Source organism: Heteronotia binoei, chromosome 6, assembly GCF_032191835.1.
Source record: "Heteronotia binoei isolate CCM8104 ecotype False Entrance Well chromosome 6, APGP_CSIRO_Hbin_v1, whole genome shotgun sequence".
Classification (NCBI taxonomy): Eukaryota; Metazoa; Chordata; class Lepidosauria; order Squamata; family Gekkonidae; genus Heteronotia; species Heteronotia binoei.
This window is the reverse complement of record NC_083228.1, coordinates 31487984-31725147: the sequence shown is the minus strand read 5'-3', so window position 1 is coordinate 31725147 and position 237164 is coordinate 31487984. Positions and strand designations below refer to the sequence as shown.

Here is a 237164-nt window from a genome sequence, read left to right as displayed (position 1 = left end):
AATCTACCCTGAAGGTACAAGGATGGCATGGTTTGGAAACCAAATGCTTCCCAAGACTGCTTGTGTGATCAGGAGAAAATGAACCCTGTCAACAACAGACATTCCTAACCATATATCCAATGCACGATTTTGTATGACCCAGTTATTATTTTGTCTGGGTTCACCTTCACTAGTTACATGCATCCTGTGTGGTTTGTGAGGACTTATACTGCAGGATCTGAGTTGAGCATCATCAGCATCCCAAAAGCACAACTGTTTTCTCTAGCCTAAAAGTCTTACAACCATCCTGAATATTAGCAACTGCAAAAAAGACACTAGGAAGCCCTTGTTTGAAATGACTAGCTTGCATACCCAGTCCTTAGGAATCTTCGTGGTAACAGCTCTGCAAAGGCTGCTAAGCCCGTATCTGGTATGGCACTATAAATTTACTAATATGTTTCATCTCACTTTTGGTAACCTACATTTTCTAAATGCCAGATCAGTGTATTTCTCTGATCTTGTTTAACTGTGCTTTCATGGACAAAGGCTTCAAGTGCAAAAATGGGGCTGAAATTGGGCAGAAGACCTAAGGCTTAAGTTCAGTAAGTTGGGGATGGTCTGAAGCTGTTGGAGTTGTGCATCTTCACTGTTCTTTATGGTCAAACTGTCAGTTTCCTAATAAATACCGTAGAAGCTAACAATATGTTTGGTTGCCTGGATTTATTTTCTTTCACCTCCATTTTCCCTTTTGCGCTGTGTTATCGTGCTATTTTTATAATGTAAACCATCTTAAATGTTCTTTGCAAAAAGATGGTACATAAATGTAATAAATAAAGCGCTTCCAAGTGGGCATTTTGTTGCACTCCTCTGCCAACTTTCTTGAGATGACTCGGGGGCTTTTGAATAGGTATCCACAGCAGCAAGGGATATTCTGACATGATTTGGCATTATATGCCTAGAGGTGAGACTCCTGAAAGGGAGACCACCCAAGAAATTAGAGATTGGGACTGGAAAGAACAGTCATGAATGAGATAGAAAAGATCCTCAAATGTAAGAGCAAGAGCAAGTAGTATTCCTCATTACGGGTGTGAAAGCTGACAGGAAGAATGTAGATTCCCTTGAAATGTGATGTTGGAAGAAACTTTTGCAGATATCATGGACCACCAAAAAGACAAATTAAATGGGTTCTAGATCAAATCAAGCCTGAACTTTTCCTAGAAGCTAAAATAACTAAACTGAGATTGTTGGGCTTTTGTTACCTTATGACCAGACAAGAGTTACTGGAAAAGCCAATAATGCCAGGAAAAGTTGAAGGCAGCAGGAAAAGAGGAAGACAAAGCACGAGATGGATTGACTCTGTAAAGAAAGCTGTGGTCTTCAGTTTGCAAGACCTGAGAATGGCTGTTAAAGGATGTTTTGGAGGGCCTTATTTCTGGGTCACCGTAAGTTGGAAGCAATTTAATGGCAGTTCACACACACAAAGTGTATATGCCAGTAAGAAGGAGACCGAATGGCATGTAGGAGCTGAAGGGGCAAGCCACCACTTCAAGAGATAACAAGGCTAAAAATCAACCCCAGGGTGTGCTTAGTTATTATTACTTCGCACTTAGTGGGCTAGATCCAGCACAAGAGCCCTCTGAGGACCACTCAAGTATTGCCAGTCTTCCCAGCTTTTCTCAGTCCTGAGAAAGTTTATTCCTGAGGTTGCAGGACCCATATGGAATAAGAACCATACGGAATAACCCTTTCAACACACTCCAGCTTTCTGTGTTGGCTATTACTCCACATGGGTCCTGAAATACCCAGGACAAGCTTTCCGACATTGAATGAGGAAAGGAGAGACAGCATATATACACAGACAATAATTTAAACAATGTATTTTTATCTACTTAACACTAATGACAATTTTCTGTGCATATTAAATCCACATGCCAGAGTTTCATTTAATGTATCGGATGGGTGTGTGGCAAGAAAATCCTTTCAGCATAGCATTGCTATTGACTTCCGGGGCTGGAACATGGTGAGCTGACCTGCTTCTTTCTGGAGGAGCAGACCGGAATCTTTGTTTTGGGCATAAAAGGCATTCTAACACCTGCTGCCTACATTTTCCAGTAAAGGAATCTGTCTAAGACATGCTTGAAAATTGAGGGGACTTACTTTGGCTGACGAGAGATCCCAGGAGGGGTTTCTTTTTGGCTTTGAAGAATCCTCGATGAAGAATTGCATTCCATCGTCTACAAAGAATCTCCGGAGTCATTAAATTGACATAAACTCATCAAGATTCCAGCTTTCTATGGACTATAATAACATCTGAAGGCAAAGTGGACGGTATAAAGAACAATAGACTTGGTTAAGGTAAAGGATTCTTATCTATCACTCTGGGACTAAAATAAGATTGTTAAAACAAAAGATTTAAGATCTGGAACTATTTGCAAGAGCATAAAATCAAGGAGAAGTGGAAGGGGGTAAAAGTGGAATTTTTGGAGTTAAGAGCAAGCAGAAAAGTGCAGAAAAATAATTGTTTGAAATTCTTGTGGCTTTGAAAAAAAAACCCAGCCATAACACAGCTGCAGATTCTGAATATGAGAGAGGAAGTGACGTTTTTCAACTATCGCGGGATTTACAACCATCGAGAACAAGACTTCACGGCCAGAGAGTCAGGAAGCAAGTACTGAAAGAAGAGGAATCTTTAAGCATCCGGGTCTTCTCTAGAGCCAGGAACCACAGAGAAACACCAGCAGCCATTACAGAAAGGTCAAAGGTTTTACATAAAATAAATTGGAACTGGACTTTAAACATTTACAAAACTGACACAAATCATTCCCAAAAGGTAACACAGCTTGGACTGTTTGTTTGAAAATAAATAATAAGCCCTAGGAGAAAAAAGAAAACTTTTTTAAAAAGAGGCTTGGAAATATCATGGCCGCCATCTTGGAAAAATTAGGAACTTTAAAAATTAATATCTGGAGCTAGGAAACTCAGAAGACGGCGATTTTGGGCTTGCTGGAAAGGGCATGCTCTAATCTATTGAAATCTGGCATCAGATTGTGGTTTGGTGAGGTCAACTTAAGAACCCATTTTATGCAATGGGAAGATAGTGATGTTTGGTCAGAAGCTGGGTCCAAAGGTTACACGTCTAAGAGCAGCCTCGTTGGGAGAAGGGAAAATGGCTAAACAAGTTCAAGAACAACTGGATGCTATGGAGGCAAGATTGGTGAAGGTAATGAACGATTTAATAACTGGAAGTGAGAAGAAGTTAACTAAAGAAATAATCTCCAGTGCTGAGGAAGTCAAGAAAGAGATTAAAAAAGAGATTGATGATCTCAGAAAGGAGTCTCAAGCAACAGCTAAAAAGACAGGAAATAGAAGTTAAAATTAAAGATCAAGATGGTACTGTTAAGAAGATGCAGGATAAAGCAATACTACAAGATTGTAAGTTAATGGAGAATATGATTCGCCCAAGGGGAGTGCCTGAAAAAGACCAAGAGGATCTAAAGAAGTACATTGCTACAATCATTGCTGAGTTTATGGGAGATGACCCTGAGGTGATGGGACATTTGTGTGACTATGTAAACAGGGTCAACTCAGAATTTGCTAGAAAGCGCAAGGGACGTGGTAGTAAAGTTTACTTCAAGGGACTTGGTGGGAAGGATCTTAAGTCAACAATTTGAAAGCCCAATGGTTGTGGAGGAAAGCAGAGTACGAATAATGAAGGAGCTGCCGAGGAAGGTTATTAGTGACAGAAAACAATTCAAGAAATTGACAGATAAGCTTAAGAGAGAAGGGAATAAGGTACAGATGGATCTTACCTGAAGGTCTTAGCTTTGAGTATAAAGAACTGAGAATTACAATAATAGATACTCAAGGCATGGAGAAGTTTTTTGCAGACTATAAAGAGTTTGGGGATACAGAATAATTGAAGAATCATTATGGATTACAAATTAATTTCTTGGAATGTAAATGGACTTAATTCACCACAAAAAAGGAAAGTAACTTTCCATTGGATTAAAATACAGAAATGTAATATAGTTTGTCTACAAGAAGTACATATTAAGCGATTGGGTTACAAATTTTTATGGAACAAATCTCTTGGAGAAGAATTTTTTTCACTAGCTCAAGAAAAAAAAGGGGGGAGTGGCTTTTTATATTAAAAAAGAATTGCAGCCAAAATTGATTTTTAAAGACAATGAAGGTAGATAAGTTGCAGTGGAGGTGTTTATGAATGAGAAAAAGATGTTGTTACTGGGACTATATGCCCCAAATGGGGCGAAAGATGCTTTCTTTAAAAACATTATGCAACAATTAGACCAAGTGACATAATCAAGTAATGCTAATGGGAGACTTTAATGGAACTATCAATAACTTTTTGGACAGATCTGGAAATAAAAAGAACAAAGATAGTAAGCTACCAAGGTCATTTTTTGAACTTACAAGCAAGAAAGTCTGGAAGATATATGGAGAAAATTTAATCCTAAAATGCGTGACTATACTTTTTTTTCCAGCAAGGCACAACTCCTTCTCAAGAATTGATATGATATGGTCCACGAAGGATTTGAGAGTTATAACTAATAAAGCAGAGATTCTTCTGAAAATAGGTGCAGACCACAATCCATTAATGTGGTTAGCGAAAGAAAGGAAAAAGACGAGAAGATGGAGGTTAAATGAAAACTTATTGCAAAGAGTAGAAACAGTGAAAGCTCTTGAAAAAGAAACTAAAGCTTTTTTCCAAATGAATGAAAATCAGGATGTAAAAATTCAGACCGTATGGGATGCGTACAAAGCTGTTATGAGAGGAATACTAATTACATTGAACAATAAAGATAAAAGAGCTAAAGAAAAACAATTGATGAACTTACAAACAGAAATAGGTAAAAAAGAAAATGAACTGAAAAAAAGACCAGGGAAAAAGAAAATATTGCGGGAAATTATTATTTTGCAGAACCAATTGAGACACCTATTGAATAGAGGTAGAGTGGAATTTAAAAAGGCTACAGCAGAAGTCATTTGAAAGTGCTAATAAGCCGGGAAAATACTTGGCTTGGCAACTGAAGGAAAAAGGGAGAAAAAATTCATAAATAGAATTTTTTCGGAGGGTAAAGAAATTGTGGATCAAGCCTAGGGTTGCCAAGTCCAATTTAAGAAATATCTGGGGACTTTGGGGATGGAGCCAGGAGACTTTGGGGGTGGAGCCAGCAGACATTGGGGTGGAGCCAAGATCAAGGCTGTGACAAGCATAATTGAACTCCAAAGGGAGTTCTGGCCATCACATTTAAAGGGAAGGCACACCTTTTCAATGCCTTCCTTCCATAGGAAATAATGAAGGATAGGGGCACCTTTTTGGGGGGCTCATAGAATTGGACCCCGTGGTCCAATCGTTTTAAAACTTGGGGGATATTTTGGGAAGAGGCTCTAGATGCTGTACTGAAAATTTGGTGCCTCTACCTCAAAAAACAACCCCCCCCCCCAGAGCCCCAGATACCTGTGGCTCAATTCTCTATGATTTTCTATGGGAATAAATCTCCATAGGGAATAATAGAGTTCCCAGCCGACATTTCCCTCCCCTCCCCCCCCGGCTTTCTGACAACCCTGAAGCGGGGGGAGGGCCTCCAAACCGGGGGATCCCCTGCCCCCACCTGGGGATTGGCAACCCTAATCAAGCTGGAATTAAAAGGGAGTTTTACAAATTTTACGCCAAATTATTTAAAGGTCAACAAGTAAATAAAGAAAAAATAGAAGCTTATCTGCAAAGAATAAAAGTGAAACCCCTAAAAGAAAACATGGAAAAAATCTTGAATGAACCAACTGAAAAAGTAGAAATAGAAGCAGCAATTTGTTCAATGAAACTAGGAAAAGCTCCGGGTCCCAACGGCTTCTCAGCAAAATTTTATAAAGTTCTGGCAGAAGTACTAGTACCTAAACTTCAAAAACTGATGAATAGTATTAGACAAGATGGGATGGTGCCAAGTACATGGAAAGAAGCAGTAATTTCATTGATACTGAAAGAGATGTCACGGATGTTAAAAATTATACACCAATTTCACTACTGAATAACTGGCGGGTTTTTATATAAGCAAAGAAAAATAGAAAATCCTTAGTAAGAATCTGTCACCAAGCAAACAGAAAGAGCTACAAAATGCTACTGGATGTGAAGTCACCTCAAAAGTTAAATATTTAGGTGTGGAGATTACGATGAGAAATACTGATTTATATAAGAACAATTACGAAAAGCTCTGGCATAAAATTGAAGAGGATATGAGAAAGTGGAATAAATTGAATCTATCTACGCTGGGAAGAATATCTGCAGTTAAAGTGAATGTTCTACCAAGAATTATGGGTTTTTTTCAAACTTTCCCAATAGTGAAAGATAAGAAGCAATTTAATCTTTGGCAAAGAAAGATTTCAGAATTTGTATGGGTGGGCAAAAAAACAAGAATTAAAATGAAAATTCTGACAGATGCGAGAGAGAGAGGTGGCTTCCAATTACCTGATTTAAGGTTATACCATGATGCAGTTTGTTTGGTATGGATTAAGGAATGGATAACTTTACTTAACAGAAAATTATTGGCATTAGAAGACCATGGGAACATTTTTGGTTGGCATGTTTATATGTATTATGAGAAGGAAAAGATGGATGGTTTTTTCTCTCATCATTACATAAGAAGAAACTTGTTGAATACTTGGAAAAAATATAGTAAATATGGTGATGAGAGAAAACCACTTTGGATTGTGCCAACAGAAGTTATAAAGTTGTCTACAAATATACAAGAAGAAAAATATGTATCATACAAACAACTGGTAAAGATTCATGGAGGCAAAGTAGAATTGAAATTGGCCGACGAGTTGCAAAATAAGTTTAATTGGTTTCAACTGCAACAAATTAAAAGCTTGGTAGAGAACGATATTAGAAATACTGGTATAAGGCATAATCATACAGAAATGGAAAAAATGCTGTTGGGTGAAAATTAAAAATTGATTTCAAGGACAACTGTTATTGAAATGGTCTACAGAACAGGAGGTGGTGAAACCTCAAATGGTTAAATGGGCAATAAATTTTAACAAGGAAATACAAATGGAGACGTGGGAACACCTATCGAAGAACTCTATGAGAATAGTGACATGCTATAATATAAAAGAGAACTGTTTTAAAATGCTGTATAGGTGGTATATGACACCTAAAAAATTAGCAAAAATGAACAATTAAGCTTCTGATAGGTGTTGGAAAGGTTCGTTCTACCATATGTGGTGGACTTGCGAAAAGGCAAAACAATTTTGGCTTATGATTCAGCAAGAGATTTCGAAAATCTTGGGATATAATATTAAGAAAGCACCAGATGTCTTTCTGGTGGGATTACAAATGGAAAGCTTTCTGAAGCAAGACAGGCATTGTTGTGGTATTTGCTTTCATCTGCGAGGACATTGTACGCGCAATTGTGGAAACAAAACAAAATACCAGAAAAATGGGACTGGGTCTTAAAAGTACTAAACTGGAGTGAAATGGACAAACTTACTAGAATCTTAAAAGACTGTAATTTGGAGAAATTTAAAGAAGACTGGGAGAAGTTTCAAAAATATGTGGAGAAACAATGGAAAGTGAAGAAACGTTTAGTGGTTTTTGATAACAATAACTGAACTTTTAAAGAGAAGAGAAGAACTGTGATGATTGATATTGTGATTTAATTTGTAAGCTAGATAAATAAGTATTAAGTAGAGGATAAAGCATAACTTTTTTTAGAGTTAAAATAATGGTAATTTTTAGTGAAGATTCTATAATTATGAATTTTATCTTTAGAATGTTTTTTATATATTTTAAGTACCAGCGGAGGTCATGAATTAGAGGCGAGGATGGGGAGGAAAATTTGTAATATATTGGTGATTATATTTGGGTTATGTTAGAAGTATATTTTTCAATATGTTGCAAAAATAAAAATTGTTTTACATTAAAAAAGCATAGCATTGCTATTCACACAGGGCTATTTAGTTGCAACTTTATTTGATTTCAGTCTTACACTACTGGGTCAATTGAGTTTGGTGGTCATTTAAAAAGAAGGCTCAAGTGTGAAATGCCCGAAGAGGAGTTTATTCAAAGCATCACCATATCTCTCCCCCACCCCCACCTGAACTTTAGATTAGGATTCTTATCTCACTAAAATGGTGACTATTTTATGAAAACCTAAGATTCTCCACCTATTACAGGTATGAACTAGCTTAGCATCAATAACGACTGGTCTATATTTTCCCTGATTGTACATAATTACCTTTTATGTTATACTCCCTTCATTTCATAGCCCCTTGGCCCCATATGTATCATTTCTTTCCACAGTATCTACATATTTAATTCATTTTTATCCTGTCCTTCTTCCAAGGAGTTTATGGTGGGACACCTGGGTCCACCCTTTTCCATTGTGTCCTCAAAACAGCCCTGTGAGGTAGGTTTGGCTGAGAGAGTGGCCTAAAGCCAGCCCACAAGTGGACATTCTAGACCAGCATTCAGACTACTACACCACAGGTGGCTCTATCTACCTAGTGAGTCACTGCTTCGCATTTGAAGAAGCAGTCTCTAGGGCCACTTCTGCTGGAGCTACATCACTCAAAGCTCCTGTTTTTTGGTTTGGGGGGAAGGGCTTTCCTTCCAAGTAAGCACACTTTGAATCGCAGCCTCTGTAGCCCACTGAAATCAAATAAATACAATAAAAGAAATACAAATTGAGCGGGTGATCCCTCGCACCCCGCAGCATGACCTTCTTTGGTGTCAAATGAACTGTCCACTCTTGATGCACTGGACTGCTAGCTAAGCAGTCCGCTGCCTTCCAAAATGCGTGGTCCCACAGAGAGAAGGGGTTTTGTGTGGAAGAGTGCTGAGCATCTCTTCTCTAAAACAACACTTTGCACTAGGGTTGCCAATCCCCAGTTGGGGGAAGGGGCTCCCCAGGTTTGGAGGCCCTCCTCAGGGTTATCAGAAAGCTGGGGGGGGGGAAGGGAAATGTCTGCAGGGCACTCCATTATTCCCTATGGATACTGGTTTCCATAGAGTATAATGGAGAATCAATCCATGGGTATCTGGGGGTCAGGAAGGGGCTGTTTTTGAGGTGGAGGCATCACATTTTCAGCACAGCATCTGGGCCATCTCTTTGAAGCACCCACCAGGGGGTCCAATTCTATGATCCCCAAAAGAAGGTGCCCCTATCCCTCATTATTTCCAAGTGGAGGGAAGGCATTTAAAAGGTGTGTGGTCCCTTTAAATGTGATAGCTAGAACACCCTTTGGAGTTCAATCGTGCTTGTCACACCCTTGCTCCTGGCTCCACCCCCCCCCCAAAGTCCCCTGGCTCCACCCCCCCCCCAAAGTCCCCTGGCTCCACCAAAGTCCCCAGGTATTTTTTGAGTCAGACCTGGCAACCCTATTTTTGCCACTGTCCAGATACCCCAGTCTACCAGGCAACCCCACCCATCTAGGATTCTGACGTTTTTTCTCATTCTTTGATTAAGCCTTAGCCTGTCTGCAGCAGCAGAAAAGAGCAAGAGTCCAACGGCATCTTTAAAAAATTCTGTGGCAGGAGATGAGCTTTCCTGAGGCACGACTCTTGCTCTTTGCCACTGTCTCTGGGGTTTGTAACAGGGATTTGCAAGCTGCGTGCCACTCTAGCCTTTCCCATCTCTATGGTGAGTCTCCCCTCCCATTCTTCTTTGTCCCTATTGCGACATTTCCAGGCGCGGGGCCGTAAAGCAGGCGGAGGCGTGGCTGGCGGGAAAAGCGGCGGGCGGCTGAGGCGAGGCAGGGCGGCTGGGCGATGGGGCTGCTGGAGGAGTGCCGCGAGACCTTTGCCGCCGGCGACCTGTACCAAGTGCTGGGTGTGCCTAGCAGCGCTTCGGCAGAGGAGATTCGCCGCGGCTACCACAAGGCCTCCCTGCGGGTGCACCCGGACCGCGCGGACTTGGCGGACAAGGAGGAAGCCACCCGCCGCTTCCAGGTAAGAGAACGGAGGGGAGGCGCCCGGCTCGCGTGGGAGGGAGTGGAGTGGGCTGGGCAGCATCTTCCTCCTCCCCTTCCCTTGCACCTGTGCAGAGTTCAACGCTTTGCTGAATTCATCGGTGTTAAGAAGACGACGACTGCAGCTTTATATCCCGCCCTTCTGTCTGAATCAGAGACTCAGAGCGGCTCACACTCTCCTATATTTTCTCCCCCTACAACAGATACCCTGTGAGGTGGGTGGGGCTGAGAGAACTCTCCCAGAAGCTGCCCTTTCAAGGACAACCTCTGCCAGAGCTATGGCTGACCCAAGGCCATTCCAGCAGGTGCAGGTGGAGGAGTGGGGAATCAAACCCGGTTCTCCCAGATAAGAGTCCACGCACTTAACCACTACACCAAACTGGCTGTCCAGAAAAGACAAAGAGGTGCTGGTTGGGAAGATGGAGGCCCTGAAGGACTTGTTTTCCCCACTTTTCATGGAGTGCAAGTGACCCTGGCTGACTCAGTCAAAAAACTTTGGGGATTGTACTGGACCCAGCTTTACTACTGGAGAAGCAAGTCAATGGAACTGCACATCTTCCAACTCAGCCTAGCTCGTAAAATGACCCCATACTTTGATACATCTGAACTGGCCCCCATAGCACAAAACATTGGGACTAGGCTGCTGTAATGCACTGTATGTTGGTCTTCCTTCAGAATTAACTCAGAATCTCTCAACTGGATTAGAATCAATGGTCCTTCTAAGCTGCAGTCTTGTGAGCAAAAATTCTACTTTGTGAACTACTGGTATTAAAGTTATGAGCTACTGCATAAATTATTGTGCTCTGGGGTCATTCTTCCTGAGCTAAGATAAAAATGTGTAAGCTGGAGGCTAAAAATCTGTGAGCTAGCTCACGCTAACTCAGCTTAGAGGGAACACTGGTTAGAATGACATGGCTCGACTATTAGTGGGAGCTAGACGGAGCGTGCATATTTGCCCATTCGTTACCAAGTTCAGTTTAATGTATTGTCTATCACTGATAAAGCCCTTCATGATCTTGGCCTCTCTTATTTATGGGATCACCTCTCTATGCTCTGCCATGACAACTCTGTTCATGTCAGCAGCGGGGTTTGTAGGTGCCAACCAGTGTTCCCTTTAAATTGTGTATGAGCATTAACATAGGAAGCCCTCTCAACCACATTCTGGAGCCATGTAGAGTCTTGCACTGCCCATTCTAAGATTAAAGGTAAAGGTAGTCCCCTGTGCATGCACCAGTCGTTTCCAACTCTGGGGTGACGTTGCTTTCACAACATTTTCACAGCAGACTTTTTACGGGGTGGTTTGCCATTGCCTTCCCCAGTCATCTACACTTTCCTCCCAGCAAGTTGGGTACTCATTTTACCGACCTTGAAAGGATGGAAGGCTGAGTCAACCGGCTACCTGAAAACCCAACTACCGCTAGGGATTGAATTCAGGTCCGTAAGCAGAGTTTAGGACTGCAGTACTGCAGCTTTAACACTCCACCGCGGGGCTCTTACAGCAGTTATATTTTACTTAGGATGTGAACTGCTCTGCTCAGTGGGGGGGGGGGGGCGGGAAATTAGGGGGAACATTGATGTCAACCTGCAAATAGGCAGGATCAGCAGCTGTCCATACACATGCTTTCTCCATTGTGGCTCACACCTTGTGGAATGGCCTGCCCAGCATAGTCAGGAAAATTCCCACTCTCCTGGCCTTCTACAAACTGTACAAAACTGAATTATTCAAGAGGGCTTTTCTGCACAGGTGATAAGACTGCATAGTATAAAATGGTTTCACAAACGTACTTGGATAAATAACTGGAACTTGTGGTGTTTACTGCTATACATAGTGTATTGTAAGTAGGATCCTGTTATGTAATTTCTGTACTGCTTAATGTTATAATATTTATGCTTCTGCTTCTTTCTGGTGGTTCCAGCCTTCTGATATCCTAATGCAGGGTTTCCCAAACGTTTCTTTTCCGTAGCCCGGTTATTTTTACAATTCTCCTTCATGGCCCACTAAAATTTGGGGATGGAGCCAGGAGACTTTGGAGGTAGAACCAGGAGACAGGAATTATGTCATTTCCTGTGGTGTCAGTGGCCAAGTGATGTCAGTTCCGGGGCACACTGAACCAAAACTCCACCTTTTCCTGTGATGTCACTTCCATGGCACTCCTCCAAACCTGCCTCTTCTTCTGAAGTAAATTCATTTTCTGAAAAATCTCTCTGAAACTCATGCTTAGCCAAAATGGGGGTGGAAAGTAGGCAGTCCTCTCTTTCCACCCTCACACCTGCATGCACCTATCTGCTTGTGTGTTCTTCTCCAGCTTGCAAGCATTCCTAATGCCCATCTTCAATTGCCTGCACCACCTACACATCCCTTCCTCAACAGCACTGGCCAGTGTATGCAGTTGGGAGTGCTGTTGCCATTGCCACCAGGAATGCCAGCACTGTGTACCACCCACACTGGGCCCTGGCAGCTGCTCTACCTCAAAATATGCTGACACATTTAGTAAGCCCTTCCTTCAGCTGCTACTACTGGAACCCTGCCTCAAGCGACAACCAAGCTTGTTTGGTTTCAAGAAAATCTTTCGACAGCTATTTTTCATACTTTTCTTTGGTTGAAACACTGGAAAATTGTTGTGAAAGGTAGCAGAGAATTGTACTGCAAATAATGAATTAATTTCAAGTTATATAAAGTTCATGCAAGCTTTTCTGCAGTTATCCCAAGAAGGATATTTATGAGGGGCTTGCAGCTTTTTACTGGCTTTGTTTCCCATGCCTTTAAAAGCAACCTGTTGTGCAGATACTTAGCCAGTGAACTTCTTTCATCCTTTTTAATATCTACAGGAGGAGTTTAATTTTGGTGTCAGACAGCTGTTAAAAGCAGGACCTGTAAAATGGTGCCAAGTTCATAGTACCATCACTTCCAGTGCTGTTGAGGTATACCACAGTAGTCTCCAATAATCTTTCTGCCCCACGCCTCTCACTCTCACTCACACAGAAATCTCATAGAAGGCCAGCTGGCTGCAACTGGGGGTGCTAACTTTTCATTGGCAGAGCTCCTATATCTGCAACAACAGTATGATGAACAGAAAAGTTTCATCCAGTAAACATGGAAGGAAATAAAGGGAAAGAATGAAATGGAAGGAAAGGAAAAGACATGGAAAGATAGAACATAAACATAAGATGAGCCATATTGGATCAGGCCAGTGGGCTATCCAGTCCAAAATTCCCTCATACAATGCCCAAAAAGTACTAGAATATCCACCAGTGGGGCCAGGGCACTAGAAGCCCTCCCACTGTTGCTCCCCCCCCCCCTTCCCAGCACCAAGAATACAGATAGAGCATCACTTGCATGGAAAGAAAGAAAGGGGGGGCAAAGAGGAAAAAAGCCTTCCTCACCATCAGATGACCCCAGCCAGCAACAATTCTGCCCAGGGGTCGTTTCGTAAAAAAAATAGCTACTGGAATGCCCACTCCCCGCCCGTCCCAGCTGAAAAAATATACACACACCCTTCTTTGCTGCCCAGACCTCCCAGTGAATGAAAAAAACACACACACTCTTTGTCGCCTAGGCCTCCCAGGGAAATCTCCCCAAAAGAACATACTGCAAGGAACAAGAAAGCTCATACCTTGAAGAACATTTCATGGGTCCAAAGTGCCAGTGGATGCCAGCTTTTCTCTCAAACACAGGGAGTGGGGGAGATGGAAGGAGAGGCAGCCCAGCTCCTCTCTGCCCAACACAGAGACAGGGTGGGGCTAGCTTTGCTGGGGGCAGGGCTAGCTTTGGCTTTTCTTGTGACCCGGTAGTGAGACTTCCGTGGCCTGGTACTGAGTGACGACCCTGCAAATGGGAAACACTGTCCTAATGTATTCATTATTGAATGTTCAATTTTGTTGATTGCACTAACTCCGTATATGTATTCTTCCTTGAGTCCATGTGAGAGTAAGACTGCACAAGATTGTGCTGTTTACTACCAAATTCTCAAATGTATGAATAGAGATTTCTTTACTCATCTGCCCATTTACTGAGAGGTCTTTTTAGACTGGTCTAGCCTTTCAATGCATTCCCATGCAGAATTGCTCAAGACTGCAGTAGTTCTGCATAAGACTGCAGTGTTTGTGCTATATATAAACAGTGATACAAGGGCTATAATAAGCCAGAACATTCACCTGTTTATATTTCTCGGATCATGGATGGTGTAAGAGAGATACAATGATAGAGAAGATGCTGAAGTGAAGCAAAATGTGATGTGTGATTTTTCTACTGCAGTGCAATTTGACCTGTATAATGAGCAAACATATAAACAATATACTATATAGTATTTTCTAAAATTAGTAAATGTTGGTTAAATACAAAAACAAAGTTTATGCCACTAGAATGTGTTAATGTTCTGTTTAGTTGTAAATTAGTACTTTTAATAGTTATTCTGTAACTAAGCTTTATTGTTTTAAGAAATTCATTTAAGTATCAGTTAGAGTGCTGAACTAGGATTTGGGAGACCCAGATTTGAATCCACTCTGTCATTGAGGCTTGCTGGTTGACCTGGAGCCTGTCACACACACTCACTGTAACCTACCTCATGTGGTGGTTGTTGTAGACTAAAATGGAGGAGAATGTCATAAGTCGCTTTGGGTCTCCATTAGGGAGAAAAGTGGGGTATAAATTAAGTAAATAAATAAAATCTAGTCTCAATCACTTTGTTTAAAATCAGTCCACCTGGTTCCCCAATGTTAATGCTCCCCTCATGTAAAAATTCCCTGCAAATTAAAAAAATAACATTTCCTAATGAAAAATTCTGACTAGCACTTCACAGTTGTGCTCTTTTCTAAGTTTTAGAGAATTAGTAATATCAGACCTGCAGCCTGAACAGATGCATTACGATTCTGCCACCTTGTTGTACCATTTCATTCTGCTGTATGTCTAGATCAGGCCTGAGGAACAGGTTGCTTTTCCTTATTGGATTGCTGAGATGGCTTGTTTTATCTCCTCAGATCTTGGGCAAGGTGTATGCACTGCTGAGTGACCAAGAGCAGCGAACTCTGTATGACCAGCAGGGCATTGTAGACGAGGAGTCGACTGTGCTGAACCAGGACCGCAATTGGGAAGAGTACTGGAAGCTGATCTTCAAAGAAGTAGGCATCTTCCTCAGGCTGGTGAAGCTGTAGGGGGCTTTTTCTGTGGAGGGGTAAAATCACCCTGGAGCAGTAGTTCTCAGATTGTTGGTGGGGACCCAAAAGTGGGTTGTGAGTGACTCTCTTGCAACAGGTGGGTTGTGAGACCAGGTGGGAGGAGGAGGAACACCATGAGGCTGGATGGCAAATTTTGGCTTCCATGCACATAATATGCAAAATGGCCAGTATGGCTTGTTATTCAGCAATGCTGTGTATTGATGAATTTTAAATATGAAACATATAATACAAACTTGGTCAGTGCTAATGAGATTGTTGTGTTACACTGGATGAGGAAATGAGCATGGAGTCAATTTACAAGTGGGACCTGCTTCAAAACATTCAATCAAGAACCATGGCTTTACAGGTCGGGGGGGGAGCATTTTCTTCAATGGGAGGGTAAAAACCCCCCTCCCCCCATTTGTTTGTAGCTGAGTGATGCAGCAGCTAAAGCTGTAAGATGATTGTCTACTGTGTGCATCTGTAATACACAAGTCCTACACTTGTCTTTTCTCAGTTAAAAAAGTTTCTTTGATATATTTGTTGTTACTTAATGAAACGTGTTTCACATTTCCTGTATCTGCATAGGAAGAGATGGAAGTAACATGCAAGCCTTGTTCCTTCCTCCTCTGCCTGACTTTATGTAAGGACCAGGTTCTTTGTTCTTCATGGAAATTAGTAGAATTTCATGCAGTTGATCTCAAAAGTAAACTTGTTTAAATAACAATGATCTTGTGATGAAAATCTTATATATAGCCTGAGTTTGGTATTAAGGATTTTTATATTCAAGGCATTTTTCCTCTTGTCTTTCTCTGTTGAAAATCAGATAACTTTAAAAGATATTGAAGACTTTAAGACACAGTACAATGATTCTACAGAAGAGATGGAGGACATTAAGACGGCATATAAGAACTGTAAGGGCAATATGGACCAAATTATGAATAAAGTATTGTGTGCAGATTATACAGATGAACCAAGAATAAGGACAATTATCCAACAAGCCATTGATTTGGGAGAACTTCCAGTCTTCAAAGCCTTTGCAAAAGAGTCTAAGCAAAAGATGAATGCAAGAAAAAGGAGGGTATGTTTGACAATAACAAAAGTTCAGTGAAGAAATGTATACCATTTTCAACTGAATAAATTTCTGGCTGTATCCTAATCTTAGCGTTCCGTATTTCATATTTCACCTGTGTCAGCTCTTCTCAAATGTAGCACCCTCTAGAGTTGAGATACTGATGGATTTTTATTTATGTGCTGGTTTTGTGTACTGCCTGTCTGCCAAGGAAAATAAGCAGCTTACAATTTCAGATATTAATATGAAAAAGGCAAAATAACAAACAACAGAAATTCCCTCAGGTCTCCCAGTATTTTGAAGGGCAGGTAGCCAAAGCTTCCACGATTTCTTTCTAGGCAAAACAGAATACAGGGTTAGTTCTTGCCATGCATGATGATTAAAGCAGAAGTTTATCAGTCAACTGTGTTCCTGTTTCAGGCTGAAAAAGAGGCTAAAGAGGCAGAAAAATCCAGAAAAGAACTAGGTCTTGATAAAGACGATGATGTCAGAGCATTAATTCAGGTAAGTTTGAGTCCACAGCACAAATTGGAATCTCCATGTTTAGGTAACTAAGTGAATGTGAGAGGACTGTTGGTTGCCCTTATGCCTTGCATTTGATGTTTCTGGAAACAGTCGTCTGGCCTTGTGAAAACAGGATATGCTGACTCAGATGGACCCTTGAGCAGATTCAGTGGGTTTTTATTTTCAGCCTACTATAGTGGTCTGCTAGCCCATAAATAGGATAGTGGTTTCATCTGTAGCTCACTTGGAACAATTCTTACCCTTCCAGTGGCCTGGTTTCTGTAGTTACTTCTGTACAGGTATTCTAATATGTTCTTGAATTATCCAGTTTTGAGTCTTACCCTTTAATAAATAATAGAAGCAAGTGAAATACCAGATAAGTTAATCAGCATTTTTTTTTGTTCATTTAATAGAAAAGAAATGAGAATCGGAAAAAGGAAATGGATGACTTTCTGGCTCAGATGGAAGCAAAATATGGAAATTCCTCCAAAAAAGGAGGCAAAAAAACAGCAGCCACGAAAAGGAGTAAATGAGTTTTTTTCTAAATATATTCTTCTTCATGTCTTCCATTTACATTAATCCTAATCTGAGTCAGACAAAGGAAAAGCATTTCTTCATAACCTATATGGCTATAGTGTGGAACACATGTTCAAAAAGCTGAGATGTAAAATAATGTGCAACTTTTCAGAATGCTGCAGAAGAGTAAAATATTGGCAAGTTTACATCTATTTTTGAATGGTGTTTGGTAGAGCTGTCCTATTGGAGGGGTAAGTTTGGTAAGAGTGCTCATCTGTGCATAAGTGCAAATATTATTATTTCTATTTTATAAAAGCATTTGTTAAACTTAATAAACAGTGTTTTGAAAGTATTGTGGCAAATATAAATCCAAAATAACTGCTGGGAAAGATTACCCTAAATGCTTCTGAATACACTTAAGAAAACATTGTGAAAAGTTACCTTTTAACATATTATTGGCAGTTTGCAAGACATGAGAATGGCTGCTAATGATAGGACTGTTGGAAGACATTGATTCATAGGGTTGCCATAAGTGACTTCAGAGCTCATCCCACTGATCTGGTTAAGGAAAAGAATATTCAGAAACCTGCTTTCAGAGTTTAATGTATGCCTGCATCTACTTCATAATGGTTGAGGCAGTTGGAGGCATCTTTTCATGTGGGTGGGAACATCCATCATCCTGGGGACTCACTTGTTTTATATGACTAGATTGAGGCCAGTCTGTCACCAGAAAACTATAGTAGTATTTCTTTCAGTTTGGTGTAGTGGTTAAGTGTGCGGAACTGGGTTTGATTCCCCACTCCTCCACTTGCAACTGCTGGAATGACCTTGGGTCAGCCATAGCTCTTGCAGGGTTGTCCTTGAAAGGGCAGCTTCTGGGAGAGCTCTCTCAGCCCCACCCACCTCGCAGGGTGTCTGTTGTGGGGGAAGAAGATAAAGGAGACTGTAAGCTGCTCTGAGACTCTGATTTAGAGAGAAGGGCGGGGTATAAATCTACGGTCTTTTTCATTGTATTACAAGAACACAGGTCGCAGTCTTGGCGACTCGCTTAAATCACCAACAAACCCATGCATTCTGTAAAGGAAAAGAAAAGGAAAGGTCCCCTGTGCAAGCACCAGTCGCTTCCGACTCTGGGGTGACGTTGCTTTCACAACGTTTTCACAGCAGACTTTTTACGGGGTGGTTTGCCATTGCCTTCACCAGTCATTTACACTTTCCCCCCAGCAAGCTGGGTACTCATTTTACCGACCTCGGAAGGATGGAAGCCTTAGTCAGCCTCAAGCTGGCTACCTAAAAACCCAGCTCCCACTGGGGATCGAACTCAGGTCGTGAGCAGAGCTTAGGACTGCAGTACTGCAGCTTTAACACTCTGCGTAAAGACTCATTCCCAAAAGCCATGTCCCCCCAAATTCAAAAACCCAGTCCCATAACCACTAATCTAAACAGCACTATGATTCATACATGGTTTTTCTCATTGTTTATAATTACAAATTCAGATGCAGTTTAGAAAATATTTTCTTTATTTGCATATAAAAGTTACTCTGTTTTACAATGTAATAAGAAACTATTCCCATCCTGGCTTTTACAAATTTTACATGGTACCTAGAAGATCATGCAAAGCTATTTTCAATTTTCATAGCCTCATACCTTTGCAGTCGGCACTTACTTTGACTAGTAAGAGCTAGAACTATTTTTTTAAGTAGTACATTAAACTTACATCAGATGTGGAATGTAATTTCATAGCAGGCTATGCTTTTTCTAAGTATTTTTAAGTTCATACGACCCACTGAGCTTGTCTCCTACAAAATGTAGAAAGTGTATCTGCTTGAAACTGTCTCTCTCACCAATGAGAGAATCCTAAAACTCTGAAAATGGCTGCTGCACAGAAACAATTACCCAAATGCTTTTTAAACTTCTCACATTGTTTTAAAACATTTCAACAAGGAAAAATGGGTGTTGAAAGTATTCTTCTAGTAAACAAATTTGCCTCAGTCATCTTTCACTGAGTCACTGGGTTAACAAGTATGAAGGTATAGAATGGTGATAACCAAAATGTAACACTTTTTAAGGATTTTAATCTTGGCCACCTTCAGACATCAGCTTCTGCAGTTTCCCCCCATCATGTTCTAGAAATATTACTAGTGCTATCAGTGTCAATTACTGGCAAGTTAAATGGTGCTAAAAGTACACTGTTATTACTGCTACAGGAATCAGGCTCCTCAGGAAGACATTCTTTGTATTGCAATATGTCAGCATTGGATAGTAGTTTGGTAGATTCCTAGAACAGACAGGAGCAGTCCCACAGAACAGCACAGCTTGATCTACAGGAACAAAATTTATACGCAATCCTGTAGTCTTTGGCAGTTCATTTCTACAAAAATAGGACTCCATAGAGAAAGTTTTAGACTTCTTCTGTAAACAGGTATGATATTGCTACCGTTGAATACTGATTTTTAAAATGTCTGTAGATGTTCCCCAGTCTTGGAAAGGGATGGCTCCTTCTCATAAAATGCTACAATCCCTGTCTGCTTCTTGGGACCGATCCACCTCGGCTGTGTGTTCTCACAGACCCATGCAATTGAAGACCTACTAAGCAAAAAACCAGATAAGGCTGTGAAAAAAGCAACTATAGTATGCAAGATAGCCTTTCAAGTCTGTTTTACCATAAAAAGTCAGCCACAGCCTACAGAAATTTATGCCAGGGTTCACTGTTAAGTCACAATTTAAAGGTACATGTGCTCATTTGGTACAGTCCTCTTTTGCAACTTACATGTGCCTTTCTCCATAACTGTGTTGGTTACACATTTTGAGATGACGGGGGGCTAACAAACCTCTGCATGTATGAATCTGGGGTTTAAGCCCAGTGCATACTGTTGTTCAAAGGTATGGCTGTGGATCAGAAGGGATTGTTGTGGTTGCATGTGGACAGCTGCTACTACTGACTACATCTTAAGCTGCTGGCAGCACTAATGGTATGTATACATCAGGACTGGTTGTCAGTCCATCATTTGTGTGTAACATTAAAGGGATTTGAAGTTAGTTGTTGTTTGTGTAAGTGTGGAAGCAGCAAGCACATAGCTGCCATGTAAGAATCAGCCCTTCATATATAAGGCACAATTACACTTTCTTTTTATGTTTATGGTAAACAATTTCTGTAGCTTCAATACCTGTGCAGGAAGTGCCAGGTACTACAGTGCCTGTCCAATTTCAAATACAACCATCAAAGCAAAATCTACTCCCTTCCATCATTGTATATTTACTGCAGTGGAATGCGTTTATTTCAGAGTACAATGAAGTATTTAGTACTAAAAATACAGATCTAATTTCTGGAAGCGTGTCATGGACATTAACATTCTACGAGTGCAGCAAGTTACTTCATTTTCCTCAACCGTAGAGCCTTTATGGCATGGTTTGACAAATCTCAGGTGCCAGGTCACCATAAGGCCTAGAAATTTCACTGTGGTGCTGAGTAGTTTCAGCAATGATTTTATTGTAGTGTGTGTCAGTAGTTATATGGATGTACAAAGGGATCCAGCCACTTTTTCCACTGGGTGAAAAAGTGAGGAATAGGTCTTCCTTGAACACCAAAAGGCTTTGGTGATCATGGGACCAGCATGGACTAATGCCATGAATAGGAGATGTAATAAGGGCAACTGGCCAAGATTTAGCAAAAAGGCTGGCTATAGCCTAAACATTTTCCATCAATTTTGTACTGAAACAAAAATAAATGTGCGTGAAAGTCTTGTCATTGCTTGTTTCTATGCAAACTTAACTATATACCACTAAACGGTGGTTGGTGGATGAATTTCTTAGCCAGCTTTCTTACCAAATTTAGGAGCCAGATTCATTTTCTAGCTTTCATGGTCTTGCATTTTGAGGACCATATTTTGTAATTATTGCTGCCAGAAAACTTAACCCCTAATTTGCAAAACGATGAAGGTTGAAAAATTAAGTCTAGCTCCTAAATTCTGGGATTAGCACCTACAAACATAGAAAACTGGTTAAGGCCTGATTTATTATTATTTTTCCCATACGTTATGTACAACTGTGTGGGGAGGAAGATCACAGGGACGGTGGCTCAGTGGTAGAGCATCTGCTTGGGAAGCAGAAGGTCCCAGGTTCAATCCCCGGCATCTCCAAAAAAGGGTCCAGGCAAATAGGTGTGAAAAACCTCAGCTTGAGACCCTGGAGAGCCGCTGCCAGTCTGAGAAGACAATACTGACTTTGATGGACCAAAGGTCTGATTCAGTATAAGGCAGCTTCATATGTTCATGTTCAGGGACAATTCAACACAGGAGGGAAGCAAGCAAGCAGCAAAGGACTGGATCTTTCCGTAAATCAACTATTAAGTCTTCAAAGTCCATCTTAGATTAATGACATGGACTCTAACCAGCAAAAGTGCTAATAAACTACCTTAAAGATTGCTGTTGGGCTGAAAAATGTGCATTGTAAAGCTGAATTTGGACTCCTGATTCTGAAGAGTACTAATCATTTGTAGTTCTGATACAGTGACAAAACAGACATGAAAGTCTCATTACCAAGCCCACATTAAGGGGACAATGGAAAGAGTATGAAATTCACTCGGCTAGGTCTCATAATGACATATCATGGTTTCTTATGTGTCTTTCAATTCCCAGCATTGTAAACATCTAGAACATGAGTCCTTATGAGTAGGACTAGACACGTGTGGAGTTGTAAGGCTCCCTGCGTTATGGGATGGTCTTAAGTTTTAAAGATCAAAACAAGGTACCAGTTTTCTAACAATTACAATTAAATGATTTCTCTTTCCCAAGAAAACCCAAATTTGCAGTATAATCCGTTAATCATGCATAAGAGGGCTTCAGCCAGGAGGGAGTTGCAGAGTGAACAGCAAATATGATGCTTAGATCATTTAAGGAAGTCCCCCAGGTGCTAGCCATCTGCCACTAAGCAGGATGGGGCAGGATCTAGTCAGTAAGTGGCACCCTCTTCCTTGTGGAATTCCCTCACTAGGGAGACCTACTTTCTAACCTGACCATATTAGAAAGTATCTGAAGCAGCATGCTTGTTGCTGATTTGTTTCCTTTGTTGTTTATTATTTGTTTTAATTATGTATTTTTACCTTTATAGGCTGCTTTGAAGGTACTAGTATGGATCATAAGGGTATAAATGTAATGTTTAAATGTTTCTGTTCCCTCACCTGAGAGATATGTATGCCATGTTCTCCACATCTGCTTTCCTAAGATCTCCTCTTCCAGGAGTTCTCCCCAATGACCCTTTGAATTACTTTTAACTGTCCCTCACCATTAAAAACTGGCATAGGATTTGCCATGAGAGCAGATAAAGGGGAAAATACCATGAAAACATAGGAGAAAGTTTCCGTTTTAGAACACCAAAACTGATTTTATGAACACCAAGACCCGGTGGGAAGAGATGTGGAAATTTTCAGGAATATGCTGGTACATGCATTCCGCCTGGCGTCATCCAGAAACATTGGCTGTGACCATTCCTACTGAAAACGGTGGAAAGTCACAACCCATTTTCCTGGATTGTGTCCTGTGTTTGTTCATGCAAACACTGGTATGTCTGCTGAGCAGGACAGATGAGAGGAAGAAAAACAATAAAGCCTTGCAAATTAAATATCTGACAAACCAAACAACAACTAACTTCAATAATAATTGCTACATATTTTATGGGAGGCAACCAAACAAAGGACATGGTTTTCCAAGTTTCCTGCCTCTTACTTCTTACCCAATGGAGGATGATCTTCTTTGTCCTCCTCATCCTCGTAAAGAAAATGACCAAGAGGCTGGTGGTGGAAAGAATTAATATAGGAAGAACTAGACATCCCTAAACTGACTCCCATCACTCCTACGTTAATAGAATCTGCAGAGTAATAAAGATTTCATTATTAAAACAGTTACACAAATTAGTCTTCATGAAATACAGAAATAATGTACAAGCTGTACACAGCTAATTTTGTAGCTACCTGTGCCAGCAGATCCTTTATTAGTCCGTGGATGATTAGCATAATCAATAATAGTGCAAGAACGGCGATGCTGTGAGTCTGGCTAAAAGACAGAACAGTTACAGCATGATCATGACTTGACAAAATCAAAATCCAGGCACAGCAATTTTCCATGTGAGGGAGAAGCTATTTGCCACCTGCAAATGCATACATGAAAAGAGCACTGGTTTTGTCTTTCCCCCTCAACCTGAATATGCACAGAAGCAGTACTTTGGGACTAGGAGGTCTCTGCAAACCTTTCACATCCCTTGGTTTTCCCTCTATATGCTGTTCAGATTTCAACTAACTTGTACAACACAGAGAAAGAGATCCAGCAGTGTCCTGGTCTGCTGCTTTCAAGCATGCAAAAGCTGGGGGATAGAATAAACAGCACTCTGTTGCACCCTGTGGGGGAACTCTACACGTGAACACCAAGCCCTTCTGTAGGCAATGATGGCACACCAACTCTGATGATATAAAGAAACTACAAAATGGCAGCCCCAGAAGTTTCATAATACTTAAACAAAAAATAAGGTAAGAAATATGCAGGTAATGATAGCTGCCCATAGAAACAGAACTGAATTCAATTGTGTGGCAGCAGACAGGAAAATCCAGAATAATTTAGGAAAAGTGACCTAGAAAAGCTGTACTCAGCAGCCAGCTGCCTGAATAAGCTAAGATGCAAAGGGTTTGTTCTTACAGTTTTCCAGATATTTCCCTTATTGCAGAAAAGAAAAGGAACCTCCTACAATTGCAAACTTTGTTTTGCCGTCTCTTCACCTTGGAACTTCCCACACACATGGCCAGGGCCGGTGCATGGGAGTAGGCAAAGTAGGCAGTCGCCTAGGGTGCCACCTGGCCTAGCGGACACCACTGGGCGCCCCCTCCCTGACGCATGACTCTGGCTCCTGACCACTGTCACCTTGTCCTCTCCCATCACCAAGCTGCCCTCAACAAAGCCAAGCCACCCCCCCCTCTCCGATGTGTGACTTGGCCTCTCATCTCATCCTATTTTGCCACCCTCCTTCTCAACATGGCCAGCAGGCACTTATTCTCACAATTTTTTTTTAATAACATCACATTTAAAAAAAAAAATCAGTACATTAAAAATGAAAAGTTTCAAGTTTGGTGCTCTTCAATTTTCCTATCTTTTTTAATAATGGGGGGAGCACTAGTGGGTGATTCACCTAGGGCACCAGAAAACCTAGCACATGGCAAAACAAATGTCTTATTTTAATTTGGCACTTCTTACCCAAAATGCGTGGGATGTGTTGGGTCTGGAGAAGCTATCAGGCAACAAAAATTTTTCATGTACTGGCTGATGATTTATTTCATCTGCTATTGCACTGCGAGCTCGGCTGGCATTGCCCTGGGATTTCTGCAAAAGAAAAAAAATCACATCTAAAAAGGATGCATAACTTTAGGAATGGAGATTTATTCCAACCCTACACTGGGATGACATCAGTGAAGCATGATAAATATTTTGACTTCTAGATTGATAATCTTAAAAGTGGGTCACAACCACTATAAATAGTCAACATTCATTTCAGTATTTGCAGCATTTTTTTAAAATCAGGTTTTCAAGTAAACTGCAACAATTCCTTTCTTTTGGAAATTGTTTACACCAGAAATATATTTTCAAACCTTCAGCTATTTATATATTTATTCAGACCTTTATTGGCCACCTTTCTACCTTGCAAAATTCAAGGTGGCTTACAATATAAATAAAGCAATTATTAAAAAATACATAGAAGACCACAATTTAAAATCTCCAGTTAGGACTGCCAGTAAATAAAAATTAAATTGGTCAAATGCAATCCTAAATAAAAATGTCTAGTGAAGGTTGAAAGTGAGGAGGCCAGACATACACCCCTAGAGAGGTTGTTGCATAATCATGGGGCTGCCACCAAAAAGTCCTCTCTGCTGTGCCCACCAAATGAGTTTCTTTAATTGGTGCGACAATCAGGAGGGACCTCTCCCTGTGAGCTTAATTCCTGGGCAGTTCACTCCTTCAAGATCCACTACCATTCTGAATTTTGGGTTCTTGTCGCAAGAACGATGGCTTACCATTTGCTTTTGGATTCCCAAGTGTTCTACTGCATCTACAGAACTAATAGGAGGCAGGAGATTATTTCGGCTCAGTGGCATCGGGGAAGGTGATGACAACTGCTCACTTGCAGTGGTGCTGGAAAAATCAATAGCAATCTTTAAAAGCTGCCCCCATTAACACTAGAAGTGACAAGACAATATGAGCTCAAGGCACGTAACAAAACTGCATGCGATACTGATGAGAAATGATGAATGGCTCTTTGGGAGCTGATGAGATGGTGGCTTCAATGGGGAACTCCCTACTGGATGACATTTCAGTGGACCTGAGAAGTTGCAGAATGTTGCTGCTTCAACATTAACCTCAAATGTTGTCTCCTGATATCAATCTCTGGTACCTGTTCCTCTTGTAGTTTTTCAGCCTCTCCTTTATTACCAAGGAACAACAAGCCTCATTTAGGGTGAGTAAGCAATCACGCACCTTTTGCCACTAGTTGTTTTAGGAATTTATCTAAATTCTTTCACTGCAATACAGAATGCTTCTTCATGGCTCACCTCAAAATGCAATGGCTTTTTAAAAATCTACACAATCAAGAGTCAAGAAGACTGCTCACACATGGGTCTACTTCATTCCTTACATATAGCAGCAAGTCTATTTCTTGCCACACAGGCCTGGTCCTGAAAAATGAAGCAAGGCTCAATATTCACTCAACACCCCATATCAAAGACTAGATGGGTGGCCAACGGTAGCTCTCCAGAGGTTTTTTGCCTACAACTCCCATCAGCCCCAGCCAGCATGGCCAATGGTTGGGGCTGATGGGAGTTGTAGGCAAAAACATCTGGAGAGCTATCGTTGGCCACCCCTGGACTAGGATATATACAAACTCAGATGCAAAAAACAGACTAATGACACAAGGCTTCATCTCAGGAAGGAATCATACAGTTGACATAAGTATCTTGGCAAATGGATGAAACCACCAGTAGGAAACTCCAATAACATCAATGTTGGTGGACAAGGGAAAGCTGTTGCAACTCCATATCAACTTTAGCTATCCGCACTCATTCACTGATTGTGCAAGAGGTACATGCTCGAGGAGGGAGTCACCTCTGTGTTATAATAACAGTGGTCATAGACACTTCTAAGAGCTCCGTGGCACAGAGTGTTAAAGCTGCAGTACTGCAGTCCTAAGCTCTGCTCACGACCTGAGTTCGATTCCCAGCAGAAGCTGGGTTTCAGGTAGCTGGCTCGAGGTTGACTCAGCCTTCCATCCTTCCGAGGTCGGTAAAATGAGTACCCAGCTTGCTGGGGGGAAAGTGTAGATGACTGGGGAAGGCAATGGCAAACCACCCCATAAAAAGTCTGCCGTGAAAACGTGAATGCAACGTCACCCCAGTCAGAAACGATCGGTGCTTGCACAGGGGACTTTTCCTTTCCTAGAGACTTCTAGATCTATACCTCATGGGTTGATTACTGCAGGGCTCACTACCTGAGACTGGAGAACGGAAAACACATAGTAGCTGTGTCTGCTTCAGGCTTATGCAGCCAGTCCCCTTTAGCAACATCAACCAGACTCACAGTCCTCTTGTGACTTGCCTGTCTACATAATGGACACCTTGCTATACCAGTGTGGGGGAATTATGATGGAAAGAAAGAGCGCCAAACTTCTAACTGATAACAAGGAAAAGGGCTGTGGACAGAGAGCCCCCTCCCCCCCCCAAAAAAAACACCCTTGAAACCAGGCAACAAAAAGTTGGAAGTTTTAAAGCAGGCCAATGCCACAAAAGGCTTTTCTTGTTGAGAAAAAAAAATTCATTTTTAATGATATAATACTACTAAACTGAGGATGCAATCTTAAGCATGCTTTCCTGGGAGTAAGTCCTGTTACACAATGTGAGACTTACTTCTGAGTTTATCTACTAAGACTGCATCCTAAATCCAGCACCACTAGGAACCAACATTTTGTTCACATATAATCTGTGAAAGTAAACTGGCAGAGGTAACGACCTTCCACTACATTTGTGAAAGATTTACTAAGTGTCCTTGTAACTGGAAAGAAAGCACACATTGCAACCCCCCCCCCCATTTTTAAAAGATCAAAAAATGTGAAGAGTTGTCTCAGCCTGATCAAAGTGATGACCGATCACCTTTTAAAGGCTTTCATAATAAATCTTGCACTTAAATAGGACCATGGTGAAGGACTCAGCTTAAACAAATGGAAAAAGGTCTCAAAACAGGGTTTGGAAAGAGGGGATAGGAAGGGAGTTGTCTCACTCTAGGTAATCTCCAGAGTCCTGTTCAATATAATCCCTATGGAACAAATGTCAAATACATGCAATCACATTCCAGTGCAGTTTGGTTTTTTCAGTAGGAATACTACTGGGGTGAGAAGGAAAACTGTATTTTCCCCAGCAATAAAATTACTGGTCTTTGAATTCTGGGAAACTGCTCTTATCAAGCAACAGAAACTACATCATATCTGCACTTTTATTGTACAATCAAATGATAATGCCAAAAGACTTTCTTCTACTAGACTGCTTCAAGGATCAGCTGAAAGTATAAAGTAACTTTAACGACAGACTACTATCTCCTTCACCAACCTTTTTGGGTAGCAACAGATTAGTTCATACAGTGTGAAATGTTTTACAATTCCATTTTATTTGACTGCTCCCTTGCCCCCTTCACAGACTGGTTTCTATAAAACTATTTCCAAAGAGACACGGGGATTAAAACAGAGAAGCACAGAAACATACAGTCGTGTTCCCCTGATGACTTCATCCATGGATCTTGGAGTCCCCGAACGAGAATAGCTGGTGTTGATTGGATGCAGGGTACGTGGTGGTGGGTTACGCCTCCTAGCAGTCTGAGCGGAATAGGACAGAGCAGAGGTGCTGAGCTCAAAAGCACGATTTGGCCAGGCTCTAGTTGACAGGACAGTACTGGACCCTGGCCTCGTAAGCAATCTGTCATCTAAATCTCTGTTGGGGAAAGCAAAGGAAGAGAGCACAGGAGCAAAATGAAACACTCACTGAGCAACTAGTGCACGAATAACATAAACATAGCAGTTCTGGTCCAGAAAGCCCTCATATAGGAAAGGCAGGCAAACCTGAATTCAGTCAGTCTTTCCATTAACAGTGATTAAAAGATAGTAGACAGCATTTGTCATGGGGCACTGCATTTTGCCAACCCACTATCTTAGTAACTTAAAAAAAAAAATTAAAAGAGGCATTATATCCTGGGTATATTTCATAAAATATTAATCATGGTTCTCTGGATCCATATCTGTGCTTTTAGGAATTTGTTTTTCGTTTGAGGTTTGGTTGAAAGGTGAGCCATTACAATTTTTAAAATACATCCAACAGAGAATCTGCAGTTCAGAAATACTATCCTGTAAGATATCCAAAAACTAGAAAGCTGACTTACAACCAAGCACTGTCACAATTCAAAGGAAGACAACTTTCAGTGCAATACTAAACAGAGTTGCACCCTTCTAAGACCACTTGTAGTGCCATTCTTCTTGGAATTAGCAAGGTGTAATTCTTCTTGGAACAGCATTGTAGATCTCTTCAGCTGTCTTTATTACAGCTCCCCTAAGCAGAGTTGCACTCTTCTAAGTCCATTAAATTCAAGCACTTAAAAGTGTAAAACACTGCTTTGTATGGCACTATAAATCTCAAGATTGCACAAAATACTTAAGCAAGTGCTTAAATTGATGCACAGGTCCCTTCAATGCAATCAGATGCAGCTTATGAAATTAAATTTAACTGTCCATCCGAATGAGGGCTGAGAGCTATGCACAAATGTGTTGCTTCTCACAAAACAAACAGGAAGATGTTCAACAGCTGCACATGAAATCACCTGCCAAGTGAAAGTTTGAAGCAAGTATGCATCTACTTCCTAAGTCAGGAATTGTTAGGCTATCTTTCATTCAGAACAGAAAAGGCTGCTGCTCTTACAATATTTTATCCATCAGTGGTAAGTTCCTTTGGTACAAGGGGAGCCCATGAATCACCATCAGGCCATTCAAACTGCGTTGTGGACTGCCGTTCATTCCTTGAGAAAGATTTACCTGCAGATCACAAGACAGTAAATTTACCCAACATTAAATGAAATATGATGGTGAAGACATGCTTATTATCATATTTATCCCTACTAAATAGTAAAAGGAAAAGAGAATTTCAAGGTTTAAAGACAACCTGGGTACCATCTTCACATCCCAGGTGACACATAACAGGCCACAAGCACTCATACACACAGAACACTATCCATGTTTTTCAGTTTTCAATATCCATTGTTTGTTATATAATAACATTTCATAAACAAAGCTCTAGCTCACTTGAAGCAGTTACATTAATGCATTTAGACTAATGTTTGGTTCTCACAGTCTCAGAATTGTTTGTACTTTCTGCTAGGAATACAAAACTAGCTCCTCAAATCGTAACGGTATTTGCATGCAAGTCGGACAGATAGATTCGATGGAACTTTCTTCCAGCTAGGCATGCTTAGGATTGCTGTATAACTCCTCACAAAACACGAACTGCACTGAAGCAAATGTCAAGAATTAGGGGGCCCACTCTTTAGGCTGAACTAGGTGACACCACGGCCGTTTTGGCTCTTGAAATACAGTACAGAGGGCGACAGGAGCCCCTCATCCCTTGCACCACAGTCCCCAATAGCATTTTTAAATGTTAAAAAAGGCCTTTAAATGGTGCCTCAACCTCATGGTGGGATGTGGTATCACACCCTTAGTCACATCCTGATTACCCTGAAGGTGTGGCAAACTAGAATGTCAATGAGACAACCACATTTACAGCACCTGTACTTCCCTTTACTCTTCTACCATCAGGAAAGAAGGCAAATCTCCCTTCCTTCTCTACTGCAGAAGCTGGCTATAGCGGCTTCTGCACTAGTACCATGCAATGTCTGCCCCTGAATATATTCAGGATAATAGCCTAAACTTGTTTACCAGGAATGTTATAATTTTATGAGTAATGAAAAATGGGAAATACTGGTGCTGCCACTGCCTAATTGCCTCTTCCGTGCAAAAGGAATCTGAGTAACTGTGACTTATTTGGAAGTTAGTTCTGACAAAAAAAAAATGTACCTCACTTCAGTGTAAGCAAGTTTATGGTCAAGGTAATTACATTCTCCTGTAGTTCTGCCTGATATGGTAAAATTCCAGAAAATCCACCCACTGCAATGACACTAACAAGAAAAAGAAAAATGCTTTACCCACTCCCCCACGAAAGTATACATACTTCTGGTGCTTTTCTCTTCTTTTTGGTTTTGCATCCACATCTGTGCTTTGAGTACTATACATGTAATAAGGTGTATATGAGGGAGACAGAGGTTTATACAGGGAAGTGGAGGGGAAAGAAATAAAAAGGAAAGCAATTGAGTTTAAAAAGACCAAATACTGATTCAACCTTGGATATTGATCACTGTCATGGGAACCTAAGTACACCAAGAATATGTGGAGTTGTATATATGTGGAGCTATATGTATGTGTGTGTGTGTTTGTACTCCAAATCACCAAAGCCACATTTCTCTCTGTTGTGTACTAAGCTGGGTGATATCTTCTGTAAATATTAATCAGTGTCTCACAGAGTACTTCTGTTTCAAGTCTTTATAATGTGATTACCTTAAGTTGAATAAAGGGGAATGTTTGCAAACCAACAAAAGGCAGAAATTTTAAACACTGTGACAGAGTATGACAGAAATAAATTTTAGAAAGGACAGTCATAGTCAAGCCATGGCAACTTTTAATGTTCAGGCAAAGAAGACTTCAGGCACTTCTATGTCTGGACATCAACTCAGCCTGACACAGATCGCTTTGCTTCTAAGGCTTACCACATTGGAGGTGATGGAGGGCATCTTGGTTTGTGGCATTCGAGGTAACAACAACGGCAGTGGTTCAAACTGCATAAAAGGGCTTCCCGAATCTGTCTTGCCCGATTCTACAGTTATTATATTCTTCTCATCATCTACCAAGACCAGAAGAATAAACATCACTCTGTTAGTAATTCTTAAAAGAAGTACGTCAAGAAATGTAATTTTTATGTCTGATAAGAATGGTATCAAAAATGGGCTTTGTTCCTTAGATTTTTGTCACAGAACAATAGCAGATTCAATTTGATGGATGCTAACAGGTCAGAAAACAGCTTCTAAAAAATAAAAGCAGCGCTAACAGAAGATTCTGATGAGCATTTTGGTCTACTGGACACATCTCAATTTCCTGAAACACAGTGCAGGGTTGGATCCTGTCTAAATTCCATGCATGGAAGCACACTTCCCCACCTCCCCCTTCCGAAGTAGCCTAAGATGCCCCTTGAACTGCTGTGGGGTTCTGAAGGAAGACCCTTTTCTACAGGATCCAGCCCTATGGGAGAATGGAACATAGCTGAGAATGCGTTTCTCAAAGACGACCACTGATCCGAACAATTTAATTGCCCTATTTTGTGAGGAGCTGCTGCTAACCTGGGTACTAAGAGCCCAACCTGAGGCAACAACTCTCTTTTGGAGAAAGAGAGTTTACCACTACTAAGTGCTAAAAATATATTTCTGAGAAAGGCCTTAGGAAGAGGAGAACTGTTATTCAGATTACATTTCAGCTGTGACACTTACCTGAGACTGACCCTTCCCAATGTCTACAGATTAACTGCTCCATACAGCCCAAAACTTCGCTCCATACATCATCAAATACATAAGAAAGAACAGCATCCCTCATGCAGTATGAGGGTGAGATAGGAGGGAAACCTAATTTTCGTCTGTCAGGTGAAATCCCCATTTTCCTTTCATGCAGCTCTTCCTCCCTGAGAAGGAGACAGGCAAGTAGCAGAAATCAGAATATACTATAGTAAATTTGCTGAATAATTTTTCACAAACTAGCATTGGACTAGAAAATTCTGACAATGAACTCAGATGACCCCCAATTAGTTCAATGCCCATGGAGTAGAAGTGTGCTTTGTCTGGAATGTATGAAATTTCTGTATGAAAAAAACAATTCATGCCCAATTCTAGAAATCTTAATCAATTCATCTTATGAATTTTACACTGCAATCCCACACAGAGTTATTGCAGTCTGGTGTAACGGCACAGGACTGCATTGCTGCTCAACAAAAACTGCGTGCATTTGTATACAAATAAAGAAAACAACAGAACACTCCCATTTGTTTTTTTAGAGGATACTTGGTAAAAGTCAGAGCAGCCAGAATGTGCAGTTTTCAGAAGTACCTCCATCAGAAATAATTACAATTTTAAAAAGCACATATTGCTCAATTAATTGGGAATGCTTTTTAGTCCATCAAAAGACTCTATTTAATCTAACCAATGGATTATAAGATATTGCAGCCCCAATTTAAAATATATATATTCATCTTGTTTATAACAAATGTTAAACTAATAATTCACTATGAAATACATTATTTTGTAAAATTAGGAACAAATCAATATCAATTTAGTGACAAACATTCTCAGTCACTTGCATTACATATCACAGTAAGACTGATCAAATATTCAATACCTACACATCTCTGCAGTCAAACGCTAAATATTCCTCCATTATGCCTTCTGAAACAATCACTCCATCTTCTCCTTCTTCACTTTCCAACACAAACAACTGAGGAAATTCTGAAACGTTACCTTCTTTAGAAACAGGAGTTACAGAGAGGGAAACCTTTTTGCCCAAAATACTAAACCTAAACAACAACAACAAAAGGTAAACTGTTTTCAGGAGGCCACAAGCAAGCAGGACTTCATATTCTTTGTAGACACTAACTGTACGGTTTTGATATCAGCTACATGACGACCTACATCTTAGAACCAGAGGTGACTTTTAAAGGATGACATATAAGCCTGTATATGCAATGCACGCAAGCCTAAAGAAAGAATATTTCTTATTCTTCCTCCTCATTGCTGCCCCATCCCCCAGTAAGTTTTGTATACAAGGGCCTTAAAGATCACTGTCCTTTAGCACAGGGTCATCTCAGTGGATGGGTAAGGGCTGCCATGGGAACACAGGCAGAATCTCTGTGTGTGAGATACTACCTTTCACATGTCAGTCTCCAACCCCCTTCCCTCAAGTTACCCTCTGGAAGCTTATGCCACTAGACACAAGAGGCTCCAGCTGGAAGGAAATGCTGGTCCTTCTGCCAAAGTGATACCCAAAACACTGCTCCTGCAGGACAGGGAACCTTCAGACACAGGGTAAGAGGGGAGCTGAAAGCCTGGAGGGGGCAACCGGCAAAAACTGGCCCCCTACTGTTGGCAAACGTTTTCCATGGGATCCAAGCTAATACCTGAAGGGAGTTAATGCTGCCAGTAATACATTAACCATGCTGTAGTCATCTGCAAAAATATGGTTTGTACAGGAGGTCTAATACGTTTCATAGATGGAATTATTATAAAAACTAATAATTTCTACCACAAAAACAGCCAGAAAAAGGTTATGTTACTAAAGGGTTTGCTCATAAGTGGCTTGCATGAACTCTGATACTTACTCACTAGGATCTTTCTCTTGCACTGAGCTCGTGTCTGAAGAACCTGAGGTGTTGCAAGCTGAACTAGAATACCAGCCATAACCTTCATCTGTGGGGCTCACCATTTGTTTTCCCACAATCCTGTAACATTAAAGAGAAAATTACAAAAGGAAATGTAAATACACCAAAGTATCCTTAACAAAATAAGAAAACAGATACAAGGCACCCAGCAGGCATACTGAGGCTACTGTCCAAAAAACCAATTTTTATCTGTGAACATCTGTCAACTGCCTCTGAGGAGCACTTTATGGTGGACAGTGACCCAGTTCTGAACAATACACAGTACCATCCTATGCAGTTAGTTTAGTCTTAAATCCATGAAAATCAACAGACAGGAATAAATCTACACAAGATTGCACTGCTTGAATCCTAAATATCTCACATCTTCTAAAAACAGGGTTCCCGACATGGTATCCTCTGATACCTTTCCTAGCGCCAAACGAGTATTTTTACATAGTCAGCACGGCCAGATTAGACTTTTGCCCAGTGCCCTGAGCTGGACGGCCCAGGCAAGCCTGATCTTGTCGGATCTTGGAAGCTAAGCAGGGCCGCTCCTGGCAAGTACCTGGAAGGGAGATCTCCTTGGAATGCCAGAAGCAGGAGGCAGAGGAAGGCTGTATCAAGTCACTTCTCTGAACTTTCTCCATGCCCCAGTAGGGGTTACCAGAAGTCGCCATGACTTCCAGGTATGCACACACATGCAACTACAAAAGATTACCAAAAAAAGAAAGACTTTTGCCCAGCAAAGTGTCTGATTGGCCAGTGGCAATCTGATTGGCTATACAGGTTTTTAAAAAAATCTTGTTTTGGCAGCATCTGCCACCACCACATAAGGCTTTTTCACAGCATGACTGAAGATAAGCTGTGTGCATGCAAGAAAATATTTTAAAACAAGTTCATTTAAAAATGCATCCTGTTAAGCAGAACTTTTGCCTGATTTGCTATTACTATAAGGAAAGGAAAGGAAAGGAAAGGAAAGGAAAGGAAAGGAAAGGAAAGGAAAGGAAAGGAAAGGAAAGGAAAGGAAAGGAAAGGAAAGGAAAGGAAAGGAAAGGAAAGGAAAGGAAAGGAAAGGAAAGGAAAGGACCCCTGTGCAAGCACCAGTTGTTTCCAATTCTGGGGTGATGTTGCTTTCACAACGTTTTCACAGCAGACTTTTTATGGGGTGATTTGCCATTGCCTTCCCCAGTTATTTACACTTTCCCCCCAGCAAACTGGGTACTCATTTTACCAACCTCGGAAGGATGGAAGCCTGAGTCAGCCTCAAGCTGGCTACCTGAAAACCCAACTTCCACCGGGGATCGAACTCAGGTCGTGAGCAGAGCTTAGGACTGCAGTACTGCAGCTTTAACACTCTGCGCCACGGGGCTCTTATATTTCTATTAGAGTTATGCCTAATATCACTTCCTGACATTTGGTATCTGGCTCTGCCTCTTGTAGCAGCCATTTTGTAGTTGCATCCGCAACCCTATATCAGAATTCCAAAGGTGCCCGCAGTCTGGGGAATATAAAATGTTGATGTGCAACGCCATACTGATAAAGCACTTTTTATGTTCCAAAGGAACCCCTTCTTAGTATTGAACTGTTTAGCATCCAGGCAGAGATGGTGCTCCATGGCTCAGAAGGAAAGAGAGAAACATGTTCAAAATGGATCGTAGAATAAAACCATGAGTGACTGATGATTGCATACATTAGTGGTGCAGCACAAAGCTTTCTGTTAAATTGTTGGCTCAATAGAAGGAGATGTGGTTCTTTAGGATGCTGTGCCAATGTCTGTACCTACCACCTTGCGTACTACCAATGAGTAACAGCTTTGAGGTATGAGACAGGATTTGGATGCAGAATGTGAAAACAAACACAGAGTAACACATGCCTTTTGCTTACCAATCTGACCTGGGAAATCACAGCCAGGTGGGGGGGAAATATGGAGAAAAATCACACAAAATCACGCAAAAGTGGGGGGAAAATATGGAGCCTGGGGCCAGCCATAATCAGTAGCGCACCCCGTAAGCTTTGTGGTGTAAAGTGCTGTGCACTACTGATACTATACTTATGCATGAGACATCAGTTCTGTAGAATTTTAAAATTACATCCTTCTTTGTATTGACAAATTTCTAGTATTAGATAACATCCAGCACAATACCTGAGATGGGGAAAGCTTGATGTCCATTGTTGGCACTCTTCCTCTAGGCCTTCAACATAGACACTTGGTTTCTGTTCATACAAAAGCTCATCAATGTGTCTGAATATCTGCTGAACTTGCCGTGTAGCAGCTTTATCAAATTCCTGGGGAACAGGGGACATTGGGTGGGAGACAGAATAAAAAGGGGAAACTGACTGACTACATAATTAAGAAAAGGTATACAGGTTAATGAGATTGCTTTACTGTTCTTCAGGGTACGCAGAACACTTTTTTCATATGAAGTAAAAGGAAAATTAAACTTCCAATTACCAACATCAGCTATTTGGCAAACTTTTGCCTTGCTAAGTTTCTTTGCAGAGAAAGATTTTCTTTAAAAAAATGAACTAATTCAAATCCAATAGTGAAAATGAAAAAAGTGTATGCTGAAGCACCACAACTCAGCTGAAACTGTGGGAATTCAGTCTACTTACATCATAGCCCCAAGAGAAGACCGAACTGTCTTCTGTGGAATTGCCTGTAAAGCTCTGACTAGGTGACCACAAGTTTCCATTGTCCACAGAAGTGACTGGTTGGTAATTTAATTCTTTTGCACTTTCAGAATCACTAAAATGCACATTTGGGGAAACAGAAATTAAAAAAATCAGAATAGTATCAAGTCATGTGTATGATGGTGAGTGAAACTTTTCCTGTGAATTAACATTCAAAGAACGAAAAAAAGGACTGATTTAAGAAAAAATCACATAAAATATGCACACACACAAAGTCCTATAATGTTTTTAATCTCGTCTGACTTTTCAGTTCTCAAATGGGAACTGCAAACAAAGGATGTCTAATACTGATAATAAGTATAAAGCATTAATTTATTATAGTGAAGAAAGAAGCTGATGACTTGAATGAGATCTAATAATTGACTATGATTTGTCTTTATGCGACTGAGCCTTCAGACCCGCTGGACTCCCCACCCTCTAGTGCATGACTCACAGACTGATAACTTTCAAATTACCAACAATCCACATTTTGTTGTGATGTATGAAATGGATGAAAGGACAAGCTGTGATGTGTTCCTTCGCTTACAAACCAGCATTAAACAGTGATTTGAAATCTTGTTTCACGGTCAACAAACCACGGCTTGTTGTTTCATCCAGTTTGTTGTAAACCAGGAGGTTTTCCACCTTTGAACTGCAAGCCAGGAAAGGAGGGATGGAACAGGGCCATGCAAGCCCAAAGACTTCCAAAGCTAATTCCTGCAACAGTAAAATATCTGAATGAAATTTGTGGTAATTAATGAAATAAAGTTTAACTGCTTTGAAAGGATTACATTACATTCTAAGACATTGCAATCAGTCATTTATAACTAACCAATATTATGCAAGTATGTAAGTATTGAGCAATCTTGATTTTTATCCCGGAGACGTGAGGACAGCCCAGTTCACAAGGTTTTCAATGCAGAGAATTAAAGGACAGGGCAATTAATATTTGGCTGCTCCTCAATGCAATGTGTGTGTATGACCTGACTCAGCAGCATGAAGAAACAAAGCAACCTCTCTTTTGACTTTACTATCTGATGATACTAGCTAAGCAGCACCTTGGCACAAGGATATTCCTGGCTTCATGGCACAACTGACAATTGACCAGCTCAGGAAGGATGACCCCCAGAGCACACTCATTTATGCAGCAACTCACAACTTTAATGCCAGCAGCTCACAAAGTAGAATTTTTGCTCACAAGACTCTGCAGCTTAGAGGGAACACTGCATTTTACCACAAACAGCCAACTGACAGCATTTGAGTGGACACATTAACAGTCACCCCAACCCTAAAGGGAAAATAAAGTAGTACCTCTTTTACCAGAGTATACCTTGAATTTGAAAAAAAAAGGAATAACAAAAAAAAATCCTACTAACTTCGCACAAAGCATCATCATCATATAATCATCACCACCATACCTTAAAACATCTTCTTGGCTTCCAGTGGATGGATTACTGTCTTCGAGTGAGTCTGGCAGGGGATGATGTTCTAAGGTATTCTTTGTAAGTCCTCGGCTAACAGGAAAACCAAAATACTAGATGTGTTTATTGAAACATAAAACTGAGCTTCTCTACCAACATTGTGTTTTTGTTGTCCGTTATGAGAGCTACAACTAGAAATTTGTCATCAAAGAACGGATTTTAACAGTGGTGGGAATAACATTTCAACAAGACAGTTTCTTCAGAGATGGGATATCGTGCTGGTAAGAAACCAGATTATTTATTTATTAAAACAGTTATATCCTGCCTTTCCCTATGGATCAAGGCAAGATTTCCATGGACAGTGCCCCTCTCATCACCTGGAGGAGTCTGTTTCATAAAATTAGGAGCAACCTCAAAAAGCAAGGGCCCTCATCAATACCAGATGGGCACCTTTAGTGAAGGAGAATCCAGAAGGCAGCAAGCTGAAAACCAAAGTGAATGCACAGGAACATTAGATTTCTGTGCTCTTTCCTCTCTGCATCCATTTTTAGCAACGGAACACTGTATTTACTATGTGATTTGAGCTAACAATGATTAATGTCTGTTACGCGTAGATGTAACATTTCATCATGGTTAGCTTTGAAAACAGGGCAGCAGACATAGGCTGACCCACCTCTGAAAACTAGTTAAGAGAATTCACTTTCCATCCATACACACGTATGGAACCTCTCCCACTAAATTCCTGCACTCTCTCCACATTGAAGTTGCAAGTAGCTACACTGGTCCAAAGCAATATTCCAAACAAAATCCATGTAATACCTTTCATTAAGGCAAACCAAAATGACACAAAACTGTGCAAACTGTCTCCAGAACTCTTCATTGGGCTAGATGCTAAAACGAGGTAGGGAGACAATCAGTTCTCCTGAACAGCAACCAAAGATCTCAAAATAGCAAAGAATCCAGTGGCACCTTTAAGACTAACACTTTTTATTGTAGTATAAGCTTTCAAGAAACACAGTTCTCTTCGTCAGATGCATCATCAGAGCGTTGTGTTTCTCGAAAGGTACAATAAAATTTATTAGTCTTATGAGCATATGAAGTTGCCTTACATTGAATCATGTAGACAGATCCAGGTGGGCAGCCATGTTGGTCTACTGTCTGATGAAGTGTGCTTAGAGCACACGAAAACTCACATTCTGAATAACACTTCGTTGGTCTTAAAGGTGCTACTTGACTATGCTTTGTTATACTGAACCTGGGACCTTCTGCTTACCAAGCAGATGCTCTACCACCGAGTCACCGTCCCTTATAGGTGCTACCAAATTCTACAATTTTGCAGCAACATGAATTAACATGGCTAACTTCTCTGAACCAAAGATATCAAGAGTATGACCTGAAATATGTCCCTATCGCAGGAGTGGCCAAACTGCGGCTCTTTCCCACATTTTGTGTGGCTCTCAAAGCCCCCCATTGCCCCATCGGCTGATTTAGAGAAGTCATTTGTCTCTTTAAATCACTTCTCCAAGCCAAGCTAGCTGGTGGCTTGGAGAATGCATTTAAAGTTGCTTTCTTTCCACCTCTCCCTCATCTATTTGTGGCTCTCAAACATATGACATTTATTCTATGTGGCTCTTATGTTAAGCAAGTTTGGCCACCCCTGCCTATCCTTTCTTCACATAGAGACTTAAAGCCTGGACAAAGAGTTCTACATAACAAAAAAGCCCTCAGGTTTTTGGGGTTTTTTTTGGGGGGGGGGCGGTATTCTTAACAAAAGCGACAGCATGGATTTTGCTCTTCTTGGCACAGAGGTTGTTTACATCCTTGCAGGGCGCTTTGCCAGCAGGGGGAGGCCTGGCCAAAAAGGAGAGATGGCGAACATAACTCAGGCCGAGAGAGTAAAGCGCCCACCCCGAAAGGAAAGGAAAGGAAGGTCACTCACCTCCCCAGGGCGTCGGGGGGTACCGGCTTCCGCGTGTATCGCGAGATCATCCTCCCGCCTCAGCGCTTCATCTCAGGCCTGGTCGGCGGCGCCACCTGGCCGCCTCGGCCGCTGGCCGCCATGGCGACGCCCCGCCCCCCTCAGCCTTGCCCTCGTCCCCGCCGCTATGGCGGAAGCAGCCCGAACGGCGGCGCGCGGCGATGAGGTAGCCAGGAGCGCCGGCGCCTGGGTGTGAGGCGGCGAGGGAGAGGAGGCTGCGGTGAGACTCAAGCTGCGAGTGGAGCGGGGGGAGGAGGTGTCGGTCCGTGGAGCTGAGGGTGACGTCTGAGGGGATTCAGCATCCATTAGCGGGGGTCTTGGGGTAGCTGCAAGATTTCTGTCCCGTCATAAGCCGAAGACCGTAGGTGGTTCGCCCGTGCTGAAGCATATCGGACTTCGGTGGTGCGTTCAAAACTAATCAAGTTTTATTCCAGGATAAAAAAATTTTTTCCAGGATTTCATCACATGCGATGTGCAGATCCTGACTAGGTGGTTGTTTTAGGTAAGAGGTCTGGAAATGAACAGCAGGGTAAATAGGCCATGAAATAAATGGTGAGATGTTCATTTCCAAATCTAGTCAGCATAAATGCAGAGACCATTTTAGTAATTTTGCTAAACTACTGCTTGTAATTGAGGGGGGGTGGTATTCTAGGTTTTGCTAAAATAGCTTTCAAGTTAAGATAGGTAGTTTGATATTTCTTAATGAAGATGTTATTAGATGCATATTTATTTGCTGTTTGGATGCTCCTCTGGAAATTTTATCTGAAGCAGCCAGTGTTTATCGCTTTCTTGTTCTTGTATAGCCATTATTTTTTTCCTGCAAGGATTAGTCAAAATAACAGCAAAAATAACATGCAGGTGTTTGAGTTCTGTAGAAGAATTTTTGTGTCACTGTCCAGCCTGATTAGGAGAAGTCAAAAACATATATGCTTTTTAGAGGGTCCTAAAGAGCCCTGTGGTGCAGAGTGGTAAAGCTGCAGTACTGCAGTCCTAAGCTCTGCTCACGACCTGAGTTTGATCCTGGTGGAAGCTGGGTTCAGGTAGCTGGCTCGAGGTTGACTCAGCCTTCCATCCTTCCGAGGTCGGTCAGATGAATACCCAGCTTGCTGGGGGGAAAGTGTAGATCACTGGCAATGTCAAACCACCCCGTAAAAAGTCTGCCGTGAAAACGTTGTGATTGTAACGTCACCCCATAGTTGGAAATGACTGGTGCTTGCACAAGGGACTACCTTTTTAAAAAAAAAAATGAAAAAAGTATGATGTGGTTTTTTGATTGGATCTTAATTTGAACCAATATAGTCACCTATATCCTTTATCCACATATATGCTTTTTAGAGGGTCCTAATGAAAAAAGTATGATGTGGGTTTTTTATTGGATCTTAATTTGGACCAATATAGTTACCTATAACCTGTATCCAAATAGTGCATTCAGAATGTTTTCTGGGTGAAAGCAATTTTCTTATTGCTCTTGTAGAGGGGACAACCAAGGTCCAAAACCCCACTGGGCCCTGACACTCACTAAGTAGCCAACAATACCCAGACCAACTCTCTCTAGTCATGCACACTTTGTGTATGCAGCAACCCTCTCCCCCCCCCCCCCCCGCATGTTTATTCAGAAGAGGCCCTGATTTGGATAGCCCAGGATAGCCTAGTCTCATGAGATCTCGGAAGCTAAACAGGGTGAACTCTGGCTACTATCTGGTTGGAAGACTGCCAAGGAATACGAGGGCTGTGACATGGAGAAAGACAAACATCTCTTGCCTTGAAAAGCCTAGTGGGAGGCACCATAAGTCAGCTGTGACTTAACAGCAAAAAACAAACAAACAAAAACCTCTACTGCATGTAGCAGAAACTACTCCCAGGCATTTGTGCATAGAATTGCTGGTGTGTGCAGTTGTTTATCTGGTGGGTATTTTGTTTGCATGTGCCAGTTTTGCGTATTTAATACGCAAACCACATTTCTGTAACTGTAATTGTAGAGGAGCAGTGTTCCAAAAAAGAGTTTCATATGTACGTGAAGGGGGATTTGTCTGTAGTGATAAGATAATGGAAGTTAAGCAGGTTGAGCCTCCCAAGTAATCTCCCCAAAGAGGGGAATGCTTTGCAGCAACATGAAAGTCTTTGCTGGATATAATCCTAGCCAGGAAATACATTCAGCTATCTCACCTTTGACTTATGACTTAACTGCAAGTGAATAGAAGCAGAGCTATGTCATGTTGAGGTATTCATTAAAACAACTATTCATATGGCCTTTGTATAAATAACTGGTCTGCAAATATTTGGTGATGAAAGTTTGGGGGGTGGTTTTCTGTGTGGACAGAGATTCCAAATAAGAGTCCAGTCCTTGTTTATGTGTAAAGTTGGGATTTAAGCATTTTAATTTAAATGAATGCAGCTGCCTTAGACCAATGAGGTCACAGGTTTATCAGGGTCACTAATGTGTACTCTGACTGGCAGCAGCTCTCTTGGATCTCCATCAGAGACCTTCCATACCACTTACTGATCCATTTAACTGGAGATTTGCAGCCATTATGGAGTAGCACTGCCCCCTCTCAAAATATCATGCTGTATCACTGAACCATGGTCACACTCCAAATTTAAAGTTAAATGTTATCTATGACACTTGTCTTCTCATATTTCAAGGCAGAGTAATCAGTTTCATAGTGAAGAGGTCATTAGGAAGTTCCTTTTTAGATCTGTTTTTGACACCATGAACAAAAATAGGATGAAGAATGCTCTGGAGAAGAATTTCTAAATTTGACAGCGTAGATTAGTATTTGGTGTTGGAGGTGTTATCGTCTATACCTTTGTGTAAAGAATTGTGGTATTTCTCTTTAAAGGGTGCTTAGTCAAATGCAGAATGGAGAAGGAGTTACGCCTTGCAGCTGTGGAAGATGCAGTGCAGTACCAGCTATTTCTGCTGACACCCAAACAAGAAGCATCTGAGTATCAACAGGAAATTCTTCAGTCATATATTGAGAAGATATTAGCACACTTTGCACCCCTCCTGGTTTCCTATATATGGCAAAACCAGCCATTTAATCTTAAGTATAAGCCAGCCAAAGGTAAAGCTGATGTGCTCTTTCTGTTCTGACATTTCTAATGTGGAGGAAGGGACTCCCAATTCTTCAAAAACTGGCAGAACATATAGGTGGTGATACCGTAGCAGAGATTCTGAAAATAGACACTAACCATAATTTTATCTCAATATTATTTCTGCAAACTTAGTTGGACGCCAGACTGACATTTGGAGCAATGTGGTAGATTGTGGTGCTCATCCTAATTTTGTAAAACATTGAATGGCATTAGAATGCTGAGGTTTCAGTTTCTGCAAAGAAATTGTGTAGATGTAGCCCTTCTTCAGGCATTTCATATAATGTTTTAAAGTTATACTTCCTCCACTATGTATTCAGTGTTATAAAAAACAAAACAAAGCCCTATTGAATTGACTAATCTGTTTATAAAAGGAAATTGAGCTATTTTAGATATGCATAGTTGTTCATTTTCCATTTTTCTTTCCCACTCTTACCCTATAAAACAATGGAAAAATTAATTTTAATAATTTTGGTTGATACTGAAACAATCTACTATGCCTTCCCTCCTCTTTTCTAGGTGATATTCCTGCTCATATTGGCGGTCTCACAAAATTCGGGGATAACATTGAAGATGAGTGGTTCATTGTGTATCTTCTAAGAGAAATTACAAAGGAATTTCCAGAGTTGGTAGCCAGGTACTTACTCTGTACTAACAACACTTTACATATCAAAATCTGAATCCTTTATACTACTTCCACAGTGACAAATCTAAATTTTTGATAACCTTGGAAGACCACTGTATATCCTACTGCGCAGACTTGCTGCACTGTCCAGCTGCACCATCTCATCAAAACTTGTGCCGAGCTATTTGTTTATGGAATAATTGCAATTGCTTTTATTAATATATGATTTTAATGTGATTTTATTTATGTTGTGCGCCACCCTGAGCCCCCATGGGGGAATGGGCAGAATATAAATAAACTATTAATAATAATAATTTAAAAAACCCTATGGGTTCAGTTTCCTTTTTAAGCACCTTTCCGTTATGTTTATGTAAAAACAAAAAATGCTCTGTGGATTTTTTAAAACAGGAAACTGCAGTGCAGTCACCTCAAATAACTATGTAATTTTATCTTTTAATCATGTTAATTATAAGATTATTTTAATGTAATTTTTATTTTACCAAACACACAATTTAATTATAAGATTTGACAGAAGTTATGGCAGCCTTTTTTTGTCTGAATTGTCCATAAGTTTATCTGGGCAAAAAAGAATTAACATTTGTGCATAGACTCTTTGAGGTTCTGATTCAGTAAAACAGATTGTGTGTTGCACTGTTTTGGAATTGGCAGCACAAACCCATTTCCGGAGAGCCAGTTTGCTGTAGTGGTTAAGTGCATGGACTCTTATCTGGGAGAACCGGGTTTGATTCCCCACTCCTCCACTTGCACCTGCTGGAATGGCCTTGAGTTAGCCATAGCTCTGGCAGAGCTTGTCCTTGAAAAGGGCAGCTGCTGTGAGAGCCCTCTCAGCCCCACCCACCTCACAGGGTGTCTGTTGTGGGGGGAGAAAATATAGGCGATTGTAAGCTGCTCTGAGTCTCTGATTCAGAGAGAAGGGCAGAGTATAAATCTGCAATTCTTCTTCATCATCTTTGTCGTCTTCTGTCATCTAGACCTATGCTGAAAGCTTTTAATAACTTTTGTAATGGTAGTGCAGGTGTATAGTACTTTACTTATCCCAGTATTGAACTCTCTGAATTAATAATGTAGGTCCACACAACCTTTTTATGTCATTGCTGTGTTGATCTTTAAACAAAACCAGAACTTGTGCAGAATGGAAACATTAGCACAAAAAGCCTTGCAGCACAATACAATTTTAAGCATATTTATTTAGAACCATCCACCATTGACAGCAACACAACTTGTTTCTTAAATATGTGTGTAGGATTGAAACTTTTAAGCTATTCTCTAATTCAATTTGAAATTTATATGAAATGGGAACAGTAGTTTGTGTGAAAGTGTTCAGATATTAGTGCCTCTGTGAATGAAAATGGGAAAAGCTGCCTGAAAGTTAACAGAGCAGGTCTGGTTTGATTTAGCTCTCTTATCAGAAGATATTTCAAGTAAGGTTTAATTAGTAATGGATGGTAAAGGGGAAATATCAACACTATATTCAAGTGAATAGATGTTCCCTGGTTTAGATAAGGAGATCCACACACAGAAGTTGACTTCTTTGTGCATAAGATTTGCTGGATCAGGTGTAAATCAGATGTGTGCTCAAATACCAACATCTGTTCACGCTGGATTATTTTCTGTTTGTTTGTCCCTAATCTGATACAAATACACAGCTAAAGCTGGATTGGGGCAAGAGTTCCTGTTTATTTGAGTATCATTTGTTTGGATAGGGTGGATGATAATGATGGTGAATTCCTGCTGATAGAAGCAGCTGACTACCTTCTTAAGTGGCTGAACCCTGAGAATAGCATCAATCGGGTAAGAGAGATTTAAGAATGCTGATTACCAGAGCAGCAATAATTTAAATAATACATTCTGTATATAATCAATATATCTAATTCTCAGTGTGGCCCCATCAGTAGATGCTTAAATCCAGAGATTAGGGTCATGGCCAGACAATGCATATCTTTTTTCAGACCTGAAAAAAAGCCCCAGGTTTTCAGAAACATATTAAATACATTGGGGATTAAACAGCACACATTTTGCTTGCCCTTCCTATACAGAGCTCATAAATAACGTTATTGCTGAGATTTTAAAAGTTATAAATTCTTCTATGGAGGAGAAAGTAGATCAGTAAGGTTTTTATAGACTGGCACAGTTTGCCTTGGCAGCCAAGAAAATACAGACCAGAGCTATGTTTAAAGGCTAAAGTATTTTAATTGTATTTTTGGAGGTGTTTGTGTGTTTTTAAGAGTCTTTAATGTTGCTGTGCTCTTGCCTTAGTTGTGCTATATTCCTCTGTGTGCCCCAGTTGTAGTGGCCTTTGACCTTAAACAGTGAATGTTTTGCTGCTTCTGACCTCAATGGCTGTGTATTGCCAACCTTTCATTCTGTCAGCTAATGATAGGGGAAGGGGATAGGGTCATTTCATGAGTTGTTTTGACCTTTGAGGGATGACTTATGAGGGCCAGGCCTGACACAGCTACAGGCAACTTAAATGACCCACCTGTTTGCTTCTGTTCGACAGCAGACACTCTACAAAACTAGTGTGGTATAGTGGTTAGAGGGTCAGACTAGGATCTGGGAAACCCAGATTCAAGTCACTATGCCATAGAAGCTCACTGGGTGACATTGGGCCAGCCTAATCTCCTTCACAGGGTTGTTGTGAGGATAAAATGGAGAAGAGAACTTCCAGGAGGAGGGAAGGGTGGAAAGCTGAAGTCAAGGGAACACATAAAGGCAGGACGGCTGTTCATAAATAATGATCGTATGGCAGTGTGTGCAGTATACCCAGGAGATCCTAAGATTGTCTGGCAGCCAGAATTTCTAGCTTCTTTAATGTTATGCACCACTAGGTGGCAAGCTAGATGAGTTTTTTTAAGGTAAGAGACATTTCGGAGGTGGTTTGCCATTGCCTGCCTCTGCATCATGGTCTTGATATTCATTAGAGGTTGCCTATACAAATACTATCTAAGGCCGACCCTGCTTAGCTTCCGAGATCTGACAAGGTCAGGTAGCCCAGGCCAGGATGGCTGATAATTGGGAAAGAGAAGGAAGCAGGAAAAAGGAAGAGGCTGTGGGGCCTTTCAGAGAAGGGAAAGAGGAAATGGGGGAGAACAAGATGGGGGGGAACCGCAAGTCCTTGCAGGTTCTCTTTTGTACGGATATATATTTCTCCTGCTGAGATTCTTTTCTTTCTGTCTGTGCATGTATTAATAAGAAATGTACTTTGGGTTTTTTTTGGTCAGGTGTTCTTGCACCATGGCGAAATGTGTGTAATTCCACTAACAAACTTTCCTGAAAAGGAGACTTTACTACCTGCTACCAATCTTACAATTCTTCAGGCGCTGAAGCTACTATCTACCCATTCTGGGGACTTTGTAGCTGCAAAATCTATTAGAGCAGCAGTATATAAACGCATCAGTGGGTAAGTGACCTTATTCAGAGATAATGTTGCCTGGAATACTTTATAGAAGTACTTTGATATATATGTTCAATGGTCTGTTTCTTTTTTATGATAAAAAGGTGATCTATTTTAATCACGAAAGTGACAGATTCATGCAGGGGGCTTCAAAGTGGGACCACTGCAAGTTCTGATGAGATCTGTAAGGTGTGTTACAACTGAGGGGCTGTGATCATGGACAACCAGAGCTAGACTAATATTACCTTTGTATAGATTATCACAGTGATAATTTATCAGACTTTTTAGTCTTGTTTATGAAGACAGTATAGCACATTTCTGTCATTGAATCTAGACAAGCTAAACATTAGTTATGCAGAGGTCTACTCTTAGAGGGGTAAATTACAGTCAGTCAGTCAGTCAGTTTATTGCGGCTCTAGGCCAATCAACAACAACTCAGGGGTAAATTACTTTCTTTGTAAGCTTCTGAACCACTGAGTGCAAACCAAAGAACTAATCCCCATTGAAATAGACCTTTTGTAGGGTTAGTGTCAGTCATGTTTGGCAGAAAAGGGAGGGAACTTTTTTTCCTTTGGCTAGGCAGATATCGGTGCTAATCATTCAGACCATTCAGCTTCACTGGCGAAACTGAATCTTCCACTTCATTTGCTCAGAGATCTGTGCAGTCTTAAACATTCCACTAGATTGTTTCATTTTGTTTTTTAAAAAAACAGGAAATGTTTTATATAAGAAAACTCCAGGTCATGTTAGAACATTGTTACCATTATGATACCATTTTGTGCCACAGGTATCCTGAGAAAATCCAAACTTGCCTTCACCAGGCTCACTGTTACCTTCCAGCAGGCGCTGCAGCAGTACTGAAGCAACGTCCTGGATTAGTGTCTGCAGCCGTCCAAGCTTTTTACCTGCGAGACCCCATTGACTTAAAAGCATGCCGCATTTTCAAAGTGTTCCTTCCTGAAACACGCATAATGACTTCAGTAAGTGATAATGCTACGTTGAGCCAGCTTTTTTACTAATTCTGTCACATGATCACATATTGATCATACAGTTTCATTTAAGATTTCTGAATTCCGTCATGGACTTGGGTTCTTGTGACGCTACCTGAGATACAGAACTTTTTAAAGCTTCCTAGAATCCATTTCTGTGAGAAGCTCTCTTGATTTCAACTGAAACTGCAGTGCAACGGAAAATTAAGAATATGTAATTTCATAGAACAACCAGGGGCCAGGATCCTAAGGGTCCTGCAGTTTTTAAAGACAGTGTTGTGTAGAGTGTTACACTAGCCTAGAAGCTTGCTGGGTGACCTTGGACCACTCACATACTCTCAGCCTAACCTACTTCTCACGGGGGTAGCTGGGAAGATAAAATGGAGGAGAGGAGAATGTTGTAAGTTGTTTTTTGTCCCCATTGGTGAGAAAGGTGGGGGCTTTAGTGATTGTTCATCTTCTAGTGTATCCGCTCATGCTATATTGGCTGGCACTTCAAAGTTGCTGCATGAACAGAAGATGACTTGTTGCATGAACAGAAGATTGCAGACAGTCCTTTGGGATCAGGCACGGCATTCCTTTGTATGTAGAGAAAGTGCCAGGGTGCTGCAGGGGTCAGCTGCAGTGTGAATATGGCCATGGGGTGCTTTATATCATCACATCTTGGAGCATTTGGTGAATCTGGATGCTGCATACAACATTTTTGTAGCTCCACAGTCCCTAGGATGCTGCTACACTTCTGCAGAACTGCACCCCACTCCAGCCCAAAACAACTTGTAAATATCTGTTGATGGACAGCCAACCAGATGCTGCCCCAGAAGTTCTGGTCAGAAGCCATGGCTGGCTGGCTGCAGCAGAGCTGCCTGAAATTAAATCCATCAAAGATGAAGGTCCTGTGCCTGAATTGTGGAGGGATGGACTTAGGGATTCAACCCCCAGCCCTCAGCGGGGTGTCACTGATACCATCACCAATGATAAAGAGCAGTGTTCCCTCTAAGCTGAGTTAGCATTAGCTGGCTCACAGATTTTTAGCTTCCAGCCCACAGATTTTTGTCTTAGCTCAGGAAGGATAGCCCCAGAGCACAACAATTTATGCAGTAGCTCACAACTTTAATGCCAGTAGCTCACGAAGTAGAATTTTTGTTCACAAGACTCTGCAGCTTAGAGGGAGCATTGGTAAGGAGCCTGAGCTTGAATCTGGATGCCTCACTTTCTGTGGAGGTCCAGGTGATGGCTGATACCAGAAGAGCTTTCTGCCAACTTGGTTCTTCATCTCCCTCCTCATGACCTAGCTGCAGCAATGCACACAATGGCCACCTCTGGGCTGGATAACTGTAACTCACTATATGCTGGGCAGACATGAGAATGAGGCTAGTGTGTATAATTTTTTTTTTTTTTAAATGTATTTTCAGGTCACTTTTACGAAGTGTCTATATGCGCAGATGGTTCAGCAGTCTTTTGTGCCAGACAGACGGAGTGGGTACTCATTGCCTTCTCGTTCACATCCTGACTACAAAGCGTATGAGCTGGGCATGAAGTTGGTAAGTATATTCCCTTAATGTCATCTTTCAGAGACAAGACTAGTTGGTGGATTGACGGAGAAGTGTGACTTATAATGAATACTCTTGAAATGTTTTCTTTATTTCATAAGTGCGTCTCCCACGTTGAGAAACCAGAGATAGCTGACTGCATTCGGACATCACATCTTGTTTGCCTTGCACCTTCCGCCCATCACATGTGGAGCACAATTTAAACCTGAATTAAGCTTAAGTTTACTGTAATGTCCGAATGCAGGTGGCTGGGTTGATTGGAGTTTGTAGAAGCATACTCCAAGGGAGAGGAGCAAGGCAAGTATGTGAGCGCAGCAAGTATCTCTCTCTGTCCGTGGTGTCAGAGAGTTGTGTCCCATTTAGAGAGTTCCCTGGTGCCTTAGAGGAGACAGAGAATTATTTAGACCTCTTTTCTGTTTCAAAATCGTTCACATCTCATTTCCTTTATAAGCTGTAACTTGGGTGGTTGTTGGATATTGGTGGGTGTTATTTCTGCCAAGAATACAAGTATGTTTTTAAGTTATTGCTATCCTCACGTTTAAGAACCAGAGATTTTTAAAAAAATGTGTTTTTGTTTCCTTCCTACTTGTCTTTACAGGCACATGGTTTTGAAATCCTGTGCTCAAAGTGTAGTTCAGTGTTTTATGATTCTAGCAAACGTGTGTCAAGTGGTCCATTGTGGGACAACTTTCTGAACAGTCTGAAGAAAAATAATTATTTTAAGGTAAGATACTTTGAATTGATTTGAAAGCAAGCAAAACCAGTTTGGGCGATGAATTTATCTAATCAGAAGCTATGTTACAGATCAAATGCCACCATGTCTGCTATTGGACAAATCAGTAAAGGTGGGATGCTTATAAGCCATTTATTTGCTGCAGAATTGAGAATCTTTTCTTAATTGATACAAAAGCTAGCTAAAAGGCATTTTTTTTAACCTTTGGCTAACAAGTGCAGTCCTAAGCAGAGTTAAGCCCTTGTAAGCCCATTGATTTAAATGGATTTAGAAGGATTTTACTCTTCTTAAGATCACACTGCAAATTTCTTGTGATTTGGCATTTAGGTTTGCGTCATGGTCTTGTTTGTATTAGGAACATTTATAACTAAAACAGCTGCTGAAAGTGGCTATCAGACAAACTTTGTCACAGAAACCTTTTGGCATATTTTTATTTATCACTGGCATGTGTTCTTGCCATATTGCAACAATGTCTTCTATATATCATCTGTATCATTATGCAGTACATTCTGCTCTGTAAAAATATTACTTGTTACATTGCAGTTGTTTCATTTTGTTTGGTTAGGCAGCTGCTAAATTTGGGGGCTTTTGAGCTGAATCCTGTCATTTTGTGTAGCTGGTGCAAGCACATTTCTTTGTCTCTTTATACTGAAGGAATATGTCATTACAACAAAATAGCAGACTCCAATATTAGTGTAGAGTTCATGGATCCCCCCCCCCCCAATGCTCTCATTATACTTCTTGTAGATGTGCCATTAAATACCTCTTATCAAAAATGGAATACATTGGAGTATTGTTATTTTTTAATTTCATAGAATGAGCTGGAAGGCTCTGCTCCATATCTGGAAAAACTGCATATGGCTGAAGTTTATTTTCAGCAGACTATAATCAATCCTCAAAGGTAAGAGCCTTGATTTTGCTTTCAAAATTTCTAGACTGGTGTGTTTTGTTGGTGCTTGCATACTGTGTGTCTGTTGAGTCCAGCTGTATATTCCTCAAGACTGTGTTTTGACCAGTTATCGCTATATGGCTATGCTATCTTATTTCATGTTTGTGACAAAGCATTTGCAAAAGGATGAAATTGTTTCATTCAGAAGTGTTTGTAAATACAGATTTGGATCCAGACTACTACAAGCATGGAATAGAGAACTTTCCTATTGCCACTTTCCTGTAAGGGCCCACCGTATACCCTCCAGAACCACTGGCTGGATAAACTTGCTTACTCTTGTAAACTGATGTCTCAGGTAGAGAGAGGACTTTCCTTGCATCTGCTGACCAAGGTTGAACCCGGGACCTTCTTTGTGTAAAGTGTGTTCTTTTGGTGGCAAACTGTGGCCGCTGCCACCTGACATTACACTGGGTGAACTGGCAAAAATCAGGGAACACCTGGGACAAGTGTTAGTGCCTTCTGCTTGCCACAGAAGCTCTTTTGATCTTCAGAACTTTCAAACGTTGTTTTAGAACCAGTTTAAAATTGATTGATCTGCCTTGTAGCCCAATTTAGAAATAATGAAACGAGAAAATGTGTACTGGGATTGGGCTATCTGCATTTGTTCTGGGTGGTAAGCATCACAAAGTATGGAAGAGTAATTCTAAAATTTTCCTCAGTAAACTTTATTTAATTGATGTTTGGGGGATGTGGGTGTTTGGGTTGTTTTGACAGTTCTGTTGTCAGAAGCCCAGGTGAAGAAATTCTCTCTATATTAAAAGCAACTAATTTGGAGGATTTTGGAAAAGAAGCATGCAGTCTTCCACCAGAAGATGGTAAGAACAGAGAGGGAAGGAGCAAGATCATAAACTGGGCATTTTGTAGACATCTTGCTTATTTACTATGTTTCTTTATCCTGTGTCTGCCGAGGTCAGGGTTCCCCAGTGTGACACCCTGCAGTTTTTCCTAGGACACTCACTGAGCTTTTCCAAAATTGGGCAGTGCCATTGCAAGGTGGAGCTTGTTGTTGACTGTCCTCATTTCAACTAGAGGAGTTTCCATGGCAGCAATAGCAGCTACAGTCACAAGAGGACTGTTAAGCATCTGGACTTTCCTTAGTCAGTGTGTGGCTCCATTCCCCCTTCAGGCTTCCTTTCTTTTTGTTTTCCAGACTTTCTCCCTCCCTTCTTGGACTAACCTTTGTTCCTTTTTATTCTTCTTCTCTTATTTGAGAAAATAAGATTTCATATTTTTTTACAGTAGCAACATTTTTTGTAAAAAAACAGTCTCCACATTAAAACTCTCATGAATATGGGAAGCCAGAGCAAAATTTAAATGGCATGCATGTCACCAGGAATAGTTGCAAGCCAGAGAAGAGACAATACTTGATAAGAAACTCTTATGAATATGGGGAGCCAGAGAAAAATTTAAATGGCATGTATGTCTCCAGGAATAGTTGCAAGCCAGAGAAGAGACAATACCTGATAGACTGGTGGTCTTACTCAGTAAACTATGTGTTCTTAATAGAATAAAAAGAGGCAAAGTAAGGATGGTGGCGTGGGGGTTGTGACCTGACTAATGGTTGCCATGAGCTTCTTTTGCAAAGCAGAGAAGGAATTTTGTTTTAGTCTTAGAGTGGAGAACTAGGTTGTTGCATGAGTTGGGGTAAGTGTTCAGAAGCAGAAGCCCATCCATTCCTTCTCCAGACTTACTGTCAGGGCTTTGTTTGTAGAAAAAGCCCAGCAGGAACTCATTTGCATATTAGCACCACCCCTTGATGTCACCACTGTTTCACACAGGGCTTTTTTGTGGAAAACCCCCAGCAGGGACTCATTTGCATATTAGGCCACACACCCTGACATCAAGCCAGCTGGAACTGTGTTCCTGCGCATTCCTGCTCAAAAAAAGCCCTGCTTACTGTCCTCCCAGTGGCTGGGCCATGCTTCCAGCCAGAACATAGATAGTACTAATCTTGACAGACTAATGGCTAAACTTGGAGTAAGGCAATCTCATGTGTTCTGCTTGGTTGCTATGCAGTGCTCTTACAAAGCAAGGGAGGGAGGAGGTATCACATTTGGCTCCGCTTACTGTGGTGGCAGAGTTGTATGTGGGCTCAAAAAGGTCAGCGTCCCTGCCTTCAGCTTTGTGTAGAAAGCAGATGCCTTGCTTCCAAACACACCACAAGGGAGTAAGATCAGATCTATTACAAAAAAAAACACCCCAGAAGGTGTAGAATACTGTCTTTATACTACCCAAACACTGCAACAATTTTAAAATATCTTTTTATTCCTGAGTAGCATAGCAGCAATTATTTCTAAACGGTTGCTTTTTAATGGTTAGCCTCCTTGTAAGGGATGCTAAAGAGGTAGCATAGAAATATTCTCAAATAAATAAATAGCAAGTTATCTTAATCATGTAAAAGTTAGTTAGAATCAGTGTTTTGTCATGGCTTAGCATGGTATAGTGGTTATTGCCACACTAAAATCTGTGAGACCCAGGGTCAAATTCCCATTCTGCCATGGAAGCTCATTGGGTGACCTTGGGCAAGCCACACACTGTATGTCCAACCTACCTCACAGGGTGGGTGCTATGAGGATAAAATGGAGGAAGGAAGAACAGCATTGTAAGCTGCTTTGGGTCTCCACTAGAGAGAAAAAGCAGGGTACAAATATCTAAATAAGTATTGACTTGCTTAAATATTTCCTTGCCTGATCTGTCTTTATTCTGTTCTTCCCCTTTCTCCATTATGACTTGTGTGGCCATGGCTCTGTGCACGTATAATGTTTCCAAAGAACAGACATTCAGGAATGAGTGAAAGAATTGCATGCTGCTATATGAATAGTACCGTTTTGCCACATTTCATCACTGTATGTGGCCTTTTGTTCAAGCTTGTTAAAGTGACCTGGGCTTTGCTCCTGACCTTGTTTCAGAACCCAGGTTTAATCAGAAGAATGAGAGCTTAGCTGGGTTCTCTTAAATCAGATTATCCGTAGTCCTGTGTAACAGCAGAGGCAGTAGTAAAGCAGGTGAGTATTCAGAGAGGAGGGACGAAGCAATTCAATTTCACAACCTGCACCTGATCTGTTAACCCTGAATAAATCTGTTAACCCTGTCAGTTGAGTGCAAGATTCAGTTAACGCCACCACCTGAGGACAGCCTCAGGCAGGCCTAATATAATTTCTGAGGATATAGATGTATGTAACATAAGGAACTGGGAGACAAATACACATTTTGTAGAGAAGGAGTTGAGGACAAAATAAAATTCAACATAGAAGATCAAGCTGAGATCGCAGAACTCAGCCTCTGATCCCCATTTTGTTTTTCCTTGCATGCTCATTCATTTTTTTAGTTCAGGTTACACCAGTGGCTCATGCATGTCAAACTGAACAGTGCCCAGAATTAAAGAGCAATCACTGTGTGTGTCTTTGAAACACTGCAGAATTTGTGACTGTGCTGACTGATTTGTGGCTGCAAAACAGACCTCTGCCTACATATCCTGCCTCTGCCCTAGTTCCTGACAGACTGTTGTCTTCAGCCTCACCTACCTTACAGGGTTCTTGTGAAAATAAAATGGAGGGGAAAGTGATGTACACAACTTGAGCTCCCGGAGAGGAAGGGCAGCATTAAAAAAGGACTAAATAAATAAATAGTCTCATTTGTAATGTTTGTTTAGAATACAAAAGTGGTGCTGATGTTTATCCTGGAAGCAGAAAAGAACTGGTATATCCTTCTTCCTGTTGTTTCTAGAGAGCGGTGACAACTTGCCATAATCAGTTCCTTTCATATTTTGTCCACATTTTACACAGTATTTCAGAAGTCTTCGTGTTGAATGTACAGCTGTTTTCCCCATCTTGCTGTTTCAGATGACGATTGGCTGGAGATCACTCCAGATGCTCTGGAACAGATCCTTAAAGAGGCTCAAGGAAGAAGTGAGTCTGTTTCTACCTCCAATGAGGAGGAACAGATCTGCGACTTAACAGAAGTAACTCAAAGCATGAAGGCATTCATGTCTAAAGTATCAACACACGAAGGAGCAGAAATGCCATGGTATGCATTTAACTGCCTAGTCACTTTAAGATTCCTAGTTTTGTAAACATTTCTGTACTACTGTGATCTGTTCAGCTTTCCACACAATCCTACCAAATTTTTTAATGACACAAGGCATACTTTATGTGTTGCCACAAAGATGGGGAGAACTTGCCAGTAATGAGCATTTGACACACGCACCTGAAGGACGCAAATAAACAGATAAGGTTGGGAATGGTTTATAAACCTTACAGTAGGGGTTTGGCCTCTGTGCTTGGGTGGGGGGGCGGGGTTGAGGGTTTTTTTAATGCTCTTATCAGTAAAGTTGCTTTAACTCTGAATGAAAATTGTTAATTTTGCCAGCATTCATAAGCAAGCTTCCCACAGACACACAGGTCTTTTTTCCTAGAAAACGAGACATGTTGCTCTGTTTTGGCTAAAATAAGGGTTTTGTGGCAACTGAAAGGCCAAACAATGCATTATAGTATTGAGGTTTGGTAGGCAAGATCCTAGAATTGATAAAAGGACATTTAGCTTAAGAAAGCTGGTGCCATGATTGTGTTGTACCAATTCTGTGCTTTTGGATAGATCACAGTGTTTCTCAGATGCCATAATTATATACAAAAATACTGCAAACTTATTTTTCAGGACATCTTCAGAGGCTCCTGTCAGTTTTGATGTTGACTCATTCACAGATGCACTAGACAGAATTTTAGGTGAGCTTGTTTGGGGGAGGGGCAGGGGAGTATCTTTATAAAAATCATGCATCTCTCTCCCCCAACACAAATGATTACCAACAACTTTATTGGCTCTTTGTTGCTAATTGTATATCTTTATTGCTTTGGTTGTACTATTTGTAGGAACAACTTCAGAAGAGCTGGACTCAGATGATTTGGAAGAGGAAGAAGAGTTTGAATTCCTGGACAGAGATGAAGACCTAAAAACCGATAACCAAGGGGAAACACCATCTCAGGATGACACAGTGGGAAGCCTCAAATCATATATGGATGAAATGGACAGTGAACTTGCATCAACCAATATTGGGAAAAGCTTCACCACCCAGCCAAGAATGGTATGCTTAAGTTAGGCCTCCTCTTCTGCAGAGTGAAAAGGGAAAGCTAAGCTTCTGATTTGCTTCTAAAATTTGGTCTTGCCTCTGCTAGCAAGCTTGCATTTTCATCAGGATTGAAGCTTAAAAGGAAAGTATTTGTCGTGCTAATAAAAAACAACATGAGTTTCTGTTTCTCTGCATTTATTACAGGTTGAGGCTGATGAAGGATGTTCATCCCAAAACACTGACAGTGATTTGAAAGATGATTCTGGCACAGGAGCAGCTGACTTGACACCTGTGGATATAGATCTCAACCTTGTGGCTAATTTGCTGGAATCCTACGCCGCTCAAGCTGGACTAGCGGGACCAGTCTCCAATATTCTACAGAGCATGGGGGTACATTTGCCTGAAAATACAGACCACAAGCCTCACTAGTAGTTTGAGGAAACAGTAATCTGGATTCATAATTTAGGATTATGCTGTTTGACAACAGCAGTGCCCCAAGAAACAGTTTTTTTAAATGAGGATCAAATGTTTCAAATTGAAGCTCAAGCACTCCAATTTGCAAGCAGGGAGCTTGAGGTGGCCGAACTGCAGCTCGAGAGCCACATGTTTCACACATATTATGCAGCTCCTGGAGGTCAAGGAAGAACTTAATGCAGGCTTACTGTCAAGTGTGCTTAGCATCGGGACCTCAATCAGCCTCTGAGTGCTGACCCATAGGTAGGCAACTATTTCTGCTGTGTATGATGCGGTGTGGGGGGAATAGAGAGGCTTGCAAGCTCTTCTCCAACACAGAGATCACCCAGAGACCAAGAACAGGGAAATAGCACACAAGAGCTGAGAGCGCCACTGGAAGGAGGGATGACATTAAAGGGGGTGGTGCAGGTTCCCTCTTAGTTTCATACGCTCTTGTAGGAGCTGTATTTACTAACCTTGGCGTCAAGGCAGAGCGATGCATAATTATGTAAACAATGGTCAGTGATTTATATGGTACCAACTGGTGCCAAAAAATAATTTCCTGACCTTTCCCTATGCTTGTCTTCTGAGGACTGTTATTCCCAGGTTTTGGGGGTTTTTTTAAGTCTAGCAAGGTTGTGTTGTAAAGTGCATACATATGTATGTTTCTGTGCAAAGAAAGTATTAAGAGTTTTAATAAAGGTGTGTACAATATTTATTCATGTCTTGCAGGTCTCAAACAGCTGACCTTTATTCTATGTGGCTCTTACTTTAAACAAGTTCGGCCACCCCTGAGCTTAAAATATCTTAAAATAGCTTCATGCTTCGTTTTCCATCTATGTCAGCATTAGAAGCTAGACAAGTACAGAAATTCTGCAAGGGTTGAACTGTCATGTCGGCATTTGAACCACCCATCAGCGGGAAGCTCAGGCCAACTTAGGCCCACAGAATGGTTTCTTGGCCAGCTGTTGCCAAATCGGGTTTGCTGTAACAAGCCAGTTTCTCACCTGTAATATTTAAAATTTCTGCTAATTCTATCATTTGCTAAAGGATGTTAGAATTTGCCAGACTGATGTTTAACAAGTTTAATTTAAAATGACTGACAGCCTGTAAAAGCATGACAAGTCAAAGCAAAATCTGTTGCTTTCTGGAAGCCATTTCTTGTCCAAATATTAGAGCCTGTGGAGAATTTCCATTGGGGTTGTTGATTTACTTCTCCCACTGTAGACGGCTCTCTCCTCATGCTGTTCCTAAGCGTCTCCTACCAGCATTGCAAGGGTCATTTTGGATTGTATGGTGGGGGTGGGGAGACGAAAGAAGTCTCATTAGACTGACTGACTCCTTCCACAGGTACTAAAGCACTGTTTTGAGCTTCAGAGTAGTACATCTGATGAAACAGCTGCTATTTGATGAAAACGTATGCCCTGATCAATGTTAGCGCTGCCATACTCCTTTCTGGTTTCCCATTATTCTGCCCCAGCCTCCAGTAGGTCCCCCTCACTCCCTGCTGAGGCAAATAGCAAGAGAGGCCCAACCCTGCTGAGAACTTTGAGGAAAAGCCATTTTGGTTAGGAAACCCACTTGCCCCAGCAGGAAACCATCCCTGTCCCTCAGTCCCCTCTTAAGCTGGGTTCAGAGCCTTGCCCTCTACTAGACTGCTGCCGCCTGATCCCTGCCCCCTCAACAGTTTGATACCAAGGGGAGTATCCGAACTGGGGCTGCTTCAGTAACATGAGCCACAGCAAGCTGCAGAGGCAGGAATCAAGGCAATAGCTTACTATTAATACAAGCTTTTCTTCAAAGCTCTCCAGAAGATGCAGGCTAGCCTGCAGACAAAGAAAAGAGACTTGGAAGGATTACCATCTTCTTGGAACTTATAAATCCTGAGCATCTGATCTCCCTTCCCTGTTGGGAGATACAAATGGGTATATCCGTAAAGAGGATGCTGCCCTTCGCATGGTCCACATTCCCCACCATGGTCAAAAACACCCACAAGCAGAAGGGACAACTCCTTTTCTGTTTTCTCTCACACCTTCGTAAAAAGGTCATAACCAACCTGGGTCTCAGATTTTGGCAGCAACAGCCAAATAGCTAATAGAAAGGCGTTAGGATATTAAAGAGATCCCATTTTCCACACCTGGCTGTGAAACTATGCCTATCCTGCAGGATGAGGTTATTCCTCAGCCCCAGTATACCCGCAAACACCCCATCAGTGTCATCCCCTTCTTGCTCTCATCTATGACATCTCAGATGTCATTCTTACTAACATTATAGAACATAACTGCATTTCCTAAGCAGTGTTATGCACTGCATGGCCTTTCATGTTATGCAGCAACATTCTGAACATTCGGCATTCCAGCATCAAACGCCAGTTTTACAGCTTGTTACAAAAACAGCAGCAGGAAAATAGGGATTCATATATAAAGTTCTCCTTGAAAATGGTTTCTTGATAAAAACAACAGGCTTCTTCCCTGTGTAAGTTATGCCATCCCTGTGGGCTTGAGGGTTTTTTTCCTCTCTCGTGCATATAAATGCTTTAGAATCTTTTGGGATTTTTTTTTCTTTCCTCTTTCTACTGGACTGACTCTTGGCCCAAAGATGGGTCACAACTCCCACATAAAGAATTTTTGCCATGGAAAGAAGAAAATCTTCACAGCTAATTTCCAAGCCTACCTTTCAGTTGGAAGTGAGCACGTCCCTGGAGAGAGAGTTCTGCACAAACAAAATACATTTCACAGCTGCTTGTGTCCAGAATGCTTTGTGCTTAACTAGGACTATAAATTCAGCTCATTTATGAAACTTCCATTGTGAATTGCTGTTGTGTTTTGTCCCCCAGGAAAGACATTTTAGTTTGGAATGCTGGGTTCGACATTTACTTGTAAATGGGAAGCTCAAAGAACCCTACAGTCTTCCCACGTTTTCAGCGGGCAACAAGGCTGGCGCCAAAAGCCCACACTGTGGCCAAGCGCTCTGCTCCCCTCCAGCTATGCCATGCTGTGAGCTATGCTCTCTTCTCACTTAGCTCCTCTCCAACCCCACCATGGGAACACGCTGCATGTGAGCTGCCCGCCTTACCCCAGACGGGAGGGAGGAAGCGCTCCCATTGGGCTGCTGGGCAGAGGGGTAGGTGATGTGAGAAATGTCCTCAGGTGCACGGGCCATAGGTTTGCCACCACTGCCGTATCACATTGGCGGGGTGGGGGGTGCAGTGGAAAAGGTAGAGAAAAGAGTCCGACATGCCTTTCACAGTGCTTAGAAATTGTATCCAAATTTTCCCAGATCACCATGCACTGATGTAAAAAGGTTTTTCTCGAGTGCTCTTTCAGTTTGCAACTAATTTTAAAAACCTGAGTAAGGCGATGAAAGTTAGCCTTTGATTTTAAAGCACTGATTTACTAAAAGGCGGAAGCTCGACATCGTCCGCCCGGCTGCTCCCTATTCTTGTCACAATCGAATCAGGAGCAGAGACCAGCTTCCCCTCCTGCCTCCTCGCGAGCAGGACCACCCCCTCCCCCAGCAGAACTCCTGCTGCGCTGGCAAGGACGCACCAGACACTTCTCCTCCAATGCCTTTCCTGGCGCTCCTCCCAGCCACCTCCTCCTCCAGCAGTTCAGAAGCTGATCGCCGGCCACGTGGCTCACCTCTGCCAGTCTGAGGACCCGGAGACCCTGCTTGCAAGAGGGAAGGCGGCTGCGAGAGGAACCAGCCAAGCGATCCCTCTCGGCCAGGTGAACTGGCGGGGTGAGCGCGTCTCCCCCTGCCCTCATGACCCCTCTTCCCCATGGCCCACACCAGGCCCCATCATTGGCAGTCCTGGGAGGGGGTGGGCAAGGTTTTCGTGCCCTTGCAGCTGCCTGGCCCACCGTTGACCCCACCGGCTCTACCAGTTCGTGCGGGACTGCATACGGGAGTCGAGGGGGAGGGGGGTGTCCCACCTTTTGTGCAATTAGCTGGGATGAGTCTTAGGGTTGACAAGTGCAATTCAAGAAATATGAGGATTTTGTGGGTGGACCCAGAAGCGGCCAAAGGATATCTATATTGTATTTACACAGTCAACATCATAAGATAACCAACCACAGATGCAGCAGTGGAATTAAAAATGGCCCCAGCTGCTATTTTTTCCATTCCTTAAAAACCAGAACTGTTGCAAAAATAATAAATATCGGCAAGGTCATGGTGAAGAGGGATCCCTGAATAATTATGAACACCTCTATAATAATAATAAATGAAAATATGGTTTTGTGCCTTCAGAAGAGAATGTCTGATGCAACCGTTAGAGTGACTGTTGGAGGCCACACCAGCCCCAAATGGGTGTGAATTCAAAGGTTGTGGAGTAGATAAGAGGCCCCTCTGAGGAAGCTCCTTGTTAAAACTGATAAACGCATGAAGGCAGAGGGACTGTGGAAAACTACAAGAGATTATTGGAAGGAAAGCAGGAGGTGGGGCATTTGAATAGATAAGGCTGGTGGGCTTGTCTGCTTGTTTGGGGGATGAATAAAAATGGTCAGAAGGCTGATGATTTTAACTTAGTCATTTTGGGCTTATGCCGACAAGTTCTACTTTGATGTCAAAGTAAAATACCTCGTTTCAAACCAAGCAATGTGTGGGGCTTTGTTATTTACCTGCTACAATGTGCAACTTCCTCTGCTAATTTCTGTTGGAAGGCCTGAATGCCACTCCGTTGCAAGCACCAAGGAAGAAAAAGGAGGCATAGCCCACATCTTTGTGCCAAGAGAGTGGCATGATAGGATAGAAACTATAGGTTATAAATTTGTGCTTTGGAGGGTTTTTTAAAAAATAAAATCAGAATAGACTGGCATTTATCTCAATAAATTTAGAGACTAGAGAAAGGGCAGGGTCTGATGTGGTAAGATCAGGGAACTCAACAGGAAAACAATTCCTGTGGTGAAATATATGTGGAAAATGTTACGCCAGAATGAAAAGACCCCATGCATTTAAGAAGGAAAAATTCCTGGGCCAAAACTGGTACATCCATAAATTTTGACTTTAAAAAAATTCCCAAACTCTACTAAAAGCAGGCTGACTCTTATAACCCAGATGATCATTTAATGACTGCAAAAATGAAACAGCCAAGCTCTTCCCACAAGTCCCTATCTATGGCCTGACTGGCCCTCCCAAAGCATCTGCTTTCAGAATGTTTATTCATCCTTTCATATCACAAAACATCCCCACTCTCCCACACTAGTTCTTTACCTAGGCATATATGCATGTATGCATAGAAATTCAGGTTGTGACCAATTTAAGATGTTAATTCCAGGCAGGAATTTTAATTCATTGATTAATCATGTGTATGAATAAACAACAGTCCTGCAGAAAAAAAGCAGGCTGTTTCTTGATAGGCACCATCTTCAAACAGCAGTGCCATCTTGCCAGCCTGGAGGGAAATAAAACAGGAGTCCACTGGCACCTTAACGATTGACTCTATTCCAACATGTAGTAGCCATGTTGGTCTGTCTGTAGCAGCAGAAAAGAGTAAGTCCAGTGCCACCTTCAAGATTAACAAAATTTGTGGCAGAGAATGAGCTTTTGTGAGTCTGGAGAAGTGAGCAGTGACTCACAAAAGCTTATATCCTCCATCCAAGATATCTTGCAGGATAAACCCACAGATTCACAGCAACCCAAGTCCTGATAAGCAAATACTTTAACATAGTTCAGAACTGGCAGAAGCTTTCTGATGCTGGTAGCTGAGAGGATGGGTTGAAGCGGTAATATATTTATTTAGTTAAATTGTATTCCACCCTTTCCCAAGAATGGGCTCAGGGCGGATAACATAATTTTAAAATAATTTAAATTATACAGTTAAAACAATGAAAATAGCAGTATATCAAGCAATACAAAAATTGTAAACCACATTGTAGATGGTGGCATAGTTAATACATTTGCAGCATGCTATAGTTGACAGTAATGCAGCAGAGATAGTGTCATAGTATAGAGGCCAGTCGATGGGGTAGGATGCCCGCTGCCTCAACCAAAGGCCTGGCAGAATAGCTCTGTTTTGCAGGCCCTGCAAAAAGGTAGTAATTCAGTGAGGGCCTGAATTTCTACAGGAAGCTGATTCTACCAGGCCGGGGCCAAGGCCGAAAAGGCCCTGGTCAAGGAAAGTCGGACATCCTTCAGGCCAGGTACGGATTATGTATTAAGCTTCAGGCGACTTCAAGGACTTCATTTTTACATGTGCTCACATTACCTTGGGACAAGACTGGTGGTCTTTGATTGTATGAAATTCCTTAATACCCTAGAAATCGGACCATTCCTCTATCAACAGCATGTCCCTTCTCCAGCCACAACCCAGGTGATATCCTCTTCCAGGATCTATTCTGAAAGTGAATTCTAGAGCAGTGCTTCCTGAATTGAGTATGAGGTCCTCTTTTTAATGTCAAAGCATTACACGATACTATTAGGATCTGTTGGTTGAGAAAATACATAATGACAAAAAGCTACCATGAATTCAATAATGCTTTAAAATGAATTAATATTTTATTAATCACAATAAATTTAAAAACAGTAATACATAAATGTGTGAGACATTATTTCTTCATTTTACAGAAAGCTGGGTTTGCTTATTTTTTATATGGAGCCATTTAACAAGATGGCTGGTGTTGATTTTGGAGGCAAAAGGTCTGGTTGAAGCAATTAATGTTTCAGCCTTGGATCTGGTTCCACATACAGCTTGATTCAGTGTTTAGATTTCAATGCAACAAATGCAGTAAATCCATTTTTGCAATGGGCCTTCAACTCTTGCGAGGACAAATGGTGGATGCTTATACATTTTGACCTTAACCCGGCTTTTAATGGTATGTTGGCTCCCAGAAGAGCTCTCAAAATCAAAGACAAATAAGGATTAAACTGCAATAGAAAATGTTCCCTGTGGAGAGAATCCTCAGTTGTTCTGGATCCAGGCATAGTGAAGGGATGCTCAATCACTCCATGGCCTTAGTGATGGCGATGGAGGAAAGGGGGACCTCATCACCAGAACATGCTGTCAGATCTCTGGGTACCTGTGTTGAGCAGCAGGTCTTTTCCACAGCTCCTACCATCATCAAACTGGTACTTTAGAAATGGTTGATAGGCTGTTCTTTATAAAGGTGGGATGACACTCCTTATCCAGGGGTGACTCCTCCTCCTCCACAATTACCAGGCTGCCCTGGGGTGGTCAAGAGAGAGACGCTGTGTCACAGTGAAACTCCTGGCCCCAGTGACTGCCTTATGCAGCTGTGGACTTCCCCAGCCTGGCAGAGATATGGAAAGGGCCAGTGAAGTCCCACAAGGAAGTCACCAGCCCAATAGCAGCTCCTCAAAGGGCCACAGCCCACAACTCTGTTCATTTTTAGCTTATCACTGGAGATGGGAGTTGGTGAGCGATGAGAGCCAATATGGCCTCAGCACCCAAGCCTCTCCTGAGGAGTGGTTCTTCTTTTGAGTAGAAAAGCAGCCTCTTAGCCTACTGCACCTTGGGGGGCCTACAGCTGAAGCTGGCCTGGTGCCACCTACCTCCTTGGGATTTTGAAGCAGGCAGACCTAGTTGGGGAGGCATGACCACACTGCAGCAAGTTGGCTGAAGCCCAGCCAGCAGCTGGCCCTGCACAGAGCTGGATGACACACGGCTGCTCTGGAGGCAAGTCTGGGAGTGGATGGAGGAGGCATAGGTGGGAGACTGTGGAAATCAGCCCAAGCTGCATGGATTTGCAGAGCCCTTGCAGTAACTCCATGGCTCCCAGGCCAAAGGTTGGGAACCACTGTTCTAGAGCTCAAACCAAAGGGTGCACCTCCTTCCTGCAATAAAGGTCCTGGAAGAGAAAACACACATACTTTGAGTGCTACTTAAACTAGGATGCCAATATTGCAATAAAAACTGGCATCCAACAGCTTACCAGAAACAAAGGCTGACTTGTTATTTCTTCTAAGCCAGTATGATGGCCTGCTTCTTAACCCACTCCCGAATCAACCTGTGGGCGATGGCTTGCTTAGGTGGCACCCAAAAGGAGTGGCTGTCGCTCTCCTCTTGGGAAGGGTTTGGTGGCCTTTTAAGGGCTTGCTCCACCTCCTCAAGGCTGAACCACTTGGCAGCTTCTAGTTCCTCTCTGCTGATACTGATCTGGAAAAGAAAAGACGTAAAGGTAACTCCCATAACAACAAGGGAGTGTCATAATGAATGCCCATAGAGCACTGTGGTTCAGCTAAAAAGGCAGCCTCCAGACTGCAAGTCCCCTCAAAATTCACCGGGTGTCCTATTCTCCACATCTGCAATGTAAGATAACAATACTAACCCGTCTTACTGAGCTGACATAAAGATGACTGGAGATTATGCAGCACTCTGAACAACCCAAGCTCACTATGCAAACACTGGCTGGCATCCAACTATGCAGTTCAGAGGGGGCAGCAATATTTGCTGATTTTCCCTCCCCACAGAAGCCCACCGAACTTGGCACATTCTCCCCTCTCCCTCAATTTTGTTAGCAGACCTTCAGGAGCAACATAGTAGGAGTCTGCATCAAAAGGGAAGAATTAATCAAAATCAGCACGCCCTTAAAATTTGCATCAAAATTTTTCCTAATGTGAGTGAGTGCTGGCCTCTAGTTGTGTTATAATAATCACCTATTCATGATTTGGTGGTAGTGGAAACTGCCATTAAGTCACAGCTGACTTACTGGTGAGATTTTCAAGGCAAGGGACGTTCAGAGGTGGTTTGCCATTCTATGCCTCTGGGTCACAATCCTGGTATTCCTTGGAGGTCTCCCATTCAGATACTGCCCAGCCTTGCTTAGCTTCCAAGATCACACTAACCTGGGCTACCCGGCTCAGAGTGGTTGCGTACATAGTTGGGAACAATTACCCGCATGGTCTTTCATTTATAAATCAGGTGAAGATAGACAACCATTTCACCACAGATATAACTGTCAAGGAACCTAGGACTTACAACAGGTAACCCTCATGGACTTAATTTAGCGGACAATGATGGATTATGGTGGAAATCCCATCCCCAGTCTAGGCTATCTGCAGCCCTGGCCTGGAAATAACACGGTATGAAAGCTAGAAGTCATTTTTGAAATAATGGAAGGTTAACAAATAAAAATGTTTCAAATATTTAAAAAATACTCTTGTGTTTCCTTATAGTTAAAACAATATTTTTTGTGTCCCCCACTAATTATCCGTGAGTTAGTTTCCTCTATCATAATTTCTGAATTACCGCCCCCCCCCCCCCCCCCCCCCCAGGAAACAGCTTTGCAAGAGGATGAGAGAGCTGCAGTGATTTTGCAATATTTATTTCTTTGCAATTATACAGAGAAAGCCCATGGGAAAGGAAGCCGTATACCAGCAAGGAAGTGCTAGTTGAAAAGTAGCATCAGTCCACCAAGCACCAAGACCACCACCCTTTGCAACCTCCCCAAAACAGCTTCTGGGCGGCCACCTCCAAAAACTAACAATGCTTCCATCTCTCCCAAATGGAAAAACAAACCCTTTCCTTTCAGCCACACGCCTATGAAGTTTAAATGACATCTCACAATGTGCTTTTAGATCAAGATCAGCAAGCTGTGGACCACTATGGGCCATTCCTATTGTTTGTATTCACTGACTTTGGGCCAGTCACTTTCTCTCAGCCTTACCTACCTCACAGGGGTGTTGTTGTGAGGAGAACCATGTTGTTAACTGCTTTGGGTATCCACTGGGAAGAAAAAGTGGAGCCTAAATACATAAAATACTGGCAGGCTGTAAGAAGGTCTAGAAACTTGCTTACCATAACAGCCACATAGAACAAATATCAGATGTTTGAGAACCACAAGACATGAACATCAGATGTTTGAGTGCTGCAAGGAAGGAAGGCAAATAGATGGGGGAGGGAGAGGTGGGAAGAAAGCAATTTTTAACAATAAATGCATTCTCCAAGCTGCGGGCTGGCTTGGTGAAGTGATTAAAGAGACAAATGTCTTCTCCAAGCTGGCGGGTGCGGGGGGGGGGGGGGCGGCCTTTGAGAGCCACACAATATGAGCCACAGTTTGGTCATCCCTAGTCTAGAAAGAGGTCTACTTGAGGCCAAAAGTAACGTTCCAGCATTGTATAATCATCTTGTGGCTACATAAACAAGAAAGTATACTCCCCAGTCCCTTTACCAAGAGGAATCTGAAGTGGTAAGATGGAGAACATGGGAGGATTAAGAGATGAAGCTCAGTTTACTCAGAATGTAACACACTCCCAGTCTTGCCTACAAGATTAATGAAACTTATTTGTTTTCAATTAGGAGTTCCCAACATGGTGCCTCCCAAGTGTTCTTGGAAAGTAAATGGAGCCAAATGGGGCTTTTGCCCAGCAAAGCTTCTGATTGGCCACTGGAGATTGGTTGGCCAAACAGATTTTTAAAAGTGTTGCTTGGGCAACAGCTGCCACCAAAGCACAAGGATCTTCACTGTGTGACTGAAGGTAAGCTGCAGCACTGTTTGTGCCTCCTGTGGCAGCCATTTTGTGGCTGTGCCCACCACACTGTGTCAGAATTCCTAAGGTGCCCACAGGCTCAAAAAGGTTGGGGACTCCAGTTTTAGGTAAAACTAAGTCAATGGAAATTCAGAAGTCACCAAATTTAGTAAAATTCACTAGGCAAGTAAAGGAGCCACCCCAGCCCCACTTCTTACCTTGCTGTGTTGTGGACACACTGTGGCATGATAGCCTATCATTAATGTGCTGTTCGGGAACGGCCAGTGCTGAGAAGCAGAATACCAGAGAGACTCCACTTCTAATCCCACCTCTTCAGCCACTTCCCGTCTGACTGTCTCTTCCAGACTCTCACCTAGAAACAGAAAGCTTGGCTTCACATCCCTTTTAAAGTGCTAATAAGTACAGAACCTTATTTAGTTCCTTGACTGGCAGTTTAGTGGAGCATCATCATAAAAACCTATTATGGTGATGTGGACCATACAGACAAGCAGATTTTTCCTTCTGAGGCTGGCTCGGCGCAATTCATTAGAAGGTCTCAATTTCTCCCCATCAAATGCTTTCAACTAAATCTAACCCTAATTTTCAATTAATCCATGACTTTTTACACACTCTTCTTTTTGTCACTTGTGTGCCCTTATTGGTTTGTTTTGTTTTCTGTTCCACATGTTTTGGTCCTTCTAGCAGTCATTTTGGTAGTACATTGCTTTACATGTGAAACACCCTGGAATACACTGATGTAATATTGAAGGGACTGCTAAGGAGAGCAAAACACTTGTGTGTTGGGGCAGGAGGGGAGCAATACAGGCACATACACAACAAAAATAAAAAGGCAGAAAAGCCAGGGCTTTTTTTGTAGCAGGAACTCCTTTGCATATTAGGCTACATACACACACCCTGATGTAGCCAATCCTCCAAGAGCTTACAGAGGTCATCTTACAGGTCCTACTGTATGCTCTTGGAGGATTGGCTACATCAGGGGGGGGGGGGTGTAGCCTAATATGCAAAGGAGTTCCAGCTACAAAAAAAGCCCTGTTACTAATCTGAGAGCCAGCATGGTGTAGTGGCTGAGTGTCAAATCCAGGATCTGGGAGACCCAGGTTCAAATCTCCACTCAGTCACAGAAGGCTGCTTAGGTGGTCATGGGCTAGTCACACTCTCAGCCTAACCTACCTCACAGGGCTGTTGTGAGGGTAAAATGGAGGAGGAGCGGGTCGTAAGCCACTTTGGGTACACACTGTGGAGAAAGCTGGGGTATAAATGATGTCCGAATGACAAAAATATGCTGACATGGGTTTTAAAGTACAAGGAATGGACTGCTGATCATCTTTGCTGTTTTAACTTTTTTAAAGATGCTTTCCTCCATGTAAATACAGAAGTAATGAAGCTTCCTCTCGAAATCCAATTTACCTTGGTGGAACTGATATCACAAAGAATCACAGAAGGAGGCATACAGGCCATCTAGTCCAACCCCCTGCTCAGTGCAGGATCCAAAAGCCTTGTCCCAGGTTAATGACAGATCTGCATAAGCATGCCCCAGCATTGTTCTTCTACATGTGGGAGCCCCAAAAGTATTTAAAACAAATACCTAAATAATAGTCACAAGTGTTGCATGTATACAATCCCTGATTCATTTCTTAGCCCTCTCCCGTCATCTCCCTTATGCAACATTATAATCTATGGAGGTATTTCAAGAGTTTACTTAATCGCAGATGACTTTGGAAATAAGTGCAATATGTCCATGAACAGCTCCTTACATCTGTAGTGTTCATAAATTTTGGCAATAATGTCATAAGCAAGCTAGTTCCGACTCCCACGACTCACAGAATATTCCTAGTGTGGGCCTCTGTGCTGACTGAGCAGCACGCACTATGCTGTGGCACATAATTAAATTGTGCAACTATGTGCATATCAAAAAGGATCAACGTGCTTCCTTACCCACATCACAGAAGCCAGAGAGAGCAGTGTACATCCCTTTAGGAAATGATGCTTGCCGTACAAGAAGACACCGACTCCCATCAGACACCAAAGTGATAACCACTGGAGACATCTAAAAATTGCCCCAAAGCATTGCAAGTCAGATGGCAGCCTGGAGACCAGCTAACCACGATGTAGAATTCAAAACAGCTGTTCAAATCAGAGTCTCACAGGAATTTCTGTGGAATGTGTAAGTAATGTAACTGACCTGCATTATGGCACCCACTTAGCATTTCCTGGCTATTATAGGCAGAGATTGGAGCAAAATAATGAGAGCCGGGATTCTGTGGAGGACCATGCTACAATTCTGCAGTCATGGTCAGCCTTAAGAGCCCTTGCCAACCAAGCTAAAGACTCATGGCCTTACCAGATGTGTGCTGGGAGATCAAAGTTGAGAGATTTTTAAAGATGCATGGGCCCCAATTTAGATCAAAACCACACCACACAGAGAGGTTTTAAGACTCTGCCTGTGCCATGCTTCCAACTTGAGATGATGGCCCAAGGGAGCCACCCTTTTGCCTCACTGGGCTAAAGTGTGACAATCTGATCTGAATTGGGCCACTACAAAAGAAGTTGCTGAAAGCTCCAAACACTCTGCTAAGGCCCTAAGTTCCCCACACTGCATCAGCTGCCTTCTCCTCCTTCTCCACACACCTGACCAGCTTCGTACAGCTGTGTGTGCCTTAAAGAATGGTGCCACATGCATACATTTGGCCATCCCTGAAGAAAGCTATGTTCTTGCTACCTCTAAATCCACCAGAGGACTGAGCTGATGAGGTTAGTTTCAGATCACTAAATCCCTCTGCTTCTGCTGAGACACTCTGGCTGGCCTTCTTTGCTTTCCCGGTGGTGACAGAAGAGCAAAGACGGAAGAGAAGAGGTGAGCCTATTCTGCTTGGCTTCAGAACTGCTTCTAGTGACAGAGTAAACCACTTACCCCCTCTGCAGTCCCAAGGGTCCCAAGGTCAGCTCACAACAACACAAACAGATGGAGCAGAGGTCCATCAGTGGCTATTAGCCACAGTGTATTGTTGGAACTCTCTGTCTGGGGCAGTGATGCTCTGTATTCTTGGTGCTTGAGAGGGGCAACAGTGTGAGGACTTCTAGTGTCCTGGCCCCACTGATGGACCTCCTGATGGCACTTGGGTTTTTAGGCCACTGTGTGACACAGAATGTTGGACTGGATGGGCCAGTGGCCTGATCCAACATGGCTTCTCTTATGTTCTCTTACATCCTAGAAGTGTGTATACAGAAGCACATTATAGACAAAGCACTTCGGACTAGCTGCTCACAATGGTGCTAGGACATCTCCCTTCCCACACAGAGACTCACCTGTGGGTAATAGATTATTTCACTGCTGTGGCACACCCGTTTGCTCCCAGACAGGTTCTTCTCAGTGGGCTGCCCAGTTTTCCCACAATACTTGTTGTTGTTATGCCAGCGAAGGAGAGCCTGAGCCTACAGAGAGTCACAGGAACATAGGATGCTGCTTTATACTGAATCAGACCACCACTCCTTCAAAGTCAGACTGGCAGTGACTCTCCTGAGGTCTTTCACATTATCTGCTATCTAATACTTTAACTGGAGATGCTGGGATTAAACCTGGGACCTTCTGTATCCCAAGCAGGTGCTCTATTACTGAGCCGCAGCCCCTCTCAAGTCAAGGTGATGAAGAGCTCTCTGGACTGTTCTGAAGAGCTCTACAACACGTCTGATGAAACCACCCCTACCCCATGCATACTCCATAAAAAAAAAATCAAAGCTCTGTTTGTAAATCCAGAGTTGATTGCTCCTGGAAATGCCTCTTTTATTGATTTTGGACATCTTTCCTCCAAGAAAGTCAGGACAGTGTACCATTTATCTTAACAACGCTCAGATCAGGTAGGTTAGGCAAAAAGGTAAGAGATCTGCTCAAAGCCAGGCAAGGGTTTGAACTTAGTTCCCCCAATCCAAACCCAACAGTCTCAGACATTCCACAATTCTTTTCATGTATGTTCTCTCTCAAGCCTTCAGGATCCTCAGTGAGAGTTTATAAATCCAGATTTGCACCCCCATCAGTCACTTTTCTTAATTTCTCCAGCATTTTTTACTCACTGTTTATCCCTTTTCAGCTGGCTTCTGGCTTGTAGGAAGCAGTGTTATGTTTCTCAAGCCAGATTCCTCACATTCCTCATTGGATTTTAGCAACTGTGGGGCATACACTGCTGGTTTCTGACAACCTGATGGCTAACTCCTGTCTGGTTTACATACCCTAACTATCTCACAAAGCGGTAAATATCAGCTGCCATTCTATTGGGGTGCTTTCAAAAGCATTACTTCCCAGGTCAGATTGAAGAGGTAAAAAGGAATTGTTTTGCCAATTTTACCATATAAAGGATGGCCCAAAATAAAAACCAGTTCTGATGTGTTCACAGTATTGTTCAAATAATCCGTACAGTACATAAAGCCCTTACAAATTCTATTCTGATAAAAGAAAAGGTCAAAGTAGGCAGAGGGCCTATGCAAAGAGTCAGGGAATGTTGGAAGAGAAGAAAACAAGAAAAACTCGGAGAAACAACGAACAGAGGCTAGGAAACTGAGGTAAGGGAGGCTGGATTGCACATTTTGATTGGAAACAATTAAATCTTTGCAGGCTTGCAGCATTAATTTGCAAGTTACCACTCACAGCGACTATCATAAATACAGAGCCCTTCAAGGCTTTGGACTGTAACCCCAGGACTGCCTCAACCCTGTGTTCCCCCCACAACTTTGCTCTTCTGAGCAATCCCTACAAATGGACAAGATCAACCACTGCCTACGTTCTCTGTCACGGCCCCCCTCTTATAGAATGGCCTGCCTGAAGAGGTCAGAAAGGCTCCCACCCCCCGCCTTTCCCCCAAACTATGCTAAACTGACTTATTCAGGAAGGCATATTTGCATAGATAATAAAGCTGTGCCATAACAGAATGGTTCAGAAAGATGCTTTAATAAAGGGAAAGAGAAAGGGACTGTGGACTATACTCAGGGCTTTTTTTTGTAGCAGGAACTCCTTTGCATATCAGGCACACGTGCCTGATGGGGCCAATCCTCCTGGAACTCACAGTGGGCCCTGCAAGAAGAGCCCTGTAATCTCTTGGAGGATTGGCTACATCAAGGGTGTGTGGCCTAATGTAAAGGAGTTCCTGCTACAAAAAAGCCCCGACTATACTATTGTGTACAGAGTATGTACTATTTGTTGCTGCATGCATTGTTCCACTATGTAATTTCTGCACTGTTTAACATATCATGTTAATACTTATGTTTGGTGTCAGATTTCTGCAATCCTAATCCTATTCCCTTGCTTATTGGGTTTCCTATCCTGTTGCTTGCATTGTCCTGTGCTGCGTGATCTCCCTTGAGTCTCTGAGAGAAAGGAAGACTATAAGTAACACAATAAAATAAATAAATACCGAGGAAACCAGCACTGTATCTTCCTCTTCTAACTGGAAGAATGCTTTCCGGAAATCTGCAAATGATCCACCAAGTTCAGATTCAATGGCGGCTCTCTCTAAGGATCCTGGAATTCAACAAATCTGCAGGAATCAGACATTTGGTTATAACCCCCACCCCACACCCTTTTGTTTCCAATTAACACTACCAAATTATGGTATAGCAGTTGATACAGCCCTGACCTGGATAGCTGAGACTAGCTTGATCTCATCGGATCTCGGAAGATAGGCTCTAGCTAGTATTTGGATGGGCGACCTCCAAGGAACACCAGGACATAACACAGAGGTAGGCAATGGTATCTTACCCTTGAAGGTGGCTTGCCTTAAAAACCCCATTGGGTTGCCATGAGTCAGCTGTGACACGATGGCAAAAAAAATAGAATAGATACTACTGACATCACACAGAGCAGCAATATCATGCCCAGAGTAATATGGTTCTCCCCAAATGAAGGCCTGTTCAGAGAAAACGACCTCATAAAAAGTCCAAGAAGGGAGGGAGGAAATGAAGTTGAGATTCTAACTTGCAAAGAATATTATCATAAAAACTTCAGAGCTTTGTGAGGAGCCTCAAATGAACATCTCAGACTTGGTGAATGGGCAAGAAAATTGCAGATAAGATCTTCTTCTGCCTTCCAATGTTCTCTCTAATGCTTTTCCCTCCTGAGCCGAGCAGTTCGCATCCTGAGCAGGATATAACTACTATAATCATAAAATGGGCATTATGAACATATGAAGCTGCCTTCTACTGAATCAGACCCTCAGTCCATCAAAGTCAGTACTGTCTACTCAGACTGGAAGTGGCTCTCCAGGGTCTCAAGCTGAGGTTTTTCACGCCTACAGTTTAGAGGGAACACGGGTGTGCCTTCCCCTCCCTCAAGCAGCCTGCCCTTTGTCTCGAGGGCTGGGCAGCATCACAAGCAAAGTGCCCCCCCGCCCCCCAGACAGGGCATTACAGTGACAATGAAGAACAAGCTGAGGTTTTTCACGCCTACTTGCCTGGACCCTTTTTAGTTGGAGATGCCGGGGATAGAACCTGGGACCTTCTGCTTACCAAGCAAATGATCTACCATTGAGCCACCATCCCTCCCCTAAATGGGCAATGGGCAGTGCAAGACCCTTCACAGCTCCAGACTGCTGCTGAGTGGGGCTTCCTGTGTTATTGAGCGGCTGCTCATGCACACAGTTTAGAGGGAACACAGTGTGCCTTCCACTCCCTCAAGCAGCCTGCCCTTTGTCTCGAGGGCTGGGCAACATCACAAGCAAAGTGCCCCCCCCCCGACAGGGCATTACAGTGACAATAAAGAACACAGATAAAACTTGTGGCTTGCAGCAGTGGAGGAGTGGGCTTTTCCCAGACTCCAAGCTCCACCCCCCAAACACTGCAGTACTCCCATCCTCTGGCAAATTTTCTTTGGGATGCTCTCCTGATCCTCAGAGAGAATTCTGATGACCACCTGGAAGCTGCTGTAAAGAGAAAAATAGGGGGAAATCCTGACCTAGCCTGATCTCATCAGATCTCAGAAGCTAAGCAGAGTCGGCCCTGGCCAGTATGTGAATGGGAGACCTCCAAGGACTACCAGGGTTGTGACGCAGAGACAGGCAATGGCAAACCACCTCTGAATGTATCCTGCCTTGAAAACCCCACCAGGAGCTTCCATAAGTCAGCTGTGACTTGATGACACTTTCTACCACAGCCAGGGGAAAATCTACCCTGATAACTTCTCCAGTTCTTCTTTTGCTAGATCCAAGCTCAAATTTATACCTTATTAGTTCACATGAAATAAAATAACATGCTTTCTGGTTGGCTCATCTCCAACAAACAGCGTAGAGCTGGTAAAAGTAAAGAAGTCTTAGACCACAGGAAGAAACATCTTCTCTACAAGGAAATTATTAAGGCAGTAAGGGATTTTTTGTTTAGTGCAGGGAAGGGGAGATTCAGCTATAAAGCACCCACTAAAAAAATCAACATTATCTCTCCATCAGAAAATTATTGTACAAGTATCCAGAACCAAGCTACAGTGAAGTAAGACTACCTATAATACTTGGCTCATGATCCTTTTTTTTTTTTTTATGATCCTTTTCTAAACAAGGTGACTTTTCAAAGCCTTCTCATGGTCAGGATGGTGTCTAAGATTACAGTCCTATGATCACTTAACACACTGGGATTTAATAATGAGTAAACCTGAGTTTTAAAAGCCCTGAAATTCTAACCTAGGTCCAAGGCAAAGTACGGTGTACACTCCTCTGAACAGCCGATCAGCATGGAATCCTCTATCCACCTTTCACTCTGGCTGAGTTTCATGAGGATCCTTTTCATTTCTAAAAATCAGAATAGGAATCAAGAAAGAAAAAGAGTTAAGAGGGTACATTAATGCAACAGCAGCAGTGGTCACTCTTTCTTTCCACTTCTGCAATCTAGGACAGATGTGATGGAACAACATCACAGAAGAAGCCCACGAAAACTAAGCAAGGTTGAACACCAGAAATTTTAGTTTTAGGAAGAAAACAGCCATTTCAGTGTTAAAGAACTCTTCCATCTTCCTCCCCCATTCCAGCTGAGCTGTTCTCATATTTTTGAAGCAAGCAATGATTTTGTTGTTGCTGCTACAATTCCCATTACACAGACATGGTGATTCTCATAAAAGTAAAATGACTTTCTAAGTCTCCATGGCTGGTTAGACTCTGACTGCTATAAAAGAAATGGGTTACCTGGTGCATTTATCTTTGGAGCCAAGACCATTTTTCCTTTTTGCTGCAAGAAGGGAGACAGGTTGTGAAACAGAAAGAAAGATCCTGACTTGTAGGCTTGTCTGCAAGCATCGTCATCTTCTTTTAGCTCAGACAAATATCTGCAGTGGGAAATGGATCAGAGACAGAATGAAATGACCAAGCCTGGATTATTTGGTGGTAGAGGACGCTGTATTCACCATCTCCAGATACTCGCAAACATGTTAATAACAAATATTCAGTGGAGACTAAAATAAAAATCCAGTGGATACTAAAATGTACCCAGCAATATTTTTAAATTAGCATCCAGTATTGCAAAATACTTGCTACAGAGCTTAAAGAGTCTCTAAAACCCTTTGGCCTTCTATAAAATGTCTAGGCATGAACAGGTCCAGTTATATTTCAAAGATTTTACCAATAAGAATTTTTATTCTTTTGCTTATTAAGGCAATTATCCTAGGAATTCTTACTCAAGAGTGAAGCCCCACAGAGTGTATCAAGCAACTTCCAAGTAAAGAGGAAAGATTACATTTCTTGATCCAGCTATCTTGACTTTGCAAAGGAAGCAGAGAATTGGATGCAAAAAACAAAAACAGCTGAAGTATCTGGAACTTCAACTCAATTCCTGTCAATCTGAGAGAACCTATCAGCCAGACCATATATACAGTAATAGACACCAAGCAGAGAGTGAGCAGATGCAAATTTCATACTATCATGGTGGGTACTCTGATACTCTAGATGATACTATCATCTAGAGTATCATACCAGGATCTGGGAGATCCAGATTCAGATCTCCACTCTACCATAAAACTTGCTGGGTGGGCTTGGATCTGTCATCTCCTCAGCCTAACCTCACAACCAAAGTTGTTGTGGGGATAAATTGAAGGAGAAAATCCTATATGCCACCATGACCGCTTTGGGTGAATAGGGTCAAAATGAACTAAATAAAATAACAAATACAGTTTCCTTTGAGAGAAACATGTTGAAGCATGGCCCAATTTTTTTCACCCAGCTTTTGTAGCAGTCATCAGCAAAGCCAACATTCTGTTTTAGCAGCTGCTGTTCCTCCTGCTCCCGATATCTATCTTGTACTCAAAACACAGGATGATCTGTGAGGCATCTCTTAATTAAAGCAAGCCCTACCCCGGCATCCCAGATGTGTATCCTCTGTTTGGGGCCTTTTTTTCTGGGAAAAGAGATGCCGGAACTGTCAAGAGGGAAATTAAGGAGAAATATATGGGTGCCCCTCATGAGCTTTTAAACATTTTTTGAGGATTTTGTTTCCACAAAGACGTTCCAGAATTCCACATTCCCCCATAAAAAATCCCTGCCTCTGTTCCACTTCCTCAACCATTATGGAACAATAGAATAATTTATTGGACGGCACACCTGCATAAATACATCACAATACAACTGCTCCTCAGCATCAAATCAGCAAGTCTTTTGAACCCCTTTGCAAAACTATCTGAGAGCATGCCTATCTCAATGGTTTGCATGCTGCCCATTTTGGCAATATGGTGTGAAGCCCTCACTGCAGAAAGGACTACCTAGGAAAGAAGGTTCTGTAGCGCTTCCCCTTGCATGCAGTACACTGCCCAAGAGTCTGGGAATCTCTGTTTACCATGCAAACAGCTTTGAGATCTGAACTCCTCCATCTAAGTTTAGAAAGACTTGGATGTACAGAGCTACAGGCAGATGCACGTATGTCATAAAGCCATCCTACATAACATGTAACTTACCAAGCTGAACGCGATCCACCAACCACAACAAGTTGTATAAATTGTGTAGGTATTTGACAACCTCTTTGTTTCTGCAGTCCCCACCAGGCTGAGCAATCAGGAGGTTTATGAAGATCCAGGTGGGCAGCCATGCAGTCAACTTGGCCATGATTTAAAACAGACCGCAAGCAAAGCGAGGCCTCACAACAGGTTTAAGTAGCAATGGTTTCTGCTCTTAGCCTTGTCACACCAAAAATATTTTTCTATGATCAGTATTTTCTGCTTTTCCTAGACCTTAACAAAGGATCAACACTTTCAAGTTTCTTCCATCATATGTATTGATGATGATGGTGACGATATTGGATTTATATCCCACCCTCCACTCCGAATCTCAGAGTGGTTCACAATCTCCTTTACCTTCCTCCCCCACAATAGACACCCTGTGAGGTGGGTGGGGCTGAGAGCTCTCACAGAAGCTGCCCTTTCAAGGACGACTCTGGGAGAGCTATGGCTGACCCAACTCTGGGAGAGCTAAGGCCATTCCAGCAGCTGCAAGTGGTGGAGTGGGGAATCAAACCTGGTTCTCCCAGATAAGAGTCTGCACACTTAACCACTGCACCAAGCGGTGCACCAGAAAGCAATGGCAAAATACAGGATTCATCTACACTAGCAAATACTGTACAATTCTGGAATTAACTGAACTAAACTCAGAACTTCACCCAGGGCCAGAACTTACCTCATCCTCCTGATGTAGGTGGAAGAGAACCTGTAACACAGGGAGGGAACTTTTCTGTATCCCACACGGCAAACTACAGGGACTACCATCTTGGGAAAGAAGCCACTATAGCTTAAAAACAAGAGAGAGAAGAAGAACCAAGACCATACATGTTATTATAAATATCCACAAAATGGGCTTGGCTGTACATGGCCAAGTTTTCCAATGCAAACCAGTTTCTCTCACAGAGTGTAACAACCATGCAATTTGAAAACGGATGTGCGTGTAAGTACTGTACTTTGCTCTGGAATGCATGAATGGGAAATGGCTGGATAAGCTTCCATTATCTCCTTAAAAAACTAGTTTTTAGTACCTTTGCGCCCTCGTCTTGCTTTGGTGGGAGCCTTTAAAAAAACAAATCAGGGTACATCACTTTCACCCTGGCATCTTCCATACCCGCCTGTAGTAGTTGCATTTGATTTAGCAGCTATTTTTGCAGATACTGCCAGTAGTAAGATTAAACAGTCACAGTGGAAAACCATTAAAAGCCACTTCGTAGGGTGCACTATACATAAAAATACAGAGGGTGGAGTTATGGAGGCACTCGCTTCAGAAGCAATGCCAAGTCAAGCTACCGCAGAAGTTAACACAGTAGGGAAAGAAAAGTTTTCGCGAGTAGTCTGCGGCAGCGGGAAGAAAGGAATCCTTTGGTATGACAAACGTCCTCATTTTCATCTGAGGGCGTTGCACGATATGAAGACGAGCTCCAAAAGACAAGTTTAAAAGTGTGACGACGTCTGTATTTAAGGAAACCATACCGAATTTCTCGGAAACCCATTACTGTGGGATTCATAGAAACAGGCATTTGAGGAGTTAAAATCCTACTGCCCGCAGAGAGTGAAAGAACGGATCTGGTTTCGTCTAAGCAGCCTGTCCAGCAATTTCTATTCCCTCAGAAACTGAGCCCCATTCAAGAAAGACAAATGTAAGCTCGCCACTTACTGTTTGCAAAAGCAACGCCTCTTTCCGTCATCAGGAAGCGTTTAGCAACAGCCCTACTACTGTGACCGACACGGATCTTCTAGGAATGCGCCTCATCAGTGTGTTTATGAAAGATGAACTACAACACCAAGAATCCTTAGCTCTTCAGTGGATCTCTGGGAAGTGTAGTTCCACTAAAACAATTCCTTTAATATTATATTCAGGGTGGAGATACGGATACTGGAATTTTCCTTAGACTTGGCAGGGCAGAAGTGAAAGCCCAGTGGTATGAATTCAGCACAAAAGCTATCTATTCACCAGGTGCTGCCAACTCCAGGTTGGAAAATCCCTGGCTATTTGAGCGTAGTACCTGGGACAGAGCTTGAGAAGGAAGGGTAGCAGGGAAGTTATACTATAGTTCCATCCCTAGTGCTTCCATTTTCTCCAGGGGAACTAAACTCTAGTCTGGAGAGCACTTGTAATCTCAGGAGAAACCCAGGTTTGCAGCCCTCCAAAAGGAACAAAAAGACCTTGTGGCATCTTAAAGGTTTTAAGACTTTTTAAACTGTTTTGTATAGTGCACCCTTATAAGTATTGGTTTAGTGCAACCTAAGAAGTGTGGAAAAGCCCTTTTGAATAATTGTTTGCATAGTTTGCAGGAAACCAGGGGAGGGATGCCAGCCTCCAGGTGAGACCTGGGGATCCTCTGGAATTACAGCTCATCTCCATACTACAGAGATCAGTGCCCCTGGAGAACATGGCTGCTTTGGAGGGTGGCATCTATAGCATTGTACCTCTGTCCTCCCCGGTAGGGTTGCCAATCCCCAGCTGGGGGCAGGGGATCCCCCGGTTTGGAGGCCCTCCCCCCGCTTCAGGGTCGTCAGAAAGCAGGGGGAGGGGAGGGAAATGTCTGCTGGGAACTCTGTTATTCCCTATGGAGATTTATTCCCATAGAAAATAATGGAGAATTGATCCACGGATATTTGGGGCTCTGGGGGGGGCTGTTTTTTGAGGTAGAGGCACCAAATTTTCAGTACAGCATCTAGCGCCTCTCCCCAAAGTATCCCCCAAGTTTCAAAAGGATTGGACCAGGGGGTCCAATTCTATGAGCCCCAAAAGAAGATGCCCCTATCCTTTATTATTTCCTATAGGAGGAAGGCATTGAAAAGGTGTGCCGTCCCTTTAAATGTGATGGCCAGAACTCCCTTTGGAGTTCAATGATGCTTGTCACAGCCTTGAACTTGGCTCCACCCCCAAAGTCCCCAGATATTTCTTCAATTGAACTTGGCAACCCTACTCCCCAGGCTCAATCCTCAAATCTCAGGAGTTTCACATCCTGGATATGGCAACCCTACCCCCCATCCCAGGAGAGCAGGCCATTCCATAAGGTAGGGTCTACAATGGAGAAAGCATATTTACAGGGAGGGCTTTCTTTGAGCAGGAAAACACAGGAGGAAGAGGAGGAGGAGATGATGATGATGATGATGATGATGATGATGATGATATTGGATTATATCCCACCCTATACCCTGAATCTCAGAACAGTCACAATCTCCTTGACCTTCCCCCACTCCCCCACAATAGACACCCTGTGAGGTGGGTGGTGCTGAGAGAGCTCTTATAGCGGCTGCCCTTTCAAGGACAACTCCTACAAGAGCTATGGCTGACCCAAGGCGATTCCAGTAGCTGCAAGTGGAGGAGTGGGGAATCAAACCCAGTTCTCCCAGATAGTCCGCACACTTAACCACTACACCAAATTGGCTTTACACTAACTACTACACCAAGGTATATTGCTACAATGCCATCCATCCCTCTATTTATTTGTTTGTTTATTATTTGTTGTCAAACAAGTTAGTAAAAGTTGTTAGGCATTTAATTAGAAGCCACACTTTATATACAAGAAAACAAAAATGAGCCTCTGAGAAGATAGGGCCTGCTTGTTGTTAGAATGATGTACTGTGTTCTTAGGTTACGCTTGACTGCTTCTCATGAATTTCATTAACACAGCAAAGACTATCAAATTAATCCACTGGAGTAACAGGATTAACTGAGAAAACAGCACACATAAATCTCCCCTTAACAAGAAGGAAAGGGCTACGACAAAGGACATGTCCAGCTTGCTTATCTGATAGGTATAGCAACCTTTCAACCATTCAAATACAGAGATTCTAATGCTGCTTGCATGAAATTTGTTTTCTTAAAATATATATACTGTGCTGCTAAGGAAGGAAATGTGTAAACCATAATGCCACACTTACTCACAGTTCACATCAACCCTATCCCATGATTTGTCAATGAGTGAAAAATGTATGAAAGTGGACCAGAATAGAGCATTACAATGTATCAGCATAATACAAGAGTCAAAGGTGATGCCAGTCCCAGAGTCAGGAAAAGCACACTCTGTATGGCTGAGAAGACAGTGAAATGCAAAGGACTGAAGTTAAGATAGCAACTATAGCCGATAATCTAACCACCTTCTGTTAAAAACATGTATGTTAACTCAAATCTAGTGTGCTAGTCAATGTGTCCAGTTCCTTGGGACTTAACAGCAAACTAACAAGATATTAGCAACTTGAAAAACAATAGCTGTGCACTTTCACACAAGAGACCACTCTTATACAATAAATACTCCCAAAATATGTGTCCATGATTGATTGATTGATTGATTGATAGGGCTTTTTAGCAAGAACACACAGGAAAGCAGTTCCAGCTGGCTAGGTGTCAGGGGGTGTGGCCTAATATGCTGGTTTTTTAAAAAAGCCACACCCACACCACACATAGAGGTTTAAATTCCTCCAACCTTTGTTTTTGGTGGCAAGACTGCTGATGTACTGTTGATAATCCACCCAGTGTAGCATTTATGTAATGCAGACATCACAAAAGTGCTGTGGATGCACACAACAGTGCTTCTGATATTATCTTTCAGGCACTGTTCTCATAGTAGGCAGCTATTGGGGAACAAGTTTTGGAAACTCAGAATGCGAAAGTCAGAGTGAACACATTCCTCTGCCAAGACCATGGGACATGCATGGTCATCCTTGGACATCAGAGTAAAGAAAAAGGTTCACTAGCTAAGGAGATTCACAGTTGTTCAGAAGGTTCTTGGCAAATATTACATCAATTTTCCTAGAACAAAGTTTGAGTCCAGTGGCACCTTTAAGACAAACAAAGTTGAATTCTGGATTCAGAAGTAACTTCATAATTAAACGTTGTTGATCTTAAAGGTGCCACTGGATTCAAACTTTGTTGTACTGCTTCAGACCAACGCAGCTGCCCACCTGAATCTAGGCTTTAGGATTTCCTGTTCTGTTACCTGCTCTTACTAGAGATGCTGATTAAAGCAACTGTCTGATTTTGGAGATTAATTAAAACAAGGAATCGAAATAACTGTACAAGGAATAAGGCAGGTGACTGAAGGATATCAGTTACAGGGAACAGCAGAGGTGGGCATGGATCGGGGGATCCTTGAAAGACAAACTTAAGGCAACATGGTGACATATTAAAAAGCTAATTGGATGACGCGTGAGTGTACAACCAGCCATCATTAGCCATACTGACACTACATTTGAGACAGGAATGGGAAACATATAGTCATATGGCTTAAGCAAAGGATAAAATGCACAGTGCTGTCTTCTTGATTCAATCCACAGCAGCCAACATTTCTATAAATGCAGCACGTTTCCACCTCATCTGCTGCTGATGTACCACCGATACATTCAGTGGAACACTTCTCTGGGTCCCCACAAGGTCTCTCTGTGTCCTTACCCATAGCAACATTAATATCATAATCAACCACAAGAGTTCTGCCTGGCATCACAAGGAACGTCCTTTCCAGCAACCACACTTTCCTCAAGAGTAACAGCACTGTCATACCCTTTCTCTGACCCAAATGCAAGACCCAAGTGCAACAGAAAAGTGTGTACCCCTGTCCAAGATGCCAGTGAGTGTCCACAACAGACCTACAGAAAAGAATAAGAGATTGGTTTTATACCCTGCCCTTCACTCAGAGTCTCAGAATGGCTCTTTTCCCTTCCCATCTCCACAACAGACACCCTGTGAGGAAGGTGGGGCTGAGAGAGCTCTTTCGAAGACTGCTCTTGAGAGAATAGCTCTGAGAGAGCTGTGATTGACCTAAGGTCACACCAGCAGGTGCATGTGGATGAGTTGGGAATCAAACCTGGTTCTCCCAGATTAGAGTCCATGAATTTAACCATTACATTGTTTCAAAGTTAGGGGAAAGTGTAACCAAGCAGATTAAACATTTGTCTTGAGGCTACCAAAGAGCACCAATAAATAGTCCAGGCACTGCATTAACAACTGGATGCAATTTTTGTTGTTAGTCACAGTAGCACAGCATGGGTTCGATGTCCTCTGTTATTTTAATGTAGAAAAAAAGGACCTCTATAAGCTTGGCATGCTAGTCAACAGTTTCCTTTTGTTGACTTTACACAGAGATTACACTGAAACTTTAAAAAAAAAAAAGCAGAATTCAGTAATGGAATATGATGTCCATGGATGATTGTTTGCAGTTAGACATTTAATGTTTTGGATCTAAATTTTATTTTTGTACATACCATTAAATACCTTACATTTGACCTGGATAGCCTGATCTCATCAGAACTTGGAAGTTAAGGGTCAGCCCTTGGATGGGAGACCACAAAAGTCACTAACTAGAGGCTGGCAATGAACATCTCTTGCCATGAAAACCCCATGGGGGTTTCCATAAGTGGGTTGCGACCAGTGTTCCCTCTAAGCTGAGTTAGAGTGAGCTAGCTCACAGATTTTTGGCCTCTGGCTCACACATTTCTGTCTTAGCTCAGAAAAAATAGCCCCAGAGCAAACTAATTTACACAGTAGCTCACAACTTTAATGCCAGTAGCTCACAAAGTAGAATTTTTGCTCACAAGACTCCATGGCTAGAGGGAGCATTGCTTATGACTTGACAGAAAAGGGGGGGGGGGGAAGCTTACACGACCATTCTTTGATTTGAGTGTACTGTCAGAGTACCCTCTGTGATTGTACAGGAAATCCTGAGGAAACCCAGGGTTACTACACAGAACAGGCAACCACCTCTGTTCCTTTCTGGCCTAGAAAACATTCCTATAGGGATGCCATAGGTTGGCTGCAACTTCACGGCACTTTCCACTACTATAACATTTAAATGTTAGTAAGTGACAGTTCACTCCTTCAAGTGTCAACAGAAAAACAGTGAACACTAATTTCAGTATCTGTGATGCTCTGCATAAGCCTTCATTTTTAAAAATGCACTGTATAAAATTTTTAAAAATGCACCATATACCCCTCCTCGGCGAGGAGGGCGGGATATAAATAAAATTTTATTATTATTATTATTATTATTATTATTATTATTATTATTATTATTATTATTATTATTATTATTATTATTATTATTATGCAGTTTCCCACCTGAGTTTCATTACAACTTGGTAATTCAAAAACTCAGCAATCCACAATGACAATTTTAGAATATACACATACTGGAAATGAAAGACTCTAAAATATAGAACTTTTAAAAAAAACAAAAAACGCTACCAGCTCTGCTGTTGATTCAGGTCACAGAGGATCACAACAGGGTTGTGTATATTTTAGAATATCTTGTAGGTGTACATCAGGTTAGACTTTAGGAGTGTTGGCTCCTTTTCCATCCTCAACCACCCAATTGGTGGTTCTTCAGTATTTCCATGATCTATAGATAAAAGAGAAAATTAATTAGTCTGACATACCAAATGTCTTTGTTTCTACTGAAATTTATTAATATGAATTGTACTAACGTCTGTCTTTCTCATGACTAAATATAATGGTGATCTGTTGTCAGTATGTGCCAAAGTTGTTCAAAATAGGTTATGGAGATAACACAGGCTGTATGTCTCCTTTTTAAAAAGTTATTATTCAGGGTGCAGTGATACTTCATCAGTAATAGATAACACTGCAGTCCTACACAGAACTACACCCTCCTAAGCCCAGTGAAATCAATGGGTTTAGAAGGATGTAATGTATTTAGGACTGCATGGTATATGTGCAAAAGATTCTCATATTGTCTGTTCTCATGGATTACAGGACTGTTTCTCAGTGGTGAGCACTCAGCTCTTTTAAGATACAAGAGAAAGGTGTTTGCCTTAATTTCTTCCAAGGAAAAATAGTGCAGGCATAATAGTAAAAATGGAGTCGTACATGCCTTCTGTCCAAGGTCTGCACTATTTGCTACTACTAGAATTAAAAGAATGACAAAGATTATTACCAGTTATGCAATCTTCCAAGAAAAAACAGTGCAGGCATAATAGTATAAATGGAGTAGTACATGCCTTCTGTCCAAGGTCTACACTATTTGCCACTACTAGAATTAAAAGAATGACAAAGATTATTACCAGTTATGCAATTGCAAACACACAGGAGCACCATAAACCCTGGTTCGTAGGCAAAGGGTAGGATGTGATTTGTTGCATAATACTGTGCAAATGAAACCCAGCTGTATGCACTGTGGCCATGGGGTACAGACATCACTGGCAAAAAAACCCACTGATGTCTGTTGAAGTTACCACTTCCAGTTAAGGAAAGGAGTGCAGTCCCTTTAAATGTGATGGCCAGAACTCCCTTTGGAGTTCAATCATGTTTGTCACAACTTTGCTCCTGGCTCCACCCCCAAAGTCACCTGGCTCCACCCCCAGTCCCAGATGTTTCTTGAGTCAGACCTGTCAACCCTAGCGGGTAGCCATGCTGGTCTGAAGCAGCAGAACAAGACATGTGCTTGCACATTAAAGTTTACACCTTGAATAAAATGTTGTTGGTCTTAAAGCTGCTACTGAACTCAGACTTTGTCCTACAATTAAACCGTCGGTATTATGGTAAAATGAGTACCCAGCTTACTGGGGGGAAAGCATAGATGACTGGGGAAGGCAATGGCAAAACATCCCGTAAAAAGTCTGCCGTGAAAATGTTGTGAAAGCAACATCACCCCAGAGTCGAAAACGACTAGTGCTTGCACAGTACCTTTACCTTTTTATTATGGGTCCAGGTACTGGGAACCTGCAGTAAGATGAGGAAGTGATTATTTATCGTTATGATCCTTTTATTTATTTTTAAAAGATATTTATACTTCAGTTACTTGCCGTTTGAATTCAAGGCAGCTTTCAAAAGAGTTAAAATATTAATCAAACCATAATTTCAGCAACAATAAAATAATAAATAATAAAACCAGCAAGGAGATTTAAGACCAATAAAAGAAGCCCGTGTAACAAGCTATACAAAGTGCAGGAAAGTGAGGCAGGACGAGAAAACTAAACCAACAATAATAAACTGAACAGCTCACAGTCACCAAAACGCCCGGGGAAAGAGAAATATCATTATGTAGTCTAGTGCCTATAGCTTAAGTGTCAGGCCAGCTGTTGTGGGGAGAATATGCCACACTTCAGACATCAGAACAAATAAATCCATTACCACAACAAGTCCTCTTTCTGTCTGTGTGATTCATATGGGAAGAGGAAGTCCTTTAAATGCCTTGGTTCCAGCACCTGAAATTGTGCCAGCAATCTGGTATCTAGTGTTGTCCTTTTATGACTGGCAGGCCTAGCTATGTCATCTCTGCAGGTAGCCTGGCTGCAACATTTTGCAGTTGAAACTTCCCATTTTCAAAGGTACAGTGTCATTACGCGTGAATAAAGTCTGAGTTCAGCGGCACCTTTAAGACCTGCAAAGTTTTAATCAAGGTATAAGCTTTTGTGTGTATGCACACTTTCATGGACAAATCAAAAAACAAGAGGTCATCTTTCAGATTTTGTGCGAACCACAATGTGACTGCTGTCATGTGTGAATGCTATGTGAAACAGGGACAAGTCATAAAACCAAAATCTTTCAAATTTTCTGTGAACCACAAGGTGAGGTGCAGTCTTACCATGTATCAAAGCTGGATCGATGTCTTTGCCACCTCAGTTGCTCTTGTCTGAATTTTCTTGGGCTGACTGTGATTAATAGAGCCAAGGCATTTGTGTCCTTTGGTATATTCCATCACCCTGGGCTTGAGTGTTTTGGGGAGGGAACCTGAATATGTTGGTGGTGTCAGTGGTATTTGCTCAATACTGTGGGGGGCATTCTCAAGACAGAGAATGCTCTTCTCACACATGCTTTTCTCAGCGCTTCAGCAACCCACTGTGGAAGCTGGTTTCATATGGCTAGATGCCCTGCCACACCTCTGTGAGAAAACACCATATGAACTGCGAAGAAAGGACATGGGAACTTCTTCCTATAGATATAAACAGAGGGCCATCGTTTTCAGTACTGAATTAATCAGTATCAACAATGGATTGCACATCTGGAAGAGACATCACAAAACAAAACACCACATACACTCTTATAAGAACTTAAGAAGTGCCCCTTTGGATCAGACCAGGTATATATACACACACATACTCATACCAGTATCCTATCTCACACTGGCCAACCAGTTTCCCCAAAGAGCAACCAATCAGGGCATAGAGATTCCCCTGACGTTGCCTCTTTGCACTGATTCAAAGATCTACTGTCTTCGTGTGTGGATGATCCCAAATCGTTTTGCCTAAAGTGCGATCCTCCATGAATTTAATTGCGTTTTAATTTTAAAGCCATATCTATCCTCCTCCTGTTGTTCACACATTCTGCCCGCCAATCTTCTAGCTACACTGGGGCGGGCGTGTAGGTGTAATAAACCCGCCCAAACCTTACGTTCAAAGGGGTGCGTGCCTTGGAAAGGCATGAGAGACACACCCCGTTCCTAACCCACTCGCTATGCCCTGTTTCCACCGCGCTACATCCCCCCTTTGTCCCAAATTTCCCTATCCCCCCCGCCCCCCGCTAGTGTCTTCTCCCAGAGCCTGCGAGGAAAATCCCCACAGCCTGAAGAAGGAGAGTGGGGGGAGAAACGGGCTGGTGCTTGCCAATTGGCTAGCTCTTATCGGGCCCCGTGAGAAGAAGGGGGGCGAGATATGGATCCGCTTGCTGGTTGCGCTTGCGCATTGCTGAGGGGGTGCTGCCGCTGTGGCTGTGACCAGCCTCACGTAGGGCCGCTACTTGTGCTGCCATTGCCGGGCTGTCAGGGGCCGCCTCCAGGGTCCGGTGGGCGGGATGCTGGGCCGTCTGAGCCTTCCGAGAGGGGCCTGCTAAGTGGAGTCTGTGACTGGAGTGAGGCAGAGGAGCTGGTGAACGGCAGCGGCTTATCTCGGAGGTGGGTTGCCGGGCTTGTTTCTCTCGCGTTTGCTCCACGGGTTCGCTGGCGAGCTGACTTGGTTTCTTTTTGGAGTATTTCTTCCAGCGCGGTTCAGTAGAGGTTGTTTCCCGGAGGGGAGGGCGAGGGGTTTTTTTGTCCTTTACTTTCCCAAGCAGCGGAGTTCAGATTGCTGCTTTTTTCTTCTGCGCCGCCTCGAGAAAGTTCCTCTTTGGAACCGCCTGCAAAGTATGGCAGGGTTTTAATGCCAAAAAGGAGCAGGAGCCCAGCCGGTGCTTTAAAGATTGGACGCGGTTTTTATCCCAGCTTAAGCTTTCGAGGACTAGAGTCCACCGCATGGATCTGAAGAAAGGGGCTTTCTTGCGCGGTGCTGTCTCACTAACACTTTCCTGGAAGTCGTTTCAGAGGGTAGCTGTTCTGCAATGGAAGAGCTAGATTTGAGTCCACGACCACCCAACAAGAATGTCCTGGTTTAAGCTTTCGGGAGTTAAAGCTCCCTTCGTCAGACACCTGGGAGTAAGATCCATTGATTAGACTTAAGTAGGATTCTCTCAAGGTAGCCCTGCAATGCATATTGCACATGCATTAGAGTTCACGCAAGTTTATGCCAGAATAAAATGTAGTTAGACTTTAAGATGCCAGTGGAGTCCTGCTTATTTCTGTTGCAGCACAGTTACCCTACAGGAGCTTTTCAAGGCCTTTTCACGCACAAACCCCAACACCAATGTTCCCTCTAAGCTGTGGAGTCCTGTGAGCAAAAATTCTACTTTTTGAGCTATTGGCATTAAAGTTGTGAGCTACTGCATAAATTAACGTGCTCTGGGGCTATTTTTCTTGAGCTGATATAAAAATGTGTGAGCTGGAGGCTAAAAAATGGTGAGCCAGCTCACACTAACTCAGCTTAGAGGGAACACTGCCCAACGCACTTTGCCCAATTTAAATCCTTCCTCTGCCCTACTATGTGGACGCATTATATGTAATTTCATTATGCATGGGCCTATTTCCCCCACCCCGCCTCTTGCTAGGTAATCTCCCTGCTTCCCTCAGGCACTTTCTTTTGCAAAGACGCTTTGTGCCAAAAGCTGAGTTGATGGAGAGTGTAGGGAAGGGGGGGAGGGAGCTGCCTTGGAAGGGACTTGACAGCCACTCTGTGTCCCCCTTTTCCTGGTAGATAGATCCCAGTAGGCAGCCGTGTTGGTCTGAAGCAATAGAACAAAGCAGTAGACAAGTGCATTCTGAATAAAACTTGGTTGGTCTTAAAGGTGCGCTTGTCTACTGCTTCGTTCTCTTCTCCATGGAATAACTGGGCCTGGCAACTTGTGGAGCTCTGTCTTGTCCAGTCTTGTCCGATGCATGCAAAGAATTTTCATTCCTCTCCTCATAGGACAAATGAAATTCAGGCTGACGTGGAAGAGGGTCTTATATTGTAACCCCCACCCTTCATCAGCTGTGGAAAACAGTTTGGAGATTTTTGTTTCCTGTGCTTTGATCGGGGCTGAGTATGTGTAGAAGAGGAAGGAGTCAGATTTCTTCCATCGCTGTGTCTTTAAATGTATTTATTGAAAAAGTTCCTCAGTCTCAGTTTTGATAATAGGCTCTTTGTCTTGATAGCAGAATGCACACGAGGCCTAATGTTTTAATTTTTTAAATGGCTGTCTTGCTTTTACTAGGTAATGGAATCTCACAGTCATCCACCTATAGTCAAGACATGCTGCAACATTAGTTTTCTGTTTTTTATTAAGCCGTTCAGACAAAACTTGCAGTAAATGGGTTGAACTGGATTGGTTTGTGGAGAGATTCCTAGCTACGCATGCTCTGAATTCTCTCCCCCCCCCCCCAGCACTGTAAATTGATCCCCTTGCAAATAAGTAGGAACAAATATGATAATGGTCAGAAGAGCCAAAGAAAAAGAGGAGGGTTTCTGTAGACAATTAACTGTTTCTGCTTGAGCTAAGAAAGCTGTTGTTCTCTTTATGAGATTTCACTTGGAAGGGATTTTGAGATGAAGTGTCCATTACGTGCGTGGGGGAGGATGAAATACGTGGCAGTAGCATTCTTTCATCAACCTTTTGCTGGCTTGGTTTTTGGGGGGAAGCTATTTACGTAGTCTGTTATTTTTCCTTCCTAAGTATGAATAACGTGCATTCTTCAAAGCAGGACACATGGGTGAAAAAGATTAATACTGCATAACATTGGGATGATGTGGGAGTAAGTTGAATGTAATTCTGTAATAACCTAATGTCTGTATCTGAAATTTGAAAAAAAAAAATGAAAACGAGGCTTCTGAAGATTATTCAGAATATCTGGCTGTATGAGCACATCACTTATGTGTGCTTTATAAATTAAGTTAATTGCCAAATAGATTAAACTCTTGAGGTGTGTGTATCACTTTTTTAATATGGAAAAGAAGTGAAAGAGTCTATCTTAGATCATCTAGTGCTCATGCTACAGCTGCTCATGCCAGCAATAGGGCATAGAGGCCAAGGCCCTGATGTTGTCTCCTGACTCTGGGATTCAGAGGTTTAGTGCCTTTGAATGTGGAGGCTCCCCTCAGTCACCAAAGCTAGTAGCCATTGATAGACTTATCCTGCATGAATTTGTCTAATCCTCTTTTAAAGTTGTTTATTCCTATCTTTATCACTACATCCTCTGGCAGCAAATCCCACCTTTTAATCACTCTGTGTAAAGTAGTATTTCCTTTTGTCCATCCTGAACCTATTGCCCATCAGCTTTATTGGATGCCCTCAAGTTCTAGCATTTTGGAAGAGGGAGAAAAAATTCTGCTCTCTCCACTAATGCATAATTTTATAAACCTCTATAGTATCCTCCCCTGGTTATCGCTTTTCTAAATGGAGAAGTCCAGAGTCTTCAGCTTTTCCTCATAGGGAAGATGTTCCAACCCCTCATCATCTTGGTTGCCCTCCTTTCCACTTTTTCTAGCTCTGCAGTGTCCTTCTGGAGATTTTTACCAACCATTCAGAGACTTCTTCATTGTCCAGCAATATACTGTGAAAAACTCATCAAACCCAGCTGCTCAAATATTTGCTTTCTGGACTATCTCTGGAGATTTGGTCACCAGAACTGTACACAGTATTCCAAATGAGGTCACATCATAGATTTGTACAGGGGCATTACAGTATTGGCTGCTTTGGGGCAGTGATGCTCTGTACTCTTGGTGCTTGGGGGGGGGGCAACAGTGGGAGGGCTCTTAGTGTCCTGGCCCCACTGGTGGACCTCCTGATGTCACCTGTTGTTGTTTTTTGCCACTGTGTGACGGAGTGTTGGACTGGATGGGCCATTGGCCTGATCCAACATGGCTCCTCTTATTTTCTTAGTCTTAATCCCTTTCCTAATAATCCCTAAAATAGAGTTTGCCTTTTTCACCACTGCAGTTTACTGGACTGACACGTTGCTTGACACTATGATCCCAGGATTTTTTTCCTTTGCAGTCTCAGCAGTTCAGACCCCACTAGCCAAACTTGAAATTGGGATTTCCCCCTCCCCCTCAGATTGCATTGCCTTACTCTTACCAACATTGAACTTCATATGCCACATTGTAGCCCACTCACCCAGTTTGTCAGAAGTCATAGATTTTGCCAGTTTAAGCGATTACTAAAGTTTTGGTTTACCGCAAGGATTTAATGCACTTAACAAAGAAGAAAATATTAATCTAAACTTGCTTCTACAAGAGCTGTTGGAACTTTTCTGAACTGAGCAAAATTTGAAACAATATGGTACATTGTAGCCATGCTAACATGAACATTAATATTACCTTGCTGAGGACATTTGTATTTTTTACCAACCATTCAGAGGCTTCTTCATTGTCCAGCAATATACTGTGAAAAACTCATCAAACCCAGCTGTTCAAATATTTGCTTTCTGGACTATCTTTACAAATATGGGCTTCCTTTTTGTATGTGTCAAAGCAGGAAGAACTTATATCTGAAACCAAATGATCTAATTAGCTTTGGGGTTCATGTGAGACCACCTCTTGTTTTTTTTAAGGGAAGTTTTCTATGCCTGGAATTTTTATGCTAGGCAGGTAGTTAGACCACCTTCAAACTGTTGCCTTGCACAAATAACTTCCTTCTAAATGCCCAATAATACTAATTCCCACTAGCAGCTTCGTGCATGGCACCCTGACAAATGTCTACTTAATTTCACAGCTACTTTCAGATTCTTTGCTGGAGTGGTGGGTAAATGATTTCACTTTGTTTGTGTGTGTGTGTGGGGGGGGGAAGTGAAAGAGAAATGATGATGACTTGGCAGGAGTTCTTGTTTCGTTGCATAGATAGAAATAGATTTGGCTTCCGGTCATCACCTTGATATAAGTGTTACTTTTGCTTTGAAGGGGTAAATTAAGGTTGACGCACCTCTTTTACAAGGTGTGTCCTCAAAAGAAACAGGGCTAGAATGGGAGAAAAAGCATAGCAAGAACCCTGTGGTCATTCTCTGAAGAGTTTATGGACCAACCCTATTGATCCTGAACTGATTTAAAAAAAAAAAAAAACTACGGTGGGTGACTTAAGAAATCAAGTCTGGAGTGGAGATCTCTTGCATCGGAGAGAGAAACTGTTTGGAGTTTGTGGAGAGGTCTAGAATGAACTTTTGGATGTTGTGAAATGAATCTCTGAACCGGAGATTACTTCCTCTCTTTATGAGAGGAAAAGGCATGCCAGCAAATGAAAAGGCTCTAGTTCAGAATTCTGTAGTAGCTAGTTGCTGGAAACATATAATTGATTAGAATATGTGGGGGAAATGTTTATAATATAGTGGGTTCAACACATGGAAGAGACAAGGGGGTAGTGATCATAGCTCCTTTATTAGATACAGCATAGTATAGGACTGCACTTAGAAGATAGAAAAAGAAGATATTGGATTTATATCCCGCTCTCCACTCCGAAGAGTCTCAGAGCGGCTCACAATCTCCTTTACCTTCCTCCCCCACAACAGACACCCTGTGAGGTGGATGGGGCTGGAGAGGGCTCTCACAGCAGCTGCCCTTTCAAGGACAACCTCTGCCAGAGCTATGGCTGACCCAAGGCCATGCTAGCAGGTGCAAGTGGAGGAGTGGGGAATCAAACCCGGTGCTCCCAGATAAGAGTCCGCACACGTAACCACTACACCAAACTGGCTCTCTAGAACAATTAGAACTGAAGACTGGGCCAACAGGGCCAACTATATATATTGTTGAGCATCCTCAGTGAACTTGCTGCCTTTCACTACTTCCTTGTATGACTGAATAGTATGGCTGTGATCACACACAGTGTGCTTTTTGCTCCATGGGATGGTGCTGGTCACCCTAGTGCAGGGGTGACCAACGGTAGCTCTCCAAATGTTTTTTTGCCTACAACTCCCATCAGCCCCAGCCATTGGCCATGCTGGCTGGGGCTGATGGGAGTTGTAGGCAAAAACATCTGGAGAGTTACCATTGGCCACCCCTGCTAATGGATAATCTCTGGAGACATCTGGATCGTGGTGGATCGGCGCTGCTTATACTTCTAGATCTATTGGCAGTGTTTGACCATGAGGTGTTGGCCCACTGCCTTGCCGATGTGGGGATTCAGGGATTAGCTTTACAGTGGCTAACCTCCTTTCTTCATGGTCAAGAACAGAGGGTGGCTCTCGGGGGGGGGATTGTCCCAGTGGCACTCACTTGAATATGGTGTGCCACAGGGGGCAGTCCTTTCTCCAATGTTATTTAATATCTATATGCACCGCCTTGCCTGGATGGTCCAAATATATGGGCTGGGTTGTCACCAGTATGCTGATGACACCCAGCTCCATCTGCTTATGGATGGCCGTCCAGACTCCACTTCTGATGAACTAAGTGAGGCACTGCAAACCATGGCTGGTTGATTGCGTCAGAGCCAACTGAAGTTAAATCCATCTAAGATGGAAATCCTATGTCTGGATCTGAGGGGGGCGGGGGAGGAAGTGGGATCAGGCTCCTGCCCTTTGATGGTATTCAATTAGTGCCGTTGATAGAGGTGAAGAGCTTGGGGTATTCCTGGATGCCTCTTTATCCATGGAGGTCCAGGTTGCCGCCACTGCAAGGGCCATCTTTTTTCATCTGAGGCTGGCCCGACAGTTGGTCCCTTACCTTACCCCCCATGACCTAGTCACAGTGATTCATGCAACAGTCACTTCCAGATTAGACTAATGTAACTCTCTCTACATGGGGCTACCCTTGACTCTGCTCCGGAAACTCCAGCGAGTGCAGAACACTTCAGCCCGGTTATTAGCATCAAGGCCTATACAGGCGCAGATGCATCCGGTGTTGCGCGAACTGCACTGGGTACCACTCAAGTACCGGATCCGTTTCAAGATGTTGGTCCTTACCTTTAAGGCCCTTTATGGCCTGGGGCCTGCATATCTTTGGGTTCTGAGGTTGGCTACACAACATCTTCTCATGATCCCTGGTCCTAAGCATGCCTGACTGGCTTCAACAAGGGCCAGGGCCTTTTCGGTCTAGACCTCTACCTGGTGGAATGAGCTCCTGCTGGTGATCCCTGCGGGACCTATCCAAGTTTCACAGGGCCTGCAAGATGGAACTCTTCCACCAGGCTTTTAATTGATCCAGCATGTGTTCCTTGAAGTCATCGTTTCCCCCAGCACCTTACTACCTAAGTGCTCAAGTTATGCTGAATGCCTCCAGCCTATATGCGGTTTTATGATCTGTTGCCATTATGTGAATTATGGTCTTTTGATTTAATTTGATAATTCTGTAATTATGATATCACTTGGTTTTGATGTAGTTTATTTCATGTTGCTGTAAGGTGTTTAATGTTGTTAGCTGCCCTTAAATTAAATTTCAATCTACTTTCAGTGCACTTCCCAACTGGATTTTGTCAGTTTACACAATAAAATGCAGTTGGAAAGTGCTTTGAAAGTGGATTGAAACTGCATTATTTAGCATGTGTGATCTCAGCTTCTGGTTTGTTGCCATGTTAATGATAGAGATCTGCTGCAAAGCAAAACCTGACATACACAAAATTAGACTAGGAAGAGAGGTAAAGCACACCTAGGCACTTGGTGTTCCTGGAAGGATTGCTAACCATCAGACATACCCTTCCTCTTGTGTTAGGTTATTGTTGTGATCCTTTCCAAGAAACTTGTTTAAATACACAGCACTGTTAATTCAATGGACCCAAATACTGATAAGCTAGCAAATATCTAATTCTGAGAAAGCACTTTGTGTTCTCTGGTCAATTATAAACAAGTGTATTTGCTGAGTTTCTCTTAAAGGTCCAGCATCTTTAAATTTTCCTGGAAATTCTGTTGTTAACATTCTTGAGATTATCCATTTCTTCTATGTAGCTACTTTTAAAATCTGAGGCACATGCATAATTTTTCTTTGATAATAACACAACAGTGATGAGCTTAAATTCACTACTTGAAACTTTAGCTATGAAGCTGGAATGATAAACTGGTTACATTTACAATTATTAAGAAACAATGGTATAAAATAAGTTTTGTCATGTTCATTCCTCTCAGTCATTCAGCACAATCCACTCTATTCTTGTAAAGAGAGGGGAAAGTGGGATTGATAGGCTTACTGAAGAGATTGTGCTTGATGACCTTTATCTGTGAGTGTTTGAGAACATCTGGTTGATGCTTTGAAATCTTACAGTTCAGTCTCTTTCCTGTCTTTGTCTCTTTCCTGCACTTTCCTGCCTCTTGACCCTGCTCTTTCTAGAGCCTGTTTTATTTTCTTCACGATGGGCCTTATTACTAGTAGCATTATATCAGTGTTGCATTGATTGTTTATATTATGTAAAATTTCAAATAAACAGTTTTTACAAAGTTTGGGCATGGCATGTGATAGAGTAGTCTGTCGGGTTGTGATCCTTTCCAGTCTGGTTTTAGGTCTAGCTGCCCTGGTGGATAACCTACCCCAGGAGATCAGTCTGTTGATTTTTCTGGACCTCTCTGTGGCTTTTTATACCCATCAATCATGATATCCTTCTGGACCACTTTCTCGGTTGGGATTGGGAGGCACCATTCTGTAGTGGTTGTGGTCCTGTCTGGGTGAGGTCATCCAGAGATTTGGGCTGGACTGTCACCCTCAGGGCTTCTTTTGTACAGGAACTCCTTTGCATATTAGGCCACACACTCCTGATTTAGCTAATCCTCCAAGAGCTTACAGGGCCTGCTGTAAGCTCCAAGAGGATTGGCTACATCAGGGGTGTGTGGCCTAATATGCAAAGGAGTTTCTACTACAAAAAAAAAGTCCTGTTCATCAGATGATACTCAGCTCTGCCTTGTCCTTCCAACTGATCCAAGAGCAGCTGTAGAAACCCTGAACTGGTGCCTGGAGGAAGTTTGGGAGTAGATGCAAGCTAATAAACTGAATCTTAATCTTGACAAGATGGAAGTGCTACTAGTGAGCGGAAGGTCTGACATGGAATTTAATGTGTTGCCCACTCTGGACGGGGTTGCACTCCCCTTGAAGGAACAGGGTGAACCTCTTGGACCTAGGCTGACTGCTGGATAAACAGGTGTCTGGCCAGGAGTGCCTTTTACCGGCTTCAGCTGGTTAGGCAATCATGCCAATAAAGGTTATTGTATTGTAACTGGTTAGGCTGCTGCAACTTTCCTTGGCCAGGAAAGATCTGACCACTGTGGTACATGCCCTAGTTACATCTAGATTCAATTAATGCAATGTGCTCTCTGTGGGCCTGCCTTTGAGAAGTGTTTGGAAACTTCACCTGGTGCAGAATACTATAGCTAAGATGTTGACTAAAATGTGTCACTCCAGTCTTGTTCCATCTACATGGGCTCCCAGTTTGACTCTGGGTGCAATTCAAGGTGCTGGTGCTAACGTGGCTTGAGGCCAGTGTACCTGCAGGATTGCCTATTGCCTTATGCGCATACTTGACCACTGTGGCCAACTTCTGGGATTAGACAGGTGGCAACCTAGGAGAGGGTCTTACCAGTAATGGCACCAAAACTCTGGGAACTTCTCATTAGGGTGAATTGTCTGTCTTCTTTTGTTGCCATCTTCTGACAGCAAGTGGAAACTTTTTTGTTTCACTTTTAATTCTCTCAGTGATCTCTTCTTCTGCTGTGTTTTAATTTGTTTAAATGACGTGTTTATAAATTGATTTTAATGGCTTTTAAGATGAGATTTTAATGTGTATGTTTTAATTTGTTAGCTGCCTTAGCCCTATGGAAAGGCAGGATAAAAACCTTGTTAATATTAATAATACCATGGGAAGAAGAAAAGCTGGTTTTTATACTCCACTTTTCTCTATCCCAAAGATTCTCAATGTGGCTTATAATCGCCTCCCCTTCCTCTCCCCACAACAGGCACTTTGTGAGGTAGATGGGGCTGAGAGAGTTCTGAGAGAACTGTGACTTGGCCAGGGTTACCGAGCAGGCTTCATGTGGAGGAGTGGAGAATCAAACCTGGTTGCCTAGATTAGAGTCTGCGGCTCTACCACTACACCATGCTGGCTCTCATTAGGGGCACTATTCACACAACCTGCTTCTTTTCCCATTAATTGTAATGTACTGGAGCATGGATTACACATGACTGTTCCTGCTAGTTATTACAAGAACTTTGGAAGTTATCCTTTTAAATAGATGGAATGTGCAGGGACATATAATTTCCTCCTGTATCCCTTCCCCCCTGTTTCTTCTTTCTCTTCCCTGGCAGCCCCCATTGCCTTACCCTTTTCTTGCTTCTTTCTCTTCTTCTCACCCACCAGTTAACCTATTGTTTATCTATTGTCCTGTCTTTCCCCTGCTTCTCTCCCCCGTTAAAATCTGTCTGTGCTGTGCAGTGGCTGTCAAGATGGGCCCAGGTGTGTGATGGCGATTGCAACCAGGCCAGGCTGAGTTCTCCAGGTGTCACTGCTGAGCCCATACCCACCAAGTCCTCTTCCATCAGGGGACATGATGGAGAGAAGGGATAGGACTCTTTCCAGGGCTCTTTTAATGTCCATGTCTACCCCTGCTCCCCCCCTTATGGCTTTGTTTTACAGAAACTAAGACTTAGAAGGATTAGCAATATCGTGATTGCATAGCAACCCCCAAAATGGCAGCTAAGAGCTCAGTAGGGATTCTTTTCTTAAAGTTACAGGTGTTGTTTCTATTAATTTGGGGTGGTGGTGGTGTAATCCCCTGCTTTTTTAAAAAAAGATTTCAACTTATTCAGCAATTTTTGGACTTCTTTCATGTGTGTGGAGACACTCCCTCTCTCTGTTCCTGTCTATTAATCTACACTGTGACCCAGTTCAGAATTAGATATATGATAGCCCTAGTGCCCCCCCCCCCCGATTGAATATGATAATGACAATTATGTTGCTGATTTAGTTATTTTAAAACAGGGGTATCAGACTCATTTGTTATGAGGGCTGAATCAGATATAAATGAGACCTTGTTGGGCTGGGCCATGTGTGTCATAAAATGTAATGTCAGATAGCGGAGATATAAACTATATAAAGGACACAAGCACGGTTAAAGATTAAAAAAAAAACAACTTAAAACATGCTTAAAAGATTAGCACTCTTGCAATATTTTGTTTATTTAAGTCTCTGATAACTGATACTTCTTGCCCTGAATTATTGCATCAAAATCTGCAGACAATGTCTGTTCTGTAGCAATCTTGAGTATGCTATTCAGGTGTGTGTCTGTAAGCTGTAAACCTGGCAAAACAAGCTGTGATGCAGAAGGAAGCAAGAGAGAGGGAGAAGGAAGCAGACAACAGCCAGATGCTCAGGGCCCTGATAGGAGTGCTCTGGGGGCCTGATTTGGCCTCTGGACTGCATGTTTGACACCCCTGGTTTAAAAGATGTTTTAGGAAACACCTGATATTGACCTACAAAGACTGATTCACACATTACAGGAAAGACATAGCCACATTGTGTTTCCACAGTGAATGCTGTTAAGAAGTCAACAGTAGATGTACATCTAGAAACACAAGTGAAAACTGATTAAGCCAAGGCTAATTGGTATGGCTGAGATCTGATTCCGAACTATGCTTTAGGAAATCTGTCATTTAAAAATGTTGCAGGATATGTGTTTATGAAATGCAGTTTGAAACAAACACATACTTGTGATCCTTATTCCTTTAAGGATTTTTTTACATTTTAATCTTTCAAACCTTTCAAAGGGGTTTCCATGTTGTACTCTTTACATGTAGATAGAAAGAGTATAAGTACTGTCAACACAGTGCTTGCTGGGAAAATGTTGGTATTCCAAGGAACCTTTTTGTAGGATATCAATATTTTCTAGAGTCAGCACTGTGTGGATGAAACTGTTCCTTAGCACTTTGTAAGTTGCAAGTCCAGGTTTCCTTGACACTATCCCAAGAAATTACTTACATATGTTGAAAGAAATACTCTGCACTGGTGAAATTTTGTTCTAATGCACATGTGTCTGGTTGAATAACCTATGCACTTAAAAATGCTCTTTGTCTAAACAATTAACTTATTTCTCTTTTAGGTGTATAGAAAGGATAAAGATTGAAAGAACTATGGTATTCACAATGGCATGGAGTCTTTTACTCCTTGGTGCTCTGCTGCCTTCTTCTTATGCCCATACAGATTTCTTCACGTCCATTGGTAAGCAATTTTTTGTGTGTTCAATGGGCAAGCGCTTCTGAGCGGTTTAATGAAAACCACACTGAAGATGATGTGTTGAACTGCATTGTTCATTTATAAAATCTATCATTCGCTGTTGTGACATCTTGCAATAAATCACAAAATCACCAGCAGATTACCATAACACAACAGTAAAAAGTAGGTAAGCAACAATAAAAAAGTACTAGAAAGAATTAAATCATTGCTAGCAGCTTAACTGAATAATGTGTATATTTGATTTGTAAATGGAGGCTTCTGAGTGCATGTGAATCAACACACATGGTGTAATCTCTCATGCAGTGTCAGTTTTGAATGATTAGATGAGTAATTGTGTCATTCATGAGATGCATAAGATGGACGTGCATCTTGTCTTCCTTATAAATTAGTACAAAAAACCTTTGAAAGGCTGCATGCACCTCATTAGAGAATTCACTCAGCAAACACGTGCTGTGTATGGTCTATTTTGAGATTCCCAGGTGTGTTGGAACCCAGTTATGATACAGACCACAGCACAGGAGGAGAAGGCGCTTCAGCCTCCCTCTTCTGCCATTTTCCTGACCTGAAATGGCACCAAGGAACCACTTTTTGTCTCATTGGGAAAACTTAAATTGCAACCATCAGTATATGTAACTTTCCCCAGCTGAAAAAAAAGTCATTGCTGCTTAGCATGGGAGAAGGCTGAAGTGTCTTCTCATTCACCATGGTCTTGATCTAAATCCAACCCATGTACTCCTGAGAAATTAAATTCAAAACATGGACCACCTTTGGCATAGCATGTCCATATGTCCTACATGAAGTTATGATATTGGAATGGGCCCTAAGTTGCAAGCTGGTTGAATGATTACTTTGGAAAGCTATCACTATGAAGCTTTTTTTTTGCTCTTTGTGCAAATAGCTAACTGCAGTGTTGCTTCAGCAGTGCAAGAGTTAAACTGATACTATTGGGTTGAATGTAAAAAAATACTATTTGCCTTGGAAGCACAGAAGCTTTACACAGTATCCCCGATCCTCCATGTTTTCTGGTTAAGGGAAAAATGCTATTCAAACAAATTGCAAAGGTGATCTCACTCCAGTGGTAACAAGAGAAAGAAATGTTACATACATGAATAGAAGCCCATCTTACATGACACGATTCATGTAGATATATTTAACTTATTATAAACAGATTAACCTCAAAAAGGTTAACTTGCTACAGCTCCAAGCCCACGTAAGAGAAATGAGAGGTCCTAAATAAGAAGAAACACAGAAGGCAAGCAAGGGCCAAAGAAGCTCAATGAGAGGGTGGGGCCAACTGCTAAGTGTACCTGAGTGAGAGAATTTTCTTAACACTTTCCCTCCCAGATTCTTTTGTATGTAGAGTTACAATAACCAACAGATACTGAGTAAACTTTAAAAGATGGAAGTAAAGAGATATAAAGAAAGAAGTTGCATGGTTTATGGAATATTTTTGCATAATAACTAATGAAAGAGATATGACAGATATCTTGCATTTAACTATAGTTGCAGCATTTTAGTGAGTCTTTCTTCAAGGCTGTGTGAAACTAAATAGTGCTTATGACAGCAGTATTTCAGTTACATGTTTTCTTTTGTGGTGGAATGGTTATGGCTTGCTGCCTAATCAGCAGAGAGCCCTAGATCTCAGATACAAAAAGAACTTGGACATTAATGTGGGGTGAGGAGTAGAGAAACATCTTTCCCTGTGGACAGAAGAAGTGAAAATCTTTCATGCTACCTGTCCAGTAGCCAACAATTCATTCTAAACTGTTCCGCCTTACAGTTTACATTCAACTTCACAGTGGTAATTGTTTGGGAGCATTGAAGTTGGACAACATATCCTTTCTACAAGGTAAAATTAGTTTGGGTTTCTCCCAGTTGGGAAAGTTTGAAGCCCAGCATTTTTGCATCAACATTAGACAGTACAAAGAAAGGACAAAATAGTTCAAAATAGAAAACCTAAAGCTAGAGGCACAAGGAGTTGTAGTCTTTGTAATAGTTGTCATAGACATAATGTTCTTTAAACTATCTTTTAGGTCACATGACAGACTTGATTCATACAGAGAAAGACCTGGTGACATCACTGAAAGATTATATCAAGGCAGAAGAAAGCAAACTGGAGCAGATTAAGAAGTATGTCATGGCTTCAGTATCAGTATTTTATCATGATTCTTTGTGCATAACATGTACTGTTAAGTCAAGCGATGTTTGGCTTTTGTGGGAATAAGAGTAAATTTGCCATTATTGCAAGATGTACACTATAAATAGCTCAAAGCTGAGCATGCATTGGTAAGAAAAAGTTGAGTTTATGGCTTCCCAAATCTTAGTTCCTCATTAAGAGGCGAAACTATTACAGTTTGAAAGGAAGTAACTTTTTAAAAAGATCTTTACATTGTATTATTTTACATCATGAAATAACACAATTTAATTCAAGTCTGGATTTTCAAGAAAATTTTTGAATTGAATTCTTTTCTAAATCATTTCCTGATTCCCATGGTTGATTTGGGTCTGATTTAAATGTTACTGGGGGTCAGTCTTGAACACACAAAGCTGCATATTGGTCCATCGTGTTCATTATTGTCTACTCAGACTGACAGTGGCTCCTTAGGGGTCTCAGACAGAGGCTTTTAGCATCACCTACTGCCTGGTCCTTTTAACTGGAGATGCTGGGGATTGAACCTGGTACCTTCTGCAGGCCAAGCAAATGCTCTGTTGCTGACCCACAGCCCCTCTCCTAATCTTGTGCACCAGGAGTGAACCAGAGCTTCTGGAATGGAACTTTTCCACCTCCTGCTTTTCACTGTAGCTTCCTATGCTCCCTTTTGGGAGTATAAGGAGCAGTGTGTGGGGTACAACATGGCATTCTGAAGCGGGAAGGGAAATTGGTGAAAATGTTACTGTGACCAAGTGCTGCTTTTATGAGTGGAATGAGGTTTAGTATCCAACCTTTTTATATTTAATCAGTTTCTTTGTGTTAATTCATGCGCTGCGTAAATATTTCAGAATTGTTCTAATAGTTGAACTGAAATATTTGGTTTATATATATATATATATATATATATATATATGTAGAATTTTTCTTCCAGCAGCCCAGATTTGGCTGCAAGTACATTAATTATGCCACAAAAGTGCCACAAAAGTACAGCAGTAGAAAAGAAGACTTTGCAGAGGAAGAGTTCTGCTTCATGTTGCCCCAAGGTATCACATGGCAGTTAAAAATGTCGCTGTGTGAATGAGCCCCCCCAAAACTGATTATTGAAAATATTTAGTTCACAATGAATTTCTTTAGGTGGGCAGAGAAGCTGGATAAGTTGACAGACACTGCAACCAAGGACCCTGAGGGATTCTTGGGGCATCCTGTGAATGCATTCAAGTTAATGAAGCGACTTAATACTGAGTGGAGTGAGCTGGAGAATTTGGTCCTGAAGGATATGTCTGATGGTAAGTGCTTTGAAAGTATAGTCTAAGAGACTAGGTTGGCTATTCAGCTCTACTATGAGGAAGTGGATAATCATGACTCGGCTCTGTTCTCTCATCAGTCACAGGCTTAAGTTTTTTGACATTGTGCTGGGGACGCTTGAAAAGTCAGAAAGATTTTGAATTATAGTGGTGGTAGTATTGATCATGCTGCAGTATGTCTAGAAATCTGATTAGATCCTCCTAGCTGCATGATTGTCTATGAGAAATTGAACTGTACTTCTGCATTTTATGCGGGAGGAGATACAAACAAAAAATCCAGGTGAAAACATGAGTAAATAAGGGAAATTTGTCAGCATCGTGACGCAGAAAAATACGTGCTAATCCTTATGCCAGTCACAGATGAAAAGGTACAATGAGCTGTTTCGCCTCGATATGCAAATTGTGCATATGCTTGGTTGTATTTCACTAAATCTGAGTGCTGTTCAGCTTCAAAAGGGATAATAGAAACTATGATTCCCAGTACTTTACAGTTATACTTTCATACTTTGCTGCAATTACAAAAGGGATGGGACTCAATGGGAGCTAGTTTGGTGTAGTGGTTAAGTGTGTGGACTCTTATCTGGGAAAACCGGGTTTGATTCCCCACCTCTCCACTTGCACCTGCTGGAATGGTCTTGGGTCAGCCATACCTCTGGCAGAGGTTATCCTTGAAAGGGCAGCTGCTGTGAGAGCCCTCTCCAGCCCCACCCACCTCACAGGGTGTCTGTTGTGGGGGAGGAAGATAAAGGAGATTGTGAGCTACTCTGAGATTCAGAGTGGAGGGCGGGATATAAATCCAATATCATCATCGTGTAATGACAGGATGGAGACAGTGGCATTGGGCTGGGAACCAGGTGGAAGAACTGTGAAGAGTGGGGAAAAGATGAGTCCACAACTGTTGGTGTTCTTGTTATACTGCTAGTTTCTGAAAGATGCATGTGAAATAGTAGGGCATTGCAAGTCTCTGTATGAGTTTTAGTTAATTTGTATTAGGAATATTTGCTGAAAGCCAGATCTGTTTTGGAAATGCAAGTCCCTTTCACATTTTATCTTTGTCTTTAGGGTTTATTTCCAACATGACTATTCAACGTCAGTATTTCCCTAATGATGAAGATCAGACTGGTGCTGCCAAAGCTCTTTTACGGCTCCAAGATACATATAAATTAGACACAGATACTCTCTCAAAGGGAAATCTTCCAGGTAAATTGACCCTGGAAAATGAGTGTAGAAGAGAAGTATTTGATAAATCTTGAACAACACATTCTGTTTCTTGTATACTGTTTCTGTTTATCTCTTGTAATGTTAAAGTACTTACCTTATGAAGGATCTGACACTATTTCTTTTTTGTTCAGGCCTCAGTGTTATAACAGTGCAGTCATTAACTTGCGAGGTGGTGTGAATTAGAACATACTGTTGGGGCCTTTACATACGATTAGCTTCTAGTGCATAAACCGTGTACATTTTGTTATGTTTGAGTGAATGGGAATATTTTTCAAGGAAATTTCTCTTTTTTTGTGTGTGGGGGGGTAGTATTTCATATTCCTTCACCACTCCCCTTTTTTTGAGAAAAAGTGAGTTTTCATTGTGCTTATTGTAACAGGGATGCTGTTTGGAATGTGGCTATGAGTATGTCAGGCACTCTGTTGGATGGCACCTGTAACATTTTTGCTTGATAATACTACTTTTCACTTCTTCCAAACCCACATACTGTGTCAGTAGGTTCTTTTTTACTGCAATTTATTTATTAAAATGTTTATATCTGACTTTTCCTCGACAACTTATAAGTCATAGTTAAAAACAATACACTTTTAAAACAATAGCAGAAAACTACAGATACCGTCCCCACTCCTCAAAGGATTCCTGCAGTATATATCCTGTTAAAAGCTGTGGCACTCCCTTCAGCTCCTCAGGGATCCCATTCCCCAGTGAGAACTACAGGGGAAGCTAAAGGGAGAAGAAAACTGGATTGTAGCTCCAGAACCCACTCTGGATTTATACGCATTGAATAGAACTTGCAAAAAGACCCTGCGTGTGTGAACCTTGTGTGCATAGGCTCAGTATGTGCAATAGATACTGTGAAAAAAGCAAGATCCCTGGTTGCAGAGACAAGCCTGCATGTTTCCTGCATACATTCTGCTCTTCAGGTCTGCTGAATACATGGTGTGTGTGTGTGTGTGCATGCACTCACTCAAACTGGGATCTTGCTTACCTTCCCTCCACATGAGAGTTCATTATCCCTGCTTTTGCAGAGTGTAAAAGGGTCTTATCAGGGTTCAGATTGCAAAACAGGCGTCTCATATGGCCTGAAGTTGATAAGAGCTTTCTTCCCAGTTGCTGAGACTATTTGTTCCCTTTGATTTCTTTCTTTGGGTACTGTGTGCTTCTGAGTTAGGGAATCCCATCACCCAGCTTATTTTTAAGAAGTTGTGCATTTTTTAAAATGGCAATTACCCGCCACCCATTATTGCATAAGAATTTATAGTACAGGTGAAAATGCTGCAGGGTACACTTCTTGAAATGATACCTAAATCTGTTATGCTGTAACCCATCCACCTCCAGATATCTTTATAAGCAACACTGCAAAATGGCACTTCAGATTCTCATAAGTTTGGAATGTTGCTCTCTCAAGGGTCCTGTTTGAATTGTTTCTGCTGTTGCTGTTTTTACATAATAAAAAATCATGTAGCTTAACTATGTGCAATTTTGAAACAGACCTACTTAGAATCGTACATGGGTCTGCTCAGTGAGCTTATTCTCAGGACTTGATTGTAATGTTTGTCAATAATAACTGCATAGAGACAATAAACAGAAACTGAGGTCATATAGCTTCAGAAGAAAAGTTTGGTGCAAACATACAATATCCAAATAACAAGCTTTATGGAAAGATTAATGGTTCTTATTTGCCTCTTGTTTCCAGGAGTGAAACATAAGACCTTTTTAACAGCTGAAGATTGCTTTGAATTGGGCAAGATTTCATACACTGAATCAGACTACTACCACACAGAACTTTGGATGCAGCAAGCTCTGAAACAACTGGATGATGGAGAGGTTTCTTCTATTGACAAAGTCTCTGTGCTCGACTACTTAAGTTATGCTGTGTATCAGCAGGGGGACCTGGACAAAGCCATGACACTGACTAAGCGGCTGCTTGAACTGGGTAGGTGAAAGAACAGACACGTCCCCAGTTTGTCATAATACTGTTTTTGCCAAAACCTTTTCCTCGTTTCAGTAGATCTTTGCCTGATCTTGTTGCTTTTATTCAAATAAAACTGCAAATAATAATAGCTTCAATTCTTTTGTTTGTGGTAGGCACTTTGAATTACAGGATGGGGGAAGGGTGGTTTTTGTCAATTCCCTCCTCTTACTATAGCCCCCCCTTTTAACCTCCATAATATTCCATAGCTAGGGGGCCCTTTAAATTGTGCAGGAGGCTGGTGAATGCTCCTGTTACCCTTCCCTCATGATTTAGAGCCCACCAATCAGCTGATTTGTGGGCCTTTTCAGTAGCATGGGAGGGGCAGTGGCTGCTTCTGGATGCCCCCCCTGCACGATTAAAATCACACAGGAGGGGGAGGGAGAGGGGCAGCCCTGGGATGAGGATGTGTCCCCCCCAACTGTTTGGGGCCAGGCCACATGGGCCCCTGGTAAGCTACAGGCCTATTCTAGGGGGTCCACTAGCTCACAGGGGCACAATTTTGTGAGCACACAAGACTGCAGCAGAAAACAGAGGTGGTGGGAAACTTTTATACAGGTCAATACTGTTTGCCGTTGTTATGATCCTTCCTTTTGTACGTTAAATTGTTTTGCAGACAAGTCTTCTTCCTTAACTGTAGTACTTGTGTATACAGTTACAGTGGCGTCCTGGATGAGGCAAGCGGGATGGAAATAAACCAGCTGGGCCACAATTATTTGTATAAACCCTCTGTTACCAGGGAGACTGGTCATGTGACCGGCCATTGGAGTAAGGCCTCATCAGCTGTGGAGAGGGCTCTTGTGCTGCATCAGGGCAAGGTACAGCCCGGATGTCTAGCAGCTGGAGTCCCAGGACTGAACTTCAGTGCTTGAAGGCAAGGCCTCATCTCACCTCAAGGCTCAGCACAAATCTAAACTAGATTGATTTAGTGTTGGGTGGAGACGCAAGCAGATAAATAAATCCTGCCCCCCAGCCCCAATTCAGAACGAGTCTGTTCAGTTGGATTAATTCCAACAAGTGCTTTTGGTCATCTAAAAAGTAATCCAGTTTTTAATCAGATCCATTCCAGTTTGAAAGGTTTCTGGGCCCCGATATGCTCCTATTAACATTATTGGGAACATGATAGTGCCACATGTCTTGCTATATTTGCTGTTGTTTCACCTACCCCACAGCTTACCAAGGCAATATCTGGTGCGGTAGAATGCTCCTTGAAACTCCTATGTTGTAGGCTGAGGCAGCAACATCCAGAGTCCTACTGTATGGTTTCTTGGAAGCCCTGAGAGCCGGTTTGGTGTAGTGGTTAAGTGTGCGGACTCTTATCTGGGAGAACTTGGTTGGATTCCCCACTCCTCCAGTTGCAGCTGCTGGCATGGCCTTGGGTCAGCCATAGCTCTCGTAGGAATTGTCCTTGAAAGGGCAGCTGCTGTAACTACACTCAACTGCTCAACTATACCTACCTCACAGGGTGTCTGCTGTGGGGGGGGAGGGTAAAGGAGATTGTGACTGTTCTGAGATTCAGAGTATAGGACAGGATACAAATCCAGTATCATCATTGTTGTCATTGTTCTTGTTCTTCTTGTTCCTGCCATCCCACTATACTGCCTTGGTGAGATTTAGGGGTGGGGCTGGTGGAGAGGCTCCCAAGAAACTTTGCAGGCTAAAATGTTCTCAGGTTGAGCCTGACCTCTCAACATTGGAGGGACCTGTGATCAGAAACTGATGGGAGACTTCAGGACCACCAACTCTTCCTTCCTTATTCTGTCCTGATGGTACTTTTGGTGTCATCATCTTCTGTTCTTTTCTTTTCTTTTTTTTTGCAGTGCTATTAAAAAATTTAAGTATTGACTTTTAAAAAAAAGCAGATTACCTGTCAAGTAACACATTTTGTTATAATCTGTTATGTTCATTCTTGTGTTACCATTTATTCCTGTCTTCCTAGGACTTAGTTCTACGCTGTTAACTACCATCTTTGCCTGTAATCATCCCCAGCTGAAGCCAAAGGTCATTTTCCGCCAGTGAAAACAGTGTGTCATTTTCCCTCCCACTCATCAAGTAATTCAAAGTGCTTCCCTTCCCAATCTACCACTTTTCCTCATGCTGCTTCTGTTTCCCCAAAGCAGCATGCTGGGGATTTAATAGAGTCTTGGTAGTTCCAGGGTGGCAGGAAGGTTCCATTCTGCTGGGAGAAGTCCCTTCTTTCGGATTCAGCCCTTTGTAATGTCTGTGCTGGCATAGCAGGTTGGTTTGAGATGTCACATTGGTGCATTGTTTCATAAAACTGTTTGTGACAAGTATGTCAGGAACTAGGTGTAATTTGTACATCTGCTCTATTGGCTGTCTTTTGTGAATTGTTATAACGTAGCAGTGTCTCATTTTAAGTTTTCATTTTAAGTGACACAAGAAATCAACAAGGTGATGCAAGTATGTCAGCTGTCACAGGAAATCACTTTTTTTTTCAGTCTGTTTTTCATGGTTCTAGAGGGAATTTTATCTCTCTCCTTGACATCACAACTTCACTCTTTGACAAAAGTCCTATTGGCTGTATCTGTATTTCTCAGGCATGTCTACTTCTTTGGAGCTCATCAGATGTTTCTTAATTATTTAAAAACTGCCCTGCACTGTCTTTGGCTTGCAGGGATCTAAGAAACTGTTCATTCTTGGAATTCACTGAATTTTTATTCTGAAGATAGATTCATTTACCTACAATACTGCTCTGTGTGTCCTTAATATGCAAGAATTGTGTTTTCTCTGTAACAATGAGAATATGCATGTCATGTAACAAAAAACAGTTGACACAATGCAAATAGATTACGTATTGTTGTATTCTGATTTAAGTGTCTGAATTGAAAGTTAGCATTGTCTAAGCTGCAAATTTATATCCATATTTCCTTTTTTTCTACCATAGACCCAGAGCATCAAAGAGCAAATGGTAATATGAAATATTTTGAATATATTATGGCTAAAGAAAAAGAATCAAACAAGTCTGTTCCCAAGACAAATGACAACGCTGAGGAAGAGAGTAAGACTCAGAAAACAGACTCTTCCAAGAATTATCTACCAGAGAGACAAAAGTATGAAAGGCTGTGTCGTGGGGAAGGTCTCAAAATGGTAATTTCTCTTTAGATTAAATGTATACACAATTGCTTGGAAATACTTTGTAAAGTCGATGATGCCAGCCTGTTGACTCCTATTTCTTGACATGTACATGTGTTTTATTACTAAGATTTAACTCTTTTTTTCAAATTTCAGACTCCTAGAAGACAGAGTAAATTTTTTTGCCGGTATTTTGATGGAAATAGGAACCCCAAATATATACTGGGTCCTGTCAAACAAGAGGATGAGTGGGACTCACCTCGTATCGTTCGCTTCCTTGAAATAATTTCTGATGAAGAAATAGAAACTATCAAAGAACTTGCAAAGCCAAGGGTAAAGAAACTAAGTTGTCCGTACTCTTCAGATACAAAAATTTTACTGCCTAACTTTCATTACATTGTGGCAGACTTTACTTTTGATAATACTGTAATGGAGTTTCCCCTCCATAGGACACTGAATACTAGCATTTTGGCACCCCATGATCTGCCAGCAGTTAAGGCGGGCAGGATGTGTGTATGCTTTGGAATACTGTTCTAAAAAGCCATAAAGTTAGATCCTAAGAAATGCAAGGGAGGTGGGGAACAGTTGTACAGGTGGAACTTGCTTGCCTTCCCCTTCCTTCAGCAGCTTCCTTCAGTAACTTCCCAGAAAACCGATGCTAAAGGTTATGTGACTTCTGTGGACAAAATGGCACACAGCAATGCAATAGGGAGAGGCAGAGATCAGCAACATCACCCTCTCCTCTTTCTTGTGCTAGTGTCCAGAGACACAAGAAGGGGAGACCATTTTGTGATTTCTTCAGATGGAGTTTGAAAAGCCACCTTGCCTGTGAAGGTGGTAGGTAAACGGTCTTCATGGCAAAATGGCCAAGGGGTGGATTTCTCCTCATTCCCATTTATTGCAAAATGCTCCCCTCCAATCCTCTTTGCAAATTAACTAGGGAGTTTGACCCCCTCTTTCACTCTACTACCAAGATTGACAGATGTCCATAAGGAAAATGTCCCAAACACAACTGATAAGACAGTGCTCTGTGACCTTCTCACTTCTCAGTGGAAGAGAGACCTTCTACATTTGAGCCAACTCCAAGAAGTATGTCAGATACCTATAATAAGGTGCCCAACTTGTTCTTTAATGTTAGAAGAAAAGCTGATGACTTTATACAAATTTATTGATTTTTCCCATGACCCCAATAACTGTCAGGAGTAGCCTGCTGCTTTGAGCTTGGTTCAGGTGAGTCACATTATTGTGTACTACAAAAAAGTAATGTTAGCCTCATAGGAAACATAGTATTGTGCATGATGCTGTTTTGTTGCTTCCCATAGTGAAAGGGAATTTAACCGGGGCCCGTGCTCCATTGTAGGCTTCTGAATGGTCGGATTGATGTGATGCAATGTATACATTGTAATGCAATTGTTCTGATTGGTTCGCTTCACAGCTGAGGCGAGCCACCATTTCAAACCCCATAACGGGAGTCTTGGAGACTGCACATTACAGAATTAGCAAAAGGTAAGACTTTATATGCCATACATTCTGTCCCTGAAATGAGTGCCTCCCTGGTGCTCATTTGGGGAGACAATGGCCAGAAAAAAATGCTAGTTAAAAGTTTTCTGGTCCATGTTTTTGCTATTAGTGAATATTGTAACAGACTGTTACTGCTGAGTTTGTCAGATTCTTCTCTTAACCAGAAGTTCTGTTCTTGTTGGCCTGATATGTCTGTTTCAAAATGTCTGGGAGTGAGGGGTTTTTTCCGGGGGGGGGGGGGGGTTGACAGTCTCTTCTCTCCCATCCACCCCTTTCCTGCTGTCTGTTGTGCTATCCTTTTCTGTTTAAGTGTGCCAGAAACTCTACTAGTTTAGAGGTGTTCTTGAAGAACATCCTCCAAGACCAGCAGTTAAGCTTTTTGCTCCCAGTATCTGAAAACTACAGAGAAGCTGTTTTGGTGAGGCTGTGTATATTAAAGGATGGAGAACAGTTTCCACAAAACTTGATTTCTTTAAAAAAAAAGTAATCTTTTAAAAAAAAATCCCATGAGTTTGACATATCATTACCAGCAGGGATCTGCAAGGCTTATGTGGGGGGGAGATCCCCCTTTTCACCCTCAGCTCTTCTGCCTCTGCAGACTGGGCTGGTGGAGCAGTGTGGCTCAGACTTCTGCTCCTCTCCCCATAGGCAACCTGCTGGAGAAGGGGGAATCTTACTTGCTCCGCCTCTCCTGTACTCTGCCTGTCTCTTCACTGTTCCCTCCATTTGTCCTCCTTCCCACAGCTCTGCCTACACTGCTTCCTCTCTCTGCACTGCCCACCTGTGCCCTGTTCCCCATGACTCTGAGGGGTACAGCAGCAGTGGAGGGAGGCAGCAGTAGGTGGCAGCTTGTGCCCTCTATGTCTGCAGCAGACTCACTGGGAGGGGAAAATTTACCTGCCCTCTCTACCGTTCCGCTTGCCTGCTGCTTGCTACTGTGCTCCTTTGCCCTATCATTCCCTCCCCACCACACCGCTCACCCATCCTCTTTGCAGCTCTGTAAGGGACAGTGGTGCTGGCCATGCTCCTACCCTCCCCCTCTTGCCTGCAGCACTCTCTCTGCCTATCTGGCTGAAGCAGTGGCTCCTCACTTCTGCGGAGCTGCCCACATGCAAGTGAAGTGGATTGAGGCCACGGGGATGGCAGAAGAGTGTTGTTTGCACAACCATCAGGTTCCCCAAGTTTGAAGAAAAATCTCTCTCCTCTCTACATTGAACTGAGTCTGAGACCAATTTCACGCTAGGTTTGTTCTGGGTGAAGAGCCCTTTTGCCATCGGCGTTTCTCTCCATTTTTGCACAAGCTGCCACAGAGCTATGAGTTGGCATGCCGCTTTCCCGCAGCAAGCAAGATCCTCTTGCAAGTGGTTTCTGCTTGCCACGGGAGAATGGCGCGCCACCTCGCAGCTCCGCGGCAGCTTGTGCAAAAATGGAGAGAAGCATCGGGCAAAAGGGCTTTCCACCGGGAACAAGCCCTAGTGTGAAATTGGTATGAGACTGAAATGTCTGCAGAGGTGGCCATGCTGAGAATTAGATATATTGATGATGTATCACGTTTGTGTCTTGCGCTTCCCTCCAGGAGCTCCGAGCAGTGCACATTTTCATTTTTACGTTTTGTGACAGATGGTAACTGCCCGAAATGAGCTTCATGATGAGTATTGTGTTCTTTGAAATTTCATGAACAATAAGCTTCAAAAAATTCTCTTGAATATTTTTGCACAAATTCAGATGGATTAAAAAACAGACAAACCTGAAGAACCAAAGGTCAAAAGAACATTTAACTTCTGGGTACCGAGAAACTTTCTGTGAAATTCAGCATGCGAGGGCTTTGCATAAACTTTCCAGTTGGGGGGAAAAAGTGAAAGGACAATCGTAACCAAATTTACTGAAACAATTGTGATTAATTGGGAACTGGCAGTAGTAGCAGCAGCTACTGTAATAATCGTCTTAAACCTGCTGATCTGAGCATTGCATACCATCCAGACCAATCGGAACCCTTCTCTGTGGCTTGGCCCAGAAGCTGGCTATCAGAGTAAGCCCTTGTCCTTTCTCTTTTTGTAGCTGAGCCGAGCTACAGTACATGACCCTCAGACTGGGAAACTGACCACAGCCCATTACAGAGTCTCTAAGAGGTAAGGGGACAATGGTATGTCATGAGTGTTACAACAACGTGTCTCTTTGTGGCTGCTTGTGTCAAGCATCGTGTGGGTTTCTGTTTTGTTTTTTGCCAGATTGCTGAGAGCAGGGAAAAGAGTAGCCTCAGATAAAAGGTTTAACGCTTGTACAGTGAAGGGGTGAGGGTGTCCACATATTTGAATTGCATTAGTCAGCTTCCGTAAGCAAACTTAAATCTCTTAAGTGTTTTTAAAGCATGTACTTCATTCTAACCTGCTGAAATCATTGGTGTTTGGTGGTGCATGCTCCTTGTTCATCTGAATGATTTTAGAACTAATAAATAGCTGGATCCAAGTGGAAAGGTACATACCATCTGCTTGCTTTTGCTATTTTGTTGGGATGTCTGTGTTGATTTTAAACACTCCTTGGAAAAAAGTCAGAAGAACAGTTGTACTAATATAGTACCACAAGCATAGCCACCCTCAAGAGGGGTTTAGATAAAAATATGGAGCAGAGGTCCATCAGTGGCTATTAGCCACAGTGTGTGTGTATATATATATAAAAATTTTTTGCCACTGTGTGACACAGAGTGTTGGACTGGATGGGCCATTGGCCTGATCTAACATGGCTTCTCTTATGTTTATAATGTCCTGGTTCAAAATCTATTTTCAAATGGTTGGTGAAATGACTGCTGTCCTGTGCAAAATCATTTGAGTCTGACTACTGAAAATCAATGGTCTTAGACTGGAATAACTGTAAAATTGCACTGAAAATACCCTTTATTGTCCTTTCCCTGTAACTTAACAGCCTACAAGCCATATGTCCAGGGCTTTTTTTGTAGAAAAAGCCCAGCAGGAACTTATTTGCATATTAGGCCACACCCCCAGATGCCAAGCCAGCCAGAACTGCATTCCTGTGCATTCCTGCTAAAAAAAAAAAAAGCCCTGCATATATCAGAGTATTTTATAAGTAACTGCATAGATAAATATGACTGAATCACATCCACACTTTTTAAAAACTTTGCCTGACAGTAGAATCTTTAGTTTCTGTTGTTCTGAAATGTTCTGTAGATGGGATGGTCAGTTCTGTAGATGGTTGGTCCAGGGAGTAATATATTGATTACAAAGTGAGGTATAATGGCAGCAACTAAAAAGAATATGGGCATCTGAGTCAGCCTGATCTTTACAATAAATACAGAAGCTTTTCTCAGGGGGGATTCTACTAAAACAGCCCTTCGTCTCAGTGGAAGGTAATACATTACATCCAAGTAACAGGAAAGAGTGGCAATATTTTGGAACTGTTAGATTAAAAATATTTAGATGACTCAAAATATACTAGTGCCATAATCTCTGTATTGTCTGGAACAAACATTAAAAGCTGCTGTTTTATGGCAGATATCCAAATCATGTTTACTGGTCCAAGAGTTTATTGTAGTGAGGTGTTGCCATTACTGTTAAAGTATTTTAAATCATTTTTTTTAAAAAAAGGAACCAAATTTAATCACTGGAGATTCTGCTCAACAAGATGTGACATAAGCAGTCCCCCAAATGTTTTTTAATCCCCCGAACTAATACAAATTTTAGAAATCCCAGCTTCTGGATCAAGCATCTGTGATATCAGAATCTTCTACAGTACCTAAACTCCTCTTAAAAGTTATTGGTTTGTATCCTGAAGCACCTGGCTAAGGCATGTTTGAAGCCTTCCTCCCGCCCATGGAGTCTTCCTCCAACAGAAGAGGCCTTTGTGTTAGAAGAGGGTGCCTGAACCAGAGTAGGATTCCATATTTGACCGAGCAGAGTGGTTGGGATACAAGCCAACATGTTTTTGACACAGAAATGTTATGGAACAGAACACCTGTGTTGGAGTCTAAGCACAGAAAATGGTCTTGGCATATTTAATGAATCTGCACTTCGTTTCATTTGTCTGTTGCAAAACCTGGAGAACAGTTATATGGCTTAAATATGCATTTTTTCAGCAAGGTCACATATTTAGTAGACCAGTAGTTTCTGTGTGCTAACTACCTCTTTACTATGGCCAAACAAAGTTTTTAAAGTCCAGCCTTTAATAGCAAAACTTCTTTTTTAAAGCTATCACTGTTTTGTAGAGGCAAAGAGACAGGCAACCTAGAACCTTCAGGGATTTTTTGCATTAAAGCCAGTTTGGTGTAGTGGTTAAGTGTGTGGACTCTTATCTGGGAGAACCGGGTTTGATTCCCCACTCCTCCACTTGCACCTGCTGGAATGGCCTTGGGTCAGCCAGAGCTCTGGCAGAGGTTGTCCTTGAAAGGGCAGCTGCTGTGAGAGCCCTCTCCAGCCCCACCCACCTCACAGGGTGTCTGTTGTGGGGGAGGAAGGTAAAGAAGATTGTGAGCCGCTCTGAGACTCTTCGGAGTGGAGGGCGGGATATAAATCCAATATCATCTTCTTCTTCTTCTTAAAAAGTACACTTCGGCTTCCTGGGATTTTGGGAGCGTGCTGGAGAACAGTAAGAAGGTATTTTTCCAAGTATAAAATAGTCCCAGAGATGGATTCTCAGGGGGGGGGGATTTAAAGGGTTAAGTATTTTGTGAATATTTGACTGCACTTGCTGTATATCGTTTTTAAAGGTTTAATTTAAAAAAGAATATGGGGGGGAAAGTACTCTTCAAGAATAACCTGTCTAGAGTACGTTGTTTTAAAACGGCTGATTAACAACGTGATAGAAGTTTTGAAAACTGCAGAGTTTTTTTTCCAACAGCAAGTAATTGCTACCAGCTTGCTAAACAGAAACGCACCTTTAATCCTCTCTCCCTCCTTCCTGTACTGTCAGCTGCTTGACTGTAGAATCTGACTGACTATTAGAGATACATCCCCTACTGTTAGGATGGTCACATGCACTAGTTGCCAGATGAGAAAGCAAAATCACTTAGGATGTATATTTTGACTGTTCAGTTCAAATTTGTTCTCTTTTATGTAGCTCTGTGAAAAGCTACAGAAGTTAAGCATACCCATAGCAATCAATATGAGGCTAGGATTTCTAAAATCAATTATTGCTTTGGTAAAGAAATTCTGCCTCCCTCAAAGATGTTCGAATGATCTCTTGATTCTAGCTAAGCCACTTTTCTGGGAACCGAAATAGTCCCTCATGTATTTATAAGTGAGGCCTGCTTCCTTCTCTCATACATTCCTAGCACTTTTTCCTAGCTAGCACACTTCCACATTATAGCATGCCTGTGCTTATGAGGAGACTACTGTTCATGCCAAAATACGTGGCAGGAGGTACAAAGTGGCATTGAGCCAGCACTGGTAGCAACGCATTGAGCAATGCCAGAATAATTTGGTCAGTCTGACACAAGTTTCAGGGAAAGCTGCTGCTAATGATGTATGTTTTTAAGACAGAGGAATTGGTCTCGGTACATAAAGTGTCTCTTCTCCCAGCAAACTCCTCCTTTCTAAAGGACCTTTGCTTAGACGACAAGATTTGTCTGTTTCCTTTAGATAGATGCTTGCCTTTTGCAGTGCTTATAAAGATACGGGAAGACTTCTAAATTAACATATAGTTTAAAAAGCTTTTGTAGGAGTATGCCAAACCTTAGAGAGCTACTGCAGTGGCATGAAGAGAAAAGTACCTTAGCTTGCAAGTTATAAGAACACTTTCCCAGGAATAAACACCATCGAATAAAAGGCCTTACTTATGAGTAGACTTGCTTAGAATTTCTCCCTTGCTTATATATGTCCCCCCCTCCCCCGAAAATAAGAATATTAGAAATATATGTATGCCTTCGAAAAATTGGAGTTTCAGTATTTTTTTGAGATGTTTTGATGCTGCCAGTGGGAGTAATAAAACTTTGTAGCGTTCACTGAGCATGCTGGTGAGGATTATGTTACTTCCCACATCTTTGAGATGAAATGAAAAGTGTTGACAAGTGGCCTGCCTGGGAAAGGAAGCGCAGTGTTCTCCTCTGTTACTCTTTCTGATCAGTTCAAGGTGTATATATGGACTTGAAATAAAAGAAAGCATCTAATGAGTCTGAATCAAAAACTTTTCCAAATGAGGCTTGTACCCTGCCACTTGGCTCAGCTGTCTGAAGCTCTGGAGAGGGGAAAGTTCAAACATACTGTGCCTGTTTAAAAACATTTCTTTATTTTCTTTCTGGCTAAGGAAATTCTCAAGGTAGTTTAAAATAAAATATTAAAAAAGATTTACTGTACAGCATAATGGTTCTCAGTAAACTCAATTGCTATGCAGATAAAGGAGCTAGTAACCTGGGAATACAATTGATATCTAAAATTATGAAAAAGATTTTGGCCAATTTTGCACTCACCTTACACCGCTCTCACATCCATTTTCTCAACGTGGCATCCTCCCGATTTCTCACTATTTGTGTCAGGGCTGCAGCAAACATTGCGGTTTTCGCGCAGCAAATGGAAACTGGTTTTTAGTGGTTTCTGTTTGCTGCGTGAAAACCACGATGTTTGCTGCAGCCCTGACGCAGATAGTGGGAAATTGGGAGGACGCCGCGCTGAGAAGACGGACATGAGAGTGGCATAAGGGTGAGTGTGAAATCAGTCATAAACTGTGGCGGATCATCCCCTGAGAGAGAAATCCACAGCTGCAGAGAAATCCCATCACTTTCTTTTTCAAACATGGTGCCTCGCAGAACTGAAGATGGAGGGCATATCCATCCAGTAGGGGACATCCTTACGGGAGAAGCAATGCCTGCAATATGATAGATCAAGTAGTCTGGGGTTTCAGTGGCCATGACCAGCATCTTGAATGGGGGCAGAAGCAGTTTGGTAACTAGTACAAATACACAGCTAGATAGAAACCGAGTCTCAGTTTGGGGAGGAAAAGAGTTCTTTCTCTTGTATGGATTAGTCCAGTTTCCTTAGCAAGATATAGTGTTCTCCTTGCCATGTGATGTAGTGAAAGTTGGATTTTGATGGTGTTAAGGAGTCGAAATATTAGATGGACAAATAGCTTACCGACTGCAGTATGAGGAACGTAACACATCCATTCATGCTTAAACAAAATAGGACTTGTTAGTCATGGTGTCATGGATTAGCTTGTCCTAATCCATGCACTGTGCATTACATATTAGGCATGGCGTAGGTACAGCTTCGTAAGCATATTTAGCTCACTGTGATCTTCATTTCAGTACTCATGAGATAGTCGGATGCTATGGAGCAATACTTCAAATAATAACTAGAGATGCTTTTTTTGTCTGTTTATATGAGAAGGCTTTGTTTAAAAAATCTGCTTATCTTTCTTCTACTAACAATGGCTCTGTTTGACGTATCCTAATTTTGGTTACATATTCTGTTCTGCTTTCTTCATACCCTTTGAGATTCTGTAATCAGTGGCAGTTGCTTGTCCTTTTGGTTCTGACTGAGATTCATTGCAGTAGGTTGGAAAGGGTGTGTGTGTGTATATACATGCACATGTGAAATTCTAGCAAGAGCTCCTTTGCATATTAGGCCGCACACCCCTGATGTAGCCAATCATCCAAGAGCTTACAAAAAAGAGCCTTGTAAGCTCTTGGAGGATTGGCTGCATCAGGGGGTGTGGCCTAATATGCAAAGGAGCTCCTGCTAGAATTGCACCCTTGCACACACACAAGGAAAGCAGGGAAAATGTGATTTTACTCTTTGAAATTTGTCAATCTGATGTATTTTCTACAAGTGCTCTGTAGCCCTTGATAGTTGGTTAAGTTTCCAAACTTCTAGTTTTGGTGGTTCATGTGCTTTAAAGGCACACAGATAGTGAGACATGATCATTGGTGTTACAATAATTGCCAACCATCAGGTGAATGAACATTTTTAATAGCAAAGAGATAGAGTTTCCTGGATTCCTCTGCCCTTTAACAACTACATGACATGCATAAATCTGACTGGTACTACTTTTTTGTGCTGAGAAAAGCTGCTTTTGGTTAATTCTTATATGTCAAGAAAATGATAAGCCAGGACAGAGAATTTTAGCACAAAAAAAAAGAGGAACTGTGAAATGGAAAGCATGTACATAAAGAATATATGCAGAGAATAGCTACTAGAATAGAAAATACATGTTGGAATGAAAAGTGGTTGAGGTGTATAATAGCTTTATCAGAAATAATTGGGCAGAAAGACAGCCAAACTCCTTATGTAGGTTTTCCAGTTTCAGTTGTTTTATGTCTGTTTTTCCTCCCCCTTTGTAAACATATGCTGTTTCTAGAAGCTTCTTTTTAAACCAAAGTAAAATGCCTATCTCAGTAGCCTTGGAAGGAGTTTGTAAGCCTGTAAGAATAGCTACAATTAAAATAAATACAAGTAATCCTTAATTAAGTGGTTTTGAGGATTGCCAGAGCTATGTTGGGTAGCTGTACTCAAGGGGCAAAAAGAACAGGCAAAACTTTTGTTTTGTTTGGAACAATTAATACATCCTCATTTCAACTCCCACCAGCTTATTTTCATCTTTATTGAAATATATGCAGAACACTAGTCTGAGTTAATTTATCTTGTCTGTCAGAGTGTTTCATCCAGTTGTTCCTGCCAGCTTTTAGAACAGAGGAAGGAATGCTGAATGCTTGCCCAGTGTAGAGAAGATTCTTTATTTTTACTAACTTCAGGGTCAACAGCTAAATCCCATGTATTTAGGGTTCAGGCAAACACCATGATACGAGAGAAAAAGTGTCTTGTACGCAAGGAATACTAGTGTGATTAGAGATATTGTGATAACATTGAAGGTCTTATGCAGAGTATTAAGGAAATGAGTGATGGGAATTGCTTGGGAAATAATCTGCCTAAAGCATCAGTCAGCTGCAGCAGACTTCATTTTATTGGGCTCGCTTGTGCCTGCAATCACATGGCGAAAACAAAAGTTTTGGGGAGGGGCTGAGGCTCAGTGGTAGAAGGTCCACATTCAGTCCTCAGTTGTTTGATTTACTGTAAGCAAGGCCTTTTTTGGTAGAAAAAAGCCCAGCAGGAACTTATTTGCATATTAGGCCACACCCCCTGGCATCAAGCCAGCCAGAACTGTGTTCCTGCTAAAAAAAAAAAAAAAAAGCCTGACTAAGGCAGCTTCATATGTCGATGCAGTTAATTATAGCAGGTCCAAAAAAAGAAAAAAGGCTGATGTGAACTGTTACATGTTAAAAAATAAATTAGGTGGACAGGAACACCTCTGGGAAAGACATGTCTTCAGTTTAACCCAGACTTGCAAGCAATAGAGGAATTAACAGACTCCATTTATTGCCTTATGACAGTCTTATCATCATTCTCCCATTCTAACATGTTACTGTTTTATCGGTTTCCCACGCAAATGCTAGCCAGACCAAATGTTCTTTCAATCTGTTAATTTCACTATTTTGCCATTGGATTCTAGCTTTTTACCGCTTGCATTCTAAACCGCTGCCCACCAGCTATATGTAGCTCTGCTCACTGTTCCCCATTCCATTGTCTGATGAAGCATGCATGCATACGAAAGCTTACATTCTGAATAAAACTTCGTTGGTCTTAAAGGTGCTACTGGACTCCTGCTTTGTCCTGTTACAGTATTGTATGCGTGATGCCATGTGCCACCTTCTTGATCACATGATACGGTACCATGCAATTGTTATTGTACCCAAGTCAATGAAGATTGCTTTGAACAAATTCAGGAGTGGTGTGCATCATGTATAAACTGGCAAGCTGAAGATCATTAAAAGATCCGAAACCTTTTCCCTGTGAGCACTTTTGGAATTTTGAAAGTGGGTAACAGGTGCCACAACAAAGTTAGTTTCATAGGGTTGGGTGGGACCAATCATAATGGTATAGCATTATCCTATAATGATTATTATCCTATGGCGGAGGCAGCTGTTTCCAAGTGGGTGCTTCTTTTCAAAGGGAGACGATGCCTCTTGGGTTCTCCTGAAGCACCTCCTATCCCAATGAAATAGAGGAATGCCATGGCTGGCTCTTTGCTTTGGGGAAGAAGCAAGTAGGTGCCAAGAAGTAAACCAGCAGGCACCATGGGTGCCTTGTTGAGGTATCAGTGTGAAAAATAGTAGTGGAACAAGGGCTTTTTTTCTGCCGGTGCCCACAGGAGCAGAGCTCTGCCTGGGCTGGCCAGGGCTTTGACTGGCTCAACCCACCATCAGGGCTGGCCCTCCCACTAGGCAAACTAGGCATTTGCCTAGGGCGCTGGACTGGGGAGTGCTCCAAATTGGGCCCTCCTGGCCTGTGTGCAGCTTCTGTACCACTCCCTGAGTGTTCTCAGATGCAGGGGGCAGTGCTATGGAGAGGGCGGCAGGTGGCTGTTCTGCCTGGGGCGCCATGCACCTAGGGCCAGCCCTGTCCACCATGCAGCAGCCATGTGCTCCCAGGCCAGGCAGTATGGCCTAATATGCAAAAGAGCTCCTGCTGGGTTTTTCATAAAAAAAAAAGCACTGGGTGAAACTACCTGTTGATGCTTTTTGGCTGTTTTCCTGTATATTTATGACACATTTTTAAAAGTATTATTGGAATCTTGGAGCATGCTGTTGAAGAAGAACATCTCATTTCACATTTAGTGCCTGGTTGTCTGGATATGAAAATCCTACAGTGGCTCGCATTAATACAAGAATACAAGACCTAACAGGACTGGACGTATCCACAGCAGAGGAGCTTCAGGTGAGCTGAAAAATACAAATAAAAGCATGACCAGCCAAGCTAGCTGTGTCCATTGTGAGAGAATTTTTTAAACAGCCGCAATTCCCCACACTTATGGTTGTTAGAGCTCATCCCCCCGCTGATGTACTTAATATAATACCATTCTCTAGATGAGTAACCAGGTTAATCTAATCACTCCAAGACAAAATAGCTTTGTGGTATTTTAAAGGCTTACAGATTATGACATAGGCTTTTATGGACCTTTTCAGATAAATATGTTAGCTTTAGACTGTTTTCGTGTGTTAAATATCATACTATTCAAATATTTCAGGGTGTGGTATTTTGCGTTTTTGAGAAAAGATAAGATAGCAGGAATCCCAGTTCAAAAGTAGCTTTGAGAGAGAAGAATAAGCATGGAAAGGGTGATGTTAGACTTTCCCATTTTGCTGTCGCAAATTACAGTCCCTCCCATGACTTTTTTTCTGTTTATGATGTTGATGTGGAAATTTATGTGGGGACGTTGGGACCACAGCAGCGGCAGGCACGAAAAAGGTTGAATACACACTCTGCCCCTTCTCTGCCCAGAATTGCCTGCTTGCAGAGTGGCTTTTTTATTTCTTGCCAGTTGTTTCCTCCAATATTTCAACATGTAGTCAAAGGTCAGAAAAGAAATGCAGTTCAGGGTTTTCAGGTGAGTGAAAATAACATAGAAGGATTTTTAAAATGTTAAATCTGAAAACAGGGCCTGTCCACCTGTTGTCCTGCTTGCACGGCTCGGTTCAAATCAGTGGTGCTGTGAAAAAGCACGAGGATGCCTTGTCCTGTCAGTAGAACTTCGCTGTAGGTTAGAGGCAAAGACTTGCTCTCTCGTGGGTGGTTTATTGTATATTTGTGCTTCTTCCACCATAGGTAGCCAACTATGGCGTAGGAGGCCAGTACGAGCCTCATTTTGATTTTGGAAGGGTAAGTCTTTCTCTGTCCTGCCTTAGCAGCTTCACATGTGCTGTGTTTCTTTCTTCCAGGTAGCAAATTATGGAGTGGGAGGACAGTATGAGCCCCACTATGACTTTGCTCGGGCAAGTAAAGAGATGGGTGAACCAAAAGCCTGTGCTTTTCAGCCTGTGGCACAAGTGATTGATTTAGTGTTTCTGTTAAAATTCCGACTGCCAAGTCTTCTAATCTGTATGAATGGATAATGTTCTTCTAAACCACCATTTGAACAGTGAATCTAAAGAGTATAAGCAAGAAACAGCCAACAAAATAGTACACTGAGGATGCTGTTAATTAAAGGATAAAAGGTGTTCAGTAAAAATTGAGTTGCAGAATATTGTTGTGGTGGTGATCAAATAACCTTATGTTGGGAATGTCAACCACTTAGAGTGGGGTTTAGCTTTCTTTTTCCCAGAAAAAAGACTAGATAGCTTTTAGGTATCTGTGGGTAGGGACTGAAATCTCAGAAACTACAAAAAGGTTAAATCTGTTTTTAAGCTGTTGCACAAACAAAAGATCCAAATGAACTTGAAATGTCAGCTCTCATTGTCTGCTTGCATTTGTTTCTGGATGATGCACCTGAAATTCTGCAATGCAAATCTGCAAGGAATAAGACTGTTGAACTCAGATGGTGGTTTACAGGGCTCTTGTGCATTATTTCACTAATCTGCAATTAACACAACATAAGATCATGGGTGGTTTTTTTTTCTCACTCCCTTTGGTATTATTTCCCCCTAATGATTTTTTAAAAATTTTTTAGCTGGAATCAAAGAATGCTACAAAATATTAAGTTTTTATCTGTTTGCATGAATACAGTTTCTGTAGTGGTTTAACGTACAAAAGTAATATTCCACAGTATTATGTATGAGAGGCATTGGAGAGACTTTTCAAGTGCGTCCATGTGAAAACAATTAAGCTTGACCAGTAGGAAAAAGTTTGGCTTTTAATTCTAGGGATAAAAATGGATGTTCTTTTAGGAAAGCTTATTGTGAGCCTTGGCACCGATAGTTTAAGCTACAAAGGATATTTTAAAGGTTTTGGTTGTGTTAGGGTGCAGTTGATGGCCAGAAACAACTGCTGTTGTGTGTTTTTCTTTAAGGGGTTTGTAAGGTGAGTCCTCTGGCCTGTTAATGAATGAGACGGTGTTTCAGCATCAGAGAATCCTTGTGCCTTGGGAGCTTGCACTATTTGGGGAGGGGCTTGGCATGCAGAAGGTCCCAGGTTCAAGACCTGGCCTCTCCAGTTAAAAGCATCAGGTAGGAGGGGATGTGAAAGATCTCAGCCTGAGACCCAGGAGAGCTGCTGCTGGTCTGAGTAGACAACACCGGCTCTGATGTACCAAGGGTCTTATTCAGTATTTGTTCATGTATTTAAGGAGATGACTTGCTATAAACAGTGATAGCTGGTTCATTGTGATTATGAGTGCACGGACCACTTTATGGGCAGAGAGAGAGAGAGGAAAAGACCCTGTTCCATAGAATTATTGCTATAATCATATTTATTTTAAACATTTATCCTTTGATTTTAAATACTGTATCCATCTAAAATCACAAAAGAGCAGTAAGATAAAAAGGGTCCTTCTACTTTTGCATGGACATCTTTCAGCCAAATATTTCAAATCAGGAAACTATTTCTCATAGACTGGCAAAGCACTCCTATACGGTTGGCCTTAGACAACTTCCTAAAGCTTTTGAGGGTAGGCTGCTGTGGCTTTGGGGTAAGACACATGGCACCAAGTAACATCTCATTTTCAGGCTTGAACTGGCAGTTAGTAAAGCTGAACCTGTCCTGGAATGGCCTCCCCTGACACACTGCAGGATGTGCCAGACTGTGACAGTTGAATTAGGCCTCAGTAACAACTTCAGACTAAAGCTCATTCCTATTGACTCATTCCATAGGCCCTGACCTGGATCGCCCAGGCTAGCCTGATCTCATCAGCTCTCAGAAGCTAAGCAGGGTTGGCTCCTAGTGAGTATTTTGGTGGGAGACCACCAAGGAATACCAGGGTCATGATGCAGAGGCAGGCAAAAGCAAACCACCTCTGAACGTCTCTTGCCTTGAAAACACCACTAGGGCATCACCACAACTCAGCTGTGACTTGGCAGCACTTTCCACTACCATGACAGACAGACAGACAGACAGACAGACAGACAGACAGATAGATAGAAAATAAATAGGCAAATTTAAAACTAATTTATAGTGTAGAAATACAGATCACAAATTCCACTCTTCTAAGCACATTAGCTTCCATATGTGTTTAGAAGGTTGTGATACTGTTTAGGGTTGCCCCTAGTATTGAAAGGAATCCAAATTGTTCAGACAGCATCGGTGTTGCAAAATTGAACCTCAGATGTATCTTCTACTGAGTAGAACGAGCATGAGGAAGTTGAATGCAAGCCATCTGAAAGCCATGGACTTATAATACTCTTAGAAAGAATTCTTCATGTGACTTTAAAGAAATCCTCTTTAACTCATAATTGTTAGTCTAGGAAAGGAAAGGTCCCCTGTATAAGCACCAGTTGTTTCCGACTCTGGGGTGACATTGCTTTCACGTTTTCACAGCAGACTTTTTATGGGGTGGTTTGCCATTGCCTTCCCCAGTCTTTTACACTTTCCCCCAGCAAGCTGGGTATTCATTTGACCGACCTCAGAAGGATGGAAGGCTGAGTCAACCTTGAGCCAGCTACCTTAATCCAGCTTCCGCCAGAATCGAACTCAGGTCGTGAGCAGAGAGTTCAGACCACAGTACTGCAGTACTACAGCTTTACCACTCTGTGCTACAGGGCCGCTTGTTAGTCTAGAGGCCTGTTCAAATGTTCGGCAGAAGAAATCTCAACAGGGAGAGGGTCTTGTGTCTCATTCTTCCCTGCTTCCCCAGTCAGTGGATTTAATCCAGACTGTATTCCATTTATTTGACATTCTTAGAAAGGAATGTGAGCAAAATGGGTCAACTCTATATAATACCAGGGTTGGCATTTCTCTCCAGTTAGTAATGTCTGAATAGGCATCAGATGCATGCTTCGTGTTGGACTTTCTGCATCATCTTCTCCGAATGCTGAAATGACTGATCATTTGACTTAACGGAGAAAATTTTGATTCTTTTTCCATAACATCTTCTAACTGCTTTCCATTTCATAACTTCTGGAAATGATATTGTTTACGAACGTGCGTATCACTTGTATAGTCAACCTTCCTTTTGTTTTTTGTTTTTTATTCAGAAAGATGAACCAGATGCCTTTAAAGAGCTAGGTACAGGCAACAGAATTGCTACGTGGCTATTCTATGTAAGTAAGATGCATTTTCGTGCTGGGTGTTGTAATGTGGAATTAATAATGAATATTAAGACCCTTTACATTGTGTGCCATTTTGTGTTTATGGCATCCTAGTTCTTTAGATTTTTTTTAAAAAATAAATTGATCAAAGAAACTTCATAGCTCAGGAGGAACAGCTGGACTTGAGTCCAGGAGCGCCTGAGAGACCAACATGATTTTGTGGGTATGAGATTTTGGGAGCCAGAGATGATCTGACAAGGGAAGCATTAATCTTCAAAAGCTTATACCCCCAAAATCTTGCAGTTCTTTCAGGTGCTCCAGGACTCAAATTAACTGTTCTACTGCAGACCAATGTGGCCAGTTTGGTGTAGTGGTTAAGTTCTTATCTGCGAGAACTGGGTTTGATTCCTCTCTCCTCCACTTGCAGCTACAGGAATAGCTTTGGGTCAGCCATAGCTCTAGCAGGGCTGTCCTTGAAAGGGCAGCTTCTGGGAGAGCTCTCTCAGCCCGACCTACCTCACAGGCAATGTTTCCTCTAAGCTGTGGAGTCTTGTGAGCAAAAATTCTACTTTGTGAGTTACTGGCATTAAAGTTATGAGCTGGTGCATAAATTAGTTTTTCCTGAGCTGAAACAAGAACGTGTGAGCTGGAAGCTAAAAAATTGTGAGCTAGCTCACACTAACTCAGCTTAGAGGGAACACTGGTCCCTTTATACCTTCTCTGGAAGGCTCAGAGACTGTTCAGTCAGTCTGTACCAGCCATCTCTTTAGAATTTAGGCTGCCTAACAGCTTAGTTACTGGGGCCAAAAATGACTCTTGTCCTCAGTGAGCTGATGGTGGAGGTTGTGGTCCCCTTCCAGCACAGTTCCCTAATGGAATCATGCAGGGCAAGCAGAAAGCATTTGAGAGGGAGAAGTAGAGCACAGAATATGCTTTCCTCTTGTGTCCTTCCCATAGACAAGAATGTCAGTTGTGCCTGTCCTGAAGTATTTTGTGATATCTAGCATGAAGATGTTCTTGTGTTTCTTTGGTCTGCCTTAATTTTTCAAAATTTCTGCAGCAAAGAGAATGTGATTTCTGCAAACTGCAATAGTGGCCCATGCTTGGCAATACACAGCAGACTGTTTTTCAGTAGTACTGTTGATCTTTCTGGGATTAGTATTTGATCCTGGCCACACTTTGGTAACCTTATGAATCACGTCTTGCTTTTTTGCAGATGAGCGATGTGGCCGCAGGGGGAGCAACTGTATTCCCTGAAGTAGGAGCTAGTGTTTGGCCGAGGAAAGTAAGTAGAATTGTGTACCATTTCTTCTTTCCTGAAAATCTAGTCTGGGTTATATTTTTTTTTGAAACTGACATGAAATACTACAAAACTGCCCAACAGGTAGAGGGAAGTTTATACATTTGTACACTAGCTCTGCAATCCAAAGAAAGCTTTCCTGGGGATAGGCCCCACTGAATAGATGTTAGTATGACACTGAGTAGATGGGTTTAGGGCTGTTCTCTATGGGTACTTGATTATAATCAGGAGGATAAGAAATATGGATGGCCACAGCTGTGCTAAAGTATACTGTAAGGCTTCCAGTGCAGATTTTTGGAAGCAGGCATGAATTCCTGCGAATGACAAAAATCCTCTTTAAAGGATTGCAGTATTTTTTGCCTTAAGCAATTCCAAGAAAAGTCTGAATGTCTGAGCAATTTGTAAGTGTCCGGTTTTTGTCCCTCTTCCTCTGTATGTCTCTTTTTTATTTTTTTGTCTTAATATTGAGTTGCCAAACCCCTTTTTCCTTTCAGTGAGATCCAAATGAAAACAAATTCTAATGGGAAGTGCAAAATGAAATGTTGCAAAAAAAATTCTTTTTGAGGTGGGGGGGTGCTTATTTGAAATTTTAGAGACACTGTTGGCAGTCTGGGATTGCAAAATTCTTGGGTTTTATAGGGCAGAACCCCTTGTAATATAACACAGGATGTTATTTTCCCCAAATGATGATACTGGCTGGGTGGTAGATTAATTAGTACAGGGTCTTTGTGGCTTATAGGGCTGAAATGTACCGAATGACTGGAAGTGAAGTAAGGAGGTAGTAGGAGTTGAGTAGCTTTGTATTAACACTGTGAACTTCCAGGGTTGTTCTCTGTGTTTCATTGCCATAAAGGCAAAGGCTAAGAAAGGGAGGAGGTGAATGTAGCATTCAGAAGCCCTTGGAAACCGCAGCAGATGGCAACCATCAGTGGTTTTGCAACTTCCCTTTGGCTGTTGTCCATAGGGCAACATGCCTTAGCTGTGCATTTTTAGAAGTGAAAATCAAGGAAGAATAAGTTGATACTTCTTTGTATTTTGCCAGGGGACAGCTGTATTTTGGTACAACCTTTTTCCAAGTGGTGAAGGAGACTACAGCACAAGGCATGCTGCCTGCCCAGTACTAGTTGGAAACAAATGGGGTATGTATGTATTCCCCACCTCCTCTTAAGCTTTTTCTGTCTTATGATAGGAAACTTGAGATTTGAGAGAGGAATCATAGCTGACGCATTATTAAGCACATTTCTGTATGTAACATAATGGAAATAAAATAAATTCAAAAGCAATAGTAGGAAAAAAGTGGGGAACAAGGTATATAGGGGGAGTAGTTTTTGTGACCTTTTAGATCTCAGAACATTTTGCAATAACTTCTGTCAAGTGATCTCAGTCAGAAACTTATCTCCCACTCTGGACAAAAAGCCCTGGACCAAATTTGTCCAGGCTGGGAGTTAGAGAAATTCCTGATTGAGATCCCCTGATGAAGTTCACCGCAAAACACCTTGGGATCTTACAGGTCAAATAAACCACACTCCCATGAACCTTGTCCCCTCCCCCTTTTCCCTCCTACTTAACAATGCAGCCTTGTTTTCTTCCCAAAAAGAAATAACCCAGTAGAAGGAGGGATTTTGTGGTATAATACCTAAAATGATGAAATGGGGAGTGAAATGTACTGGGTTCGAAGCATGAGGACGCTCAGGAGATAGTGAATTCAGCTCTTTAATCAGTGATTCAGCATAGTGAGATAGGAACAGAACTGGCTGGCAGGACCAATGGCCCTGCTTATATGCATGCAAATAACCCCACCCAAAAACCCATTACACACAACTATAGGTTAATAGCTGGCCCAACGATCCCTGATAGGCCTCCTTCCTGAATCCAGGTGGCTATCGTTTTAGGGTTGCAAGCCCGGCCAAGTCTCTGTTGGCCCCAAGGCCAAACTCCAGTCTCAATACATAACAGGGGAAAAGGAAAGGAAAGGTCCCCTGTGCAAGCACCAGTCGTTTCCGACTCTGGGGTGACGTTGCTTTCACATTTTCACAGCAGACTTTTTACAGGGTGGTTTGCCTTCCCCAGTCATCTACACTTTCCCCCCAGCAAGCTGGGTACTCATTTGACCGACCTCGGAAGGGTGGAAGGCTGAGTCAACCTCAAGCCGGCTGCCCGAATCCAGCTTCCTCCGGAATCGAACTCAGGTCATGAGCAGAGAGTTCAGACCACAGTACTGCAGTACTGCTGCTTTACCACTCTGCGCCATGGGGCCGCTGTACATAACAGGGAGGGAGAGATAAAAAACATGTTGGGCTAGCAGCAAGCCATGCCTGTGAGCTATGATATCATTTAATGTAGGCTGGTGGAGGTTGGCAGATGTCAGTGAAAACACAGATTATGTATGGATGCTAAATTGATTCACACTCATTTTTGATGAGATTTATCATATCAAGATCAGGATAGATTTCTGCAAATCATTCCAGCATCTAAACAATCTTTTATGAAAGGCTTACTGATAAATATTGATTGCATTTAGTTGGGCTAACTATCTTCAGGGGTTTGTTTGTTTGTTTTTGCAGTATCTAATAAGTGGATCCATGAACGTGGGCAAGAATTTCGAAGACCGTGCTCTTTATCGGAGTTTGAATGATATGGACCTGTCTTTTGTGCTTCCTTTTGTGCCAGCTTCATTTCCCTTCCACATTGCCTTGATTAACTCTGACAGTTTACATTAATACCCCCGTTCAAGTTTTGTCCCCAGTGCCATCCAGTACTTCATTTATGGACAAATACCTTCTCCTTTTAAAAAAGAGTTTTGCTAATATACCAAGTTACATGTTTATAGAGAGTGAAAGAGACTATATTTGATTTTTATCGTCTGCGTTGTCATGACCAAAAATCTTCTATACAGACACTATAAATTTCATTTTGCTGGTGGTAGAATGAATATGGAAAATATATCATCAAACAAGGACTTTTGTTTGCTTGGAAGATAATATTGTATCTGTGTTTTCTACTCTAATATCCAGATGTTCATTGCTCTTCCTCCTTTTTTTTGGCAATGCTTGACCACTGCTATAAAACTGTGGACAGAGACTCCAAGCCATGACTCATGAATATTAGTGGCAAAAGTTCCCACTGAATGCAGAGATAATAGGAGATGGTCATAGATGGCAATTCTTTTGCAGTAAGATATTGCCTTAAAATGGTCTATTTTTGGTTTGTTTTTTCTAGTGCTATGGAAATTCAGACACAACTGTCTTCCTTTTTAAATATCTGAACCTGGCTGGTAACCCTAAAGAATGAGCCGGTAGTCCTAGAAGTAATGGTGGTTTTAACAGTATTGTAGAAATTGCAGTAATATACTTATGCAATTACTATGTACATGAAAACAGGTCAACAAAATTAATGACTGGTGTTCCAGGTATGATTCATTTTTAATTGCATAATGGTTCAAGTTTGTCCTTTTAAAAAAATCATTGCTGCTTTCATTGTTTTTTATTCAGTAATAACCCCATGGAGAGACATAAATCATGGTGCCTTAGAATGGAAGTCTGAACTTTTAGAACCATTTGTATGATGAGAAAATGCACAGTTTTGTTCCCAAAATGTCAAACTTTGTTTCCCAACTGAGATGTTTTGTGACAAAGATGATATATTTATAATACTAAATCTTTTGAAAACTGTTGGGTTTTGTTTTGTGTTACATGGATATGTTGTGAATCCTGACTGTGTTCTGACTGTGTTGCTGCCCTTTTAAACTTGAGTTGTGTTCATGCAGGGTTTTTTTTTAAACTCTAGGCACACAGCATTTTGAAGATATATTTCTATAATTTCCATTTTGTTTCATGAATATTTTGCCATAAGAAAGCTGAATAAGAGACTTCCTTTGGAATGCCTGGTATTTAATGCTTTGTCTCAAATGCAGCCAAAGAAGAATTTTTTTGAGCTATGTCTAATGGATGGAAATATGACCAATATGGATGGTTGGGAATTCAACATATAAATAAGTTGGCTCTTAGCAATATTTTATCCAGCATTTCAGAGGAAGAAGAAGATGATGATGATATTGGATTTATATCCCACCCTAAACTCTGAATCTCAGAGTCTCAGGGCAGCTCACAATTTTCTTTACCTCCCCCCCCCCCCCCGCAAAAGACACCCTGTGAAGTAGGTGGGGCTGGGAGGGCTCTCACAGCAGCTGCCCTTTCAAGGACAACCTTTGCCAGAGCCATTCCAGCAGGTGCAAGTGGAGGAGTGGGGAATCAAACCCGGTTCTCCCAGATAAGAGTCCGCACACTTAATCACTACACCAAACTGGCTCTAAGAAATAACCTGTTTGTACTGGATCACCGAGAAGGTAGACAGATGCTTCTGATTCCACCGAACTACTTGTTGTGAGGCCTAGCTAGCTCTAAAGATTCTTCCAGGAGCAATAAATACCTTCTTGGCACCTCCATGCTACAGTCACATAGAAGTCTGGTCATGCTTTCCGAAATTCTGTTCACTTGCATTTTTAGTTAGTACAAATTTGAAAAAAGGAGACGCCTTGATCACATAGAATACTTTTACACCACAATAAAGGCCAGGACTGAGGGAGAAAACAGTCAGATGTAAAGAAAGTGCAGGTGACTCAGCTCAACTGCAAGGTGAATCAGATTTGTTCTTGCTCTGTAGTTAAAACGACAGATCTGTAAACAGCAAGTCAAATGCTGGCTTACTCATAATCTTGTACCCTTTTGTCAGGCTATTACCCCATTTAGTTTGAAAAGCTCAATGTGGGCATTTTCACATTTAACTGCTAGTCCCTTAGAAGTAGGGTTGCCAAGTCCAATTCAAGAAATAGCTGGGGACTTTGGGCGCGGAGCCAGGAGACATTAGGGGTGGAGCCAAGATCAAGGCTATGACAAGCATAATTAAACTCCAAAGGGAGTTCTGGCCATCACATTTAAAGGGACAGCACACCTTTTCAATGCCTTCTTTCCATAGGAAATAATGAAGGATAAGGGCACCTCTTTTGGGGCTCATAGAATTAGACCCCCTGGTCCAATCTTTTTGAAACTTGGGGGGTATTTTGGGAGAGGCACTAGATGCTATACTGAAAATTTGGTGCCTCTACCCCAAAAATAGGCCCCCCCAGAGCCCCAGATACCCATGGATCAATTCTCCATGATTTTCTATGGGAATAAATCTCCGCAGGGAATAATAGAGTTCCCAGCAGACATTTCCCTCCCCTTCCCCCGCTTTCTGACAGACCCTGAAGTGGGGGAGGGCCTCCAAACCGGGGGATCCCCTGCCCCCACCTGGGATTGGCAACCCTACTTAGAAGAGACCTGTGGCGCAGAGTGTTAAAGCTGCAGTACTGCAGTCCTATGCTCTGCTCACAACCTGAGTTCAATCCCCAGTGGAAGCTGGGTTTTCAGGTAGCTGGCTCAAGACTGACTCAGCCTTTCATCCTTCCGAGGTCGGTAAAATGAGTAACCAGCTTGCTGGGGGGAAAGTGTAGATGACTGGGGAAGGCAATGGCAAACCACCCTGTAAAAAGTCTGCCGTGAAAACATTGACAGTTGGAAACAACTAGTGCTTTGCACAGGGGGACCTTTCTTTTTCCTTTCCCTTAGAAGAAGAGAAGAAGAGATTGAATTTCTACCCTGCCCCTTCACTTGGAGCCTCAGAGCAGCTTGCAGTCTCCTTCCCTTTGTCTCCCCACAACAGACACCCCATGAGGTAGGTGGGGCTGAGAGAACTGCTCTTGATAGAACAGCTCTGAGAAAATTGTGAATGACTCAAAGTCAGACCAGCAGCTGCATGTGGAAGAGTGTGGAATCAAACCCAGTTCTCTATATTAGAGTTCATCACTCTTAACCATTACACCAAACTGTCTTATTGTTTAAAGTGGAAAACTTTTTAGTACAAAATCAATCTGGCTAATGGGGTATTTGTGTGTGTGTGTGTTCTTGGTGACGTCGCCAGAGGATAACTGGTCACACTACAGCTAGCAGTTGCTGGAGTTGTGTGGCTTCTTTTGTAATGCTGGAACCTCTCTCTCTCTCTCTCTCTCTCTCTGTATTTTTGTATTTTTATGTGTGTGTCTGCACCTGGAAGTCCTGGCAACCTCTGGTGACTGACCCCTACTGGGGTATGGAGGATATTCAGAGAGGTGGCTGAATAGAGCCTGCCCTCCCAACTTTGTTATTTTAAGGAGGTCTCCCATCCAAATACTTGCCATAGTTGGCCCTGCTCAGCTTCCAAGATCTGACAAGATCAGGCTTGCCTGGGCTATCCAGGTTGGAACCTCTCTTGAAAGAAGCAGAAGAATATCCAGTACGAAATTTAGATGGTACTGATAGTACTAGAATTGGGGAAACTACCATAGCCTTATATGACACTGAGTCAAGCAATGGTCCAGCAAACCCAGACCTTTCTAGCATGACTGGCAGTGTCTCAAGTGTATGAATCTTTCCCAGCTGTGCTAAGGCTGATAGAGAAAGAAAGCTACTGTGGTGTATCCTAAAGACTGAACCCAGAAAAATTCTATCTGTGAATTCAAATTACTTTCTAACCTGTCTCTGAAGATGGTCGCTGCAATTCAGGCACTTATTTTGGGGTACACGATACTGAACTGCATGAGTGTATACAAGATGACTTCTATTACTTACAATAGAGGAAATTGATTTAATTGAGGCGTGTCCACAAACATTTCTGTAACATTTAGATGCATCTTTTAAGTGAAAACTGCTTAGCATAATAACTGAAGCAAAAGTACTTCAGTTTATTTTTTATTTACTTAACTGTCTTGTGGAGTAGGTTTTCCAAAGAGCATGCATAGTCTGGGAAAGAGTATTTGGAAGAGTGATTCTTGCAGCAGTGATCCCACTGAGCGGATGCTACTGTCATGAATTCCCACTACGACAGGTGCTTTATCCTTAGCACCTTGTCTATCCGTCCATTGAAGTTGCTTTTTGATACTGTTTACTGTTCTAATGCATTTTATTTGCTGGTAAATACCTCGTTAAAACTTTTTTTTCCCTGAAAAGAAAGGCTTGTGGAAAAAAACAATGACAAAATAGATTTTTCCTTGGATTCAATGGTGGCAGTTAAAAATGGTATTCATTAAATTGGTGTAGTGGTTAAGTGTGCGGACTCTTATCTGGGATAACCGGGTTTGATTCCCCACTCCTCCACTTGCACCTGCTAGAATGGCCTTGGGTCAGCCATAGCCTGGCAGAGGTTGTCCTTGAAAGGGCAGCTGCTGTGAGAGCCCCTCTCCAGCCCCACCCACCTCACAGGGTGTCTGTTGTGGGGGGAGGAAGGTAAAGGAGATTGTGAGCCGCTCTGAGACTCTTCGGAGTGGAGGGCAGGATATAAATTACCCTTCTGTTCATAGAAGCTTCTTTCCATGAGTGGAAGAGCATTTTTGGATCCAACCTGTAGCTTTCAAACCACCATTTAAAAAGCAAGGCACTTGAAGTGTTGTAGTCGAGGTGCAAGCAATGCTTAATGAGTTATGTTTCTTGAACAATACATATGACTGAATGCTTTGATTTCAAAATTTTCTCTTGTGTTGCCAGAGTAAGTTACAACCATTATTGTCCCCTGTGTGGACAAAGGCAGCATCCTTTCTCCCTATTTCTTAAAAAACACTGGATTTGTGTGAAGACGCAAGAAAGACAGAGACCACCTGGACTGGAGCGTGGGATCCTCTGTGGACGGGTTAGCTTGTTTCTATCTCGCTCCAGTGGCACAGCAGAAGGCTCCCTTAAATAAAACCCCACTAGGTGGAAACTGTAGAGAAGACTGAAGGGCTACAGTGCAAAAAACAGCATGGTGCCATGGGTGGAATATTGGGCTCGAATCTGGCTCGAATCATCACTCTGCTACAAACAAAGCCCTGAATATGAGCCATGTATGGTGGAGGGGAAGCAAGCAGAAAGGTTTCTTAGCTAAGGTAGCCATGCAGAAATTGTGTTCTTTGACTAGTGACTTTGATTTTCTCCTAAATATACATGCACAGTTTCCCCCTTAATTATTTGTTGAAAGGAAATATTTCATTGCTTTGTTGTTCACAGCTGATTTTTCATCGCACTACTATATTGTTTAGGATTACAGAATATTTCAGATTTCTAAGAGATGCTATACGATTTCAGGAGGTAGGCACTAAGCATTTTTACAACCCTGTTCTTACTGATTTACTTGCTCTTTTATTGCTTAGGAAGACAAAGCGAATAATTCCCACGTTTGAATAAATGAAATTTAAGGCAGTACTTTCCTGTTCATGCAAGAATTCACTTTAATGACTCCCTTCTGAAAACCTCTCAGTTCTGCTGCTAATCTGATACTTCATAGCTCTGAAGGGAGAGAAGATTTCCACATGGTACTACAACTCCCCTTTTCACTGCAGTATTTTTAGAAGAGCTAGAAGACTGCAGATTTATACCTTGCCCTTCTCTCTGAATCAGAGACTTAGAGTGGCTTACAATCTCCTATATCTTCTCCCCCCCACACACAACAGACACCCTGTGGGGCTGAGAGAGCTCTCACAGCAGCTGCCCTTTCAAGGACAACTCCTGCGAGAACTGTAGCTAACCCAAGGCCATTCCAACAGCTGTAAGTGAGGAGTGGGGAATCAAACCCAGTTCTTCCGCACACTTAACCACTACACCAAACTGGCTCTATTTTGGTGATGCTGTCCTCAATGAAGATGCATACTTCTATATTCATTGAAGTCAGTGGGTTTAGAAGTGTGCTACTCTGCTGAGAGTTGCCTGTATTTCCTATGACTCTTCAAGGAGTTCTCAGGTTTGCTTCCCTCCTGCCAGAGCTCAGCTCTTCTGTGAATTTCTGTGTGAAGCATGAATGACAGCTATTATGGTCCCACAATAACTGTTATTTGAGAAACCACCTTACTGTATTACTTTTTGTAATAAAATTTTAACATCAGAAAAAATACAGCCCCCAGGCTTTAATAAAAACCACTGCCATTAAATGGGGAGAATCAGCTATGCTGAACTGTGTTTCTCCCACACACACACACACACACACACACACTGCTTTTTTTTCATTCATAAGAATTTGTCTTGTCTCTTGAGATTAAGCTGTGCAGAATTTTGTTTTTATGCAGTATATGTGAAGCTTCAGAAGATGGTGTATTGTGGATTGTTTTATCTGTTCTTAAAATTCTGGCGGAAGGTTTATGCTGTGTTGTTTGGAGGGCTTTGGTGGTAAGCAAATTAAGACAAAGTTTGTACAATCGAACTGAGTGTTTGGAAGTTGGTTGGGCTACTTTCATGGGTTTGATGTCAATGGCACTGAATCCTTGGATTGAATTTTCAATTAAAAACGAATATTGGCTGTGCTTGGATTCTGAAGTCAGGGAGGAAGAAAGTGAAAGCGTTGTGTGCCCCTCCCCCCCATTTGCAATGTGGCCTTTGCTAAGCCTGCTGAAACCCGCTAATCTGGAAATGCGCAATCTCCCCTGGTATGTGCTGCCTGGGATCTGTCAGACTTTAAACAAAGCCCTGTAGCATAATTTCACACATTACAATTCCAGCTGTTCACTTGGGAACTCCACCCAGTTGCAGCTCTCTGAGGAACGTAATTTTATGATGTCATGTGTTTCCCCATAGTCAAACTAGGCTTCCTTTTCCTTTCCTTTCCTTTCCTTTCCTTTCCTTTCCTTTCCTTTCCTTTCCTTTCCTTTCCTTTCCTTTCCTTTCCTTTCCTTTCCTTTCCTTTCCTTTTCCTTCTTTCCTCTTTCCTTCTTTCCTTCCCTCCTTCTTCCTTTCTTTCCTTTCTTTCTTTCTTTCTTCCTTTCTTTCTTTCTTTCTTTCTTTCTTTTCTTTCTTTCTTTCTTTCTTTCTTTCTTTCTTTCTTTCTTTCTTTCTTTCTTTCTTTCTTTCTTTCTCCTACCTTCCTACCTACCTAAAATGTGGGGAAGACTTCTTCAGAACTGAAGCTGTAATGGAGTATGTCACACATCGTGATAGAGGGTAGCAAAGAAGGGATCATGGGTAAAATGGGTCAAAGTGGATGTAGTGGAAAGGCTTAAAAGGTTTTGAAAGATGAGGTGTTCTTTGAGGACAGTTTTGAGAAAGTTGAGCACAGGCATGAGAATGGAAAGTTTGGGATGTGGAGCTCAAGTTAAAGAGGGAGAGAGAGTCCTTCCACTTGGCTACTTATTCTTTGTTCCTCTGCCCAGGAATTCCATTCTCTGACTGACGCTTCAGGGGCAGCAACAAGAAATGGTTAGGGGAGGCAGTAGTGATGGGTTGGGTGGTGCCAGTGTGGAGTCTGGTGCTTCCCCTGCTTATCTGTGAATATCAATTTCAAACAACACAAAAGCTAAGTGTGTTAAAATTCAGAAATGCCTCAAAACCAGGCTCAAGTTTTGAACTGATGGCTAAATTGACCAAATGGTTTGCAGGGAGGGGTGTTGTCTTTTGCTGTGTTCATAAAGTCTGAATACCTGTATCTAGTACCTTCATTGCATGCATACAGAGTAAGAACCCATGTTCTTGAAAATCTGGGATACTGCCTGTTTTACAATAGTTACGTTGTATGAGTATCAAAATTGTGGAATGTTGTACTTCTGAAGTAAAGCAAAATGGTCAAAATGGGTGATTTTTATATGCTCTCAACCTAACTTACCTCACAGGATTGTTGTGAGGATAAGATGGAGGAGGGAAGAACTGTGTAAGCTTTGGGCTCCCACTGGGGAGAAAGGCAAGGAAGAAATGAGAGAAAAATAAATCTGAAGGAAACGTAACATGAAGCAGCCTGTCAGGGAGGCCCATCATTGGTCTGTCTCGCTCAATATTGTTTAATCTGACTGGCAGCAGCTCTCTAGCAGAGAAGAGCCTTTCACAGCATCTGCTGCTTGAGATCCCTGAACTGAAGATGCCTTGGACTGAATCCAGGACTTCTCCTCATTCATGACACAGGACAGAGCCTCAGCACTTGGTGAGCCTCTCCAGCAAAGCAGTGTTTCAATGTCATTCTCGGGTTGAGTTAATAATGCTCCGAAATAATAGCAAGCAACAGAGTTTGCTGCGATGGATTTAAACTATAAAGCCACCCGATTTCTCTGCAAGTAGCAGGAAGTGCTTTGCATCAGTGCCTTGGAAATGAAAGTCTGATGAATTCAAGGACATATGAAAGAGATGCAACTGTGCTTGCCAAGCCAGCAGAGGGAGGTGGTGCACCGTGGTTTTCAGTTTCATTCGCTGCGTGTGTTTTTTTTCAGCGGCAGTGGAGCTGTGAATTTTTGTTATGCATCTTTGAATTCTTGGAAAGGCAATTGCCCATCATCTTGGTTTTAGAGCAGGCAGTATATATGCACCGTTTTCCTGTTTAAGAAACCTAGCTACGAATCTTACTTACTTTTGACTTCTCAAAGCAGAAGGGGGGAAATGTCTTAAGCACATAAAGGCAGCTGCTGCTATGATCCATGCACGATAAACTAATGAGCAATAAAAACAGCAATTATTTCTATTGCTTTTCCTTTACAGGTTTGATACTGTCTCCTGGAGACTTGGTGGGATTCTTCAACTATATGGGTGTTAGCTAGTTTAGCAAAAGCTATGCTGATGGCCATTTACTGCTGTTAGAAATGGTATCTGTTCCTTCATTTCAGCCGAAGCATACATAATTACATCTAGCCTTCTATTTCATGGCCATCAAATTATGCTATTTACAATGCTTTTTCTTCATAACCACAACCGAAACCAGCAGAAATCTTACATTTCCTGAAGTGACCAGGAGGCCAAGACACATTATGCTAGAAGAGAAACTTATTTAAAGTACTACAGCTGTTTATTTTGACTGGGTATATTCATTCCACTGTTTACATCACAGCATTTTAAAAGCATATCACTTTCTCCTAGCAACGGTCCAAGAAGTTAATTTGACCCAAGATCATGTGCACAGGAATTATTTTCTTTCACTAAGGTTCAGTGATAAGTTCAAATAAATTGCATGTCCTGCTCCTCATCTGCAAGAAATTAAAAGAATATACCGTTTCCAAAGAAAATTTGAAGAAATAGATGCTGAATTCAAGAACCGGCCATTACTAGTCATTTAAAATTTGCCAGCAGAATACAGTTCCAAAGGTGTCTTCATTAGATAATTATCAAACATTTGTGGAAGACACAACCCTTTCAAACTGCAAAGCTCCAACTTTGTAATCTAAGTCACATTGAATTAAAGCAACTCTCCTTGTAATCATCTTGCTCATCTCTAACATGATTCAAGGTCTCCGTGAAGACACCTTTGTATTATACTTGTTTATTAATTGTGGGCTATGGGCTTTTCTGTACCTCTTACTTCATATTTTTTGGTTCAAATGATTCCTTCCATTTTGCTTTTAACTGATCCCAGACATCTGTGAGCTCTTTTGTAACATTTGCAATGGTCAAGACCGACACACAAATTCCTAGATACAGACCGATTCGCACTTGCCTTACGCCACTCTCACGTTCATCTTCTCTGCACGGCTTTCTTCCCATTTCCCACTATCTGCCCTATCGTCGTTTTCGCACAGCAAACAGAAACCACTAAAAACCAGTTTCTGTTTGCTGCACGAAAATGCCAACCCTTGCTGCAGCCCCGGGGCAGATAATGGGAAATCGGAAGAAAGATGTGGTGAGAAGACAAACATGAGAGCAGCATAAGGTGAGTGTGAAATCGGTCACAGTCTCTATCCAGGAAAAGCACCAGGAGTGAGAACTCCTTGCTGTATGTTGTCATAAGCAAATTGATCCTGAGTCGTACTAACATCTTTCTTTTTTAAACGCCCTGCTCCTTTTGCTTTCCAAAGAGAGAGGCATTTTGTGAAGAACTTTTAACCACCGGAGTAACAAAGCAGATTTTGGCAGATATAACTATTTCTCATTTGACACTTTGCAAATTAAGCATTTCTTTTAAACAGGCTGTTACTGAAAGGCCAATCGGAAACTAGGTTCAATACAGTTATTCTGACATTTGACACATCTAGTTTTCAAGACTGGCAGCCGGATCCAATGATAGTAAGTGTGCAAAGGACAGCAGGTTGTAATCTAAGTCACATTGAATTAAAGCAACTCTCCTTGTAATCATTTGGAATTATTTCTGAGTTAACACCATTAGCAGCTATAATCCTAAACATGCTTAAAAACTGAAAATAAATTCCACTGAATCCGGATTGCATTTCTGTGTCCACCTGGCTGTTTTGCTTCTCTGTCACTTTCAAACTGGAGCGGTGTTGTTTGGAGTGTCCACGTGGCATTGTCCGCCAATGATACACTTGCCAGGTTTCCCCTGATTTGCTCAGTCATTCCTTTGCTACATTCCTTCTTGAAAGGAAGCAGGTTTGCATGCTGGGAAGGGAAACCTTTTTAGAACCTCGCAGCCTTACAGTGCCATTTAAACTTCCATCTTCCCCGGCAGCCATTTCTGACTCCGCAGCACCACTGGAGACTTTTTGCCATCTTTTTTTTAAATGTTATTTTATTATATCAACTTTCTTTTATTATATCAAAAAAAGATAGGGGGAGAGGCCAATAGCCAGTGAGTGATAACGTACCATTTTTTTTTTTTAAGAAAGCTGACAAAAAAGCCGTCCCATGGCACAGGGGTGTGGGATGGTGACAAAAAGGGGATGACCAAGGAAAGTGCAAAGAAAGTTTTCATGTAGACATTCCACTGCTGTTGCAAATGCCTTTGCATTTGCAGGAGTAATGAAATGGCTGATATATCTGGATCAAGGCATAAGAAATGTGTGGTTAGGAAAAGTAAGAATCTCATGTAAGCCAATTATAACCAAGTAAAGTCCGTCCTTTCCTTTCCTTCTGACCTCTGTCCTCAGCAGCTCTCTTCCACTGAATTCTGGGCTTCTGTTCATGGAAGCAAATCCAATTTGTTGCAATAGTTTGACCTGGTCAAAACCAGCTGACCTACGTCCACTTACTGATGATGGAAGATCTTGCTTACCAACAGAGACCCACAGTCAAGAGAGATGTGTGCCTCAGCATCTTGAGATGCACAAGTAGATGCAGTGTTATCGGATATGACAGGGGACTACTCACCTGAGGTCCACACAGAGCACTTAAATAGGGGGAGAGGCCAACAGCCAGTGAGTGATAACCTACCATTCCTATTGCTAAACTTGAAGATGAGGTGGGCTGAACAGCCTTAGGAGGCACCAAAGTACTTCCTCACCTTCACAGTTCTGTATTCAAGATCTGGAAACTGATAGTGTCAGGTTCATGTTGTTCCTCCAGCCGTCCTGTTACAAAACGTGCCTTCTTGCATTTTGCATTTAATCTCTCTTGCATTCATTGTTCACTCCCACTGTGGAGTTCATTTTAAGATGAAAAGTTTTAAATTGGAAGGAACTCACAAGGGTGAAGTGTCTTCCTATTAAAAAAATATAATACTAACTTGTTTAAACATAAATGCAAAAAAAGCACTGTATTGGGGTTTTGTTTTGTTTTTTGAAATCTTAAATTTGATTTGGAATGTATGCTTGAACTGGGGATGTTCAAGTACTGTATCCATAGATGGTAACAGGGCTTTTTTGAGCAGAATGCAGTTCTAGCTGGCTTGGTGTTAGAGGGTGTTGCCTAATATGCAAATACTTCTCTTTTTTCTATAAAATCCATATGTGAAACAATGGTGACATCATGGGGTGTAGCCTAATATGCAAATGAGTTCCTGCTGGGCTATTTCTACAAAAAGCCTTCCATGGTAATATAGGTAGACTTGCTGGCCTATTTTATCATTTTGCTATTAAAAAAATTAAGCAAAATATTTCTCAGATAACCATTTTTGTGGGTTTACACCTCAATCCTATGCATATTTGTTGTTCAAGAGTAAGTCTCCTGCGTCCAAATGGGAATTATTCCCAAGTGATTGTTGCATTGGACTGCGGGCAGAGCCAATTTATATAAAACAGATAATTTTTAATGTTTATGTACTGCTGCTGTGCAAAGAAGCCAATATCAGTTCAGTTTCATTAAGGGCAACTTCTGTTACTTCTGAATGAAAATAGCTAAGACTGGTTCATCTTCCAGGACTTAATTCATTCTTAGCTTAATGTGCCACGTCTTCAGCCTGGAAACTTCTATTTTAGAAATCACAGTCAGGAAAAAGGTCACAGAGAATGCTGTCCAGAGAATGCTAGGCGTGTCTACATAATTCAAGAGAGTTTATTGCTTGCTTATGCACTGAAGTCCAGCTAAGATCAAACACACCTAACTAAACTCCAAGATTGTATCCAGAATTATACCTCTGTCCAGGCTGCATTTTGCGCAGGAGCTCACCGGAGTGGAGCTCAGAACTTCTAAATTTCATTGTGCTCTTTCTTACAACCCCCCACACTCCCCAAAAAATACTTGCTTCTGGGCTCCATTGTTCAAAACCCCTGTGAGAATTTTGCTGAACTCTAAGATTTGAAAAACTTTCTAATATTTCCTCCAAAAAAATAACCAAAACATATAAACCAGACAGCTGGAAAACTTCCTCATGCCACTGTGGCCAAATAGGAGAAAGTCATTTAAAAAGTATGATGGGAGTAAGGTTTTATTATGTCAATTTTGATACAAGAAGCATTTTAAGGTAGATGCTGAGCTGATATAATTTAGTACACCTTCCGGTGATGTCAGGGATGTGTGGCGTATGCAAATGAGTTGTGCTAATGAGCTCCAGCATCTCTTTTTCTACAAAATGACCCCTGCCTCTATTTGTGTCCTTCAGGCTGGAAAAACAGATGCATAGCGTTGCAAAGTGAAAGCAGTTTTGTTTCCCCATTGCTGTGAGGCTGATTTTCCACTTCTAGGGAAAAGGAGATAAATGTTTCTAACATCCAAGGGAATGGGAGAAAAACTGTCTGTTCCTTATTGCAAGCTAGAAAATGTCATCCCATTAATGGGTCCATGTCTCAAATGGTAGTTCCAGTTGGCAGCCCTTGACAAGACCATTCACTCATTATGCTAAGCTATTAACATTTGTAATGGGCGCGGGTAGGGTGGATCTCAAATCTTTCTAAGACAGATAAGACACTCAGACTGTGTCCACATGGGGATTTTCCCCTTCTTGAGATGCAGAAAGCCCCTGAATTAAATAGGAGTCTCAACACAATGTCATATTCATTCTGAGCACAATTCAGGCTTCCCAGGACTTGCCCCTTTAAACCAGATCAGAGGAAAACTTCCTTTGATCCTGTTCAACATGCACCCTCCTTGAGGTGGGGGACTGAGCTATGCACTGTCTGTGCACACACCCTTTTGGCCTCAATATCTGCTGATACTGAATCACTCTGTCCCCTTGCTGCCTCACCCTTCCAATTACCAGGGAAACTGAATGCAGACAGCAAGGCACCAGAATAATTGTGCAATAGGCAGAAACCATGAGCAGACAAGACAGATCTTTCTGCATACCTGAGAAAAGGATGGCAGAGAGATCTGCAATAAGAAGCTTTGTGGGTACAAAAACCTCCAAAATAATAGAAGCAGCATCAACGCCTTTAAGCAACAGATGCCCTCTGCAGTGTCCACTGTGGGGGTTTCTAGGCACCCACACTAGCATTGCCAGTTAAAGCCTTGGATTTGGTTAGGAAAAGGGGAGGGGCAGGGTTGTTTCCAGGGCTTTTTTGACATTTAAGGGAGGACTTATCCGGGCTAGCCCCAGCAACAACCAGAAGGTGACATGATACCACATGATTTCCATGGCTTATGCTTATGCTGGTGTAGCTCTTATTACTGTTGAGCAGCAGTCATCCAAGGTACTGGAGCCACCACCCTCAACGCTTGCTCAATCTACCACAAAAATCATGAACCATCCACAGTCACCAGCCTCCTGTCAATGTCAATTAGCCCTTTTCTTCCACCATCTCTGTGTGAATTATCCACACCCATCCACTTTCCTTCAAAAGTCTGATCTCACTGACCACTCTTTTCCTTGCCCTTCAGTCCCACTTAGAGACCTGACCTTCCATAAGGACACCCCCCCCCCCGAGTGCTGAGGTCTGAGCATGGAGACTAACAACAGGAAGACCCAGGTTAATAAGCCCCACTCTGGCATGGAAGTTGCCAAGTGACTTTGGGCCAATCACTCTCTCAGCCAATGCATCCTGCACAGTCATTGAGCAGACAAAAACATAGATAGGAAGAATGACATTTGCAAACTGATTTGGGTCCCCATTTGGAGAGTAAAGCAAGATAAAAAAGGTAAAAGTAGTCCCCTGTGCAAGCGCCAGTCGTTTTCGAGTCTGGGGTGACGTTGCTTTCACAATGTTTTCACGGGAGACTTTATGGGGTGGTTTGCCATTGCCTTCCCTAGTCATCTACACTTTCCCCCCAGCAAGCTGGGTACTCATTTTACCGACCTCAGAAGGATGCAAGGCTGAGTCAACCTCGAGCCGGCTACCTGAATCAGCTTTCGCTGGGATCGAACTCAGGTCGTGAGCAGAGTGCTCCGACTGTAGTACTGCAGCTTTACCACTCTGCGCCACGGGGCTCTTTAAAGCAAGATACAGGTGCTTTAAAAACCGCTGCAACAAAATCTCATTGTCGTTAATCCAAATCTCAAGTCTGATCTCACTGATCAGTCCTTAAGATTTACTCACTCACTCTTGAGTCTCACTCAAAGCTCTTGCTTTAACTTAGTCTCCAACTGTACTCCTGCTCTTGCATGTCATTCCTCCCCCAACACAAATACTCAGCATCTTCCCTCTCCCCAACAACCAGGGGTGGAATTCTAGCAGGATCTCCTTTGCATATTAGGCCACACACCCCTGATGTAGCCAATCCTCCAAGAGCTTACAAAAAAGAGCCTTGTAAGCTCTTGGAGGATTGATTACATCAGGGGTGTGTGCAGGGCCAGTGCGTGGGAGTAGGCGAAGTAGGCAGTTGCCTAGGGCGCCACCTGGCCTAGGGGGTACCACTGGGTGCCCTTTACCCTCCCCGACACATGACTATGGCTCCTGACCTCTTCCATCACCAAGCTGCCCTCGACAAAGCCATGCCACCCCCCTTGGCACACAACTCTTGGCACATAGGCTCTGACTTCACTTGATCAGTTCTGGACCACGTGGCATACAAAAAAACACTGAATGCTATAGGTATGCTCTTGATTAAGACATAAGGCTATAGAACAAGAGGCCTCAAGAATATCTCTAAGCCTTTGTCACTTCACTAAATTTCCTTCTGGTCCAGCATTGTTCTATTGTTTTATTCTGTTCTGTATTATGAGTCAATATGTGTACTTACCTTACTGACCTCTGAAGAAGACCATTTTAGGTCGAAACGTGTCAGGTCAAGTTGAGTGGGTTCCCATTGAGGTTTTATGATTTTACATAGGATAGTCCCTTAAATGGTTTTAGCTTTCAACAATAACTTCATGTATGTTGATTTATTATTTTTTTCACACTTTGTTTTTAATGTTCGGCCCTTCAATTGCATATTAACCTTTTAGGTCCAGAGGAGGTTTGCCATTGCCTGCCTCTGCAGGACTTCCTTCCTGGGACTTCCTTGGTGGTCTCCTATCGAAGTACTAACCAAGACTGACCCTGTTTAACTTCCAAGATCTGATAAGATAGAGCTAGCCCAGACTAGCCAGGTCGGGTCATCTGTGTAAGGATTTTGTATAAGGATCTATACAGGTATTTTGAAAGCAACTGCAACCTAGTCTGCTACGCAAGGAGATGACTCAGCTAACATATATTTTAGAAACAAACAGGATAGCATGACTCTTGAACCTGATTTCCTTGGTCTCAGCATTTGCTGATAATGGGTCCTCAAAATAAAAGCCGGAGGGCAAGGGACAGAGGCACTCCCTTATCTGCTGCGTGTTCAGCTCAAATGGATATGATAACTGTTTAAAACAGCAATCTGGGGAGGGACATATGAAAAGGAATGCTTTTACCAGGACACCAGTAGTAAAAAGGTCCCTTACTACTGATACTTCTGCGTTTGTGTTTTTCATGAAGAGAACTGAAAGTTTTACTTACTGGAAAACAGCAGGCTCGAGGAAGCCTATTAAAAGATACCATCTGGGTCTTCTGCCTGGGTCCTGCAGAAAAGGAGAGGTACACAGAAACAGACAGGGTAGTCCTATGAGATAGAGAGAAGAACCTGATTTTTGAATGTCATTCAAGGGCATCAGGGGTGGGTGGGAATTCTATATGGTTTTCTCTCTAAAGTGTTTTCAGGGGCCCCTGGCAACAGCACTGTGGAAATCTCTTGTAGAGGGACTGATTGCAGGAACTGTTTCTGTGCTGCGGCACTCTCTTGGAATGTGTGGAAATAATAAAAGGTACTTCTGAGCATGTGCTGTGTGTTTTGCTCCCCATTAAATAGAAGAAAGCCCAGCAGGAATTCATTTGCATATCAGACCACACCCACTGACATCACCAATGTTTCACAAAGGGCTTTTTTGTAGGAAAAACTGGCAGGAACTCATTTGCATGTTAGGCCACACCCCCTGGTGCTGAGCCAGTTGGAACTGCGTGTGTAACAGACTAGGTTGCAGTTGCTTTCAAAATGCCTGTATAGATCCTTATACAAAATCCTTACACAGATGACCCGACCTGGCTAGTCTGGGCTAGCAGGTTACCACCCACCAAGCTTCAACAGGGTCCCTGAAGAATCCACAGTGGTTGGGTAGACTCATATAGATGTAAGTGGTCCTTATGGTATAGTCAGTCCCAACTATAATCAGAAAACTCGGCATAAGAAGACAGGGATTTAGGCCTTTTCTTGCCCAGCCTGATTCTTGGAAGGCAGTTTATGCCAGGTGCCCCAGTAAGGCTACCATGGTGCATCTGGCAACTCCATTATGAGGATATAATTTCTGATGAAAAGCAGAAGTGACATAATAGGATGCTCTAGGGTTTCCCCCAAAATACTATGTGATGTCATGCACCAGCACTAGGGTTCCCATTCCCCAGGCCAGGGCAGGGGATCCCTTACTTTTGGGGGCTTCTGCCCACTGCCAGCCAGGTGGTTAGTGGGAGAAACCCCCCCCCCAACAGTAATGTCCCTGATACGATTGCATCACATGGAAGTGTGGCAGCAACTCCATAAGGAGCTCAACAGGTTTATTTACTTATTAAACAACTTGGCCCTAGAAGCCTTAACTGCAGCAACTCCAGCAGATATAGGGTTTCTATTCCCCAGGTCCCAGTGAGGAATCACACTTCTATGTGATGTCCACATCACAGAACTCCACTTGACTCCCGGAAGGCTCCCTCCTACCCCTTGCCAGGATGTAATCGGGACTTGGCAACCCTAAGCAGACATCTTAACAACACAGCTTCTTCTTCCCAGACACCACCAGGAGGCGAAAGAACTCTCCTCCAAACAATCACTCTGCCTTAACTGTATTAACTGTATTCTCCCTTGTTGCCAGCTCTGGGTGGGGAATATCTGAAGATTTGGTGGGGGTAGAGCCTGGGGAGGCAAGATTTAGGGAGGAATATCAGCAGGTTAAAATGCCATAATTAGAGCAGCCATTTTCTCCAGGGGAACTGACCACAGTCCTCTCAAGATCAATCGTATTAGTGGGAGATCTCCAGGCCTCACATGAAGGTTGGTAATCCTTTCTATAACTCTTTACTACATTCCACAGAAGCCTAAAACAGGCCAATATCCATGACCTGGGCTGTGGTCAGTTAGAGGGCAATATGCTTCATCTTTTGAAATATACACCAACAGTGTCCCCACTGCATTTGGACACTTCTGAACACAACTAGTACTATCTCAGAACTGGAGTTATGAGCCAATGAGACACGAGAATTTCATTGTATGTTGCTGCTGCACAAATGTGTTATTCTGTACACTTTGTGATTGTGGCCACGTGTGTGCATTTCCCCCCCCTCAGTGATTTTCCTACTGCAGCCGGTTTTTCCTATTCTGTATAAGTGAATGGAGCAAAGGAAAAACTAGGAGGATGTTGTGTCTTGCAATTAGGTCCCTGAAATTACAACACAGTGCGGCTACGCATGCTGCAGTGACCAGTGGGAAATCGTGGGTCATCTAACTGTAAGGGACAGACGCTAACCACCTATGAAGATCTGTGGCAGGAAGTTTAACTGGTCACGATTGGACCTGACTGGGAAGAGGGTTGTTCTGGGTGAATGTATATATTTGGGGACCCGGCCCTGCCATGTTGTCTAATAAAGTATGTTGACTATTAGTCGTGTCCAAACCCAGTACATTACAGAGGAGAAGAAAACAAAGCTGTCTTGGAGATAATATAATTTGAGACAACATTGTTTGTGGCCCTCCATTTGTGAATCCCCCCTCTCCAGACCTGCAGCCTCCTGCTGCTTCATACAAGCATCTTTGCTACAATTTCCTTGTACAGAGTGGGGGGGAGTGGGCTGTAACTGGGACAAGTGGGTAGAGAGATGGGAGACAAAGGTCTGGGGTGGGGATAGAGGGGATGGTTTCAATAATCCCAGAGCCCCTGGCATTCTGCTGCACTCAGCATCTGCCTGTGGGTTGGGCTGGCCCTGGGAGCAGATAAACCAGCCTTCCAGATTGGGCAACAATCTCAGTTCGTTGAGTTCTGCCTGGACCAAAGAGTCTGAACTTTGCACTTCCTAATGGTGGTGATCTCATCCTGTTACCAAAGCGGTGTGTAAAGTCCATTAGAGAGGGGTGTAAACATGCCCTGTTGTCCTTACTGCCCTCTCAGTCTTTCTCTACAGTTCTTCTTACCTTGACGTTCTTGAGGCCCAGATTTTGTTTAGTCTGATCTCAGGATGAAGTCAGTAGCCAAGACATTGATTCTTTGCTTGGCCCTATCTATAGCCAAGTGCTTTGAAGGGACACCACAAGACAACACCATTCACCCACCAGCCCCACCAGAGGAAGGATCTTCGGATTGGGGAATAGGGACTATCCGGGATGGCTTTGAAGCAGTGAATAATTATTTTGACTCTTTCTTGGAGCTGCTAGGAGGGAAAAATGGAGTCTGTCAATACCGGTGTAGATATGGTAAGCTCTTCTACTTTTCCTTCTACTCAGGGCCAGCTGAAATGTTTTGGCACCACTAAAGTACACCAAAATGTTATTCCTTCTCCCTTGTGTCTTATTATGTCAGCATTAAGTGAGAATTGATACTATTGTTCTTTCTGTGATTTTAATAACTATTACACTGTTGTGTTCAGGGCCTGTGCCCCCACAACCTGACTTTAATCACGCGTGCTTCGCATGCACAGCACGATGACATCACCTCAAAGTAACATCATCACAACAGTGTGCTGTGGTGGCTGGGCAGCAGCCGCTGTGCAGCCATCTCCGTCTGAAGTGGGGGAGAGGGTTGGGCAAGGGGTAAGCTGAGCGTTCTCGCTCAGCCTGCCCTTGCCCAGTCCTCTCCCTCTTCGGAAGGAGCTGACTGGGCTGTGGGCAGCAGCCGCATCCTTCTTCATTTGCCCCGAATCGAGGCGAACGAAGAAGGATGCAGGCAGCCTGATGAGGAAAAGGGCTGAGCAGGGGATGGGGAAAGGTCAGCGCAAGCGGGGACAGGGAGGGGGCACCCTCCTCCACCCCCATGGCAAGGTGGCGTTCCAGGCAGCTGCCTCCCTCACTGACTCCCATGCGCCAGCCCTGGTTGTGTTGTGCATTATTTTGTCCAAACTAAGTACTATTCACGCCAATCAATAATACTCCTTTCGATACACATGGTGGCTAAATCTACCTTTTGACTGCACTATGTCAGTTCCAACTTTAGTTTGCAAAGTTTTGTTTTGTTTCCAACTAAAAGATCTTTATTTGAAAAAATCAGAAAATACAATGAAAGGCATAAACAAGAAGCACAAAAAATCCATCAATACAAGATACAGAATACAGTAGACATAAGATCATCAAAACCACAATTTGTCTAGTTCTTTTGGAATTTCATCCGGTGCAATCAAATATTCCAGTATAGGGAACCAAACAGTTTCAAAGTTGATTGTGGGAATATGTGATTCTACTTCAGACAGACAGTGATCTTAGCCATAACATATAGACTCCATGGCTTTTTTAAAAAAACCATGGCTGAATGTGTGGCCTTGATTGGCTTTTCCACTGTGTGGCTATTGCACTTTTCACAGCATATAGGAGAATAGAAACAGTTTCTTGTACAAACGTTGGATAAGTTTTATCAACCCAACCATTCAAAAAAAAATGTGTTCTGGTTGAAGCTGGATATCAAAACCTAGTAGACAAGTTGCACCTTTAAGACCAACTTAGTTGGTCTTAAAGGTGAAACTTGTCTACTGCTTTGTTCTATTGCTTCAGACCAACACGGCTGCTCACTTGGAGATATCAATACCTTTTATACAGTGTATGCTGTATTTGTGGACAGTCTAGCCAACCATGGAGATAAAAGCCTGCTGCTCCACAGGTTCTCCAGCAAGTAGGAGAGGCTGTTTTGGGAAAGGTAAGCTAGCAAAGTTTCGTTGAGCACCCAAATGGAAATGGTCAACTTGATCTTTGGCTTCAATAGATAAGGATGGGGAGATAAAAGGGCACCAGCAATGTAGGGGCATCATCAGGGGTGGAATTCTAGCAGGAGCTTCTTTGCATATTAGGCCACACACTCCTGATGTAGCCAATCCTCCTGCAGCTTACAAAAAAGAGCTCTTAGAGGATTGGCTACATGGGGGGGGGGGGTTGGCCTAATATGCAAAGGAGCTCCTGCTAAAATTCTACCCCTGGGCATCATCCAGACAATGAGCTGCCAAACAGTTCTTCCTCCCAGATTGCAAGCAGAAGCCCTTCTCCCTCTCTTTCTATCCACAACACTGATGCCCTCCTGGAATTTTGGCGTTCCGAGAGCTTCTGGCCTTCTCTGCCGTTAGGTCATCCTGACTCCCAATATACTCTGCAATTTCAGGAAGCCTAGGCTGAGCAAAACAAAAGGCAGCAGTTGCTTCAAAATGAAACCCATTTGTTGCTGTTCAGCTAAGTTCTATTCTCATGGGAGTCAAGGTTCCTCTTAGGATTGTCAGGCCCCCCTGGCCACTGGCAGGATATGGAAGGTAGGCTTTTTTTGTAGCAGGGACTCCTTTGCATATTAGGCCACACACACCTGATGTAGCCAATCCTCTAAGAGCTTACAGTAGGCCCTGTACGAAGAGTTGTGTAAGCCCTTGCTACAAAAAAAGCCCTGGAGGTAGGATTGGGGAACTCCTGGAGTTTGGGGATGGAGCCTGGGGAGGACAGGGACTTCATTGGGATACAATGCCATAAAGCCCACCCTCCAAAGCAAGCGTTTTCTACAGGGGCACTTATCTCAGTAGTCTGGAGATGAACTGTCATTGCAGGGGTGGCCAACAGTAGCTCTCCAGATGTTTTTTGCCTACAACTCCCATCAGCCCCAGCTAACATGGCTGGGGCTGATGGGAGTGGTAGGCAAAAAACATCTGGAGAGCTACCATTGGCCACCCCGTTCTAGGGGATCCCCAGGTCCCACCTTGAAGCTGGCATCTCTAGTTCCTTGTGAGCCTCCCCTGTTGGACTAGGAATTGTATGTACCAACTTAGGCACACCCAGAGGGCTCCTGGTTCTGGGGCTGCACATGTTTAATCAAAGAGGAGTCCAACGAAGAGTGACAGATTGTCTTCCAGCATAAAGCTTTCTTGAGTCAGAACTCACTTCATTGGAGGCACGATGTACACATTCATTAGATCAGTTCCTGCCTATAGGGGGGGTACATGTTGCAAAGAGAGGTAGGTCTTGTGTCTGGGTAGGGACTCAGCAGCACATTTTCTATTGAGAAAGTCAGCGCTCTGAACCCTGGTTGTTTATTTAGGAACAGATTCCCAGAATTCCCTTTGGAAACTGTCCAGTGATATAACCTGATCCTCTTGATTAACGGAGCAGAGGCATTCAGCAGCTCCCTAAGCACATGACCTTAACCTTTTCTTGCCATGTTTGCTGTATTACATGGGCAAGATGGTGAAAGGAATGCCCTCTTTAGACCCGAAATTTTCCATGTGTCTTTTTTTGTAACGTTTCCCTTCAGACTCTGCATTTTGCCTTTGTGATGCTACAGACGCTCAATTAACTCCTGAATTGGTACTAATGGAAGACCCCAAGAGCTGTTAATCAGCTCTTTGCTCATTTTCTCAGATGGGTTGCTTGTTATTTGCCCTGGCTCTCTTTTGCAAGTCCCAACTGCTTTGCAGCTCTCAAAACACACCCACAAAAACCTGGTATTTTATTACCACAAATGCAAAGTATTACATGTCATTCAGAGACAATTCACACACTGACTTTTAGAGTATGGAACTAAAAAATTAACTAAGCAACTGGATGTTTGGCAACACCTGTGTTATACATCCAGTGAAATAGCTGTGCTGTCTGTTGCGGCAAAATCAAAGAGAAGTCCAGTGGATCCTTAAAGATATGTTGTCGAAGGCTTTCACATCCGGAGTCTATTGGTTGTTGTAGATTTTCCGGGCTGTGTGGCTGTGGTCTTGGCATTGTGAGACTTGATGTTTCACCAGCAAATTGGAAAATTGGAAAAAAGATTGACCCAGAGCGAACTCCAGTTTTCTGGGTTACACCTCTGAAGATGCCAGTCACAGTTGCTGGCAAAACATTTGGTCTCATAATGCCAAGACCACGGCCATGAGGCCTGGAAAATCTACAACAACCAACAATCCTTAAAGACTAACAAAATGTATTCCAGAATGAGCTTCTGTGAGTCAGAGTTCACTTCCTCAGAAACAAATAGAGAATATCAGACCAATTTCCCACTCACCCTATGCCGCTCTGATGTTCCTCTTCTCAGCACGGCGTCCTTCCAATTTCCCACTATCTGCCCCGGGGCTTCAGCAAAGATCGGCATTTTTGCGCGGCAAAGAGAAACTGGTTTTTAGCGGTTTCTCTTTGCCACGCAAAAACGCCGACCCAAGCTGAAGCCCCGGGGCAGATAGTCGGAAATCGGAAGGACGCCGCGCTGAGAAGAGGAACGTCAGAGTGGCGTAGGGTGAGTGGGAAATCGGTCTCAGTTTTTTGGGGGGGAGCTGTTATCGCAGGCAATTTATGGGGACCCCATAGAATTTTCAAGGCAAGAGGCATTCAGAGGTGGTTTGCCATTGCCTGCCTCTGTGTCACACCCCTGGTATTCCTTAGGGAGGTCTCCCATCCAAATACTAGACAGGACTGACCCTGCTTAGCTTCCCAGATCTGATGAGACTGGGCTAGCTAGGCTGTCCAGGAAAGGGCGCTAGCACATCCCAAGGAAGCATGTTTATGATCAAAGCTACAAATGGCAGCAAGATGGGTGTGGGGAGATGAGACAAAGGGAGCCCCATTTGGGGAGCTCTGACTCACAAAAGCTTATGCTGGAATAAATTTTGTTAGCCTTTAAGGTACCACCAAACGTCTGTTGGATTGTGTTATACTATACAGGCACACTCATTGGACTGCCCCGATTATCTACAGCTGCTTGTATGATTTATTACCTGTCCCTTTAGTCAAGGCTTAATGTATGGAAGTAGGCCCTTGAAGCTTTTCATGGCATGGAGGTAAATAAAATCACTAACATTTCAGTAAGGACAGTCTATTTCTTTTTCTCAAGGCAGTTGGCAAGCCAAGCTGCTTGCCAAGGGTACACTCAGTTGCAACGCTGGGCTTATTGTCATGTAGTGTGGTGGATATAGCTAAGTAGCTTCCTAGAATGAAGAGTAACATGAAGGTGGTAGGACAATTGCCAGCCAGGTGAAGGCTGAACCTGCTATGACATGGCCCTTGGCATTGTGACAAGGGCAAGGTCACCTTGTTCCTCACAATGCTAACAGTGAGCATGGCAGTTGTTGGAATTGATAACTCTACTACAAGCAGGGGTGGATCTGCTATGAAACTAATGAAGCTGAAGCTTCAGGGCCTCTAATCCTTGGAGGAGCCCTGAAGCAACTATTTTTTTAAAAGGAGTTAATTTTTCAGCAAAATCGATGGAGTTTTTAAAAGTGTTTATTAAAATAAGGCTATTATAGTGACAGAATAATAAGCCAATGGGTTTAAGTACCTAATGTTGACCTTAGAATATGCTCTAATAATACTTGTTTCATATGGCCTCTAAATATCCCTGTGATTGGGCACATTTTGTTAGCATTTAAGGCACCACTGAACTTCTGTTGGACCTAGGGTTGTACCATAGAGTTTTCCCTCCCAAATTGCTAGAGAGTCTGAGAAAACCATAGAGTTTCCCCAGGAATGCCTAGAGCGGCCAGCACGGTGATGACACCTGCAAGTGATGTCATCATGCCGGCAACGTCAGGAGAGGTTCCCCCTGCCAGCTCAATGTGGGCCGGTGGCTTGGGAACCTCCAGGGCGGGAGAACCCCCGCCCAGCCAGGGGGCTTGGCAGCCCTAGTTGGACCATGTTATACTATACGGGCACACTCATCAGACTGTGCTTGCAGCACCCGAACCCCCAGCTCTATGGGCTCACTGAGCTCACCAGAATCTATTCATAGACTACATTTTGGTAACTGGATCCTTGAATCCTCTGTTGGTGCACGGCTTAATTGTTCTACAGCTCATTTCTAAAGGCTCCATCCCATTACCCCGTTTTCTGCCATTTGGGCCTCGAGGTCCTTGCAAGGGCAGCGAGGCCCTTTGGACCATGTTGAATGTTGGCCTATTGCTGGCTGAGAAGGGGGCCGCATAACAGTTCAAGCTTCAGAGTGCCGAAAATGTAGGTCTACCACAGACAACAAAGGCTTCAGCAGCATATTAAGCTCAGAGTTGCCAGCTTCCTGGAGGGATCCAGAGCTTTCCCAGAATTACAACTGATCTGGGGGGGGGGGGGGTAGATTCCAGATAATGTTGCCAATCTCCAGGTGGAGGCAGGGGGTCCCCCAGTTTGGAGGCCCTCCCTCTACTTCAGGATCACCAGAAAGCAGGGGCAGGGGAAAGGGAAATGTCTGCTGGGCACTTCATTATACCCTATGGAGACCAGTTCCCATAGGGTGTGTTAAATGCTGGGTTCGATGCATGGGGACGCTCTTTGCATAATGATCAAGCTCTTTGATACAGCATCTTTAATAAGTGACTACAAACTACTGGAAAGCACTCAGAGCTTGTGGCAATATATACAGTTGAGTCAGGGGAAACGCAGCCTCCAGGAAGCAGAAAACATCCTGTGATTGTACCCTTTTTGGATCCTTCATTAGAATATGCATACTCATTGGCAGAACTTAGGATCCTCTGATACTGCCTCCCAATGGGCCAGTTTGAATTATGCAGCCAATCAGGATGCAGGTCTTCAGATCCTCTCAGTCTATTGTATTGCGCCTCAAGCTCACGACGTAACACCCAACATTTCCAGGCATGCCTTCACATATATAACAGGAGAATTGATCCGTGGTTATCTGGGGCTATGGGGGAGACTGTTTTTTGAGGTAGAGGCATCAAATTTTCAGCATAGCTTCTGGTGCCTCTCCTCAAAACACCCCCAAGTTTCAAAAAGATTGGATCAGGGGGTCCAATTCTATGAGCTCCAGAAAAAAGGTGCCCCTATCCTTCATTATTTCTAAATGGAGAGAAGGCATTTAAAAGGCATGTGGTCCCTTTAACTGTGATGACCAGAACTCCTTTGGAGTTCAAACATGGTTGTCACACCCTTGCTCCTGGCTCCACCCCCAAAGTCCCCAGATATTTCTTGAGTCAGACCTGGCAACCCTAATTCCAGATCAAGTCTTACTATTTAGATACCATGAATGGAGCCAACAAAGGAGTTCCATATGCAAAGTCAATATCCTGCATGTGTATCACTTCTTTGGTTTGAAAGTTACCTTGATGCTGTATACTCCTATTCCACTGTTTTCAGTGGGCTTGTCTTCTTAACGCAGTTGTTCCTTGTAAAAATGTAGCAGCTTTTCCTTATTAAACCCTAAGTTTCTACTATATTAAAAGAAGCTATGAAATGACTGGGCTTGTAGGGTTGCCAATTTCCAGGTGGGAGCTGGAGTTCTCCCAGGGTTATTACTGATCTCCAGATTATAGAGACCAATATACCTGAATAACATGGACGTTTCAGAGGGTGGTGGTCTGTATGGAATCACATCCCTGATGACCTCCCTCCCCCCAAACTCACCAGGCTTCACCCTAAATCTCTAGGAATTTCCCAGCTTTGAGTTGGCAACCCAATGGACCATATGTGTCTACTCCCCCCTCCCCCGCAGACACTGGAGTAAAGCAGAACATTAACATGAGGAAAATATGTGTTTTCTTCTAAATCCTTGGAAAGACCGATAGGTTTTAATGAGCATATTTACTGCTCTTTTCTAAATCACTTTGTTAAAAAGGGAATGACTAAACAGCAATTAGTTGACACCCTAAGCTTGTTTGCAACACATTATTATGAGACCAGTTTTTGCCATCAGGGGCATCATGTGCCCATTCGTTCCCCCCCAAAAAATGCCTCCAGGCGTTCTGGGCTGTGGTTTGTCATTCCTAGCAGAATGTCTTTTCCCTCCTCTATTTTTAACTTTTTTTTCATCTGGATATGACATTTTTAATTACGCCAAGTGTGCTGAAGTCCTAAGGAGAGTTTCCTATAGATCCAGGCACGTGCTTCATTGATGCAAGACGTGTAAGGAAGTGAACAGTCCCTTGAGATGAAGCATGCTTGTTTCTTGATAAACCCTTTTGTCTGTGGTTGCTAATCTCCCCTTGGCAGGCGTTTGACGCTGCCAGCTAGAAAAGGCTACCCAAAATGAAGAGATTTCATTTCAAAAATAATGAACAATAGTGTAACCTCCTCACAACCCTCTCAAAAATTAGACATCCCATCTTGAAGTTCCAGGGTATATCATGCCAGCCTTATAGCACCATTTTAAAATGTCTCTGCCTCACAAATATGGATAAAAGCTGATTTCATTGACATGAGGCAATTAGCTATTTTAACTCAAAATAATAAAGTCCTCCTCTACCTGTCATGAGAATTTCCCCTCTCCTGGCATTTCATTCTGCTACTACTTTAGCTGAGTCCTCAAGAGCTGCAGAGGCCATACAAAAAATATAATGTACTTGGCCTTTTATTCCCACTAGTGAACACAGAATATTATTTTTCTTTCTGCAGATGTGTTTTACGGCCTGAATCCTAAGTCATGTGAGTGGAGTCTCCCCACCCTTGCTGTAGCCTTCTGGGCCTCAGGCAATTATGCCCTGTGAGTTAGTGGGCCTGAGGAAACAGCGTCAGGAGCACATTAGGAGTCTGCAGCAGGAGGAGTCTGCCTTCAGAAATCTTCCTTCCTCTACAGCAGGGGTGGGGAACCTTTTTTCTGCCAAGGGCCTTTTGGATATTTATAACATCTTTCACAAGCCATACAAAATTATAAACTTAAGAAACAGTGCTCCACCGAGGGAAAATGATTCAGGTCAGTAAAATAATTGTTTTTCTATGTGAAGTCATGTGGGGATAGCCTAATTTGGCACACACATACATGGCCTGCTGCCCTAGACAAATGTCTAGGTCCAGGGCTTTTTTTGTAGAAAAAGTCCAGCAGGAACCCAAGGAGGCCGCTGCACAGCACAGCTGGGCCCCACAATCCTTGCCGGCCAGCCAGGCCCAGGGAGGCTGCCACATGGCTTGGCTCAGCCCAGCAATCCCTGAGGGTCAGACCAAGTGATCTTGAGGGCCGTAAATGGCCCTTGGGCCGGGCATTCTCCACCCCTGCTCTACAGACAGAAAAGCCATTCTGGTGGAGGTTGCTTCTCTCTCACACACACATACACACACACACACCTGGCAACTGATGGAAGATGGGAGAGGTGGAAACTGGGGAGGGGATCCTAATTTTTATGGCACATCTGTAAGAAAATAATTTGTGTGGCAACTGGAAAAACATGGAAGGAGGGAAGACTTGTGAAACCCCTGTGCTCAAAGCGATTCTGGTGCTAGCAGTTCAACATACTTCCAAAAGCAAGGACCTCATTCCAAAAGCAGGAATAAGTCGCACCTGAGGGAAATTTCTGGGACAGAGATAGGGTACCAGGGAAATACCTGGACATTTTGGGGATGGAGCCTGGGGAAGATGGGGAGGAGAGGGATCTCAGTCAGGCACAATGCCATAGATTCATCCTTCCAAAGCAGCCATTTCCACCAGGGGAGCTGATCTTTGTCTCCTGGAGATCAAGAGTAATAGCAGGAGAACTTTAGGTCCCACCTGGAGGTTGGCAGCCCCAGGATATAGTCTGAAGATGCCCCGCCAAACTGAGCTCCCTTGCTTTCCAGGAACCTGACGTCCAACCAAAGCAGTGTGTTCACTTGTTCAGCACCTGCCTAAAGAGCTTTGTACAGTGTTATCCTTTCCATATAAAACTATTTATGCTTCCCCGTCCTTCCTTTTGCTTATGTTACAGGAAAGGCACCAACGCCCAGACCAGAATACAAGGCTCCAGAGCCCAATGGTTGCAGTTCCTATTTCCTGGGTCTCAAGGTACCCGAAAGCGTATGTACTGCTAACATCCACTTTCCTGATGACATAATTGACTAACCCAGGCAGCCAGAGAGAGATAAGCCCTTGACTTTGTTTGCTATTGCTGGGTTCTTTTTGTCCTCTGGCTTTTGGAAAGGGATCACAGAGTAGATGACATCCGCCTTCACAGCCACTCATGCCATACTATTAAGGGCCAGCTGTCTGCCCGGGTGTGCCAGAGGTGATGACTGGCCAACAATGGCAAGTCAAAGGACAATATATCATCAGAAGACTGTCGATTTAATTTGCCATTTGATTGGCTAGTCAGCAGAGCATTCAGCTCCCAACTGTTGGTGGCAACTGCAGCAAACAAATAAATCCTCTGGATGAGAACTGTGTTCAAAGGATGCAGGATACAAAGCGCCAATCAGCTCAGCTGAAAGAGAGAAGTTCTGCTGGGGTTCATGGCAATCATTGATTCCCCACTGTGAATGCAGAAGCATTTCCAATAAAGTGCCCACCCCATTTCCCACTGCATCACTGAAGGTTTTTTTGCAGGCTTTTAAAGAAAAATTATAGTAGCTGTATGGCTATAGTGGTTAGAGTCTTAGGGTGCATTCACACTACACTAAATAATGCATTTTGGAACTGGATTTTTGCTATTCTAACAGTAAAAATCCAGTTGCAAAACACATTTTTTAGTGTAGTGTGAACACACCCTTAGACTAGGATCTGGGAGACCCAGGCTTGAATCTCCACTCTGCCCTGGAAGCTTGCTGAATGACCTGAGGTCAATCACATCTATCCCACAGGTTGGTTGTGGGAATAAAATGGAGGAAAAGAAAACAATGCAAACAGCTTTAGTTCCCTACTGGGAGAAAGGCAGGTATCGATTTCGCACTAGGGCTTGTTCCAGGTGGAGAGCCCTTTTGCCCCCGGCGCACTGTTCTCCTGCAGCAGAAACCGCTTGCAAGAGGATCTTGCTTGCCATGGGAAAGTGGTGCACCAACTTACAGCTCCACGGCAGCTTGTGTGAAAACCGAGAGAAGCGCTGGGAGCAAAAGGGTTCTCCACCCAGAATAAGCCTAGTGTGAAATCAGTCAGAGCATAAATGAAGTAAGTGAATAAAGAAATAAGATAGTGTTATTATGATGTAGTGAACGTGATATCTCCGCTACTGATTTAAGCTGGCAAGAAGCTCACTGGTGGTATGGAGAGAAAAGGTGTAAGGCGATGCTGAGGAAAAATGGAACCAATCTGGGCAAGGAGGTTCAAAACTCTGCATTTTCCCATGCACATGATGGGAACATCTGCTTTGATTAAGATCTTTCTGAAAGATTGTGTGGGGTTCCTTACAACCTCCAATTTCTTTAAAGAGGGTGCAGCTTCCATTCAATAAAGAAAGTTGTGATTTCCCTGATCTTGGTTTATATCACCAAGCATACTTATTAAGTATAAAAACTATAATATTTAAAACCTTTTAAAGTTTAAAGTTAATTTGTATGGTGTATGGCCTATGGGCTTTTAAATCTAATAAACTGAACTGAACTGAAACCTATAATAGTTAGATATGATACGCAGAATCTTTGGAATGAATAGAATAAGGAGCTCGATCACCCTATTTTGCTAAAACAATGGGATATGGCCTTAAAGTTTATATCTGCTCTCTCCATGGATATTAAGTTGTGACTTATTCCACAACAAAAATATGTTTAGGATATATTGGACACCATAGGAAGAAAGAACTGAGTAACAGGGGTGGAATTCTATCAGGAGCTCCTTTGCATATTAGGCCACACACCCCTGATGTAGCCAATCCTCCAAGAGCTTACAAAAAAGAGCCTTGTAAGCGCTTGGATGATTGGCTACATCAGGGGTGTGTACCCTCATATGCAAAGGAGCTCCTGCTAGAATTCCACCCCTACTGAGTAAAGTATCTAACTGTTGGCTCTGTAACTTACAGGACATATCCCTGAAACATATGCTTTAGGCATGGCCAATCATTCATTTTTTTCTGGGAAGAAGTTATTACTCATATCAATTTTGTATTAGAATGTTCATTGACTTTTGCGGATCTGCCCATCTTTTGAAAGCTATATAATAGTCAAAAACAATGAACCCTCCATGCCCTTACTGTTGTTGTTGTTCAGTTGCACAGTCGAGTCGGACTCTTTGCGACCCCACGGACAAAGTCACGCCAGTCCTTCCTGTCTTCCACCATCCTCTGAAGTCTTGTCAAATTCGTGTTTGTTACATCAGTAACACTGTCCAGCCATCTCATCTTTTGCCGTCCCCTTCTTCTTTTGCCTTCTGTCTTTCCCAGCATCAGGATCTTCTCCAGGGAGTTCTCCCTTCTCATTTGGTGGCCAAAGTATTTGAGCTTCAGCTTCAGCATCTGACCTTCCAGTGAACAGTCTGGGTTGATTTCTCTTAGGACTGACTGATTTGATCTTCTTGCAGTCCAACGGACTCTCAAGAGTCTTCTCCAGCACCACATCTCAAAAGCATCTATTCTTCTGCGCTCGGCCTTCCTTATGGTCCAGCTCTCACAACCATACATTACTACTGGGAATACCATCGCTTTGACTATACGGACTTTTGTTTGCAGGGTGATGTTTCTACTTTTTATTATACTGCCCAGGTTCGCCGTAGCTGTCCTCCCAAGGAGCAAGCGTCTTTTAATTTCATAGCTACAGTCACCATCTGCAGTGATCTTGGATCCCAGAAATGTGAAGTCTGTCACTACTTCCATGTCTTCCCCTTCTATTTGTCAAGGTGTGATGGGGCCGGTGCCATGATCTTAGTTTTTATGATGTTGTGTTTCAAGCCTGCTTTTGTGCTCTCCTCTTTCACCCTCAACAAGAGGTTCTTTAGGTCCTCCTCACTTTCTGCCATTAGAGTAGTGTCATCTGCATATCTGTGGTTGCTGTTTTTCCCAGCAATCTTGTGCTTCATCCAGGCCAGCATTATGCATGATGTACTCTGCATATAAATTAAATAAGCAGGCTGACAATATACATCCTTGTCAAACTCCTTTTCCTATTCTAAACCAATCAGTTCTTCCATATCCCGTTCTGACAGTTGCTTCTTGACCCTTATACAGGTTTCTCAGGAGACATGTGAGGTGGTCTGGTACTCCCATCTCTTTAAGGACTTGCCACAGTTTGTTGTGATCCACACAATCAAAGGCTTTACTACACATCCTTACTACATACAGCTAAAAGATTCATATTACAACACTGGAAAGATAAAGCCCACCTCTGATAAATCCATGGATATTTGAACACATGGGATATAGATGACAATTGCGTATGGACTAATTCTGAGATATTTAGAAGCCTTTTACAGAAACTTATGTGAACTGCTACCACTGTTGTTATATTTTCATCTCCACTTTATGTACCTACTTATATTTTTAAAAACTCTAGTTGCTGGATTTTAAGCCGCCCCCTGCAGGCTTTTCCCATTATTTTTAAAGGGGGGGGGGAGGTCTTTCTGAACGATTTTAACAAGGCAGGTTCCAGAAGGAATGGTGCAAAACAGGGGAAACCATGGAAGTGGATAATTGCAAGATGATATTGTTTAGATGCCCTGAAGAAGAAGAAAAACATCCCTGCAAATTGAGACACAAAATGAAGCAGAACATCCACATAACAAGAAAGTTGGAGGAGCTGCATGTTTCTGTGGAGAAGCTACACCAACATCTGGATATTATCCAACTTCAAATTCATGAAAGGAAACCCGGCCTGATGCCAAAGGTTCTGTTGCTGGAGAATAGAGGCAGCATCTGGCCATTCAAGGCTTATGAAGAATATATACATATCCATGTCCTCGTGTCCCTGCTCACCTCTTTGCAAGTGTGAATTGCTGCTTGCCAGGAGAAGCATCTTTCCATTTGACCTTGTGTTTCCTGTGTGCTGCTTCGTTCTTCTTTTATATTGGGCAGTCCGTTAAATATATCCCTGCCTTGGGGGCACATTGCTCCTTGGTTACGGAAGTTTTAAAATGGTTAACCAAAGGAAAGTTGCTCAAGAGTCTAGCAGAGTGTAGGACTGTCTGCTTCTTTGATACATTCAGGTCAGCGGTAACTGAGAATGTGCTGATAGGTAATAGGCAATAGATTATTTTTGCTTAGTTTCTGGAGCTGTTAAAAGCCAAAGGCACGCAAGAGGTATTGCCCTTGGTTCATGAGGATAGACTTACTGAGTGATGATTTTCAGTGCAATGTTCTGTCATCATCTCATCCTCTATGTGTTCCAGAGAAATACAAAGTGTTTGCCTAACTTGATGTTGAGCTTGGGCATTGTAACCTTTTGTAGAGCTCTGGGTGCTTAATTCTGAAAGGAAAGGCACTGGGGTTTAAGCCTGGCAGGAAGGTAGATGCTTAACCTGAATCACTTCAATGTGCAAATTAAGTGGGGGCTTAAATATGAAAATGTGAATCTGCCTTCTACTAAGTCAGTCTGCTGATCTATCAAGGCTGATATTGTCTACTCTGACTGGCAGAAGCTCTCCAGGGTTTCAAGCAAGTGTCTTCTCATAATTGACTGCCTGGTCTTTTTAAATGGAAATACTGAGGATTTAACCTGGGACAGGGGTGAAAAGAAGATTGTAGTGGTTAAAGAATTAGGATCTGAGAGACCCAAGTTCACAACCCCACTATGTAGTGTAATGTTCCCCTTTGGTTGTGGGTTTCCAGGTTAGAGTACTCATTCAGCCACCTCTTCTCAAGTTCATCCATCGGAGACAAACTGGCTCAAAACATCAACTGTTTATTTGCAAGGGGACAACTCCCACAACCAACAACTACGGCTAACATACTGGAAACTGAAACAAGAGCTCCACCCAATAGGACCAAATTAAATCACATAGATATTAGGGGAGGAGCAGACTGTTCCATTACATACATGAATATGTACAATAAATATACCACTTACTGTATCCTGGAAACTTGGGCTAGTCACAAACTTTCAGCCTACCCTATCTCACAGGGTTGTTGTGAGGATAAAATGGAGGAGAGGAACTTTTGGGTATGTATATGTACCTGTGTCTTAATGTATTTCATAATGCATCAGATGAAGTGGAGTCACTGTGGCTTACAAAAACTATGCCACCAGACATTTCCCTAGCCTTTAAAGTGACATAAAACTCTTTGGCTGCAGCTGACTAACATGCCTACCTGTCTGAAATTTGTCCAGTTAAAGGGACCAAGAAAAACCCTTGCCTTGCCTGAATCCTTGGAGGGCAGCTGCCAATCTAAAGCATGCCCAGTGGTCTGATTCAGTATAAGGCTGCAACTAATACTTTCAGAATGGATTTTTGAGTGCCGCATTTTGAACACAAAAGCGAAACATAAACAAATATTCTGAGTCTGAATTCTCTCTTCCCTTTCTTCTCCCTGTGCAGCTGGATCTGGGCATTCCAGCCATGACCAAGTGCTGCAACCAGCTGGATGTCTGTTATGACACCTGCGGTGCCAATAAATACCGCTGCGACGCCAAGTTTCGCTGGTGCTTGCATGCCATCTGCTCCGACCTCAAGCGTAGCCTTGGCTTCGTCTCCAAAGTGGAAGGTGAGTTTTCCATTCAAGAAGACAATATTTAGGTAAATACCTTCAGCAGAGACAGCCAACTTCCTAAGCAGGGGTAGCAGGGACTCTCTTTAGGATCCACTACTTATGGTTCAGTTCAGCTGTAATGTTTTGAAAGCAGGCAGATTACACCTTCCCCCATCTATTGGCCCTGTTCAGACGCGCAGTATAATCAGATGTCACTGCTGTTTCCTTCCGGATTTAAAGTGGCTGATCAGACAGCAACATCGGCCTCCCAGTATTAACTCGTGGTAGTCCCCACCCAAATCCTTCTCAGAACCGGATTATTTTGTTACCTGCTCCTTTGTGGTGTTTTTTGAGCTCTCCGGTTTCACCTCATAGTTTTCTCCGTATGGATAGTTCTGCTGCGATATTAACCAACTTCCGGATGTCTGAAGGCTGTTCCAGAGCAAAAGGAGCCTCAGACATCCAGTTTACGGTCACCATTTTTTTTCACTACTTAGCTATATGCGCATAACCGCATAACCACATAATGTTTTAACCTATGTGTATATGCACATGCATGCACATGCGCATAGTGTGTGCACACGCATAGTGCACACATGTGCATAATAGTGGAGAAAAAAGAACTGCATGGTGCCATCGTGTGGATGGCAGAAGATGGTTTCACCGCGGAGTGATTCGAATTGCAGTATAGCAGTCTGATCGATAATATCTGGAACAAAGATATTCGGAACAGAACTGGGTCAGTTTAACATGGACTCAACATGCTATGTGAACAGGGCCATTGGCTGAATTTTGTTAGATAGTACTAATGCGGATTGCTCTCACCTACCATTATTGACCACTAGATGCTCCCTTTAGGGCTTCCTGCTCTCCAGGAAAATTCCTGGTGTGGAAGTAAATCAACCCTATACTCTTAAGTACAGAAAATATACCAGAAACTGTGGCTCATTGGTCTTATGCACTAAGACAACAGCACCAAAAAACAACAACAATAAAGTAAAATGAATTCATTTTCCAATAAGATCTGTAGCATGGAGTGCTTAGGAGTGGCATCTAAGTTGGAAAAAAAAATTCTCACAGGCTGCCAGTTAGCTTTCTCCACTACAGATCTTCTTGAGAAATCTATGTCTCTGAATACCCTTGTTTCCTATAGGACATTAATTCTGAACTTTCCTCCATTTGGGCAGTGATGCCAACACACTCCTTTTAGAGAAATCAAACTTGGTGAATAGTAAGATAAAGGAGCTTGTTTTTTCTATTAAAAAAGGTCATTCTTTTAAGGATTGTTACTTAAAGCGACAACTTACTTTAACAGGGCATCTCACATACAGTATGTTCCTTTGAAAAATGCTGCAGAATTCAGCTTCTCTCTCCCATGTACCACTTAGGTTCAACCTATGGCAATTAGATGGTGAAGAGGTCGCTAATTTGCTTTCTGAGCCTAACAATTAAGATAAATGGAGAAGTTCACTCTTCACTGCTGCAGTTGCAGACTCATTGCAGATTTCTTCCAATGGCGTCTCCCATCATTGGCTTCCTGTCTCATTAGGATGATTAAACATGTGTAGATTTTGGTACTTATAATTGTACACGATCTACTGGAAAGAGAAAAGATAGACAGCAGCAGCAGGCTCAGATGGTTTACGCTCTGAACCAAGTTGCTAATCCATTCCCCAAAACCCTTTATAATGACTTCGTTTCTGTCTCTGCTTCTCCTAACAGGGGAGAAACTGCTTGTTTCTGCCAAGATTTGTGCTAAGACGGGGTCATTAGGGTCCAGCTAATTTGCACCAAGGGCTACGTTCTTGATGCTCCATCGCCCATTTAGTTGCAATGGCTGTTGTGACAGCAACCCAGAAGGGCAACGAAAGATTTGATCATCTGTAATATCAGGGAAGGGTTATTTCAGATCACTATTGTGTCAGTGGTCAAAGTCATTTACCCCTCTTCACTGTCTTACTGCTTCATTGTCTCAGCCCTCTGTAGGAACAGTGTGGCTTCCTGAACTCTTGTAAGTTACTTACTGTCATACCATTTGGCCACCCTTTTGGTCGCCCTGGTGGCTGAATTCTGTAAAGAAGAAAGAATAGCGGAAATTGGCATGTCTGGGTTGCCATGCTATTCTTAGACAGTCACAGGAAAGACAGGATGTAAGGAGACTTAGACTGTTTTCGCACACAGCTTACCACGGGGTCACGTTCCTGTTCTCTCTGCAGCGTCTGTCAGATTTCCCATCATCTGCGCCGAAGTTACAGGAAGTGCCGCTAAAACCCAGTTTACGTTTGCTACGCAAAAGCCGCAGCACTTCCTGTAACTCCGGCGCAGATAATGGAAAATCCGACAGATGCTGTGGAGAGAACAGGAATGTGACCACGTGGTAAGCTGTGTGCGAAAACGGTCTTAGATGGGGGCAGTAACTGGGCTCACAGGCAGAAAATGCTGGGGGCTGGCAAGATGGGAAATGGATTCACTGGGCCAGTGGCAGGTGAGATGGGAGACTGCTACCCCCAAAATTTGCTACCTGAGGAGATTGTATCAGGTTTGCCTATTATACAGCTTGCCCTGGAAATCATGGGTAATATACCATGGATCTGTGAAAAAGAGAGCCACAGTCAGGGCTTTTTTTTGTAGCAGGAACTCCTTCGCATATAATTAGGCCACACACCCCTGATTTAGCCAATCCTCCAAGAGCTTACAGTAAGCTTTATAATAAGAGCCCTGTAAGCTCTTGGAGGACTGGCTACATTGTGGAGGTGTGGCCTAATATGCAAAGGAGTTCCTGCTACAAAAAAAGCCCTGGCCACAGTTCATAACATTTCCCTCACCACACACATCCACCTTATGCTGATAATACTGACCTCCAGGGCCAGCTGTATAGCAAAGAAACACTCATTTTCTCCCTATGCTCAAAAGGGCATATTTTTCTTTAAATAACAACCCCCATCAACTCTCTCCCCACCAGCATATCTAGTGCACAATATACAGCAGATATGCACACTGTCATAAGAACATAAGAGAAGCCATGTTGGATCAGGCCAACGGCCCATCAAGTCCAACACTCTGTGTCACACAGTGGCAAAAAATTTTATATACACACATACACTGTGGCTAATAGCCACTGATGGACCTGTGCTCCATATATTTATCTAAACTCCATATACTTATCTAAACCCTTCTTGAAGGTGGCTATACTTGTGGCCGCCACCACCTCCTGTGGCAGTGAATTCCACATGTTAATCACCCTTTGGGTGAAGAAGTACTTAAGTCATATGTCATGTAAGACAGCCGTTCAAAGGAAAAAGAATCCCATCTCATTGGACATATATTGTGGTGCAGTGATTATAGCGTTGGACTAGAATCTGGGAGATCCAGGTTCAAATCTTCTCTCTGCCATGGAAGTTCATCAGGTGTCCTTTGGCCAGTCAGTCACTCCCAGCCTCACAGGGTGGTTGTTGTGAGGATAACATAGAAGAAGGGAGAATGATATTGCAAGTAACTTTTTTTTATCTCTGTGGTGGAAAAAACAGGGCCGAATCAACAAACAACAGCTTTGAGTGTTCATAAAGTCACCTTCTGGAGCATGGCCCATTTAAAGCACACAGTTTATATATAATATAGTGGGTTCAAAGCATTGCAGAGATGTGATCATAGTGAGGACAGCTCTTTATTATGGGAAGCATGGTGAAGGCTGCTCCCAACAAAGATTGACTAAGGGCCTGTGGGCCAAACCGATATACAACTCTAATCTCCCGTACTAACTTGCCATTGGTTTATTCAAACAGGCAGGGATCTGTGATTGGTATAGGGCGGCAGGTATTTGGATCCCACTACCCATTGTTATACAGTCCCCAAGCTCTGCTTTCCTGGCTCCAATGAGCCGGCAGGAAGTATATACTTTAAGGCACATACATAGCAGTATATTTATGTGATTAGATATCATTTTAAATCAAACAGATTTATAGCAGTAAAGTTCATTGGCACAGGTTTTGCCTGAACATCAATTGAACACCAATGAGAATATTGCCATTTCTTCTCTCACACCCACATGTGTTTTTAGTATAAGGCCTAACAAGGCCTCCAGTGGGACTTTTTGGAAGTGTTTGCTAGGCTGCTGACATCATTGCTCACATGCTTTTTATTGTACTGCTCACAAGTAAATCTTCTGTCCCCCAAACTGCCAGTTTGAGTGGCAAGACAAGTCCTCCCCTTCACCAGCTGTTTTTCCCCTCCAGTTACTGTGAACAAAGATCATGCTAATATTAACTCACCCTGGTTAAATAGCAGATCAGATTCTGAAAGTGACATGATTGGCTTCAAAAAGTAGGAGATTTGAGAATGCCAGCCTGAGATTTTGAAATGAAATCTCATTTTTGAATCTCTAAAATGCACTGCCTCCATTTCCCCTCCCCTAAATTTCCCCACATATGTGGGTGGTAGATTTATATTTATTTTAAACTGGGGTGGGAAATGAAGCATTGAACCATTCGAACCAATTATGAACTATTTCCCTCTATTGCATTTGGTTGACTAGCAGTTCCCCTCATAAAAGAAATCTATCAGTGGCATATAGGCGTCCCAAATCTCCCGCCCTGGCGGGAGAACACTGGATTTTGAGCCTCCTCCCCCGGTCTGCAAATATTCGGAAGCGGGAGGGGGGACGATGCTTCCCCCTCACAGCGCCGGGCCGCCGCAGCAACACCAGCGCAGCGCCGCCACCACAAGCGCTGCTGGCCCAGGCCCATCACCGCGGCTGCGGCCCGAGCTACAGGCTGCCAGTGCCTGAGGAGAGCGGCAGAGGGTCTCCTCTCCCCCCCCCCTTTGATCCTGCCTTCTGGGAGGGACTTGCGAGATTTTTTTTTACAATAAATACCAATTGCCCTTCCTTCCGAGGAGCGGCTATAGCTGGGAAGGAGCGATCAGGAAAGTCAAAGGGAGGAAAGGTAAAACAGAAAAACAACAACCCCATGCAAGCCCCCCCCCCCCCCGTCTGAGGCTGCCAATTACAGGCCGTTTTCCAACTCGACCCCGAAGAAAAGCTAAAACCGGCATGAGGAAGCCCGCGCCTGCCTGCACTCTTTGCTTTCTTCCTGAGTGAGAAGGAAGCCGTCCACTTTCTTAACGCTTGCAAGGTCCGGGTAAAGTTAGAGAGTCCAGCGGCTCCTTTAAGACCAGCAAAGTGCTATTCAAGGTATGAGCTTTCGTGTGCACGGCACGCACACCTCAAATACGCAAGGTCTGGGTAAATAATTTTAAAAGCACATTATGCGGTGGAAAAAAAGGCCAGCAAGGCATCGCAACCAGCCAGGCAAGACTGCCTCCCTAGCGAGAGAGAGCATGTGACTTACCAGACTGGGGAGGAAACTGACTGCTGGGCATTCATTATTCCCTATGGAAACCGATTCCCAAAGGGAATAATGGAGAATTGATCAGCGGGTATCTGGTACTCTGGGGGGGGGCTGTTTTTTGAGGTAGAGGCACCAGATTTTCAGCATAGCATCCGATGCCTCTCCTCAAAAGACCCTCCAAGATTCAAAAAGATCTGACCGCGGAGTCCAATGCTATGAGCCCCCAAATAAGGTGCCCCTATCTTTTATTAATTCCAAGGAGGGAAGGCATTGAAAAGGTGTGTGGTCCTTTTCAATGTGATGGACAGAACTTCCTTTGGAGTTCAATTATGCTTGTCACAACCTTGCTCCTGGCTCCACCCCAATGTCTCCTGGCTCCACCCCCAAACTCTCCTGGCTCCACCCCCAAAGTCCCCAGATATTTCTTGAATTGGACTTGGCAACCCTAGTGGCATACAGGAATCACAATAAACCATGTTTTGGTGAAACTGTAGTTTGCTCAACAAACTCTGGATAGCGTATGAGATGCAAGTAGCAATCTGAATTTGTCTGCAAACCCCAGTTTATCTGTTTTCTGCCTCTCTCCTGCCTTCTAGCTCAGAGGACTTTCTCCTTATCTCACTGTCTCTGGTTAGTTGGCCATCAAAGGCAGTGGTTTGAGAATTCAGACATCTGGACAAATAGGGGAGAAAAAAATTAGCTATAAACTCAAGTTTTAAAACCCTGGTTTGGTACAAGCAACAAATAGAGCTTATGGAATTTTTAAAAATACTTTGCTTTTCCCTGTACTACCTTAAGGAGCCTCAGTGTGGCTTACAATCACCTTCTCCTCCTCTCCCCGGAACAGGCACCTTGTGAGGTTGGTGGGGCTGAGAGAGTTCTGAAAGAACTGTGACCTGGCCTAAGATCACCCAACAGGTTTCATGTAGAGGAGCTGGGAATCAAACCCGGTTCTTCCAATTAGAGTCCACCACGCTTAACCACCATACCTGCCTCAGGGAGTTTACTTCACCTTTCATTTCCAGTCTTCTGTAAGAATCTGTTTTATTCCAGAAGACAGTTGATGGCTCCTTTGATTATCCCAACCTGAGAGTATAGATTGTTTTATTTACCTGGTTGTTCAAAATTTTAATTAGCTGCTAATTGTATGCATTTGCTTAATGCTCATTGGTAGGGCTTTTTTGTAGCAGGAACTCCTTTGCATATTAGGCCACACACCCCTGATGTAGCCAATCCTCCAAAAGCTTACAAAAAAGAGTCTTGTAAGCTCTTGGAGAACTGGCTACATCAGGGTGGTGGTGGCTTAATATGCAAATGAGCTCCTGCTAGAATTCCACCCCTGGGTCACACACCCCTGATGTAGCCAGTCTTCCTGGGGCTTACAGTAGGCCCTGTACTAAGAGCCCTGTAAGCTCTTGGAGGATTGGCTACATCAGGGGTGCGTGGTCTAATATGCAAAGGAGTTCCTGCTACAAAAAAAGCCCTGCTTTGGACTCTTTACATATGGATGTCAGAACTAACCCAAGTTTGAGTCAACCTGGCCAATTATCATGATGCCAGAATATAGCTTCCTGCTTGCTTCCCTTCTCTTGAATTTTTCTCTGCTCAATGGTCTTCCTTTTAAGCGTTTCTCAGGTAGCGAATGCGCTCTCTTCCTCTGAGTGCCATGCAAATTTATGGCACTATATAGTTTATCATCATGATATCTCTAATCCCTTTTCCAGACTCCTTCTAATGCTTAATAAACGTCATGCTGGTTATAAATATTAGCTAGGAAGTGCAAGAGGGAGGAATAGGGACAAAGGGTGGGTCTGGGTGTTCTTCATGGATCATTGCAGGCAGGGCTGAAACACAGTGGAGAAAACTCTCTCGCTTTACTGAGGGCCGAGGGTTTAAGGAGATTAGTCACAAGCCCATCATCGCTCAGTAGGAGAGGGGAAATTGGGCTGTGCTGTTCCTGGGATAAGACCAATGAGCTGCCGTGAAATATTGTACAAATGTCCCATGACAACTGAGCTGCAGCACATTTTTCACACCCAGCTTCCTCCTGTCTTTGCAAGGCGAGCAGCAATTTAACCCCCAATCCAGGCATCCGTCTTGCCTCCTGCCTCATTCTCCAGTCAGATGTCCACCTTTTTTTTTTTTAAGTGCCTCAGAAATGTTTACGGAATTAAATGTGCATATATCCCTGTTTAAAAGACCCAGCCCAAACCAATTGTTTAAAATTGGGGGACCAGTTACTGGGGGACAGGAGGTGGCATCGTGAGTGACAGGTTCCAGCCAATCAGCACTATGCATTGTTGGCTTCCAGTTCCAAGACACAGAACCAGCTTCGCCAAAGTTCGAGCCTGAGCAGAAGACTGTTGGTCAGAATGCTCTGTATCACGTGCACTTCTGCAGTAGTCCCCACACTCACATTATGTACATTTGCACATTATCTTTGATGCAACGGTACTGCTTTCCAAAATGTCCTCTGCCTAGGGGCATAATTATGAAAATATGGCCAAACTTGCTTGATGAATGATATTTAACATGATAGCAACCCTTGAACACAAAGGGGCCGCTTCTTTATAATCAGGGTGTCCTGGGAGGAGAAAGGGCAATCCTCTTCTTGTATCTCAAACCATGTGTGGCAATGCATAGTTGATGCCTTTCTGTCCAACTTCCTGGCTCCACACCCTGAGTAACTATTAAAATAAATGCCTGCACACTAGTAAAGGCAGAGCTCCCTTTGCTTCAGACATGGGTATTTCTTTGCCTTACATCAGTCACATTGCTGTAGTTATTCTAAGGTATTCAAAATGCTCTTAAGCTATAGATCTTTTTAAAAACTATCCTTAGACAGAAGGCAAAAGAAGAAGGGGCGGCAAAAGATGAGATGGCTGGACAGCATTACTGATGTAACTAACACAAATTTGAGCAGACTTCGGAGGATGGTAGGAGGGTCTGGCGTGACTTTGTCCGTGGGGTCGCAGAGTCAGACTCAACTGTGCCACTGAACAACAACAATCAGATGTATCCTAGGAAGTCTTTGGAGAGGAGATGCAAGAAAAATTCTTGTTTCTGGAATGTCAGGGTTATGTTTCTTGTGTGTGGAAGGAGAGAATAACCCTACACAGCTAGTAGGCAGTAGATCTCCATCTTTCTCTTATGATTTTATGTTGTCTATTGATATAACTAGAAAATTTCTATGCCACCTCTCCAGAGACATGCTTGAGGTAGCTTGCAAAGTAAAAACCATGAAACCATAAAAAATAATATAATATAATATAATATAATATAATATAATATAATATAATATAATATAATATAATATAATATAATATGAATCAAAACAAGTCGTTGGCATAAAAATAGCACAATACAACACCAGAATATGAATCAAAACAAGTCATTGGCATAAAAATAGCACAATACAACACCAGAAGATCGGATGGAAGGGAACATGGAGGGGTGAATGATGGTGTGATGTCACTTCCATGTTTCCCTCTTTAAGAATTGCCAAGAACCCTATGGTTTTATTGGGAAGTGATACCATACCATCACTGATGGCCAACCCCTATGTCCCTCATGGGTTGCCAGGCTGGGCTTGGCAACCTTGTGTATGGCAGCCATTTTGTGGCTGGCTGCATTTCTATGTGTCAGAATCCTAAAGGTATCTGCCAGGTCAAAAAGTTTTGGAACCCCTGCTCTGTCGAGAAAAGCAGAACAGTGAAAAATTATCCTAACACCCTTTTTCCTTTTGCCACAGCATGTGAATCAGTAGCTGATACAGTATTCAATACTGTCTGGACGCTGGGCTGCCGCCCCTTCATGAACAGCCAGAGAAGTGCGTGCATTTGCAACGAGGACGAAAGAGATGAATTGTGAGATGAGTTGTGAGATGGCTTCACGTGTCTCTTGCTCCAAAGAAGCTTGGTCTTCTGGCCCCTGAATGTCGGCATATTTAATAACAGCATGGTTGGGGAAGCCGAACATTGCAACCAGCAGATGCATTAATTGCAACTTATAGGGCAGGATTGGTTGAGAGGGAATACAGAGCCGGATGCTGCTGTGGTCCAAAAGGCATTTCAGTGCTGCCTGATAACTTCCATCTCCTTCCCAACACATCTAGACTTAATAACAGCTGTCCATGAAAAGGGGTGAACATTTCAAATATGAGAATGGATGTGGTGGGACTACAGTAAATATGCACAGCAAATCTGCCACCCTCACAAGACAATTATGCCACTACGTCTTTTCAAGTGGTACCAAGCCACTCAAGTTTCTCTCACTTCTGCTGCTAACCTGGGGGAGGGGCTGTGGCTCAGTAGTAGAGCAGCTGCTTGGAATGTAGAAGGTCCCAGTTTCAATCCCCAGCAGCTCTGCTTAAGGAGATCAGGGAGTAGGTGATGTGAAAATCCTCTGCCTGAGACCCTGGAGAGCTGTTGCCAGTCTGACAATACTGGCCTTCATGGACCAATGGTCTGATTCAATATAAAGCAGCTTCATGTGTTTGAACCTTGAACGATGGGGAGTGAGGGGGAACTGTTATCAGTCCCAGATCACAGACGTTCAGCAACCAGGCCTGTAGTCACAGGGGGGCCTATGGGGGCACTCCCCCTGACTTCCAGGCATAGTCAGCTTTTCTTATTTTCTTTTTGCCATGGCTGAGCTAGCAAAGCATCATCAGTGGCAGCCAGAGCCAGGAGAGCCGAGTAGGGCGCGATGCACTGCAGCAGCAAAAGCAATTGGTGGGGAGGCGGGAGGCAGAGGAAGCCACATGGAATGGGCTGGGGAGTGGGGGGGACAAATAGAACTGCTAGTTGCAAAGTGTCAGGGTGGGAGAGATGGAGGTGGAAGGACATCCCCCTGCTAGTACGCAAGGTGCTGTCCCTTCCAAAGTTTTAGGGTTGCTTGCCTCAACTTGGCCACATTCAGAGCCTCCAGCTTTTACCCCTATCCCAGAAAGCTTCTGAGAAGCAGCAAGCCCCACGGTGGATGGAAAAGGTTGCCCCCTGATTTTTTAAAAAGCCCCCCGACTTGTAAAATCCTAGCTATGGCCTTGTCAGTAGCCCATTGGTTGCGGGAGTTCACACTGGAACAAAGAAGGAAAGAACAACAGTACCACAGTCCATATTGGTTTTCAGAAATGCCATTCATTTTATTCCCAAGAAGACCTTACTCCACTGTAAAAGAGACAACAGATATACCACCTAAGAAAGAGGGAGGGAAAGAAGCAAATGGGGAATAGAGTGGAAGGAGAGTTAATAATGCAGGTAGTTGTAAAACCCACTTTACTTAAATAACATACATGATTCAAAACAATATTAGAGGTTGCTGAAGAAACATTTTTGATTCTCTGTTCTAGCTATGTAGAGTTACTATTATTTTACAGTTTGAGGAGCTATATAGCTATCTAGATTTTTATAATCCTTCTTCCAAGGTATAATGCTCTCCTGATCTTTGTTTCAAAAAGTTGCTTCTCCAGATCTCAAGATTTGAAGACATTTCACTTATTGCTCTTTTAAAAAATGGGATTCTATTGCTAAATAGAACAGAGGTCTATCAGTGGCCATTAGCCACAAGGTACAGACTGAATGCTATGTCTGGGGCAGTGATGTTCTATATTCGTGGTGCCTGGGGGCAACAATGGGAGGGCTTCTGGAGTTCTGGCCCTACTAGTGGATCACCTGATGGCACCTGGGTTGTGGCCACTGTGTGACACAGAGTGTTGGACTGGATGGGCCATTGGCCAGATCCAACATGGCTTCCCTTAAGTTCTTATGTTCTCTCTTATCTGACTCTCAGTGATCTGAAAATCTGCTTTTTGCACTGCAGTAACATTTTGTGTGTTTCCCAACCATTGACATTATATTTGCCTGGTAGTGCTAGATCTGATTCTTCTCTGCATTCCTATAAAATAAGCTCATTCCCCCTTTCCCACATGGTATATTATCCTCAGGAGCAGAGTTTGCTGGGTCCCTCAATTGCCCTCTGGTGCTATGGTATTTTAAATCTCTCACAATCATTGCTCATGAATCCCCAGCAAGACCACAGCTAAGCAAACTAGCCCCAGACCAATCATGACATGACAGGGCAAAAAGGGGCCATGAGATCAGTACCAATCTCCAGCAATATCATCACAGTTCATAGGACTTATATCAGTACACATTTTGTAAGATGAAACAGGTTCTGTTTTTAGCACGGCTGTTACTGTATCAGCACCTGTTCCCAGGGGCTTTTTGTCATGCAGGCAATACCAGATGGATGAACATGGCAGATTCCTCAAACCAGCATGGCCCTGACACCAAGAACTCTCAGAAGCAAAGCTTCAGACTGCAAATTAACTAAGAGCTAGGAAGAGCTGTGGCTCAGTGGCAGAGCATCTGCTTGGTATACAGAAGGCCCAGGTTCAACCTGCAGTGTCTCCAGTTAAAGGGACCAAGTATTAGCTGATGTGAAAGCGTCTGCCAAAGAACATGGGAATCAGTTGCCAGTCTGGTAGACCATACTGATCTCGGTGGACCAAAAAGTCTGGTGCAATATAAGGTAGCTTCATGTGTTCATGTGTATTTGGGGAGGGTTGTGGCTCAGTGGTAGGTAGGGTTGCCAAGTCCAATTCAAGAAATATCTGGGGACTTTGGGGGTGGAGCCAGGAGCAAGGGAGTGACAAGCATAATTGAACTCCAAAGGAGTTCTGACCATCACGTTTAAAGGGACAGCACACCTTTTTAAATGCCTTCCTTCCATAGGAAATAATGAAGGTTAGGGGCACCTTCTTTTCAGGCTCATAGAATTGGACCTCCTGGTCCAATCGTTTTGAAACTTGGGAGGTATTTTGGGGAGAGACACTAGATGCTATACTGAAAATTTGGTGCCTCTACCTCAAAAAACAGCTCCCCAGAGCCCCCGATACCGGCGGATCAATTCCCCATTATTCCCTATGGGAATCGTTCTCCATAGGGAATAATTGCCCAGTAGACATTTCCCTCCCCACCCCCCGCTGCTTTCTGATGACCCTAAAGTGGGGGTGGGGGCCTCCAAACCTGGGGATTGGCAACTCTCTCTCACACACACACACACTCTTACTGGGTCTGGTTCCTGAACAACGACATCCGAAAAGAACAGGGGCTACACTGCTCTCTCTCTCTCTCTCTCTCTCTCACACACACACACACACACACACACAGTTGCTCTGAAACGAAAGCAAAACAAACCGAGGGACTGTGTTGCTGTTTCTTCCCATGAAGTACTTCCTGCCCAACTTTAAAGGCACACACACACACATTTTGAAACGGATATTTTCTAAACCTGCCCAAGATCTAGAGCTGCATGGTGGCTGTGGGGGCGGGGCTTCCCCTGCCGGCCAGCTGGCTGGGGGCGGGGGGAAGCCTGTAAAACCGGGGGATCCCCCACTGGGACCTGGGGATTGGGAAGTCTAGTAGTAGTGCTTTGTACATCAGAAAGGCATGTCTAATTAGAGGATGGGAAAGACCTCTGCCTGAGACCCTGGACAGCCACTGACAGTCTGTGTAGACAGTACTGATGCTGATAGACAAATGATCTGATTCAATATAAGGCAACTTCACGTGTTCATGTGTAAGTGCTGAATAATCCCAGAAAAACAAGAGAGGAGGAGGAGTAAGGAAGGCATGCTAGGAAACGGAGTGGGAATCAGTATTAAAGCAGTTCTGGCACAAGTTCTTTGTGGACTCTAGATAAAGATCTCAGGTCTCAACAGTGGTGAAATCCATACAGTTTACTGAAGAAGAAACAGTGGCATTTAAACTGGAGTTAGCTCTTTCAGCTGCACTGGAATGGTGTGTCAAGTTGCAGAACCATCTTTTGTCGGATGAAGATAGCACAAGTTGACATTTGGATTTGTGTGGGTTAATGTGGTATTGCGAAGGCCTCAGTATATGTCACATGGCAAGTTACTGTGCCATTGATTCACATCTAATTTGGGAGATTTTCCAGGACATGATTTATGACCTGAGCATGTGTTAAAGTATTAACAAGTCTGGCTCAATGTGCCTCAATGTGTTCTGCCTGCAGGAAAAGAAGGAACTTTATGTTGGCTCCAATGCATGTAAAATGATCAGATGTGCCTCTTCAAAATGATTGGAGAAAGCAGAAGATTCTGCCCCCCATTGTTCTCCCATGTCAGTATAGCCCAGGGGTGGCCAAACTTGCCACTTAACATAAGAGCCACATAGAATAAAGTCAGATGTTGAGAGCTACAAGACATGAATGTCAGATATTTCAGGGAAGGAGGAAAGGAAGGGCAAATAGATGGGGGAGAGGTAAAAAGAAAGCAACTTTAAATGCATTCTTCAAGCCACTAGCTGGCTTGGCAAAGTAATTTAAAGAGACAAATGCTTTCTCCAAGCTGGCCAATGGGCCTGTGGAAGCTTCAAGAGCCACACATTATGTGTAAAAGAGCCACATGTGGCTTCCGAGCCACAGTTTGGCCACCCCTGGTACAGCCTGATGAGGACAGAACTTGACTGGACTATCTAGATTTTTGGGGTGTAATTTATGCAGTTTCCATTGTGGCCTTTGCATCAGCAGGGTCTTTTAAGGGTGCTATGACGACTCATCGGCTATTTAGCAAGAAGCATTTTAGATGCATATTGTGGGTCTTTTCACATGGAGGTTTTCCTGGGGTTTGGGTACCAACCAGCAGTGTTTTTTTTCTCTCTCTGAACTTCCTCACAGCCTCATTTTCCATCTGTTGTCATACCATTATTTCCTCATCATTTCTTCCAATGCTTTCACAAAACACCTTTGATCTGATTTGAGAAAGCACAGAGAAATGACCAGAGAAACCACAGCAGAACAAGAGAAAGGAAAACAAGGACATGTGTTTTGGGGACAAACACTTCATGTGGGCACCCAAACCACAGGAAAACTTGAAAGACCCAGATCTTATATATTTACTGTGGCTAATAGCCACTGATGGACCTCTGCTCCATATTTTTATCCAATCCCCTCTTAAAGCTGGCTATGCTTGTAGCCGCCACAACCTCCTGCGGCAGTGAATTCCACATGTTAATCACCCTTTGGGTGAAGAAGTACTTCCATTTATCCGTTGTAACCTGACTGCTCAGAAATTTCATTGAATGCCCATGAGTTCTTGTATTGTGAGAAAGGGAGAAAAGTACTTTTTTTCAATAAAGAAGGTCAAAAGTTGCCAATTGGGAAAAAAAACCACCCAGTTTTGGAAGAATAGCTACTACTACTTGCTATCAAAAGTACATAGAAGAAAGCATCAGTGAGTCAGCATGTTTATAAGACGGATCTACTCCTCCATATCAATCCGAATGGGGCCCCCTGTCAGGATATGGTGAACCACATGAGTGGCTTTCTCTTCCTCCGTCTCAGCCCATCTGCGCATCCGTCGGTGGCACCCCTGGGCACAACGAGACCTCTCATCCGTCGCTCCGCACACAAGGACACGGCAGTGCAAGAACACTTCCTGGATACAAAGAGAGACATACATGGAATCTTCCAGTGATCAGGCATAAGTTCAGATATATGTGCCAATGAACAAGATGAACTTGCTTACATTTTCTTCTGTGGAAACACTGAGTGTTGGCAAGGGAATGGAGTATGTGGAGAATCAGTAAGCCCTCAAACTGCATATCTTGCTGTCTGAAGGTCAGTGCAGGGTCAAAAGAATGTGAGGGGGCAGGTAGGGGTGCAGGCTTCTCAATTTCCGGGGTGGTGGTGGTGGTTTACAGGGCTGAACCTGGTCCAGGTCCATGCTTAGTAATCCATACTAAATTATTTAAATAATTTATATTGCAAAAAATAAATTATGTTTCCAGCTTGCACAAGAGAAACCACAATTTCTACAGCATCTAGGGCTTCTAGTGCCCTGGCCCTACTGATGGACCTCCTGATGGCACCTGTATTTTTTGGCCACTGTGTGACACAGAGTGTTGGACTAGATGGGCCATTGGCCTGATCCAACATGACTTCTCTTATGTTCTTATGTCCTCTTATCCCCCCCTCAGCTGCATCCCCCATGCCACATCTAACAACCTTCCTGAGCAGCTCCAACCCCATAAAAAGTCTCTGGAGGATGATGGGGGATGCAGCAGGAAAGGGAAGGTGGAAAAGAGCCAGAATTTTGTTCATGAGGCTTCTGAATCCAGCTGTGTACGTAATGATGAGTATCCATCATTTTATCCTTCTGTCACTCAAGCAATATAAGGTTAACTTGTGAAATGTAAAGGAACTAGATTCAAGAAGGAAGTCTCCAAAGCATTTTTTCTTGCCTGTATTTCCCCTTCCACCTGAAGGGCTGGCTATAGGGAAAGGAGAGGGGGATAGCAACGCAGCTTTGATCTACATCCCTCTCCCTCCCTTGGTATCTCTCTCTAAAATACCAAAGGCCTGCACCACTGTAGCTGCTGCCCATAAACATGACAGGTGTTTCACCAGTAAACTGGTAAGGGCCAGCTGCTTTGGGGGGGGGGGGGTTTTGCTCACCTTGTTGAGTTTACCCACAAATTTGAAGACTGGGACCTGGAAGTGCTTGGCGAGGTGATCCTTGGATGTGTACTGCTTCACCGACTCATCAGAAACACAGCTGAAGAAGCGGAGGGTGGAAAAAGAAAGTTAATGGCTTTCACAGCCATGGGGGCAACATTCCAACATATTCTGGCCAGAAGAGAGCAGGGAGTCCGACTTCTCTTGCTTAATAACTGGATCCGAGTCTGGCCATAATGCAGCATCATAGAAGGAAGGGAAGGGGAAACAGCAGTAAGGACTGCAGCATTGCCAGAAACACCAGGCAGTCCAGAAAGCTGTCCAAACACACACCTCTAATCTCTCTTCACAAACAGTCCTCTGACCCTGGAGTTTTTGCTGATGTAGCATCACCACATTTATCCTCAGGTCACCTTTTGGAGCAACAGAAGCTTCGACAGACGTAAGCACTAAGCATATAACTATTGTCATTCTTCCAAAACAGTCTGGGATTTCAGAACCAAAGATAGCGGTTAGAATAGCACAGGAAAGTATCCCCTTTTGGCTGCTCAAATATACAGGATTATTGTGAAAAGAAAGCAATTTTGTATTTGATTATTTATGTTCAGGGGGTTCTTTTTTCATATTTCTGCAGCTTGACAGATGAAACCGGGATTGTTTCCCCAGAGTGTTAGGAGCGCTTTTGAAAGAAGTATTGCTGCTTTCAATGTTTGCACATCCCTTTTTTCTTTTCCATCTCTGATAAAGAGGTTTAGGAGGTTTCTGTATCGTTCACAGACCTGCTAAGTCTGACCAGAGGCAACAGCCAGGCAAAGGAAGTACATGTGCCTACCACATGAACCAAAACCTCTCTCGATCCACTTTCAGCTCTTTTGTAAACAATGAAATTCAGTTTTCATGTACCTCTGAGTTTTCTGGGCTTGGAATACCAAGAAAAGAATTATTCATATCATCATTTTGCAGAGTTTTCATTTGAATATCAACTCAAGCAGAGGTTGTGAGATGCAAACCACTTAGTCAAATGATACTGAAGCTGTGGAAACTAATCTGAAGGAACCAGACAGAGGGCTGCAAGTATTTGTGCTCTGAGAAGTTTGAGAAAATACTGAGGACAACAAACAAGGACACAAGTGAGGATTTTTGTCGGTAGGCGCTCATTATTTCAGCAATCTGTCTTTTCAAAGAGGGGAAAAAGCAAACTTCTGGTTTTGTGGTGACTTATAAAACAGCCCAGCATATTTCTCTCCAACTATCTACTCTCAGGAATGTGGACTTTGGCCGCTCTAAAAAATGCAGTAGTAGGCAGAGGGAAGGGAAAAGTCACAGAACGTAGTGATCTTACATTTGATATGAACAGGGTTGCCAATTCCGGGTTGGAAAATTCCTGGAGATTTTGGGATAGAGCCTCAGGAGGTTGGGGTTTGGGTGGGCGTGGGACTTCTGTGGGATATAATGCCACAAAGACCACCCTTCAAAGCATTCATTTTCTCCAGGGGGACTGATCTCTGCAGTCTGGAGATCAGTTGTAATCCTGGGAGATCTTTTGGCCCCACCTGGAAGCTGGCAACTTTAGCTGTATCTTGAATGTATGGACACATAGCCTAAATAGCAAATTAGGGGTGAGCGTGGATGAGTTTCTTCGACAGGGTGAGAGAGAAAGGAATACAGCCAGCAAGTGTGAAATCCTCCCCCCAATGAATCCACTTTTCTCCTCAATGTAGCTGGTGAACTGCCCTTAGAGCCTCATCTGAAGAGAGGAAATTGCTTTACAAGATGGCTACATAAGGCAGAGATCCTTTACGTAATTCTAAAATGATGCATAAATTATTCATAATGGATTTTAATTCTTAAAAACATTTCTGAAAAACTGAGGCTAAAGGCTAAACACGGCTCAGTACAGATCATATGGTATAAATTCTGTGTGCTCACCCACAGCATCTTTGTAGAAATGTCCTACTTAAGGGCTGTTATATCAAATCCAGAAAAGAAACCCATATTAAAGTGTAATAAGCCATTGACTGCGTAGCTGGCAAGTTTCTAATTTATCAAAGAACTCTTAAGGACAACTACTTCCAGAGCTGGCCAAGAAGCAACAGATACAAAGAAAGATCTCTAGGGGGAAATTTATAAATTTATGAGTGATAACAATGCCACCTGTCTGCGTAGAAGAGGTAAGCGCCAGATGTTACTGAGGTGTTTGTCATCGGGGTCCCCTTGAAGGCATACCTCTTCAATTGATCGCAAAGGATGCAATTTAAAAGTGTTGTCATTAACAGCTTTCAATGAAAGTGCCTTGTGTTTTAGGCTGATGAAATCTGAAACCCCTGGAACTGTTCAGCTGATATATAGTTTTAAATATGAACTGGTTTCTTCTTGCTTTTCACTACCACCAGTGTGCTATTTTCAAAAAAGTTCTTTTGGTATAGTTCTTTAGCAAAACCCAGGGCTTTTTTTTAGTAGAAATGCACAAAAACACAGTTCCGGCTGGCTTGGTGTTGCGGTGTCGGAGTGTGTGGCCTAATGAATTCCTGTGTGAAACTATGGTGACATCAGGGGGTATGGCCTAATATGCAAATGAGTTCCTGATAGGCCTTTTCTACAGTCCTGGCAATACTACACTCACTTGAGCAAAAAACACCTAACTGGTAACTTCAGATTAGGTTTCTGGTCTACTCCAGATTGCATATTGGGATGTTTCTACACTAATAGAAAGGGCCTATGAATTCAGAATGGCAAAAGGGTGTAGTGGATAGGATCAAAGTGAGGGGACTTGCATCTCTCACCCAGGAATTTTTTTGTGGAGTTGGGTATAAATGCCACTGCTCATATACAAGCAAATAAGGAACTCCTGGCCTGTGATGTTGCTTTCATCTCATCTTATGGTTAGTACTTATAAAGGACATCATTCCTAATCATGTTCATTCACTGTTTTTCACATCCATCTTCATTGTCCAAGTAGATAGGCATTTCCAGCAGGTAGCTGCTTGCCGGCTTGGCTTTGCACACGTTTGGGTCATGGCTGGGTGGCACCTGGGTTGTAGAGGCTATGCATGCACCAGGTTGCAGGAGGGGGAGCACCAAAGTCATGCACCACCTCAGACACCCAAAACTCCTGGGCCAGCGCTGCTATGAGCAATACTCCCTCTAAGCTGTGGAGTCTTGTGAGCAAAAATTCCACTTTGTGATCTACTGGCATTAAAATTGTGAGCGACTGCATAAATTAGTTTGCACTGGAGCCATCCTTCCTGAGCTAAGACTCGGAAGGCATTCGATGAAATTGCTCGTGGGCATTCGATGAAATTGCTGAGCAGACAGGTTAAAACGGATAAAAGGAAGTACTTCTTCACCCAAAGGGTGATTAACATGTGGAATTCACTGCCACAGGAGGTGGTGGCGGCCACAAGTATAGCCACCTTCAAGAAGGGTTTAGATAAAAATATGGAGCACAGGTCCATCCGTGGCTATTAGCCACAGTGTATGTGTGTATATAAATTTTTTTGCCACTGTGTGACACAGAGTGTTGGACTGGATGGGCCGTTGGCCTGATCCAACATGGCTTCTCTTATGTTCTTAAGACAAAAATGTGTGAGCTGGAGACTAAAAAACTGTGAGCTAGCTCACACTAATTCAGCTTAGATAAACACTGGCTATGAGGCAGCAAAAACTGGCTGATTTATCAAGGCGATGGTTGTTGGCCACACAGTGTATTTTATTTGGCTTAGTGAGTCACAAGTTGTTTAGGTCTGGAACAGGGGTGGCCAGTCTTGCTTAATGTAACACGAGACATGAACATCAGACATTTGAGAACCGCAAGACAGGAAGGAAGGAAGGAAGGAAGGAAGGAAGGAAGGAAGGAAGGAAGGAAGGAAGGAAGGAAGGAAGGAAGGAAGGAAGGGAGGAAGGAAGGGAGGGAGGGAGGGAGGGAGGGAGGGAGGAAGGAAGGAAGGAAGGAAGGAAGGAAGGAAGGAAGGAAGGAAGGAAGGAAGGAAGGAAGGAAGGAAGGAAAACAAATGGGGGAGGGAGAGGAGGAAAGAAAGCAATGTTAACTTCAAATGCATTCTCCAAGCCACTGGCTGGCTTGGCTTAGAGAAGTGCTTTAAAGAGACAAATGCCTTCTCCAAGCTGGCCAATGTGGTGTCGGGGGCTTCAAGAGCCACACAACATATGTGAAAGAGCCACATATGGCTCCCGAGCCACAATTTGGCCACCCCTGGTCTGGAAGAATGTGAGTGGCATTTTATTGGCAACATGAATATGGTTAGCCCAAGTGACAACACCTATCTAAGCTATAATAAACAAAATTCCAGAAGTTAATCAATGCCTCCCTTTCCTTCAGTCTTCTTGTACCATTGTAAAGTCGTTCATGAGATCATCTTTCATTCTCTGTCTGAACTTTCTCCACCTAACTCTTAAACCTGCTGTGTTGGTCCTCTGATGGAGTTTTGATCAGCTGGGGGATCACAGCTCTTGAATCCCCAGTTTTTGATCTGGTACAGATGACACTGGGGATTGGGTAGTCTTGTTCCAAATTGTCTTAATTGAATGTGAAATGCAAATTATACTTTACCATCTTTATGAAAACCCAGTTCACAGCATGGCTAATCCTGTCTCTTGTAGAAGAAACCACTCTTTCATATTGTCAGTGAAATCAATCTAAATTGGAGTAAAAATGAAATTGGCTACAGGGCATAAGGTTACAGTTCTTAAGTAACTCAATTCAATATTACTAAACTGAAAATTGTGTTTTATTGCCTGAAGTAGAGGCTATCCAAAAAACCAATACGGTTAAACCAAGATAGTTGGATTTAATTAGTTCTATAGAAGTCGGCCACTCTGTCTCCTAATGGGAGACACTTACGTGCTTGAGAACTTGTAAAATTTTATTTATTATAGCTTGGATAGGTTTTGTCACTTGGGCTAATCATATTCATGTTGGCAATAAAATGTATGTTAAAGTCAGTATATGTGTCCCATCAAAAGTAGCCTCCATATTGCAGTGTTTAGATGCCCCCTACAGGACAAAAGTGGCAGAGGGGCTTCTGTACATATGTCCTTGGAAAATGTAAGAAGCATTTAGTATGTGCAACTGCCTAAAGGCATTCTTGTCAAGATGCAGCGCTGAAGATCCCAGTGCTTTTCCTTCACATCTGGTGTTCCAGATGTTATTTGTAATGCCCAGTCATCTGGGATATTCACAACTGCAGAAGACTGGAGAGCAAAAGCGGCCTAGACCTGAGTGCCCAAAGTCTCCCTAGACTTGAGTGACCAGTTGAACACAGCAGGAGTCGAGTTGCACCTTTAAGACCAACCAAGTTTTATTGAGAACGTAAGCTTTCGTGGGCTCTCTAAGCACACTTCATCAGACGAGGGGATCAGGTATTGTTACCAGTGACTTTTTTTGTAGCAGGAGCTCATTTGCATATTAAGCCACACACCCCTGATGTAGCTAATCCTCCTGGAGCTTACAGTAGGCCCTGTACTAAAAGCCCTGTAAGCTCCAGGAGGATTGGCTACATCAGAGAGGTGTGGCCTAATATGCAAAGGAGTTCCTGCTACAAAAAAGCCTTGACCAGGGGGTATTTAAAACACAAATATGTTCTGCTGTCCTTGGGCCAAGCTGAAATCAGCTGTGATTTAATAATGTTGGCAGACCGCTGGTTCAGGAAGAGTTTGATCAAAAGCCGTTAAAATCATTGTCGCAAATGTACTCTTTGCTTATGCAAAATGGCATCTACTCCCTCTCAGTCTGTAGTATATCTAAACACTGACCCTGAGTCTCAGAGATATAGAGATGTGGGAAAGAATGTGGTTGAAAACTTCTCACTACTATGATTGCTGTTGTAATGAAAAATATAACTATTCAGGTCTACAGGACTTGAAAAGCCCATTTGTCTAGTTTCTTATGGACTTATATATTTGGTCCAAGCTTATTGGTCCTTTTCTGTGAGCAATTTGTTTTAAAAGTATGTGAATACGTGTATGTGCTTTTAAAGGGGTCTAGAAGACTGGGTTATTTTTTGTAGCCCTACTCATAAGCTTGACCTATAAAATAAAATGCTTTGCATGGCCAAAAGTTCTGTGCTTCACCTGAAGCCATATAAGACTTCCTAGCAGGGTAATGCAGCCACTGAAAAACACAATTGTGCTAATTGGTTAAATACACTCCAATAGTGGGTCACCAGCTGGACAACACAGAAGACCACACGGCTTATAGTATGGAAGCCAAATTAATTATCAGCCATCACATTGAGAGGGAGAGCTACTCTCTAGAAAATGCTGGTGTTCCAGTCACTCATTTGCACACCCAATGACCCCCTCTAGATCTTTTTAAGTGGAGTGGGAAGCTTTGCCTGGGTAGCTTCTGACAGCTGGTGATTGTTGTGACTGGCAGCTTATCCTTTCCCTGCCTGCCAAAAGCCATTTGGCCTTGGGAAAGGGCTGGCACTTCACGGATCCTCTGTATTTTGGGAGACCTAAACAGCAACAAAAAACTGGTTTTTAAAGAGCTGATAAATGAAGGGGAAACAGCCACGACACTTACCCTTCTCGAATTAAGTAGTACTTCAAGATTTCGTCAATCCTGGCCGTAGGAGTTGCAAAACAGCTTTCCACCATTGTCTCGAGACCATTCACATGCACCAAGGGCTCAATGCCAAAATACAAAGAATCTCGAAGTTTAAGAGTGGGGAGGGTATCCCTGTAGGGCTCTTCAAACTCTTTGTCTTTGAATATTTCAAGGGTGAAGGGGAAGACGCCTCGGTTGCGACCCATGATCTCCAGTGGTGAGTTCTTAACATTGGGGACATAGCCTTCGGAGATGGTGTACCAGCGAGGGTACTCGCAAGTTACAGGGATCAACAATTTGCCGGTGCGGACGATAATGTCACCGTTACTGCCCGGAGTTTGCTTTGGCAAGCCAGTTACCATATTGGTAGCGATGATTTTGTCATTTACTACCTGTATCATACAGTGAGGAGGAAGAAGAAAACATTGAGACAACAATGGGATAGCAAAAGCAAAAATATATGTCAGGGGATACCATAACATATGAACATATGAAGCTGCCTTATACTGAATCAGACCCTCGGTCCATCAAAGTCAGTATTGTCTACTCAGATTGGCAGCGGCTCTCCAGGGTCTCAAGCTGAGGTTTTTCATGCCTACTTGCCTGGACCCTTTTTAGTTGGAGATGCCGGGGATTGAACCTGGGACCTTCTGCTTACCAAGCAGATGCTCTACCACTGAGCCACCGTCCCTCCCATAAGGGCAGTCTGAGTATTATGAATCTACAAAAGTTCAGGGAAAAGGTGAAATGCAATACTGATTGAAGCAAGATGCCTCCTAGGAATCTCAAGGGTTTTTTTTTAATTAAAGCATTTTTTTATGACTGCAAGATATACTTTTAAGTGTGTGGGCTGAACACCCGAGAGAGGTTTGAATAGCATTTCTGGGGGCTGTCGTCCAGAGCTTTAGTATCCTTCATGGCTTTCCAAGACTAGCAAAACAAGAATAAATGACACACATATAATTTGTTACCATATGTTACCAAATAAAATTGTTTTAACACTAAAAAAGAATAAATGACACATATTAGTAAAAATGGGGACCCAAAGCAGTTCACACTGTCCTTTTCTCCTCCATTTTATCTTTGCAATAGCCCCGTGAAGTGCGCTGGGGTGTGTGGGTGTTTGGCTCAAAACCACCCAGCAAGCTTCCCTAGCAGAGTGGGGGACTCCAGCCTGGGTCTCCCAGATATTAAACACCACAGATAATGGCCTGAGTGTTGGAACAGGAGCACAGAGACCCAGTTTGGAATCCCTACTCTGCCATGGAACTCATGACCTTGGGCCAGTCACACTCTCTTGGTTTCCCAGGGTTGTTGTGGGGGCAAAATGTTGGAGCGGAGAACTGTATACAACACCCTGAAATCCCTGGTAGAAGCTCTGATTAAAAAAAGAAATGCAATAGGCACACTATTATGGAATACACTGTGCAAAGTATGGCAAATTGTACACATTAGTTCAATTTGCATGATTTATACATAGGTCAGAGAGTCTAAAACTTTCTGTAGCCAAATTTGGCTTGCCTGAGCAAATGATTTTAATATTTTTGAAGTGCAGCTCACATAGTCTGTGCTACAACCCAACGGGGGGTGGTGTGTGTGTGTGTGTGAGAAAGTGAAAGAGACAAGAGAACACAACTATCCTAGACTGTCTGGGCAAGACTGGCCTCCCCCCCTCTGCATTGGTAAAATCACCAAGTCATGTGGGGGCGCCCAATTTAGTGCCCCCAGAAGGTGGGCACCCTAGGCAATCACCTAATTTGCCTAGTGGCAGGGCCAGCTCTGCAACTACCATAATGAAGACTGGTGTGCAGAACAAAACATGAGACACAATAATCATAACACTGTCATCTCTAAAACCGGGATGTATGAAATGACACATTCTCACTTATTATGTGCCAGTTGTTAATTTCTATGAGCCATTCTTGTGTAATATATTCCCTTTTACTGATATTACGGGGTACAGATTTCTAGCCACTTGACTGCAGCTTCCCAACACTCATCATTTGGGGAACTCATCATTCTAACAGGACTGTAGCCACTCTCAGTTCCTGATCCCATCACTTTCCTCTCCAGTTTCATTGTCCCCCTAAGCTGAAGGAAGACTACGGTGTGTCATTGTACATCAAGCTTCAATTGGCTCTTGTTTCATACGCATTTCAGGCCCACATTGGGCACAGTGTTCAGTCACATCACCAATGGCATCCCTTCACTTTCTTTTCTGCATGGACAATGTACTCATCACAAGCAAATTCAAGCATGAAAGCAGTCTTGGAAACCCAGTTTGGGATTAACACCTGGCTACTGTGAAATGAAGCACTAAATCCAAGCAGAAACATGGACAGTGTAGAGCTTTTGCCAAGCTAACCCAAAGCAGGCTTGCCTCTGGAGCACGACTGGCATGGCCTGTCCAACTCGAACAGCCTCCCCATCCCACCTCCTGCTGGATGCCTGTAATTGTACCCTAAAAGGGCCATGATTAACCAAGCCTGTTGCCTCCCATGTCCTGATCAGGATAGCCCTGGCTAGTCCAGTCTTGCAAATCTAGGAAGCTAAGCAGGGCTAGTATTTGGATGAGAGACCTCCAAGGAATACCAGGGTGGTGACATGGAGGCAGGCAATGGCAAACCACCTCAACATCTCTTGCCTTGAAAACCCCACAAGGTCACCATAAGTCAGCTGTAGGGGGTGGGGGGGAGAGTTGCCTCTCCCAAGGAGAGGCATGGAAGGTCAGGTCATGGAGCTTCCAGAAGCCCTTATTTGGAATATGTCATATGCCCTTGCCCAAGACAGCAGCTACTGACAGCCTGGTGTCATATAATGCCCCTACTCCTGCTCATATATTTTCTTGCTCCACCATTCATCCTTGAGAATGGACAGGGCTGGCCCTGCCACTAGGAAAACTAGGTGATTGCCTAGGGTGCTGGCACTCTGGATGCACCAAATTGGGCACCCCCATGGTAATATTTTCAGTGTGGGGCTGGGGGTGCCAGAAGTTAGCCTTGCCCAGGATGCCAGACAGACTAGGGCCAGCCCTGAGAATAGGAGGTGTTCAAACACATTATGAATGCAGCTATGTAGTGGCTTATGGTAGGAGAAGCATCAATAACAACATCAGACAACTTAAACAGGCTTATTAGTAATTCCCTTGCCCCAGGGAAGCCTGGGAATTTGGGGAATAGGGGCACACTAGGGATCTCCATGAGAAAATGCAGGGCTTTTTTGTACCAGGAACTCCTTTGCATTTTAGGCCACACCTCCCTGATGTAGCCAATCCTTCAAGAGCTTATAGTAGGCCCTGTAAGAAGAGCCTTGTAAATTCTTGGAGGATTAGCTACATCAGGGGTGTGTGGCCTAATTTTCCTGCTACAAAAAAAGCCCTGAGAAAATGCATATAATTGTCAACGCCAAACCACATTTTCAAGGTTTCTTCAGATAAAGCCATGAGATAACTGATATAAGCTCAGTATAATTTTATAATACAGATGTGCGCTTCAGTGTATTTTACTTATGTCATCATAAGCCGAGTTACATCCTTTTAAGTCAATTGAAAACAATGGGCTTAAAAGGGTGTAACTGTTTAGGATGACAGTGTTAGTTTCATATGGAGAGGGGCATAAATGAGACACAGGGATGGATGATCTCCTACAGAGAGGGGGAGGGAAGGAGATGCCTGCAGGTGATAAGAAAAGCTAATAATGGTACATACGTCTATGGTGGTACCGCAGGTCTTCAGGGAGAACCTGATGTTGACATGAGTGCCATTGGAAACTCCTTTGCAGGAACTGTTGATGAGGGAGAGATCCAGCCCTCCAACAAGATCCTTAGGGATATTCACTTCTATGGAGGTTGATTTGCACAGGACTGGGACTGCAAGAAAAAAGCAAATCTACCCAGCTAGCTGGAAATCCAAATGCACAGCCAACGTCATAGTAGCAAGATAAGTCCTTCTTTGATGTAGGTACTTCAGTAGCCAAAACTTCTTGCTCTACAAAAACTTTGATCTGCCAGAAAGGCTACGATTATTTTAGTCTTGAGATCCAGCTTTGTTTATTCCCCAAAGAATAGGGCTGCCACATTTCCACCCCTCAAGATGTGAGCATACTCTGCTGGCACTGTATTCCTGGGATCCAGCAGCTGCATTAGCATTTTTTAGAATGATGATTCATAGTGTTAGAGCTTTCTGAAATCCTAAACCGCTTCAAACCAAGGACTTTTCCAGATGGGAAGGCACCACCCAAGGGTGCCATTCTCTGGAAAGTTAGCGCAATATTGGTAATACTGTTGTGCCTAGAAGAGCAAGGAACAACCTGAAGATAGAAATCTGGGGCATTTGCAGAAATACTTCACAAGATATGTGCAGCTTGCACTGCTATCTAGCAGTGGCAAACCCATGGCTTTCTGTAATGTATTGAGTTCTGTGTTATATTCTTGTCTGAGCTTGAGGCAGGCACCCACTGTTCTCCAGGATCCTGATGTCTACATCCTGATTGGCTGGTCTCTTGGAAATGGCCAACTGGGACATGAGGCAGTTCTCTAGGAAATGCAAATGAAGGATCCTGGAGAGTAGAACAGGATTGGCTGGTGCTGGCCTGCTGGGCATGGTTAAATCTTCTCAGACTGTATATAGTTCGCTGTTGTTGCCTCTTTTACTTGCGACTGTTCTTGCTAATAAAGAGTTATGTGGAATGAGAGCTGGCTGAACTCACTATTTAACACTTTCCATATGGGAAAAGATATAGATATAGGGCTTGGCGATGAGTGTGGATGTTCAGGAGGATAGGGAGACTTATGGTAAGTCATATATCACAGTGTCATCTGATCAGTGACACAGGCTGCAACCCTAAAGACACTTTCTGAGGAGTAAGTTCCACTGATTAAAATGGTGATTACTTCTGAGTAGACCTGCTTAGGCGTGCTCCCTTAGTCATGTCACCTACTGGAGGAAGTCCATTTTCTGGAGGGTGGAAAAATTTCCAAATTCAGACAATTGCAGAGATGTCAGTAGTAAAATTCACCATGTAGACTTGTCATATTTATCTATTTGAATTCAATTAATAAGCTTCTTTGCCACAATGACTATTCAGTGGAGATACATTTCAGTGAAAAAGAGCAGCATTAAAAGTCATATTTAGGGAATTTTCTGAAACACAGCTGACTCGCACACAATTCTACTTACATATATAGTGGAATACCATATCATTCAGAATTTTTGGATGGAAGTTCATAAAGAGATTTCCAACATGGTGGGTCTTCCATTGCCTTATTCCCTGGAATTCCTATTATTGGATTTTTGGACTGATTCACTGATAGTTAAAACCATCAAAACTTTTGTCTCAACACTGGTTGCTTCTGTTTGCTTGGTTATTGCCAGGAATTGGAAGTCCCCCACAAGTTCCTTACTTAGACAATGGTGCCAGAAACTCTGGGAAGAATTTTTGATGGGCAGGATTATGCATAATCCATTTTTTGGGGACTCTCATGTGGTAATTCCCTTATCAGAGTATGATAAAACATAGAAACCAGTTTTAGAGTTTTTGTGCGATAAAGATATAATTCCCTTGATGCAACTAAAGCTAGATGGTTGGTAACTGTGAATTTAGGGTTTATAACAGAGTGTTGATGGTATTCTTGGCTATTATGTTTTATAGTTTGGTTGTATGTTTTTCCATTGAAATAAAATATTTATTTAAAAAACACATATAACTTCCAAGTGTGAGGGTCAGATATTCTATAAACCATTTTTGGTGGAGAAAGGTATAGATTTATGAATTCTGTTAACAAGGAAACATTTAGAAGTTAGATGTAATTAAAACAATAGGTACCTCCCCTGACTGAATTAATCGGATTCTGGAATCTGGAACAAATATGCCAGTTTGGTCATAGTTGTGTTTTTTTTAAAATCTTGAATATAGCATGCTATTGTTCAAGTTTAAATCTTTTAAAAATCCATCTGACTACTGGTAACAATTCTGGAATGAAAATAACATGGTGGTATAAAATACTGCGCCCCCACACCTTAATATCCTTAATATTGTTTTGGCCTGTCTCTCATTAATCAAATTAAACAACCATGAGAAATATGTAATTCCTCTTACTTCAGAAGCAAATTTCAAAAAAACCCAAATAACAAAATAATGATTCAGTTCTTCCATTGGCTTGTTCTCCCATGCATCTTCGCACAACTGAGGTCCAACATATATGTGAGGACAGCAGAGCTGTGTGTGACAAGCAAAGGAGGCAGCAGGCAAATGAGGGGTGTTTTAGGGATGCCAGGCTCCACGTAGGACCCGGGGATCCCCTCGAATTACAGCTCATCAATCAATTCTCCTGGAGGCAATGAATGCTTTGGAGGATGGACTTTATGGCATTGCACCCAGCTGAGGTCTCTGTCATCCTCAGGCTCTATCCCCAAATCTCCAAGATGTCACGGCTGGGGCCGGGTCAGGCAAAGTCCAGAGGCAGTCCGAGGTCTGTAGCCAGCAAGCAGGAGTGTCCGAGGTGCCAAATCCAAATCGCTGTGCAAGTATCGCAGGTCCGAGGTCCAGAAGCCGAGGTCAGGGAGTCCAGAAGTCAAAAGCCAAAGTCAGGGATTCAGGAACCAAAGTCAAGCCGGAGTGGATGCTAGAACGTCAGGGAGATGACTAGTTGCTTCCACAAAGCCTCCTCCCAAAGCCCACAGCTATATAGCCCTCTGCTGGCTGTTGCCCATTTGGGCTAATTGCTGGCTCTGGGAGGCAGCCAGGATCCTGTTACAACTCAAGCATCCTTGCTCTTAGGAGGGCCAGAATCCTCTCAAAACTCAGGACTCAGGGAGCGTCTTGCTTGTGAGCGTGCCGCCCTCCTCCGATCCCTGAGGTCCTGACGGAGGCGGTCACGCACACGAGCCACCCGAGAGGGCGAGGCAGGGGGGCTGGGATCTTCTTCAGCAGGAGGCAGGGGTACTGGTGCAGGTGGCAGGGGTACAGTTTCCTTGGCAGACTCGTCTTCCTCTGCAGGGTCCCCAGCACCCATGACACTATCCCCCCCCCCAGGGCCCCCCTCCGTCGAGGGACCTGGGAGGTCGGGGTGATCGTTGTGGAACTGTTGCACCAAGTCCGGGGCATGAAGATTGTCCACGGGCTCCCAAGACCGGTCTTCTGGGCCATATCCCTCCCAGTCCACAAGGTACTGGAGGCCTCCGCGATGGTACCGGGAGTCCAGGATCTGGCGCACCTCGTATTCTTCCTCGTCATCCACCAACACCGGCGGTGGCGGCGGTGGGCAAGGAGGCCGAGCTGGGTCAGGGGGTGCAGCTGGAACAAGGAGGGAGCGATGGAACACAGGGTGAATGCGGAGGTGAGGTGGCAACTGGAGCCTGAAAGCGACGGGGTTTATTTGGTCCATGACGGGGTAGGGTCCGATGAACCGCGCATCCAGCTTGTGAGACCGACCAGGCCGGCGCAGGTAGCGAGTCGAGAGCCACACCTGATCCCCCGGCTGGACTGGGGGGCCTTCCTGCCTCTTCCGGTCCGCAGCCAGTTTATAGGCTTCCTTGGCCCGCTGTAGCTGCTCTCGGAGCAAGTCTTGGCTGGCGCGGAGTTCTTGCAGGTAGGCCTCGACGGCGGGGACATTCGTGGGTGGCAGGATCGCCGGGAAGAACCGAGGGTGGTAGCCGTAGGTTGCAGCAAACGGGGTCATTTGGGTAGACGAGTGGACCGCGTTGTTGTATGCAAACTCCGCTAGAGGCAACAGAGTGGTCCAGTCGTCCTGCTGGTAGCAGGTGTAGCAGCGGAGATATTGCTCTAGCGTGGCATTGGTGCGCTCTGTCTGACCATCTGTCTGCGGGTGGTAGGCTGAGGACAGGTGCACTCGAGTACCCAGGCTGGAATGGAGGGCTTGCCAGAACCGAGAGGAGAACTGGGGCCCCCGGTCTGAGATCAGGTGGGCTGGGAGTCCGTGCAGACGAAAGATGTGTTGCAGGTAGAGCTGAGCTGTCTCCTGAGCTGTGGGAAGTTTCAGGCACGGAATGAAGTGGGCCATCTTGGTAAATAGGTCGACGACCACCAAGATGCAAGTCTGACCTTTGGATCGTGGGAGTTCCGTGATGAAGTCCATCGAGATGGTATCCCAGGGTCCTGAGGGTGCGGGCAAGGGCTGTAACAACCCCGAGGGTTTGGCCGGGACGTCTTTGGCCCGCTGACAGACGTCACAGGAGCTGACATAACGGGCAACATCGGAGCGAACTCGTGGCCACCAGAATTCTCGCGTCAGCAAGTGGGTGGTCTTATGCTGTCCGAAGTGCCCAGCGGGCAACGAGTCGTGGGTCAGGCGTAGCACTTCTGCCCGTAAGGGCCCGGGCGGCACATAGAGGCATTCGCGGTGTAGCAAGAGACCGCCTCGAGTCGTGAACTCGCCTGCTGAGTCATCTTGGAGGGCCTGGAGGTGTTGCTGGACCCAGGGATCGTTGGCCTGGCTAGCACGAATGTCCTCCACGAGTGTGGGTGTAGTGGAGGTGGCTGCAAACACTGAGGGCGGCAGGATGGGAGCAGCGGGCGCGGCCTCAGTTGAAGCAGGGGCGTATTCCGGTTTCCGGGAGAGTGCATCTGCTTTCCGGTTCTGGATATGGGGGATGTAGGAGATCTGGAAGTCAAAGCGAGAGAAGAATAGGGACCACCGGATCTGGCGCTGGTTGAGACGGCGGGTGGTCTGGAGGTGCTCTAAGTTCCGGTGGTCGGTGAGCACTTGAACAGGGTGGCGAGCCCCTTCGAGGTAATGCCTCCAAACCTCAAAAGCCGCCTTGATTGCGAGCAACTCTCTCTCCCAGATGGTGTAGTTCTTCTCCGCAGCGGTGAGCTGGCGCGAGTAATAGGCGCAGGGCTGGAGTGGCTGAGACGGCTTCTCGCGCTGGGACAGCACTGCTCCCAGGGCCACGTTGGAGGCATCAGCTTCCACCGTAAAGGGAAGCTGGGGGTCAGGGTATCTCAGGAGTGGCCCGGTGGCAAAACGGGTCTTCAGAGTGGAGAAGGCGTTATCGGCCTCTGGGGACCAGTGGAAAGGTTCTTTGGGGCGGAGTAGTTGAGTCAGGGGCGTGGTCAGAGATGCATAGGCCGGGATGAATTGCCGATAATAGTTGGCGAAACCAAGGAACCGATGCAGGTCTTTGCGATTCTGAGGGGCCTGCCAGGTCAGGACCGCTTCCACTTTTTTCGGGTCCATGAGGATTCCCTGTGGTGACACAATGTGACCAAGGAACTCGACGGAGCGCAGGTCAAAGTCGCACTTCTCCAGCTTGGCGTAGAGGCCATGGGCTCGTAGGCGCTGCAGGACCTGGCGGACGTGCTCGGCGTGCTGGGCAGGATTGCGGGAGTAGATTAGGATGTCATCCAGGTATATGATCGCGAAGCGGTCGAGCAGGTCCCGGAATACATCATTCATGAACCTCTGGAAGACAGCAGGGGCGTTGGTCAATCCAAAGGGCATCACCAGGTGCTCGTACTGCCCGTATCGGGTCCCAAACGCGGTCTTCCATTCGTCTCCGGGCCGTATGCGCACCAAATTGTACGCTCCGCGGAGGTCCAGCTTGGTGTAGATTTGGGCCCCCTTTAAACGATCCAAGAGTTCAGGGATCAGTGGCAGAGGGTACCGGTCGCGGATGGTGATCTTGTTCAGGGCCCGGTAGTCATTGCACAGCCGGAGCTCCCCACTTTTCTTCTTCACGAAGAGGACTGGAGCAGATAGGGGAGAAGTTGAGGGTCGGATGAATCCGCGTTTCAGGTTCTTGTCCAGGTAGTCTCGCAAAGCTGCCAACTCAGGCTCCGACATTGGGTACAGACGCCCCACCGGGAGTGGTGCCCCAGGTACCAAATCAATGGCACAGTCATAGGGTCGGTGAGGGGGAAGCTGATCTGCTCCTGTCTCCTCAAAGACATCGGCGAAATCCGCATACTTCTGAGGGAGCTGAGGACCACCACTCGGGATGCCGGCTGCTAGAGTGGTGGGAGGAGTCAGATGGGGGCATGGGTCTCGGAAGCGTAGTTCCTGCTGGGCCCAGTCCACAATGGGGTTGTGCAGCTTCAGCCAGGAAAGGCCTAGAATCAGCGGGAAGCGAGGCATGCGGGCAACATCAAACTGTAGCTGTTCTTGGTGCTGCTGGACGTGGAAGGTGATGGGACAGGTCTCCTGGGTGACGGGGCCAGAACGGAGGAGGCGCCCGTCAATAGCCTCCACCAGCGTTGGAGTCTCTTTTGGCTGCACTGGAATCTGGTGCTGCTTTACAAAGGCGGCATCTACGAAACAGTGGGCTGCTCCCGAGTCCAGCATGGCATACACGAACAGCCAGCGTCCATCGGGCAGACGGAGTTTGACTGGTAGCAGGAACGGGCCCGGGGTATCAGCCTGTTGTTCGGAGGACCCAGCTAGTCGCCCCAGGCTGGAGGGTCCACTTACGCCTGGGGCTGGCCTTTTGGCGGCGGTGGCAATGTAGGTCCGGGTATCCGATGTTTAGCAGGGCAGCCAGAGGCATAGTGGCCTGCCGTGCCGCAGTAGAGGCACAGGTTCTGCGTGCGGCGTCTGGCCTTTTCTTCTGGAGTCAGGCGGGGTCGAGCAGCTCCAAGCTGCATAGGCTCACCCTCGTCTCTGGTACTAGCTGGGGATGGGAGAGGAGCCAAGTGGCATGGCGCAGGGAGCTGGCGCCCTCGGGTCTTGGCTTGGCGGCGACTTTCCAGGCGGCCATCGATGCGGAGGCAGAGAGTGATAAGTTCCTGGAGCGTGGGGGGCCGCTCCACCCTGGCCAGTTCGTCCAGGACTTCCTCTGCCAACCCCTCGGTAAACTGGTCCATCTGAGCAGCCTCATTCCACGCCAAGTCTTGGGCCAGGAGCTTGAATTCGGTGGCATACTGAGCCACCGAGGACTGGCCTTGTTTCAGGGCCCTGATTTTCCGGTTGGCTGTGGCTGCTTGGACTGGGTTGGAGAAGGCAGCAGACAGGTGGGCCTCAAACCCCTGGTAATCAGTCAGTAGGGGAGAGGACCCAACCAGTAGGGGTGTGGCCCACTTGGCCGCCTGCCCCTTTAACAGACTAATGATAAAACACACCTTCGTCTTGTCATTGGGGAAGTCCCGTGCTCTTAGTTCAAAGTACAGCTGACACTGTGCCAGGAAAGCAGGAAATTCTTCCACGGCACCCCCAAATCTGTCAGGTGGGGGAACTGGGCACTTGGCTGGAGCACTGGCCACAGGTTGTTGCTGCAAGTGCACTACTGCCTGTGTTAGCTGCTGTACCTGGGCTTGGAGCGCAGCCAGTAGTTTGGTGGTTTCACTTGCTTCAGCCTCCATCCTGTGGAGTGGGTGTTTGTCGGGTGGAAGCAATCTGTCACGGCTGGGGCCGGGTCAGGCAAAGTCCAGAGGCAGTCCGAGGTCTGTAGCCAGCAAGCAGGAGTGTCCGAGGTGCCAAATCCAAATCGCTGTGCAAGTATCGCAGGTCCGAGGTCCAGAAGCCGAGGTCAGGGAGTCCAGAAGTCAAAAGCCAAAGTCAGGGATTCAGGAACCAAAGTCAAGCCGGAGTGGATGCTAGAACGTCAGGGAGATGACTAGTTGCTTCCACAAAGCCTCCTCCCAAAGCCCACAGCTATATAGCCCTCTGCTGGCTGTTGCCCATTTGGGCTAATTGCTGGCTCTGGGAGGCAGCCAGGATCCTGTTACAACTCAAGCATCCTTGCTCTTAGGAGGGCCAGAATCCTCTCAAAACTCAGGACTCAGGGAGCGTCTTGCTTGTGAGCGTGCCGCCCTCCTCCGATCCCTGAGGTCCTGACGGAGGCGGTCACGCACACGAGCCACCCGAGAGGGCGAGGCAGGGGGGCTGGGATCTTCTTCAGCAGGAGGCAGGGGTACTGGTGCAGGTGGCAGGGGTACGGTTTCCTTGGCAGACTCGTCTTCCTCTGCAGGGTCCCCAGCACCCATGACACAAGAGTTTCCCAACCTGGATCTGGCAACCCAACTCCCCCTTCCTCTGCTGGTGGCTGGGGGGACCTGGCAATACTATGTTGAATTCCTTCCCTCTTTAGGGCTTTCCCCCTACATTCTGTCTCATAACTTCCCCTGAGGATACTACATGTACCTCTTCTGTATATTGCCTCTGCAACCAAATCTTCAGCAACAGTTGGCACTACTAGTAAGTAGGTACAGTGCAGAAAGGGAATTGGGAGTTGGCAATATGGTCAGTATGATGTTATGCTGGGATAAAGTCCCCCCCTGCAAATAGGGGACACCACAAGCACAACAATGGGATGGAATAACTACTTGCCATTCCACTCCAATCTGTTTTACTGTGCTAAATTCCTGTGATGCCTATTGCCTTGTAGGATCACAGGCCCATGGAGCAGTCCCAGCAGACAGTGAAGATCCAGTTCCACTGGAACTCCCTACAAGGGATGGTAAGCATGCCTCAGCAGTGACATTACATCCCCCAACAGGGCCAGCCTATCCGGTGGGAACTGTACGGCTGCCTACTCAGACTCATGTCTACTTTGCACTCTCTCTCTCTCTCCTCTTTCATCATTTTAACTTTCAAAATGTCCTTTAATGTTCTCTTCCCAGACAGACTCACTCCCTGCCACCAGCTGTGTTTCCCTTCTCCATTGCCTCCATTTTTCACATCTGCTTTTCAGGAAATTACTAACTAATAGGAATGCCTTTGTGCCTCTTTCAGTCTCCGATGAGATATCTGCTATCACAGAAATTAGCACATCATAGAGTGTCTTCTAAAATGTAAACTATTCCCGAGAGGAAGCTGATCACTCAGTATGATAGCCTAAATACTGCAGAAGAGAGAATATTTACGACTATTTTATAGCGAGGGTATGGAGCAGAAGCATTAATATGATACATGCAATCTGCCAGCACTGTTAACACGCATGTAATTAGAATTAATTCAAAAAGTTGTGTTTATTCAGTGGGAGGTAGGGACTGCGGTTTATAACTGCATAAGACTACTGTCGATAGCCTTAAGTTTTATTTGTGTTAATAAAAAAGAATGGCTGCTTCTTTCAGATGCTGCTCTCCTACAGAATCACTCTTCATTCCTCTGCATGCTCTTGAAACACTCATAACCACAGGGCTAATCCACTCAAAGGGGACATTTGACTCACACATCAACCTTGCAAAGGGAACTGCTTAGCAGGAACTCACCAATTATTCTGAACAAATTTTCACAAGCAGCCATTTTGAAGTGGTAGGGGAATATGGGATAATATGGTTGTTTATCAAAATGGTAGCTTAGACAACAACAAAATATCTTTCCCGGTGACATCAAGATGTGGAAGAGGAAGAGTTGAATGAGGGGAAGGAACTATGGGATGAAATGGATTAGTCAGTGAACAAATGTCAAATTGTGGTAGCCTCATCTTTCAGAAGGGTCTTCGCTAAAACATATACCAGTTTTATGAGGTGTGTATGGGGGGAAGTCCATTTACACCACAGCTATATTATCCTAGACACACTGTAAAGTATCACTCACCCTCGTAGATCCTGATTATCTTACCTTGGCAAGTGTGGTTGTCATCTGACAAAACAAGCCCCCGTCGGCAGTCACATTGGTAGGTGTTTCCCACTGTGGTACAAGTATGACTGCAGCCTCCGTTATTGTTGTGACACCCATCAATTTCTAAGACAGAAAGAACGATCAGACACATACACACAAAAAGCTTTCTTTCTAGTGAATGGACCAACTGGGAATAAATCTGAGAAAACCTGTCTACTCTGGCAGCATCAAGTTGAAGGGGTGTTAATCATGACAGAGCCAGAAGGAGATATTGACTTCATAGCAGTTGCTATACATTGCAACTGATGTGCAATATGCAGGCAGAGATCTGCGTAAATTTTACATTATTTTGTAACCATCATAGGCAAAATTCTGTGCAAGGAAATGAATGCAAGAGCATGTTAGTGAATGAGTAAGCACTCTTCTGCTATTTCCATAATTTCAGAGTGGTTTGTACATTACAACCATGAGGAAGAACAAGTACTGTGTGAGATACTGAAGTAATTTTTAAAGAAGACTTCAGTTGCAAAATATTGGAAATGTAGAGATGCTTCAGAAGTTATTTTCAGGTGTACAGTTAATATAGCATAGAGTTACACCAAAAATATCAGGCATGGTAAACGTGTTTCTAAATACAGGTCTATTGTGGTGGAAAGTGCCATCAAGATGCACCCAACATATGGCAACCCCACAGGGTTTTCAAGGCAAGGGTTTTCAAGTGGTTTTCCATTGCATGGCTCTGCATAACAACCCTGGACTTCCTTGGTGGTCTCCCCTCCAAATACTAAGCACTACCAACCCTGCTTAGCTTCTGAGATCTGATGAGATCAGGCTAGCCTGAGCTGTCACTCAGACAACTGTTGCCGAGTCATTCGGGACTAGTTCACATGTTACAAAGTCTACATGACAAAAATGTGGAGTGATCTCTAGATGTGTGGGAGTTATGTGCTCAGAACTAATTCCCAGTGTGTTATGGTGGCCCAGTTCACATCAGTACTGTGGCATATGAAGGGAAGCGTAAGCCTTTTCCTCACATGGTTTTCCAAACATGGAATGCTCCCAAGGAGCTGTTGTTTGCTTTGTTGGAGAAACCTATATGTACTGATGGATAACAATATAAGTTTCCACAGCATGGCAAATAGTGGATCCCCAAGGTGTTTCAGATTGGGAAAGTGGCACAGGGGCACACTGTGGTAGCAATCTGAATTGAGCCTATGCACATCTGAGAGTTGCATTCCAAGCAAGGAATACATTTAGTCAAAGTCTGAATGTCTGCCATGTGGACTTTGTAAGGTATGATTTGGACCTCCTTTCTGTAAGTTTCAGTAACAGCCTTAAAATGGGCCAGATCTTATTGGAGCTTTGAAGCTAAGTAGGGTCAGTACTTGGATGGGCAACCACCAAGGAAGATGAGGCTGCCTAGGCAGAGGATGGCAATGGCAAATCAACTCCATTAGTCTCTTGCCTTAAAAGCCCCACGTGGTAGAATTTAATGGAGTCTCTGTGAGTTGATTGTGGCCCAATGGCACACTTTACCTTTCAAATTTCAGTATTTACATATGCTCAGAACTAAGGTCAAGGAGAAGCTAATACCTGTGATACAACCCTGATGTGAATACCTCTACTTCAGAACTAGTTAAACTGAAAGACAATTTGAGGAGGTCTCTGTATATATTGAAAAGCATGATAAATGCGCGGAGAATATTTCCAAATACCCCAGTATTTTAGATGGATGATCTCTCATTGACTCAAATGAGTTTTAAACTGGTGATCCTGTGCTACGCTTGAATATTCCGCTTTTCTGAGATTGTAATGATTCAATCCCATTACCATCCCATAAGATTTTGTGGTTATGTATTGGGTATTGGGGATGCCACAAAGTGAATTACTTCCTTCCTGAAGTGCCTCATAAACCCCATGGCATATCAATAAACATGAAACCAGCCAACCCAATTACATATTGCTTAATAAATTCCCTAGAAAACATTATTCTCATGAAAAATGTCACGTATTGCCTCAGCCCTTAAAACACATCTATATAGCATGTATAACCTTCCCATTTGCAGAAAAAGGAACAATTACTCTTTCTAATAAAACAAAATGATCAAAATGGAAAGCAGCCCTTTCTCAAAAAGAACAGAAATTGGCGGGGGGGGGGGGGGGAGTGCCAAGTCAATACTAGATAAAGTAGGCCAAAAAAGTACTACTGACTGATGTGGATTTTTGTTTAATTTAGTTCAATGGAAAGGATGAGCTTGTGTATTTATTTAGTTCAATTGATGGGAAGGCCACATGTATCTGTTCATTTATGAAGGACTACCTTGCTTGATTATGGCAGTCCATTGACAGATGGGTTAAGCACACATGAAGGAAAATCAAGTTCTGCACCAATACTGTGTCAGGAAAAAGTCACACAACTGAACTTCTGTAAGATGGACTTCCCCATCAAACCCCTGTTGAGGGAGAAAACACAGAGGCTTGCTTTGACTTGTTTGTTTAGCCTTTTGCTGATTAAATTGCTTGTAACCTGATTGTAACTCTATGATTCAGTGTTTTCAGACTAATTGCTGTCACTTAGATGAGTTTTAGTTGTCACAGCCTGCTACATCTGTGCTTGACCCTTGACCATCCTGGCTTGTTATATCCTACCAGGATTACCCAGAGACTAGAACTAGAGATCAGTGATTTCATTATTAAAGGAGAGGATAGTGTCAACCATCTTGAAGGAAGCAGCTGTGAAACGCTTCCTGAATACAGTCCAATGACTGTATGATTCCAAGAACTGGAGGCATACACCCGCTTTTTGGACGAGGCATGTTATCTGACCCATTCCCACTCCCCCACATTCCAGCTTCCAGTCCATGGTCATTGTGATGGATGACCTTCATTGGAAATCAGACAGGGGAAGTAAAATCCTGTTGATTCCCTTGGACTTCTTAGCCTCTTTTAGTACCATTGAGGATAAAATTCCTCTGGGTTGGTCAAAATGGTTGTCGAGGCACTCCACTCCACTCCTATCTAGCTGAACTGTACCAAAAGGCAGAGCTGAGGAGAAACTGCTCGATTCCTTATCAGTTGTGTCTGAGAAACTCACAGGGCTCCACCTTGTCTTCTGCCTATACTATTTAATATCTCCATGCGACTGCTGGGAGACTATGCAGATGACATGAAGTGATTTGAACCTGGGTTCCCCAGGTCCTAGTCTGACATTTTAACCACTACACCATACTGGCTTTTCTCTTTATCACAAGACTCAGGTGAGATGGAAGATGTTCTGAATTTATGTCTGGAAGCAGTAATAAATTGGATCAGAGCCACTAAACTGAAGCTCAATCCAGACAACACTGAGGTGTTGTTTGACAATCTAGCCAAGAATCTTAGGATAGGATGAATTCACAGAGCAAATGCTTGTCTTCAAAACCTCTGCCCGAATCATGCGGAAAGCTAGTAAGGCTGTTAGTGGACTGAAGAAAAACCCCAAAAGGTTGAGGAGTAAATATGATTGTATATATGTATGAATGCAAATATGTGTGTGTATCCGGTTATCAAAAAAGTATTGGTTGTATAAACACCTCTGTAAGACAGAATAGGCTAAGAGAACATGAAGGGTCCAAAGACTTTATGTTGGAAATTAAAGCTGGGACTTCCCATCCAACTCCAACACTCTCATCAATATGCCATATTGGCTCTCTGTTGGTTAGCATCAACATGTGAATCAGGTGTGTTATTTTTCACAAGGATCATAAATCAATTGCTTCCTTACTCACCCTCACAGGTCTTTCCATCGGCCCCCAGAACACGCCCAACTCCACATTCGCAACGATAGGAATTTTTCATGTTTATGCAGTACTCACTGCAGCCTCCGTTATTTTGTTCACATTCATCATCATCTGCAGAGGAACAAAGCAGCAGTGTATTCACAGACAGTTAATAAGCAGGGCCAACAGAGACATGACCTGAAGCAAAGACTCAAGGGATCACTTTCTCTTCTGGTGGCCATAGTGAGTCGCTGGCCGCAACAGCTGTGATTTATAGAATATCCAGGAGTTTGGCTCCAACCACACAGATCTGCTCTGATGGTATAAATCTGACATATATACATATGCACATGACTAAAATGAAGACTTAGAGGGACCAGATTTCTGTGCCATCTGCAGGTGAATGTGGGGATTAAAGGTTTTTGGCATGACAGCATCTAGGTCATATTGAGCGTCTCTGAGCTCTAGCCCCACTGTTGGCAAAAATTGATTATCCCATTTGGTTTGGCTGCCTGGATGACAATTTCTGTGGTGGAATCACGTTGGCGATATCAGATTTATTTCGCAAAACACAGGACAGCCCTAAACAACAGACTATCATAACCTCCCAATTGATCCAGAGCCGAAATGGGAACGCAGGAAAGAAGAGGGCAAACCAGGCAATAGCTATCAAGAGCAAACTGAAGTGGAAAAGTAGAAAAGAAACAGAAAGAAAAAAGTCGAACAAGAGCAACTGTTTCCTTCATGGATTTTGGAGGTAGGAAAGATCAGGAAATTCCATTTGGTGTTGTCTGTCTTTGTCTCCCACTGCAGACCCCTTCCACTTCATTCTCCCCACTGCCCCCCCCCCCCAGGGATTCAGGACAATTTAATTCCTTACATATTTCTCAACTGCACTCTGAGTCAGCTATAGAAAAGACAAGCAGAGCCTGGGAGAATTGCAGAGGGGGAATCCCATCTTCCCTCCACGCTCTCACTGAGCCCAGAGTGCCCCCAAGCTTTCTGACAGCTGCTGCTGAGCCTGGTGCAGTTTCTGGGCTGCTTCATTGCTATCCCTGCAGGGCTTTTTTTTTTTAGCAGGAACTCCTTTGCATATTAGGCCATACCCCCTGATGTAGCCAATCCTCCTGGAGTTTACAGTAGGCCCTGTACTAAGAGCTCTGTAAGCTCTTGGAGGATTGGCTACATCAGGGGTGTGTGGCCTAATATGCAAAGGAATTCCTGCTAAAAAAAAAAAAAAAGCACTGGCAGCTGCTGCCCAGCATGGCCTCTTGGATGCTTTGCCACAACTGCGGCTGTCATTAGGCCTACCACAGCTCCCAGTCTCCACCACACTAAGGTAATAAGGAAAGAGTGTTCTCTGCCCTTGCTCAGAGATTGTTACTTTACTCTGGGAGGGATTTAAAAATCCTGTGTATTTTTTTTTTACTTTTCAGATTTTTCTACAAACCCAGGGAGTGCCCCAAGTTTGCAGAAAAATCTGTTTAGCCTCCATGTGGCCCCAATCTGTGGATTTAGCTCTCTGCAGATGGGGGCCACTATATACTAATAGTATATAGATTCTGAATTAGATATTGCCATGCTCACTGCATTTCTCCATACACTGATAAGTTCCCAGGAAAGGAGAAAGTATTGGCAATGTCTTTGTAGTATTTCTCTAGGTATTTCCCAACCCTACCTGTGAGGCAGGCAGAACTGAAAGAGAGGGAGAGTGATGGCCCAAGGTCTCCCAGTGGAATTCATGCCTGATTGAGAATATGAACGTGGGTCTTCTGGTCCTCGGCCAACACTCTAGCCTAGGGTTGCCAGGTCTGGCTCAAGATATAGCTGGGGACTTTGCAGGTAGAGCCAGGACACTTTGGGGGTGGAGCCAGGAGCAAGGGTGAGACAAGCACAATTGAACTCCAAAGGGAGTTCTGGCAATCATATTTAAAAGGACTGCACACCTTTTAAATGCCTTCCCTCTATTTGGAAATAATGAAGGATAGGGGCACTTTCTTCTGAGGCTCATAGAATTGGACCTCTGGTCCAACCTTTTTGAAACTTGGGTGGGGAGTGTGTTTTTGATGTCTGGTAATGGATGCTATGCTGAAAACTTGGTGCCTCTACCTCAAAAAAACCCCAGCCCCCCTAGAACCCCAGATACCCACAGATCAATTCTCCATTATACCCTATGGGAATCAGTTTCCACAGGGAATAATGGAATGCCCAGCAGACACTTCCCTCCTCGTCCCCACCCCCACTTTTTGATAACCCTGAAGTGGGGGGAAGGGCCTCCAAACTGAGGAATCCCCTGCCCGCACCTGGGGATTGGCAACCCTACAAGTCTAGCCATTATAATTTACTGGCTCTCTGGAGACTGGCTGCCCACTGACAATTAAGGAATGATCTCCAAGAGTTTTAAAAGAAATGAAAGCACGCTAAGCACCGGAGATATTCTAAAAAAGGCTGCATAAATCCTAATCATATAAACCATCATTAAGTTTAAGATTGCAGCAGTTACTCAATAAACTGTAAGGAGTTTCAGAATCAGCAGTTAAGAAATCAGCAGTTAAAAAAATAGGATTTATAACATACAGCAAAGAAATTAGATGTTGCATAAAAACCTAATCCAGTTACTGACTGGTAACAGAATTCCCCATGATGGACCCATCTTGCCTGATTTGATGAGTATTCTCAGTTAGAAAACAGGGCACCACACATGCACACACAAAATCCCTGCCTCTTCTTTTAAAAGGCCTAAATGATTGTGCTTGAAAGAAATCTGAAGCCATCTATCAGGGCCTGTATTTGAAATAAATTAAGACCCATATCTTTTCCATGGAGCAAATCATACCCTTGTGAGGTCATCTAGGTAGGGAAAACAGCACAAGGGGAGAAGTTAAAACTGCCCTCTACCTAAACTATACCAAGTCTTAATTGAGGTCCCAGGCATCAGATGTTTATAAAAGATTAAAAGAGCTCCAGACAGAGAATGCCCAGAATTTTCAACCTAAGGGCTTAGAAATCAATGGCCCATATTTGTCCTCCAAGCAATGGTGGTATCTGGCTACAGATAATAAAAATCACCACTATACAGCACCCTCCAGAATCTTCTGTAATACACATGGCAATCCAGGGCTGACTTGCAGATAAATTTTCGAGCAGGAATCAAACACTTGGAAGGGGGGAAAACATTTTCCATCAGGTTATAGAAGATGGGTGAATGTTTTACAAACACTCAAACCAAATCTTTCTTAAAATGTTGCCCAAGGAGGAAAAGAAATAAGAACTGCGGAGAAACAATAGGACAGAAAGCCAGAAGCTCTAGCCAAGGTTTCTCTATGTGCTCTCATAAGGAAACAAAGACAGCATGAGATGATTTAGCCAGGTGCTAAGAAATTGGCTGTTTCATCTCCTTCATTTTCCATAGGACAAGAAAGAAACCAGCACTGCTACTTACTGAACTTATCTTAAGATCAGTAAGGGGTCTTTTCATAGAACAGCTATCAAGATTTAGATTCAAGTAGCTAGCCATGTTGGTCTGAAGTAGTAGAACAAAGTTTGAGTACAGTGGCACATTTAAGGCCAACACGGTTTTATTTAAGGTATAGGCTTTCATGTGCAAGCACATTTCTTCAAGATTCAGGGCTTCAAACGCTGGGCTGGGAAATTCCAGGAGATTTCGGGGTAGACCTTGGGGAAGGCAGGGTTAGGGGAGGAGAGGGAAGGGAAGGAGCTCATTGGGGTATAATGCCACAGAGCCCATCCTACAAAGCAGCCATTTGCTTCAAGGGAACTGATCTCTATTGTCTAGAGATCAGTTGTAATAAACTGAGAGATCTCCAGGCCCCATCTATTCCCCCCAATATCAGAAAAATCAATATTGCCCCTAAAATGTCCTTTCAAATGACATGCTAGCAACAGTGATGGGGGAGGGGATCCTACTCCATCCTGCCACTCCACTGAGGAAAGTTTATTTATTTATTAAAGCTATTTTGGCTCAACTTCCTCAAATCTCAGGAGCCTTTCTCCAACTGAAGTGTCTGCTCTGCCGGAGGAAGGCTTCTTAGGAACGCCATCTGAAAAATGGCTGGATCCGACCCACTGATTCTGTTGAGCCCCTGCACTCATGGAACTGTTTGGAATGAAACATCAGGAGCAGGAGACTTTAGAAGCGAAGCCCACTTGTCTTTGATCCAGATTTGACTCAAACTCCTGACAACTTTATATTTAATTTTTTTTTATTTGTAAGAATCTCCATATGCTCAGTTTTCTCCTTGGATCGCATGGGCTGATCTCTGAGATCTGCTGAGTTGGCTATTCATGCCTTTCGTCAGGAGGATATTCTTCTCCAAGGTCAGCTTTACTGTGGAGTCATTCCCATCATCTCTTCTTCCTCAGGGTGGTGGCAGGCAGCCATATTCAAGAGCACTGAAGATACTATTTCTGAGCTACCTCTGGACATTCAGGACTTGCTAATTTCTTCTCTGGTCAGACTGGTTTTCAGGGTTCTTGGAAACGCCACAGAGCCAACTGTGTAGTAATGTCCTACATCCTAGAATTCAAATTCAACTAATTGGGTCTGCACTTTTCACATGCTCAAAGGCCCTTTTCTACAGGTTATTAACTAGCAATGGCAACGTTACTGGGAAAGTAGTCTGCTACTCAGGCCCAGGACAATTAAGTACAATGGCTAGACTTGGATGTAGAGCCTGGGGAGGATGGGATTTGGGGAGGGGACACAAAGTGGGATATAATGCCACAGTTCTCCTTTCAAAGTATCTCGATCAAATGGGGATCAACTGCAATAGTCAGAGATCCCCAGGTACCACCTGGAGGCTGGCAAACCTGCCTTGATAAAGATGCTATACCAACTTTTTGCCAGCTGCTACATCTGAGAGGAGGGCAAAGAGCAGGAAGAGAAGGGTTCAGGGGCATTCAAGAGGCTGAGGGGTGGAGACTAGTGTGATTCCAAGGCAATTGGTTGGGCACAGAACTTTTTTGTAGCACGAACTCCTTTGCATATTAGGCCACACACTCCTGATGTAGCCAATCCTCCTGGAGCTTACAGTAGACCCTGTACTAAGAGCCCTGTAAGCTCTTGGAGGATTGGCTACATCAGGGTGTGTGTGGCCTAATATTAGGGATGGGCACAGACCTGAACACCGAACAAAATCTGGCCCAGACTTTACCTTGTTCGAGGTTCAGACAGTTCGGTTCGGAAGTCACATGTTCGGACCAGGAAGTCTCCAAACTTTCTGCCCGGTTCGGATCCTCTTGTGCACTCTTGGCAAAGAAACTCCACCCATGAAGTTTCGTGCTGAAAAGTGGGTATGGGTGGGATATGTCACCAGTAGTGACAGTCTGAAGTTGACAGGCAAATCTGATTTCCAATGACATGCATCAATCTGACTTCCTCAGGATGGGGGGTGGGTGGAATGTATATAATCACTGGAGACGCCTTCCTGTCCTCTGTTTGCATCTGGTTTTTGCAAGTCTTATTTTCCTTGCGCATGAAAGAATATCTTTTGGTGGACTGAGGGGGAGGGGAATTACTGGGGTGGGTGGAGAAACCTGTTGAATCTCCTGGCCTCTATACAAACTGTCAGAGTAAAAGCATCACCTCTCTCTTTTTCTCCTTTCCTTGCATTCAGAGCTACATTTCTCCACCACCACCCCCGGCCACCTTTTTCTTTGCTGTGAGGAATGGGAAACATGGATAGATTTTTTTTCTTTTAAAACATGTTTTTGATTTAATTTGGGGGTGGACTGTTCACTTTTGTGGGTTTTGAAAACCGCCCTTTCTCTGCATGCTGATTGTGGGGTCCCCCTTCTACTCCTCCAAAAAGCACCCCTTTTCTTCCTGCGTTGCTTGAGTCTCTGTCTGGGGAGTATGCTCTCTCCTGTCCCACTCAGGCACCCAAACTACCTACAGATTTCTAGGGGGCTTAGTTAACTGCCCTCTTCCCTGGCTGTGGGGTCCCCTTTCTGCTCCTCCAAAAAGCACCATGTTTCTTCCTGCATTGCTTGAGTCTCTGCCTGGGGGGTTTCCTCTCTCCTCTCCCACTTAGGCACCCAAACTATCTACACATTTCTGGGGGGCTTGGCCAACTGCCCTCTTCCCCGGCTGTGGGGTACCCTTTCTGCTCCTCCAAAAAAGCATCCTTTCTCCTCTGCCACATATTCCCACACATTCCCTTAGCTAGTCTACCAGTGCCCCCTCCCACAGCTGTGCAGTGAGTTTTGGTTGCCAGGCTTGGTTGTCCCTGTCACCTTCCCAGGTAGGATGGAAGCCTTGGCCACAATCAGTCATCATGTCGCCAGAGCTGGTTGGCTGGTTCCAGGAAGACACAGCCACCTGCAGCCATGTGGGTGGTCCCTGAGGAGGTACTCTGAAAGTCTGATGCCTGTAGCTTAACCGGGTCCACACTGTAGTGTCTCAAAATGGTGCAGGACAACTCCTCCAAAAGCAGTTTCCAGGAGACACCTTGCTTGGTGATCTGCTACTTGGATCCCCCCAAATCTGACATGCATGTAACATGTGGGCAATGTGGAGGGTCACCCCAAGGAGGAATTGTGTGTGTTGAAGGCCTTTAGCTCACCCAGGTCAGTTTTTGTCACTCCTGAACCAGCAGAGGTGACATCCCTTTGAAAAGCATTGCACTGAATGACCTTTTCTAGGGGTCTGTAACTCAGCCCCCCAAAGTCCAATGTGGACCAAACTTGGTGGGTACATTGAAGAGAGAGATCTGGAGACAACCTGCTATTTTGGAACCTCGCAGCCTTGTGTGGGACTTTTTAAAAATCGGACCAGTTTGCAAACTGGTTCGTGAACCAAGCTGTGGTTCAGTTCGCGAACTGGTCTGGGAACTGATCCGGTTCTGTTCGTGAACCGAACCAGCATTTTCTGGTCTGTGCCCATTCCTACCTAATATGCAAAGAAGTTCCTGCTACAAAAAAAGCCCTGGTTGGGCACTATGTGAAACAGGATGCTGGACTAAATGGACCAATGTTGTGATCCCGCAGGGCTCTTATGTGGCCTGAAATTCAGGGAAAAAAACTAGTTATCATTTTTAACAGGTGCCTTACAGGAATGGACTAGGAGGTCAAAATGAGGGCCACACAAAAGGGGGAGGATTAGTGTGTCTTCAGTTTTAAGAGGTTTCTGCATTTCCTTTTGTTGACAATAGGAGGCAAAGGAATAGCCCTACTGTAAATCCTTACTATTTCTATGACCAATTAATTAAAGTGGAGTACTTGGATTAAGGCCTTCTGAGCTGCTTGGTGGATTTTTGCTTGAGTAATTAACGGGAGAGGGAGAAAAGGTCACTGAAACCATAAGCTTCTGGCTTGCTTTCATTTTCACTAGGAGCAACTTTCAATTCAACACTGGGCAATGGCAGGGATTAACAGTGGGAGGTGTGAAATTTCAGTGTTCATTCCAAGGCACAAGGGATAAAGGCCACCACGTGTGCTACATCATGGCATTAGAAGAACATTTGTTTCCCTTTCTCCTGCATATGACTGCGTGGGGAAAGAGATAAAGGCGTAGTATCACCATTTATGTCCTGGTGAGTTGCAGCACTAGCTCTCAAAGGAATGAGAAATCCCCTTGAAAACACTTTCTGGCATCCAGTGCTGAGAATTTAGGGATCACGAGATTTCCATAATGCATTTGCTGTGTCTCAAACCGCTAACTGGCACTCATTCTATCCTTATCAGTTGGAATCCAAGACAGCAGTTAAAGACAATTGCAGGCACATTACCTACTAGCCTCTTCAAATTAGATATGTTCTGACACCTACTGGTTCAGCTCATGTTCTGGTCACGAGCAGGGAGATGATTTTTGATCAAACAGTTTGGCTGATTCTGCACTCACCTTGCTCTGGGGCAGGCTTCTGTTTCTGTCTGGGGCAAGCTGGTGATTTTGGACCAGCTGCTCTGTGCCACCATTTTGCCCTGGGGCAACCCACAATTTGCTGTGCGGCTAATCACAGGCTGCCCAAGGGCAAAATGGCAGCACAGAGCAGCTGGTGCGAAATCGCCAGCTTACCCCGGACAGAAACAGAAGCCTGCCCCGGAGCAAGTTGAGTGAAGAATCAGTCAATGTCTGTTCAATGCACCTGGAACCTAACTGGTAAGTGACTTTCCACAGAGTCATACAGTGCAGTACGGCAGAATCAGAAGTTGATTTTTTTCCAAAAATCACCAGTTGGGGCTTGGATATTTCCTGGAATAATGATAGATCTCTAGATTACAAAAATCAGTCCCCCTGGAGCAAGTGGCTGCTTTGAAGGGTGGACTCAATAGCAGAATACCCTGATTAAGGTCCCTACCCTTCCCCAAACTCCACCCCCAGATCTCCAGGAATTTCCATGCCTGAGTTGGCAACCCTAATATTTTATGCACTCACACACCACACCAACTTTCTTCCTATTTGGTGCCCATCTAAGGTCCAAATTAGATACGTTTTGCTATGAGTTGAGCTGGGGGAGAGGAGAGGGAGTGATTTTCAGATCAGGAATACTCCCCAAGGCAGAGAGATGAAGCCACTGTCCCCATCTGAACTGGTGCCCAGATTGCTGGGAAACTTCTTTTCTAGCAGCCACCCATCTGTCTGTGGGAGAAACAGAATCAGGGTGGGAATATAAACCCTGACTCAACTTATGGCAAAACATATCACCTAGTTTGGGAGTCCACATTAGTTTGAATTTGTGTATTTTTCTTGAGTATTCTCTAAAATCCAGACAATTCTGCCATTTCAAACAGAAACCACTGAGTTTTATTAGGTTTTAAGAATGGGTTGGAGAGGTTAGCTAGACCTGTGATGAGAGAGAATGGGCTGATCAATATACTTCTGCCTGTTCCTAAATTCTCATTGTTTGTTTAGTAGGGTTTTCAAAAAATCAGATAAATGGTTGCAACATTTACCTTTTGAATGGCTCTGTTATTAAAACTAAGAAGCCTAGTCTGGTTTTGGTGTCTCTGGAGTCATCCTAAGGCTTGTTGGAGAGATGAAAATCAGATTCTAGAAAGACCACCTCATCCAATAACAGAGGTAACATCTACATGGAGGGGGGCATGAAAACACACCCACACACCACCACTGCAACAGTATCACACAGTCTGGGAACATACAGGAATACACATGAAGGAACATACATGAAGCTGTCTGATACCGAATCAGACCCTTGGTCCATCAAGATAAGTATTTTCTAATCAGACAGGATGTCGCTCTCCAAGGTCTCCGGCAGAGGTCTTTTACATCACCAACTGCCTGGACAGAACCTGGGACCCTCTGCATGCAGAGGCTCTTTCATTGAGCTCCTCTCATTCTTGAGCCACTCACTGCTGCATCCCCATACTCTAGGTCTCCTTTTTTTTTTTTAGTTGCACCCTTGGAAATGTGCAGATGCAACAGTGATTTTGCTGGGTCCCCTGCAGCCCAGAATGCCCCTTACTTCACACTCTTTCTTTTCTTAACATTGTTACCTTGTGGCTTGGCAGGGAAAGGGGAAATAGCTCCTTGAACAGCTAAAAAGGATGGTGGTGAAATGAGTTTAGCTCCCCCCGCCCAGCTATGGGGGATTGTCTAGATTAATGCTCCACCCACAGCAACCCCAGATTCCCCTAACTTGAGACAAATTGGTTTGTTTGTTTTTTTAACAAGGGAGGGAACAAGAAGAAGCAGTCAAGTCATGCCCACACTGGTTTATGAGTGACATCACCTGGATGTTTGCCTCTACTCTGAGGGCTTCTGCTAACCATGCAGGGGAAAATCTCTATGTAGTAGCAGCCAGAGAATTGTTTACTTAGACACTAACAACTGATTTCCACCCCCTTAAACTACAGTAAAACACCTCTGATGTACAGTTATTTTCACAGATCAATTTATAGGGATTGATGGGACCTATGAAAAGATACGACAGAGTTTTGAAAGAGCTTTCCATGTTCTCTGTAAATGATGTCTTTTTCAGCATTTCTGTTTTTTCACTGGCCTCTCCTTCCAAATCCTTCCAACCTTCTTTTTCAAACCCTTATTATCTGTTTCAGCTTTTATCTCCTCTAGCAAAGGGCAAACACATTTGTGGAAAGGCCTACATAGCACTGTAAGACCTGATAATGAGCAAGTAAAGAACCAGATTTTGACACAGCTGAGGGAAAAGGAGAAGAGTCCACCAGTAAATTGCTTGTTCCTTTTCTCCCCCTTGGCATTTCTTATTCTTCTCATGCTCTCTCTTCAAGGTCCTTACCAAGGCAGGTCTGCCCATCTGGTCCCAACACTGTTCCCAAAGAGCAGACGCAACCTCCAGGCTCCAAACACGAAGCACCACAATCAATCCTGTCACAGATGTCATAGAAATCTGCAGAATGACAAAACAGGTTTGTTAAAACAGATCTATGGCTCCATATTCTCAGTCAGGAATCCCCAACCTTTTTGAGTCTGTGGGCACCTTTGGAATTCTGACACAGCATGGTGGGCACAGCCACAAACGGCTGTCCCTGAAGGCAGAGATAGTCACAAAATGGCTGCCGCAGCTTACCTATGATCACACAGTGAAGATACTTGTGCGACCTGATAGCTGTTTGTCAAAGCAACATGATTCAAAATCTGCACAGCCAATCAAATCTCCAATGGTTAATTAGAAGACTTGCTGGGCAAAAGCTTCAGCTGGCCTTGCCCACTCTCTACAAACACTTTGTGGTAGGGTTGCCAACTGCCAGGTGGTGGCTGGAGATTTCCTGGTATCTGATTTCCAGAAGACAAAGATCAGTTCCCCTGGAGAAAATGGCTGCTTGGTAAGTTGGCACCCACAAGCCCCACACTGGGAACCCCTGTTCTCAGAAGGAGCCAAGGGGCAGACATGGCAAGACTGGTCACTGTTGAATAGTGGGAGGTGACTAAAAGCGCAGCGTAGATTGGTGGAAGAATACTGTGAACACCTCTCCTCCTCACACACACACATACCTGTGTTCCCCATCAAATCTACTTATCTTTTTTAGTTGAGCTCCACTACTGAAGTAATCCCTGACAGGACACAAAAAGGTAGGGGAGAAGCAAGTTTTGGAGGGAAAGTGTGGGTGGAGGGCAAATACTACTGGAAGTGGGTCTGTCTCCAATACACTGTCTCCAATACTCCCTCTAGTCTAAGCTGTGGAGTCTTGTGAGCAAAAATTCTACTTTGTGAGCTATTGGCATTAAAGTTGTGAGCTAATAATAAATTAGTTTGCTCTGAGGCCATTTTTCCTGAGCTGAGACAAAAATGTGTGAGCCAGAGGCTAAAACACTGTGAGCTAGCTCACGCTAACTCAGCTTAGAGGGAACACTGGCTGTCTCCTGCCTCAGACTTCAGAGACAGCACCATAGATTTAGATAGAGGAGGTCACGACACAAAGGGCGTCTTTTTTTCCTTGTATCTGATATTACCCCGCCCTTTGAAATAGAATGCTGTTCTTAGGGAGACTTCCTTCCTTCCTTCCTTCCTTCCTTCCTTCCTTCCTTCCTTCCTTCCTACACGCAAACAAAGAAGGAGCATACTCTCCATCTTTGGCACCATGGATGCAAGACATACACTGTGTATCTGCATCCATAGCTAGTTAGGTAGATTCTTTCCCCGTCTCTCATCTTATACTATCTAGAATGGAGTTCTCTAAATAAAGGACTCATTTAAATTTGACAAAAGGCTCTGTGTAACTCTGTAACTTTGCTAGCACACACAATTCCAAGAATCTGCTGCTGCAGATAAGTCTAGCGCACCCTGCTACCTAATAGAATGTCATGGCTGTACCATACCAGTGAATCTAACAAATGCAATCCCCCTTTCTCATCCACCCATGGTTTGCCCTCTGTTTTTCAGGAAATCAGCAGCTGTAATAGTCACCACATCTTTGTTAGTAAACCATACTGAGATTAATAGGATTAGAAGCGGAGCGTTAGACTTTCATTATCTAAGAGGACAGTCACAAGATTATTTAATGTGAGGGCTGTGAACTAATTAAAGAGTTTAGAGCTGAGTAATCATCTGTTTTTTAATTGATGCATTGATGGATGACATTTGCATTTAAGCCTCAATGTGTGTGTTTGTACCCAGATTAAAGGGAAGGCGAGGCAATTAACAATTAAATAAATGAACAGTGCCACTCATTGACTTCGATCCCTCCTAGATTTTCATGGTTGAAAGGGTGACCTTTGATTCCTCCTCTAGCTAGTACTGATGGTCTCCCACCCCCCACCCCCAACCCCGGAGCAGCATTTGGGAGGTGTTTGGGACTGCTGTGGAAGGGAGGAAAACTGCCCCTCTGCCTTCTGGAAATCTAGGCAGGAACAAACCAAATGTTAGAAGAAACATCTTTAACACCTTGTTTTGTATTCCTCATTACAGTCGAAAACAAAACTCTAAAATAACTCTAAGCAAAAGAATGCAAGACCACATCGATGCAATCAATGATGTGGAATAAAAGACTCTGATTAACAGAGGCTTATAAAATGTCTCTTATAAATTCGTGCTGAAGGACAGTACACTTCCAGTGGCATCCTGTTGCCAGCCACTACCCAAATAGTAGCTGATTTAGTACTTCCTCTATAGCTCTGGTTAAACATGAGAAAAACGAGGCCTTTGTCCACATGTGGCCTCTGCCCACATAGGGACTATCAGTCAAAGGTTCTAAAGTAGCTGTAGTAGGGAAGACTCAACTCCATCTGAAAAACTGGAGAGCTTATACCAATCAGAATAGATGCTAAAGGGCTACATGGGCCAGCAAATACCTATCTGGATACTTTAGCTACTTATGCAAGCTGTATTAGGTAGGGGCCATAGCTCAACGCTAGAGCACCTGCAGTGCATGCAGAAGGTCCCAGGCTCAATCCAGTTAAAAGGACCAGGCAGTGAGTGATGTGATAAGACCACTACCTGAGACCCTGGAATACTGCTGTCAGTCCGACCAATGGCCTTAACTCAGAATAAAGCAGCTTCTTCCGTGTATATAAGCAACTTATCACGGTTAAGGCTATGGAGGGAAACAGAATCACAGGAAGAGGAGAATACCTTTACCCTAGAGTGGAATTATGCATGGGGACTGAGCTCTTGAGTCTAGCTGAGTAGTTTCTTGTTTGCCTACTATTTTCTAGGGTTGTCAGCTCCAGGTTGGGAAATACCTGGGGATTTTTTGGGGTGGAGCCTGAGGAGGGCAGGCTTGGGGAGGTACAGTGCCATAGAGTCCATCTTCCTAAGTGGCCTTCTCAGATGCACTGATCTCTGTCACCTGGAGATCAGTAGTGATAGCAGGAGATTTCCAGCCACCCCCTAGAGGGTGGCAACCCTAACTATTGCAGTGGCCAGTGCTGATCGCTCTAGGACAATCAAACCTGTGGTTATTTTTAAAAGGATGTTTTAAAAAATAAAGGACGTTAAATCCTCATCCAGGAGATTTTTCCTGTATAAATTGGGTGTCACTGTGAATACTGGAAAGATCTAGCAGACTGCAACTTCTACCAATATCAAAAACAGAAGTTTAACTCCCTCCCGTTTAGACAAATTCTGTTATGACTGTACTGCCACAGTTGTATGTTTCTGTAATGGGGTATGGCTCTATGCAATGTTCAGTAAGGTTATTCCCTAACAAGACCTGTTGGAATCCATAATTCTGTTTTATTGTCATTCATTCCCCCACCCCCACCCCATTTTCTATCTGGGGGTAATTTCTCAATATCAGGAGCAGATGAGATTTGAAAAACTCCACCTGCAAAAATTCTCTCCTCCCTGTGGCCATTAGATACGGGCTTCTCGTTCTGTGAGTCTGGCCATCTTGGTGCTACTTAAACTCTATTGATTTGGTGTACTAGCAGAGGCAAGCCCCTAATCTGTGCAACCAAAAGTTTGATAAGATTTTTTTTTTAGCAAGAAAGGAAAGAAATCAATAAATTTATCTTGCAAGGAAAGGAAAAGCCTTTCCCAAGGTCAGACATTTGTAAAGGTGACATACAGCGTATATAAGCTTTTAGGCACCTGTCTTATAGCACTGCACACCAGTTATGGTACATTGGCTCTGATCAGTTGTTTGCCCATGTATCTTTTGGACCAAAATCAGAAGGTAAATTTTGCATGTTGGTTTTTCATGGATTGGACTAATTTGTTAAAATTGTAAAATTGGCCTTTAGAACATTGTTTTATTATTACCTTCAGGCATACAATAGAAACATTACTCAGCACGTCTGCATCTGATTATGATGCAAGGCTAAGGTTGCCAGGTCTGTGCTGGAAAATGCCTGGAGACTTTGGGGGTGGAGCCAGGAGAGGGCAGGGTTTGGGGAGGGGAGGGGCCTTAGCATGGTACAGTACCATAGAGTCCACCCTTCACAGAAGCCACTTTCTCCAGGGAAGCCAATCTCTGCCAGCTGCAGATAAGTTGTAAATGCAGGATCTCCAGGCCCCACCTGGAGGCTGGCAACCCCATACAAGACCTCATAAACACTCCTATACTTTGTGTCAATTAATTGGTACTATGAGTAAGTAAAGTTTCTTATATAAGAATATAATTAACATTTTGTCATTAGATGTATTTTGGTAATTAAAAACATTTTTCCTTTCCCCCTCTTAATAGAAGTCCTTTTTTGGTCCTACATTAACCTGTTAATTGTTTTACTATTGTATCACGAGCCTATATGTACAAATTTTACTTGACCACTGAAGAAGGCCTGTTAGGGTTTTTTCCTTCTCTTTTTTCCCTCTTCTCTGGGATTTTTCTCTTTAACACAGAGAAAAAAACTTGAATATTTCAAGAGGGTTTTATTTTTATTTTTTTGCTCAAGTGAATGTAATTTCCTAATCTGGTTACATATCTAGGATCAAGGAATTAGTATGACATACAGAACACACACATAGAAAGCAACAAGTGACATAAGGTGGGAGAAAAGGCAGGCAAAAGTGATATGAGGCAGGAATGTAAAGTTAACACTTGAGTTTTGGTAGGAGAAGGTGACCACATAGGAAAGAGAGGAGTTGGCGGAGCTGAATTTTGATCTGGAAGTGCCATCACAGGATGTGATTTTACATCCCCACTCCCTTCTGTCCCCAAATAGAATTTAAGTAGCACCAAGAGCTGTCTTCCCTCCCCAAACTCCACACTTCCCAGGCCCCAACACCTCCAGTAATGTCCCAGGCAAGAGCTGGCAGTCCCATGTGTGGCATTAGGTGTCGCTGTCCATGAAACACAAAGCCCAAAACTTCCTTTGAGAGTGTGGCATTAATCCCGTGGTTCATTGGATCCCTGCCATGAGTTTCCTCTAGTCCAGCATTTGATATCTCATGGTTGCAAACATATGTGAGATCTCTTTCTTTAAAGCTTCCTGAGTAAAGACATTAGCAAAGGACAATGCTTACTGGTTTCTGACCTTCAGCTGAGCACATCTGGCTCTTGCAGTTGTTTACAAAATCACGGTGGTGAAGGCAGAAAGTGCCACCAAGTCACAGCTAACTTATGGTGATCCCGTGGGGTTTTCAAGGCAAGAGACGTTCAGAAGTGGTTTCCTATTGCCTGCTTCCGCATGAATCATAACCCTGGTATTCCTTGGAGGTCTCCCATCCAAATACTAACCAGGGTCAACCCTGCTTAGCTTCCAAGATATGATGAGATTAGGCTAGCCTGGGCTACGCAGGTCAAGGCTACAAAAATCATACCATTAAAAAGAAAGAGCCAAGCCAGTTTTAAAGAACGTGTTATTTTAACTAACAGCTTAAAAGAAGTGAACACAAGAACAGTCTCAGCAACAATCCTAGGCAATCCAAACACTTTCCTAAAAAAGAACATCTTGGCTGCCCTCCAAGCACATCAGGAGGAGACCCCAGATCAAGGCTACTATCCCTGGCTGGAGGATCTGCCACCTCCAACTTCTCCTGAGCAAAAGGAAGCGGTCCTCAGTCTCATGAGATCCTCAGCTGAAAGGAAGATGCTGTTTCCCAAAAGAAGAGAAATGACATTCCTCATTTATATAGTATAAATACCAATTAGTAGCACAACAGGAACCTATTAATTAGATTGCCTGGGGATACGGAGCTGAACAGGAGAATGGCTTAAATTTGTTGGAGAAGTCAGGGTAGAGTAGAAGTCTTTTCTTCTTAATCGCATGAGAAAACCCCCCACTGTGAGTTCACGTAGGCTTTCCTGTAAACTCAGCAATGAACTGCAGGCATTTTCACTCCTGATGTCCAGAGCATTTTTTTAACTTCTCACACCCAATTATGCATGTGTGAATCTTAATACGGGAAAGAAAATGGAACAGAGCTATATAAAAGCTGCACCTCCTGGGCTTCCCCCAACCTTCTGCAATCTTGACTACACCTGCTTTGCTGAGATGGTTTGGGAAAGATCCAGCAAAGGCAAAATGGCTGACACCCAAAAGGATGGGGAAGTCCAGACCTTTCCAGTTCTGACCACATTTTCCTAGTCCCAGTCCCTCACTGTGGCTATTTCCCCCCAGCCACCAGAGGGCATGTTCCCCCCCCCCCTGTAATTGGCAATTAACATATTGCTATAATATTATAATACTACAAGTACTTGTATGGAGCATCTCATTATTCCCTCCCCCAGCTTCTGTAGCCTTTTCCTGCTTAATTCTATCCTTCCCACCCGCCAGCCAACATACCGATCTGCTCCCTGTCTCCAACTCTCCCTCCTCTCCCTCGGCAGCATGAATCTGGCCAAGTTTTTTGGTGGCTGCTGCCACTGGTGCCAGGCTGGAAAGAGTTGTATGGTGGCTGGTACCAGTGCCAGACCTGGCTTGGTCCAGTTGTACAATCAGGGCTTTTTCTTTTTGTAGCAGGAGCTCCTTTGCATATTAGACCACACACCCCTGATGTAGCCAATCCTTCAAGAGTTTACTGGGTTCTGTGTACAGGACCTACTGTAAGCTCCAGGAAGATTGGCTACATCAGGAGTGTGTGGCCTAATATGCAAAGGAGTTCCTGCTACAAAAGGAAAGCCCTGTGTACAGTGCATGTCCCTGGGCCAGGGCCAGTTGCTTGATGGCTACTATCAGCACTAATCTAGAACCAGTCACTCAGTAACTACCATTGGGCCCAGTCACATGATGGCTTCCACCATCTGGCAAGCACAATTGCTTGGTGGCTGCTGCTGGGCCACACCAAGCAGTGGGGGAAGTGAAGTGGTTCCTGATAGACCTGTCACTGGTGAGTCTTCTCCATCAAGTGACATGATGGGGAGGGGGAACAGTGCCTTTCCAGAGCTAGGGCTGCCAGTTCCTGGAGATTTGGGGACAGTGTCAAGGAAGACTGGAATTTGGGAATGCGGGCAGGACTAAACAGGCATGTGATTCCATAGAATTTGCCTTTTCCTTCAGGGCAACTGTTGTTTACAGTCAGGAGATCAGCTGTAACTCTGGGAGAACTCCATGCCCCACCAAGAGAACTTCATGCTCTACCTACCCCTGCTCCCCCTGTGGCCTCACTTTACAGGAAACAAGGCCTAGAAGGCTTCTCACTATTGCCTAGCAACCCCCAAATTGGCATCTGAGAGCTCAGTGGGCACTCTTTCCTTAAAACTACTAATGTTGTTTATATTATTTGGGAGAGTTTTAATTTTCTGATTCATTTTTTAGGCTTCCCAACCTCTTGCTGGAGGTGGGGGTTCCCCCAGTTTTGGGGCCTCCAACCACCACCATGGAGTTGGCCAGCGGGAGAATCCCCGCCCCCAAAGACCTCTGCCACTCACAACATGCCCAGCATGATGATGTCACTTTCAAGTGATGAAATTGTGCAGGGGACACTCTAGCAATTTGAGTAAAAACCTTAGGGCACCATAGAGTTTTCACCCAAATTGCTAGAGCATCCCCACACGACATGCCCAGTGCAATGATGTCACTTGTAGGTGACATCATCACACCACACTTCCAGAAAGCTTTTGATAAAGTTCCTCATCAAAGGCTCCTTAGAAAGCTTGAGAATCATGGAGTAAAAGGACAGGTCCTCTTGTGGATCAAAAACTGGCTGAGTAATAGGAAGCAGAGAGTGAGTATAAATGGACAGTCTTCGCAGTGGAGGACGGTAAGCAGTGGGGTGCCACAGGGCTCGGTACTGGGTCCCATGCTCTTTAACTTGTTCATAAATGATTTAGAGTTGGGAGTGAGCAGTGAAGTGGCCAAGTTTGCGGATGACACTAAATTGTTCAGGGTGGTGAGAACCAGAGAGGATTGTGAGGAACTCCAAAGGGATCTGTTGAGGCTGGGTGAGTGGGCGTCAACGTGGCAGATGCGGTTCAACGTGGCAGATGCGGTTCAATGTGGCCAAGTGCAAAGTAATGCACATAGGGGCTAAGAATCCCAGCTACAAATACAAGTTGATGGGGTGTGAACTGGCAGAGACTGATCAAGAGAGAGATCTTGGGGTCATGATAGATAACTCACTGAAAGTGTCAAGACAGTGTGCGTTTGCAATAAAAAAGGCCAATGCCATGCTGGGAATTATTAGGAAGGGAATTGAAAACAAATCAGCCAGTATCATAATGCCCCTGTATAAATCGATGGTGCGGTCTCATTTGGAGTACTGTGTGCAGTTCTGGTCGCCGCACCTCAAAAAGGATATTATAGCTTTAGAGAAGGTGCAGAGAAGGGCAACTAGAATGATTAAAGGGCTGGAGCACTTTCCCTATGAAGAAAGGTTGAAACGCTTGGGACTCTTTAGCTTGGAGAAACGTCGACTGCGGGGTGACATGATAGAGGTTTACAAGATAATGCATGGAATGGAGAAAGTAGAGAAAGAAGTACTTTTCTCCCTTTCTCACAATACAAGAACTCGTGGGCATTCGATGAAATTGCTGAGCAGGCAGGTTAAAACGGATAAAAGGAAGTACTTCTTCACCCAAAGGGTGATTAACATGTGGAATTCACTGCCACAGGAGGTGGTGGCGGCCACAAGTATAGCCACCTTCAAGAGGGGTTTAGATAAAAATATGGAGCACAGGTCCATCAGTGGCTATTAGCCACAGTGTATGTGTGTATATAACATTTTTTGCCACTGTGTGACACAGAGTGTTGGACTTGATGGGCCGTTGGCCTGATCCAACATGGCTTCTCTTATGTTCTTATGTTCACATGCGCTTTGCACACATGAGAAGATTCCCCCCACTCGAAGCCAGGTAAGACCTGGCAACCTTTTAAAAAAATCAGATTTTTCTGCAAACTTGTGACTTCAGGTATGTAGGAAAATCCCCACTATCTCTCTGCCTGTACCTCCATTTTGTGGATCTATTATTCCACACTCTATTGCTGATTTCTAATTAGTTATATGATAGCAATATATCTCTTAGGTTCTTTGAAATTCCAGATTTTTTAAAAAGTGTCTCTCCTTTTCATTATGGAGATATGCATCTCCCCTTATATGTGAACTGTACCATGTGATTCTGCTGGATGTGCATTTTCATTCTGAAAGAGTACATGCACCAAAAACAGAACATTTTCCTTCCTTAGTATGTGTTTTGCCCAAAGAAGTGGCTGAGGTTAGCTGATGGCCAGGACTCGCAAGAATGGGTTTAAATTAAGGGTAGGAAGTAGGTTTGCCAATTCCCAGGTGGGGGCTGGGGATCCCCCGGTTTGGAGGCCCTCCCCCCGCTTCAGGGTCGTCAGAAAGCGGTGGGAGGGGAGGGAAATGTCTGCAGGGAACTCTATTATTCCCTATGGAGATTTATTCCCATAGAAAATCATGGCGAATTGATCCGCGGGTATCTGGGGCTCTGGGGGGGGCTGTTTTTTGGGGTAGAGGCACGAAATTTTCAGCATAGCATCTAGTGCCTCTCCCCAAAATACCCTCCAAGTTTCAAAAGATTGGACCAGGGGGTCCAATTCTATGAGCCACAAAAGAAGGTGCCCCAATCCTTCATTATTTCCTATGGAAGGAAGGAATTGAAAAGGTGTGCTGTCCCTTTAAATGTGATGGCCAGAACTCTCTTTGGAGTTCAATTATGCTTGTCACAGCCTTGATCTTGGCTCCACCCCCAATGTCTCCTGGCTCCACCCCAAAGTCCCCAGATATTTCTTGAATTGGACTTGGCAACCCTAGTAGGAAGGTACCAGCTGAATATTAGAAAAACCCTTTTTACAGTAGAAGTTGTTCAACAGTGGAATCAGCCACTGAAGGAAGTGGTGAGCTCCCCCTCACTAGCAGTCTTTAAGCAGTGGCTGGACAAACACTTGTCAGGGATACTCTAGGCCGGGGATGGCCAAACTGTGGCTCAGGAGTCACATGTGGCTCTTTCACACATATTGTGTGACTCTTGAAGCCCCCACTGCCATGTCAGCCAGTTTGGAGAAGGCATTTAACCAATTCCGCAGGGCTTGCAAAACTACCCTCTTCCAACAAGCTTATAGGGAACTCTGAATGTGACATCTAGCCGTCTGGAGAGACATCCCACTGAATGTAGCACCTTTAATTTACTATGGTTTTATAATTTTTATGTAACTTTTAAACTGTATTTTAACTGTATCTTTTATGAATTGTATAATTGATCATGGTATATACCATGTCCTGTTAGCCGCCCTGAGCCTGCTTCGGCGGGGAGGGCGGAATATAAATAAAATTTATTATTATTATTGTTATTGTTATTATTTAAATCACTTTACCAAGCCAGGAGGCGGCTTGGAGAATGAATTTAAAGTTGCTTTCTTTTATTTCTTTTATTTATTTCTTTTAGGCAATTTAAAGTTTGCCCTTTCCCAAGGATGGGCTCAGGGTGGATAACAACATTCTAAAAACAGTATAAAAACAACAGTTAAAGCCATACAGTACAGTTTGACAGATCATACAAATTATAAATGGCAGCTCAGTTGGGCACATATTATATGAACCGAAGATAGTAAATAAAATAATTTCTACCTCTCTCTCCCTCCATTTAGCTTCCTTCCTTCTTTCCTTCCTTCCTTCCTTCCTTCCTTCCTTCCTTCCTTCCTTCCTTCCTTCCTTCCTTCCTTCCTTCCTTCCTTCCTTCCTTGTGGCTCTCAAATCTCTGACATTCATGTGTTGCGACTCTTGAACATTCTATGTGGCTCTTATAATAATAATAATAATAATAACAACTTTATTTTTATATCCCGCCCTCCCCCGCCAAAGGCAAGTTATGTTATGCAAGTTTCGCCACCCCTGCTGTAGGCTGATCCTGCATCAAGCAGGGGGTTGGGTTAGGTGGCCTGTATGGCCCCTTCCAACTCTATGATTCTATGATTCTACTTACGCCCACAGTAGACATGGTAGCAGACGCTGGGCTTTGTAAGGCGATAGATATAGTAGCCTTCTGGGCATGCTTTGACATCAATTGTGGTGTTCCAGAGGCAGCAGTTCCCGTTGAAAGTGGCACATCCTTGCCTTTGAACAATGCCATCTGATTCTTGAGGGTGGCTGCCATTCAGCCAGATTGGGGCATGGGTACCACAGTGGTTCTCTGGGATGCAGAAGGTAGGCATAGCATCACCAGCCATCCCAGTAAAGCGGTACCATTCCCCATCAACAGCACTGTCACACTCAGGCTGGTCGTAAGAACTGTTGAACTGGTGCTCTGTGTTTCTCCATGGTTCATTCAGAGTGAGGTAGGCAGAGCAAGGGTCAAGAGCTGAAACACAGAAGGGAGAGAGAAAAACTGGTGATAACCCTTGAAATCAAAGGCATGAGAAAAAACATAAGACATGAGAAAAAACAGCAAAAGACAGTTTTTCAGTGGCTTAAGATAAGGATGGCTGCATTGTGGATTGTTCTGGTTCACTCACCACACAGCATAAGGCTAGAGGTGTATTTTGTACATATTGCCCTTTCCTCCTTGATCAAGCTCAGTAGCAGAATTGTAGGTCATTTAGAACAAGTTTCGGGGCACATCTATCTTACTTCTATACTGTACTTTAAAAATTCCATAAAAGGTAGAAATGCATTTTCCCTTTCCATAGGATTGAATCTACAGATATTCATTTCCCTATGCCTGGATTAACATTTGGTCAAGCCTCTAGGGACTGCATAAAATTACCTTGGGCCCTGACCCAAATCTGTCCATTTTTGGCTTAAGGAATGAAAATTACCTGTTAAGTATTCAGAAATAATATGTGAAGTAAAAAAAAAAACTTGAGGTGTGGTGAAGTTAGATTATCTCAAGGGATGGATGCAAAATGGAGTCTGTGGTTCCAGAAAAGTTCCCGCTATACCTGATCCCCTCATCTGATGATGTGTGCTTAGAGAGCACACGAAAGCTTACGTTCTGAATAAAACTTGGTTGGTCTTAAAGGAGCAACTTGACTCCTGCTTTGTGGTTCCAGAAGGGATTGTTAATAGCACAATGGCCACAGAGTTTGAAATGGACTCCCACTGTATGGAGATTGTGCCTTGTTCAGCAGTCATTATGCATTGTTCAGCATTGTCATTAGAACTACAGGCCATGATAGTTCAGACGGCATATGAACTCATGAATTCTGAAGCTTGTCATTAATTAACACGTCCAGATTCCCAGGTGATTTTTTGGGGACCCACTTTTATATCCTTTCAGATTTGCCACAGCTTCGTTCCTTCATTTAAAATCTGTTCATGGTTGATCCAACTCTATTTTGGGGTCTAGACCGAAGCCGAAGTTCCCCACTCCAAAAAGTTTAAATCTTCCTTCTGGTTTGGAAATGTATGGTTTTACTTTGCCTCTCATCTAGGAAGAGTTGCCAAATTCCTGAGATATGCTTAAATAATGAACATTGGAAGCTAAGGTCTGCTGAAACACTCTTCCCTTTCCTACCAGATCACTGCCACCAGAGAGTCGTTGTCTGTCAATAGGATGCAGGGAAGTATAACATGTAAGGCCCTTATTCAAGGCTATGTTTGTCTAGCAATCCTAATCATGTATTTTCAAGCCCAGCTTTCCAAGGAGTATAAAATTTAGAATTAGAATTGCCTAACTCTTTTGTTCATTAGAAGCTAGATGTGATTACAGAGGGTTCACTGGGCTTACAATTGTTCTCTGAGCCCCCAAGAGCTAGGGTTGTTAGGTCCTTCCCGGCAACCAGTGGGGCATGGGGGAAACTTACCAGGAGCAGAAGGGAGGCCCAGGCTACACTGCCAGCAATGTGACAACATCACTTCCAGTGTGTACCAGAAGTGAAGTCACTATAACAATCTAATATTTGCGGGGGGGGGGGAACTCTATGGTAAAAATGGCTTCTACCTTAATGTTTCTGCCCATATACAGAACATCGCTGTGACACTGCTGACATGATGTCACTTCCGGTGGAACCTGGAAGTGATGTTGCCACATTGCCGGGAATGTAGCATGGGCCATCCACCCTCTCCTGGTAGTCCCCCTCCAGCCAGCTGATCAGTGGCAAAGGACAGGGCCTGGTAGCGGGGGATCCCCACCTCTACTGGGGGGAGGGACTGACACCTTATTGAGAGCTCTTCATTGGTCCAGCCAACATAGCTGAATTTCTGGTTTCTTCTCTGTTGAAAGTTGCATGATCTGACTCCACCTTTGACCCATGCCTTGAATAAAGAAAAAGACAGCAGTGCTTGTAATAGGACTGGACTTGTACGTGGCCTCAGTCATTTCAGAAAGTTTTTATTTTGATACTTTGTTCCGCTTTCTTTTTTTTAGCTTTCTTGCTTATGACTTTTCACTGCCTTGTAAATTCTGGTTTTCCAGAAGAGTTAGGGTAGGAGATATAGGATTTGGGGCTGGGAAAAAACTTCTGCCTGTTTCTAAATGCTTGGGATTTTCAAAAGCTATTCTTGTGATCTGGGGCTATTTTAAGAACATAAGAGAAACCATGTTGGATCAGGCCAATGGGCCATCCAGTCCAACACACAGTGGCCCAAAAAAATTATATATATACACACACACACACACACACACACACACACAAGCACATGTACTGTGGCTAATAGCCATTGATGGACCTCTGCTCCATATTTTTATCTAACCCCCTCTTGAAACTGTCTATGCTTGTAGCCACCACCACCACCTCTTGTGGCAGTGAATTCCACATGTTAATCACCCTTTGGGTGAAGAAGTACTTCCTTTTATCTGTTCTAACCTGACTGCTCAGCAATTTCATCGAATGCCCACGAGTTCTTGTATTGTGAGAAAGGGAGAAAAGTACTTCTTTCTCTACTTTCTCCATCCCATGCACTATCTTGTAAACCTCTATCATGTCACCCCGCAGTCGACGTTTCTCCAAGCTAAAGAGTCCCAAGCGTTTTAACCTTTCTTCATAGGGAAAGTGTTCCAACCCTTTAATCATTCTAGTTGCCCTTTTTTGGACTTTTTCCAATGCTATAATATCCTTTTTGAGGTGCGGTGACCAGAATTGCACATAGTATTCCAAATGAGACCGCACCATAGATTTATACAGGGGCATTATGGTACTGGCTGATTTGTTTTCAATTCCCTTCCTAATAATTCCCAGCATGGCGTTGGCCTTTTTTATTGCAATCGCACACTGTCTTGACATTTTCAGTGAGTTATCTACCACGACCCCAAGATCTCTCTCTTGGTCAGTCTCTGCCAGTTCATACCCCATCAACTTGTATTTGTAGCTGGGATTCTTGGCCCCAATGTGCATTAATTTGCACTTGGCCACATTGAACCTCATCTGCCACGTTGACGCCCACTCACCCAGCCTCAACAGATCCCTTTGGAGTGCCTCACAATCCTCTCTGGTTCTCACCACCCTGAACAATTTAGTGTCATCTGCAAACTTGGCCACTTCACTGCTCACTCCCATCTCCAAATCATTTATGAACAAGTTAAAGAGCATGGGACCCAGTACCGAGCCCTGCAGCACCCCACTGCTTACCGTCCTCCACTGCGAAGACTGCCCATTTATACTCACTCTCTGCTTCCTATTACTCAGCCAGTTTTTGATCCACAAGAGGACTTGTCCTTTTACTCCATGACTCTCGAGCTTTCTAAGGAGCCTTTGATGAGGAACTTTATCAAAAGCTTTCTGAAAGTCAAGGTAAATGACATCTATTGGGTCTCCTTTGTCCACATGTTTGTTCACCCTCCCCAAATTTTACAGCAAGCTGATTTTCTATATATGTGCTACAGTGGGGACAGCAGAAATTCAGATCTCATTAAGAAAGGTCTTCATAGATCTGAACCGGCTGTTAGACCAGCTTTGATTCTAATGACCTGCTCATAGATTTTTCCCCATGATGCTCATTATTTCACTCCAGTCCTAACAGTGTATGTTGTTTGGATAATTTCCAATATTTTCAGGCCTGGTTATGGGATTGAACAGCCTTACCCTGGTGGCACAATTTTGTGGTAGTTTTGGTCCTCCCTGCAAGGACTCTTGGCCACTAGTTGATGGAGTCCTGCAATATTCTATGTTGTCCCCTCCTGTTATAGATCAAAGAGTGCATTGACTGGGCTACCCAGGCTAGCTCGAGGTCATCAGATCTTGGAAGCTAAGCAGGGTCTCCCCTGGTTATCCTTTGGATGGGAGACTACTGAGGAAGACCAAGGTCAGAATGCAGAGGTTAGCCAATGGCAAATCACCTCTGAACATCTCTTGCCTTGAAAAGCCTACAGAGTTGTCATAAGTCAGCTGTGACTTGATGGCCAAAAAAGGACACTCAAACCAGCTGAACCTTATGAGATGGCTCTTCAAAGACAGCTCCCTCCCTTCTCTCTTTCTTTTATCACCTCTCCTCTCGGAACTTCTGAGAGGACATTAGGAAACACCTCATTTGTGCAATGACCATGTCTTGATCTCCTGTTTCCAGCAGTGGGAGTTCTGTGTATCTGCAAAAGGTGTCTTGGGGGACATATTCCTAACAGAGTTTAATAACACTCTGAAAGGATTTTAAAGTGGAAGCCCCCAGAGAGAATAATTTAATAAAAATATTTATTTCACCTTTCATTTGGACTGCATTTCATCTTCCTTCAGCTGCTTCTGCAGTGAAAGTTTGCAGCTTCACTCTCTGAATACATTTAACACCCGATTAAGCACCAGTTAACTGTGGCGGGCTGTGCCCACCATTAAAACAGGATTTATGCTAATATTTTTTCTGACTAAGGCAAATTCATTACTTTTCACTGTCACTACAGTAAAACAGCCAATCGTTCTGATTAAGCATATAAAAGCCCAGCCAAAAAACTCGTTCTTTTCCCTCTAGGTTGCTCTGCCACAGGGCATTGTGATGATTTGACTTAAATTTTAGGCAGCTGTGTTATGTTGCCACTGTTTGAAAACAAATCTGCATTGCCATTGGAGGAGAAAATAACTGACTGTGGCCACTGATTGTTTGTTGCTTCATTTGTCCGTGATTACCGAGGCTTTGGCTGTACACCATATACCTCCTGTGGGCCAAACTACACTTTTTATGGTAGATCTGTGACTGATCTCAAGTCCTCATCCCCCTCCTCTCTCCTGAAACGCACCTATGGGGCACTACCAACTGGAGCAACAGTGAGAAGAGCGGGCAGCTGTTTCCTCAGAAATCAGGTTTCCTCAAACCGCTGTTTGCTTCACAGTGAGGGGAAAGGAAGGGGTTGAAGGGAAAGCAAGACAGACATTGTGGTGTGGTGGCTAGAATGGTGGGCTTTCCCACAATTATTTAGTTGTATTTACAGGCTTTGTATTCTGCCTTTCTGCCCATTCAGGGCCACCAAGGCACCTAACAATTAAAAGCAGAATGTATAGCAGCAAAACCATAAAACCAATTTAAAACCAAACAAACAGATCCCACAATTTAAACATAGTAAGGAGGGGTTGTTGAGCCAATGCCAGACAAAAACACTCCAGTCTTCTTCACCCACTGACACAAGACACAGATAAAAGGGGACAGACAAATATCTCTGGGGAGGGCGTGCTGAATTTTGGTGCTATGACCAAGAAGCCCTTTCTTGGGTTGTGTAACTCATCTAACCTCAAAAAGCGGGTATATCGAAAGCAGGCCCCTCAGAAAAGCATCTCAGTTGTTGGAAAGGTTCATATGTCACTCCTTAAGGTATGCTGATTCAAACCAAATAGACTTTAAAAGTCACCACCAGCACCTTGAGCTGGCCCAGGAAACAAATTGCCAGTGTACCTGGACCCAAACTGAACCAATAATTTTAAGCCCACCTCCTCTTTTTTTTTTTTGATATTTCTACAGACCAGGGGTATTTCTCAGATCCTTAGAAAGATGTACCTTGTATGCTCATGACTTTCATCTCTGGATTTCAGTTTTCACAGATGGAACAATGTTGAGAATTAGATATATTGATATAGCTAATTAGATATATTGACCAAAAAACCCTCCCGTCAGTGGTCTGATGAGGAATGAAAATGCTCTAGAGAGGGCTGAATGTTGAGGGCATCTGTCAGTTCAGGGGGGGGGGGTACCGGGGGGGGGGGTAGGAAGGGAGAAAGCAGTCTGTTCTAGCCTGAGTACCTAGAGAATCAAGGAGGGGAAGATTTTGGCGGCAGTTTCCTAATTGCTCCCCTCCACAGTTCTTCACATTACCCGGTTTGTAAATGAAGGCATGAAAGCTGAAGATTCATAACATGTTCATAAAATTATAGAACATTAAAGGAAAGGGTTATTGTTCCTGGAATATGTCAGTTTAAAGGCCTCATTAAAGCTTCTGTGCTGGGAAGGCACTGTTTTTGTGTGTTTGTGTGTGTGTAAGAGAGGGGAACATTATTTAGCCCAAAAGTATTAGGAAAAGAAAGGAAAGGTCCCCCATGCAAGCACCAGTCGTTTCCGACTCTGGGGTGACGTTGCTTTCACAAAGTTTTCACGGCAGACTTTTTACGGGGTGGTTTGCCATTGCCTTCCCCAGTCATCTACACTTTCCCCCCAGCAAGCTGGATACTCATTTTACCGACCTCGGAAGGATGGAAGGTTGAGTCAACCTCGAGCTGGCTACCTGAAAACCCAGCTTCCACTGGGGATCGAACTCAGGTTGTGAGCAGAGCTCAGGACTGCAGGACTGCAGCTTTAACACTGCGCCACGGGGCTCTGTTCCAAAAGTATTAACAAGTCTCTAAATTAAGCAAATAAAAAATAAATAGCATGAACAAAGAAAGGTACTCTTTCCCAGGAGCAAAATGCAGTGTATTGAATACTGGGGGAAAGCAATTCCTTGAGTCTCTCGGCTACATGGAACAAATAGGTAACAACATTGCATTTACTGTGCTACAAATGGGATTTGACTGCGAAGTCCCAAAGGGGTGGACAAAGTCACTTTCATTTCCACCTCCCCCTCCCCCTCCCCCTCCCCCAGGGCTTTTTCATCTACTTACCCACAGTATTCTCTTGTATGGGTTGTGCTTTGCTGTAGAGGATGACTGGCAAAACCAGTAGTAGAAGCATTCTCATTGGCTTTTGCCCCAAGTGTCTCAAAGCATCAAAACAAACCTTCTCAGCACACCTCATGGTTTCAACTGGAGATTCTCCCAGTCTCTCAGTCACCCTATCAAATATTGGGGTTTTGAAGCAAGCTAGTGTGAAGATTGAAGAATGACTCTGTTACTGGAGGTTTTATCAAAGGAAAAGGCTGAGGGGATACCAAACCCAACTTTAGCCTTGACCTGCCCACAGCAGTTCTGCCTTGTAGAGAGACCAGGGTTTTTTTTTCATATATTCATGCTGTTTGTGAATCCATCTTCCCATTGTTTGTTGCACAGTTGCCCTACAGTGACACCCCAGCTATCTTATCTGGAAAGGACCTCTAAGCAAAGGAATACATGGACATCCTGTGGAGATGGGGGCAAAGGGGAAAATGGCTCCGGGCTATTATCTTTGTCTTTGTGTTTCCCTTCTATTTCCCTGTAACAAAGAAATAACAACCATAGAACCTTAATCAGAGGAAATAGTGAGGTGAGGGATGACAAACCTTCATTCCTAAATGCCCAAAATAGGGAAAATATCAAAATAGTTGGTATCTTTGGGGAGAAATAAGGGTTGTTGTTTTTTTTTAAAGGTGAAGAGATTTCCATTATTGGACTGTTTTTGGTTCTACTCCAGTGTTTTAGCTATGAGCTTTTAAATGCTTATGAGCCAGTGGATCACACATAGATTTTACCAGGGCTTTTTTTGTAGCAGAAACTCCTTGCATATTAGGCCACACACCCCTGATGTAGCCAATTCTTAAAGAGCTTACAAGGCTCTTAGTGCAAAGCCTACTGTAAGCTCCAGGAGGACTCGCTACCCCAGGGGAGTGTGGCCTAATATGCAAAGGAGTTCCTGCTACAAAAAAGCCCTGGATTTAACAATTTCAGGTGACAGCACATAGATGGTGTCAATGGGTTCAAGGAAGCTGCCTCCCTCACACCCACTACATACTCCATTGCTGCTCTCTGACCTTTATGGATATTGGCTGTGATCACACAACTAGCCATTTTGTACATTACTGCAAATCCTCTCCTTGCAGGTCTCCTAAGGAACTATGTCTCCAGTGAGGACTCTGGTTCCCTAACCACCAAGATCATTAGGCAGAGGAGGGAACTACTAGTAGTTGCAGCTGGCCCATTCACACACCATCGTCTTGGCCCATAAAGTCAGGTGATACTTAAGAGGGCCAATTTGGTTCCTCTGACTGATAAAAGGGCCCCCAGTTTGCTGTCTTCTCTTCATCTGGCCAATGTGAGGAATGCCACCAAGTTCTCCCTCTCAAGAGCCAGTTTAGTATAGTGGTTAAGTGTGCAGACTGTTATCTGGGAGAACCAGGTTTGATTCCGCACTCCTCCACATGCAGCTGCTGGAGTGGCCTTGGGTCAGCTATAGCTCTCCCAGAGCTGTCCTTGAAAGGGCAGCTTCCATGAGAGCTCTCTCAGCCCCACTTACCTCACAAGGTGTCTGTTGTGTGTGTGGGGGGGGGAAGTAAAGGAGATTGTAAGCTGCTCTGAGACTCAGATTCAGAGTGAAGGGCAGGGTATAAATCCAATATTTTCTTCTTCTTTTTCTTCAATTGTGTTGCTGCAGGAGGAAACAATAGTTTTTTTACAAAACCCACAGCAAACTATATCTCATCTTTTAAAGCAAAATTTAATGCTCAAACATACGTTGTGGGAGATCTATAACGGATCTCTTAATACTGCAGATGAGTGTCTTTAATTGTCTGCTTTAGGTCTGATAGTGACTTCATAGAGGTGGAGATTGAGACCAGGGCTAAACATCCAGTGTTGTCACTCTGATCAAAGGAAATGTTGGAAATTTTGATCTGGGATGTCCCACATCACATCACATCTGCTGCACAGGGACGTCTGAAACAAGACCTGAAGGAGATGGAGTGTGTGGGCAGCAGTAAGTTGAGAGACTGGTGAATAAATGCCTAGCCAGTGTACTAAAAATGTGTTAAAATTAAAAATAATATTTGGGTGACATAAGGTTATTGTAAAAAAAGTTATACATTTGCAAGGGACACTGCATCGCTGTTATATTGAGTACATTAAAGGGCAATTAAAATGTTATATACAACAGAGAGGCTACAAATATTTGTTGTGGCTCTTATGTTCAGGTTCTGACCCCTCCAATGAAATGGAAAGCAGCATCGTAAAGGTGTTGAGATATGGTGGATGGGAGTTAAAAACACACATAATAAAATGGAATTTTCACTGCAAAGCCCTTAGAGACTACCAGCTCCCCCGAAGATAAACTATAGCCTAGGGGGGGGGGGGGCAACAGTACAGCAAGTCAAGGAAAGTTATCTGTTTTTCATACCCACTCAGAGGCTGATGTATCCTTTTGATGTAAGATCAAATAAAAAAAGTGACAAGCTTTGGCTGAATTTCCAATTTGAAGTACAAGCGCACATCATATGTTATTTCTTGCCCATTTCCAGTTTCATTGCTTGCTCCAACTCATGCTTGCTAGCTGGTGTGATTCATTTTGACTCAAGTTGCGTTACTGCAGTTGATCAATGAGAAACCATTCTCTCCTTTGGCCCAGCAACTTGGTGCAACTTGAAAACTGGATAAGACTCCACTAAATGAATCCCATTTAGTCTATAGCACAACTGGTTTTCTTTTTAAGGCCACACCAGCCTTTGAGCTTTACCACTATACCTCAGAACAACTAATCCCCCAACTCTTTCAATTTGTTGCACAGAGCATCCAGCCTGATTCAAAAAGGGGGAGGATCTGTGGCTCGCAGGTACAGCATCTGCTTGGCATCTAAAAGACTGCAAGGACTAATCCCCAGCATCTCCAGTTAAAACAATTAGGTAGCTGGTGATGTGAAAGATCTCTGCCTGAGATTCTGGAGAGCTTTCTCCTGCTAGCAGGGCTTTTTTTGTAGCAGGAAGTCCTTTGCATATTAGGCCACACACCCCTGATGTAGCCAATCCTCCAAGAGCTTACAGTAGGCCCTGAACAAAGAGCCCTGTAAGCTCCAGGAGGATTGGCTACATCAGGGGTGCGTGGCCTAATATGCAAAGGACTTCCTGCTACAAAAAAAGCTCTGCCTATCAATATGTATGAGCAGATCACCCTGATAGTCTGACTCAAGATGGGGTACCTTCAAGAACTTGAAAGCTTGCACACTGTGCAATGATATTTTTGTTGGTTCTTATAAAATGCAATATATAACATGCGGTCTCACCTGCAGCCCTAACTGCTAAGAACAAGAGACCAGTGGTTTCTGAACTCCTCCTTCCCTTTTGAGAGAATAAAAATGAACTAAAGATATTCTTCCCAGTGGGCACTCATGGGTACCACACTGAGGACTGTTGCTATGGAGCATTTGAAAACACCACCTTTTTACTTCCTGGGCATGTTGTCATATCATCTTCTGTGTGCTTCGTAGTAAAAGCAAGTCCTTGGGTCTAGTGTATTTTTTTTTTTGTTTTTAGAGAAACTATAGCCACAAGGACTGTTGAGTCCGCAGAGATTTTTCTAATCAATTGGCACAAATAATTATTTTTAAAAGCACCTGCTTTCATTATTCTTAAGAACAAAGTGGATCTTAAGCTATGTAGAAATATAAGTAATATTCATGACTGTGGTTAGTACTTGAATGGGAGACTGTCCTTGAAATACCCAACTGAGAGGACAGGGGCAGGCTCTATTCAGCCATCTCTCTAAATATCCTCCAGTATAGCTGTGTGTTGTTCCAACTAGAAGCAGGGGCGGTGATAATAGTAGCCTGGATCTAAGCTCCAGTGACCTCACCGCCACCACATGCAGTTCAATGTATGATAAAAATATTGGGATCCATCACAACATAAAGCAACCTTATTGTAGGAATGTAGTACACCGACAGTGCTTTCTGGGTCAAGCCTACGAGCTGACCCTCAGAGCCTTATTTCTGCTTATGGGATCACCTTATAGAAACAAGACTTTGCTTATCAGAACCTTGTTTCTATAACAAGTCCCTCCTCCTCAGTTTTTATTTGGACTTCTACCTTGGAAGGGGCCTCTGCATGCCATTTCGTGCAGGAAAGGTATTCGACAGGCTGCCTTTCCCACCCACAGATGTAGAATGTCATTTTTTCTTCTTCGCCTCAGCAACTTTTATTTTTTGCATCCAGCAACTTTTAAGCCAGTGGCTCCCACATTCTTAGTACGGTGAATGCCAAGTCCAAATTTACTTAGGATCAGGGGTAGAATTCTAGCAAGAGCTCCTTTGCATATTAGGCCACACACCCCTTATGCAGCCAATCCTCTGGCAACTTACAAAAATGAGCCTTGTAGCTCTTGGAGGATTGGCTACATCAGGGGTGTGTGGCCTAATATGCAAAGGAGCTCTTACTAGAATTCCACCCCTGCTTAGGATAATGCTCTCTCTAAGCTTTGGAGTTTTGTGAGCAAAAATTCTACTTTGTGAGCTACTGGCATTACAGTTATGAGCAAGCGATTTGGCAACTGCATAAATTTAGTTTGCTTTGGAGGCATCCTTCCTGAGCTAGGACAAAAAAGTGTGTGCCGGAGGCTAAAAAACTGTGAACTAGATAGCCCAGGCAAGCCCGATCTCATCACATCTTGGAAGCTAAGCAGGGTTGAGTGTGGTTAGTACTTGGATGGGAGACTGTCCTTGAAATACCCAGTCGAGAGGACAGTGGGCAGGCTTTATGCAGCCACCTCTCTGAATATCCTCCAGGCCTCCAGCAGGAGTCCCTTACCTGAAGTCGACATGACTTCCAAGTGCAAAAGCACACACACATACACAAAAGTATACAAAATACAAAAAACCAGCAACCTGGGAGCTACCATACACTAACTCAGCTTAGAGGGAACACTGGGAGGCCCATCTGAAAAACCAGAGCATTCACAAACCTCTAAAAACTGCAAAAGCCCAATGCCCACTTTTACAGGCTTTGTGACCTACTTTTGGGTCGGGGGGGGCATGCTGCTCTAAACTAATCCAGTTCAGTCTTGCAACACTTCTGGAATTCCCATTTTAAGTCTAGAACCTCAGTTTGGGAGCCACGCCTGGAAACAACTTATTTTTTCCTCTGTTCCACTTTTTTGTATTGAACATTCTATGAAACAAACAGTTCCGGGCTTGAAATCTTGCATGTTTTGTGATGCACACAGGGTTGCTTTTTTTAGGGAGGG

General features: G+C 43.3%; 7 protein-coding genes across 23 annotated transcripts; 4 read left to right on the top strand and 3 right to left on the bottom strand.

Moving 5' to 3' along the window:
- The first annotated feature begins 9378 nt into the window (after nucleotides 1–9378).
- Nucleotides 9379–17564, top strand: DNAJC9 (DnaJ heat shock protein family (Hsp40) member C9). The gene is made up of 5 exons (XM_060241230.1): nucleotides 9379–9946; nucleotides 14944–15084; nucleotides 15947–16201; nucleotides 16613–16696; nucleotides 17110–17564. Exons 1-5 carry the CDS (start codon nucleotides 9767–9769, stop codon nucleotides 17227–17229), a joined length of 780 nt encoding a protein of 259 aa, XP_060097213.1. The 5' UTR covers nucleotides 9379–9766; the 3' UTR covers nucleotides 17230–17564.
- A 1150-nt stretch (nucleotides 17565–18714) lies between these two features.
- On the bottom strand, nucleotides 18715–39980 carry FAM149B1 (family with sequence similarity 149 member B1). Of its 8 annotated transcripts, none has more exons than XM_060241221.1 (16): nucleotides 39810–39980; nucleotides 37868–37963; nucleotides 36393–36525; nucleotides 35923–36065; nucleotides 33741–33860; nucleotides 32769–32939; nucleotides 31867–32054; nucleotides 31093–31226; nucleotides 30501–30554; nucleotides 29199–29311; nucleotides 27996–28220; nucleotides 25266–25383; nucleotides 24451–24576; nucleotides 23181–23262; nucleotides 22943–23077; nucleotides 18715–19801 (listed from the first exon to the last, which is right to left on the bottom strand). In XM_060241221.1, the coding sequence occupies exons 1-16, from the start codon at nucleotides 39857–39859 to the stop codon at nucleotides 19725–19727; spliced, it is 1965 nt and encodes a 654-aa protein (XP_060097204.1). In that variant the 5' UTR covers nucleotides 39860–39980; the 3' UTR covers nucleotides 18715–19724. The 8 variants fall into 8 exon arrangements, with proteins under 8 accessions (XP_060097204.1, XP_060097205.1, XP_060097208.1 ...); XM_060241222.1 differs by having other exon boundaries at nucleotides 18715–19798; XM_060241225.1 differs by lacking the exon at nucleotides 22943–23077.
- A 1719-nt stretch (nucleotides 39981–41699) lies between these two features.
- Nucleotides 41700–57431, top strand: ECD (ecdysoneless cell cycle regulator). Its single transcript, XM_060241220.1, has 14 exons — nucleotides 41700–41732; nucleotides 42689–42913; nucleotides 43461–43578; nucleotides 45291–45378; nucleotides 46809–46987; nucleotides 47769–47961; nucleotides 49383–49511; nucleotides 50119–50244; nucleotides 51069–51154; nucleotides 51917–52017; nucleotides 55045–55228; nucleotides 55856–55923; nucleotides 56068–56279; nucleotides 56469–57431. The coding sequence occupies exons 2-14, from the start codon at nucleotides 42709–42711 to the stop codon at nucleotides 56691–56693; spliced, it is 1914 nt and encodes a 637-aa protein (XP_060097203.1). The 5' UTR covers nucleotides 41700–41732; nucleotides 42689–42708; the 3' UTR covers nucleotides 56694–57431.
- A 5762-nt stretch (nucleotides 57432–63193) lies between these two features.
- Nucleotides 63194–77895, bottom strand: NUDT13 (nudix hydrolase 13). 4 transcript variants are annotated; one of them, XR_009555524.1, is made up of 10 exons: nucleotides 77789–77895; nucleotides 75317–75456; nucleotides 74819–74926; nucleotides 72569–72675; nucleotides 70473–70598; nucleotides 69102–69213; nucleotides 67364–67518; nucleotides 64610–64833; nucleotides 63773–64525; nucleotides 63194–63717 (listed from the first exon to the last, which is right to left on the bottom strand). XR_009555524.1 is itself a non-coding variant. In XM_060240811.1 (9 exons), the coding sequence occupies exons 1-8, from the start codon at nucleotides 77875–77877 to the stop codon at nucleotides 64639–64641; spliced, it is 1032 nt and encodes a 343-aa protein (XP_060096794.1). In that variant the 5' UTR covers nucleotides 77878–77895; the 3' UTR covers nucleotides 63194–64525; nucleotides 64610–64638. The 4 variants fall into 4 exon arrangements, 2 of the variants coding, with proteins under 2 accessions (XP_060096794.1, XP_060096795.1); XR_009555525.1 differs by having other exon boundaries at nucleotides 63194–63736; nucleotides 63790–64525; XM_060240811.1 differs by having other exon boundaries at nucleotides 63194–64525.
- Nucleotides 77896–99397: 21502 nt separating this feature from the next.
- P4HA1 (prolyl 4-hydroxylase subunit alpha 1) lies at nucleotides 99398–130736 on the top strand. Of its 6 annotated transcripts, XM_060241218.1 has the most exons (15): nucleotides 99398–99532; nucleotides 101581–101677; nucleotides 102834–102985; nucleotides 104066–104203; nucleotides 105921–106160; nucleotides 109102–109304; nucleotides 109446–109622; nucleotides 110725–110795; nucleotides 112874–112939; nucleotides 121426–121525; nucleotides 122414–122467; nucleotides 125713–125778; nucleotides 126983–127051; nucleotides 128109–128205; nucleotides 129631–130736. In XM_060241218.1, the coding sequence occupies exons 1-15, from the start codon at nucleotides 99445–99447 to the stop codon at nucleotides 129699–129701; spliced, it is 1689 nt and encodes a 562-aa protein (XP_060097201.1). In that variant the 5' UTR covers nucleotides 99398–99444; the 3' UTR covers nucleotides 129702–130736. The 6 variants fall into 6 exon arrangements, with proteins under 6 accessions (XP_060097201.1, XP_060097197.1, XP_060097200.1 ...); XM_060241214.1 differs by lacking the exon at nucleotides 112874–112939; XM_060241217.1 differs by lacking the exons at nucleotides 110725–110795; nucleotides 122414–122467 and adding an exon at nucleotides 122527–122580 and having other exon boundaries at nucleotides 99408–99532; nucleotides 112869–112939.
- Nucleotides 130737–148702: 17966 nt separating this feature from the next.
- On the top strand, nucleotides 148703–175224 carry PLA2G12B (phospholipase A2 group XIIB). Of its 2 annotated transcripts, none has more exons than XM_060241212.1 (4): nucleotides 148703–149025; nucleotides 158394–158470; nucleotides 163856–164021; nucleotides 173103–175224. In XM_060241212.1, the coding sequence occupies exons 1-4, from the start codon at nucleotides 148791–148793 to the stop codon at nucleotides 173219–173221; spliced, it is 597 nt and encodes a 198-aa protein (XP_060097195.1). In that variant the 5' UTR covers nucleotides 148703–148790; the 3' UTR covers nucleotides 173222–175224. The 2 variants fall into 2 exon arrangements, with proteins under 2 accessions (XP_060097195.1, XP_060097194.1); XM_060241211.1 differs by having other exon boundaries at nucleotides 158394–158482.
- Nucleotides 175225–178604: 3380 nt separating this feature from the next.
- On the bottom strand, nucleotides 178605–232094 carry OIT3 (oncoprotein induced transcript 3). The gene is made up of 9 exons (XM_060241210.1): nucleotides 231912–232094; nucleotides 224888–225262; nucleotides 213904–214014; nucleotides 203678–203800; nucleotides 199911–200033; nucleotides 190102–190262; nucleotides 186372–186787; nucleotides 179831–179930; nucleotides 178605–178811 (listed from the first exon to the last, which is right to left on the bottom strand). Exons 1-9 carry the CDS (start codon nucleotides 232042–232044, stop codon nucleotides 178635–178637), a joined length of 1719 nt encoding a protein of 572 aa, XP_060097193.1. The 5' UTR covers nucleotides 232045–232094; the 3' UTR covers nucleotides 178605–178634.
- Between the last annotated feature and the right edge of the window lie 5070 nt (nucleotides 232095–237164).

Coding starts and splice junctions, on each gene's coding strand:
- P4HA1 (XM_060241218.1), top strand. CDS start 99,445: ATGGTATTCACAATGGCATGGAGTCTTTTACTCCTTGGTGCTCTGCTG. Junction 104,204..105,920: donor CTCAAAGGGAAATCTTCCAG/GTAAATTGACCC, acceptor TCTTGTTTCCAG/GAGTGAAACATAAGACCTTT. Junction 128,206..129,630: donor ACTAGTTGGAAACAAATGGG/GTATGTATGTAT, acceptor TTGTTTTTGCAG/TATCTAATAAGTGGATCCAT.
- OIT3 (XM_060241210.1), bottom strand. CDS start 232,044: ATGAGGTGTGCTGAGAAGGTTTGTTTTGATGCTTTGAGACACTTGGGG. Junction 225,263..231,911: donor CATACAAGAGAATACTGTGG/GTAAGTAGATGA, acceptor TCTGTGTTTCAG/CTCTTGACCCTTGCTCTGCC. Junction 178,812..179,830: donor TTGTGGGTAAACTCAACAAG/GTGAGCAAAACC, acceptor CTTTGTATCCAG/GAAGTGTTCTTGCACTGCCG.
- ECD (XM_060241220.1), top strand. CDS start 42,709: ATGGAGAAGGAGTTACGCCTTGCAGCTGTGGAAGATGCAGTGCAGTAC. Junction 46,988..47,768: donor GTATATAAACGCATCAGTGG/GTAAGTGACCTT, acceptor TTTGTGCCACAG/GTATCCTGAGAAAATCCAAA. Junction 55,924..56,067: donor TGCACTAGACAGAATTTTAG/GTGAGCTTGTTT, acceptor TACTATTTGTAG/GAACAACTTCAGAAGAGCTG.
- PLA2G12B (XM_060241211.1), top strand. CDS start 148,791: ATGAAGTCAGTAGCCAAGACATTGATTCTTTGCTTGGCCCTATCTATA. Junction 158,483..163,855: donor GTCTCAAGGTACCCGAAAGC/GTATGTACTGCT, acceptor CTCCCTGTGCAG/CTGGATCTGGGCATTCCAGC. Junction 164,022..173,102: donor CTTCGTCTCCAAAGTGGAAG/GTGAGTTTTCCA, acceptor CTTTTGCCACAG/CATGTGAATCAGTAGCTGAT.
- DNAJC9 (XM_060241230.1), top strand. CDS start 9,767: ATGGGGCTGCTGGAGGAGTGCCGCGAGACCTTTGCCGCCGGCGACCTG. Junction 16,202..16,612: donor TGAATGCAAGAAAAAGGAGG/GTATGTTTGACA, acceptor TTCCTGTTTCAG/GCTGAAAAAGAGGCTAAAGA. Junction 16,697..17,109: donor ATGTCAGAGCATTAATTCAG/GTAAGTTTGAGT, acceptor TTCATTTAATAG/AAAAGAAATGAGAATCGGAA.
- NUDT13 (XM_060240811.1), bottom strand. CDS start 77,877: ATGGTAGTCCCTGTAGTTTGCCGTGTGGGATACAGAAAAGTTCCCTCC. Junction 75,457..77,788: donor ACCTACATCAGGAGGATGAG/GTAAGTTCTGGC, acceptor TTCCCACTGCAG/ATATTTGTCTGAGCTAAAAG. Junction 69,214..70,472: donor AAATAATCTATTACCCACAG/GTGAGTCTCTGT, acceptor GGCAATTTTTAG/ATGTCTCCAGTGGTTATCAC.
- FAM149B1 (XM_060241221.1), bottom strand. CDS start 39,859: ATGATCTCGCGATACACGCGGAAGCCGGTACCCCCCGACGCCCTGGGG. Junction 31,227..31,866: donor TTGGGAAGGGTCAGTCTCAG/GTAAGTGTCACA, acceptor TGGTCTTGGTAG/ATGATGAGAAGAATATAATA. Junction 28,221..29,198: donor CCACTGATGGATAAAATATT/GTAAGAGCAGCA, acceptor TTTCCCCAACAG/AGATTTAGATGACAGATTGC.